The sequence below is a fragment of the Amblyraja radiata genome, chromosome 29 (genome assembly GCF_010909765.2).
Source record: "Amblyraja radiata isolate CabotCenter1 chromosome 29, sAmbRad1.1.pri, whole genome shotgun sequence".
NCBI lineage: Eukaryota > Metazoa > Chordata > Chondrichthyes > Rajiformes > Rajidae > Amblyraja > Amblyraja radiata.
The window spans coordinates 5540746-5743093 of record NC_045984.1 but is presented as its reverse complement, the minus strand read 5'-3'; the positions used below and the strand labels follow the sequence as shown (position 1 = coordinate 5743093).

General features: G+C 45.9%; 1 protein-coding gene across 2 annotated transcripts; it reads right to left on the bottom strand.

The window, feature by feature from the left end:
- Positions 1–22735: 22735 nt before the first annotated feature.
- Positions 22736–173479, bottom strand: LOC116989266 (calcium/calmodulin-dependent protein kinase type IV-like). Of its 2 annotated transcripts, XM_033046456.1 has the most exons (12): positions 173068–173479; positions 103998–104076; positions 102666–102671; positions 86205–86267; positions 64290–64372; positions 61897–61969; positions 48778–48868; positions 43894–43968; positions 31207–31282; positions 26877–27003; positions 25224–25376; positions 22736–23537 (listed from the first exon to the last, which is right to left on the bottom strand). In XM_033046456.1, the coding sequence occupies exons 1-12, from the start codon at positions 173187–173189 to the stop codon at positions 23391–23393; spliced, it is 1095 nt and encodes a 364-aa protein (XP_032902347.1). In that variant the 5' UTR covers positions 173190–173479; the 3' UTR covers positions 22736–23390. The 2 variants fall into 2 exon arrangements, with proteins under 2 accessions (XP_032902347.1, XP_032902349.1); XM_033046458.1 differs by lacking the exon at positions 102666–102671.
- Positions 173480–202348: the final 28869 nt, after the last annotated feature.

The following is a 202348-nucleotide window of genomic DNA, read 5'->3' as shown; positions in this document are numbered from 1 at the left end:
CATGAGGTTCAAACGAAATTTGGTTTCTGCAGCCATACAAAAAAAGAACCAAGACACACACCAACACAATTCAATTCACATAAACATCCATCACAGTGAGTCCTCCTCACTGTGATGGAAGGCAAAACTTAAACATATCTCTCCCCTGCTCTCCCCTCTCCCCCCCATGTCAGAGTCAAAGACAGAGTCAAAGCCCCCGGCGGGCGATGTTAAATGTCCCGCAGCCATTAAAGCCACGCTGGGTGGTGCAAGGCCACGCACCGGGTCTTGGTGTTGGAGCCCCGGCGGGCTCTTGGTGTTGGAGCCCCCGGCGGGTGCTCACAAAGTCCCGCGGCCATTCCAAGCCGCGCGGGGCGGTGATGTAGGCCCCGCTCCAGGTAATCTTCAACCCCGCAACTCGGGCGGGAGAAGTCGCCGTTGCAGAAGCCCCGAAAAGCGGTCTCCCACCAGGGACCCGCGGGCTCCCGGTATTACTGTCCACAGACCTGCGGTAGGAGCTTCCGAATCTCCGGGTGTCGGGTCACAGCAGCGCTCCACCACAGCTACACCCGCTCCGGACTCGGCCAGCTCCGTGATGGTTAGTAGATCCGCAGCTCCGCGACTGGAGCCCCAGGTCATTCCTGTTGGAGGCCGCTCCACGTTGCAGCCCCAACGACAACGGAGACCCGACAAAGAAAAGGTCGGGTCTCCCGTGCAGGGGAAAGACCTTAAAGTTCCACCACCCCACTCCACCCCCACACACATACCCCGACAAAAAAAACAATAAAAACTACATAGAACAAGACAGAAAACAATAAAAATACAGACGGACCCACCCATAACTCCTCATAAAATACAGACCAAACTTCAAACTGGTAAGTTCTCGTTTAATCTTACTATTTTACTTCGGAGTCACGTGAGTGACTACGTGAAGATTTTAAAGCTCTGTGATTTCATGCCGTGGAAACGAGTCCATGCATCACGTCTGCCTTGATGACTGTAGGAGGAATTGTGTTAACATAATTTGGACATGAATTCGACATTGAAATCATAAAATTTGTTAACACAAAATTATAACCCCTTTTTATGGGTTTAACCATATAACATATAACCATATAACAATTACAGCACGGAAACAGGCCATCTCGGCCCTACAAGTCCGTGCCGAACAACTTTTTTCCCTTAGTCCCACCTGCCTGCACTCATACCATCACCCTCCATTCCCTTCTCATCCATATGCCTATCCAATTTATTTTTAAATGATACCAACGAACCTGCCGCTACCACTTCCACTGGAAGCTCATTCCACACCGCTACCACTCTCTGAGTAAAGGTTCCCCCTCATGTTACCCCTAAACTTCTGTCCCTTAATTCTGAAGTCATGTCCTCTTGTTTGAATCTTCCCTATTCTCAAAGGGAAAAGCTTGATCACATCAACTCTGTCTATCCCTCTCATCATTTTAAAGACCTCTATCAAGTCCCCCCTTAACCTTCTACGCTCCAGAGAATAAAGACCTAACTTATTCAACCTATCTCTGTAACTTAGTTGTTGAAACCCAGGCAACATTCTAGTAAATCTCCTCTGTACTCTCTCTATTTTGTTGACATCCTTCCTATAATTGGGCGACCAAAATTGTACACCATACTCCAGATTTGGTCTCACCAATGCCTTGTACAATTTTAACATTACGTCCCAGCTTCTATACTCAATGCTCTGATTTATAAAGGCTAGCATACCAAAAGCTTTCTTTACCACCCTATCTATATGAGATTCCACCTTCAAGGAACTATGCACGGTTATTCCCAGATCCCTCTGTTCAACTGTATTCTTCAATTCCCTACCATTTATCATGTACGTCCTATTTTGATTTGTCCTGCCAAGGTGTAACACCTCACATTTATCAGCATTAAACTCCATCTGCCATCTTTCAGCCCATTTTTCCAAATGGCCTAAATCACTCTGTAGACTTTGGAAATCCTCTTCATTATCCACAACACCCCCTATCTTGGTATCATCTGCTTACTTACTAATCCAATTTACCACCCCTTCATCCAGATCATTGATGTACATGACAAACAACAAAGGACCCAACACAGATCCCTGAGGCACCCCACTAGTCACCTGCCTCCAACCCGACAAACAGCCATCCACCATTACCCTCTGGCTTCTCCCATTCAGCCACTGCTGAATCCATCTTGCTATTCCTGCATTTATACCCAACAGTTTAACCTTCTTAACCAACCTTCCATGAGGAACCTTGTCAAAGGCCTTACTAAAGTCCATATAGACAACATCCACTGCTTTACCCTCGTCAATTTCCCTAGTAACCTCTTCAAAAAATTCAAGAAGATTAGTCAAACATGACCTTCCAGGCACAAATCCATGTTGACTGTTCCTAATCAGACCCTGTTTATCCAGATGCTTATATATATATTATCTCTAAGTATCTTTTCCATTAATTTGCCCACCACTGAAGTCAAACTAACAGGTCTATAATTGCTAGGTTTACTCTTAGAACCCTTTTTAAACAATGGAACAACATGCGCAGTACGCCAATCCTCGGGGACTATTCCCGTTTCTAATGACATTTGAAATATTTCTGTCATAGCCCCGGCTATTTCTACACTAACTTCCCTCAATGTCCTAGGGAATATCCTGTCAGGACCTGGAGACTTATCCACTTTTGAAAAATATAAAAGTGGATAAGTCTCCAGGTCCTGACAGGATATTCCCTAGGACATTGAGGGAAGTTAGTGTAGAAATAGCCGGGGCTATTTACAGAACTTAATTTACAGAACTTAAAATTGTTTCTGCAAACGTTCCACGTTTCATTACTGGTTTGCTGTAAAATAATTGGAATGTTTTTTCCCCAGACCATCCTGCTGCCCTGAGGATTTGGTCCATTGGTACATCCAACTGTATCGCTGCCGATGTAGCTGCAGCCCTGGAGGAATGAGATTTAAAAATATTAGTATCCACCCCAGCCTGTGTTAGCACCTGTTTCAGCCATCTTGAGATGGTCTGGACCGTCACTCTTTTGTGTGGTTGCTTGTGGCTGACCAAAAGTGCCTTCTCATTGCCTCTTAGGATTTTCGTTGTCTCCATGTATAACGACAGATGTCTTATTATACAGAGACGGTCATCTGTTGGGTATGACCTAAATTGTATATTGAGGCCTGCTGATCCCTGTCTGTTCTGCTTTACTAACTCATAGATATGAAACGTAATATTTTCTGTTGAGGAAGTCATGTTGTCCAGTCTTAGTTTATGCAGTGACTGTACCCTCTGTGCCGTGACCAATGCCATTAGCATGACTGTTTTTAATGTCAGTCTGTGTAGGGACAGAGCTGTTGCTGGAGACCAATTCCTGAGCATCTTCAGGACAATACTTACATCCCATATTTGGGAGTACCTGGTTCTTGGGGGATTAGTATTAAAAATTCCCCTCATAAGTTTTGTTACCAGTGGGTGAGTCCCAACTGAGTAACGCTCTGTCCCCTGCCATAGGTAAGTCGATAGGGCACTTCTGGCGCAGTTGATGGCACTGTAACTGAGCCCCTCATCATAGTGGAGGCTGCCAGATATTCCAGAACAGACGGGATGTTCGTGTCTCTGTAGGTGATGTTGTTTTTATGGCAGTACATCTCCCACTTCCTGATATAGACCAGATACTGTTTTTTGGTTGACTGTCTTTGGGCCGCCGAGATCATGTTCACTGTTCGGTCCATCAGTCCCAGCTGTAGTAGACAAAGTGTTCAAAAGGGAACTGCAGATGCTGGAATATCATATTGATATTCCAGCTGTAGTAGAGGTGTTTTTAAACTCTACAAATTAATAAGTTCAAATGTTTATGGCATGGGTGGCTATCCCTTGTTACGGGATGTAGCAATAAATCTGGTCTATGTGGGATGGTGATACATGGTTCTAATACCATGTTTAATACCACTGGGAACCATGGTTGAGTAGGCCAATCGAGTACTACCAAAATACCAGACGCAGAGTCTTGTTGTATTTTCCTTAATACCCGACTGATGAGGCAGAAAGGAGGGAATGCGTAAATAAACAATTTGCCCCAATGCAGCGAAAATGCATCTGTCGCCGCTGCCCCAGGGTCTGGTTCCCATGAAACATAATTTGATAACTGGTGGTTAAGTCTGGATGCGAATAGATCGATATCTGGTGTTCCATATTTTGCTGTAATATCAGCAAATACTTTTTTATTCAACATCCATTCGGTGTTTTCATTAAATTTGCGTGACCTGGTGTCTGCCACTAAATTTAGTCTTCCTGGTAGGTAAGTGGCTGATATCCAAATATCTCTCTGCATACACCATTGCCAAATTGTATTAGCCAGATTGTCACATGATGTCGATTTGTTTCCACCCATGTGGTTAATGTGGTATTGTCTATCTGTAGTCTAACATGCTGGTGATATGACCCAGTACAATCTGACTTTAGGCCATGGAATGCACCCAACATTTCCAGGTAGTTTATGCCCAGTGTGAGTAATAATGATGCCTCTTGAGCTGTCCATCTTCCTCCACAGCTGGTGATGGTATTGGTGGCTCCCCACCCAAGTGCACTGGCATCAGTTTGTAGTACCATGGAAGGGTTACTGACAATGATTGGATTGGAACAAAGCCAGATCTATCCACCATTTTAGTTCCATTTTAGCTTTGATTGGTAGTTTCATAGGTCTGTCAAAGTGACCTGCATTAATTTTGAGTGCTTGTATTTTTGCTCTCTGTAAATTTTGGTAATGTAAAGGTCCAAATTGTGTGGCTGGAAAGGCAGCCACCATTTTGCCAATTACTTTTGCTACCAATCTGATGGATGGTTTGCTGATGTCAATGAGGTTATTGCAAGCCTCTATTAAATCTCTAGCCTTTCCCTTAGGCAGAGTCACCGACATGTGAACTGAGTCAATGGTGAACCCCAAATAGTCCATAGTAGTGGAAGTCGTTAGTTTAGATTTAACTGGATGGATAATAAATCCCAGTTTTTCAAATAACTGTTTTGTGGCTGTTACAGTTTGTTTGGCCAATTCCAAAGTTTTGCCCACAATGAGTATGTCATCTAAATATGCCATGACCATGTGTTTACGTTTCCGTAGAAACGCTAGGGCTGGTTTCAAAATTTTTGTGAACAGCCTGGAGGCTGATAGCCCATTTGGCAGTGCTTTATACTGCCAGTGTTGTCCCATCCAGTTGAATTTTAAGTAACATCTGTGGTCACCTCGTATAGGCACTGAATAGTAAGCATCTTTTAAATCGATGCTGGCCATGAAGTAACCTTTGGAAATTAATTGTTCAGCAGTAACAAAGGTTTCCATTTTGAAGTGAATATATTGTACAAATGTATTCAATTTTGTCAGATCTATGATGATGCGACAACCACCATCTTTTTTGTTTTTGGTAAATATATTGGACACGAATTCTAATGGTTCGTGTTGAGTTTTCTCAATTACACCTTTTACATAAAGCCGCTCCAGTTCAGCTTGCGCTTTTGATTTTTCTTTATCAGAAAGCACGAACATTCGGTTCGGTATATGTTGAACTGGAGGGCTGTACTTGTGTATAAACTCTATTGTATATCCCTGGATACTGCTTAAGATGTAAGTATCGGTTGTTAACATGCTCCATGCATTCAGAAAAGAGTGTAATCTCCCCCCAACCTCCATGCTTCCTGTATTTTGTAGGGAACCAGACCCACCTACCTCCATAGTTACCGGTGGCAGGTTTACTTATTTTTTGTAGGTTCTTCGCTGCTGTTGTTGCGCTGGTGTCTGGATTTTCGGTTTGGTTGGCGTTGGAGGTCCCCGCATCTTCCAAGAAGGCCGGCCTGGGCCATGGCCTAAAAAGACTCATGTTTTGAGTACCGGGCCTTCGAGTTTTCACCAGTTCTGCTGGTGGGTGCGTAGGGGTGCTGTCTTTGGCTGTAGTGGGTTTTTGTTGGAGTCCCTTTTATTAGTCCCAGGGTTTTTGCTTCCTCATCGAGCTCCTTGACTTGCTTCGATAGGTTGCCTCCAAACAATAGTATTGGTGGTTTTGTGGTCCCAGGTTTGCACAGTCCCTGCACCCCTTGCACACTTGTCTTTCCTTCTGCGGACCCCTCTTCCAGGTCAGCCTAGAACTGACCCGCAGTGCTCCCCTCTGATGAGGTAGAAGCACTGTGCAGCCCTTCAAGAGGTACTGCTGTGGGTTTATCATAGGGCCCACAGTGACCTGACTCCATCTCCCGGAGTCTGTCACGTTGGAGCAAATGCTCCACACACCGCTCCATCCGGCTCCAGCGCTCTCGGTCGTTGGCCGCCCGCGGTTGTTCAAAGTCGGACTCCTCTGAGTCCACGACCTTGTTTGTTTTGTGTCTAGCCTTACCGCCCGGCCGCGTGGATCTGGCCGGTGCGGAGGCGACATCGGGCACAGCTGATCCCACTATCGGTGATCCGAGTGCCGCTGGCTGCTGCTGGCTGCCCGCTGCTCCGCGGTCCTCCCTCACCAGCTTTGTCGCAGCCCGTTGGTTTCTCCACCTGTAATCAGCATGGGAAAACACAAAAAGACTGCAGCTCTTACCTGCAGGTCCTGGTTTAAATTGTCGCTACGGGGGAACGTCGTTCCACCCCGCCTCCTCCGTTTTCGACTTGTCAAAAGTCGACGGCCCCATTTGAATAGTCTCCCGTCCGGCCGTGGTGTTCTGGCCGGCGCGGGACAAAAAGTCGGCACAGCTGATCCCTTACGGGGCTTGTGCCTTCAGCTGCTGCTGGCTCCCGCAACTTCGCGGTCCTCCCCAGCCAGCTTTACTCGCATCACTTGTGGACACTATTTTGTCCAGCTTCCCTCCCTGTGTAAAAACAGCGCGGGGACAAAAACTACCGCAGAGTAAATCACTTACCTGCAGGTCGCGGTTTCAAACTTACCGCTGCGGGGGAACGTTCCACCCCGCCTGTCGTTTCGCAAGCGTGAAAGCGATATGACACGCATGCGTCCTGGCGGGCTTCTTCTTCACGTAGTCACTCACGTGACTCCAAAGTAAAATTGATACGGTGAATGCACAGACATTTTACAGTGCATTCAGAAAGTATTCAGACCTCTTCACTTTTTCCACATTTTGTTACGTTACAGCCTTATTCTAAAATGGATTAAATTCTTTTTTTTAAATCAGCAATCTACACACAATAGCCCACAATAAAAAAGTGAAAACAGGTGTTTAGAAATTTTTGCAAAATAATAACTGAAATATCACATTTACATAAGTATTCAGGCCCTTTACTCAGTACTTTATTGAGGCACCTTTGGCAGTGATTACAACCTCAAGTCTATCACGCTACATACTTGGCACACCTGTATTGGGTAATTTATCCCATTCTTCTCTGCAGATCCTCTCAAGCTCTCTCAGGTTGGATGGGGAGTGTTGATGCACAGCTATTTTCAGGTCCCTCCAGAGATGTTCGATCGGGTTCAAGTCCGGGCTCTGGCCGGGCCACTTACGGACATTCACAGACTTGTCACAAAGCCACTCCTGCATTGTCTTGGACGTGAGCTTTAGGTTGTTGTCCTGTTGGAAGGTGAACGTCTGCCCCAGTCCGAGGTCCTGAACGCTCTGGAGCAGTTTTTTATCAAGGATCTCTCTATACTTTGCTCCGTTCATCTTTACCTCGATCCTGACTGGTCTCCCAGTTCCTACCGCTGAAAAACATCCCTACAGCATGATGCTGCCACCACCATGCTTCACCGTAGATATGGCATTGGCCAGGTGATGAGCGGTGCCTGTTTTCCTCCAGACGTGACACTTGGCATTCAGGCCAAAGAGTTCAATCTTGGTTTCATCAGGCCTGGGAATCTTGTTTAGGTGCCTTTTGGCAAAATACAAGCGGGCTGTCATGTGCCTTTAACTGAGGAGTGGCTTCTGTCTGGCCACTCTACAATAAAGGCCTGATTGGTGGAGTGCTGCAGATATAGTTGTCCTTCTGGAAGTTTCTCCCATCTCCACAGAGGAACTCTGGAGCTCTGTCAGAGTGACCATCGGGTTCTTGGTCACCTCCCTGAATATGTTAGTAAGTCTCTATCCTAAGGCCCTTCTCCCCTGATTGCTCAGTTTGGCCAGGCTCTATGACGAGTCCTGGTGGTTTCAAAGTTCTATTTATGAATGACGGAGGCCACTGTGCTCTTCAGGACCTGCAATGCTCTAAAAAATGTTTTATACCCTTCCCCAGATCTGTGTCTCAACACAATCCTGTCTCGGAGGTCTACAGACAATTCCTTCATCTTCATGGCTTGTTTTTTGCTCTGACATGCACTGTCAACGGTGGGACCTTATATAGACAGGTGTGTGCCTTTCCAAATCATGTACAATCAATTTAATTTACCACTTGTAGACTCCTATCAAGTTGTAGAAACATCTCAAGGATAATCAATGGAAACACGATGCACCAAAGCTCAATTTTGAGAGTCACAGCAAAGGGTCTGAATACTTACGTAAATGTGATATTTCAATTATTTATTTTTAATTATTTTGCAATAATTACTAAACATCTGTTTTTGCTTTTATATTATGAGGTATTGTGCGTAGATTGATGATTAGAAAAATGACTAACCAATTTTAGAATAAGGCTGTAATGTAACAAAATGTGGAAAAAGTGAAGGGGTCTGAATACTTTCTCAATGCACTGTATGTAGTTTTATTTGATCACGTTCTGCACAATGATTCGATCTGTTGGATTAGTGGTTGAGAGTCTGGCTTACATGTTATTGCGGAGCCTGTGGCGGATACTGACAATTTTTGTAAGAGCAGCCAAATTAAAGAAGAATCCTCTATAATTTGTGATGTCAATTCATTGAGGTCAATTAATGTGGAATCTCAACTACAGGATTGATACCACAAAACAGCTCACCCCCTCCATGACACACGTCAATCTGAGGAGTACTATAGCCTGGGACTGGATGTCAAGTATCCCGACAGTCTTTGGGAGGATGCTACTAGCTAGAGACAGACAGAGTGAAATGCTGGAGCCAGGAGAACAAAGAGCGCAGTGAAAACGGTCTCGTCATTGACATCTGGACCAGAGCTGAATGTAACTTCAAGGATGCCTTGAGAAGATAAGGTGCCTGGAACGGATATTTTGCAAAATAACTCTATAATGAGAAGGAGATATGAACAGGCAACATAATTAAGAACTCCCTAGCCTGATACAGAATGAAGATGTGTTTTGTTTATTCAGCACTTGGAGGAGTGACAGCTTGAAATGATTGACTGTAAAGCCACAAGAACCTTGGGTTAGAACAAAGGCTTTCTTTCCAAGATTGAAGGAAAATTAGTATAAAAGAGGGGCGGTCCGAGACATCGGCAGCGACAACCCAGGAACAACCATCACAAGAAGGAGGGACTTGAGTTAGAAGCTCAGAGAAGACTACCCCCTACCAACAGAGTGGAACTGGCCAATTCATTCATACAGTTTATATCTGCCTCCAAGTCATGGGTTTTATGTTTTAGTTTAAGAAGTGATAAGTTGAAATAGTAAAGTAAATGAGAAGTTATTAGAAGTCAATTGTTTGCATGCATGCTTAAAGTTTCTCGAGTGTTAATAAAGACGAAGTTGTACTAAACTAAACTAAACCTTGGTTTAGAGTCTTTTGTTCGACACGTTAGTATGGAGTAGCGATGAAGAGGTGGGGCCTCGTGGACAGAGCCTCCTGCGAGTGTGGGGACCCAACATAGGCAATGGAGCACCAGTTGCCCCAAACACTGGCCACCGAATGGTGAATGAGGTCTAATTGACCTGGACGATGACACGTTGGCCTGGCTCGCCTCAACGGAGCTGCAGCTCTAAAACACATACGACAGAAGAGAAGAAGACACGTTAGTTGATACCGTATAGAGGTAATAGGGTCAACAGTACCTTCAGCAACAGACTGGTTTGACCAAGGTGACCAAGAACGCCACAGGAGATCTGTTGATACCCTATAGAGGTTATAGGGTCAACTGTACAACTCCTCCCCCTTCTGTCGTGGGGTAGACTGACCCCCTTCCCCCCTTCCCAAATTGTTGCACATCCCCAAACCTTTCCACTCGTCACTTTAATTTATTCCTCCTCCGCTGCTGATTAAATATGATTTTTATTACGTGCAATCAATTAAACCAAGATAATTTAGGATTTACGAAGTGCAGATGTAATCAAGTTAGTGAACTTGGAGTTACCAACCCTCAGCGAAATGAAAATCTTGTGACATTCAAACAAAGCAACCAAAAGCTGTTTTAGATTAAATCTGCAGATGCAATCAGTCAGAAGCCAATCAACTTGCAATCCCCGCTTCTTCCATTTTCTGACCCCTCAATTGCAAGCAAATAATGAAACTGAAGATGTGCTTAAGAACATGTAAATGTAATCAGAAACCAGTCAGCTTGGAGTCTCCTTAGTTTAACTGTAAAAGTGTGCAGATCCCTCACATTCCAATCATTCACTCTGCATTAGTAATCGCTACCTTTGTTGCATTGATCCTAGCAATGATTGGGGTAACATATAATGAGCATTTGACGGCACTGAACCTGTACTCGCGTTTAGAAGGATGAGGGGAGGCCCTCATTGAAATTCACCGTATAGTGAAAGGCCTGGATAGAGTGGAAGTGGGGAGGATGTTTCCACGAGTGGGAGAGTCTAAGATCAGAAGCCATAGCCTCAGAATAAAAGGACATACCTTTAGAAAAGAGATGAGAAGGAATTTATTTAGTCAGAGGGTGTTGAATCTGTGGAATCCATTGGCACAGACAGCTGCGGAGGCTAAGATATTTTTAAGGCGAAGATTGACAGATTCTTGATTAGTCAGGGGTAATGGAGCGAAGGCAGGAGAATCGTATTGAGAAAGAAAGATAGATCAGCCATGATTGAATGGTGGAGAGGACTTGATGGGCCAAATGGCCTGATTCTGCTCCTCGAACGTATGAACATGAATTGAAATGTTATTTTAATCTTACATATTTTAAAGATTGCTTTTTGTAGGGTTTTTTTTGATATTTTTCCAATCCAGCCAGCGTGCTTATACATAGGTAATTGCATTTATTTAAGTTTAAGACTCTATTTTCAGGTTTAATTTTGCCACCCTCAGACTGAATGAGGTTAGATTTTAACGAACAGGCCCGCTGCAGAAGTGATCGCATTGCACATTGCTGCCAGGCAAGGCTGCATCAACACTTTTCCTCAATCTTTCTTGCTGCAATGCTGCACAAAACCTTCCACTGAAGTGTGGCTGATTGAAAGGATAAATGGGATTAAGTTCCACCTAAGTGGCCTCCAGTGCAGGACTAAGGTCACCTTAACTTCAGTCAGAGAGGTACACATTCAACGACGCAGTCACTGAAGCTTGCAAGAGATTGGGCTTGCAAGAGATGTCTCGACCAACCTTTCCTATGACAGCAAAGATCCACAATCATCCTGGAAATGATTTTCAACCTGATATAATTATTCTTAGAATAATAAGCGCAAGTCCACCACAGTCAACCAATCTCTTCGGAAGGAACGAAGGATATTATAGGTCCAGGTACTGAGGCCCTATCCAAGAAGGGACAGAGCCAGCTGTACTTTTTGAAAAGGCTCTGCTCCTTCAACGTCTTCAAGATTCTGCAGATGTACTACCAATCGGTGGTAGCCAGTGCCATCTTCTACGCTGTTGTGTGCTGGGGCAGCAGAGCGAAGGCCACGGGCACCAACAGGATTAACACATTTATCAGGAAGGGGGCGGAGATGGATTCATGGGATGTTTTGGATGGGAGGATGTTCCTCAAACTGCTGAGCATCTTGGACAATACAGCTCACCCCCTCCATGACACACTGGTCAACCTGAGGAGCACCGTCAGCCATAGACTGGTTCCACTAAGATGCAGTACAGAATGCCACAGGAGATCATGTTTCCCTGTGGCAATCAAACTGTACAACTCACCCCCCCCTTCTGTCAAGGGGTAGTCTTAATCTCCCCCCCCCCCCCCAATCTTTGCACATTCCCAATCCTTTCCACTCGTCATTTTCATGTTTCATGTACCTCGTGTTTTAGGATTGTTGGCAGTTCAATTACTCTCCTGGGATAAACAAAGTTCTATCGTACAAATTTTGAACACTCCATTGCGGTTACTGACTCCCCACCATCAAAGGGATCTACAGGCCTCTAAAAGTAAGCTAGCATTATCATGGATTTTGCCTGGCCACGCTCCCATTTCAGTCCTGCTATGGCATGGCCGTCCGAAGGGGGGGGGTCCGTTGTGTGCGACCGCACCCCCCTTTTTATCCCCAGAGTAAGAACATTTTGTTTTTAAATCAGAGCGCAATCGGCGTTTCCACTTTGACGGAAATCGCACAAAATTCTGGTTCCAGCCCGCTGGATCATTTAGGAGAAAAAAAATGCGACCATCCGAGCCTGCGCAGTTGGGAAACAACGCAAAATGACGCCATCTCTCCGCACGTGCGCAGTGGGCCCGGGCGGAATCAGACTGCCATTTGCACTCCACACATTCAGCTCGATGCCTCGTGTCTACTCCAGGTAAGTAGTGGAATATTGCGTTGCAGGAGGGGGAGTCTGTTTTTCATCCTCGGTGGCAAACTACCCGTGAGGGGGTCTAATCCGGCCCACGGGATGATTTAGAAACAAAAGGGAGTGCCCATTTCTCCGGGCCCGTGGTGCGTGTGGTGTCTGCCCGCTCGGTCCAGCGTCTCCATCCGCGGTGTTGAAGCCTCGCCAACGGCCAGCCTGGCGACCAGGAGACCGTTCTCCCGTCGCCAGGCGGGAGTGGCTGTAACCCGAACACCAGACGCCGCTGCGGCGGGGCCCGCTCCCCTCGCCTCCCCCCGCCACCGAGGCCCAAGCCATCTTCCGCCCACCACTCCTGCCGGGCCCACGCCTTTCAACGCTGCGTGGGAGGAAGGAAGGTGAAAGAGGGGGGAAAGTGAGAGGGGGAAGAAGGGGAGAGAGAGATGGGGGAGGGGGAGAGAGGTGGAGGGGAGTGGAAAAGGGGATTATCTTTAGTGAGATTGCAAAATGAGGGCAGGTTTTTGGTGCTATTGTATTTTCTCCTCCATTATGAATAATATTAAACAATATCAAATAATATCAAAGAATTGGAACTTTCTTGTCCTTGATAACAATACTGAAAAATATGAATTCCATAGTTTATGACATATATACACATTTTAATGGGATCATTATATATACGCATATTTGCCCCCCCCCCCCCCCCGCCGGGGGGGGGGGGGGGGGCAAATATGCGTCAAGCCGATAGCCTAATCGCTAAAGAGTTAAAAGATAGCCTAATCGATAAAGAGCTGAGGAGGAATCAGTTGCCAAGGAAAGGTACTCTGAGAAGTTGAGGAGCAAGTTCTCAGCTAGTGACCCTTCTTCAGTTTGGAAGGGCATGCAAGAAATCACCAGCTATAAGAGGAAAGCCCCCCTCTCTTTGGACAAATGCCAACTGACGAACGACCTGAATGAGTTTTACTGCAGGTTTGAAAATCAGAAACGTAACCCTGGTACCCCAACAAACACAGCCAGACCCCAGTCTGCAAAGAATGGACCCTGCACCCTCTCCTTCCCATTCACCACTTCACACCTACTGAAGGCAATACTCCAGTATGAAAAGAGTGGACCCTTTTTCATCCCAACCAGCACTTCACACCCACTCACAGCCTGACCTCAGTCTGCAAAGACTGGGCCCTTCTACACCCACCCCACACCGATCACCACTTCACACCCAATTACTAATTTTTAACCAGTCCCTGCAAACATGTACTGTCCCTGCCTTCAACGTCTCCACTATTGTCCCTGTACCCAAAAAGGCAAGGATTACTGGTCTTAAAGACTACAGGCTTGTCGCACTGACCTCTGTAGTCACGAAGACCATTGAAAGGCTTGTGCTGGCCATGCTGAAAAATATCACAATCCCCCTGCTGGACCCTATGCAGTTTGCATATTGGGCCAATAGATCTGTGAATGACGCAGTCAATCTGGGCCTGCACTTCATCCTCCAGCACCTAGACCGCCAGGGGACCTATGCGAGGATTATGTTTGTTGATTTTAGCTCTGCATTCAGCATCATTGTGCCAGAACTACTACGCTCCAAACTTTCTGAGTTGACTGTGCCTGAACCCCTCTGTCGGTGGATCACCAGCTTTCTGACAGATAGGAAGCAGCATGTGAGGCTGGGAAAGCATATCTCGGACCCGCAAACGCTCAGCATAGGAGCACCACAAGATGCGTACTCTCTCCTCTCCTCTACTCTCGCTACACCAATGACTGCACCTCCACAGACACCTCTGTCAAGCTTCTCAAGTTTGCGGACGACACAACCCTGATTGGACTGATCCAGGATGGGGATCGCTGTACTCTTTTCAGTTTGACATCTTTGCTATGACATGGTGCTCAGAACTGAACACAATATTCTAAATGCAATCTCACCAACGTCTTATACAACTGCAACATGACCTCCCAACTTCTATACTCAATACTCTGGCTGATGAAAGCCAAAGTGCCAAAATACTTTTGGCCACCTGATGTACCTGCGACTCGACCTTCAAAGAACCCTGCAACCATCAACCATTAATAATAATAATGGATGGGATTTATATAGCGCCTTTCTAATACTCAAGGCGCTTATTCCTCTGCCCACCTGGCTAATTGATCCAGATCCTGCTGCAATCTTTCACAACCATCTTCACTATCTGCAAAACCACTCACTTCTGTATCATCAGCAAACTTGCTAATCTTGCTCTATTTTGTGACTTTTCACAGAGTGCTGGAGTAACTCAGCGGGTCAGGCTGAGTATAGAAGTTGGGAGGTCATGTTGCAGTTGCATAAGAAGTTGGTTAGGCCTCATTCTGAGTATTGTATTCAGTTCAGGGGGGAACATGTTATAGGAAAGAAGTCATCAAACTGGAAAGGGTACAGTGAAGATTTACGAGGATGTTGCCAGGACTTTCATGGAGCACAGGAGGATGAGGGATGATCTAATAGAGGTGTATAAAATCATGATTTGAATAGATATGGTTGAGTCTTTTGCCCAGAGTAGGTGAATCGAGGAGCAGAGGACATAAGTTTAAGGTGAAGGGGAAAAGATTTAATAGGAATAGGAATCTGAGGGATATATTTTTCACACAAAGGGTGGTAGGTGTATGGAACAAGCTGCCAGAGGAGGTAGTTGAGGCAGGGACTATCGCAACATTTAAGTTAGACAGGTACATGGTTAGGACAGGTTTGGAGGGATATGGATCAAACGTGGGCAGGTGGGACTAGTGTAGATGGGACATGGGCCGAAGGGCCTGTTTCCACACTATGTCACTCTATGACTCTTTCTATCTTTCCCTCTCAAACCCATTCTCCTGCCTTCTCCCCATTACATCTGACACCCGTATCAATCAAGAATCTATCAAACTCCTCCTGAAAAATGTCCATTGACTTGGCCTCCACAGCTGTCTGTGGCAATGAATTCCACAGTTCACCACCCTCTGGCTTATGAAATTCCTGCTCATCTCCTTCCTAATGGAATGTCTTTTAATTCTGAGGCTGTGGCCACTGGTCCTAGACTCTCCCACTAGTGTAAACAGCCTCTCCACATCCACTCCATCCAGGTTTTTACCAGGCTGGGACAGACGGCAACAGCTTCACACCATGTCCCAAAGCTTGTGTCCTGTCCTGCATCACCCAAGGCAGCAGAGACGTTATAGGAGAGGGCAAGCACCGTAACAAAGTAGCTCACGATGGTTTGGGTAACATTCAGGAATGTCTATGCATGGCACATCATGAATATTACTGAAGAAAGGACTTGACATGAAATATAATCTATACCTTTTCTCCAAAGATGCTGCCTGACCCACTGAGTTACTCCAGCACTCTGTGACATGTCACCTATCCATGTTCTCCAGAGATGCAGCCTGACTCGCTAAATTACTCCAGCACTGTGAAACGTCACCTATCCATGTTCTCCACAGATGCTGCCTGACCCACTGAGTTACTCCAGCACTTTGTGTCTATTTTCCCTTCACCCATCTGCCCAAGCCCACCCTCCCCCCTCCTTTCCTGTTCCTTTCCACCCATAAACCTCTCTGCCTTTACATTTCACTGCTCTTTCAAATCTGCTCTACTTATCTACATGCATTTTTCTTCTTAACTTTTTAGTCATTGAGTGAAAACATGCAGTCATGCAGTGTGGAAACAGGCCCTTCAGACCAACTTGCCCACACCGACCAACATATCCCATCTACACTAGTCCCACTCACATGCGTTTGGCCCATATCCATCTAAACCTGTCCTATCCATGTACGTGTCCAAATGCCTCTTAATCATTAGGATAGTCCCAGCCTTAACTACCTCCTCTGGCAGTTCGTTCCATACACCCACCACCCTTTGTGTTAAAAAGCTACCTCTCAGATTCCTGTTAATTTCTGAAATATTGGTCATAAATTTGGTGCAAAAATGCTCCAAAATAAGGCTCAAAATGCATCTTAGAGCATCTAAAACCCCTGAGCTTCCAGGGCCCTGGGCTCCGGCATCGAGGGACTTCACGCTTCTCACTCGTGATGTGCACTGCGCGCACATTATTTCACATTAACATTTTTGTAATCCTGTCATACCACCCCCCCTTTTTGAAAAGCTTCGTACGGACCTGTATGGTGACATAGGTATAGGAACCTGAAAACTGTAATGTCCAGGTTCAGGAGCAGCTTCTTCCCAATAACCATCTTGATTGCTCTAGGGACTAGTGGCTTTGTTTTTTTCTTTGCACCATGTTGTCTTTTAAAAAATATATTTGAACATAGTAGGCGACTTAAATAAGTTTGCCCTTACGTAAACAATTCTGCAGTCGGTCCCTAGTGCAATCAAGGCAGTTTGTAATTTCCACAACTGTAGCATCACTCAAGTTTACATCGGAAACAAGCCGTAAAATGGCGGTGTTGCCTACCCCAAATGCCGCACACTGCAGAAAGTGGCCACTGAGAAAAGTTAATACTCTCAGTGAGTTATTTCTGGCAGGGGATGGGGGTATGGATTCTGATTTGTATAAAACCTGCCTTACGTAAGGGTTCACAGCAGGTGACCCTTACACAAACCGGGGAGTACCTGTACTACTAGTACCTGTACTACTATGGGACGACAGATGGCACAATGGGCTAAGTGTTCGGCTGGCAACCGGAAGGTAGGCGGTTCAAAACACGCTTGGAGTGCATACTGTCGTTGTGTCCTTGGGCAAGACACTTCACCCACCTTTGCCTGTGTGTGAATGTGTGTGAGTGATTGGTGGTGGTCGGAGGGGCCGTAAATTAATTAAATTAAATTTCTTTATTTATATAGCACATTTTTAGTCAACTTGCATTGACCCCAAAGTGCTTCACATAATTACATCCACACACACAGGCAAAGGTGGGTGAAGTGTCTTGCCCAAGGACACAACGACAGTATGCACTCCAAGCGGGGTTCGAACCAGCTACCTTCCGGTTGCCAGCCGAACACTTAGCCCATTGTGCCATCTGTCGTCCCCATAGGCGCAGATTGGCAGCCACGCTTCCGTCAGTCTGCCGCAGGGCAGCTGTGGCTACAGAAGTAGCTTACCACCAACGAGTGTGACTGAGGAGTGAATGAATAATGCGATGTAAAGCGCCTTGAGTATTAGAAAGGCGCTATATAAATCCCATCCATTATTATTATTATTACTAGTCTAACTCTTGTCGACGCCTACTCAGTAAACAGAGCCGGCTGTATTTTTTGAGCTCCGCTCCTTCAACGTCTGCAGTAAGATGCTGCAGATGTTCTATCAATCGGTGGTGGCCAGTGCCATCTTCTTCACTGTTGTGTGCTGGGGTAGCAGGGTTAAGGTCGCGGACGCCAGCAGGATTAACAAACTCATCAGGAAGGTTGGCTCCGTCCTGGGGGCAGAGTTGGATTCAGGGGAGGTGGTCTTGGAGAGGAGGATGTTCCTCAAACCGCGGAACATCTTGGACAATACAGCTCGCCCCCTCCATGACACACTAGTCAAACTGAGGAGTACCTTCAGCAACAGACTGGCTCCACCAAGATGCAGTACAGAACGCCACATTCTTTCCTGTGGCTATCAAACTGTACAACTCCATGTGCCTATCCAAAAGCCTCTTAAACGTCACTATCGTACCTGCTTCCAGCGCCGTCCCTGGGCAGTACGTTCCATGCCCCCACTACTCTTTGTGCAGATGTTGATACAGTATATCAAGTGCAATACTATTGTATTTCAATGTAATCACTCCTCAGGCAAGTGTTCCATGAGTGTTTTTTATAACTGCAACTGCAAACAAATTTAGAGACCTGGAGTCGTGAACAATCTTATTTTGCAGTTTTTATTTCTGATTATAGATAACATAATAATGCTTGTAGCTGCTTTCACGTTTCTGCAGCTTACAGCTGCAGATGAGCTCTTAATCCATGCATCAAAACAAGAACCACAAGACCATTATCTGGCATCCCTTGATATTCCATTTAACGAGTGCAGTTAGGTAGCCAGCATGGTGGCAGAATAAAAATAGATATTTCAGAGAAGGTGATCAATGCAATAAAAACATCAAATGCGTTAGAAAGCCCAAGAACAAAAGAAATATTTGAAGCACATTAAAAATCTTGCAACTTGCACAAATCAAAGTAAAACATAACAAATTTTCAGCTGCATATATGCGTTATCAAATTGTAACAGTACCGTATTATCCTCAAAATCCTGCCTCTAACTAAATTAAACAGTCACTATAAGATATCATCAACAGTATATTGCCTAAAGAAGATTGCAGTAAAAAGATGGTTGTATACAAGATATGTTCTACACAATACTGCTAGAAAGTCTTCAGTAAAAGCCAGGGAAAAATATTCTTCTCACACTGAAGTAATGCATTGTTCCATATGGATCATTCTCAGTTAAAAAGCCATTTCACTAATTATAAATATGCATAACATGCCAAAAATTTAATTTGTTGATAGAAAGTCCATTAAAGACATGCAAATAATCAGTAATTAACACTACATTTCTGTCCGATATAGTTTTATTTCATTATTATATCATTATTGTGGCACAATAACAGAGAATGACCAATTTGACAAAATTATGTTAAAGCATCATCACACTAATTTAATTTTCGCCTTACAGATTAAAATGCAACAATTAATATACTTAGAAAATCAATTTCTAAAACATTGGCATTATCTAGTTAAGAAGAAAAGCATTTGCAATCATTTATGTATTAACCAAAGATTTAGTTGTGGATTTTGTAAAACGACCAACATATAAAAGTGAATATTCTCACTCATTAATATTCTCTGCTAATACAATACGGTTTGGAATTTTGATAATTATTTACATGAACTTCCTGTTTTTGCATAAAAGGCATACATTGTTAATGAAGAGAACCACATCTTATGGAACTTCAGTATATTCAAATAGGCGGGAATTTTTGTGAGAATTCCTTCATCTACTATAATCCAAGGAAACAGCCGTAAAAATCGAGTAAAATTGGGAATATTTTGGATTATTTGGCAAATGAATACAGAACATGTTTCCCCCTAAATCAAACATAAACTTCTGCTGGAGTTTTCAATGATTTAATTATATTTATAAGATATTTTCAGCCTGAGGTTTTCATGGCTTTGATGTGCTTTGTGATATTTAGTTTATAGATAGTGCGTGGAAACGGGCGCCTTGGCCTGCCGAGTCCACGCCGACCATCAATCACCCATTCGCACTAGGTCAATGTTATCCCACTTTCGCATCTACTCCCTACACTCTAGAGCAGTGGTTCCCAACCTTTTTTAGCTCATGGCCCCCTTGGGATCTGTGCCCCCCGACATTATTAGCGGAAAAAAAAGTACTTCAATATTATAATACCTTCCATAAAAATATCAGTCTACTAATTGCACATATATTCTCTTTTATTCTATTCCACAAACATCAAAAATATTTAAACTACATAGATTTAAATTTATTAGAACTGAAATTTAGGAGGCAACAGGGTGGTAGCACTGTGGCCCCCTTCATTAAACCTGTGGCCCCCTAAATCCCAAAAAATTTCTGTGGCCCCCCTGAAATTTGCCATGGCCCCAGGTTGGGAATCACTGCTCTAGAGGGCCAATTATCCTACAAACCTGCACGTCTTTGGGATGTGGGAGGAAACCGGGGCATCAGAGTAATCCAACACGGTCATAGGGAGAATGTGCAAACTCCACCAAGGTCAGGATTGAACCTGGGTCTCTGGTGCTATGAGGCTGCAGCTCCATCAGTGCACCACTATTCTGGCCTTGTGCCATTGTGCTTCCATTTATAGAACAACATCTTACTGTTCACCACTAGGTTTAACAATGTGGAAAATATACTTTCTAGACTGCTGGCATTTTAGGATGTAATATGTTACCAAATTGTAATACATGAACCTTGACATTTTAAGGCAAATATTTGAGTGGCACATTCAATGGCTGCACAGGATCACCTACACTTTAGCCCAAGAAGACATGTACTATTGATTCCTGCCCCTACCGCCATTAATTTCTATTAATGTACAGGTAAATACTCTCAGGTAAGTATACGTAAATATGCAAGGGAAATACTCTCTCGCCTCTTCTGCTCTCACCTAATCCGTATCTGTAAACAGTCGAGTGTGAAGCCCTATGTGGTACGATTTATGTCTCATTGAGACATTCTAACAGAATAACCTAGATATGTGGAAAGTTAATGGTACTTCACAAGTCTTAATAATATATTTTTTCTTATACAAATTTCTAATATATTGTCCAGAGCTTGAAAAGAAGGAAAGAAGGTTGATTTAATAACTAGACTGTACAGAATTAGAACAATAAATACACACTTGTGACAAACAAATTACGCAAAAAGAATTAAGTTTCAATGATGCCCATAGGTGGACAGAGTTATGCTAGCTTTGTATTTATTGATATGGAGTGGAGATATTATTAACAGGATAGGTTATTAAAATGGGGTCTGACTGCAGTCGATACCTATTAGACTATCACTTTTAGCAACCAACTGTTATACTTACTCTAAATTTACAAATTTACTAAAATTTACTTTTTAAGACAACTTAAAGACATTTTAAAAAATCAACTCAAGAAGCATTTGTCTAAAACAGAGAAGTGGCTTCTCTTGAATTGGAGTTGATGGTGAAAACAAGCCTGACAAATCACTCCATCAACTTAATATCAATCTAACCATTCACTAAACATTATAAAATGAAAGCAGAACATTGTACTCATTCACTGGGTCAGACAGCAACCAAAAGACTGGTTATCTTTAGATGAAGAGTTTCTCATATATAATGTCAATATGTTCACTCATTTGGCTTGGAATAAGATTTGGGTTTAAGTTATAAAATGTTACATCGTGAAAGTCAAATTCAAAATAGGGATGGTCAATCCTTCGGCTTCAAGGAATCTCTTTCTTTGATTTTTTAAAGCAAAATACTGAAATGTTTCTGAACCAAAAAATGAGTATTAATCGAGTAATTCCTTGATTTTTGAATATTCAACATAGTGTCTTCAATTTTTGAAGCTTTTTTTTTGTCACAACGAATAGCTTGTCAGAGCAACACACAGCACCAAAATGCCTAGAATGTATTTTGTTAAGCTTTCTTGATTTATAAAATTTCCCTCAAGTATTTTCATGGATAACATACCCTTCCTAAGTTGATGTTTCGCTTGACATATTGGTCAGGTGGACGAATTTCTTACATATTCCAAAAACTCATGAGAGGAATAGACACAGGGTAGTTTCTTGCCCAGGGTTGGGGAATCGAGGACCAGGGGTTGAAGTGAAAAGATTTAATAGGAATCTGAGGGGTAACTTTTTCACACAAAAGTTGGTGGGTGTATTGAACAAGTGGCCAGAGGAGGTAGTTGAGGCTGGGACTATCCCAATGTTTAAGCAACAGTAAGATAGGTACATGGATAGGACAGGTTTGGAGGGATAGGGACCAAATGCGAGCAGGTGGGACTAGTGTAGCTGGGATATGTTGGTCGGTGAGGGCAAGTTGGGTCGAAGGGCCTGTTTCCACGCTGTGTTACTCTATGACTCTGGACATACCCTGTAATGTTAGATTTTATTTCTGAACTAGTGGCCCGCAAAGCAACCTAGCTGGAAGGGGAGCCACACCAATCAAGTATTATTGATTGAGAGTTGAATTAACTAGACCGAGGCAGTTGGATAAAGAGGGTGTGCAAAGCTTTTGGAATTTCTTGTTTCTTTTTATGAGTAACAAGTGGAGGCCCAGAGCAATGGTTGAAATAATTAGGGGGCAGCTAAACCTTTCTAAGTTGGCACAATCAATTTAGCACTGAAAAACAATGAAGTGAAGTATTGATCCTGCTGGAATCTTTATTTTAGTAATGCTGATTGGTAAATTAAAGGTTCACTCTTGATGTTACAAGGTGAGAAAATAATTAAATAAGATAATACCATATCAGTATTCTGATTGTCATATTTAATGTAACATCAAGCCATTTGTTATTTTAGATCAGGTCATTATCACATCAGTCTCTGTAAGAAGACAGGAGAAATGAACATTGGTGTGTGTGATATTGCAGAATACAATACCCACAATAGGATGTACTGTGTCGAATCATGTGCCATGATTATTATATAAATAGGTACAGAGCTGATAGTAAAAGAATCAGGTTTTGCTTTGAGAAGTGGCAAGGAATGCTAAACCTGAGAGAATAGGGAAGACCTCGTATCTTCAACGATTTCCCTCTTTCAAGTGAGAGCTAATCTGCTGTGTACCCACAACATTATTTGTTTTTATTCCAGATTTTTACTCTTATCTAACTAACCACTACTTTGTGGCTACTTAATGATTAAAGTAATGTAAAGTACATTTCGCAATATTTGCCTGTACAACTATTATTTTTAGTCTGCTTTCACTCCAAGTGCTCTCTGTTCAAACTAATCCTTTGGAGCAATTTGACATGGATAAACATTGCCATTGAAAGAATCCATAGTAGTTTTGCAGTAAAGCCCTTTCCTCCTTGCTTGTTTTAATCAATTAAATTAACAAATTCCATTTGCCTCGAGGACAAAATCTCTGCTATTAAAAATATTTTCATGGACATTGCATCCAGTAAACGAACTGTAAGATATCTGGATACTAAAATTGCAGTCATCTTATATTTATGTATTATACTATTGTGGATCTATATTAAGTACCATAGCATAAAATACTATAAATATATACACATCTTCGCTCATGATTTGAAAATCTTCCGTATTCATTCTACTAGAGGAAGATGCACTTTAAACACAATTCTTTTTTTTGCAAAATATGCCATTGATATTGATGTGGAGTACAGCTCCAGTGAACATTGCCAGCATTCTTTTCACAATTTCTCATGCGGCAGACAGTCCGTGAAAGTAATGTCGAGGGTTTGGCTATAAATTCTGCCCGTTTTCCTCGTTGGGACTTTGCTCCGGCTCAGAACTGGAAGTGTGCCTTTCTTTGGCGCTGTCATGATTGCTATGGCTGTGGTTGCTGGCATTTCCTAACCGGCTCGAGGCCACGACGGCCTTCACAGCTGCCTGCAATGATAAGAAAGGACAGATGCAGACTCAATGTAACTTTTCACCTAAAAGGCAACACCTACAGTTTTTTTAATTAGAGATACAGTGTGGAAACAGGCCCTTCGACCTACTGAGTTTGTGCCGACCAACAATCAACCGTACACTAGTTCTTATCCTACACACTAGGGACAGTGTACAGAAGCCAATTAACCTACAAACATGCACGTCTTTGGAGTGTGGGAAGAAACCAGAACACCCGGAGAAAATCCACACTATCACAGGGAGAATGTACAATCTCCGTGTAGACAGCACCTGTAATCAGGACCGAACCCCGGTCTCTGGCGCTGTGAGGCAGCAACTCTACCGCTGCGCCACCGTGCCGCATAAAATGCAATATATCAGCAGTCCAATAATTCAGCAGTGCAATATATCCCAGTACTGCACTGGATTGATCTAAGGAGCATGATTTGAATGCCTGATCTTCTGGTTAAGAAATGAGAGTGCCACCAATTGAGCCATCTCTGACAATGGATTATGGAATTTACTCCCATTGATTGAACTTTATAGTTTCAGAATATTTTGGTCTTCAGAATACAGGTCCACCACCGATCTTCCGGAAACTGGTGGTCTGGCATCTCCTTTAATCTGGACAAAATTACAAGAACGCACACGAAACCCCGCTTGTAAGTGTCCCCCCACCTAGGTTGGGTGAGGCGGCCGATCTCAACCTCATCGGGACCTCCGTGGCCGATCGGCGGGTCGAATCTGCCTCCTGCGGCCAGAGCTCTGGAACTCTGGACCGGCTGTCGCCGGCGGTTTCGTTCCCATAGCTGATTTAGGAGGCTGACTATGCAAGCCGGTATCTCGGTGCCTATGGCCGTGACTTCCTTTGGATGGGTCCACCAAGGCTTTGGAACCTTGCACGCCAGGAAATCGGTGTTGGAACTGTATTTTAATCCAATGCAACTCTGCAGCATCAGCAATGAACCATTCTGGAGTCAATTCAAATAACGTAGATAAGAGCCAGAGTGATAAGGTGTGGAAACAGGCCCTTCGGCCCAACTTGCCAACACCGGCCAACATGTCCCAGCTACACTAGCCCCACCTGCCCACGTTTGGTCCACACCCCTCTAAATGTGTCCTATCCATGTACCTGTTTAACTGTTTCTTTAATGTTGGGATAGTCCCTACCTCAACTACCTCCTCTGGCAGCTTGTTCCATACACCCACCACCACCCTTTGTGTGGATAAAGTTACCCCTCACATTCCTATTAATTCCCCTTCGCTTTAAACCTATGTCCTCGATTCACCTACACTGGACAAGTCTTCTTCTTATCGAGTCCACACACAAGATTAGCAGTTGTTCAGCCAGAGCTGAACACACGTCTCGGCATCTGCATACAATGGTGCTCTGGGCAAGCAAGTGGGCATGAATGTTAAACAAAAGGCATTGAGAATAGTCCCTGGATACACAACAGTCAATGAAGTACAATGTTAGTACTTCAAATAAGTAGAGTAAGGTAACATTACAATTAATTCCTACTATGAGACTGTGTATGTGTGTGTGCGCGCTTGTGATGGTATGTGTGCGTGTGTGTTTCTTAGCGTGTGTGGTGCATAGGCATTTAGTCCAGGATGGAAGTGTGTACCTAACATTTTATAAAAAATATATTTTATGGCCCCTTTTATTGTATATATACTCACTTTAAGCTTGCGCCTTGCATTAAATTCTTGCATTTTCTTCTGTGCATTGTCCATGTGAGCAACGTTGGCTGCCTTCCCAGTCACCCAGGGATGCTGGAGAGCCTGCTGAACTGTTTGTCGTTTCTGTGGATCTTGCACTATCAGTTTTCTGACCTGTGTATAAAGACCCAAGAGCTTAGAATCCCCACAGTTCCTGATTCAAAGCATGAGAACTTACACAACAAGCCAAGCAGTAATGATTTTCTTTAGTAGAAAGAACAAGGAGGCGGATGAACTCAGTGGGTCAGGCCGTATTTTTGAAGGGAATGGACAGATGACGTGGTCGGGACCGTTCTTCTAACTTCAGAGTCTGAAGGAGGGTGCCGACCCGAAATGTTGTCTGTCCATTTTCTCCACAGGTTTGTCTATAATGAAGACAGACACAAAGTGCTGGAGTAACTCAGTGGGTCAGGCAGCATCTCTGGAGAAAATGGATGGATGTGGCTTTTCGGATCAGGGCTGCCTGACCCGCTGAGTTACTCCAGCACTTTATGTCTACGGTATAAACCAGCATCTGCAGTTCTGTTCTGCACAGTTTGTCCATACTGACTGACCCGCTGAGTTCCTCCACCAGATGTTTGCTTTTTGCTCAAGATTCCAGCATCTGCAGTTCCATGTGTCTCAAAGATTTTTAATATGCTGTTTACTTAATTCACTGGAGGTATCATCTTTTTTTTTAACCTTTTATTTACTTTATTAATTCCTGATTTATTTATTTATTCGTTATTCAAACAGTTTTTTTAACTGATTAGGGGTGGAAGAATTAGAATCATCCACAAGGCTGAATAACAGTTTGGAGAGATTCAAAATGCATTTTGATGGTAAAAGAATTGGATGTTAGAGCATTGAATTTCAATGTTCTTATAGGTCAGCAGTTTGGCAGTTCAGCAATCTCAGTGTTTAGAGACCTTTGGTTTACATTGCAGCCAGTTCAATTTCACCCAACCAAGTGATTAATTTATGCAAGGTACACAAAAATGCTGGAGAAGCTCAGCGGGTGCAGCAGCATCTATGGAGCGAAGGAAATAGATAACGTTTCGGGCCAAAACCCTTCTTCAGATTAATTTATGCAACTCCCTCCAATACACTTTGAGCAAAATCAGACCAAATTGCAAAAGATACGGGAATTGCAGATGCAAATTACAACAATGGCAAACACAAGCTTCCTCATTGTTTCTTCTTGACCTATGAACCATCATCAAGTCAAGTCAAGTTTATTTGTCACACATACAAGATGTGCAGTGAAATGAAAGTGGCAATGCCTGCGGATTGCGCAAAAACAACAGAACAACAGAACAGAATAGAACTGAACCAGTATTTACATTTTAGATTTTTTTTTTTAAAGACACAACACAACAGTAAGATGTCTGCACGCACATAACTGTAACAAAATTGATCAGAATGCCGGTATTCAATTAATGGCACAATCTTCATCTCCTCGTAAAGTGAAGTGCAAGGGGATGAATACTGCCTTATTAAAGCAAAATATTAAATACAAACTATTTTGGAGATGCATTACAATGAATCAATGCTTTTGAACAGTTTTCAAAGACCTTCACTCATTTAAAAGATATACTGTCCTACAATGGTGTCTCAGATCGCTGTAATATTTACCAAATCTTTTGCATTTAAAGACACATCGTCCCACCAGGGGGAGACAAACTCATAGTCACAGTTTAAGATCCTGCTGTACATGTACTGATCGCCACGGGCATCAAAGAACGGTTCAAATCCACAGAGCCTGGGAAAGAAAGAAAGATACCCGGCAGTCAGTACTCTGATACAAAGTGAAATCAAAAAGCAAATGCAGTGATTGAGACAGAAGGATCTACCACACAGGATTTTTCTAAATTATGGTACGGTATACATGTAGAAAATTAATAACCCATTGATATTGAATCAAATATACTATATAAATATATTTAAATTGATTCCATATAAAATTGAAATGGATCACAGTTCTCCGACCAGTCTTACTGTCTCCGACTACATTTTATCTCTGCTTCTTCTTCTAATAAGCCCTTTGCTCCTCGAGGGAGCATAGGCCATTGACAAATGTCCTCCACCTCATTCGGTTGTTGGCAGTTCTTTTGAGATCTCCCCTGTTGAGCCCACTCTCAGACATTTCTGTCTGGACGCCTCTTCTCCAGCTGTTACTGAGGCGACCTCTTTTCCTTTTTCCTTGGGGGTTCCATTTCAGGGTTTGTGGCAGGTTTCCTGAGGCTGTGTCCAATCTAACTCAATTTTCTCCTTTGAATCTGTAGGTCAATGGGCTCCTGGCTTGTTTTTTTCCACAGGCCTCGGTTTACTTTGTTGTTACCTTCTCCCAGCTAACCATGATCTATTCTACATTTTCCTTGATCTCCATCCCCTTTGTCCTGTTTTCACACTTCCTTATCTATCTATCTCCCTCCCCCCTGACGTCAGTCTGAAGAAGGGTCTCGACCCAAAAAGTCACCCATTCCTTCTCTCCAGAGATGCTGCCTGACCCGTTGAGTTACTCGAGCAGTTTGAGTCTCTCTTTGGTTTAAAGCAGCATCTGCAGTTCCTTCATACACATAACTTCTCCAGCATTGCCTGGCACACACTCAATGCAAAACGTTTGGAAGGTGTATTCCAGAGGGTTTCCTGAAACAGTCTGTAGCAAAGATGCTATAGCGAGCAAGATAGATCACTCAACGAAAAATACGTAGTACGGTCATGGGCAGATTCATGGGTAATTTTCGGCCCCATTTCCGTAACCGGCTTCCGTCTCCGCACCAAAGATCCCATAGGAGACGGAAGCCATTTACGGAAACATCCACGTAAAAATAAAAGTTATTTGGTAAAAATCTTCTCCTTATTTTCAGAATTTTAATTTATTAACACAAACTGTTCCCCCGCAACGTTGATTACACTGCGAGTCGTGTCGGGTTGGGTTACTGAAATGGATGAAAAAAAGGCCCACGTTCCGTTCCGTTGCGTACTACACGTCAGCCCATTGCATTTAGAAGGAGTGATCTATCTATAGGATCTTTGGTCTGGAGATAGTCCAACCCGAGGAGAGATATACTGGTGCTGGGAAACTGGTCTGGTCAGGTGACTGGTGTTTCAGTGAAAGAATACTTTAGGCATCCAATACTCTTGCCTCCCTATAGTTTACATCTCCTCTGGCCAGATCAGCTGAGATTAACAAGATTTTGCAATCCTTTGTCATCCAGGACCACTGGGCTATTTAATCATTCTTCACTTTATTACAACCATTGTGCTCTCCATCCCTGCCTCTTCTCTGCAACCTAAGGCATGCTCAATTTCCTACTTTTCCTAGTTTGAATAAAAATCCAACATGAAATGTATCTCTCTCCACATTTGCTGCCTGATCTGCTGAAAATTCCCAGCGTTTCCATTCCTTGATGAAGGCATGGACATGATGTTAACATATAGAAACAAAGAACTGCAGATGATGGTTAATATCCAAAAGGTCACAAAGTGCTGGAGTAACTCAGCAGGTCAGACAGCATCTCTGGAGAACATAGAGAAGTGACGTTTCTGATTGAAATCCTTCTTCAGACTGTTGACTCCAGCACTGTGTGTCCTTTTGATGTTAACATCGTAGGCTACCTCTGTTAGACCTCTGGATATAACAAAATGGCAGAATAAAAGTAGATAAGGTGTAGGAAGTACGTGATATTCTGTTCACTAATGTTAGCAGCAGATCTGCTGAGATGAAATGCTCGACTAACAATAACGTTGAGCACTTTCTACGAGACACCTCCATCACAGTTGCTGTACTTTCAGTCATATTGCAGCGATCAGCAGTGCAACCTGCTGCATCAGCGAGCCTTATTGTGGGTCCATGATTGTGGAGGTGTGGTCTTTGTGAGCAGATGTGGGAGTATCGGTGCAGCATTGTGCCATTTGCTGCCTGGATTCGACTGGGTTTGGAGTATTGTGAGCAGTATCTGAGCAAGGATGTGTTAACGTTGGAGAGGGTCCAAAGGCGGTTCACAAGAGAATGATCCCAGGAACGATTGGGTAACATATGATGAGCGTTTGACGGCACTGGCCCTGGCCTCGCTGGAGTTTAGTAGCATGAGGGGGGGGGGAAACCTCATTGAAACTTAACGAATAGTGAAAGGCCTGGATAAAGTGTATGTGGAGAGGATTTCTCCACTAGTGGAACAGCCTAGGACCAGAGACCATAGCCTCTGAATAATAGGGACGTACCTTTAGAAAGGAGATGAGGAGAAATTTCTTTAGTCAGAGGGTGGTGAATCTGTAGAATTCATTGCCACAGAAGGCTGTGGAGGCCAAGTCTATGGATATTTTTAAGGTGGAGATTGATAGATTCTTGATTACTACGGGGGTCAGGGGTTGTGGGGAGAAGGCAGGAGAATGGGGTTAAGAGGGAAAGATAGATCCGTCATGATTGAATGGCGGAGTAGACTTGATGGGGCGATGGACCTAATTCTGCTCCTATAACTTGTGAACATAAACTCTTCCACACTGACTTGACACATTTAATGGCATTTGCGGGTAGCTGTAGCCTGAAACTTGATGCTGGGTAAGCAATGACTGTCCTTTAGGAATGTTAATTGAATTTACAAATTCACCATTCACGTTGGTGAGTACCTTGTCCAGCACCAGATACACTTCAGCATGTACGGTGAAGTAGGTGGTGTTGTTGCTGGGCTGCTTCTTGCAGATACTGATAACGGTGAGGGCAAAGGAGACACACTCGTAAGACCCTGTCCTCTTTGTGATAATAGAATGGATTCATAGTTATACAGCCTGGAAAGAGGCCCTTCAGCCCATCTTGTATTTGCCCATCAGGTGCCTCGCCATGCCCATCCGTTTTGCCTGCATTTGGCCCTGATTCCTCGCAAACTCTTCCTATCCATCTCCTTGCCCTAATGTCTTTTAAATATTGCTTAAGAATGGCACGGTGGGGCAGCTGGTAGTGCTGCTGCCTCACAGCGCCAGAGACCCAGGGTCGATCCTGACCTCGGTTGCTGTCTGTGCCGAGTTTGCACATTCTGATTCTCCTTATGACCGCAAGGGTTTTCTCCGGGTGCTCTGGTTTCCTCCCATCATCCCAAAGACGTGCAGGTTTGTCGGTTAATTGGCCCTCTGTAAATGACCCCAGGATTTTTCGGAAGTGGACGCGAAGATTGGAATAACGTAGAATTAGTATGAACAGGTGGTCAATGGGAGGCATGAACTCGGTGGGCCGAAGGTCCTGTTTCCATGCTGTTTCTTCCAATTGATTAATTGTAGCTATATTTGTCACTTCGCCCTCCTCTAACAGCTCATTCCATATATGCACCATTCTCTGTGTGAAAAATCTACCCGTCAAATCCCCTTTAAATATTTCCCCTCTTACCTTAAATCTGTGCCCTTTAGTTTTGGACTCCCCTCCCCTCTGATTATCCATGACTTAGGACCTCATAAGCCGGTAAAGCTGCTATTTCACAGTGCCAGAGACCTGGGTACAATCCTGAATTCTGTGTGGAGTTTGCATGTTCTCCGTAGGGTTGTTCCAGTTTCCTGTCTTCTCGGGTCTCTGGCGCTGGAAAGGCAGCAGCTCTACCGCTGTTGTTCGTTGTGACCAACAAGCTTCTAATTTAGCTGTCATTCAGCTCAAATTCAAAACTGTGCTTGAATTAATTCTGCATTTTCCAAAGGATGCTTTTAAATAAAGAACTTTTATTTTCTCAGTTGCCGAGACAGCCTTTATCTGCAGGGTTTCATTATTACGCAAGTATTTCATCAGCTTCAGATGAATTCAGCTGACTGTATAATAACACCAGCAGTTCAAATTAGTAACAGTGTGAACCCAGGCCCTAAGGCCTGGCAGCTTTAGGTTTCTTCTGCTTTGACATCCACAGTTTGAACAAAACATATTGACAATTAATAGGTGGCTTCAGCACCAGGGTTATCATGGTGCATATGTCTCCTTACTTACAAGATGTAGGTAATGACTCCAACAGACCACATGTCTACCTCAGGTCCATAGGTACAGCCTCGCAGAATCTCAGGTGCTGAAACAAAAGGGAAAAGGTGGGAATCAGTATCTTGTGGCTTCGTTCATACAGTCTGATCTCTCATGATTCCCGCATTAGTTTAGAGATACAGCATTGAAACAGACCCTTGGGCTCACCGAGTCCACACCGATCATTGATCACCCGTTCACACTAGTTCTACGATATCCACTCTCTGTACACCCCTGACAATTTACCTACAAAACTGCACGTCTCGGGGATGTGGGAGTAAACTGGGGCACCCAGAGGAAGCCCAACAGAGAGAACGTGAAAACACCACACAGACACCAGCACTCAAGATCAGGATTAAACCCAGCTCTACCAGCTGCACCACTGTGCCACCCATTTGGAAACAAATCCATCAGTATCATGATAATTTTAGTCCAGATTATTTAATTATTTGTATGAATTCCTCAGTGGGTATGGTGGGATTTGAACTCAGCTTCTTAGCTTTTGTCTTTGATCCTCCAAATGGTGGTCCATTGATGTAACTTCTGTGCCACTAATGTACAAAATTTTAATATTGAATTAAAATCCAATATTCTCTAAAATATTCAGTGATTTCTGTTTTTTTTTTTAAACTGCAAAAACATAGAATCATCTGATGGATCCAAGTCTTTCACAAGTCTGCAGAAAAAGGGAGCAAGGCAGAATAGTGGGAACTATAGGCCGGTTTGTCTGACTTCGGTGGTTGGTAAGATTTTAGTCCATTATAAAGAACGAGGTTACGGGGTATTTAGAAGCATGTGCGGATGTGGCGCCGACGGACGGGAAGCTGAAGCAAAGAAGTCGAAGCCAAAGAACCGAATGGAAATGAGGCCGAAACGCCAAAAAACCGAAAGAGTGCGAAGACGAAACGCCAACGAACCGAAAGGGCGAGACGCCTAAAAGCCAACTAACCGAAAAGCTGCGTTGCCTAAAAGCAAACTCACCGAATGGTCGCTCTGTCGAAACGCCACCTACCCGAAAGGCGGTGTCGCCTACAGGCCAACGGACTGACTGCCGCTCAACAGAAAAGTCAAATAACGGACATGACGTTGCCGGGGGGATGGACTTGTCAGCGATTGGTCCAGACCCCCGCGTCCATCACATCACTGTGGAGGGATGAACATTGTCCCGTACCTTCGCTCCACCTGACCCGCAGCCCGCGGAGGGTGGCCGTGGGACAGTGGGGGCTGTACACCTTCGGCCGCTTACGACTTGGTGCTTGGGTTCAGATTGCCTCGTTACCTATGGCTTGTGTGTGAAAATGAACCCCACGCTCCTGTCTCCGCCTTCTCTCTCCCCCCTCTCTCTCTCTCTCCTCTCTCCCCATCTCTCTCTCTCCCCCTTCTCTCTCTCCCCCTCCCCTCTCTCCCCCCTCTCTCTCTCTTTACTCTCTCTATCCCCTCTTCTCTCTCCCCCCTCTCTCCTCTCTTTCTCTCCCCTCTTCTCTCTCTCCTCTCTCTCTCTCCCTTCCCTCTCTCTCTCTCTCTCCTCTCTCCCCATCTCTCTCTCTCCCCCTTCTCTCTCTCCCCCTCCCCTCTCTCTCACCCCCTCTCTCCTTTCTCTCCCTCCCCATCTCTTTCTCCCCCCTCTTCTCTCTCCTCTTTCTCCCCCTCCTCTCTCTCCCCCATCTCTCTCCCTTCTCTCTCTCTCCTTCTCTCTTTCTCTCTCATCTTCTCTCTCTCCCCCCTCTCTAAGTCATAGCCTCAGAATTAAAGGATGTTCTTTTAGGAAGGAAATGGGGAGAAATTTCAGTCAGAGGGTGGTGAATCTGTGCAATCCTTTGCCACATAAGGCTGTGGAGGCCAAGTCAGTGGATGTTGTTAAGGCAGAGATAGATAGATTCTTGATTAGTACAGGTGTCAAAGGTATATGAGGAGAAGGCAGGAGAGTGTGGTTAGGAGGGTGAGGTAGATCAGCCTTGATTGAATGGTGGAGTAGACTTGATGGGCTGAATGGCTTAATTCTACTTTTATTCCTTATGACCTTTTGCAGAATGTGAGTGTTGCTTGCTAGTTCAGCACTTACAGTTGATCTCTAATTGTCTTTAAAATGAGTGACTTGCTCAAAGCCAGGTTCAAGAACAGCATCTTCCCAGCAACCATCACGTGGTTGATCACTCCACAACATTTACCTCAGCAATTATGAAGTTCTATGGACTGTTCATTTGGTTTCATCACGGACTGGTATTCACACGATAATATCAGTCTGGTGTTGATATATTGATTTTTATCTGAGTGTATTATGTTTATGGGCCTATTAACATGTTGCAAATAAGAATTTAACTATTCATTTGTTGGGACATATGACAGTTAAACACCCTTGACGAGATTTACGGTAATGGCCACTCGTCGGTACTCGGGGCTCTCGTGGACATTGTTCAACATGTTGAAAAATCTTCACGAGTCTTCCCGTGCTTACCGGCCGTTAGCGAGTCTTCCTGAGTACCTGCCATTAGCGTTATGATCCGCTAAGAGACGTCCCCGAACTCCGATGTGCCCGCTACGTTCATTCTCTGTGCTTACCACGAGTTTGATTTTTTTTAAACTCGGGAGAGCTCTTGGAATGAACTTGTACCGTGGGACAGGGCTTCTAATGTGTTGTGTGGAATCTTTTCCAAAAAGGGACTGAAGAAGGATCCTGACCCGAAACGTTACCTATAATTTTCCTTCAGAGATGCTGCCCAACCCGCTGAGTTTTTCCAGCACATTGTGCCTATCTTTGGTATAAACCGGTATCTGCAGTGCTTTGTTTCTACAGGTTAAGACCCTTAACAGCATTGATGTACAGAGTGATCTTAGGGTCCAAGTTCATGGCTTCCTGAAAGTGGCAACACCATTAGATAGAATGGTAAAGAAAACAAAAGATAAGCATGCCTTCATCAGTCGGGGCATTGAGTATAAGGGTCAGGAAGTCATATTGCAGATATTTGGGACTTTGGTTAGGCTGCATTTGGAGTATTGTGTGCAGTACTGATCGCCCCATTATGGGAAGGATGCGGACGGAGGCTTTGGAGAGGGTGCAGGTTGTTTACCAGAATTATGCCTATGTGGAATATTTTGCCCAAAAAACAGGGTCATGTCAATAGAGTTCCATCCATAAGGACAATGGTGGACACAGATCTATCAGTTTCATAATCATTTTATTCCAGATTTAATTAGTTGTACAAATGCCTCAGCTGCTATGGTGAGATTTGAACTCATGTTTCTGAGCCTTTACTCTTAGCCCTCCAAATGGTTGTCCATTATTGTGACCATTATGCCACTAATTTACTTTAGTTTAGAGATACAGCGCGGAAACAGGCCCTTTCACCCACCGAGTCCACTCTGACTAGCAATCCCCATACACTAACGCTGTCCTACACACTTTTGGGACAATTTACAATTATACCAAGCCAATTAACTCCAAAGACATACAGCTATGTTGGTTAATTGGCTTGGTGTAAATGTAAAATTGTCCCTAGTATGTGTAGGATGGTATTTATGTGCCGGGATCGCTGGTCGGCGTGGACTCGGTGGGCCGAAGAGCTTGTTTCTGCGCGGTAATTCTAAACTAAACTAAACTAAATTAACCTACAAACCTGTATGCCTTTGAAGTGTGAGGGGAAACTGGAAAAAACCCACGTAGGTCATGGTGGGGAGAACGTACAAACTCTGTGCAGACAAGCACCCATAGTCAGGATCGAACCCGGGTCTCTGGCGCTCTAAGGCAGCAACTACCACTGCACCTCCATTACATTCTTGTATTTGGATTCAAATGAACTTGAATTCCCCCCCCCTCACCCAATGTTAAAGTTGAAATATACATCTATATCATCTGGAAAAAAATGCACGTAATACATATTATAACCTCACTTTGGCATTAGAGAGGGAGGATATTATTAATTTTGAGAATCTCTGTTTTCTTAAGGGTTATTGGTGAGAATAGTTTTATGTGATCAAAACGTACCAACTCCTGCTGTCCTGCTTTCTTGAAGACTGTGGGAAGCCATTTTCCAACCATTTGGGTTGTGCAGAGGAAATGCAGGACATTGACTGGGAGTAGAAACCATGAGCATAATCCCTGTCATCTCCCTGCCTGTTCCAGCTCACAACATAAACCATTGAACCTGACAATCTCCTGGTTCATGCGATTCAGACAATCATCGTCGAAAGCTCTGGACCACAGGGGAGAGGCACATGGATTAGATCTTTAATGACTAGCACTTAAAGAAATGAAAGTTGCCCCCCTTTCTCATTGACCTGATCATTGACTGTTACTTTGTTTAAGAAAGAACTGCAGATGCTGGAAAGATCGAAGGTAGACAAAAATGCTGGAGAAACTCAGCGGGTGAGGCAGCATCTATGGAGCGAAGGAATAGGTGACGTTTCGGGTTGAGACCCTTCTTCAGACTCAAAATCCCTGCACACAAACATTATCCTACACACTAGGGACAATTTACAATTTTTACCAAAACCAATTAACCTACGAAATGATACGATGCGATAGAACTTTATTTATCTCAGGAGGGAAATTCAACAAACCTTTACGTCTTTGGAGTGTGGGAGGAAACCGGGGTACCCGGAGAAAACCAAAGCAGTCACAGAGAGATTGTACAAGCTCCATACAAACAGCACCCATAGACAGGATCGAACCATGGTCTCTGGCGCTGTGAGGCAGCAACTCTACCACTGCACCACCTTGCTGCCCCTAGTTCTACGTTATACCACTTTCACATCCACTCCCTACACACAGGGGGAAATATACAGAGGGCAATAAATACCGAGATGGAATTGAAAATGGACCCTTTATAAGTGTAGAGAATCATAATTTATAATGTGAGCACCTAAGATGTTTTATTTTTCATAGAACATAGAAAAGTACGGTACAGGTACAGGCACTTCATCCCACAATGTCTGAACCAAACATGATGCCGAGTTAAACTGATGTAAACTGCCTGCACGTGGTCCAAATTCCTCCATTCCCTGTACAACGAGATCTTGGAGTCCTTGTTCATCAGTCACTGAAAGTGAGCATGCAGGTACAGCAGGCAGTGAAGATAGCTAATGGCATGTTGGCCTTCATAACAAGAGGAGATGAGTATAGGAGCAAAGAGGTCCTTCTGCAGTTGTATGGGGCCCTAGTGAGACCACACCTGGAGTATTGTGTGCAGTTTTGGTCTCCAAATTTGAGGACGGACATTCTTGCTATTGAGGGAGTGCAGCGTAGGTTCACAAGGTTAATTCCCGGGATGGCGGGACTGTCATATGTTGATAGAATGGAGAGGATGGGCTTGAATACTCTGCAATTTAGAAGGATGTGGGAGGATCTTATTGAAACATACAAGATTATTAAGGGATTGGACACGCTAGAGGCAGGAAACATGTTCCCGATATTGGGGAAGTCCAGAACCGGGGGCCACAGTTTAAGATTAAGGGGTAGGCCATTTAGAACGGAGATGAGTAAAAAAAATTTCACCCAGATTCACAATGTGGAATTCTCTGCCTCAGAAGGCAGTGGAGGCCAATTCTTTGGATGCTTTCAAGAGAGAGTTAGATAGAGCTCTTAAAGATAGCGGAGTCAAGGGATATGGTGAGAAGGCTGGAACGGGGTACTGGTTGTGGATGATCAGCTATGATCACATTGAATGGCGGTGCTGGCTCGAAGGGCTGAATGGTCTACTCCTGCACCTATTGTCTATATCCATGTGCCAATGTAAAAGCTTCTTAAGCCACTATTGTATCTGCTTCCACCGCTACTGAAGATAGACACAAAAAGCTGATGTAACTCAGCGGGACAAGCAGCATTTCTGGAGAGAAGTAATGGGTGACGTTTCGGGTTGAGACCCTGGTGCATCACTACCCCTGGCAGCACGTTCCAGGCACCCATCACCCGCTGTGTAATATTACTTGCCCCGCACATCTTCTTTAAACTTTGCTCCTTTCACTTCAAAGCTACGCTTGCTAGTCTTTATTTTTCTGTTTTCCCGTAACCCAAAATTTATCTCTACACTTCCCCGTCTCTTATGTGAGTTGACGTTGAGGTCACCCACTCTAATTTACACTTCCTTGTTCCTGCCTCCTGCTGTTCATTTCACAAACTGATTGATTGGTTAAGGTGTTGCCTTTAGCTCAGCTCCTGTGAACAAACAAACAAGGAGTTGGTGTTATTTTGTAAAATAATTAGATCTGCACTGGAGCTAAAATTAAAAGCCTGACATCCGACAGAGTGCATTATTATTGAAGAAGGGGCTCGACATTTAGAAAACGACATTACAATCAAGGAGAGTGTCTGAAGAAGTGTCTCTGCCCGAAACGTCACCCATTCCTTCTCTCCAGAGATGCTGCCTGTCCCGCTGAGTTACTCCAGCCTTTTTTGTCTATCTCTGGTTTAAACCAGCATCTGCAGTTCCTTTATACACAAGGTTTTATGATGCCTGCCAAATTTATTGAAGTTCACTGAGGATTTAACATATGGATACAGGGGAACTAGTGTACTGTAGATTCAACCATGAGAGTCGGCGGAATGCTGCTGTATAGACGGAAAAAGTGGTGAACACTGCCCAGTCCATCACCGGTTCTGACCTCCCCACCATCAAAGGGATTTACCGGAGTCACTGCCTCAAAAAGGCAGCCAGCATCATCAGAGATCCACACCACACACTCATTTCACCCCTGCCATTGGGATGAAGGTACAGGAGCCTGAAAACTGTAACGTCCAGGTTTAGGAACAGCTTTGTCCCTACAGCCATCAGGCTATTAAACACTACAACCTCAAATAAGCTCTGAACTACAATAGACTATTATTGTTATTATTGCACTGTTATTGTTTGTTTTTTGGGTGTACACATGTGTACATCTGTGTGTGTGTGTATGTATATGATCTATAAATATGTGTATTTGTGAGCATGTGTATATATACACACACTTAACTTTTTTCTCCCTCGTTTATTATATTGTTTACAGTGTACTTTGTTTATATATTCTGTTGTGCTGCAGCAAGTAAGAATGTCATTGTTCTATCTGGGACACATGACAATAAAAGACTCTTGACTCTTGTTCTGCAAGCCCACATAAATTATGTACAGAAAGTTAAAAAGCTGCTAAGGCAAATAATTAGAGAGGTAAAATAAATGTTTGGCACTGTTGCAGAGAGCGTTGGAGTGGTAAAGTTAGTAAATCTTGCTACAACTGAACCACACGTTGAAGTGACAAAGACACAAGAGTCTCCCGAGTGCTAGAATCTTGAGATGGAGGAACTCAGTGGGTCAGGCAATACCTGAGGGACATTGGAGAGACCGCACCTGGAATTCAGGTGCACGGTTTTGGTCCCCTTACTTAAACCAGAATAATCTTCCTTTGGGTGCAGTTTAGACCAGATTCCTGGGACAAACGGTTTTTTTCTAATGAGGAATAGGAGAATAAATTTGGCCAATATCCAACTGAATTTAGAGGAACGAAAGATGATCTTATTGAAACATGTACGGTCCTGTGCAAGCAGATGCTGTGTCAAGAGTCAAGAGTGTTTAATTGTCATGTGTACTGACAATTGTGGGCTGAGACTTGATCTCAAGTATCCCAACAGGCTTTAGGAGTATGCTGCTAGCTGGAGAGAGACAGAGAGAAAGGCTGGGACCAAGAGGACAAGGAAGCACTGTGAAAATACGTGATTGTCATCTGGCGAGAGCAGAGCTGAAGGTAGCTTCTTGGCTATGTGGTGTGGCCTTGAGAAGATAAGGTGTCTGGGAACGACCATTTTGCAAAGGGGACTGTATGATGAGAATGAAATTCGAAGCTCAGAGAAGACTACCCCTACCGACAGAGTGAATCTGGCCAACTCGCTCACACGGGTAATATCTGAGTCCAAGCCATGACTTTTGTGATTTAGTTTATTAATTGATTAGTTGGAGTAGTAAAGCTGATAAGTTATTAGCGGTCAATAGTTTGCATGCATGCTTAAATAACTCAAAAGTGTTAATAAAGATAAAGTTTTACTAAATCTTCGTTTGGAGTCTTTTAGTTTGACACGTCAGTTGAGTTAATAGGGCCAACACCATGGACAATGAAATTCTTGCTGCAGCATAAACCGAATAACACGTCATTTCCCATGAGAGGGGAGCTGGAGCAAGGAGGCCAGGTTCCAGAATGGTGTTTATTCATGAAGGAGGGGGATAAGGAGGAATTACTTCAATATCTTTGGAATTGTCCAACCCAGACAGTAATAGGGACAAGAATCAATGAATATAATCAAGATCGAGAAAGGCAGACAGCTGGACTTCAGTGGAGTCCAACGTTATAAAGGTAAGGATAGAAAAGTGGAGCAAACAGCAAGATCAGATAAGTCAGAATGGCATTGAACGATGGAGCATGATAGCATCCTCCTGCTTCTTTATTGTACTGTCTGACTTTCATGATAAAATTAAGTGGAAGGCATTTAAGATTTCAAGATGGTGCTGGCTCTTTGCGTTCTGTCCTGGTACCGACATTTGTCTGAGAGGATAATCTTTCTATGGAGTGGCAGCAAGGTTTATAAGGCCTGATCTTTTTCAGGTTTAACTGAAACCCACATCCCCCACGAAAAAATGTTGAAGATCTACCTGGAATTTTCTCAGTGAAGCTAAACCATAGTGCATTTACATTGGCATTCATTTTGATTTAAGGGATGGCATGCGTGGTGCTTGAAGTGTTCCCATCAGCACCATGGGATGAGTCATGGTCGTGGAATTCCATGGGATGGTTCATGAGTCGTGGAATTTTCTGCCTCAGAGGGCGGTGGAGGCAGGTTCTCTGGATGCTTTCAAGAGAGAGCTAGATAGGGCTCTTAAAAATAGCGGAGTCAGGGGATATGGGGAGAAGGCAGGAACGGGGTACTGATTGGAGATGATCAGCCATGATCACATAGAATAGCGGTGCTGGCTCGAAGGGCCAAATGGCCTACTCCTGCACCTATTGTTTATTGTCTATTGCCTATTGGTCATGGTGTGATGGTTCTGGGAGAGGATGGGAGAGGAGAAAGATGGTAAGGAATGGGTGAGAAGCAATGACTGTTTGGGATGGAAAGGAAATACACCTGATAAAAGTATGTAAAATTATGAGAGGCGTAGGTAGGAAAGGTAGGAAAGACAATCAGAAATAGACACAAAATGGTGAAGTAATTCAGCGGATCAGGCAGCATCCCTGGAGAACATGGTTAGGAATCAGAAACTTTTTCTGGGCGGATATTTTTAGAATACTTTCTGAAGTTGTTAATACCCAATTGGATCCCGACTCAAAACGAATAATATTAGGAATTTCAGAACAAAGCCTAAAACTTACAAGCCAAAGAAACTTCCTTGATTATAGTATAATAACTGGGAAAAAATTAATATAAACATTTTGGAAAAGTCCAACATCCCCCACAATTAAAATATGTATTATGGAGATGTCGGAGATGTCGGAGACCTTACATTTGGAAAGAACTAGACTTGTCTTAATTGACAAACAAGAATTATTTGCTAGAATATGGTCTCCATTTATTGACTTTTTGAAAGGGTAAATTGGTTCAGCACGGAAGTCTGACTAAAGCTTGAACCCAGGATTAGATGAATAGTTATATTTTATAATCTACGGACCTATCTCCAAAGTTGTATTATTGATAATTTATTCTATTCTTTTTTATCGTGGTTTTTTCTCTTCTTTCACACTATCTATAAAAAATAAATAAACAAATAGAAGCAGAGATAATATATAATTAATAATAATAATGGATGGGATTTATATAGCGCCTTTCTAATACTCAAGGCGCTTTACATCGCATTATTCATTCACTCCTCAGTCACACTCGGTGGTGGTAAACTACTTCTGTAGCCACAGCTGCCCTGGGGCAGACTGACGGAAGCGTGGCTGCCAATCTGCGCCTACGGCCCCTCCGACCACCACCAATCACTCACACACATTCACACACAGGCAAAGGTGGGTGAAGTGTCTTGCCCAAGGACACAACGACAGTATGCACTCCAAGCGGGATTCGAACCGGCTACCTTCCGGTTGCCAGCCGAACACTTAGCCCATTGTGCCATCTGTCATCCGCCATAATTGATGAATGAGGATCCCTATTACTCTGATAGCTGGAATCCCATCTATTAACAATATGTAATTGATATACTAAATGTGTTTTGATTATGATATGTACATGCTTCTAATAAAAATATTATTTAAAAAAAAAATGTTTTCCAAGGAGATGTGCGGAGTAAGTTGTTTTACACTCAGAGTGGTGTGTGCCAGGAACACACTGCCAGGGGCGGTGTTGGAGGCAGATTTGGTAGTAGTGTTTAAGAGGCTTTTAGATCGGCACATGCACACGCAGGGAATGGAGGGATATGCACCAGCTGCAGGCAGAAGATCTTGGCATCATTTTGAGCATCGGCAAGGTGGGCCGATGGGCTAATTCATGTAAACTTTGTTGAGGAAATCAATGACACACACCTTGAACTGGTCTATCACTGTTTATAGGGAGATACTAAGAATGAGAGAGAACATATTGCGGCTCTGCTGAGGGATATAGCTGTGCTTTATAGGGATTGAATTCTAATGTGTAGCTTAAATCGTATTTTAATTCACCAAAAATTTCCTATTCTTGCAAAAGACATTGAAAAAAACAAAGCCTGAACTGATCTTAAAATAAAACTCTAAATGTAAGCCTTAATTATGCATGTAACATTTTTCTGAAATGAACAGCACAGAATAAATGTATCCCCACCTGCTCACTTTGGAACCTGAGAGCGACAGACACTGGGGAGAGAGCAAGAGACAATGTAAAAACTCATAAGGTCATAAGTGATAGCAGTAGAATTAGGCCATTCGGCCCATCAAGTCTACTCCACCATTCAATCATGGCTGATCTATCTCTCCCTCCTAACCCCATTCTCCTGCCTAATCCCCATAACCTCTGACACCCGTATTAATCAAAATCTATCTATCTCTGCCTTAAAAATATCCACAGACTTGGCCTCCACAGCCTTCTGTGGCAAAGAATTCCACAGATTCACCTCCCTCTGACTAAAGAAATTCCTCCTCATCTCCTTCCTAAAAGAACGTCCTTTAATTCTGAGGCTATAACATTTAGTCCTAGACTCTCCCACTAGTGGAAACATCCTCTCTACATCCACTCCATCCAAGCCTTTCATTATTCTGTATGTTTCAATGAGGTCCCCCCTCATTCTTCTAAACTCCAGCGAGTACAGGCCCAGTGCCGACAAACGTTCATCATAGGTTAACCCAGTGATTCCCAACCTGGGGTCATGTGGCCCATGGCAAATCACAGGGGGGGCCACAAAAAAAATTGGGAATTTAGGTAACTTTTTTCCGCTAATAGTGTCAGGGGGGGGGGGGCATAGAAAAATTTAAAGAGCCCAAGGGGGCCATGAGCTAAAAAAAGGTTGGGAACCACTGGGTTAACCTGCTCATTGCTGGGATCATTCTTGTAAATCATGGATTATCTTTGCTCCCGACTGCCTGGTTCCATCTGGGTTATAATCCTTTCCCTGTTACAATGACTGTTAAACTGTGACAGGAAAAAGATTAGAAAGAAGGCAGCAAATCTGACACTTCTCACAGATAAAAACAAGCTGTTTAACACAACTTCCATATGTGCTTGTGTCACACTTCCCTCAATGTGCTGAGTACGATACACATCAACTCCGAAAAATAAAAGGCCTGGATAGCGTGGATGAGCATGTTTCCAGCGGTGGGAGAGTCCAGAACCAGAGGGCATAGCCTCGGAATAAGGGGATAAGGGGACGTACTTTTAGAATGGAGATGAAGAAGAATTTCTTTAGCCGTAGGGTGGTGAATCTGTGGAATTCATTGCCACAGACGGCTGTATTTTTAAAGCGGAGATTGATAAGAGTACTTGATTAGTAAGAATATCAAAGGATACGGGGAGAATGCGGGAGAAAGGGGTTGAGAGGGAAAAATAAATCACCCATGATCAAATGGCGGAGCAGACTTGATGGAATGCATGGCTTAATTCTGCTCCTGTCTTAAGATCTTATGAGCTAGAAGTCTGAACTGGGAGGACTGGAACCAAAGCTGGAATCCTTAAGATCTTATGATATATCCAACCTCGGCATTCAGTCCTTTTAAGGTGCAGGAAAAAAAAGTTCAGGTCATGGAGCAGAAGTAGGCCATTCGGCCCATCAAGTTTACTCCACCGTTCTATCATGGCTGATCTCTTCTTCCCATAACTCTTGACACACCGACTAATCAATATGAAGCTCAGTGAAATCTTTGATGAATTGTTTAGTTTAGATATGCAGCATGGAAATAGGTCCACCGAGTCCATTCCAACCCGTTCACACTAGTTCTATGTTATCCCACTTTCTCATCCACTCCCCACACGCTACAGGCAATCTACAGAAGCCAATTAACCTACAAACCCGCATGGCTTCAGGAAGTGAGAATAAATCGTAGCACCCGGAGGAAGCCCACGTGGTCACTGGGAGAACTGTGAATTCCTTACTTCCTTCTGTCCTAATAAACAGGGCTTAAATTGGAAGACAATTTATCCCTTTGGGAGCAGATGGATTCTCTGGTTAAGCTCCTTGAGTATCTTTGCATCCAAATGTCGTGAGTTTTGTTTGAAATTGACAATACTCTTATTCCACTCACCACAGTAGCCTGGAGTGCCACATACTGTCTTCATGGTAACCTGTTCGTTCACAATTTTGGATAGACCAAAGTCAGCTAAAAAGAAAAAGAAAGATGAATTAAATTGAAGCAAGTGGAGTCAAGGATTCCATGCATCACAGAAACAGGACCTTTGTCCCACCCTGTCCGTGCTCACCATTGAGTACCCATCTGCACTGATTCATGTGTCTGCACTTAGACTGTATGTGTTTGAAGTGCTTGTAGAGTTAGACTATACAATGTTAAATGTAGTGAGGGACTCTGTCTCACTGTATCCTCAGACAATGCAGATCAAGCACCCTTTAGGTGATAATAATTCTTCCTAGGTGTGGCACGGTGGCGCAGCAGTAGAGTTGCTTTCTCACAGTGCCATAGACCCGGGTTCAATCCTGACCATGGGTGCTGTCTGTACGGAGTTTGTACGTTCTCCCCTTGACCTGCGTGGGTTTTCTCTGGGTGCTCCAGTTTCCTCCCATGCTCCAAAGACGTGCAGGTTTGGCAGTTAATTGGCATTTGTAAAAGTGTAAACTGTCCCTAGTGAGTGTTGGATAGTGTTAGTGTGCGGGGATCGCTGGTCAGCGTGGACATAGTGGGCCAAAGGACCTGTTTCCACGGTGTATCGCTAAACTAAACTAAACTTAGGTCCTGGATTCCATGGGTTTCAACTTATTGGACTAGTCTTCCATGTGGGATCTTGTGAAGACCCTACTGAAGTCCACACGGACTTCATCAACCGCACTGTCCTCAACAGTACACTTTAACTCCTCTTTAAATACTCCATACAGGATCACTCCCCAAACAATGCCACTAAATACTTTGGTTAAGCAGTCACTCCTAGTGTTGGTTAATCCTCTCCTCAGATTTGTTTCCTATAAGATAGACACAAAAAACTGGGGTAACTCAGCAGGTCAGACCAGAATCTCTGGAGAAAGAGAATGTGGCGTTTTGGGTCAGAACACTTCTCCAGATTAAACGTCGAGGTGGGGGGAACAAAAACGGGAAGTGAGGAGAGGCCAGGACAAATCAGGACCGCCAACAGATGGCCTCGAGAAAAGCTTTCCATTGTACCTCGGTACACGTGACAATAAACTAAACTGAACTGAAAGAAGGATGGAGCCCATAATGGGCCATTGTTGGCTGGGAAAGGTGAGATAACAAGAGGGATACAAGGTTGTGAACAGTGGAACTGGTGGGATGGCTCGGGTGGGAGAGAGATGTGGTGGGTAGGGGGATGGGAGTGGAGGGAATACAGAAGTTACTTGTTTCCAATAACTTCTCTACCACTGACATGTCTTTGGTTAGCACTGCGGACTTCAGTTTTAGCACTTGTATGGTTACTTATATTAATTTGTTTAAGAAGGAACTGCAGATGCTGGAAAATCAAAGGTAGACAAAAATGCTGGAGAAACTCAGCGGGAGCAGCAGCATCTATGGAGCGAAGGAAATAGGCAACGTTTCGGCCCGAAACGTTACCTATTTCCTTCGCTCCATAGATGCTGCTGCTCCCGCTGAGTTTCTCCAGCATTTTTGTCTACATAATAATTTACCATATTATTGATTATCATATATTTATCTTTGCATTGTTGTGTTTATGGGCTCCTTCAGCCTCCGTAAGTGAGAATTGCATTGTTCTGTTGCCGGTCATATATGATAATTACACACTCTCGACCCGTGACAAGTAAATGGCAAGCTGTAAATCAGAAAGGAAGAAAGTGCCCACCATTGAGGATCAAGAGATCCAAGGGCATTTAGCATCTGCTCTCAGCCTTACTCCAGGGTGCAGCAGGGCTGCTGACACGGTGGAAAATGTTAGCTTGGATAAGTATAATTCATCTTCATTTATTTTAATATCTTCAATGATTTGTCAATGCTTCAATGTTTTCAATTAGATCCATTTAAATTTTTATATAGTCATACAGCATAGAAACAGGCCCTTCGGCCCAATGCGTCCATGCTGACCATGATGCCCAATCCCTTTCTGTGTGGAGTTTGCACGTTCTCCCTGTGACCGCCAGCGTTGCCTTTGGGTGCCCCATTTTCCTCCCACATCTCAAAGACGTGCGGGGTTGTAGGTTGTGTAGGAAGGAACTGCAGATCTGGTTTAAACCGAAGAGAGACACAAAAAGCTGGAGTAACTCAGCGGGGGCTGAAGAAGGGTCTCCACCCGGAACGTCACCCGTTCCTCCTCTCCAGAGATGCTGCCTGTCCCGCTGAGTTACTCCAGCTATTTGTGTTGATCTTCGGGCTTGTAGGTTAATTGGGCCCCTGTAAAAATCACCCCTTGTGTGGAGGGAGTGGATTAGAAAGTGGGGTAACCAGAGGTGTAGTCTACGTGATACGCAGGTATACGCCGTATACCCACTAAGAAAGCTCCAGCATTTCCGTATGCCCACTTAGAAATGCGCAATGACACGTATCAACTTCGATAGTGACAGAAGTTCTATTTATTTTATGAATGAAAGTATGACAGTTCTGTCACAGAACTGTCATACTTTCATTCATAAATTCAACCTGTGTGCTGTGTCTCTGTCAGAGTCGCACTTTTCCTTGTCGGAAGTCAGTGGTGATTTTAATTTGACTGTTTATTGTCCTAGAAACTGATGACAATATCGAGTGTTGAATAATCTCAATTACTTATGGTGGTTGTAGGCTACTGTATGCGACAGTGAGTGTGGCGGTGTTTATAGGACGGGTGCGGAAGAGGCTAGGAGGGAATCATCACAGTATACCCACTACAAAAAACTAGACTACACCACTGGGGGTAACATAGAACTAATGTGAACTGGCAATCGATGTTCGGCATGGACTCGCTGGTTTGAAGGGCCTGTTTCATGCTGTGTCTCTGAACTAAACTGAAGTGAACTGGGTGTTTTTTTTAAAGAAAACCTTCAATGATGTGACAGAGTAGCTGACTTACATTATGAGAGTTTTCTTTTGGGAAACAAATTTCCCATTGTCAGGCATTTTCTTGACTTCTATAATGATTTATAGCCACAGAAATTCACAGAGTTGCATTAAAACATCTAAAAACGTGAGGCAGGATTTCCCTACTGATTCGATCGGAGAAGATATTCAGCCACTGTAGAACAAAGCCAGTCAGCCCGGCTTCGATGTGAGGTTACATTAATGTAACAGAGCTGGTATTTTGCTTCATCCTTTTGCCCTTGGATTGGGAGCTCTCTCCTGTTTGTGAGCTGACTATTAAATTAAAATTTAAATTAAATTTCTTTATTTATATAGCACATTTTTAGTCAACTTGCATTGACCCCAAAGTGCTTCACATAATTACATTCACACACAGGCAAAGGTGGGTGAAGTGTCTTGCCCAAGGACACGACAGTATGCACTCCAAGCGGGATTCGAACCAGCTACCTTCCGGTTGCCAGCCGAACACTTAGCCCATTGTGCCATCTGTCGTCCCAGTTAGATGGCGCTATTACTGGTAGTAGAGTTGCCAACTGTCCCGTATTAGCCGGGACATCCCGTATATTGGGCTAAATTGGTTTGTCCCATACGGGACCGCCCGTTATCCCGTATTTGACTGTTACTACTCTGGTCGAGGGGACTGTTGGATCGGTGCGCCGTGTCCAGCCCCGCCTCACCTGCCCTGACGTAGTGCAGCCCATGGAGTGCAGCAGCAGCGTCTCGCCCGTGGCCCTGTCGGTCGGCCGCCCGGCCAGTTATCCGACCGTCGGACCTTCGCTTACCGGCGTTGGATGGGGTGCCGGACTTTGCGCGCGACGTCATGCGGCCCGGACCAAAACCCCTCAGCTGGCCCTCTGTCTGGGCTTAGTGTTCAGTCCCGCACTCGGGCCAACTCATCATTCACCCAGCCACAGCCCAGTCGGTCAACGAATTGCCGTTGGGAATTTGTCCCTTATTTTGACCCCTTGTCCCTTATTTGGGAGTGAAAAAGTAGGCAACCCTAACTGACAATAACAACTTAAAATTGTGTTAAATACTAATGGGGCAAAAGGACTGGTTAGCACTTGGATGGTAGACCGTCTGGGAATACCAGGAGCTGTTGAGGGCAGATCTGGTCGCCCAGCTATAGGAAGGATAACATTAAACTGGAAAGGGTGCAGGAGACAGCTGGCACAGTGATGCAGCAGTAGAGCTGCTGCCTTACACCGCCGGAGACCTGGGTTCGATCCTGACTACGGGGGCTGTCTGTACCGAGCTTGTACGTGCACCCCGCAATCTCGTGGGTTTTCTCTGGGTGCTGGTTTCTTCTCAAACTCCAAAGATGTACAGGGTTGGAGGATAATTTGCTGAGTAAAATGGTAAATTGTCCCTAGGGTGTAGGATAGTGCTAGTGTGCGGGGATCGCTGGCAGACACAGTGGAATGAATGGCCTGTTTCTGCTCAGTATCTCTGAACTAAATTAGACTAAAAAATACTTTCAGTCAGCCAGTATCTATGGGGGGAGAAACAGAACTACATTTCAGATCACCGAACCTCCAGAAAATTTGTGATTTAAAATGTCCTTTTTGCCGTCCAACAATATTGACAATATTAGGGAAACAGGCCCTTCGGCCCACAGAGTCTTTGCCAACCATTAATCACCTGTTCACACTTAGTTCCATGTTATCCACTCCCTACACATTAGAGGCAATTTACAGAGGGTCAGTTAGCCCACACGTCTTTAGGATGTGGGAGGAAGCTGGAGCACCTGGAGGAAGCCCACGTGGTCAACGGTGGGAAATGTGCAAACTCCACACAGGATGAAAACCCCGGGTCTCTGGCGCTGTGAGGCAGCGGCCCTTCCAGCTGTGCCACTGTGCCGCCCACATTGTGAAATAACAACTGGTTCACCTGAACTTCAGAAGCAAAGTGTATCTTAAATTAGGTTAAACTAAGGCTTACCTATTTTCAGTGGAGCTGCTGATGAAAGGTCTGCATACAGTAAATTCTCTGGTTTGAGGTCTCGATGAACCACTCCATTCTCATGCAAGTACTGAAAGGGATTTGAGAAAGAAATTAGTATTTTACAACTAACACTGAAAAAAATTCTAATTTTGTATCTGCACAGGCTTTCAATGGAAGAAAAACCTGGACTTATACAGCAACTTTCAAGGCACTTTCAAGGACACTCTCTCCCATTTTCCGTGCACACTAACACTACAAACTATGTAGAGACAACACCCATGGTCAAGTTGTAACCTGGGTCTAACGCAGCAATGCCAACTCTGCACCACCCTGCTGCCCCAAGTACTTGGCAAACCAGGCAGCACATGTGGAGAGAGAAACAGAGCCACAGGTCCACCACTCATCTTCTGGCACCCTTGGCTTCAGAGCCTTTCCGGATTATCCGTTTAGCTGGACCAACAGAGGTCACGGCCTCCAAGAGCAGTCCAACAGTACTGGAATGGTCCACTTTGGCCATTCAGGGGGCATCTTCTTTGCTGCCGTGTGCTGGCGCAGCAGGGCGAAGGCCACGGACGCCAATAGGATTAACAAACTCCATCAGGAAGGCTGGCTCCATCCTGGGGGTGGAGTTTGTTTCATGGGAGGTGGTCTTGGAGGGGAGGATGCTCCTCAAATCGCGGAGCATCTTGGACAATACAGCTCACCCCCTCCATGACACACTGGCCAACCTGAGAAGCACCTTCAGCAACAGACTGGTTCCACCAAGATGCAGCACAGAACGCCACAGGGGATCCTTCTTCCCTGTGGCTATCAAACTATATGCAACTGCTCCCCCTTTCTGTCGTGGGGTAGACTGACTCCCCCCCCACCCCAATCCTTTCCGCTCGTCACTTTAATTTCATGTTTCATGTAATTTTGTGTTTTATGACTGTCGGCAGATTAATTTCCCTCCTGTGATAAATAAAGTTATATTGTATTGTATTGCTTCGTATACTGGCCCGTAAAGTCAGCGGTGAGACGATATCGCTGACTATTGGGTCACTTTAGAACGAGAGATCTATGGCTAGGATAGACACAAAGTGCTGGAGTAACTCAGCAGGTCAGGCAGCGTCTCTGGAGAAAAACAAACGGTGATGCTTAGAAACATAGAAAATAGGTGCAGTATAGGTGGCACGGTGGGGCAGCGGTGGAGTTGCTGCCTCACAGGGCCAGAGGCCCTGATTCAATCCTGACTATGGGTGCTGTCGGTGTGGAGTTTGTACGTTCTCCCCATGACTGCGTGGGTTTAAACTTCAATCAGACTATGAAGGTCTACTCCTGTGGTGTGGATGAGCCTGGGGCCATTGTCATAGAATAGAGCTTTGAAGCTTGGCTGCTCCACTGGGAAACTATTTCAACCTGCTTATTCCTTGCAAATATGAACAAGCCATTTAGGCTTTAGACAGATATACAGTGTGGAAACAGGCCCTTTAGCCAACCAACTATCCCCGTACGCTAGCACTATACTACGCACTAGGGACAATTTACAATTTTTACCAAAGCCAATTAACCTAAAAACCCGTACGTCTTTGGAGTGTAGAAGGACATACAGCTCTGGCCCTGAGCAAATCACTTCCTTCCTGCTCTCCACTCCACTGCAGCCTTCTTCAGCCTTGGACATGTACATGGATAGGAAAGGTTTAGACTAGAGGTATATGGGGCAAACGTGGGCAAGTGGGACTAGCGTGGATGGGGCAGCATGGTCGGCATGGACAAGTTGGACGAAGGGCTTGTTTCCATGCCGTGTTACTCTGTGACTCTATTTCCTGTGGTTCTTATTCGCCTACTCTGGGTAAAAGACAGTGCATTCACCCTATCTATTCTCTCCATGTGGCTTTCTTCCTATGTGTCCCACTGTATTTCCCGTCCCCTCCCAAGTACCAGAATCCAGCTGTCTCCTGCACCTCCAGCCTTCCTGCTCGTTGCTGGATTTCGCCTCCCCCATGGAACAGCGCAGGAGACTGATCGAGACAGAGATAAAAAGTCCCTGGCACAGCCCTCAGCTGTAACTGTGTCGAGAAACCCACACAAATCTTGTTGATTTGCAGTGAAAGTCTGCCGGGGAGAATGTGCATTTGTCAACATGACACTTAATCACAGCAGCATCTGTCAAGTTACATAACTGTGTGTAAGATGCAGGACGGACTCAATTCCATCGCTGTGGATGGTTTATTTCAACTTGTGCTTGTGTGTCCACAAATTTGCAACGGGAGCCTGAACTGGCACTAATATCTTATTATTGAAATAAAGAACTTAGCGCATCAAAAGAAAATGCAGATTTTCTCGATATTCTCATTTCATGGGATCTGTGCCTACATATTCCCCTCTGCTTCCTGCATCTCTCCAATTAATAGTTGCCTAGCAACGGCCTGCATTGTCCTGCAGTCTCCAGTAATGTGAAATGGATTGTTGAGTTCAATGCCTGTACAACGTTGATACCTCACAGATTAAAAACTAAAATATCTGCAAGTCTCCATTCTCACAGTACCGAGGAAGCAACTTCCCCGTGAGACACAACCCATCCTCATGGGCCACAGCGGTAGAGTTGCTGCCTCACAGCGCCAGAGACCCGGGTTCGATCCTGACTACGGGTGCTGTCGGTATGGAGTTTGCATGCTCTCCTTGTGACCTGCGTGGGTTTTCTCCGGGATATCCGGTTTCTTCACACACTCCAAAGACGTACAGGCTTGTAGGCGGATTTTTGGCGCATAGGTGACATTTTTGTTTGGATTCAAGAGGCAAGTTTGTTTTATTGTCAAATGTCCCGATACATAACAATGAAATTCTTACTTGCAGCAGCACAATTGCCCTGTAAAAGCATAATAAACAACAGAAATATATAAAATACAAACAAATAAATAGTAGTCCCCAAGATTATGTAATGTGGAGCTTATTGGAGGTTCATCGTTCTAAAGAAAGGCCCCCAACCCGAAAGGTCACCTATCCAAGAAGACTCGAAACGTCACCTATTCATGTTCTCCAGAGATAGAAACATAGAAAATAGGTGCAGGAGTAGGCCATTCGGCACTTCGAGCCTGCACCGCCATTCAATATGATCATGGCTGATCATCCAACTCAGTATCCTGTACCTGCCTTCTCTCCATACCCCCTGATCCCTCTAGCCACAAGGGCCACATCTAACTCCCTCTTAAATATAACCAATGAACTGGCCTCAACTACCTTCTGTGGCAGAGAGTTCCAGAGATTCACCACTCTCTGCGTGAAAAATGTTTTTCTCATCTCGGTTCTAAAGGATTTCCCCTCTATCCTTAAGCTGTGACCCCTTGTCCTGGACTTCCCCAACATCGGGAACAATCTTCCTGCATCTAGCCTGTCCAATCCCTTAAGAATTTTGTAAGTTTCTATAAGATCCCCCCTCAATCTCCTAAATTCTAGCGAGTACAATCTGAGTCTATCCAGTCTTTCTTCATAAGAAAGTCCTGACATCCCAGGAATCAGTCTGGTGAACCTTCTCTGCACTCCCTCTATGGCAATAATGTCCTTCCTCAGATTTGGAGACCAAAACTGTACGCAATACTCCAGGTGTGGTCTCACCAAGACCCTGTACAACTGCAGCAGAAACTCCCTGCTCCTATACTCAAATCCTTTTGCTATGAATGCCAACATACCATTCGCTTTCTTTACTGCCTGCTGCACCTGCATGCCTACTTTCAATGACTGGTGTACCATGACACACAGGTCTCGTTGCATCTCCCCTTTTCCTAATCGGCCACCATTTAGATAATAGTCAGCTTTCCTGTTTATGCCACCAAAGTGGATAACCTCACATTTATCCACACTATACTGCATCTGCCATGCATTTGCCCACTCACCCAGCCTATCCAAGTCACCTTGCAGCCTCCTAGCATCCTCCTCACAGCTAACACTGCCCCCCAGCTTCGTGTCATCCGCAAACTTGGAGATGTTGCATTCAATTCCCTCGTCCAAATCATTAATATATATTGTAAATAGCTGGGGTCCCAGCACTGAGCCTTGCGGTACCCCACTAGTCACTGCCTGCCATTCTGAAAAGGACCCGTTTACTCCTACTCTTTGCTTCCTGTTTGCCAACCAGTTCTCTATCCACATCAATACTGAACCCCCAATACCGTGTGCTTTAAGTTTGTATACTAATCTCTTATGTGGGACCTTGTCGAAAGTCTTCTGAAAGTCCAGATATAACACATCCACTGGTTCTCCCTTATCCACTCTACTAGTTACATCCTCGAAAAATTCTATAAGATTCGTCAGACATGATTTACCTTTCATAAATCCATGCTGACTTTGTCCAATGATTTCACCACTTTCCAAATGTGCTGCTATCCCACCTTTAATAACTGACTCTAGCAGTTTCCCCACTACCGATGTTAGACTAACTGGTCTGTAATTCCACGTTTTCTCTCTCCCTCCCTCCCTATAAGATACTGCCTGACCTGCTGAGTTACTCCAGCACTTTGTGCCCTTTTATGCAAACCATCATCTTGTTTCTATGTTACAAAGTCCTACTTGACCCAGAAATGGCCAACCAGGCCTCTCTCAAGACGACTTGGACTAATTTCCTACTGTGCTATATTCCTGAATTACTAGGTCAATGTATCAAAGATAAAGCTGAAAATAGAAAGTGTTGCTATTTGAGATCATTGCGAGCAAACATATTCCCAGTCGATACTCAATAACGCAATCATCCTACAACCCAGCAGCATGAAGTCATACAGTTGTGCGGAATATAAACCGGCCCTTTGGCCCACATTTTTCATGTGGACCAATGTGACATATTGGCTTGTCCCATTTGCCTGCATTTTGCCCACAGACCCCCTAGAACACAGTTCCAGCGATCATCAAAACCCATCAGTTCCCCTGAAATCCCTGCAATTTATCAAGATCACTTCCGAATGCAATTCCATAAGTATTTTATATCCACTTATTTCCCAGAATAATGGATCCTCATCGATGACTCTGTCTTGATCTGATACTCACCTGCTAGAGAGCCACTCATACCAGTCAGGTAGGTTGCTCAACTGGGGACCTGAATTGAATTGGAAGGTACAGCATGTAAACAGTTTACCAAGTCTATGCCGACCATCGATCACCCATTCACACTATTTGTATGTTATCCCACTTTTGCATCCACTCCCTGCACACTAGGGGCAATTTACAGAGGCCAATTAACATACAAAGCCGCAGGTACACAAAATTGCTGGGGAAACTCAGCGGGTGCAGCAGCATCTATGGAGCGAAGGAAATAGGCGACGTTTCGGGCCGAAACCCTTCTTCAGACTGCCTGCCTTCAGACTATTTCCTTCGCTCCATAGATGCTGCTGCACCCGCTGAGTTTCCCCAGCAATTTTGTGTACCTTCGATATTCCAGCATCTGCAGTTCCCTTTTGAATACAAAGCCGCACGTCTTTGTGATGTGGGAGGAAAGTGGAGCACCACGAGAAAACCCACGCGGTCACACGTGGTCACAGGGAGAACAGAAAGCAAACTCAATACTAGCATTTATTTCAATGCTAGCATGTATACAAAAACGGATGCAGTGTTGAGGCTCTATAAGGTGCTGGTCAGCACCTCTATAAGGTGCTGCCATTTGAAATATTGTGAGCAATTTTGGGCACCATATCTGAGTAAGGATGTGCTGGCTCTGGAGAGGGTCCAGAGGAGGTTTACAAGAATGATCCCAGGAATGAGTGGGTTAACATATGATGAGTTTGCCAGCACTGAGCCTGTACTCGCTGGAATTTAGAAGGATGAGGGGGACCTCATTGAAACATACAGAATAGTGCAAGGTTTGGATAGAGTGGATGTGGAGAGGATGTTTCCACTGGTGGGAGAGTCTAGGACTAGAGGACATAGCCTCAGATTAAAGGGTGTTCTTTTAGGAAGGAGATGAGGAGAAATTTCTTTAGTCAGAGGGTGGTGAATCTGTGGAAATCTTTGCCACAGCGGGCTGTGGAGGCCAAGTCAGTGGATATATTTAAGGCAGAGATAGATAGATTCTTGATTAGTACGGGTGTCAGAGGTTATGGGGAGAAGGCAGGAGAATGGGGTTAGGAGGGAGATATAGATCAGCCATGATTGAATGGTAGAGTAGAATTGATGGGCCATTTGGCCTAATTCTACTATTCCTTATGACCTTATGAGAACGTACCAACCCCACACAGACAGATGAGGTCAGGGGTCAACCCGGGTGCCTGGCGCTGCGAGGCAGCAACTCTACCGCTGCCAGGCCACAGTGCCGCCGTTGAAAGGTCATACACCCGAGATGTTTTTCTCTCTCCTCAGAACTTGCCCAGCATGTTCTGCCTTTTCTCAAAATGTTTCATTCCGAGTGCCCACTGGCTTTTGGGGTTTTTTTTCAGACAAAACTTCTATTCTGCAGCCCTGTAGTTGCTCCTGTCACATCTGGAGACAATGTGTCCCAGTGACATTCACACTGGCTTCATCCCTGACTCTCAGAAGAGGTAATTAAGCTTTTGTTTCAGCTTGGTCAGACAGAGTATAAAAAAGAAAACGGTTCGATACAGGTTGTCTATTTGTTTTGCCCCACTGTTGCAAGTTCTACTTTGGGACTAGCAGGGATTCTAAATTATACACAATTAAAATGCAGCCAGGAATCAAGATATCTGTGAAACAAAAAACAGTCCAAGTTTATGTAACCGTGGAAAAACATGAAATAAATTAACTGGTGGGTGGATGAAGCTTTAATCCATGCAGATAATGCTTAATTTCCAACCAATCGGCCTCATATATAAAGGATAATTATTGTGCTTTGTAAGATATTAAAACCATCTTTCTCTGATAATGCAGTTTACAGCAGGCCATTATGACCCTTTAATATTCAAAAACTATTCCAGTTCTTCTGTGGGGTTCAGTCTTCCAGGTAATAAATTTGATGTATGGACCCATGAAACACGAGGTAAAATGGAGCCTGTCCTTTGAGGGGAAAGAATGGTTTCACTTCCATGCAACCGGTGGTAGCAAGCGTTGTTTGATGCCTGGAGTGACTGTCTCCGCACTTCACTGGTTGGTACAGGGCACAAGGAGGTTCAGCTGACTCTACACCCACTCGCAGTGGAACGGCCAGGAGCTGTGAGTAGTCAAATCTCCAGTGGTTTACAGCACAGACCGCTGAAGGACACATTAAAGGACAGGAAACCCTAAAGATGGGTTTAGCAGTATGGTGGGCACCAGAGACCCGGGTTCGATCCTGACTACGGGTGCCGTCTGCAATGGAGTTTGTACCTTCTGCCTGTATCCGCGTGGGTTTTCTCCGGGTGCTCCGGTTTCCTTCCACATTCCAAAGACAAACAGGTTTGTAGGTTATTTGGCTTCGGTACAATTGTCCCTAATGTGTAGGATAGTGTGAGTGTACGGGGATCGCTGGTCGGTGCGGACTTGGTGGGCAGAAGGGTCTGTTTCCTCGCTGTGTATCTAAACTAAACTAAAAGCTTCATCAGATGTTTTCCACATATATAATGCCTGGTGTTCACCCAAGTCAATGTCCAATGGTAAATGAAAATCAAAAGTGGCAAAGATAGAAGATAGACACAGCATGCTGGAGTAACTCAGCAGGTCAGGTAGCATTTCCGGAGAACATGGACAGGTGACGTTTCAAACCAGAACACGGCCTCAGACATATTTTAGGGGGGAAAGGAGGCAGATATGATAGGAATGGAAGGCATTGCCAAGGGTGGTTGTGGATGCATATAAAATAGGAGCATTTCAGAGGTTTTTAGATAGGCACATGGGCATGCAGAGAATGGAGGAGATGGATCAAGTTCATGCAGATGAGATTAGTTTATCTGGGCATTTCAAAACTAAACTCCGGTTTCCTTCCATATACCAAAGACATGCAGGTTTGTACATTGATTAGCATCTTTTAAATGATCTCCAGTGTGTAGGATAGAACTAGTGTACGTTGATCGTCAGTCGGCGTGGACTCGGTGGGCAAAGGGTCTGTTTTCATGCTGTATCTCTAAAACTAAACACAACTACTCCACACTAATCACTTCTCTCTGGTAAATAAATCCCAAAGATTCATGACCCTCAGACAGAAGAAACCCATCCTCCTCTTAGTTCTAAGTGATTGACTTTTTGTACTGAGACCATGCCTGCTAGGTCTTGTAGCTCCCTTTGGGAGAACATCCAAACTAATCTCTGTCTTCTCAAGCCCTCTCATTCATTTACACTCCAGATTGTACCTTCATGTGTTATTTGTCAAGGGAATGAGCTAGCGTTCCCAATGCTGAAGATAGCAGAACATAAACTCAATGAAAAACACATTGAGTGCATCCCGCTGGCAGTGTCGCGTCAGTGGACAATAAAGTTGAAAAATATCACACGGTGGATCACTGCAGTGTTTCGCCATTAAGGATTAGTTCCTCAGGGTTAGCATTTAAGAGGCTTTTCGATGTACGCATGGATAGTCATGGAATGGAGAGATATGGATCATGTGCTGATAGAGGAGTTGACTTTAATTTGACATCATGTTCGGCACAGATATTGTGGGTCGAAGGGCACGTCCCTGTGCTGTACTGTTCCATGTTCTGTTCTGTGAATGCTGTTCGTGTGATATCATTAACCATTGCAAGATCATTTATTTTGGGAGGTTAGAGCGTCATACAGCACGGAAATAGGCCCTTTGGCCAAACTCGTCCATGCCAACCAAGATGCCCCATCTAAGGTAGTTCCAGTAGGCCGATATCCCTCTAAACCTTTCCTCTCCATGTACGTGTCCAATGTCTTTTAAATCTTGTTACTGTTTCTGCCTCACTACTTCCTTCGGCAGCGCGTTCCACATACCCACCACCCTCTGTGTGAAAAAGTTGCCAATTAAATCTTTCTCCTCTCAAACCTATGTCCAGTTCTCGATTCCCTAACACCGATAAAAAATATTGTGCAATTGAGGTCTTCGAAGACCATGGAGGTCATAAATCTCTTTACCAAAGTATTAAGGTGATAATAATTATTGAATTTATTTAATTATCATTAATTATGATTTATTGTATCTTTTTGGTTATCTTTAAGTAATGTGTTTACAGGCCCGTTATGCTGCTGTAAATAAGAATTTCATTGTTCTATTGTTGGTACATGTTACAATTGAACGCTTGACTCATGAACAAGAACATGTTCTCTTCATAACAACATAGAAAACATGAATAGTACGGGTTTAGTTTAGTTTATTGTCATGTGTAATGAGGTACAGTGAAAAGTAGTTGTTGCGTGCTAACCAGTCAGCGGAAAGACAATACATGATTACAATCCAGCCATTCACAGTGTATAGATACACGATAAATGGAATAACGTTTAGTGCAAGATAAAGCCAGGGGTGTCAAGGGTTATGGGGAGAAGGATGGAGAATGGGACTGAGAGGGAAAGATAGATCAGCCATGATTGAAAGGCAGAATAGACTTGATGGGCTGAATGGCCTAATTCTGCTCCTATCTCATATGGACTTCTTTAGACAGCTCATTCTATGTACTCACCACCCTCTGTCTGAAAAGAGGGCCCATTTAGTTGTCTGAAGGAGGGCCCGGACTCGGAAAGTCACCTATCTGTGTTCTTCAGAGATTCTTCCTGACCCGCAGAGTTATTCCAGCAATATGTGTGTCTTGTTTTGTAAACCATAATGACACTTTAATTTTTGAAAATATTCTGGTTCTGTTTCTACAAGTGGAAGAGTCTAGGACCAGAGGCCATAGCCTCAGAATAAAAGGATGTACTTTTAGAAAGGATATGAGGATTTTCTTTTGTCAGAGGGTGGTGAATCTGTGGAATTAATTGCCACAAATGGCTGTGTAGGCCGTATCAATGGATGTTTTTAAGGCGGAGGTTGACAGATTCGTGATTAGTCCGGGTGTCAGGGTTCATGAGGAGAAGGCAAGAGAATGGGGTTGAGAGGGAAAGATAGATCAGCTGTGATTAAATGGCGGAGTAGACTCGATGGGCTGAATGGCCTAATTCTGCTCCTAGAACTTATGAATTGATGGTTCTGCTATGTAAAATATGCGGTGGTTCCATCAGCCATGAATGTTAGCACAGGTTTGAGGGGTTAATGCCTCCAAATCCTGTTCCTATCCTGGGAAAATGATTTCTAGGACAGTTCAGGTAGGGAGGAGATAACGCGGTCCCACTGCTACCCTCATTTTAAATGGCTAAGAGTTTTCCGTTCTATCAGTACAAAAATCTTAATTCATCAGTGATAGGAGTAGAATTAGGCCATTCGGCACATCAAGTCTACCCCGTCATTCAGTCATGGCTGATCTATCCCTCCCCATTCTCCTGCCTTCTCCCCATAACCTCTGACACCCGTACAAATCAAGAATCTATCTATCTCTGCCTTCAAAGTATCCACTGACTTGGGCTCTACAGCCTTCTGTGGTAAAGAATTCCACAGATTCACTGCCCTGACTCAAAATTTCCCCTGCTCTCCTTCCTAAAATAAGGTTCTTTAGTTCTGAGGCTGTGACCTCTAGTCCTAAACTCTCCCACTAGTGGAAACATCCTCTCCACATCCACTCTATCCAAGCCTTTCACTAATCTGTATGTTTCGATGAAGTCCTCATTATTTTAAACTCCAGCGAGCACAGGCCCAGTGCTGTTAAATGGTCATCATAGGTTAACCTACTTATTCCTATTTAATTCCCCAATCTGTGCAACCACACATTTATTTCAGGAACCCATTCTGCAAAGTAGAAGTTGGAACTGTATTAGAAAAATAGAACAGTGTAGCATAGGAACAGACACTTTGATCGACAGTCCTTGCTGCCAAGTTAAATTGATCTCATCTGCCTGTACGTGACCCAAATTCCCTGCATTTCCATGTGCTCACCTAATATCCTACGGATAGAGTCATCGAGTCATACAGCGTGGAAACAGGCCCTTCAGCCCAACTTGCACACACCGACCATCTACACTAGTCCCACCTGCCTGCTTTTGGCCCATACCCCTCTAAACCTGTCCTATCCATATACCTGTCTACATGCTGCAATAGTACCTGCCTCAACTACCTCCTCCAGCAGCTCGTTCTATATACCCACCACCCTCTGTGTGAAAAAGTTGTCCCTCAGGTACATATTAAATCTTGCCCCTTTCATCTTAAATCTACGTAATTGAGCTACTGTGGGTAAAATTACATTCACCCAGAACCAGGGGCCACAGTTTAAGAATAAGGAGTAAGCCATTTAGAATGGAGACGAGGAAACACTTTTTCTCACAGAGAGTGGTGAATCTGTGGAATTCTCTGCCTCAAAGGGCGGTGGAGGCAGGTTCTCTGGATGCTTTCAAGAGAGAGCTAGATAGGGCTCGTAAAAATAGCGGAGTCAGGGGATATGGGGAGAAGGCAGGAACGGGGTACTGATTGGGGATGATCAGCCATGATCACATTGAATGACGGTGCTGGCTCGACGGGCCAAATGGCCTGCTCCTACACCCTATCTATTCCCCTCATGATCTTATTACATCTCTACAAAATCACCCCTCAACCTCTCGCACTCCAAGGAACAGTCGTAGTCTGCCCAGTCGCTCCCTATAGCTCAGGCCCTTGAGTCTTGGCAACATTGAGACTGTTCCACCATTTAATAAGGTCAGGGTGATGCAATTATAACATGAACTTCCTATTCCCATTTATCTTGGTTACTCTCCATCTTTTGCTTCTCAGAAATCTAGATATTCAATGGCTTTGCCTCACTAACCTTTTTGGCTGAGAGTTCCAAAAATCCACAACCCCCAGAGGAGAAATGAAAATCTCTTCATCCCTGTCTGTATCTCCACTGGTCTAGGAATAGATCAGTGGAAATACAGGGAACTGCAGATACTGGTTTACAACAAAAAAAACGACACAAAGTGCTGGGGTAACTCAGTATGTCAAAGTTTAAAGGAGATGTGTGGGGTGTTTTTTTTTTACACAGAGGGTGATGAGTACCCGGAACATGCAGATATGGGTGGTGGTTGAGGTAGATACGTTACTTTGGATAGGCATATGGATGTGCAGGGAATGGAAGGATATGGATTATGGGCTGGGAGATATGTGATGGTCTTGGCATCATGTTCGGCACAAACATTGTGGGCCGAAGGGCCAGTCCCTGTGCCGTACTGTTCTATGTTCTACGTCACACAGCAGTTCTGTAGAACATGGATAGGTGATGTTTCGGGATCGGGAACCTTCTTCAGAGTTTGAAGAAATGATGCGGGCCCTTAAAATCACCTGAAGTGAAAGGCATGGGGTCAAGGAAAGAGCGTTCACATCGCGGCCCTGTTTCCACCGATCTTTCCACCACCACGCACAAGAAGCACAAGAAGCACAAGACAGACACCATTGTGCAGATGCCGAGACGTGTGTTCAGCTCTGGATGAACAACTTCTAATCTTGTATGTGGATTCGATAAGAAGAGTGAAAGGCATCAGGTGTTGCCGGAACCGCTGAGTTACTCCAGCACTTTGTGTCTTTTTTTGTAGGAAGAGGCCATTCAGCCCTTCATATCTGGGCTGGTCACACTTTCCCACTGTGCATGGTATGGCCCTCATTTGTTCATTAGTTCTTACAGGAGCAGAATTAGGCCATTTGGCCCATCAATTCTACTCCGCCATTCAATCATGGCTGATCTATCTTTCCCTCTCAACCCAATTCTCCTGCCTTCTCCCCATAACCCCTGACACCCCTACTAACCAAGAATCTGTTAATCATAGCCTTAAATCATCCATTGATTTGCTCTCCACAGCATCCAAGCTTGTTTCTTTTTGACTTTCTTTAACCTTGTTTCCTTACAACTGTTTGAAAACAAAAACCTGATATACACAAACCAAATAAATATGCAAGAGTGCAGTCATTAGAAGCGGTGTCACAGTACTGAAAATTGTTTGTTTGTTTGGTACCATGATTTCTTAGCAGATAAACAGGAAGCTAAATCAATCCAACTTTCATTGAGTGGACCACTCTGACTCAGAACAAAGCAACTCAGCGGTGCTTCCCGACGCAAAATGTCACACATTAAATTGCCTGGTTTGCATGAGAGAGGTTCTGGGGAGGAGGGTGAGAGGAAGAGTGAGGCCGATAGAGAGGTGTCCGACATGACTCACCTCCACAGCTTCCAGGATCTGTTTCACAGCGTGAGCTGCATCCCGCTCGCTGTAATATCCCTTCTCCACAATCCTGGGGAATTCAAACAAAAATTATTTGCACATTTTCTGAATTTTGTTTTTGAACGCCATGGACCAGTAATGCGATCAAGGCAGCCATCTGGTCGGTGGGGGGGCTGCAAGCCGGTGCCCTGTCAGCAGCATGTTAGTTTTTTTCAACTTTTTTTATTTTTTTAGTATGTTTTAAAGTGTGTTTTTAATGTTTCTTTGTGTGTCTTGTGTGGGAGGTGGTGTGGGGGGGGGGTGAGGGGGAAACCGTTTTGGTCGCCTCCTCCACGGAGAGGCGACTTTTTCCAGGTCGCCTCCCCCGTGGCCTAACAGCAAGGATCGGTCCGGCCTTTCCCGGAGCCTGAAGCCGCGGTCTGCAGAGCTCCAGCCGGCGCGGCGTCTGCAGCCCGGGATCTCACATTGGGGACCCGGGAGAAGAAGAAGCTCCATCGGCCTACTTCTACCACGGGCCCGGCGTTGACTTACGATCACCCCTGGAGGGGAGCTTCGACCGCCGGCCCTGCGGTCTGCGGTGCTTCTGGCTGCGGTGTGGCGGGGACTTTAAATCTTCGACCTCCGGCCTGCGGCCTACACCAACCAAAGCCGTGGTCTCCGGTGGGGAAGAGCAGACTCTGGACTTACCTGGACCTTTACCTGTCTGCACATCTGGACGCCCGCAGCGACGGCTGTGGAGGGTTGAGGTCCCGGCTACGGGGGAAAATGGAGGAGGACTGGCCAATTTTTGTGCCTTCCATCACAGTGATGAATGCTGTGGTGGATGTTAGTGTTAAATTTTTATTGTGTATTGTGTGTCCTTTATCATTGTACCGCTGCTGACAAATTCATTTCACTTGCACTTTATGTGCACTGTGACGAATAAAACCGTATTGTATTGTATTGCATTGTATCTTTGGACTCTGAACGTGACATCTTCATCCGTGTGCTCTGCGCAAAAGTGCGTGGCTTCACTTCAGTTGCTCCCATGACCCTAAGAAGAGGCCATTCAGCCCTTCATGCCTGTGCTGGTCATTCACTGTTTGTTTATTATTACTGTCACGTGTACCGAGATAAAAGATATTGTTTGCGTGTCATCCAGTCAGAAAAAAAATCCATGAATATAATCTTATAATCAAAACAAACACATGGCACAGTGGTGCAGCGGGAGAGTTGCTGCCTCACAGCGCAAGAGACCCATGTTGGATCCTGACTACGGGTGCTGTCTGTGTGGAGATTGTACCTTCTCCCTGTGACCATGTGGGTTTTCTCCGGTTGCTCTGGTTTCCTCCCACACTCCAAAGATGTCGTTTGTCGGTTAATTGACTTCTGTAAATAGTAAATGATCCCTAGAGTGTAGGATAGTGCGAGTGTACGGGGTGATCGCTGGTTGGCGCTGTCTCTGTGGGCCAAAGGTCCTGTTTCTGCGCTGTATTTCTAAAGTCTAAAGCTTTGAGATACTGTTGTAATGAGTGTAGTTTAACATTTTAACTAAGTCGTCAGACTGTTCTGGTTCAGATAGATTTGATATCTCCCACACTTACAGCACTTGGAGCCTGAATCTAATTAGATCTGATTGTATCTGCCTTTCACTGATGTAAACACAAGTTAGTTCACTCAACCAAGACGTTCATATTCCACTCGATAGACATCTGAGAAAGTAACCAAGCCACTTCCCTTTAAAAAAAAAAAAAAAATCCAGAATTAATCTGTGAAATGATGATTTAGTTTTGCACACTGATCCACACTCTGCTGGCTCATTTGGGGAATGAAGACTGAAGAAGGGTCCCGACCCAAAACGTTGCCTGTCTATTCCCTCTATGGACGCTACCTGACCGACTGAGTTTGTGCAGCACTTTGTATTTGGCTCAATAAATACAGCTCCCTGTATCATCCTATTAGTTTAGTTTAGCTTAGTTCAGAGATACGGCATGGAAACCGGCCCTTCGGCCCACCCGAGTCCGTGCCGACCAGCGATCCCCGCTCACTAGCACTATCCTACACACTGGGGACATTTAACAATTTTTACCAAAGCCAAATCAACCTACAAACCTGTGGAGTGTCTTTGGCGTGTGGGAGGAAACCGGAGCACCCGGGGAAAACCCACGTGGTCACGGGGAGAACGTGCAACCTCCGTACAGACAGCACCCGTGGTCAGGATCGAACCCGGGTCTCTGGCGCTGTAAGGCAGCAACTCTACCGCTGCGCCACCGTGCAGACACCACACCGACTGAATTTTAATTTTTCGTTTCATCTTCCTCATAAACCTCCAGAAAGAAAACTAGCCGGTGCCTGGCTGCTTCACAAAGGTCAGACATTTGAGAACAGAGTCTGGTATCAGTCGCACGCACCTGTCAAAGAGCTCCCCACCAGTCACCAGCTCCAGGATCAGGATAATCTCTGTGGGGGTCTCAAAGATTTCCTTTAGTTTAATCTACAGGAACAAGAGAATAATGATTATAGATTATAGTTCATTGACTTAAATCCTATTGACCAAAATTGCAATGCAATGTGATGGATGTGTCATCTAACAAAATGGCAGATTAGACATGTAACCTATAGACACAAAAAGCTGGAGTAACTCAGAGGGACAGGCAGCATCTCTGGAGAGAAGGAATGGGTGATGTTTCGGGTCGAGACCCTTCTTCAGACATCACCCATTCCTTCTCTCCAGAGATGCTGCCTGTCCCGTTGAGTTACTCCAGCTTTTTGTGTCTATCTTCGGTTTAAACCAGCATCTGCAGTTCCTTCTTGCAACATGTAACCTGCTGGCCTTGTTTAGAATGTAGAAACAAGGAAATGCAGATGCTGATTTACAAAAAAATGATACAAAGTGCTGGAGGAACTCAGCAGGTCAGACAGCACCTCTGGACAACATGGATAGGTGAATAGATGTTGTTTTGAAGGGTCCCGACCCAAAACGGCACCTTTCCACTTTTTCCAGAAATGCTGCCTAACTCCAGCTGACTCCATTTTGTGTCTACCTTTGGTATAAACCAGCGTGTGCAGTTTCTTTTTATTACATCAGGTAATGTTTTGGGTTGGGATCCTTATTCAGACTGATTGTAGGTTGGGGAGAAAGCTGGAGGAGAGGAGCTGCCACATTTTGTCCCGCCTCTCCTCCCTCCCATCTTTTTTCCGCACCTCCCCCCCACCTACAATCAGTCTGAAGCAGGGTCCCGACCCGAAACATCGCCTATCCATGTTCTCCAGAGATGCTGCTTGACCCGCAGAGTCACTGCGGCATTTGTGCCCTTCTCCACCCTTGTTCTGAGCCCATTCACCATGTTCTACGGTAAAACATGAACATTTTTGCTTGTTATCGCATCGGTTTCAGACATTCAAAAAGAGACTGTAAATTCCTCCAAGGTACGCTGATGGATTACACCCACAGAGCTGGGCTGCAATCCAACAGCACGCTGAGCCTTGGCCAAGTTAGATCTCACAAAGATCAATGTGAAGCAACGGATGTTTGGAAGAATTGCAAACTTACTTTTTATTGATCTATTTATCACAGTTACTTTCAGTTGTTCTTAAGCTTGTGCATCTTGCCTGGTGCTGGATTCTTTCTCATAATACTTTAATCTTGTTGAAACAGACAACAGTCCCTACAGTGAAGATGTGGATCGCAAACATGTCTGAGACACTACATTTGGAAAACATTAGGCTTGTCTTGGCGGAAAAACCAGATCAATTTCTCAAGACATGGACACCCTTCACCGAATTCTTACAAGAATAGCATGGTGCAACACAAATTTAAATTTAAATCCGATGCCGGGTTTGGTGAGGTGGGTTTGGGGGGGGGGGGGCCAAGGTATATCTCCACCTTTCTTTTTCTTCTTTCTACTTTCTATATCTTTCAGCCACATTACTTTGGTAGTTTAGGGGTCTTTCTTTTGTTCTTTTTCGATCTATCTTTTCACTTTTCACTTTTTTCATTTCTTGTTTTCTTCTTCTTTTCCTTTTTCATTTTCAAAGTTTAGGTTATAAGGTTACAAATGAAGCTGTTCAATAATTGTATAATTTTAGATGCCGAATGTTTTACAATTTGTTTGTACAATTGTTTCTAATAAAAATTAAAAAAATATAAAAATAAAATAAATAAAAAATTTAAATCTTGTCAACCTGCAGGATGGCACAGTTGTGTAGCTGAGAGATCTGCTGCCTCACAGCAAAAGAGACGGGCTCAATGGATATACGAAGGGGAAATCATGCTTGACTAATCTTCTGGGATTTTTCGACGATGTAACTAGGAAAATGGACAAGGGAGAGCCAGTGGATGTAGTGTACCTGGACTTTCAGAAAGAATTTGATAAGGTCCCACATAGGAGATTAATGGGCAAAATTAAAGCACGTGGTATTGGGGGTTGGATAGAAAATTGGTTGGCAGACAGGAAGCAAAGAGTAGGGATTAACGGGTCCCTTTCAGAATGGCAGGCAGTGATTAGTGGGGTACCGCAAGGCTTCGTGCTGGGACCACAGCTATTTACAATATACATTAATGATTTCGATGAAGGGATTAAAAGTAACAAATTTGCAGATGGCACAAAGCTGGGTGGCAGTGTGAACCAAAGATACTATGGTGTGAACTGTGAGGAGGATGCTATGAGAATGCAGGGTGACTTGGCCAGGTTTGGGTGAGTGGGCTGATGCATGTCAAATGCAATTTAATGTGGATAAATGTGAGGTTATCCACTGTGGTGGCAAAAACAGGAAGGCAGACTATTATTTGAATGGTGTCAAGTTGGGAAAAGGGGAAGTACAACGAGATCTGGGGGTCTTTGTTCATCAGGCACTGAAAGTAAGCATGCAGTTACAGCAGGCAGTGAAGAAAGTTAATGGCAGGTTGGGCTTCATAACAAGAGTAGTGAGTATAGAAGCAAAGAGGTCCTTCTGCAGTTGTACAGGGCCCTAGTGAGACCGCACCTGGAGTATTGTATGCAGTTTTGGTCTCCAAATTTGAGGGTGGACATTCTTGCTATTGAGTGCAGCGTAGGTTCACAAGGTTAATTTCCGGGATGGCGGGAATGTCATATGTTGATAGAATGGAGAGGCTGGGCTTGTATACTCTGGAATTTAGAAGGATGAGAGGGTATCTTATTGAAACATATAAGATTATTAAGGGATTGGACACGCTAGAGGCAGGAAACATGTCCCCGATGTTGGGGGAGTCCAGAACCAGGGGCCACTGTTTAAGAATTAGGGGTAGGCCTTTTAGAACAGAGATGAGGAAAAACTTTTTCACCCAGAGAGTTGTGAATCTGTGGAATTCTCTGCCTCAGAACACAGTGGAGGTCAATTCTCTGGATGCTTTCAAGAAAGAGTTAGATGGAGCTCTTAAAGAGAGCGGAGTCAAGGGTTATGGGGAGAAGGCAGGAAATGGGTACTGATTATGGATGATCAGCCATGATCACAGTGAATGCGGTGCTGGTCTGCACGGAGTTTGTCCATTCTCCCCGTGACTGCGTGGGTTTTCTCCGGGTGCTCCGGTTTCCTCCCATATTCCGAAGACCTATTGGTTTGTAGGTTAATTGGCTTTGGTAAAAATTGTAAATTTATCCCTGGTGTGTAGGATAGTGCTAGTGTACGGCTTGGTCGCAGGTCAGCGCGGACTCGTTGGGCCGAAGGACCCCTTTCTGCACTGTATCTCTAAAGCCTGAAGTGCGCTCTCGTGCATTTGCCAGGATTAAAGGAGGCCCACCTGTACTTTTCCAGGTGCCGGAATATCGGAGTTGGACCTGTACTTTGTTCGCATCTTTACTCCCATTGCATCGAGTCAGGAACACAAAGGAAGAATGGATTATCAGAGGTGTCAAAGGTACAAACCAGAGAGTGAGAGCAAAGATTAGATGTTCATGGTGAGAAAAGGTGAGCAGTGGTATTGTACAATGGTCAGCCCTGGGACCGAAGAGAGATACAAAATGGTGGAGTAACTCAACGGGACAGGCAGCATCTTTGGAGAGAAGGAATGGACGATGTTTCGGGTCAAGACCCTTCTTTAGACTGATGTCAGGTGAGAGGGAGATACATAGATAAGGTTACGTGAGGTGTGAAAACAGGAAAAAGGGCATGGAGATGAAGGAAAATGTAGAATAGATCATCGTGAGCTGGGAGAAGGCAACAACAAAGCAAACAGAGATGAAATGTAGTCAGAGACAGTAAGACTGGTCAGAGAACTGGGAAGGGGGGAGGGATGGAGAGAGATGGAAAGCAAATGGGCCTGGGACCATAGTTGTTCTCTATTTAAATTAACGATTTGGACTCTGGTATCAATTTCTGAATTTGTGGATGATACCAAATTGAAGTGACTGTCAAAGCTGAGGAAGATGGCAACAAATCACAGCAGGATATTAATAAAGTAAACATATGGAATGGAAAAAATAATCAATATAGATAAATGGGATCTAGAATGATTTAGTAGGAAAAACAGGGAAGGACACTTACTACTTTAAAATTGAGTCGGGTTAAAGGACCTCAGAATACAAATACACCAATTACTAGATGTTTATTGATTGATTGAAAGATACAGTGTGGAAACAGGCCCTTCAGCCCACCAAGTCCACGCGGACCATCGATCACTCGTTCATAGTAGTTCTATATTATCCCAGTTTCGCATCCTACACAATGCACATGAGGGGCAATTTACAGAGGCCAATTAACCTAGAAACCCGCAACTCTTTGGGTGGGAGGAAACCAGAGCACCCGGAGGAAACCGAAACGGTCACAGGGAGAATGTGCAAACTCCACACAGACAGCATGCGAGGTCAGGATTGAAACCAGGTCTCTAACACTGTGAGGCAGCAGCTCTACCAGCTTACAAACTGTACCAGTTGCCTTCCTATAGTAGGTGACCGAAACTGAACACAATATTCTATGTCCTTATACAACTGCAACATAACGTCCCAACCGCTATACTCAGTGCTTTTCTGATGAAGGCTAGTGTGCCAAATGCCTTCTTCATACCTGATCTCCCGGTGGCTCAGCACTTCAACTCCCCCTTCCATTCCGAATCTAACCTTTCTGTCCTGGGCCTCCTCCATGGCCAGAGTAAGGACCACTGTAAATTTCAGGAGCAGCACCTCACATTTCGCTTGGGCAGCCTGCACCCCAGCGGTATGAACATTGACTTCTCTAATTTCAGGTAGTCCCTGCTTTCTCCTCCCCATCTCAGCTCTCCCTCAGCCCACTGTCTCCGCCTCTTCCTTTAAGTAAGTAAGTAAGTTTATTGGCCAAGTATTCACATACAAGGAATTTGCCTTGGTGCTGCGCCCACAAGTAACAACATGACATACAGTGACAGTTACGACTGACTCAGAAAACACTAAACATTAATAATAATAAAACATTAATGATAAAACACCATTGATCAAGCATGTGAACCAACAAAATACCGCCCAAAATTCTTCCCCCCCCCCCCCTCACATCAGTCTGAAGAAAGGTTTCGACCCGAAACGTTGCCTATTTCCTTCGCTCCATAGATGCTGCCTCACCCTCTGAGTTTCTCCAGCATTTTTGTTTGCCTTCTTCATAACCCTGTCCATCTGTGACACCATTTTCAAGGCACTATGTACTTGTGCTCCTAGCTCCCTATATTCAACAACACTACATTACACTGGGAAGGTCCTAACTTGATTTGATGTCCCAAATTGCACACGTCCAATTGATTTTGCATGTTCTCCGCCTGAGTGTTCACGTTCCCCCCCACATCCCAAATACACGCTGGCATGTTAATGGGCAGCTGCAAGTTATTCCTTAACAAAGGTAAATGGCAAGAAGTCTTAAAGGGGAATTAAGGGCATGTGTGCGAGAGAGCAGTTGATCAGGGCTGCAGAGGAATAAGGAGGAGGGAATGGGACATGATATGGCTCTATTGGGAATGAACATGTACCCGATGGGCCAAATGGCCTCATAATGTATTGTGACAAGTTAAGTTATAGCCTTAAGTGAACTGGAGGGACTTTTATGTCAATCTAGTTGGTTCATGTTCATCATTACTGTGGTTGAACACAAAATGCCGGAGTAACTCAGCGGGTCAGACAGCATCTCTGAAGAAAAAGTATAGGTTCATTATAACTGTGTGTAGGATAGTGTTAGAGTGCGGGGATCGCACACTGACTGAATCAGTCTGAAGAAGAAGGGTCTTGACCCGAAACGTCACCTATTCCTTTTCTCCAGTGATGCTGCCTGACCCGCTGAGTTAATCCAGCATTTTGCAACTATCTTCGGTGTAAACCAGCATGTGCAGTTCCTTCCTACACATTACTGTGGTTAGCTTTTTTTTAAAACATAATTCCACATTTACTTAATGGAGTTTGAATAACCCAGCTATCATGGCAGGATGGGAACTCCTTTCTCTGGATGAGTGACCCAGAATTTCTGGCTGCAGGTCCAGCAACAACTACAATGGTCTGTAAATCCTGTGTAATCCGAAATCATCACCCGTCCAAGCTATTCTAAAACACATTCTTCATCTCCAGCTCGATCATTATTTCTGGCATTGCATCTTGTTATACTCAAACTATTATTCATCCAGCTAGCCGACCACTTCTCTCAACTAAGCGTCATCCTACATCTGTGCCTCAGTCTGCAGCACACACTCACTGGAAACAGATAGACTCTGCCTCACTCCATGGCAATTTATACTGAATGAATAAAATCACCCCTTCACCACCTTTCGTCTCACAACAACTGCACACGGTGAATGGTTATCGGTTAACCTAAAGATTTATTTCAGGGCTGCTTTTTCAGACAATCACTGTCCACACGGCTGATGGCCTTATTTAGGTATTACCATCACTGTGCTATATATTTTTCTTTTTTAGTTTGGAGACACAGCGCGGAAACAGGCCCTTCGGCCCACCCAGTCCGCGTCGACCAGTGATCCCCGCACACTAACACCATCCTATATACACGCTAGGGACGATTTACAAATTTTCACTGAAGCCAATTAACCTACAAACCACAACAAATAATCCTCCGCCATTTCTGTCACTTCCAACGTGACCCCACCACTCGCCACATCTTCCCATCTCCCCCCATGTCTGCCTTCAGCAAAGACCGCTCCCTCTGCAACTCCCTCGTCAATTCTTCCCTTCCCTCCCGTACCACCCCGTCCCCGGGCACTTTCCGTTGCAACCGCAAGAGATGCAACACTTGTCCCTTCACCTCCCCCCTCGACTCCATTCAAGGACCCAAGCAGTCGTTCCAGGTGCGACAAAGGTTCACCTGTATCTCCTCCAACCTCATCTACTGCATCCGCTGCTCTAGATGTCAGCTGATTTACATCGGGGAGACTAAGCGGAGGTTGGGCGATTGTTTCGCCGAACACCTCCGCTCAGTCCGCAATAACCTACCTGAACTCCCGGTGGCTCAGCACTTCAACTCCCCCTCCCATTCCCAATCCGACCTCTCTGTCCTGGGTCTCCTCCATTGCCAGAGTGAGCAACACCGGAAATTGGAGGAACAGCACCTCATATTCCGCCTGGGTTGCTTGCGTCCGGCTGGCATGAACGTTGAATTCTCCCAGTTTTGCTAGCCCTTGCTGTCTCCTCCCCTTCCTTAACCCTCGAGTTGTCTCCTCCCATCCCCCCACCCTCGGGCTCCTCCTCCTCCCTTTTTCCTTCCTTCTCCCCCCCACCCCCCATCAGTCTGAAGAAGAGTTTCGGCCCAAAACGTTACCTATCTCCTTCGCTCCATAGATGCTGCTGCACCCGCTGAGTTTCTCCAGCATTTTTGTGTACCGACAACCTACAAACCTGTACCTCTTTGGTGTGTGAGAGGAAACCGGAGAAAATACACGTAGGTTATGGAGAGAATGTACAAACTACATACAGACAATTGCCGTAGTCAGGGTCGAACCTGGGTCTCTGGCGCTGTAAGGCAGCAACTCTACCGCTGTGCCAGCGTGCCGCCCTATCTATTATAATTTGGGGACAGTATAGGCGATGCGCGCGAGCTGGGAACAAACTATGTGGTGCACACAAATTGCTGACAGAATTCTCTAAACAAAACGCTCAGGTCTATTGATAGTATAACGCTGCTTGAACAGTTAGCCCTGGCTCTCCTGCTCTGCTTTCCATTGCCATGTGCCCTGCATCGTAGCTGGATTGCTGGGACTATACTGAAGCCTGGGTGAGAAGAGAGTGCAGACAAAGTGGCGCAGCTGGTCCACCCGCTGCCTCACAGTGCCAGAGACCCTGGTTCGATCCTGACCTCGGGTGCTGTAACTGTGTGGTATTTGCACATTCTCCCGGTGACCAAGTGGGTTTCCTCCAGGTGCTCTGGTTTCCTCCCACATCCCAAAGACGTGCAGGTTGGTAGGTTAATTGGCCTCTGTATTGGGAGTGGATAGGAACGTGGGATAACTTAGAAGTCGTGTGAAAGGATGATCTTTGGTTCCGAGGTACATCCAATCAAATCAGATAATACTACAAATAAGTCCAACCAAGTCAAACTCTGGTACAATAGGCAGCGCAAAGAGAAAGATACAGAATGCAGAATATAGTTCTCAGCATTGGAGCATAATGTTTCCTGAGAGAGTCCAATGTCCATAATAGGGTAGAGGTGAATTGGACAGTACCCTAGCTTATGGAAGGAACATTCAGAAGCCTGATAACAGAGGGGAAAAGCTGTTCCTGAGCCTGTGGTGCTCACTTCCAAGCTTCTGTATCTTTTGCCTGATGGGAGTGGGGAGAAGGAGGAATGATCGGGGTGGGATAAGTAGTAGAAACAAAGAACTGCAGTTGCTTGTTTATAACAAAAAGAGACACATAGTGCTGGTGTAATTCAGCGGGTCAGGCAGCATCAATGGAGAAAAATAATGGGTGACGTTTTGAGGCCGGACTCTTCTTCAAAGTGGGTCTCACGAGTGTTTGATTATGTGGCTGCTTTCCCGAGGCAGCGTGAAGTGTAGATGGAGTTAATGATGGGCAGTCTGGTCTGTGCGATGGACTGGTAATCTGTGACATTAATTGCAGTCTTGGGCAGAGCTGTTCCAAAACCAAGCTGTGATGAAACCCAACAGTATGTTTTGTTCCAGGTGAGGCAGAGGTTCACCTGCACCTCCTCCAACCTCATCTACTGCATCCGCTGTTCCAGGTGTCAGCTGCTCTACATCAGTGAGACCAAGCGCAGGCTTGGCGATCGCTTCGCCCAACACCTCTGCTCAGTTTGCAATAACCACTCTGATCTCCCGGTGGCCCAGCACTTCAACTCCCACTCCCATTCCGAATCCGACCTTTCTGTCCTGGGCCTCCTCCATGGCCAGAGTGAGGACCACCGCAAATTGGAGGAGCAGCACCTCATATTTCGCTTGGGTAGTTTACACCCCAGCGGTATGAACATTGACCTCCAATTTCAGGTAGTCCTTGCTTTCTCCCTCCTTCCCCTCCCCGTCCCAGCTCTCCCACAGCCTACTGTCTCCGACTCTTCCTTCCTTCCCCCCCCCAACATCAGTCTGAAGAAGAGTCTCGACCCGAAACGTTGCCTATTCCTTTGCTTCGTAGATGCTGTCTCACCCGCTGAGTTTCTCCAGCATTTTTGTCTACCTTTGATTTTTCCAGCATATGCAGTTCTTTCTTAAACAGTATGTTTTCTATGGTGCATTTGAAAAGGTTTGTAAGAGTTATTGGAGTCAATGCATTTTCACAAAAGGTGAAGTACAGAAATGCAGGTGCAAGAGATTTTAAATAAAATAGAAACAAAAAATTGGATTTACTCAGTAGGTCAGGCAGCAACTGAAGAGGGAGATACAGTTACATTTTCAGGTTGTGTAGGAAGGAACTGCAGATGCTAGTTTAAACCCAAGATAGACGCAAACAGCTGGAGTAACTCAGCGGGTCAGGCAGGATCTCTGAAGAAAAAGGAATAGGCGACGTTTCGGGTTGGGATCCTTCTTCAGACTGAGTCAGGGGAAAGGGAAAAGAGAGATATAGACGATGATGTAGTGAGAGATAGAACTAATGAATGAAAGATATGCAAAAAGGAACGATGATCAAGGAAAGGTGGAGCCCACAATGGTCCATTGTTGGCTGTGGGCTAAGTGTTAACGAGTTATGCAGACAGTGAAACTCAACAGGACGACAGTGAAACTAGTACGCTGACTAGGGTGGGGGAGGGACGGAGGTGAAACCTTTCAGATTGACGGCGTTTCACAGGAAACAACGGCTAAACTTGTTTGAACACGAGAAGCACGGGTGAATCTTTGGATGTCATGAGCACCGGGCTCTGGGGTATCATTTGGATGGTCTTGCACTGTTTCCCGTCTCTTCACATATTTGCTTCACCAAAAATAGTCAAGTCAGTAAGAGTTTTAATCCATTTAATTTCCCTTGGGTTGCTGACTGATGCTCTGCTGGGATAAATGTGAACTCGTTTTAATCTTGTCAATGTAAAATGAAATATTATCATTGGTGCACTAGCTTCAACCAAGGCGGCACAGTGGCGCCGCTGGTAGAGCTGCTGCCTCACAGCGCCAGGGACCCAGGTTTGACCTCGAACTCGGGTGCTGTCTGTGTGGAGTTTGCAAGTTCTCCATATAATAATAATAATAATAAATTTTATTTAATGGGCGCCTTTCAGACATCTCAAAGACACCTTACATAGTAATCGGAATAACATATAATCGGAATATAACAAGTAATAAAGACATCACAGAGACACAAATTAAAAACAGAATTCAATCCAAAAACAGAAAATCAAAAACACAGTGTGAAGAGAGAGCAGCGGCAGCCAAAGCGCTGTGCATATGACTGAGTGGGCTTCCTACTGGTGCTCTGGTTTCCTCTCATATCCCAAAGACGTGCAGGGGTTTGTAGGTTAATTGGCCCGTGTAAACAAAAACAAAGCCCCTAGTGTGTAGGAAGTGGATCCAAACGTGGGATAACTGAAATAGAGTGAATGGGTGATCGATGATCGTCGTGGACTCGGTGGCTGAACGGATGTAGCTCTAACACAAAAACTAAAATCTCAAACTAAAGATAGACACAAACTGCTGGAGTGACTCAGTGGGACAGGCAGCATCTCTGGAGAGAGGGAATGGATGACGTTTTGGGTCAAGACCCTTGTGCAGACTGAGAATCAAGCAAGAGGCAGACATGGAGATATGGAAGGGTAAGGTGTGAAAACCAGAGATCAAAGGGGACGATGAGAAGGAAAATGTAGATCATTGTTAGAAAAGGGGAAGGTGACAACGAGACATACAATCAGTAACATTTAAATTAAATTAAAACTAAAACCCTGCTGTAGCCATTCGGTGGAGAAATACTTGTGAGGAGGCAGATCGAAAGGTTCAAATCTCACCATCTGGGGAGTTTGAATCATTTCCATGATTAGATTACTAGATTCTCGTACCAGGTCCACTGTTCTCTGTTAGCGACGGAAATCTGCCGTCCTTTCCTGCCCTGCCCACTTAATTTGCAATCCATCTGGTGATTTTTGCAAGTCCAGTTAACCGTTCAGCCCCTTTTTGATAATGACGAAGCGATCTATTCAAGTCAAAGAAAATTATGGATGAGAGCAAATGTTGGCCTTTCCAGAGACAACAGCCCATCAATGAATAAAACAGATGCTATCTCCACTGGCCCTACACGCTGCTCTGGACCATCTGGATAGCTGGGACACATACGTCAGTTTGTTATTCATCGATCACAGCCTGTCGTTCCCATTGAATTCATTACCAAGCCCAGGACCTGGGCATCTGCAGCTCCCGTTGCAACTGGATCCTTAACTTGCTCATCAGCAGAGCACGATCAGAGGATCAAAGACAGCATCTCCCTCTCGATCATCTTCCTCCAGACTCCTGATTAGCATGGGTGTCAGAGGTTATGGGCAGGAGAATGGGGTTGAGAGGGAAAAATAGATCAGCCATGATTGAATGGCGGAGTAGACCTGATGGGCCGAATGGCCTAATTCGGCTCCTATACCCTATGGACATGAGCTCTCAGTCACCGTCCATGCAGGTGCACCTCAAGGCTGTGTATTTAGCACCCTGTTCTGGTGTCTCTGCACCCGTGACAGTATGGCTAAGAGCAGCACCAATGCCAGCTATAGATTCGCCACTGACACAAAGAGACACAAAAACCTGGAGGAACTCGGCGGGACAGGCAGCATCTCTGGAGAGAAGGAATGGGTGACGTTTCGGGTCGAGACACCACTGTTAGTCATAGTCATAGAGTCATACAGCGTGGAAACATGCCCTTCAGCCCAACTTGCTCAAACCACCAACATGTCCCATCTACATTTGGCCCATATCCCTCTAAACACGTCCTTTCCATGACTTGAGAAAGGGGAACCACATGCCGGTTTTCCTTGGTGGATCGATGTGGATAAAGAGTTAGCAGATTCAAGCTCCTGGGTATAACCATCACAGGTGACCAGGCCAGGATCCAGCACATGGGTGTAATCCTGAAGATGGCACACCAGCGGTATGAAGATTGATTTCCCTAATTTCAAATAAAGCTTGCATTACCTCCATCGCTCTGATTTGTTCTGAACCTTTCCATACCTCTAGTTTCCCTCTCCCCTGAACCTCAGTCTGAAGCAGGGTCTCGACCCGAAACGTCAACCATTTCCTTCTCTCCAGAGATGCTGTCTGTACCCGCTTAGTTCCCCCAGCATTTTGTGTCCATCTTCGGTGTAAACCAGCATCTGCAGTTCCTTACTACACCTTTATAATTGCAATGGGTTTAACTCGACTAATTAATATTTCCACATTTATTTTACCACCCAACTATTTAATATTATCCGCATGGATGCCTGCTCACTAGAGCACAGGTTTCTAAAAGTCAGAAAGTACTTTCAGGGACATTACAGCCTCCAGGTCTGAATAAGAATGTACATGGAGCAGAATTATTTCCACTGGGGCACTAAAGTAATAAATATCATGCAATTTATTAAAAGACCCTTAAACTATCAAAATTGTCCACATATTGTAAAAGTATGATATTTAATTAAGTCCGCTGACATTGAGTTCTCTTGGAATAACTTTACAGTACAAATCTATTTCATGGAATTTATGGCCCATTGAGTCCACGCCGACCAGTGATCCCCGCACGCTAACACTGCTGCACACACTAGGGACAATTTGCAATTTTTACCAAACCAATTAACCAACAAACAATAGACAATAGACAATAGGTGCAGGAGTAGGCCATTCGGCCCTTCGAGCCAGCACCGCCATTCAATGTGATCATGGTTGATCAACCCCAATCAGTACCCAAGTTCCTGCCTTCTCCCCATATCCCCTGACTCCGCTATCTTTGAGAGCCCTATCTAGCTCTCTCTTGAAAGTATCCAGGCAACCGGCCTCCACTGCCCTCTGAGGCAGAGAATCCTTGTGGGGGGAAACCGAAGCTCCTGCAGAAAACCCACACAAGTCACGGGGAGAATGTACAAACTCCGTACAGACAGCACCCAGTCAGGATCGAACCTGGGTCTCTGGCACTGTAAGGCAACAACTCTATCGCTGCGCCTCTGTGTCGTCCTGCAGAAATGAGTCCTCAGCCCATACATGCAAGCCCTGACACAGAACAATGCAGACTGACCCATCCACTCGCCAGCTCTCAGTGGGTCTATTACCAGGTGGGTTTGTGTACGTCAAGATCTCATGCAGGCAATTTCCAAATGTGAGGAAGGCTTCTGCCCCCTCTGACCTTTCAGCTAGGGTGACACGGTGGTGCAGCGGTCGAGTTGCTGCCTTATTTGCTGCCAGGGACCCGGGTTCAATCGTGACTACGGGTGCTGTCTGTACGGAGTTTCTACGTTCTCCCTGTGACCACGTGGGTTTTCTCTGGGTGCTCCCGGTTTCCTCCCACACACCAAAGACGTGCACGTTTGAAGGTTAATTGTCATGGAACTGGTGTACGGCAATCACTCTTTGGTGTGGACGCGGTGGGCCGAAGAGCTTGTTTCCACGTTGAATCTCTAAACAAAACTAAACTCTGTCCTCTAGCTCTTGATTCCACAACCGTGGGATAAAGATTATGTTATTTAACATTATAGAAGGTTTTGAGGTGATAGAAATCTTCCTATTAAATATCCTCTCTCCTTAAACTATAAAGTTCCATGTCTAAGTTAGACACAAAATGCTGGAGTAACTCAGCAGGTGACGCACCATCTGTGGAGTGAAGGAATGGGCGACGTTTTGGGTCGAGACCCTTGTTCAGACTAAAGAGATGCTGCCTCACCCATTGAGTTACTCCAGCATTTTGTGTCCACCTTCTATTTAAACCAGCATCTGCAGTTCTTTCTTACACAAAGTTCCATGTCTACATTTGGCTGAGCTGCGATACTGAACTCATTTAAATGTTGTCAGATTTGAAGCTGACGAAACATTCTTCCTCACACCATTGCAAATCAACAAGAGTTGTTCCAAGTGTGGAAGGTTGTCCTTGGCTGACAGTTCAAATGGAGAACTGAGAGAACAGCTGCACTGTGAGAATGTTACGCCCACAGAAAGCGCCACCCTTTGGCGAATGTTATACGGGGCCACCACCGATTTTCCAGAGCCTTTCAGGATTATCCATTTTGCCGAACCAAACAGAGGTCGCGGCCTCCCAGAGGAGTCTAACGGTACCAGAACCGTCCACCGAGGCCGCCGGGTGTCCGAGATACTGGCCCACAAAGTCGGAGTTGGAAGTCGGCTACAGGAAAGGATGAGCCGATGTGGCCAGGCTGGAGTTCCAGGGCCTCGGCAGCAAATTTGACCCATCGATCGGCAAAGATGTCTCAATGAGGTCGAGTTCGGCCGCCTCACGAAGGTGCCCGACCACCAGTTGCTATAAAATCGGTGGTGGACCTGTATTGCCAATGACACTAATAGAAGAGAAGTCGAGAAATCCACCAAAGCTTGATCCATCACAGGCTGAGGAGCATTAAATATTAGAGACATACTTTGGCATTTCAAACACATTGTTCGCCCTTCAGTGATATTTGCATTATTCAACAGGAATCTACAATTTAGAATCAGATCATTTGCCAACTGGTCATAGAAACATAGAAAAACAGGTGCAGGAGCAGGCCATTCAGCCATTCAAGCTAGCACTGCCATTCAATATGATCATGGCTGATCATCCAAAATCAGTACCCCGTTCCTGCTTTCCCCCCATATCCCTTGATTCCTTTAGCCTGAGGAGCTAAATGTAACTCTCTCTTGAAAACATCCAGTGAATCGGCCTCCACTGCCTTTTGTAGCAGAGAATTCCACAGATTCACAACTCTGTGTGAAAAGGTTTTTCCTCATCTCAGTCCTAAATGGCCTACCACTTATTCTTAAACTGTGACCCCTGGTACTGGACTCCCCCAACATCGGGAACATTTTTCTTGCATCTAGCTTGTTCAATCCTTCAAGAATTTAACATGTTTCTATAAGATCTCCTCTCATCCTTCTAAATTCCAGTGAATACAAGCCCAGCCGACCCATTCTTTCATTATATGTCAGTCCTGCCACCCGGGAATTAACCTGGTGAACCTACGCTACACTCCCTCAACAGCAATAATGTCCTTCCTCAAATTAGGAGACCACAATTGCACAAAATACTCCAGGTTCGGTTTCACCAGGGCCCTGTACAATTGCAGTAGGACCTCCTTGCTCCTAAACTCAAATACATGCCATTAACTTTCTTCACTGCCTGCTGTACCTGCATACTTACTTTCAGTGACTGATGTACAAGCGCACCCAGGTCTCATTACACCTCCCCTTTTCCTAAGCTGACACCATTCAGACGATAATCTGCCTTCCTGTTCTTGCCACCAAAGTGGATAACCGCACATTTATCCACATTATACTGCATCTGCCCACTCACCCAACCTATACAAGCACCCTACACCCTGATAGCATCCTCATCGCAGCTCACACTACCACCTAGCTTTGTGTCATCCGCAAACTTGGAGATGTCACATTTAATTCCCTCATCTAAACTGTTAATATATATTGTAAATAACTAGGATCCCAGCACCGAGCCTTACGACACCCCACCAGTCACTACCTGCCATTCTGAAAAGGACCCGTTAATTCTTACTCTTTGCTTCCTGTCTGCCAACCAGTTCTCTATCCGTCAATACGCTATCCCCAATACCATGTTCTCTAATTTTGCACTTATCTCTTGTGTGGTACCTTATCAAAGGCTTTTTAAAGTCTAGATACACCACATCCACTGGCTCTCCCTTATCCATTCTACTTGTTACATTCTCAAAAAATTCCAGAAGATTAGTCAAGCATGATTTCCCCTTCATAAATCCATGACAGATCCTGTCACTGCTTACCAAATGCGCTGCAAAAACATCTTTAACAATCCGTCTTCCCCACTACCGATGTAAGGCTAACTGGTCTATAATTCCCAGTTTTCGCTCTACCTCCTTTTTTTAAAAAGTGGGGTTACATTGGCTAACCTCCAGTCCACAGGAACTGATCCAGAGTCGAGAGAACATTGGAAAATGATCACCAATGCATCCACTATTTCTGGGGCTACCTCCTTGAGTACTCTGGGATGCAGACCATCAGGCCCTGGGGATTTATCTGCCTTCAGTCCCAACAGTTTACCTAACACCATTTCCTGACTAATGTGGATTCCCTTCAGTTCCTCCCTCCCACTAGAACCACGGTCCCCTGGTATTTCTGGGAGAAATGTTTGTGTCTTCCTTAGTGAAGACAGAACCAAAATACTTGTTTAAGTGTTCTGCCATTTCTTTGTTTCCCATTATAAATTCACCCATCTCAGATTGTAGGGGACCTACATTTGTCTTCACTAATCTTTTCCTTTTTACATATCTAAAGAAACTTTTAGAGTCAGTTTTTATATGCCCCGCAAGCTTTCTTTAATGCTCTTTTTTCCCCCTCCGGTTTGCTGCTTCCTCTGGCCAATTTATATGCCTTTTCTTTGGATATAACACTAGAATCTACTGAATCCCACGATAGAAAGCAAAGAACAAACAAGGCTTAGCTGAGCCAGACACCTTGTGTCACGTTTATTCCAGAAGCTCCTTTTACCTACAGTGCGTCTGCCCGTGGAGTTCTTATTGAGCTCTTGTGGCTGGGTCTTCTCGTGAGGCTGCTGGCGAGTCGCCAGCGGTGACAGGCTGTACGCAAAACCAACGTGGGCGTGAAGGCACCACAACATTATCCTTGACTTCCCTCATCAGCCACGGTTGAGCTGCCTTCCCCAGTTTTATTTTTTCGCCAGACAGAGATGAACAATTTCTGGAGTTCATCCATGCGGTCTTTAAATCTTTGCCATTGCATCTCCACTGTCAACCCTTTAAGTATAATTTGTCCGTCTACCCTAGCCAATTCCCGTCTCATACCTTTAAAGTCTCCTTTATTTAGGTTCGGGACCCTAGTCGTGTCACTCTCCATCCTAATGCAGAATTCCACCATATTATGGTCACTGTTGCCCAAGGGGCCTTGCACAACAAGATCGCTAACTAATCCTTCCTCATTACACAATACCCAGTCTAGGATGGCCTGCCCACTAGTCAGTTCCTCTACGTATTGGTTTAAAAACCCATCCCGTATACATTCCAGGAAATCCTCCTCCTCAGCACTGCTACCAATTTGGTTGGCCCAATCTATATGTAGATTAAAGTCACCCATGATAACTGCTGGACCTTTGCTACACGCATCCCTAATTTCCTGCTTGATGCTATCCCCAACCTCCCTACTGCTGTTTGGTGGTCCGTATACAACTCCAACAAGCGTTTTCTCCCCTTGTCGATTTTGCTGTTCTACCCATACCGATTCCACAGCATCCAAGCAAATGTCTCTCCTTGCTAATGCATGAATCTCCTCTTTAACCAGCAACGCCACCCCACCTCCTCTTCCTTTCTGTCTATCCTTCCTGAATATCGAATACCCCTGCATGTTTAGCTCCCAGCATTGGTCACCCTGGAGCCATGTCCCTGTAATTCCAACTATATCATATTCCTTAACTACTAACTGCACATTCAATTCATCCACCTTATTACGAATTCTCCTCGCATTAAGGCACAAAGCTTTCAGGTTTGTTTTTCTTATCTCCCTTCTACCTTTTGCTTCTGTCCTCCTTTTATGTCCCTCTGTCTCCTTGCATTGGTTCCCAACCCCCTGCCCTGTTAGTTTAACGTGACCTTTCCTACACTCTCTTTCCCATTACCTGCGCGGATATGCTTCCACGGATACGTGGTTGACTCCATCCCCCCACTGTTTAGTTTAAACCCACACGTGTAGCACGAGCAAACCTGCCTGCCAGAATGTCGGCCCCACTCCAATTAAGGTGCAACCTGTCCCTTTTGTACAGGTCACCCCTACCCCTCATATTATTGAACATAGATTATAGAGAGTACAGCAATACAGCACGGGACAGGCCTTTTGGCTCGTAATGTCCATGCCAAACAACATGCCATGTTAAACGTAACTCTTCTGCATGTGATCCATATCCCTCCATTCCCGGCATTTCCACGTGCCTGTCCAAAATCCTCTTAAACAGCACCACCGTCCTTGGACACAGAGTGCTGGAGTAACTCAGCTGGTCAGGCAGCATCTCTGGAGAACATGGATAGATGACGTTTTGGGTCGTGACCCTTCTTCAGGCTTCAGGTCCTGTCCCGAAACGTCACCTGTCCATGTTCTCCAGATATGCTGACTGACCCGTTGAGTTACTCAAGCACTTTGTGTCCAATAACGATAGTGATGTTTAAGAGGCTTTTGAATACACACATGAAAATGCAGGAAATGGAGGGATTTGGATCACGTTGCCGGAGATAAGATTGCTTTTCGGGTCGTCTCTCCGGTCGCTCTGCGGCCTAACATCATGGAGCTGGAGGTATACTTACCATCGGGGCCAATCCCTTGCCTGGGATCACTCCGACTGCGGCCTGCGGATTTTACCATCAAGGGCTCACAGTCTTGGGAGAGACTGATTCGGGAAGCTCCAACGAACCAGAGGTTCGACTAGCCTGACCTGGGGTCCGATCGCCGGCACGGGGGAGCTGAGATTCCTCCCCGATGCTGGAGTTTGATCGCCCCGATGCAGAGTGCTCGACCGCCGGCTACGGGAGTAAGAACGTCCCGCCAACGGAAGGCTCAAGGTCCCCAACCGTGAGAGAACAAAGAAGGGAATAGATTGAACGCTTTTCTCGCCTTCCATCACAGTGAGGAATGTGGAGGAGTCACTGTGGTGGATGTTAATGTTAAAATGTATTTTTTGTGTTCTGTTGCTTTTTATTTGTATGACTGACTTGGCAAATAAAATACCTCGTATGTTGCAAAATATATTTGGCTAATAAAGTATTATTGTATTGTATTGTATTGTGCAGAGGAGATTAGTTTAACTTGCCATTTTGTTTGGCATGGCCATTGTGGGCCAAAAGGCCTATTCCCGTGCTGTGGTGCTGTACTTTCTATGATCACTGTATAATTATATAATTGACCAGTTAGAACATGATCTGATTCTAAATTGTAGATTCCTGTTGAATAATGCAAAAATCACTGAAGGGTAAAGAATGTGTTTGAAATGCCAAAGTATGTCTCTAATATGTATAGCTCTTCAGCCTGTGATGATTTAACCTTTGTTAGATTTTCTTTATCTTTTTTTACGTAAACTAGAATCTACAGTTCCTGGTTCCCACCATCGTAGCTGCTTCCACCAGCACCCAGGTGGCATGTTCCAGGCACCCACTCCCTCTGTGTTAACAAAACACCTTCACACAAGTGCCCTTCAACTGTCTTTTCATTGCAGCAACTCGAACTACGGTAAGAAATGTAAAAACATATTGGTGAAGGTGCATGTCTATAGTGGCCTTGGTTTATTCTTTGCTGCATTCAGAGCATTGAAAAACACTTCAGCTGTGCAGAACGAGTGTCCCTGACAGTATTAGGAGAGCGCATGTATTAGTTGAGTGTAGTTTAGAGAAACAGGCCTTCGTCCCACCGGGTCCGCACCGACCAGCGATCCCCGCACATTAACACTACCCTACACATGCTAGGAGCAATTTACATTTACACCAAGCCAATTAACCTACAAATCTGTACGTATTTGGAGTATGGGAGAAAATCGAATATTTCGGAGAAAATCCTCGCAGGTCACGGGGAAAACGTCCAAACTCTGTATAGACAGCACCCGTAGTTCAGATCGTACCCGGGTCCCTGGCGCTGTAAAGGGCCTGTCCCACCAGCATGCGATTGCATGCGTCTAGCGCGACCAAACACGGTCGCTTGAGGCATACGGCCTCGTGGGGCCGGTCTCACTTCCAAGCGCGGAGGCGTATGGAGTTGTGCGGGGCTGGTCCCGACATCATACTCACCAATCAGCTGGACAGGAGGTGGGCCGACTGAATTTGGACATCGCACGGCGTCGGGCGGTGACATCATCACGCAACGCCACGCGCTAGGCGTACGCTGTCAAGATGCTGCGTACGACGTCAAGACGCTGCGTACGACATCAAGATGCTGCGTACGCCCGTCGAGAAGCTGCGTACGGCCTCAATGCGGCTGCGGGCCGACAGGCCGTTGTCGCGCGGGATTTTCGGACAGTGCAAGATTTTTGGAGCCCCGCGTGATGTCGGGACCAGCCCCACACAACTCTATACGCCTCCACAGATCGAAGTGGGACCGGCCCCGCGAGGCCATACGCCTCAAGCGACCACGTTTGGTCGTGCTAGACGCATCCTATCGCATGCTGGTGGGACCGGCCCTTAAGGCATCAACTCTACTGCTGCACCACCGTGTCGCCCTGATGAGTTTTTAAGAGGTTGTGAGAAATGGGCCCCCATCCTGATGAGTTCTCTGGGATGCATGGGGAACATCAATAGCAAACGGTGTATGAAGCACAGGGATCTCCGCATTGCTGGAGTGCTGATTAACAGAGTTTTACTGTAATCTGCTTTCGTGTTGTTAATTGCAAAATAACCACTTGTCTGCGCATCGGTAATTTTCCTGCTCTTTAGCACCAAAACTCTTAGATTCACCGGGTAAGACATACACCACCTCAACATCTCTGAACCAAGATTATTTAGTTTAGTTTAGTTTAGAGATACAGTGGGGAAACAGGCCCTTTCTGCCCACCGGGTCCGCGCCGACCAGAGATCCCCACACATTAACACTATCCTATACCCACTAAGGACAATTTTTACATTTACCAAGCCAATTAACCTACAAACCTGTATGTCTTTGGAGTGTGGGAGGAAACTGAAGATCTCGGAGAAAACCCACGCAGGTCACGAGGAGAAGGTACAAACTCCGTACTGACAGCACCCGTAGTCCGGATCGAACCTGGGTCTCCGGCGTAGGGCAGCAACTCTACCACTGGGCCACCGACTAGTGAGATGACCTGAGGCCAGACGCCAGCTCTCAGACACCTCCTCCTACTTACTCCTGGACCATGACCCCACAGATGAGCACCAGGCTGTTATCTCTGCCTTATCGATCCCCAGCCCCGCATGGCCCGGTTTTACCTTCTCCTCAAAATCCATAAACACAACTGCCCTGGTCAACCCATCGTTTCTGCCTGCTGGTGCTCCCACTGAAATAATTCTCACGTACCTCGATACCATCCTATCTCCCCTGGTCCAATCCCTTCCCACCTATGTCCAAGGCACCATACATACCCCTCGACCTTTCTATGCCTCCGGGTTTCCTGGCTCCCAATCCTTGTCTTTACTATGGACATTCAAGGAAGGGTTCAGACCCACAACGTCACCCATCCTTTTTCTCTAGAGATGATGCCTGACCCACTAAGTTACTCCAGCACTTTTGTCTATTTTCGGTACAAAACCAGCATCTGCAGTTCCTTCTTACACATCTCTCTGAAGTAGTGGCACAGCAAGAGCTGCATAGTGGCGCAGCGGTCGAGTTGCTTCCTTACAGCGCCAGGGACCCGAGTTCAATCCTGACCACGGGTGTTGTCCGTTGTACGGAGTTTATACGTTCTCCCTGTGTCCGTGTGGGTTTTCACCGGGTGCTCCAGTTTCCTCCCACATCCCAAAGACGTGCAAGTTTGTCGGCTAATTGACTTTGGTAGAATTGTAGATTGTTCCCAGTGTTAGGACAGTATTAGTGTACGAGGTGATTGCTGGTCGACATGGACTTGGTGGGCCGAAGGGCCTGTTTCCGCGCTGTATCTCTAAACTAAACTAAACTAAACTAAACTCGTCCGCCAAAGAGCCAGCCTAGATTTTGTACTCCACACAGAATTTGACTTCACAACTTTATAATTCAGGAGCAAGAATGGTGTGATCGAAGCCACAAGGAATGCAGAAGGTAAACTGCTATTTCATTAAAAGCTTGAGTCACTTACAATATTTGGATGGGAAAGTCGTAGCAAAACACCAATTTCAGTTCTTGCAATCTTCTTATCGATCTGGAAAAAAAAATCAAAAGGATTCAGAATCATCATGGAAATATTAATAAAAGATATTGATTAGACAACAAAAATTCATTGAAACCTGCCATGGACATAACTCAGTGGGTCAGGCATCTTTGGAGATAAGGAATAGGTGACGATTTGGGTCGAGACCCTTCATCAGACCTGTCATGTTGGATCAATGAGATCGACATTTTCCTTGAACTTCGTCCCCTTTGATGTATCGTTTTCACACCTTACCCTTCCTTATCTCATTGTCTCCCTCTTCCCTGTCTCTCAGTCTGAAGAAGGGTCTCGACCTGAAACGTCACCCATTCCTTCTATCTGGAGATGCTGCCTGTCCCGCTGAGTTACTCCAGCATTTTTTGTCCATCTTTAGCGTAAACCAGCATCTGCAGTTCCTTCCAACACAATGAGTTTATCTATTTAGATGAGGCAAAATTAAGGGATGTGGTTCAATTCCTGCACAGTATTGAGTATCTATTGAATTGAAAGACAAGATTGGATCATTCTCTGCCCTGAGAAACTGACTGCGACTGTTCACTTAACCCATGCCCCTCGTGATCTTGTACAATAAGGTCACCCCTCGGCCGCCTGCACTCCATCAATGGTAGAAACTAACATTTTCCATGCAAATCCATTTTAATAGACTTTGCCAGAGTGATCCCACACAAGCTGGAGAAGCAGCACATCATATTCTGTTGGTGTTGTTTACAACCCAATGAATATTGAATTCGCCAATTTTAGGTACCACCTCCAGCCTTCTCCTCTTTCTTTGGTTTAGTTTAGTTTAGTTTAGAGATACAGCACGGAATCTTCGGCCTGAGTCCGCGCCGACCAGTGATCCCCGTGCACTAACACTATCCTACACACACCAGGGACAATTTATAACTATACCAAGCCAATTAGCCTGCAAACCTGCGCGTCTTTAGCGTGTGGGAGGAACCTGGAGCACCCGGGGAAATCCATGCAAGTCACGGGGAGAACGTACAAACTCCGCGCAGACAGCACTTGTAGTCAGGGTCAAACCCGGGTCTCTGGCGCTGTAAGGCAGCAACTCTACCGCCGTGCCATCGTGTCGCCCTCTTCCTTGTGTGACGGGTTCACCACCCATTTCTCCCGCTATCCCGGCCCCTTTCCCCTTCCACCTTTATCCTTCCCTTGAAATACTTCACATTTCACTCCTCTCCTCATCTAACGTTTGGGCGGTCACGGTGGCGCAGCGGTAGAGTTGCTGCCTTACAGCGAATGCAGCGCTGGAGATCCGGGTTTGATTCCGACGACGGGAGTTTGTACGTCCTCCCCGTGACCGGCGTGGGTTTTCTCCGAGATCTTCGGTTTCCTCCCACACTCCAAAGACGTACAGGTGTGTAGGTTAATTGGCTTGGTATCAATGTAAAAATTGTCCCTAGTGGGTGTAGGATAGTGTTGATGTGCGGGGATCTCTGGTCGGCGTGGACCCAGTTGGCTGAAGGGCCTGTTTCCGCTCTGTATCTCTAAACTAAACTAAACTAAACTAAACACCCTTTTGTCTCCTTTCCATCTCTAGCCTTTGTTCAATCTAAACTCCCTCACCCGATATCCACCTATCATTTGTCCCACCCATAGCCTTCTCCCTACTACTACAACAGTCTGAAAAGTCCCGACCCAAAGCATCGTCTCTCCATGTACTTCAGAGATGCTGATACAAGGAACTGCAGATGCTGGTTTACAAAAAAAAGACACAAAGTTCTGGAGTAATTCAGCGGGTGATGTGACAGCATCTCTGGAGAACATGGATAGGTGACATTTCGGGTTCGGACCCTTTTTCGTTGGTAAACCAACACCTCCGTTTACCCGTATACAATCGACTTTACACTGTATAAATTGCAATTATACCAAGGCTGATGGATCTGATAATAATTTATCAATAAAATAATGCACGGAAGGTACTCCTGTGTGAATAGAGGAGGAACAGCAAAGGCTAGATGAAATGGATTTTATTTGTGAATAACCTATTTTGTCTTCTAAGTACATCTAATTTTGGAATGGACTCCATTTCAAATGACATCTGCCTGAGGTAATTTTCACCTACAGAAGTTGTTTGAACAATCACCAATAAATAGGACATGGGTATCATCAGTGGAACACTTCAAGAATATCTTTGACCTAATTTTTCAGGTTACAATGTCCTGGACATGATTTACTTTCACATGGAACGTGTAGAACTATATATAAAAAATAACAAAACGCTACTGGAAGCACAAGTTTAGCAAATTCTGGAATCCCAATCATAAAAGCAAACTGCAGGGAGAACGCAGGGATGGGTCAGGCAGCATCCGTGGAAGCATTGAATTCTCCAATTTTAGGTAACTCGCATACCTCCTCCCCCAACCTCCGTTTATTTCCCCCCCTCCCTTTCCTGTGTGCTGGAGAAACACCCATTTCTCCAATCCCCTCACCCCCCCCCCCCCCCCCCCCCCCCCCCCCCCATTCCACCTATATTCCTTCCTCTGGCTTCACAATTCGTGCCGCTTCTATCCTTATCTCCTTATCTCAGACTTTTTATCCTGTCATCTCTGGCCTTTGTCCAACCATCTGCCAATAAAAATGCCCCCTCAGCTGTATCCACCTATCACTTGCCAGACTGTTCCCCCCCCCCCCATCTCTCTTCCATCCCCCCCCCCCCTCCTCACCACTCTTGGCCCCTCACTATAATCAGTCTGAAGAAGGATCCCGACCCGGAATGTCGGCTGTCCCTGTTCTCCAGAAATGTTGCCTGACCCACTGAATTTTGGGCACCATATCTGAGGAAGGATGTGTTGGCTCTGGAGAGGGTCCAGAGGAGGTTTACAAGAATAATCCCAGGAATGAGTGGGTTAACCTATGATGAGCATTTGACGGCAGTGGGCTTGTACTCGCTGGAGTTTAGAAGGATGAGAGAGGACCTCATTGAAACTTATAGAATAGTGGAAGGCTTAGATAGAGTGGATGTGGAGAGGATGTTTCCACTAGTGGGAGAATCTGGGACTAAAGGTCATAGCCTCAGATTTAAAGGACGTTCCTTTAGGAAGGAGATGAGGAAGAATTTCTTTAGTCAGATGGTGAGGAATCTGTGTAATTCTTTGCCGCAGAAAGCTGCAAATGCTAAGTCAATTAATATTTTTAATTTAAGGAATTTTATTGAGCCATCAAAAAATGGGTACAGATTATGTTGCCATATCCAAGCTAATTTTTTCCAAATGTGCATATCAAAACAGAACATTTGAGTATTATACAAACAATATGGACGTGCATTTTTATAAAAACACAACATAAATAAATAAATAAATAAATAATGAGTGAGAGGAAAAAAAAGAAAAGAATAAAAATAATACTAATAATAATAATAATAATTATAATAAATAAATACATAAGTAAAGTGCAGAAGGTGACTGCAGTACATAGGGATAGTCAATGAATATTTTTAAAGCAGAGATGGATAGATTCTTGATTAGTACGGGTGTCAGGGGTTATTGGGAGTAGGCAGGGGAATGGGGTTAGGAGGGAGAGATAGATCAGCCATGATTGAATGGTGGAGTAGACGATGGGCCGAATGGCCTAATTCTGCTCCTATCACTTATGACGTAATGAACTGTGATTCCAATGGAAAGGAATTCTATCATTGGAATCTATTGCCATTCGCTAATAAACGATCCCAATTCAGACTCTGGTTATAATGGTTGGTATTGGTTTCTTATTGTCATGTATACCAAGATACAGTGAAAAAACTTTGATTGGGTTCTCTCCAGGAAAGTCAAACTATATAATAGATAGTGCAGAAGATAAAATAAATAGAGCTCAGGATATAGTGTTATTGCACAAGGAAAGTGCAGATTAAAAAAAAGTGCCACAATGAGGAAGATTGGGGGGTTTCATCCCGGTACATGTTTTATAACTGTCCATTGGGAGAGGGGAGAAGAGGGTATGACTGGGGTGTGAGTGGTCATAGAGTCATACAGCATGGAAACAGGCCCCTCACTTTAAACCTATGTCCTTTGCTTCCCAATTCCCCTACTGGGCAAGAGACTCTGTGCGTTTCCCCAATCTATTCCTCTCATGATTTTCTATTCCTCTCATGATTTTAAATCTTTCATTCTGTCTTTGATTATAATAATAATAATAATAATAATGGATGGGATTTATATAGCGCCTTTCTAATTCTCAAGGCGCTTTACATCGCATTATTCATACACTCCTCAGTCACACTCGGTGGTGGTAAGCTACTTCTGTAGCCACAGCTGCCCTGGGGCAGACTGATGGAAGCGTGGCTGCCAATCTGCGCCTACGGCCCCTCCGACCACCACCAATCACTCACACACATTCACACACAGGCAAAGGTGGGTGAAGTGTCTTGCCCAAGGACACAACGACAGTATGCACTCCAAGCGGGATTCGAACCGGCTACCTTCCGGTCGCCAGCCGAACACTTAGCCCATTGTGCCATCTGTCGTCATTATGTTGGCTGCCTTCTCAAGGCAGCGTGAGATGGATTCAAGGGTGGTTGGAGTCTGGTTTAGTTTAGTTTAGTTTAAAGATACAGCGCAGAAACAGGCCCTTTGGATCACTGGGTCCGTGCCAACCAGCGATCACCAACACTATCCTACACACACTTGGGACAATTTATAATTTTACCGAAGCCAATTAAACCCACGGAGGTTACGGGAAGAACGTGCGAACTCCGTACAGACAGCACCCGTAGTCAGGATCGAACCCGGGTCTCTGGTGCCAAAGCAGCAACTCCACCGCCCTTGTCTGTGTGACAACGGCCATGTTGAATTTCCTTCACTTTCTGAAGAGGTGGAGACATTGGTGTGCTTTCTTGGCCAGAGCATCAATACAGTTGAAGTAGAATAAATCTTAGCCTGCAAGTATCAGCTGGGATCATCCTTGCTTCTGTTATGAGTGCAAGACCCCCTCTAGGATTTACAGTGGTAATCCCAATTAACTTGGAAACACAAAGGAACTGCAGATGCTGGAATTTTGAGCAGAACACAAAGTGCTGGAGGAACTCAGTGGGTGGGACAGCATCTTGTCTTCTTCTTGCGTATGGCGTGCACAGCCTAAAGTTGGAAGACAACTTGTTCTATTTGATCTTATTTGATTGTGCACACCAGGTTGATTGCATTTGTCGAAACATGGCGGACCACATGAAGGTTGCAATCTCCCACCCCACAGCATCTGTGGTGGGAATGGGCTAGTGACGTTTAGGTTTGGGACCCATTCTTCAGACTCCTTGAGCTGAATACAAAGTGCTGGAGGAACTCAGCAGGTCGGGCGGCAGCTGTGGAGTCTGATTAAGGGTCCCAACCTAAACCATCACTTGTCCCTTCCCTCCAGAGAAGTTACTTGACCCGTCAAGTTCCTTCACCACTTTGTCTTCTGATTCCGATCAACTTGTTCAGTATGCACTCAGGTCTGAAGATGGGTCCCAACCCTGAAACGCTACCTATCCATGTCCTCCAGAGATGCTGCTGCACCCTCTGAGTGACCCCAGCACTCTGTGTCCTTTTTCATAGAACAGTCCAGCACAGGAATGGGCCCTTCAGCTCACAGTGCCCTTGCTGAATATGATGCGCGGTTAAACTAATCTCCTCTGCTTGCATGTGTCCATATCCATCCATTCCTTGTGGCACGGTGGCGCAGCAGTAGAGCTACTGCCTTACAGCGCCAGGGATCCGGGTTCGATCCTGACTACGGGTGCTTGTATGCACGGAGTTTGTACGTTCTCCCTGTGACCTGCGTGGGTTTACTCCAAGATCTTCAGTTTCCTCCCACACTCAAAATGCTTACTGGTTTGTAGGTTAATTGGCTTGGTGTAAATATAAAATTGTCCCCAGTGTGTGTAGGGGAATGTTAATGTGCGGGGATCGCAGGTCTGGCAGAGTTCCGAAATGTCACTTCCTTTTAATTCATTCATGGGCAGCAAAGGCCAACAGTCGGTATCCATGTGTTGGAAGGAACTGAAGACGCTGGTTTAAACTGAAGATAGACACAAAAAGCTGGAATAACTCAGTGGGACAGGCAGCGTCTCTGGAGCGAGGGAAAGGGTGAAGTTTCAGCTCGAGACCCTTCCTCAGACTGAGGTATCCATCCTGGACTTTGTTAGATGGACGTTTAATGACCATGACATTGTTTTTTAATGTGGTCACTCAGAGGCCAAACCTGGCAAGGAAATCAGGCTTTCTTCTCTCAAGACCATTGGTGACCCAGATGGACTACCTGTGGTCATGTTCATAAGTGATAGGAGCAGAATTAGACTATTCGACCCATCGAATCTACTCCACCAGTCCATCATGGCTGATCTATCTTTCCCTCTCAACCCTATTTTCCTGCCTTCTCCCCATAACCCCCGACACCCGGACTAATCAAGAATCTATCAAACTCCACTTTAAAAATATACATTGACTTGGCCTCCACCGCCTTCAGTGGCAATGTATTCCACAGATTCACCACCCTCTGACTAAAGAAAATCCTCCTCATCTGCTTTCTAAAGATACGTCCTTTTATTCTGAGGCTGGGCCCTCTAGTCCAAGACTCTCATCTTGGTTATTCATGAATGGTGAGTGACTTGAACACGCTGCCATGGTTGAGGCAGATACGATAGTGACATTTAGAAGACTTTTAGATGGAGGCATATGGATATGCAGAGAATGGAAGGGTATGGGTTATATGCAGGTCGATAAGTAGTCTTGGCATCATGTTAGGAACAGACTCTGTGGGCCGAAGGGCCTGTTCTTGTGCTGTACTGTTCTATGTGCTATGTTGCAAATCTGTATTGTTGGAGGTCAGATGATATCCAGAAAAACAAATTTAAAGGCTTTAAATTCAACACTTGGATGTCACGGTGGTGCAGTCTTGATGGAGTTGCTGCCTTACAGCGCCAGAGACCCGGGTTGAACCTTGACTACGGGTGCTGTCTGTGTGGAGTTGGTACGTTCTCCACGTGACCTGCTCGGTTTTCACTGAGAGCTCCGAAGAAGTACAGGTTTGTAGGTTAACTGGCTTTGTATAATTGTAAATTGTCCCGAGTGTGTGTAGGATAGTGTCGGTGTGCGGGCATCACTGGTCGGCGTAGACACGATGGGCCAAAGGGCCTGTTTCCGCGCTGTAACTCTGCACTGAACTTAACTAAACATGAAAACCCTTGAAACAAAACAGTTTGAAGAGCTGAAACCTAACAAGAATAGGTATGTTCGGACACACTCAGCGAGCCATGCTGTGAGGAGAGAATGCCGCGGTGAGTTGAAGACTGAAGTGTCGGCTTTAGTTCTCTCTGCTGGTGGCTGTTTGCCCTGCTGAGTGTTTCCAGCGTCTGCTGTTAATATTATAATGAATGCCCTGTCTACTCAGGATTTACTGGTTCAGCAACAGCCACACTTGAAACACACTTCACAGACTCTAACAACACTTTGGGACATCGTGAGATTGAGTAAAACGCTAATGGAATTCCAGTCTTTTATCATATTAGAAATCCACCGATATCATCCAAAGAGCAGTGCTCTCAGCGTTCAATCGGTTCACTCTAAACAGATGGTATCTGTACAAACGCTTATTCATCTCTTTGATTTTTGCGCTATCTATCGTATGTAAAATAGCTAATATGTTCAAAAGAACGACTTATATTTATACATTGCCTTTCAAGCTCCATTCAGGATGTCAAAGATGCTCTAACACCAATAAAATATTTAGTTATAGAGTCATAGAGCATGGAAACAGGCCCTTCGGCCCAACGGGACGACAGATGGCACAATGGGCTAAGTGTTCGGTTGGCGACCGGAAGGTAGCCGGTTCGAATCCCGCTTGGAGTGCATACTGTCGTTGTGTCCTTGGGCAAGACACTTCACCCACCTTTGCCTGTGTGTGAATGTGTGTGAGTGATTGGTGGTGGTCGGAGGGGCCGTAGGCGCAGATTGGCAGCCACGCTTCCGTCAGTCTGCCCCAGGGCAGCTGTGGCTACAGAAGTAGCTTACCACCACCGAGTGTGACTGAGGAGTGAATGAATAATGTGATGTAAAGCGCCTTGAGTATTAGAAAGGCGCTATATAAATCCCATCCATTATTATTATTAACTCGCCCATGCTGACCAAGAAGCCCCCTCTATACTAGTCCCACCTAGTCCAAGTTTGGCCCTGATCCATAGCCTCTATTTTCAAGAGTATATTTTGATGTGATCCACGAAACACAGCTACCAATTTGTGTACAGCAAGCTGAGTAAAATAACAATTTGTTAGAGAAGAGATATTCTGTTTTTGGGAATGTTTAGACTAGACTTTAGAGTTACAGTATGGAAACAGGCCCTTCGACCCACAGAGTCCGTGCTGACCAGCGATCACCCCACACACTAGCACTATCCTATGCTAGGGATAATTTACATTTTTACAGAAGCCAATTAACCAATAAACCTGTATGTCTTTGGAGTGTGGGAGGAAACCGGAGCATCTGGTGAAAACCCACTTGGTCACAGGGAGAACGTACAAACTCCGTATAGACAGCACCCACAGTGAGGATCGAACCCGGGTCTCTGTGAGGCAGTGCTCTACTCTTGTGCCACTGTGCCGCCCCTTATCCTGTTGATGGAAGGATAAATATTGGCTGGGACAGTCAGGGCTCTTCTAAAAGCAGTAACAAGGGACCTTCTAGATCCAGTAGAATGAACTCCCTGACACTGAATAATCCCTGCATAGTTATATATCCATCCACCAACATTGTCTGGTAGCGCAGCCACCTCTCAGTTCCATAGACCTGGGTTTGTTCAAAAACCTCAGGTACTGTCTGTGTGGAGTTTGCATGTTCTCACTGTGACCACATGTATCCTAAACATGTGCCGGTTTGCAGGTTAATTGGCCGTTATAAAACCTCTCCTAATGTATTTTTAGGAAATTGGGATAATACGGAACTAATCTGAATGGGTCTGAAGGTCGGCGTGGACATGGTGGGCTGAAGGGCCTCTTTTCATGCTGTAATTTCAAAGTACACTACAGTGTTTGACGGCACTGGGCCTGTACTCGCTGGAGTTTAGAAGGATGAGATGGGACCTCATTGAAACTTACTTAATGAAAGGCCTGGATAGCGTGTATGTGGAGAGGATGGTTCCACTAGTGGGAGAGTCAAGGACCAGAGGGCAAAGTCTCAGAATAAAAGGACGTACCTTCAAAATGGAGGTGGGGAGAAATTTCTTTAACTGGAGGGTGGTGAATCTGTGGAATTCATTGCCGTAGATGAGTGTGGAGGCCAAGTCATTGGGTATTTATAAAGCTGAGATTGGCAGATTCTTGCTTCGTAAGGGCATCAGAGGTTATGGAGAGAAGGCAGGAGAATGGGGTTGCGAGGGAAAGATAGATCAGTCATGATTGAATGGCGGAGTAGACTGGATGGGCCAAATGGCCTAATTCTGCTTTAACGACCTATGAACTTGTGAACTACTTTATTCTTGTTTGATTCAGCCCAGCATTTTCTTTGTGATCAGAAGGATATTTTTGGCTGTCAGTAAATTGACTGTTAATCAGGATTACATCCTGGAGGAGGCCTTATACTCACAACAAAGGCAAGGACAATCCCAGCTAACACTCACGGGCCAGGAATTATCTTGCTACTACCACAGTGTCAGAGAGTCATATGACACAGAAACAGGCCAGACTTGCCCAAGATGTCCCATCTCCATTCGCCCCACCTGCCCATGTTGTCGCATACACCTCGAAACTTTTCCTATGTCGAGAGTTGTCAATCTGTGGAATTTTCACCCAGAGAGTTGTGAATCTGTGGAATTCTCTGCCACAGTCGGCAGTGGAGGCAAATTCGCTGGATGATTTCAAGTTAGATATAGCTCTGAGCGCTAGCACAATCAAGGGATATGGGGAGAAAGCTGGAACAGGGTACTGATTTAGGATGATCATATTGAATAGCAGTGCTGGTTCGGAGGGCCAAATGACCTACACCTGCACCTATTTTCTATGTTTCTATTTGGACATGTTTCTATCCATGAACCTGTCCAAATATATTTTAAGTATTGTTATAGCATCTGCATTAACTGGCAGCTCGTTCCATATACCCACCACCCTCTGTGTGAGAAGGTTGCCCTTCAGGTTCCTATTAAATCTTCTTTCACCTTAAACCTACGTCTCTTGGTTCTTGATTCCCCTACTCTGGGTAAAATACTTTGTGCATTTACCCTACTGATTCCCCTAATGATCTTGTACACCTCCATAAGATCACCCCTCATCCTCCTGTGCTCCTTGGAATAAAGTCCTAACCTGCCCAATATCTCCCGATAGCTCAGGTGCACAAATCCTGGAAACATCCTCACAAATAGACACAAAGCGCTGAAGTAACTCGAAGGGTCGGGCAGCATCTCTGGAAAAAAATGACGGCTGATGTTTCGGGTCGGAACCCTCTTCAGACTTAAAGGTTTCCGACCCTAAACGTTATCCATCCTTTTTCTCCAGAGATGCTGCCCGACCCGCTCAGTTGCTCCAGCACTTTGTGTCTCTCTTCGGCATAAACCAGCATCTGCAGTTCCTTCCGACAACATCTTCGTAAATTCTGACCTTTCTGTCCTGGGCCTCCTCCATGGCCAGAGTGAGCACCACCGGAAATTGGAGGAGCAGCGCCTCATATTCCGCTTGGGCAGTCTGCACCCCAGCGGCTTGAACATTGACTTCTCCAATTTCCGGTAGCCCTTGCTGTCTCCTCCCCTTCTCAGCTCTCCCTCAACCCTCGGGCTCCTCCTCTTCCTTTCTTCTTCCCGCCCTCCCCCCCCCCCCCCCCCCCCCCCACCGTGCATCAGTCTGAAGAAGGATTTTGGACCGAAAAGTTGCCTATTTCCTTCGCTCCATAGATGCTGCCACACCCGCTGAGTTTCTCCAGCACTTTTGTCTATCCTCGTAAAATATTGACTCTGCAAATGATAAAGCAACTAATTTGCTGGATTAATTCCCCAAAAACGTTCAGGACTCACAAGGGTTAATCTGTGCTATTTCATTCAGTAATGTGTCCTGCATCAAGACTGCAGAAAGAACATGGAGCTTTAGGTCTAGCTCAGACCTGAACATTGAATACTCTGCAACGTATCAGCAGAAATATGTACCTGGCACACTGAGAGAAAACCAGATATAACCACTTGGCAAAAGCAACCTGTTCAAATTTAATAAACCAAATAACTCCAATCAAACCAAGAAAATAACTCTAACAGACTTCTTGAGTTAACTTGTTAAGTCCTTGTTAAAGCTGCCTCTCACAACACTGATCAGAACATTGTTGATCAATTGTGTTTTGTGTCCAGTGGGATTTATGTTACTGTGCAGACTACAAAAAAGTACATTGACCAAGTTTCCTCTGGGCACCAATAAAAATAACAATTGATAGGTGCTACAATGTCATTCTAAAGTCATTCCTCTTAACCGTTGCCAGAAGCACCATGTGTCAGGTGGGTCTGAAGGGTAAAATTAATATTAAAGCAGCAAGATAATTGCTGTTGCTGAGGTAAGTGACACATTTTATTGCTGAACACCACATTGGTCGACCAAATACATGTTTCAAAGCAGCTGAGCGTCTTTCCTTTATACATAATTTCACGGGTACTGACCTCTCCACTATCGAAGAGATTTACTAGATTTGCTGCCTCAAAAAGGCGGCCAGCATCATCGGAGACCCACACCACCCTGGCCGAATTTCACACCTGCCATCGGGAAGAAGGTACACGAGCCTGAAAACTGTAACGTCCAGGTTCAGGAAGAGCTCCTTCCCCACTGCCAACAAGCTATCAAACACTATCAAACATATAACCTCCAAATAAGCTACATAAGGTGATGGTTTTGTCTTTTTGCACTATTATTGTTTGTGTGTGTGTGTATATATATTTTTTCTCATTTATTATATTGTTTCCAAAGTACTATGTCTACATATTCTGTGTGTAAGAGAAGAGTTAGATTTAGCTCATAGGGCTAATGGAATCAAGGGATATGGGGAGAAAGCGGGAACGGGGTACTGATTTTGGATGATCAGCCATGATTATATTGGAATGGCGGTGCTGGCTCGAGGGGCCGAATGGCCTTCTCCTGCACCTATTTTCTATGTTGTGTTGCTGCAAGTAAGAATGTCATTGTTCTGTCTGGGACACATGACAATAGAACACTCTTTGTCATAATTCACCTTCCCCTTGCATATTATTGTACCGAGTCCCTTTTACCCATCGCTGTGCAGCTGCACACAAGGTGCTTATTAGGCCCCGTCTCATATTTAAACCTTCCCCATTGATCTCTTTTTGTTTTCTTTCTAAAATCTTCTCCAGTCCCACAACATGGGCACAGTGGTGCGGTTGGTAGAACCGCTGCCTCACAGCGCTAGGGACCCAGGTTCGAACCAAAGCTTGGATGCTGCCTGTGTGGAGTTTGCACCCTCTCCCTGCGACAGTTCGGGTTTCCTGCGGGTACAACGGTTTCCTCCCACATCCCAAAGACGTGCAGGTTTGGCCTCTGTAAGACTGCCCCTAGTGTGCAGGGAGTGAATGAGAAAGTGGGATAACATAGAACTAGTCTGAATGGCTGAGTGGTCGGTGTGGACTCAGTGGGACGAAGGGCCTGTTTCCACGCTGTATCTCTAAACTAAACCCCCTGGCTCCAAGCTCAGGAATTTCCTCCCTAATTCTTGTGCAGTTATATCTGAGATGGAAATCACGGCAACAAAGGGAGCAGGACTGGAACAGCTTACCAAGGGTGTAGAGGAAGTGACCACTGTGGATACTTGGTACTGCTTTGGAGACGGATGCGGTTTCTATGTCTGATGGGTTGATTTAACTTTGGAAGAGAATGGTACACCAAACGTTTAGCCTGGCATTTAAAAGGATATGGATTTTTCTGAGCTCTTACTTAGTTCATGCTTAGATAATGGTACGATAGGTGCAGGCCTACTAAGAAGCTTTCTGAGTATCAGAAACAAAAGATTTGACATTCACAAACATTTGCTGTGGTATCTGCATTCCATTCGCTCACCTCTCATTGTGTTCAGTTCTGGGCACTGTGTCATAGGAAGGATGTTGTCAAGCTGGAAAGGGTACAGAGAGGATTGTTGCCAGGACTAGAGGATGTGAGCTACAGGGAGAGGTTGAGTTGCCTGGGACTCTATTCCTTGGAGCGCAGGAGGTTGTGGGGTGATCCTACCGAGGTGTATCAGATCATGAGAGGGATAGATCGGGTAGATGCACAGAGTCTCTCGCCCAGAGTAGGGAAATCGAGGGCCAGAGGACATAGGTTTAAGATGAAGGGGAAAAGATTTAATAGGAATCTGAGGGGGTAACCTTTTCACACAAAGGGCGTTGAATGTATGGAACAAGCTGCCAGAGGAGGCAGTTAAGGCAGGGACATTTATGAAGCAGTTAGACATGTAGATGGATGGGACAGGTTTGGAGGGATATGGACCAAATTCTGGCAGGTGGGACTAGTTTGGCTGGGTCATGTTGGCCGGTGTGGGCAAGTTGGGCCAAAGGGCCTGTTTCCACTCTTATCTCTTCAAAGTGTCTGGGATGGATTAAAGATTTGGGGCAGGTTGGAGTCACCATTTCTGAGAGTCCTACTGCTGACATCTGGGGTGGCACGGTGGCGCAGCGGTAGAGCTGCTGCCTTACAGCGCCAGAGACCCGGGTTCGATCCTGACTACGGGTGCTGTCTGTACAGAGTTTGTACGTTCTCCCCGTGACCAGCGTGGGATTTCTGCGGGCGCTACGGTTTCGTCCAACATCTCAAAAACTTGCAGGTTAGTAGATCAATCGCACTCTGTAAATTGCCCCTCGTGTGTAGAGAATGCGATGAGAAATTGATATAACATAGAAATACTGTGAATGTTGGCGAGACCAAGCGCAGGCTCGGCGATCGTTTCGCTGAACACCTCTGCTCAGTCCGCCTAAACCTACCTGATGTCCCGGTTGCTAAACGCTTTAACTCCCCCACCCATTCCCACACTGACCTTGCTGTCCTGGGCCTCCTCCATTGTCAGAGTGAGGTCCAGCACAAATTGGAGGAACAGCACCTCATATTTTGCTTGAGTAGCTTACACCCCAGCGGTATGAACAGTGACTTCTCTAACTTCAAATAGCCCTTGCATTCCCCCTCTCTCCATCCCTCCTCCTCCACAGTTCTCCCACCAGTCTGACTGTCTGAGTACATTTTCTCTGTTTGCTTTGTTGCTACCTTCTCCCAGCTAACAATGATCTATTCCAGGTCTGAAGAAGGGTTTCGGCCCGAAACGTTGCCTATTTCCTTCGCTCCATAGATGCTGCTGCACCCGCTGAGTTTCTCCAACTTTTTTGTGTACCAATGATCTATTCCACATTTACTATTCTACTTGAGCTTCATCCTTTTTTTCACACCTTACACTTCCTTATCTATGTATCTCCTTCTCCCCTGACATCAGTCTGAAGAAGGGTCTCGACCCGAAACGTCACCCATTCCTGCTCTCCAGCGATGCTGCCTGTCCCGCTGAGTTACTCCAGCATTTCTGTGTCTATCTGCAGTTTAAACCAGCATCTGCAGTTCCTTCCTGTAAATACTGTGAACGGGTGGCATGGAATGCTGTTTCCCTAAAATCTAAAAACCTTTCTGTGTTTCCTACTTGATAATATTAATCAATGGGACTTCATTGGCCATTAAATACTCTCGGGATGATTTAAAGGGCACAGTAGTTTATGTAAAATGGAGAATTTAATGGTCTAATTTTTGTTCATTTATCAGATAAAAGATGCAAGAAAATAGATAACATTTCAATATACTTTTACATTAAGCAGATACAATGAGGGACGTTGGAGAAACTCAACGGGTGAGGCAGCATCTATGGAGTGAAGGAATAGGTGATGTCTCGACCCGAAACATCACCTATTCCTTCGCTCCATAGACGCTGCCTCACCCGCTGAGTTTCTCCAGCATTTTTGTCTACCTTCGATTTTTCCATCATCTGCAGTTCTTTCTTAAACAATGAGTGAATTTAATCACTTCTAAAGACGTGCATCATGCTCATCTCCTTGTCAACAAGTTTAGTTTAGTTTAGTTTTTAGTTTAGTTGAAAGATACAGCGTGAAAACAGGCCCTTCGGCCCACCGAGTCCACGCTGACCAATGATCACCCGCACACTTGTTCTATCCTACACACTCGGGACAATTTTTACAGAAGCCAATTAAGCTACAAGCCTGCACGTTCTTGGAATGTGGGAGGAAACCGGAGCACCCGGAGGAAACCCACATGGTCACGTACAAACTCTGCACAGACAGCACCCGTAGTCAGGATTGAACCGGTGTCTCCGGCGCTGTGAGGCAGCAACTCTACCGCAGCGCCTCCGTGCGGCCCAGAGGGACGGAGGTGGAACGTGTTTCCAGCTTCAGGTTTCTGGGGGTCAACATCTCTGATGACCTCTCTTGGACCCACAATACCTCAACACTGGTCAAGAAGGCTCACCAGCATCTCTTCTTCCTGAGGAGACTAAAGAAGGTCCATCTGTCTCCTCAGATTCTGGTGAACATCTACCGCTGCACCATCGAGAGCATCCTTACCAACTGTATCACAGTATGGTATGGCAACTGCTCTGTCTCCGACCAGAAAGCACTGCAGAGGGTGGTGAAAACTGCCCAACGCATCACCGGCTCCTCACTCCCCTCTATTGAGTCTGTCCAGAGCAAGCGATGTCCGCGAAGGGCGCTCAGCATCGTCAAGAAATGCTCTCACCCCAACCACAGACTGTTTACCCTCCTCCCATCCGGGAGGCGCTACAGGTCTCTCCGTTACTGGACCAGCAGGTTCAGGAACGGCTTCTTCCCTGCGGCTGTTACACAACTTAACTCTGCACCTTGGTGATTGCCAGTCACCCCCCCCCCCCCCGGACACTCCTTCCCCCAGAAAAATTGCCCTATTGCTAATGTATGTACATATATATATTTTTGCTGTTCCATTATTCTATGTTCGCTCTTCTGGGTGAGATGCTAACTGCATTTCATTGTCTCTGTACTGTACACTGCACAATGACAATAAAGATTGAATCTGAATCAAACCCATGTATCTGAGCTCTTTGCTACCAGTTTATCTGTGAATAGTCACTAATTAAGCAGAAAATTGGAACTGGTTGTTCTCCACCTATAACCCCACTCCTCCAAACGTGCACCAGAGTAGACCTTATCCTTGAGCAAGTTGCTAATTGAACACAGATGAGTTACAGTTACTTCAGTTCAGTTCAGTTTACTTTATTGTCACGTGCATCGAGGTATAGCGAAAAGCTTTTGTTGCGTGCTATCCAGTCAAGCTCAGAAAACAAAGGAGTGAACACTCAGCTTTCAATCCCTTAACGCTCTGCTCAGTATTAATACAGGAAGGGGAACATTGAACATAGTGAAAGGTGTACCTTATTCTGAACGGCATCATTTGGAGGTAGCGAAAGGGGAAGACAAGAAGGAAGAACCGTAAGAGAACAACAAAACCAGGGTAAGCTGAGAATACCCACCGGTTTAACTATGTAAGCAGAACGGCAGCCAATGTTGAAATTGCCATAAGCTGAAGCCAAGCCATGCAAAGCTGGGTATGACAGATCTTTAGACAGCGTCTCTGGGGAACACCATGCCGCGGGATTCTCGCTTCCACCCTGCCATCTGGTTCCATTCTGATACATGCTGATTCAGAAATCGCACATTCGCATTCGGTACGTGTGTGAACTGAGGCTCGAGCAGGGTGCTTAATGTCGACGCACTCCATGCCTCAGCTTCATCATGCCAGCATCATTTGTGTGAGAATGAAAGCCACGCGGTGTAGAGTCATGCAGCACGGAAACAGGCCCTTCAGCCCAACCAGCTCGTGCCGACCCATCTGCACTAGTCCCACCTGCCCGTGTTTGGGCCATAGCCTCTTAAACCTTCCTATCCTTATACGGGGTACTAATTTTGGATGATCAGCCATGATCATATTGAATGGTCATCCACAATCAGTACCTCATATCAGGATAGGAACGTTTAAGAGGATATGGCTCGAAGGGCCGAATGGCCTACTCCTGCACCTATTTTACATGTTTCTATGTATCCATGTACCTGTCCACTTCCTTCAGCAAGACATGGGCTCTCATATCTAAGGAAGGATGTGTTGACGTTGGAGAGGGTCCAGAGGTTTATGAGAATTATCCCAGGAATAATTGGGTTAACATATGATGAGCGTTTGACGACACTGGGCCTGTACTCGCTGGAGTTTTGAAAGATGAGGAAGGATCTCATTGAAATTTACCGAATACCGAAAGGCTTAGATAGAGTGGATGTGGAGAGGATGTTTCCACTAGCGGGAGAGTCTAGGACCAGGGGTCATAGCCACAGAATAAAAGGACGTACATTTAGAAAGGACATTTATTTAGTTAGAGGGCTGTGAATCTGTGGAATTCATTGCCACAGACGACTGTGGAGGCCAAGTCAATGGATATATTTAAGGCGGAGATTGGCAGATTCGTGATTAATACGTGTGTCAGGGGTTGTAGGGGGAAGGCAGGAGAATGGGGTTGAGAGGAAAAGAGAGATCAGCCATGATTGAATGGCGGAGTAGACTTGATAGGCCGAATGGCCTAATTCTGCTCCTAGAACTTATGAAGGCATGGTAGGCAGTCTCTGCCTCTTCAAGTGATGATTACATCTCCACTGGTATAGTACAGCCAATGCACAATCAGATTAAAGACTCAAAAGTAGAAACAACTTTCATTTACAGTTTTCTGCAGGACCTTTGCCGCATATTGCCTTTGAGTTTGCTTTTCTTGGCATCTATACACGATGGACGTAGCACCCCTGTCGGGAGAGAGAACAAGGCAGGTTAAAATAAATCCTAATCCATGGGGAGTTATGTTAGAACCTCATTATCATTGAACTGCATTTACATTGTTCAAGCAAGGTGTACATTTGGTGTTAGTGAGCAGACCTGGCGTATGAACATAGAACAGGACAGCACAGGTACAGGCCCTTCGGCCCACGGACCATGGACATACAAGATGTATCAAGCAATAGACAGCTATTGCACGAACTGCACTTAGAACGTAGAACATTACAGCACAAGAACCAGCGCCCCAGCCCACAATGTTTGTGTCAAACAATGCCAAGTTAATTTGTCTGCACATGATCCATATCCCTCCATTCCTTGCACTTCCATGTGCCTATCTAAAAGCCTCTTGAACGCTACTATCGTATCTGCCAACCCTGGCAATGTGCTCCAGGCCCCCACCACTCTGTGTAAAAAGCCTTGCCCTGTACATCTCTATTGAACTTTCCCCCTCTCACCCTTTAGCATTTGACATTTCCAAAGGTTCAACTCGATCTATGCCTTTCATCATTTTACGTACTTCTACCAAGTCTCTCCTCAACCTCTGATGTTGATGACAAAATGCAATTAGAGCATACACTTGGAGGGAACCAGAATATAAAAGCAAGGATGTAATGCTGAGGAATTATTCGTCGTTGGTATGACCACATTTGGAATACCGCGAGCAGTGTTGGGCTTCATGTCTGAGGAAGGATGTGGTGGATTTGGAGAGGGTCCAGAGGAGATTTACGAGAATGATCTCGGGAACGACTGGGTTAACATATGAGGAGCGTTTGAAGGCTCTGGGCCTGTACTCGCTTGAGTTTAGAAGGGGGATCTCAATGAAATCTACTGGATAATGAAAGGCTTAGGTAGAATGAACGTGGAAAGGATGATTCCAGTAAAGGGGGGAGTTGAGAACTAGAGGGCATAGTCTCAGATTAAAAGGACATACCTTCAAAATGGAGGTGGGGAGAAATTTCTTTAACCAGATGGTGGGGATTCTGTGGAATTCATTGTCACAGATGTCGGTGAAGATCAAGACATTGGTTATTTTTAAGGTGGAGATTGATAAGTTTTTGATGAGGGAGAGTGTCAAAGGTCACGGGGAGAAAGCAGGAGAATGGGGTTGAGAAGGAAAAATAGATCAGCAATGATTGAATGGCGGAGTAGATTCGATGGGCTAAATGGCCTAATTCTGCTCCTATTGTCTTAATATCTAAAATAATCCAAGTCTATGGCCTCTAGTGATGGACGTTTCCACCCTGGGGAAAAGATTCTTATTGTCTATCCTATCTAGGCCTCTCATGATTTTATATCCTTTAATCAAGTCTCCCCTCAACCTCTGACGTTCTAGACAAACAATCCACGTCTACCCAACCTCTCCCCGTAGCTGAAAGCCTCTAATCCAGGCAGCATTCTAATAAACCCTCACGGCACCCTCCATGTCTAAAGGGCCTGTCCCACGAGCATGCGACTCCATGCGGCAAGTGCGACCTAACCAGAAGCGGGGGCCGCGCGGAGGTCAAGTGAGTGATATGAAGTTCGAGCGAAGTACGCGGGAAGTTCGCGTGTGACTTACCGTGTCGAGGCGGCTGCGGGCCGGCAGGCCGTTGCCGCGCGGAATTTTTGAACGCGGTCAGTTTTTCGGAGCCCCGCGCAATGTCGGGACCAGCTCCGCACAACTCCATACGGCTCCGGCGATCGAAGTGGGACCGGCCCCGCGAGGCCGTACGGCTCAAGCAACCACGTTAGGTCGCACTTGCCGCATGGAGTCGCTTAGGTCGCGCTGGCCGCATGGAGTCGCATGCTCGTGGGACAGGCCCTTTAGCCTCCACATCCTTCCTGTAATGGGGCGACCAGAACTGCACGCACTACTCCAAATAGAATGATATAATCAGTCTTCCTGGGCCTACCTGATCTCCTGGTTGCCAAACATTTCCATTCCCACACTGACCTTTCTGTCCTGGGCCTCCCCCATTGTCAGAGTGAGGCCAAACGCAAATTGGAGGAACAGCCTCTCATAGGCCGCTTGGGCAGCTTACAACCCAGTGGATTAATATTGATTTCTATAACCATCAAGTAATCCCCTCTCTCCGTCCCTCCCCCACCCAAGTCGTCATACCAGCTTCAAAGTCGTCTTGTTGAGTCTCATTGTCTGTAACTCGTTTTCACCCAGCCCACAGCTGCCAATGTTATTATTGTTATTTTGTTGCATATGTTTCATTTGTTTGTTCGATATCTCTCTACACCACTGTCTATGTCTCTCGTTTCCCTTTCCCGATTCTCAGTCTGAAGAAGGTTCTCGACCCGAAACGTCACCTATTCCTTTTCTCCACAGATGCTGTCCGACCCGCTGAGTTACTCCAGCTTTTTGCGTCTATCTGAGATGCTACGACTGTTCACTTTTCATCAGTAATATTCTTCACATCGAGTTCCAGAGACAAATGGATACCCAGAGGCGAGTCTTTTAACCAGTTAATTAACAACCAAAATTAATTCTTTCTGTGATTTATTACAGCATTACATTCATTCTACATTGCTAATTGTTACACCCCACAGATATAGATGTTTGCTGAACACATTAATTGAAATTAGCAGCTCAATTTCCCAATCTTGACGTACCACAATCTTCTTCATATGAAAACCTTCCTATGGACTGAAATTACATTAGGTGATTTGCAATGAATAGTAATTCAAATGTTCATATAAAACTCATTACACCACTATTTTAATGAAACTCTTAAATAAAATTTCATGCGGGATCATTAATAAATCCGCACAGGGTTAGTTCAACCTTTAAGTCTCCACTGAATGTAAGAACATTTTGGAAAATCAAATGATGTACTTAACAACCACAGATCAAGTCAAGCACAAAATTTGAAAGCAGAGATTAATGTGATATTATTCATTTAACATTACTTCCAGTGGAAAATGCAACACTGGGGATTTATATGATTATTTATGGAAGTGTGCATTTGGCACACATGCAGCGTGGAAACAGGCCCTTCGGCCCACACCGACCTGTTCACGCTAGTTCTACGTTATCCCATTTTCACAACCCTTCCCTATTCACTGGGGGCAATTTTTACGGAGGCCAACGTGGGAGGAAACTGGAGCACCCGGGGGAAACTCACATGGTTGCAGGGATAACGTGTAAACTCTACACAGACAGCACCCGAGGTCAGGATCGAACCTGGGTCTCTGGCGCTGTGAGGCAACAGCTCAACTAGCTGCACCACCGTGCCACCCCACCAATTCTTCTACAAGTCAATCAATGAGTCATTTGGTGAGAGTTTGCTGTGTGCATTGGCATCCGTGCACCCCATGGCACCCGTGCCCCACGGTGGCGCAGCGGTAGAGTTGCTGCCTCACAGCGCTAGGTACCCGGGTTCGATCCTGACTACGGGTGCTGTCTGTGTGGAGTTTGCACGTTCTCCCTTTGACTGCGTGGGTTTTCTCTGGGTGCTCTGGTTTCCTCCAACACTCCAAAGACGTGCAGGTTTGTAGGTTCATTGGCTCCTGTAAATTCTCCCGAGTGTGTCAGATAGAACCAGTGTACGGATGATCGTTGGTCGGCGTGGATTCGGTGGGCCGAAGGGCTTAATCTCTAAGCTAAAACGAAAACAAAAACTAAACATCAGTGAACACTTCAACGGAGCTTCATTGCCCGCATGTAACTGGGGACATCTTGAAGCTTTGACAGGCAATGCAGAAGCACAAGCCATACTGCTCCAGTTTGGTCATGATCACCAAGGTCCACAGCGTTAAGTGTGTTATAAGCACACGCTATGCTGGAGAAGCACCTGACTAAACAATGGTGGGAGGCCAAATTTCCAGGCCAATCCTTAATTGTTTTCTAACAAGCGATCATAAGGTCATGTCATAAGTTATAGGAGTAGAATTAGGCCACTCGGCCCATCAAGTTTATTCCGCCTTTCAATCATGGCTGATCTATCTCTCCCTCCTAACCCCATTCTCTTGCCTTCTCCCCATAACCTAGAATCTATCTATCTCCGCCTTAAAAATATCCAGTGTTGCGGCGGTAGATTTGTTGCCTTACAGCGATTACAGTGCATACTGCACCATCCATCCGGGTTCGATCCCGACTGCGGGTCCTGTCTCTACAGAGTTTGTACGTTCTCCCCATGACCCGCGTGGGTTTTCTCTGAGATCTTCGGTTTCCTCTCACACTCCAAAGACGTACAGGTTTGTAGGTTAATTGACTTGGCATATATGTAAAAATAGTTCCGAGTGTCTTGATGTGCGGGGATTGCTGGTCTGTGCGGACTCGGTGGGCGTAAGTGCCTGTTTCTGCGCTGTATCTCTAAATTAAACCAAACCATTCCACTCGCTCCTCATTTAAAGCCTCGTTCACAGTGAACGAGGGTTCAGCCTTAGCCGCTGCATCATCCGTAAGCAGATTTGAACATGATTTAGTCAAAACAAATCAACGGTAAGTAAGGCCTTAGGCTGGATAATATCTGGAAAGGAAATGATCAAGAGGTTAAACAGGTCTGGGAATGAAATTAAATAAAGCCGTCTGGATGCCTGACAGAGAGCTTGGCCTGGAATTGTGGAAAAGCATCTATAAAACAAAATAAAACTGAGTGAAGGTAGTTAATTTGTGAGCTTCTGCACGTGATTATACAACAGTGCACTCATTTATCATCCCTTATGGTCGAATAACAAGACTCAGATCGGTCGATTGATCGAAGAACACACCATGGAAACAGGTCTTTCGGCTTACTGAGTCCACGCTGACCATCGATCACCCGCTCACACTAGTTCTCTCCAGAGATTCTGCCTGTCCTGCTGAGTTACTCCAGCTTTTTGTGTCTATCATCAGTTTAAAGCAACATCTGTAATTTCCTTTCTACACACTAGTTCATTGTGACCCCACTTTCTCATCCACTCCCGACACACTGGGGGGCAATTAAACTACAACCACGCAAGTCTTTGGGATTTGATAGGAAACTGGGGCACTCGGAGGGAGAACGTGCAAACTCCACACAGACACCGCCCGAGGTCAGGATCAAACCCAGGGTCTCTGGTGCTGTGAGGCAGCAACTCTATTGGCTGTGCCACTATGCCTGAAGAAGGGTCTCGACCCAAAACGTCAACCATTCCTTCTCTCCAGAGATGCTGCCTGTCCCGCTGAGTTACTCCAACATTTTGTGTTTACCTTCGATTTAAACCAGCATCTGCAGTTCCTTCCTACACGTTATGCCGCCCCTGATATGGATCCAGTTGCGGTCATGGCAGGTTTTCTTTTCCACAAGTAAATTTATTACATACATACAAAAGAAAACAAACGTGCACAAACTGTCCACTTTCCACACTCTCGGGACAATTCAACAGTCAGTCAGGCCTTAGGCTGGATAATATCTGGCAAGGAAATCGTCAGGAGGCTAAATCAGTCTGGAAATGTGATGAAATAAAGCCCTTGGGATTAATTGTACAGAGGCCATTAAAGTACAAACCCGCGTGCCTTTGGGATGTGGGAGGAAACCGGCGTATCCGGGTGAAACCCAGGGTGAACGTACAAACTCCGTATAGACAGCACCCGTAGTCAAGACGGAACCTGGGTCTCTGGCGCTGTGAGGCAGCAACTCTACCGCTGCACCACCGTGCCGGCCGCCCTTGTGATGATGGTCAATGTTTGCGGCAGGTTCCTGGTGGTGTAGGAGTATTGTCAGGGGGACTCTGACAGGAGTGGTCTATTATCTGTTGTGTGATGGCAGTATGGACCTCTCGCCAGGAATTCTTGAGATTGTGTCAATATTTAATTGAGACTCTGGGAGGCATTCTGGTCTTTTGACCCTGAGAAGCTCGTGTCTTTTTCTACAGCACCCCAGGAGAGTACATCAATATTTGCCGGTGTTGTCGAGAGCATGTTACTGTTCATGTACTGGGCTCTGATAACAACAAGAACTGCTCGTAGTTAGAAAGCACTTTCACTGCAGTAGAACATCCTAATGGACCTGTCCCACTTAGGCGATTTTTTAGGCAATCTTGTCGCCAGGATAACGTAGGTTGTCGCCGTTTTTTCAGCGACCTGCTATGACTATGACAGGCGGCGGCAGTAACCTGAAAAATCGTCAAGTGGGACAGGCCCATGAGTCGCTGCTCACTATGCTATCTAAATATTCAAGAAGGGATCACAGAGACACACAGCATGGCCCTTTGTACCCCCTTCCTCCTCACATCCCAGGGCCTTCAACGTTCCTTCCAGATGAATGTGTGATTGATTTTCATTTCTGTCAATTTAATGTATCATACTTGATGACCACATTGGAAAGACCAAAGGCAGACTGGGAGGTTGCTCTGTGTTGCACCTCAGGACGGCAGTGTGGCGCAGCGATAGAGCTGCTGCCTTACAGCGCCAGAGACCTGGGTTCGATCCTGACTACGGGTGCTGTCTGTACGAGTCAATGTTAAGGGCCTGTCCCACTTTCACGACCTAATTCACGACCTTTTTTCCTCGAGGCCATTTTTCATCTGGCTAGAAAAACGCCCTGACCTACTTGATGCCACGAGTACCTACGACTAGCATCACGACCTGCTACAACCTACCTACGACCTCCTACGACTTCGTGACGACCATGCTGCGAGTATGAGTCAAGGGCAAACTCGGCAGAGGTCGTGAATTTGGTTGTGAAAGTGGGACAGGCCCTATATATAGCGAATTAGTTGCAGCTAAATAGTTAGATAGCTAGTTAGACAGACAGACAGACAGACAGTTAGCAAGCTAGCTGGAGAACCTGACTAATGGTTTGCTCCAAAAGGTCAAATTTTGGACCAGAGCATCGTAGCCCTGCAGTTGTCTAGGGCTCGCTGGACCAGGCCCGCTCCAAGAGGCCGGGCGCGTGGACCAGATGCGGCCTACAGTTGTGGACCAGCGGCGGAGGACACCACGGCTACGCTTGGCCAGGCCGACCCTGCAACGTCGCCAGGACAACGGGCCTTCATGATCAGGCCAAGAACCCTGCACTTACTGCAACTGGGACTTGAAAATTACGGCAAACTGTTGATTCTGCACACTATTACAGTATACTACTGCTAATACACTTGTACTGTATGTGAGGTGCTTATCTGATATGTATTTAAGTGGTGATGTATACAAAATAAATGTCACTGTAGTTCGGTACATGTGACAAATAAAGTGCCGTACCAGTACCGTAATATAGAAAAAAGGAAGGTTGATGGAAAAGATTCTGAAACGCAGATGCTGAAACAGCTAAATACGAAGCCAGCTATTGAAAGACAAATAAATTTGCGGATGTGCGAAGAATCTTCAGATAGTGGGGTGGTCAGTGCCCGCGATGGACCGGGCAGTGCCCGCCACTCTGTGTAACCTCCTTAGTTCCCGGGTGTTTGAGTTATTGAACCAGTGTGTGATGCAACCAGTCAATCTTCAGACGCGTGGGGTGGCACGGTGGCTCAGCAATAGAGTTGCTGCCTTACAGAGGCCTGGGTTCGATCGCGACTCCTTTTGGAGTGTTAGAGGAAGCCGGAGCATCCGGAGAAAACCTACGCGGTCACGGGGAGAACGTACAAACTTCGTTTGTACGTTCTCCCCGTGACCGCGTGGGTTTTCTCCGGATGCTCCGGCTTCCTCCAAAAGGAGTGTAGGTTATTAGGCTTCGGTAAAAATCGCAAATTTTCCCTAGTGTGTCGGATAGTGTTAGTGAACGGGGTGATCGCTGGTCAGCGAGGCCTCGGTGGGCTGAAGGGCCTATTTCCACACTGTTTCTCTAAAGGCTAAAGTGTGCTGGGCCCAACAAGATCGATGCAATTATGAAGAAAGCACATCAACGACAACACTTTCTTAGAAGATTGAGGACACTCGGCATGATGCTGAATGTTCTCTTGAACTTCACCAGGCGCATGGTAGAGTTCAACAATTCAAAGGCCCTGGAACAAAGGACATTGCAAAAGCTGGTATACACTGCCTGGTCCATCGCAGGTATTGGCCTCCCATCAATAGGATTGATAGGAGGCAATGCCTCAAAAAGGGAGCTAGTATCATCAAAGACCCACACCAACCTGGCCATGCTCTCATTTCAATTTTACTATTGAGAAGAAGATATGGGAAAACCATGACCACCAGGGGGCGGCACGGTGGCACAGCAGTAGAGTTGCTGCCTCACAGTGCCAGCAATCCTGGTTCGGTCCTGACTACGGGTGCTGTCTGTACGGTGTTTGTACGTTCCCCCTGTGACCACGTAGGTTATCTCAGTGTACTCTGGTTTCCTCCCACACTCCAAAAAGATGTACAGCGTTGCAAGTTAATTGTCTCTAATTGTGTGTAGGATAGTGGGCCGATAGGATAGTGGACTCGGTGGGCCGATAGGCCTGTTCCCACGTTGTATCTCTAAACTAAAACTAAATTTACTTAATGCAATGGTAGTTCCATGTATAGTAATGTTTTATTTCAGGATCGGCACATCGAAAGGATTGATAGGAGGCGCTGCCTCAAAATGGCAGCTAGTATCATCAAAGACCCACACCACCCTAGCCATACTCTCATTTCACTCTTACCATCAGGAAGAAGATCTGGGAAACCCCCCAGATTTAAAAATAGTTTCTTCCTAGCAACCGGCAGTCTCTAGAACAGTACACAATATTCACCTCAACTTTGAACCCTGGCCTGTCTTTGTTTGCACTGAGGGCTTCAGGTTTTTTTTTGTACTAATATTGGGCTATTTAATTTATAAAATACCCCAATATTAGTATTTTGCTCATCACATATTATCTATATGTATTTATCTATATGTATTACAGGCCTGTTAAGCTGGTGCGAGTAAGGATTTCATTGTTCCATTGTCAGCACACAAGGTAATTAAAGACTCTTGACTCTTGAAGTTGAGGGTTACTGAGGTTGGGATTTGCAAAGAATGGAAAACTTTGAAAACATCAGAGGTATTACTGGTAATAAAAAAAGGAACTGCAGATGTTGCTCTATATCAATGATGGATACAAAATGCTGGAGGTAGCATCTCTGGAGAAAATGGACAGGTGACGTTTCTGGGTCTGGTCTGACGAAGGGTCCTGACCCAAAACGTCACCAATCCATGTTCTCCAGAGATGCTGCCTGACCTGCTGGGTTACTCCAGTATTTTGTGTCTCTCACTGGACTAGCCTTTAATTTAAGTCAGTGTGTGGATGGGTGATTCTTCTTCCACAGAATACTGCAATCTAATTGTCTTGCTGCTAATTTGGGTAATCTTCCCAAATGTGTGTGTTTGCAAACATCTTCCTTCAACAAGCAGTGAATCACAACTGATGGAGAAAACCAATACGATAAATTATTGTCATGGGGTGTGTGGAGGAAGTTGGCTGGTTTAGAACAGTTTCGAGATACAGCGTGGAAATAGGATGTTCGGCCCACTTTATCCGTGCCGACCAATGATCACCCATTCACACTCGTTCCATGTTATTCTAGTTTTGCATTCTACACACTGGGGGCAATTTACAGAAGCCAATTAACCTACAAATCTGCACGTCTTTGGGATGTGGGAGGAAACCAGAGCACCCGGAGGAAACACAGGGGGAACTGTGGGACGATGTTTATAAAACACTTCACGTTAGACAATATGGACATAGTGGTCATAAGGACATAAGGACTAGGAAGAGAATTAGGCCATTCGGCCCATCGAGTCTACTCCACCATTCAACCATCTCTCCCTCCTAAACCCATTCTCCTGCCTTCTCCCCATAACCTCTGACACATGTTCTAATCAAGAATGTATCTATCTCTGCCTTAAAAATATCCACTGACTTAGCCTCTACAGCTTTCGGCAACAGAATTCCACAGATTCACCACCCTCTGACTAAAGGAAGTTCTCCTAATTTCCTCCCTAAAAGAATATCCTTTAATTCTGAGGTTATGACCTCTAGTTCTAGACTCTCCCACTAATTGAAACATGGCACAGCGGTAGAGTTGCTGCCGTGCACGGCGGAGACCCGGGTTCGATACTGACTTCGGGTGCTGTCTGTATGGAGTTTGTACATTCTCCCCGTGACCGCGTGGTCACACTCTAAAGATGTACAGGCTTGCAGGTTAATTTGGCTTGGGTAAAAATTGTAAATTGTCCCTAGTGTGTAGGGTAGTGCTAGTGTGCAGGGATCGCTGGTCGGCGCGGACTCTGTGGCCCTAAAGGCCAGTTTCCAATCTGTATCTCTAAACTAAACTAATCTAAATAAACTAGAAGATAAAGTCCATTGAATGAAGAAGTCATTTTGTTTGCGCATATGACTACCTTATGACTAACAATTGGATCTTGGACTTCATATTCATGAGCCTGCCTTCATCAAGGTGTGAAGAGAGTCAACATGTTCAAGTTCATGGGCGTGCTCAACTCTGAAGATCTGTTCTAGACACAGCACATTGCTGCAATCACAAAGAAAGCTCATCGATGCCTCAACTTCTTTAGAAGATCGAGGATATTTGGCACATTGCCGAATACACTTTTGAACTTTTACAGATGAACGGTAGGGAACGGGCTGACTTGTTGCACCAGGGCCTGGTCTGTTAATCTGAACGCTCAGGAACAAAGGAGGTTGCAGGAAGTGGCGGTCACTGCCTGGCCCATCATGTGTAGTGACCTCCCCACCACCAGAGGGATTTGTAGGGGCCGCCGCCTCAAAATGGCAGCCAATATCATCAAAGACACACACCACCCTGGCCCCACTCTCATCTCGCTGCTACCATCCGGAAGAAAATACAAGAGGAACCTGAGAACTGTGACCATCAGGTTCAAGAACAGCTTCTTCCCAGCAACTATCAGGCTTTTGAACTACACTGCACAATCCTAAACACGACCCTACCTCAGCACTTTGTGTGAGTTGCACGACTATCTTTAGTTCTTCCACTATTATGGTGTGGTTAGCTGGAATTATTACATTTGGTGAGGTTACCAGATTATTAATTTATTGATTATTGTATATTCATCGTTGTGTTAAGATAGACACAAAAACCTGGAGTAACTCAGCGGGACAGGGAGCATTTCTGGGGAGAAGGAATGGCTGACGTTTCGGGTCGAGATATTAATGAATCTATAGAGGAGCAGCAAATGACAATGTTATTGTTCCATTTCCAGTGCATATAACAAGTTCATAAGTCATAGGAGCAGACGTAGACCATTCAGCCCATTGAGTCTACCCCACTACCTCCCCATGACCCTTTGACACCCATACTAATCAAAAATCTGTCAAACTCTGTCTTAAATATACCTATTGACTTGGCCTCCACAGCCGTTTGTGGCAATGAATTCCAAAGATTCACCACCCTCCACATCTTTCTTAAAGTGCGTATTTTTATTCTGAAGCTACGGCCTCTGGTCCTAGACTCTCCCATTAGTTGAAACATTCTCTCCACATCTACTCTATCCAGGCCTTTCACTATTCGGTAAGTTTCAATGAGGTTCCCCCTCATCCTTCTTAACTCCAGCGAGTACAGGCCCAGTGCTCGAGCAAACACATTCTTGACACTTTCTTGACATGGATAACTTGTTAAAAGTAGAATTGTGTCATTTTTCTACAACAGTGAACTGCATTTTCAGCAAAACAATGCCAAGAATCTAAGATCAAAATTTTGTTTTTTAGTTTTAGAGATACAGCGCGGAATCAGGCCTTTCGGTCCACTGGGTTCATGCCAACCAGCGATCCCCGTATATTAACACTATCCAACACACACTAGGGACAGTTTTAACATTCACCAAGCTAATTTAGCTACAAACCTGTACATTCTTTGGAGTGTGGGAGGAAACGGAAGATCGTGGAAAAAAAACCCACGCGGTCACGTGGGGAACGTACAAACTCTGTACAGACAGCGCCCGTAGTCGGGATCGAACACCGGTCTACGGCACTGCAAGCGCTGTAAGGCAGCAATTCTACCGCTGCGCCACCGTGCCACACTGTAACAACTATGAACAATGGTAAGCTCTTACATAATCTCTGTGTCTGGACTTAAAAGGTTTATTAAATTCTACTCCAATTAGTTCAAATGTTTATTTGTCTGCTATAACTTAGAGTTATAGTGTCAGTCAGCGTGGAAACAGGCCCTTCAGACCAACTTATCCACATTGATCAACATGCCCCATCAACATGTCCCATCTGCCTAGTTGGGCCCATATCCCTCTAAACCCATTCTATCCATGTGCCTCTCTAAAATGGTTCTTAGATGTTGCGATAGTACCTGCCTCAACTACCTCCTCCAGCAGCTCGTTCCATGCACCTACCACCCTTTGTGTAAAAATGTTGTCCCTCAGGTTCCAATTAAACCTTTCACCCCCCCCTCACCTTAAACCTATGTCGTTATCCTTATGTAACCCAACTACTAAAAATATATCACCATGGTTACCGAGTTTCCAGCAGCTACCAGAGATCTAATCTCTGGGTTAAAAGTATGAAATACAAAGAGCGATAAATAATAATGACATTATTTCTTACTTTGTACTGTTTTATAAATGTAATGCAATAGTGACAGATGTTGCTGCCATCGACTCTTCATTAGTTATCTTGTTGTTGGATGTAATTGGTTGCATTACTCGAACAAACACCCTTCCTGTTTCCAGTTACGATAAAGCAAGCGTATCTGATATTTCTATTCCTAAAAAACCCACTCGGAAGGCCATTATTTACCTTATGGAACATGAGATAATATCAGCCAACAAAGTACTAGCATGTACTAAATAAATAACATGATTTAATTTGGCAGAGACATTGAATTAATGCCCCTTAATGTCATTCACATTGTCAAACCCTTCCACCCTTCTGTAACTTGCTCTGGTTCTGCAACTTTTGAGGATTTGAACTCATCCTGCGCTCACAGTATTCCCGAATTATAGGTTACTGCTGTAATTATGCAATTTAAAAACTAAGTTGCTGAAGGACGTCAACTCCCAGGACCATGGCAAAAGAATAAAATAACAGAGATGATGCGTTGGAGAGGGTCCTGAGGAAGTTTACGAGAATGATCCCGGGGGTGATTGGGTTTGACGGATCTGGGCCTGTACTCGCTGGGGTTTGGAAGGATGAGGAGACATCTCATTGAAACTTACCAAATAATGAAAGGCCTGGATAGAGTGGTTGTGGAGAGGATGTTTCCAGTAATGGGAGAGTCTGGAACCAGAGGGCACAGCCTCAGAATAAAAGGACGTACCTTCAAAATGGAGATTTCACATTGAAACGTACCGAATAGTGAAAGGCCTGGATAGAGTAGAAGCGGAGAGGATGTTTCCACTAGGAAGTCACCTGGTGAACATTGGTTGCCTTGCATGTGTTTCCTTTATTAGGAAGGGAGATCAGATTGGAACACAGAATTCCACTGCAGTCTCACCATGGCCATACATGAGGGGGGACCTCATTGAAACGTAGAGAATAGTGAAAGGCTTGGATAGAGTGGATGTGGAGAGGATGTTTCCATTAGTGGCAGAGTCTAGGATTAAAGGTCATAGCCTCAGAATTAAAGGACGTTCTTTCAGGAAGGAGATGAGGCGGAATTTCTTTAAATGAGGGTGGAGAATGTGAAAATTATTTGCCACAGAAGGCTGTGGAGGCAACCCCAGTGTATATATTTAAGGCAGAGATAGATAGATAGCTTCTTGATTAGTACGGGTGTCATAGGTTATGGGGAGAAGGCAGGAGAATGGGGTTAGGAGGGAGAGAAAGATCAGCCATGATTGAATGGCGGAGTAGACTTGATGGGCCGAATGGCCCAATTCTGCTGCTATCACGTGATCTTATGATTGCCATAAGACAGCTTTTCTCAAAGTCTCTTGCGATAAAAGCCAATATGGCATTAGCTTAATTGCTTGCAGTGCCACACATTAGCCTTCAGCGATCCATTAATAGGGGCCTGCAATCTTCCCTGTGCATCAACATCTCACTCTCAAGCAGCTACCAAACATTCTGTATTTCTTTTCTATGTCTAAAAAAGGTGGTTAAAAAGCAATTTTCAAATGGGTTCCTTCAATAAGAGCAAAGAGGTTATGCTTTACTTCTATTGAAACAGTTTGCAAAATACTTTCAAGAACTGCAAGAAGTTGGGAAATCAGACAAAATAGTCCATCCCGAAACGTCGCCCATCCATCTTCTCCAGAGATGCTGCATGACCCGCTGTGTTACTCCAGAACTTTGTGCCTTTGTTTTGCAAGCCAGCATCTGCAGTTCCTTGTTTCTACATTTTGACTGCTCCACTGCAAAATGTCCTCGAGTCTGTAAAAGAGTCCTGACCCAAAACATCACCTACCTATGTTCTCCAGCGATGCTGCTTGACCCGCTGAGTTACACCAGCATTATGTGTCTTTGTTTACACAAAACGGCATTGTTCATTGCGAGGGGATTTGAACTTAAAGGTAGAAAGGTTGTGCTTCATTTACTTAGCGCAATGGCAGTTCCATGTTTGGTACTGGTTTTACTTAAAGGATCTAAACATCTGAACAAAGGGGAATATCATCATTGCATCTACCACGCCAAGCCCCACTAGAATTCTACATGTTTCAGTGCGATCACCACTCATTCTTGCAACACTGACGAAGGCAGATCCTGTCTGCTTGACCACTCTTTGTTGGACCCCCTCCCTCCCTTCTTCCCCCCTCCCCCACCAACCCTGTGAAACTTTATTTCTGCCCCTCACATCACAAGTAGACCCTTCCTTGATGATGACTCCAAGCCTGCACACAATATTCCAGGTACAGTCTCACCAGAGCTCTACATATCATGACCGTAATATACCTCCAGCAGCACCTTCAGCAACAGACTGGTTCCGCCATGATGCAGTACAGTGCAGATGGGCGGTCATGGTGGCGCAACAGTAGAGTTGCTGCCTTACAGCAAATGCAGCACCGGAGACCCGGGTTCGATCCTGACTACTGGTGCTGTCTGTACGGAGTTTGTACGTTCTCCTCATGACCTGCATGGGTTTTCTCCGAGATCTTTGGTTTCTTCCCACACTCCAAAGACGTACAGGTTTGTAGGTTAATTGGCTTGGGAAATATAAAAATTATCCCTAGTGGGTGAGGGATGGTGTTAATGTGCGGGGATCGCTGATCGGTGACGACCCAGTGGGCTGAAAGGTCTGTCTCCACGCTGTATCTCGAAACGAAACTGAACTAAAAGAACGCCACAGGAGATCCTTCTTTCCTGTGTCTATCAAATTATACAACTCCTCCCCCTTCTGTCGTGGGGTAGACTGACTCCCCTCCCCCCCCACCCCCCCCTCCCTCAGTCTTTGCACATCCCCAATCCTTTCCACTCGTCACTTTAATTTCATGTTTCATGGATCTTGTGTTTTATGACTGTTGGCAGATCAATTTCCCGCCTGGGATAAATATTGTATCGTATCGTAAATCGTCACCTCTTTCTAAGGCTCAGGATATCCTAGCTAAGATGCAGAACCAGAACCGGTCATATTACTCAAAGAATATATGGCCCGAGAAGTCCATTCGGTCCTCTTGTCCATGCCAGCATTCATGCTCCACGTCAGCCTTGTTTTCTCTCATCTAAACCAGTGTAAGCCCATTCTATCCCACTTGTTTATCCATCTCCTCTTGAATGCAATGCTACTATTTGTCTCACTCATGCCCCAGTGGTGGTAAATCCCACACCCTGAGCAATCTTTACCAGTCTAGCTTTTATTCCAAATTCCCATTGCATTTCACACAATTTTCTAGTATTGATTGTGCCCTGTTTACAAGAGCAGATGAGGTGGATGCAGAATTGTGCCATCCGGCCCACCATGTGTGCTTTACCATTCGATCATGGCTGATCTATTTTCCCCCTCTCAAAACCCCATTCTCCAGCCTTCTCCCCGTAACCTTTGACGCCCGTTTATGCTCTATCCCACGTGGAAACATTCTCCCTATATCCTTTCAAACAAAAGCTTCAATCATTTCAAGGAATTGAGTTATCAAGGGAAAAGCGGTTCATGAAGCTGGATCTGCTTACCTTTTTTTAAAGTTTAGTTTAGAGATACAGCGTGGAAACAGGCCCTTCGGCCCACCGAGTCCGCGTTGATCAGCAATCCCCACACATTAATGCTATCCTACACACTCTAGCGACAATTTTACATTCGCACCAAGCCAATTAACCTACAAACCCGTACGTCTTTGGAGTGTGGGAGGAAACTTAAGATCTCGGCGAAAACCCGCGCAGGTCACGAAGAGAACGTACAAACTCCATACAGAGAAGCACCCGTAGTCAGGATCGAACCTGGGTCTCTAGCACTGTAAGGCAGTGGCTCTACTGCTGCTGCACCGTGTTGCCCTAGTCTACAATGAGGGCATCGTACAGCAGTAAATCATTAATTAATGATTCCAGCCATCACACTAAACAGCAGAGTAATGAAGCATTGAGAATTTGGAATACATTTACTTCCTACAGTACAGTATATGATTTAATTGATATTTCAGTCAGTCGTTCCTTTGTCTGGAGAGGAGTTATTCTACAATATGCCTGGCTCCTTTGTGAGACAGTTTCCTCTCCAATGCCCTGACGCAGCGGGGAACCCATCAATCCCCCACCTAATTGCTAACTTGTGCTTCTGAATTAAAGTCCCGCGAGGCAGAGAATTGCTCTTTGTGGCAGCGTTAGCAGAAAGATAGAGGATATTTACCCTGATTAGCACTCCAGCTCAAATACTTCAAAGTCACTTTTGCACCGAAGGTTTGGAATGATCCTGATCTAAAAAAAACCACCAAACGTTATTCCCCTTATCATGTATCTACACACTGTAAATGGTTTGAGTGTAATCATGTATTGTCTTTCTGCTGACTGGATAGCACGCACCAAAAAGCTTTTCACTGTAAACTGAACTAAACTAATTCTGAAAATTATAAGAAAGATGAGTAATTTGTGATATGTCAAGAGAGAGGGAGAGAGTGTTTTATTGTCATATGTCCCAGATAGAGCAATGACATTCTTACTTGCTGCAGCACAACGGAATATGTAAACATAGTACACTGTAAACAATGCTAGAGAAAAAGTTCAGTGTATATATACACATACTCACAAATACACACATATACCGTGTATGTTTACGCACGCACACGGACACAACAAAAACAAATAATAATAGTGCAATAATAACAATAATAGTCTATTGCTGTTCAGAGCTTATTTGAGGTTGCAGTGTTTAATAGCCTGATGGCTGTAGGGAAGAAGCTGTTCCTGAACCTGGACGTTACAGTTCTCAGGCTCGTGTACCTTCTTCCCGATGACAGGAGTGAATGTGTGAAATGGCAAGGGTGGTGTGGGTCCCTGATGATGCCGGCTGATTTTTTGAGGCAGCGACTCTGGTAAATTCCTTCGATGGTGGGGAGGTCAGAGCCGATAAAGGACTGGGCAGTGTTCACAACATGCATGCTGGGGAAACATGATGGGAAAAGAGGCCAACATAGTGAAGGGAACTTAAGGATATAAGGAGAAGGAATAAATTGAATAATCATGCGGTTAGATTCCACGGCATCAATGACACAAAGTGCTGGAGTAACTCAGCGGGTCAGGCAGCATCTCTGGAGAACATGGATTTCGGATCAAGACCAGGCTATTGGGGCAATAAAACTAAGCATGAGATAAGGCAAGGCAAGGCAAGGCAAGGCAAGTTTATTTGTATAGCACCTTTCAACAACAAGGTAATTCAAAGTGCTTTACATAAAACATTATAAGCATTGGAAAGAAACACATATGAAATGACATTTAGATGTAAAACGATTATTAGATTATTCAGATAAAATAATTACAAAATTAAAAGCAATCAAATAAAATATTTAAAATAGAATAAAACCAGGAATAGAAGTTACAGTGCAATATAGGTAATTAATAAATTGTATTGTTTACTGAAAGGCAGCGGCAAACAGAAAAGTCTTCAGTCTAGATTTAAAAGAGCTGAGAGTTGCAGCAGACCTGCAGTTTTCTGGGAGTTTGTTCCAGATATGTGCTGCATAAAAACTAAATGCTGCCTCTCCATGTTTAGTTCTGACTCTGGGGATGCAAAATAAGGGTTTGTCAAACAAATAGGAGGATGGTTGTTCAATTAATTATGAGCAAACAGAAACTTGAAGGTTACTCTAAGAGAGAGGAAACTAGGATGAATGATCACAAAGAAACATTGATAACTGATGAATTATTTAAAAAAAAATGTAATATCCGTGTGTACCCATTGAAACACAGAATATAAGAGGCTGTGGCTGCCGCGAATCTTTGAAACACTTTGGGTTCTCTCAGAGTGTTTCCTAGTGCCTACTGCCAAGACCTTGAATAACCCGACTTGTTTGAGAAACTCACCACTGCTCTACGAGATGTTCCTTGTGTCGGTTCCTATCTGAGTTGTAATTAAGAGGGCAACTGGCCCCCATGTGATAGCCAGATTCAGAGTACAGGTTCAACACACAATTCCATCCAACAATCCATTATTTACACCAAACAATGTCAAGTCATGAGTGTTCAATTGTCATTTGTACTGACAACAGAACAATTACATTTTTACATTCAGTAGCATCCAAGAACGCAAGAAATTGCGGTGAATTGTGGACGCAGCCCAGGCTATCACAAAAACCAACCTCTCTTCTACTGACTCCATTTATACCTCACGCAGCCTCGGCAAGGCCAGCAGCATAATTAAGGACGAGTCGCACCCTGACCACTTCCCTAGTCTCCCCTCTCCCATTATGCAATAAATACAGAAGTGTGAAAACACACACCACAGATTCGGGGACAATTTCTTCCCATCTGTTATCAGGCAACAGAGTCATCCTACCACAACCAGACAGTAGACCTGAACAACTATCTACCTCTTTGATGACTCTCGGACTATCCTTGATCGGACATTACTGGCTTTCCCTTGCACTATACGCTATTCCCTTATCATGTATCTTTACACTGTAAATGGATCGATTGTAATCATGTATTGAATTTCTGCTGACTGGTTAGCACGCCACTAAAGCCTTTCAGTGTACCTCGGCACACGTGACAATAAACTAAAGTGAAACTGAAATAACAGGTCAGTAAACTCATTGTACATAACATATAATAAGCACAAAAAAAATCAATACATAATTCTAGTGCAAAAATAAATAATAATAAATTTTATTTATGGGCGCCTTTCAAGAGTCTCAAGGACACCTTACAAAAATTTAGCAAGTAGTGGAAAAACATGTATGCGGAATGAAATAAATAGTAGAGACATGACTAGTACACAAATTAAAGACAGAATTCAATTCAAAACACAATATGAGGCAATTCAAGCACAGATGAAAAGGGAGGGGGACGTGGGGCTAAGGATAGGCAGAGGTGAAGAGATGGGTCTTGAGGCGGGACTGGAAGATGGTGAGGGACACGGAATTGCGGATCAGTTGGGGGAGGGAGTTCCAGAGCCTGGGAGCTGCCCTGGAGAAGGCTCTGTCCCCAAAACTGCGGAGGTTGGATTTGTGGATGGAGATGAGACCGGCTGATGTGGATCTGAGGGACCGTGAGGGTTGGTAGGGGGAGAGGAGGTCAGTGAGATATGGGGGGGCCAGATGGTGGAGGGCTTTGTAGGTGAGGACCAGGATTTTGTAAGTGATCCGGTGGGAGATGGGAAGCCAGTGAAGTTGTTTGAGGACTGGAGTGATGTGATGCCAGGATTTGGTGTGGGTGATGAGTCGGGCGGCTGCGTTCTGGACCAGTTGGAGTCGGTTGATGTAGGTGGAGCTGATGCCAAGGAGAAGTGAGTTGCAATAGTCCAGCCGGGAGGAGATGAAGGCATGGATGAGTCTTTCAGCAGCGGGAGGTGTGAGAGAGGGTCTGATTTTGGCGATGTTGCGGAGGTGCAAAAAGGCATGACATACTTAGTGCAACCACAGGCGGTCCACAGTTCATAGATTTGTTAGTGTTTTGCAGTGTTCAAGAGCTTGATGGTTGTTGGGAAGAAGCTATTCATGAATCTGGTGGTCACGGTTTTTAGACTCCTGTCCTTTCTTCTCAATGGTAGGGGTGAAATGAAAACGTGGCCATGGTGGTGTGGGTCTTTGATGATGCAGGCTGCCATTTTGAGACAATGTCTCCTACAGATACCTCCGATGGTGATCCCTTCGAAGATCCAAACAATGTACTGTAAATACCAGAGATAGACATAAAATGCTGGAGTAACTCAGCGGGACAGACAGCATCTCTGAGTAGACGAAATGGGTGACTTTTTTGGTCACAACGTCACCCATTCGTTCTCTCCAGAGATGCTGTCAGTCCCGCTGAGTTACTCCAACATTATGTGTCTATCTTCAGTATAAACCAGCATCTGCAGTTCCTTCCTACACAATGTAAATACCAGGCAGAGTGAATAAAATGATTTAGAAGAGGCTTGTATTTGTCGGCACTCCTGAATTTAGACATGGGTTATGTTCCGTGAACCCTTATGTAAGTCAGACTTGAAGCAAGTTGGAATCACCATCCCCTGCCCGAAATAGCTCACTGAGTCTAAAGATGGGTGTTGACCTAAAATATCACCTATCCATGTTCTCCAGAGGTGCTGCCAGGCCCGGCTGAGTTAGGGCCTGTCCCGCTTTCACGAGTTATTCACAAATTCTCAAAATCGCAGAATGTCCGTAATGAGTCCGTAGGAGGTAGTAGGAGTTTGTAGATATATGGTAGCAGCTCGTTATGCCAGCCCTAGGTACTCATGGCATCAGGCAAGTCGGGACGTTTTTTCCAGCCCGATAAAAAATTGCAAACTGCCAGAATTAGTTTTAGGTTAGAGATGCAGCGTGGAAACAGGCCCTTCGGCCCACTGAGTCTGCACCGACCAGCGATCTCCACACACTTACACTATCCTACACACAGTAGGGACAATTGACATTTATATGATACGATAGAATTGTATTTATCCCAGGAGGGAAATTGTCCTGCAAGATATGAAATATGAAACATGAAATTAGAGTGACGAATGGAAAGTCCAGGATTGGGGATGTGCAAAGATTGGGGGGGGGGGGGGGGGGGGGGGGGGGGAGTCAGTCTACCCCACGATAGAAGGGGGAGGAGTTGTAAAGTTTGATAGCCACAGGGAAGAAGGATCTCCTGTGGCGTTCTGTACTGCATCTTGGTGGAACCAGTTTGTTGCTGAAGGTGCTCCTCAGGTTGGCCAGTGTGTCATGGAGGGGGTGAGCTGTATTGTCCAAGATCCTCCGCAGTTTGAGGAGCATCCTCCTCTCCAAGCCCACCTCCCATGAATCCAACTCCGCCCCCAGGACGGAGACAGCCTTCCTGATGAGCTTGTTAATCCTGCTGGCGTCCGCAGGCTTCGCCCTGCTGCCCCAGCACACGACAGGAACTTGGCAGGATGTCTTCCACATCACAGGAACCCTCTCCAGGCTCATGCTCAGGTTGAAGACATGCTAGAGGACTCCGCACAACTAGCTGGCACACGCCTTGAGTACCCTCGGGCTGACACCACCGGGACCCGTGGCTTTGCCTGGGCGGAGTCTGCTCGGCTCCTTCCTCACCTGCTCAGCCTTGATGGTCAGGTGCGACAAAGAAAGGGCAGAGGAAGCGGAGCAGGGGCATTGAGGGGGAGAGTCTGGTGGGCAGAGGCCCCTCCATCAAATCTGTTAAAAAACAGTTTCAGCTCGTTGGCCCAGTCCTGATTGCTTTCCCTGTCGAGGCCACTGTAATACTCCATACCGCTCCACACCGCTCCGCACATCCCTCATATGGTTCTGCTGAAGATTCAGCTCCAGCTTCCTCCTGTAGTCCTGCACTCGTAGTGTCACCTCCAGAACGTTGTGCACCCGTTTCACCTCCTCCCTGTCGCCATTCCTCTCTTCTTCTGGTTGAGCCAATGCCAAGCCAATTAACCTACAAGCCTGTTTAAGAAGGAACTGCAGATGCTGGAAAATCGAAGGTACACAAAAATGCTGGAGAAACTCAGCGGGTGCAGCAGCATCAATGGCGCGAAGGAAATAGGCAACGTTTCGAGCCGAAACCCTTCTTCAGACCTACAAACCTGTACGTCTTTGGAGTGTGGGAGGAAAGATCTCGGAGAAAACCCACGCTGGTCACGGGGAGGACATACAAATTCCGTACAGACAAGCACCTGTAGTCAGGATCGAACCCAGGTCTCTGGCGCTGTAAGGCAGTAACTCTGTCAAGCTAACATTTACGCAAGTTCGAGTTCATGCAAGTCACCTATTGTGTAAGTCGAGAAGTATTTGTATATTGAACCTTAAGGCCCGGTCCCACTTAGGCGATTTTAGGTGACTGCCGGCAACTGTGATAGTCGTGGCAGGTTGCCGAAAAAACAGCGACTGGCCCCCACCTTTGACATAAAATTTGAAATAGAATCATCACTTTAACAACCAAAAAAAACGAAATCACCACCGGCAACAATCTACGTCACCTGGCAACAACTACGACAGCACCTACGCCAGGAGAAGTCAAGCTACGCTCATTGGCGTCAAACCCACTGTCTCCGACTGTCTCCGAAAAATGTTCAACATGTTGAAATTCCAGTGGCGACCAGAAAGACGCTACGACTCTTTGGGCGACTGAGGAGACGACTCATGACCATACAGGCGACACCCCGGCAACCATGTGGCAACAGCCTAGTCGCCGGCAGTCGCCTAAAAAATCGCCTAAGTGGGACAGACCCATTATATCTATTAAAGTGCATTTGAAGTGAAGTTATTGTTGTGAAGTGGGAAATTTGTGTACATTGAAACATCAATAGATTCTTCCTGACCTCCTGGGCCTTTCTGCTTTTATCTACAATGTAATAATAACCACATAATCAGTTCCAGGGATAGACACAAAGTGCTGGAGTAACTCCGCGGGATAGGCAGCTTCTCAGGATACAAGGAATGGCTTCTTCAGACTGAAACCTTTGAACCTTTGAAACAGTCTCGACCTGAAACGTCACCCATTCCTTCTCTCCGGAGATGCTGCCTGTCCCACTGAGTTACATCCACCATTTCGCATCTACTTCGGTTTAAACCAGCATCTGCAGTTCCTCCCTACATCAGTTCCAGGGATTTTGAATGAGGAATAAACCACGGCCAGGACGCTGGAGATAGCCTTCCCTTCCAGTCCCTAAAGCAGTACTCTGGGATATTTACATCAATCTCAGAGAGCAGACGGCACTTAAATTACGCTTAAGTCTGATAGTGGGAGTCTCTAACAATACAGCTGTCCCTCAGAATCTCAGAGGAGCAGCAGCCTGGGATTTTGCTCTTCTGCCCCTGGAGTGGGATTCGAACCTGCTATGTTGCTACTCAAAGCCAAACAGACACTGAGCTCTGAATGACACTAATAAACCACAATATAGATAATACAGTTATTGCAGGATGTAAGTGAGGCCAATCTGGACGGAGTGTCGTTTATCCTGTACGCTACAGAATCCGGTGTTGTGCCAAACAGCACCAACACCTGAGTGCTGGCACGGTGGCTCAGCGGTAGAGTTGCTGCCTCACAGTGCCAGAGTCCCAGGTTCGATCCTGACTACAGGTGCCGTCTGTGTGGAGTTTGTGCGTTCTCCCTGTGACCGTGTGGGTTTTCTCCGGGTGCTCCGGTTTCCACCCACATTCCAAAGACGTGCCGGTTATAGGTTAATTGGCTTTGGTAAAATACCCCTAGTGGGCAGGATAGAACTAGTGTACGCATTGATCGTTGGTTGGCGTGGACTCAATGGGCCGAAGGGCTTGTCTTGATTAGAACTTGTGTCAAGGTTTATGGGGAGATGGCAGGAAAATGGGATCAGGAGGCAGAGATCAGCCATGATTGAATTGCGAAGTGGACTCGATGGGCTGAATGGCCTAATTCTACTCCTATAACTAGGGAACTTGTCTCTGTGCTGTATCTCTAAACTAAACTAAACCAAACCATAACTAATTTCCTCCACGCTAAGAAAGGCATGAATGATAATTTTATGAGACTTTGTTGAGGCCACATGTGGAATATTGTGTTCAGTTTTGGTCACCCTCGTGTAGAAATGATATTATTAACCTGGAAAGAGTGCAGAGAGGATTTACGAGGATTTTGCCAGGACCCAAGTGCCTGAGCTATAGGGAGAGGTTGAGCAGGCAAGACGTTAGTCCTTGAAGCGCAGGAGGATACAGGATGATCTTATAGAGGTGTATAAGATCATAAAAGGGGAAAAGACAAGGTAAATGCCCAGAGTCTTTTACTCAGAGAAGAGAAATCAAGAACCAGAGGACATGGGTTTCAGGTGAGAGGAAAAAGAGTTTATAGGAACCTGAAAGACAACATTTTCACACATCAGGTGGTGGATGTATGGAATGAGCTGCCGGAGGAGGTAGTAGAGGCAGGTGCTATCACAACCTTTAAAAGGCATTTGGACAGGTACATGGATTGGAAAGATTTAGAGCGATATGGGACAAACGCAGGCAGGTGGGGCTGGGGCATGTTGGTCTGTATGGGCAAGTTGGGCCGAAAGGTCCAACTATAAATGTATGACATGTGATGGGCCTGAGCATATATTTACAAGAGGTCCGACCACTTCAAAATCCTATCCCGTGCAAGGCCCAGGGCATGTGTGAAGTAGAGCAGGACTTGCGTGCTCAAGTGTGTGCAGATGTCCATGCTACATGTGCCAGAGCCATTCACGGGGTATGTATGTACAAGGTTTACCAGAATGCTGCCTGGACCAGAGGGTTTCAGCTACAAGCAGAGGTTCGATAAACATGGATTGTTTTCTTTGGAACATTGGGGGCTGAGGGGAGACTTTGATGAAGCTGAATTTTAGTTAAAATATAAGAAGATATTAAATTGGCTTCTGGGCTAGCTTACAGCTTATATTTAGTCTCAAATTAGGCTTGCCTCAGGTTGCGGGTGTGTGGGATAATAAATCCTATAACATTGTCTCCCAAGTGAGGAAGTGACAGAGAAAGAAACAGCTAGTCACATCTTTGAAGTAAGATGCCATAAACCAAATGGCCTATGTTTATGAAGGACCAAATGACAGAGAGGAAGCAGCGAGAGCTAGGGTGATCTCTGTGAAGATAAAATGTCGTAAACCAAATGGCCAATGTTATCTTGTACTATGTAAACAAAAGGCCTTTGATGTGATGCATTCTGTGGAAACCTTTTCCTGTACCTCTGACCATGACTAATGTCTGAAATGTGCTAAGGGGACAAAAAAACCCTATTTAAGGCAATGTAATTCTGTTGTTCAAGGGGGTGAACGGAGGACGGTCAAGTGTCTGTAATGGTTACTTGACTGGAGTTCTCCCTCCCTTCCATCGGCCGATAATAAGTAAAGTTGTGAACTCGTCTACCAAACAGTTTGTGTGGTGTCTGTTTATTAAGAAGCGAACCTGGTTTAGTAGTTAAGAAAGTAGCTTTTTCAACTTGATATAAGTATATCAAGTTAGGAGAGGCATAGATAAGGTAGACAGTCAGAACCTTTACCCTTGGTGGAAATGTCCAACTCTATGTTGTCAAGCCGGAAAGGGTATGGTGAAGATTTACGAGGATGGTATCGGGCTTGAGGGTCTGAACTGTAGGGAGGGTCTGATCTATAGGGTCTGAGCTACTGGAAGAGGTTGAGCAGGCTGGAAGTCTATTCCTTGGAGCGCAGGAGGATGAGGGGTGATCTTATAGAGGTGTACAAAATCATGGGATGAATAGATCGGGTAGGTGCATGGAATCTCTTGCCCAGAGTAGGGGAATCAAGGACCAAAGCACATAGGTTTAAGTTGAAGGGGAAAAGATTTAATAGGTATCTGAGGGGTAACCTTTTCACACAAGGGGTGGTGGGTATATGGAACGAGAAGCTAGTTGAGGCAGGGACTATCACAACATTTAAGAAACAGTTAGAAAGGTACATGGATAGGACAGGTATGGAGAGATATGGGTAAACGTAGGCAGGTGGGACAGGTGTAGTTGGGTCATGTTGGCCAGTGTGGGCAAGTTGGGTCGAAGGGCCTGTATCCACGCTGTATGAATATGACTAGAGGGCATAGCTGTAAGGTGAGAGGAAAAATAAATTGATGTACGAGATCTTGTTGGAACGTTTCATCTCAGAGAAGATACTTCCAAGAGTTCAGCTCTCCCTCAGCATAGCAATGACGATTCAGCCTCAACATTGGTACCAGAGTTAGACTTCCACTCAAACCCACATCACTTCTGTCATGACAAGGGCTTCTCACCGACCCTTGGACGAGAATTATTAGCCAAAATAAAAATGAATCAACACCTGATTTGGTGAAAATAAAATCCCCGGGAAAAATGTCGTGGTTATGATCTTGATGTTGGTTCTAACACGTGTGCAGGCTGTTTCATCAGTTACTATCCATACACCATTACTTACACTTCTCTGTCCACGTCGAAGTTTTAGAAAGCGGTTTGTAATCTGTATTGCAATTATATTTAGCTCCCAACATCACGGTTGTCAGAACTGTGCAAGTCATAAACTATCACAAGTCTAATACAATCTCCAAGCAGCAAAAAGAGATAGAACAGTCGAGAGTCTGAGGCCGAGAGCAGATCTGATCAAATGTTAAATTATGAGAGGCATAGATAGGGTAGACAGTCACATCCTTTTTCCCCAGGGTGGAAATGTCAAAACCAGAGGGCATTAGCTTTAAGTTGAGAGGGGCTCTTTAAGTTGAGAGTTAAGTTACTAGGAGATGTGCGGGGGGAATTTTATTTTTCATGGAGAGAGTGGTGGGTGCCTGGAATTTGCTGCCAGTGGTGGCGGTGGAGGCAGGTACGATCGTGGGATTTTAAGAGGATTTTGGATAGGCATATGGATATGCCGGGAATGGAGGGATATGGATCACGTGCAGACAGAGAGGATTACCTTAACTTTGCAATGTGTTCATCATGGATATTGTGGGGCGAAGGGCGTGTTCCTGTGCTATCCTGTTCTGTGTTCCAGTACAATATACAGACCCATCCAGTCCATGCCTGTTTAGTTGAGAGATACAGCGTGGAAACAGGACCTTAGACACAGGGTCTGCACCAACCAACAATCACCCCTGGACTAGTTCTATCCTAGGCTCTAGGCACAGTTTACAGAAGCCAATTAGTCTACAAACCTGCATGTCTTTGCAAAGTGGGAGGTAACCAGAGCAGCTGGAGAAATCCCACGCGATCACGGGGAGAACGTACAAACTCCGTACAGACATCACCCATAATCAGGATCGAACCTGGGTCTCTGGCGCTGTGAGGCAGTAGCTCTAACAGCCTCTGTGTGAAATTGTGCTTAGATCGGGCATCTTGGTCAGCATGGACTAGTGGCTCCATGGCTCGAATAGACTGAAAGATTTGTTGCTTTACTCATAACTGTGGCATTTTCCATGTATAGTTTAGTTTAGTTTAGAGATACTGCGCGGAAACAGGCCCTTCGGCCCACCGAGTGCGATCATACTAACCCTGTCCTACACCCACTAGGGACAATTTACATTTATACGAAGCCAATTAACCTACAAACTTGCACGTCTTTGGAGTGTGGGAGGAAACCGATCTCGGAGAAAACACATGCAGGTCACGGGGGGGGGGGGGGGGGGGGGGGGGACGTACAAACTCCGTACAGACAGCACCCATTGTCAGGATCGAACCCGGGTCTCTGGCGCTGTAAGGCAGCAACTCTACCGCTGCGCCACCATGCCGCCCTTTGAGGCCTTTTGCAATGTCATCTGTGGGCGAGTTTGGTGGGGTAACATAAATCCTTCTTTCCCATCATTTACTCGATCAAACAAGAAAATATCCAATATGTCAGTGCCATGAACTTGACCTATTTATCTGTGGAATTCTCCGCCTCAGAAGGCAGTGGAGGCCAATTCTCTGGATGCTTTCAGGAGAGAGTTGGATAGAGCTCTTAAAGATAGCGGAGTTAGGGGATATGGGGAAAAGGCAGGAACGGGGTACTGAGTGTGAATGATCAGCCAGGATCACAGTGAATGGCGGTTCTGGCTCGAAGGGCTGAATGGCCTACTTCTGCACCTATTGTCTATTGACATTCGCTATAATTTGGCCTAATTGAGAAGAAAAACGACACACAAACGGTAATGAATAGCACTTTCTCCTCGCCGAGACCCAGCACAATGAGCGATAGAGGAAATAGAGTTCCAATCCCCCTTTGTCCTCCCCGCATTCATCTTTACACAACGGCTCTGCTTTTCAACATGTCCACTTTATATAAACATGTTGCAATTTATCCTGGGCTTGTCTATGTCCAAGCTTCATTGTCGCCTTGTCATTTGAGACCAGGTGTTCCCAACTTTCTCCAAGCCGGCTGTGTAATTGAGATGTACAGATGGTACAGTAATCTCGGAAAAACAAACACACTTGTAATTGTTTTATTGTCAAACGCTTCCTTTTTTATTAGTCAGAAGAGGGAAATGGGATTATCTCGCAGAACCATCCTGTTCTTGAAATGTCAATCTCAATTTTGCTGTCAAGCAAAGACTAGAAATTAACCAGAGAAAAACTCACTCCCTTTTTTGCGATAAACATGGATCAAACAGTTTTGCAGGGCTGGGCAAAAACAGGAGGAGCCAAGGATAAGAGAAACATAATGATAGCAAAGAAAGGGGGCGGCACAGTGGTGCAGCGGTAGAGTTGCTGCCTTACAGCGCTTACAGGGCCGGAGATCCAGGTTCGATCCCGACTATGGGTGCTGACTGTACAGAGTTTGCGCGCTATCCCTGTGACCACGTGGGTTTTCTCCGAGATCTTCGGTTTCCTCACACACTCAAAAGACGTACAGGTTTGTAGGTTAATCGGCTTGGTGTAAATTGTAAATTGTCCCTAGTGTGGGAGATCAGGATGATGGCAATGTTCGGAGATCGCTGGATTCGAGGTGAGGACTCGGTGGGCCCAGGCCCCTGTGTGTCCGTGCTGTATCTCTAAACTAAAGTAAAACTATAAAATTATAAAGAGGTGGAAACACAAGAGACTGCGGATGCTGGAATCTTGAGCAAAAAAACATCAAGTGCTGGAGGAACTCAGCAGGTCAGGCAGCATCTGTGGAGGGAAATGGGCAGACAATGTTTCAGGTTGGGTCCCTTCTTCAGACTCATAATGCGGAGTAGTGGTGGGACAAATGGCCTATTTCCATTCTTTATGGCTTGCTGTGAATAAAAACAACTGATGTCAAGAAGGGCACGGTGGCGCAGCAAGTAAATCTGCTGCCTCACATTACCTGAGACCCAGGTTCGATCCCGACCACGGGTGCCGTCAGTATGGAGTTTGTACATTCTTCCCCGTGACCTGGGCGCGCCAGTTTCCTCCCAAACTCTAAAAACGTTTGTAGATTAACTGGCTTGTGTAAATTATAAAATGTCCCTAGTGTGTGTCTAGTGTATGGGGTGCTGGTGTATGGGGTGACCGCTGGTCGGTGCGGACTCGGTGGACGAGGTGCCTGTTTCCGCACAGTATCTCTAAAGTCTAAAGTCACTGTGGGAATGATCACCAGATTCATCAATACCATCTGCGCACTAATAGCCAGAGACAGAAATTAACACCAGATTTCAACTAATTAACTAGACATAGGCAACTGCCAATGGAAGAGTGATGAGCTGAATATGAAATGCCTTGGGACGTTTAGCCATATTAAATCTATGTAGCTGACGTTTTACCCATAGAATATTTTCCACTGCTTATACAAACCACAATTGCAAAATGTAGATAACATTTATTTTGGACTCCTGTAGTAAACGTGAAGGTTAAATGATTAAACCTTGAGCCTATATTGTGCACAGTCCAATCATTTGTTACTTTATAAAAGGCCTTGTTGAAAACCAAATGTTTTCCCTTTTTAAAGAGCAGAATTGTTAAATGGGCCTGGATAGAGTGGATGTGGTGAGGATGCTTCCACTGGTGGGAGAGCCTAGGACCAGAGGCCACAGCCCCTGAATAAAAGGACGTACCTTGAGAGAGAAGTTAAGAAGGAATTTCTTTAGTCAGAGGGTGGTGAATCTGTGGAATTCGTTGCCACATAAGGGGGCAGCATGGTGGCTCAGCGGTAGAGTTGCTACCTTACAGCGCCAGATACCCGGGTCCGATCCTGACTACGGGTGCTGTTTGTACGGAGTTCCCCATGACCTGTGTGGGTTTTCTCCAGGATCTCCGGTTTCCTCCCGCACTCTAAAAACGTGCAGGTTTGTAGGCCAATTGGTTTGGTATAATTGTGAAAGTGTCCCTAGTGTGTGTAGGATAGTGTAAGTGTCCTGTTTCCGTGCTGTATCTCTGAACTAAACTAAACAAAAGGTGGCTGTGGCCAAGTCAATGGATACTTTTAAGGCGGAGGTTGACCGATTCTTGCTTAGTACGGGTGTCAGGAGTTTATGGGGAGATGGCAGGAGAATAGGGTTGAGAGGGAAAGATATGGCGGAGTAGACTTATTTCTGCTCCAAGAACATAGAAATGCCGCTAACACTGAAATGATGCAAGCAAGGAGTAGCTTGGGAACATGCTATGACTGTGAATGAGCTCCCCTGATGGATTTTGACCAAAGTACTGTGGCTGTGATACTCAATCACCTGCTGACTTAAAACTACACATATCTTTGTGATGCATCACTGGCCTGCTATTACAGTATAAATAACCCTGGTCAGAAAGTTATTTATATTCAGATCATTCATTAGGAGACTGATAAAAGGCCAGAGACTCAGCAAATGTTCACTTTATCAAAGCCTAGATGCATAAAACTCAAAAGGTTCTCAGTGGCATTCCCATTCCCATTGATATATGGGTCCGATAAGGAAGGAAAGGCCTCACGGTCATAACTGATGGGGATCGCTCAAGTGAAACTGTAGAAAATTGGCACGATTTATGCTGGTCCCAGCAAATATTGTTCATCCAGTCATTCATCAACTGATGGTTTAAACTGAAGATAGACACAAAACGCTGGAGTAACTCAGCGGGACAGGCAGCATGAAGCTACCTGATCGCCCGGTTGCTGGACACTTTCATTCTCCTTTCCATTCCTGCACAGACCTTTCTGTCCTTGGTCTCCTCCATTGTCAGGGTGAGGCTAAACGCAAATTGGAGGAACAGCATCCCATATTTAGCTTGGACAGCTTCCAGCCCAGTGGTAAGAGTTTCGATTTCTCTCACTTCAGGTAGCCCCGGCATTCCCTCTCTCTCTATCCCTCCCCCACCCAAGTCACACTAGCTTCTCATTTACACCCTACAAACAGCTAACAATGGCCTGTTGTGCCTGTTTCCTTTAACATTGTTACTTTTTTGCATATCTTTCATTGTTCTTTATCTCTCCACGTCACCGTCTATGTTTCTCGTTTCCCTTATCCTTAACCAGTCTGAAGAAGGGTCTTCACCCATTCCTTCTCTCCAGAGATGCTGTCTGTCTCCCACTAGTGGAAACATCCTCTCCACATCCACTCTATCCAAGCCTTTCTCTATTTGGTATGTTTCAATGAAGTCCCCCCCTCATTCTTCTAAACTCCAGCGAGTACAGGCCCAGTGCCGTCAAACGCTCATCATATGTTAACCCACTCATTCCTGGGATCATTCTATGAGCTATGAACCTGGACCCCGAGATCCCTCTGTACATCAATGCCGTGAAGAATCTCGTCCTCGACTGCATACTTTCCCTTTCTATTCAACTTCCCAAAGTGCAACACCTCACGCTTGCTCAGATTAAACTCCATCTGCCATTTCTCTGCCCATATCTGTAACCAGTCCATATTCAACTGTATCCTTTGACAACCTTCCTCATTGTTTGCTACTCCACCAATTTTGGTGCAGTCGGCAAACTTACTACAGAACACCACTGGTCACAGACCTCCTTCCACCACCACCACCATCTGACTTCTATGGGTAAGCCAGTTATAAATCCAAATTACCGAGTCTCCATGGATCCCATGGGCCATAATCCTCTGGATCACCCTACAAACAGGGACTTTATCAAATGCCTAAATAAAGTCTGAAGAAGGTTCTCGACCCGAAATATCACTCTTTACTTCTCTCCTAGGATGCTGCCTGTCCCACTGAGTTACTCCAGCATTTTGTGTCTATCTTCATGTAGACAACATCCACTGACCTACACTACTCAATTGCCTTCTCGAAAAACCTCAAGAGCTGTTCTAGATTGTCTGTTGCATTGTCTTAAAAACAGGTACATAACTCTATTGTGTAGGAAGGAACTGCACATGCTGGTTTACACTGAAGATAGACAGAAAATGCTGGAGTAACTCAGTGGGTCAGGCAGCATCTCTGGAGAAAAGGAATAGATTTTGTTTCCGGTTTAGACCCTTCTTCAGACTGCGAGAGTAACTGTATTGTCTAATAATATCACATTATAGGTACACCACACATATTGGTGTATACACGCACAGTAACATTTTAGGAATCAGTCCCAGAGTTGTATTAGACTGCACATTATAGTTCCATTGCCAAATACAAAATACTGCAATTGTGAAAATATGAAAAGAAACATTACATCCTGCACAAACTAAGTAAGTCAGGTACCATCGAAATCTAGGTTAATATTTCAGATCAACCACTTCATCAGATTCTGACTCATTCTGAAGAAAGGTCATCGACATAAAATATGAGACATAAGGGACTGCACATGCTGTAATCGTAAGTAAAACACAAAGTGCTGGAGGAACTCAGCGGGTCAGACAGCATCTTTGGATCGAATGGACAGATGACGTATCAAGTCAGGATTCGGCTTCAGATTTGGAAGGGTCCCGGCCTGAAACATCGCCTGTCCATTCATAGAAACATAGAAACATAGGTGCAGGAGTAGGCCATTCAGCCCTTCGAGCCAGCACCGCCATTCAATATGATCATGGCTGATTATCCAATAGGTGCTTCCCTCCATAGGTGCTGCCTGACCCACTGTTCCTCCAGCGTTATTTGTTTTGGACCCGAAATGTGAACTTTGTATCTCTCTCCACAGATGCTGCCTGACTCGCTGAGCGTTCCAAGAACCCTTTAGCTGTTTGGGGAAGGGATGAATTAAAGATATGAATGAGGGTTCAAACAGGTTACAAACTAGGGGTTTTGGTTTTAGTTTTTAGTTTTAGAGATACAGCATGGAAACAGGCCCTTCAGCCCATCGAGTCTGCACCGACCAGCAATCCCCGCACATTAACACTATCCTACACACACTTGGGACAATTTACACCTATACCAGCCAATTTACCTACATATCTGTACGGCTTTGGAGTGTGGGAAGAAACCGACGATCTCGGAGAAAAGCCACGCAGTCACGGGGAGAACATACAAATTCCATAAATACAGCGCCCGTAGTCGGGATCGAACCCGGGTCTCCAACTTTACCGCTGCACCACAGCGCTGCCTATTCTGGGGAGAAGGCAGCAGAATGGGGTTATGAGGGGATGATAGATCCACCATGATTGAATGGCAGAGTGGATTTGATGGGCCGAATGTTCCCAACTCTTCCCCTATCACTAATGAACATGAACATATTATGACACAAAGCAGATTGTGGAGAAGTCCATCTTCACAATACACGAATCAGAAGATTGAGTGGTCGATAAGAGCCCATTACTGCGCAAGGATTAGTACTGAGGCAACCTTCTCAGCTCCATAATAACGCATCATGGCGCCTCTGACAGGACACAATGTACACAAGCTACCAGAGTAACACGTACAGAAGATAGCTGTCACATCCTTCACACCAAATCATTCTGAATGAACTTAAATGCATTTGAAGGGACAAATGTATTAGCAGGTCAGGCTGAAGCAATTGCCTGCTGTGTTATACAGCGAGAGTTGGGCTCTCAACCTCTCTCGGACAAACTGCCAAACTAATCTCATCCTTGGTAGGTGTTGAATGAAGACCCACAGTGGAGGAAGCATGAATGGAAATGCTGCTAAACACTTGCACTGATCATGAGATCCGTGCACCCGCTGAGTTTCTCCAGCATTTTTGTGTACTTGCACTGATCAGAGCTGTTCTCTAATCATTATTGCCAGTCTCCAGGGATATATTTTTTTCATTCATCGATGGGACTTCCTTTTTAAATTTCAAGTATATATTTTCTATAAATAAAATGTATAAGACGTTATCTTATGTTGTACATTTGTAATGGATTACACGTGACTATTGTATCTGCTTCCACACCAGCCCTGGCAATATGTCCCAGGCACCCACTACCCTCAGTGTAAGATAACTAAAAACGGTGGTGCAGTGGTAGAGTTGCTGCCTTAGAGTGCCAGCGACCAGGGTTCGATCCTGACTATGGGTGCTTTTCTGTACGGAGTTTGTTCATTCTCCCAGTGGCCTGCTTGGGTTGTCTCCGGGATCTCCGGTTTCTTTCCACAGTCCAAAGACGTACAGGTTTGTAGGGCAATTGGTGTGGAATAATTGTAAATTGTCCATAGTGTGTGTAGATTATGCTAATGGGCAGGGGATTGCTGGTCAGCGAGGATTCGATGGGCCGAATGTCCTGTTTCCCCATTGTATCTCTAAACTAAACCAAATTTACCCTGCACGTGGATTATAATGGATTTTACTTCGGAGTCACGTAAGTGACTACATGAAGAACCCGCTCAGTGCGCAGGCGCGGCATTACGCCAGCAGTGCAACAGCGGCTGCCACGGGAGTTAGGCTCTCCCGCTACAGAATGAACCGGACCGTCAGGTGAGTACCCTGAGGTCGGGTTTTCTTTTACAGGTGAGCCTTTTTCTGCTTGTGTTTTTTACAGGCAGAGAAAAAGGCTCTGGAACAAAACTGTCCCCCGTTCAAGGAGGAACGTATTCCCGTCGGGGAGGGGGGCAGCAACAGGCGGTAGGAGCGTTACCCGGTGTTCCGTAATTCCCCGACACCGTGCCGAGGCCAGCCCGCTAGTACCTGAGCAGCGGGCTGGATGCATAGCCATTCGAGAGGCATCCGGCAGGTGTTCCCGATGTCGGACGGGACGTCTCTCCACCCGCACGGGGGGAGAGAGAGCCGCCTGAGCCGCTGGAGCGGCTCACGGAGCAGGTGCCTGCGAGACGCGCTGCTTGAGGGGCGCTCTCGCTACTACAAGGCACAAAAGCTCCAGAAGAAGACGGTAGGAACAATTACCGGGCGCTCCGCAATCCCCATCACCGCGCTGAGCCCAGTCCCGCTAGTGCCTGAACTGCGGGCTGGATGTCTAGCCATCCGAACAGGCATCCGGCCGGTGGCGTCCGATTCGTCGGACGGGGACATGTCTCCACCTAAATGGAGGAGAGACAGCCGCCTGAGCTGCATCCAACAGCAATTGGAGCAGTTCCAGCGAGATGCACAGAAAGAGCGCTCTCGCGGAGGGAGGTCAGGCACCCCCTCCACAGTGCCTCATGCACTGCCCTCTGCTCCCTCATTACTGGAGGCTAGCATTGGTGACCAGGGCTGGGCTGGTCTGGAACAGGGGCAGGCGGACGAATTCGGGAGTATGCCAGGGGTGCAGGAACATGAAGAGCTGTTGGGTGTGATGGACCGCTTGTAGCAACCCCACGGGCTGGAGCACCGCTGGAACCAAGAATGGCGGCCAGCATCAACCATTACTGGAAAAGGTGCTCGCTGAGGTGCTGAAACAACACACAGCACCAGAAAACTGTGAGGCCCTCAAAGTAAAAAGTGTCAACAGCCAAATCTGGGGGCATGTGGGTCACACATCCGGACCCAAGAACTCAAACTACAGCGGATCCTAAGGCTCCTGACGTCGGCCATCACAGCCTTTGCTCGTTCCGTGGAGACCACGGAGATGGATACCTGCCAGCAGGATGTGCTGGCATTAATGTGTACCACACAATTTGAGATCAACAATCTCCGGAGGGAAACATAAGACCTGCCCTCAATCCCAAATTTGCTGGCTTGTGTAAAGCCCCAGCTGCGGAGACGGACGCGCTGCTATTTGGGAAAGATTTCAATAAAAAACTGAAGGAGATGCAGGAAGCATCAAAAACCTTCGGCCTAATGAGGGCAGGCCCCGGGATGAGCAAACCAAGACCTCCGATACCCAAGCGGCAACACCCCACGGCATCCACCAGTCGACGTCCGCAATATGGGACTGGTGAACGCTTGGGGTCCGCACATTATCCCCAAAGATCTTTTAGATCAGGGCCCGCAGCGGACCCTCTGGAAAATGCGCCTCCCCCCAACATCGCCAGCACGTCAGAACAAAATCTTCAGGAAAATGAAGAAACAGAATCGCCAATAACCATGGAGGTAGGTGGGTCTGGTCCCTACCAGCATATAGAGAATAAGGGTGCTTTATTAACAGGGGGGAGATTACACTTGTTTAAAGAAGCATGGGGTATGGTCACGAGTGACAAGTATATACTCAACAGCATTAGTGGATATAAAATACAATTCATGTCAGAAAAAACGCCGCCAGTTCAACAATGGCCCCAAAGGGTATTTCTCCCTCCGTCAAAGAGAAACGTGAGGGACAAGCTGAACTGGTGAGACTTAACCAAAGGGGTTCATCGAAAAAACCAAACATGAACCTTTGGAGTTTGTATCGAATATATTCACTAAAACCAAAAAAGATGGTGGCTGTCGCATCATCATTGACTTAACATCACTAAACAAATTTGTTAAGTATATACATTTCAAAATGGAGACATATGTTACTGCCAAACAACTACATTCCAAAGGACACTTCATGGCAAGCATTTATCTTAAAGATGCTTACTATCTAGTACCCATATACAAGGATCATCGCAGATACCTAACATTTATCTGGATGGTACAAAGCATTGCCCTATGGGCTAACTTCAGCCCAAGATTATTCACCAAAATATTGAACCCAGCCATGGCAATACTAAGAAAACAAAAACATATTGTCATGGCATATCTGGAGGATATTCTGATAGTAGGGAAAACGATGGAATTGGCTGTGGCAGCAGTATCAGCTACAAAACAGCTCCTCGAAACTTTGGGGTTCGTCCTACATCCAGATAAATCTAAGTTGAAGCCATCCACTATCATGGACTACCTGGGCTTCACAATTAACTCGGTCCATATGACTGTTACCTTGCCAAAGGCAAAAAATGGTTGAGTTAGCACAATCATGCAACAAATTAATGGTCAACGAGCGACCAACTATTCGATAAGTAGCAAGAGTAATTGGGGAAATGGTAGCAGCATTGCCGGCTACACAATTCGGACCTTTGCACTATCAAAAAATTTACAGAGAGCAAAGGTACGGGTCAGAGCTACAGTGGTGGGCAGAAAACGTTTGGCATAGTTTCAGCCCTATCTTTATCACTAACCCTACTTTAGTTATTCAAACAGATGCCAGTGCTCAAGGCTGGGGAGCGACTAACTCCATATCCAGCACAAGTGGTAGATGGACTAACCTAGAGTCATCATTACTACTTACACTGGGCATTAACTATTTAGAGATGTTGGGCGCCTTTTATGGTTTAAAAGCATATGTATCTAATATGCAGCACTTGCATGTTCGGTTACAAATTGATAAATACTACGGTGATGGCTTATATTAACCATATGGGTGACATAAAATCATTATCATGCGACAAATTGGTCAACATGATTTGGCAATGGTATGTCGAAAGACATATTTGGCTATCAGCTACTTACCTACCAGGTAAGCTAAACACCCATGCCATGAGAAAATTAAACGCCTGGGTTGCAAGTTTGAACAGACCTTACCTGGAACTGGGATTGTCCAAACAAACCATCACCACCATGTCGGCATCCCTTCGAACATCCACCAAGAGGCAGTACTTAACCAGCATCAAAAAAGGGAGAAGTACTGCCAGGAAACAGGGACAACATACGCAACAGCTACAGCCACCAACATACTGGAGTTCCTGGCCTATCTACACCACGATGTAGGGATCAGCTACAGTGCCATCAACACAGCGCAGAGTGCTCTTTCTGCTTATCTCAAACCAGCGCCAGGACAACAGGCGATGGGATCCCATCCACTGGTGGTAAAACTGATGAAGGGCATTTACAATATCAAGCCCTAAGCCCAGGTATACCCATATTTGGGATATCAGTGTGGTCCTGACATATCTCAGGGAATGGCCACCAGCCAGATCCCCCGGCCTCGAGCAAGCTACACTAAAGACGCTCATGTTGATGGCACTTGTATCCGCTCAGAGGGTCCAGTCACTACACCTATTGCGACTGGACAACATGATCACAGCTCCAGACCAGATCTGTCGTTATCCAGCGACTGGTCAAACAGAGCAGACCAGGAACACCTAATCCAGTCGTGGCTTACCCACCAGAACCACGGTTATGTGCCATGACCCACCTACTATCCTACATAGACACAACCAGAATATTCGAGGGAGATGAAAAGCCTTGTGGGTCAGTCACAAAAACCTTATGGTGGGGTACGAGCCAAACCATTGCGAGATGGCTCAAGCAGGTGCTAGAAACTGCTGGGATAAACACTAACATGTACAAATTTTATTCCACCAGGGCAGCATCCATGTCGACGGCTAAAGAATGGACATGCCTATAGACCACATCCTGGCTACAGCAGGATGATGGGAAGGGAAAAGACCGTTCAGAAATTTTATAATAAGCCGTTGGCAAAACCTGGTTTATTTGCAGTAAAGATTTACGAACTGCAAATATTTAATTTAAGCCCAGGGGAGCAACTTAATTCTTTGTTGTTATTGTTTAAAAAATACCATTGTGTTTTTCTACAAATAGACTCATTGGTTCATTACGATAACACTTCCTCCCTCAAGAACTTCGGCAGTGAGTGAAATGAAACTGTTACACGGTTTGAAATCACAGAGCTTTGAAATCTTCACGTAGTCACTCACGTGACTCCGAAGTAAAATAGTAAGATTAAACGAGAACTTACCAGTTTGAAGTTTGATCTGTATTTTATGAGGAGTTACGATGAGGGTATTACGTGCCCTCCGCTCCCACCCTCATTATATGGATCAAACTAATAAATTGATGTCTCCTTATCTTTACTATGTTTACTTCAAAATAACTGTGTCTATCTGTGATTCCACACCGCTGCTTGGAAGTATGCCGCGCCTGCGCACTGAGCGGGTTCTTCACGTAATACCCTCATCGTAACTCCTCATAAAATACAGATCAAACTTCAAACTGGTAAGTTCTCGTTTAATCTTACTATTATACTTCACTCCAGCAGCAGCGGGCGGGCCAGTGCAGTTAAGGCCTCAACGTGATCCCCTGAGTGTAGCTGTACACGCCATTTGGATATACACTTACTAATATATACACAGATGTATACCTTGCACCCCCTTGCTCATCCCTTCAAAATACGAACTAGTGTATGGGTGATCGCTGGTTGGCATGAACTCGGTGGGCCTGTTTTCAATGTGGTATCTCTGAAACTAAAACTAAACTAAATTCAAATTCAAGATGCTGCATCAATAACCTTAAGATAACCTAGATTTTGAGTCCCATCTTTAAGACACAGAACTCTTACATAAAAGGAGATAATTGATGTATAATTCATATCAAAGTCCCTGAAGCATTGTAAAAGTCAAGTGAATTATCTGGAAAAAAAATGATTAATGCGTTCCGAGTTAAAGCCAATTATACACTGGCAAGTATGCACTTAGATTAGGGAGTATTTAGGTCATCTAATACAGGAAAAGAAAGACGTACTTTCTCAATCTCAGCCATCATATAGAACATACAATGAACAGTACAGCACAGGAACGGGCCCTTCATCCCACTATGTTTGTGCCGAACAAGATGCCAAGTTAAACTGATCTCAAATGCCTGTACATGATCCATGCCCCTCTACTCCCTGCACTTCAAGAGTCAAGAGTGTTTTATTGTCATGTGTCCCAGATAGGACAATGAAATACTTGCTTGCTGCAGCACAACACAATATGTAAACATAGTACATAACGGGAGAAGAAAAAAAGTTCAGTGTGTGTATACACATGCACACATACTCTATAAATAAACAAATATATTTGTTGTCATGTTTAATAGCCTGATGGCTGTAGGGAAGAAGCTGTTCCTGAACCTTGATGTTATAGTTTTCAGGCTCCTGTACCTTCTTCCCGAGGGCAATGGTGAGATGAGTGTGTGGCCAGGATGGTGTGGGTCTTTGATGATGTTGGCTGCCTTCTTGAGGCAGCAACTTCGATAGATCCCTTCGATGGTGTTGAGGTCAGAGCCGGTGATGGACTGGGCAGTGGTCATAACTTTTTGCAGTCTTTTCCACTCCTGGGAAAAATGGTCCACCCTATCAATGCCTCCCAGAATTTTATTTACTTCTTTCAAGTCTTCCCTCAATTCATGATGTTCCAGAGGAACCAATCCAAGCCTATCCAACTCTCCCTGTAGCCGTAACCCTCTGATCCAGGCTGCATTCTGGTAAATCTCCCCATGCACCCTCTCCAAAGCCTCCACATCCTCCCCGCAATGGGGTGACCAAAACTGCACGCAATACTGCAAGTAGTCATAAAACAATTGCACCAAATGAAACATCTCTGAGCTGTCGTCGTTGGTATGATGTGGAAAGCAGAGTAGCTGGATCCCACACGACATATAATGTAATAATCACCAAGGGATGAGAGATCAAGCAGTGGCTCATAAGATGGATAAACAGGAGGCTACAGGCAGGCTGGATTAAATTAGTCGGCACAGTGGCGCAGTGGTAGAGTTGCTGCCTTACAGCGCCAGAGACCTGGTTTCGATCCTGACTACGGGTGCTGTCTGTACAGAGTTTGTATGTTCTCCCTGTGACCACGTGGGTTTTCTCCGGGTGCTCCGGTTTCCTCCCAACACTCCAAAGCCATATAGATTTGGAAGTTAATTGGCTTCAGTTGGAATTGTAAATATGTTTGAATAGTGCTAGTGCATGGAGTGATCGCTGGTCATCGCAGACTCCGTGGGCCGAAGAGCTTGTTTCCGTGTTGTATCTCTAAAGGCAAACGTCTTAAGTCTAGATTAGAACGTAAAGCATAGAGCGCAGGAACGGAATATTTGGCCCACATTGTCCATGCCGAACACGATGCCAAGTGCAACTAATCTCCTCTGCCTGCACGTGGCCCATGTCCCTTCATTCCTGATTATCTGCTTCTGTGTTGAAAATCCCATGTCCTACTTTTAGTGACAGTTAATTATCGTTGCTCCAGAAAACGTATCTAAAGAGTCAAGTCAAGCATCCAGAGTGTTTAACTGTTGTATGTACCAGCGTGGAACAATAAGACTGTTACTTGCTGCGGCTTTATTGGCCCATTCGATGAGGAGGAATTTATTTTACCAGAAGGTGGTGAATCTGTGGAATTCATTCATGGTTGTGATGGCCAAGTCAATGGGTTTATTTAAAATGGAGATTGATAGGTTTTTGATTTGTAAGGTTATCAAGGGTTATGGGGAGAAGGCAGGACATTGGGTTTGAGAGGGAAATATGGACCAGCCACAATCGCATGGAGGAGCAGACTCGATGGGCCAAATGGCCTGATTCTCCTCCTATGTCTTATGGTCTAATGATCGAGGAGCATGTAAAAGGTCTCATGGAATTATTTGAGATGCCAAGCAAGCAAGTTCTCACCAGCATCCTTCTCAAAATACATCACTGAATGGCACAATATGAATGTAAGTGACAAGGCTAAACAGCATTCTCGGATTAAAGCATGAGCAGCCATCTCAGCCTAGGACAGAAGTTCGTTCTATCATCTGGCCCAACACAAGAACAGTTTATTGCAGGGCTGCCAACTCTCACGCTTTGAGCGTGAGAATCACGCCCTCAAGCGAACTCTCACGCCCTCACGCTGATCAGACATTTTTCACGCTCTGTGGTGAGAAATTCTGTGATCAACCAAAATTTCAAAACTCGGATAAACTGCATGGTCCGCGGGCGTTGGAGAGCCGGGGCGGATACAGATGCGGGGAGCCGGGGCTGGTGAGTTTGCGGGGCTGACGAGTATTTGTGCGGCTAGCGAGTCGCTCGCTGCAGCTTCGGCCATGGAGCACTCCGGACAGTGCGAGTGTCCCGGGCCGTCGGAGGCGTCGGAAGCACCGCTGCCGCGAGAGTCTCTGTGCCGAAGGGACAGACTCTCAAAGGGAGGCGGAGAGAGAGAGAGGGGAAGGAGACAGGGAGACAGTGGGGACAGAGAGAGGGGGGTGAGAGGAGAAGAGAGGGGAGAGACAGAGGGGTGGGGGGGGGGTGAATGAGAGAGGAGAAGAGGGCTGTTTACGCTTTAGGTGTCTGGTCCTAGCTTGATTTTTTGGCTCTGTTTTGGCCTCTCTTTTTCTCCTTTTCTTTTCTTTTTCCTTCTTTTGGCTCTTTCTTATTTTCCTCTCTTCTCTTTTTTCCGCTCTCTCTTGCGCTTTTCTCTTTTTCGCGCAAGTCTCTCCCCGCTCGCCGTTTCCTCTCGCTCTCTTTTCCCCTCTACCCCGCTTGAGTCTCTCGGGGCTCCTCTCTTGCGGTCTCTTTCCCTTGGTCTCCTGCTCTTCTTCTCTTCTTTTTCGCGAGTAGGTCCTCTTCGTCTCGGCGTCCCCGATCTCTTCTCGCTCTTGTTTCCTCGATCGCTGGCGAGGCTAGAGGAGGCTCTTTTCTCTCTCTCTTTTCGCTTTTTTTTCGCTTCTCTTTTGCTCTCTTTCTTTCTCCCTCTCTCCTTTTCTATTCTTGTTCTCTCCTTTTCTCTCTCTCTCCTTCTCTCTCGCGCGTTTCTTGAGGGCCTCGCGTTCGGGGCCGCCCTCTCTTTTTTTTCCCTCTCGTTCGGGGTCTCTCTGTTCTCTCGCTTGCTCGCTCTTGAACGCTCCCGCTTTTCTTTCCGGTTGTCTTTGAGCTCTTTGTTCCTCGATAGAGAGGTTTCTCTTCTCGCTCTCTTTCCTTGTCTCCCTTTTCTCTCTGTCTTGATTTATGGCAGCGGCGCGAGAGTGCATCCTGGAGGACAACCAGTGGCTGCTGGAAGTAAGTACCAAGCACTGGGTAGATACGGTGGAAGATAGTGGACTTCAAATGGGGGTGGTTGGAGAAAGCATCCTGCTTGCCTGCTAGATTTTCACTTACTGTAACTGCAGGAAAAATGTTCCCGATGTTGGGGGCGTTCAGAACCATGGGTCACAGTTTAAGAATAAAGGGGAGGCCAGTTAGGACTGAGATGGAGGACAAACTTTCTTCACGCAGAGAGTTGTGAATCTGTGGAATTCTCTGCCACAGAAGGCAGTGCAGGCCAATTCACTGGATGTTTTCAAGAGAGAGTTAGATTTAGTTCTTGGGGCTAACGACATCAAGGGATATGGGGAAAAAACAGGAAAGTGGTACTGATTTTCGATGAATAGCCATGATCATATTGAATGGCAGTGCTGGCTCGAAGGGCCGATGGCCTATTCCTGCACCTATTTTCTATGTTTCTATGCTTGAGTATATGGCAATAAAACTCGATCACTTGATTTTGAAGCATTCATGCATGGTGGAGGTATAATGTAGTCATAGAGTGATACAGTGTGAAAACAGGCCCTTCGGCACAACTTGCCCACACCCGCCAACATGTCCCAGCTACGCCACCTGCTTTTGGTCCATACCTCCAAACCTGTCCTATCCATGTATCAGTCTAACTTTTTCTTAAATGTTGGGATGGTCCCTGCCTCAACTACCTCCTCTGGCAGCTTGTTCCATACACCCATCACCCTTAGTGTGGATAAAGTTACCCCTTAAAAAGTTACCTCTTAAAAATACTTCATACAAAAAACATTGAAATCATACTTCTACAGTGCACTAAAACATGATTTTAATACATCAAATTTCAAAAGGTTCCTACTCTTGGAGGGGGAACCACCTTCTTCCACACCCTCTCCCCACTCAGTTGCTCCGCTCCCTCATCGGGTACCCTCAAGGCCAGTGGTCAGTGATCGCACAGCCTCCCCCCCTTCAAAAACGCTCCAATCCAATTTAAAGCATATATATTGCATTCAAGTGTAAGTTAAAAGACTCGCTGCAGTATGCACCATATTGCACAATTCCAATGGGAGGGGGGACACCCAATGTATAATTCTCAATAATACAATAAGTTAATAACAGTAATGTTAGGAACCTAATATAGTGCAAAAATCAAATGTGTCGGAAGGAACTGCAGATGTTGATCTAAACCGAAGATTGACATAAAAAGCTGGAGTAACTCAGCGGGTCAGACAGCATCTCTGGAGAAAAGGAATAGGTGACGCTTTAGGTCGAGACCCAGTCTGAAGAAGGGTTTTGACCCGAATCGTTACCTATTCCTTTTCTCCAGAGATGCTGTCTGACCCGCTGAGTTACTCCAGCTTATTTTGTTTATCTTAGTAAAGCAAAAACCAAACTTGGTAATGCAACCAAAGACACAGTACATAGATGACTGTGGTTGTGTTTAGTGTTGAACAGTGCTGGTGTTAACTTCACTGCTCAATTTGAATGAATGAATGAAAGATACTTTATTATCACATGTTTAAGAAAGAACTGCAGATGCTGGAAAAATCAAAGGTAGACAAAAATGCTGGAGAAACTCAGCGAGCGAGGCAGCATCTATGGAGCGAAGGAAATAGGCGACGTTATCACATGTGACATGTCACAGTGAAATTCTTTGTTTTGCGCGCCACATACAAAGTATGCTAAGAGTGGCCACCTAGAGGGTGCCAATACAGTTCCCAAGTCTTCAATGTAGTCCCAGTGGTCCCTCTTCGATCTCGGCGGGTTTGGATGTCTCTAGGTTCCTGACAGTACTGCACTAATCTTCAACTGTCTGTCCGATCTATAGCTTTCTCCATCACAATCAGGTAAACTCCTACGAAAACTTTTTTTTACGTACGGCTTCAATTGGAAAATACAGTCAAAATCTTATGCATCGTTACACAATCTCCAAATGAGCTATTAATATCATAACAAACCATAATTACTTTTGAGAAAGATAGGCACAAAATGCTGGAGCAACTCAGCGGGTCAGAGAGCATCTCTGGAGAAAAGGAATGGGTGACGTTTCAGGTCGAGCCCCTTCTTCAGACGTTCAGACTTCTTTAAATCTGAAGAAGGGTCTCGACCGGAAACATCACCTATTCCTTCTCTCCAGAGACGCTGCCTGACCCGCTGAGTTACTCCAGCATTATGTCTCTGCCTTCGGTTTAAACCAGCATCTGCAGTTCCTTCCTACACTTTTGAGAAGGTTGCCTCAGTACTAAACCTTATTAATTAATATTTTAATCAACATTTCAACACATTTATTTTGATTTTTTTTCAAGTTTGAATGTTTTAGCTTCCATGTTCATCAAATGTGTGGATTAAAAAACTTTAACATTTTCAAATATGAATTAAAGTTTGCTGCCGGTCATAATTCTTTAATGTGGCTGGCTGTTCTGAAAGCATTCTGCCAACACAGCTGCAAATTGACTGGGAATCTCCTTGGATTGATGCCGTCTGCTGTACATACATTTTCTTGCTCATTTCCTACATTACGACACCATCTACACTTTTCAAAAGACTCCGGTGACAATAACCCACATTGGGATCACACATGGTGTTGAAGATACTGGAATCCTGAGTACAAAAGGGTGGCACGGTGACGCAGTGGTAGAGTTATAGCACCAGAGTCCCAGGTTCAATTCTGACTCTGGGTGCTGTCTGTATGTAGTTTGTATGTTCTCCCTGTGGCTGCGTGGGTTTTCTCCCGGTGTTCTGGTTTCCTCTCACACTCCAAAGACGTGCAGGTATGTAGGTTAATTGGCTTCTGTAAGAATTATAAAGTGTCCCTAGTGTGTAGGATAGTGCTAGTGTACGGGGGTCGCTGGTCAGCGCGGACTCCGTGGGCTGAAGGGCCTATTTCCGCGCTGTATCTCTGAACTAAGCTAAATTAAATCCTGATAGTCCCCATAGTTCACACTGTGAGGCCTTTACCACCATTGCTAAATATCTCTAATGATCAAAAACGTTTAGTTTAGTTTAGTTGATTGCCACATGTATGGTACAGTGAAAAGCAATTTTGTTACGTGCTAACCAGTCAGCGGAAAGACTATATATGATTACAATCAAGCCACCCACAGTGTACGGATACAGGATAAAGGGAATAACGTTTAGTGCAAGATATAGTCCATTTAATATCTGATTAAAGATAGTCCGAGTTGATTGATTGATTGATTGATTATACCTTTAATAATCCTTTACAGGAAATTACAGTGCCACGACAGCTTCAAGACAGACATAACACCACACATTTCCTCAAATAGCTTCCATACTTAACAAGTTAAAATACAAGTTAAAATACAAGTTAAAATACAATTAATGAAAAATAGTGCAGTTATTTATGCGCATTATATAACTTTATAGCAGCTGGTAAACAGGACTTCCTATGTCTCTCAGTTTTGCACATTGGTGAAATCAGTCTCTGACTGAAGATGCTGCTCTTGATCACCTTCAGGGCATGGAGTGGGTGAGTTGGGTTGGTCATTATTGAACCCAGTTTGTTCAGAGTTCTGGCCTCTGCCACCTGCTGGACCGTTCGTTGCTCAGCCCCGACCACTGAGCCGGCCTTCCTGATCAGCTTGTCCAGTCTGTTTTTGTCCGCTATGCGGGCGCCATCTCCCCAACAGGCCACAGCAAAAAACAGAGCACTGGCCACCACTGAATGGTAGACACTGCACAGTAGGGGTTAGCAGATGTTAAATGACCTCAGCCTCCTTAAAAAATACAGTCGGCTTTGTCCCTTCCTGTACACCGCCTCCATATGACACTTCCAGTCCAGCTCACTGTCAAGCTGCACACCAAGGTACCTGTGGTTAGCGACCACCTCCACCTCAGTGCCCTTAATGGTGATTGGTGTTGCTTGAGTCCTCCTCCTCCCCCTCCTGAAGTCCACAACTATCTCCTTGGTTTTTGTGGTGTTAAGATGGAGGTTATTGTGTGCACTCCACTCCACAAAGTTGTTTATTATGTCTCTATACTCCTCCTCATTGCCCCCTTTAATGAGGCCGACAACAGCTGTGTCATCCGAAAATTTCTGCAAAAAGCAGCTGTTGGTGTTATATTGGAGATCCGCTGTGTAGATGGTAAACAGGAATGGAGCCAGCACAGTTCCTTGTGGAGCCCCTGTGCTGCTCAAGATGGTGCTTGAGACATTGTTCTGTAGGCGCACGTACTGTGGTCTGAGGGAAAGGTAATCCAAACACCACAGTACCAGTGATGGACCACTTTCATCTTCTCCATCTTCTCCCCTAGCAATCGGGGCTGAATTGTGTTGAAGGCGCTTGAGAAGTCAAAAAATGTAATCCTTACAGATGCATCAGTAGTGTCCAAATGTGTGTACACCCTCTGCAGCATGTAAATGAGGGCATCATCGACACTGATGTTGGGCTGATATGCAAACTGTAAAGGATCCATTTGATTTGACACACTAGTCCTGATGTAGGAAAGGACAAGTCCCTCAAATGTCTTCATAATATGTGAAGTGAGCGCTACTGGTCTGTAGTCATTGTGGAGAGTGGGATGGGTCTTCTTTGGGACAGGTACCAGGCAAGATGTTTTTCACAGCCTTGGAACCTTCTGTAGACGCAGGCTCAGGTTGAACAGATGTGTTAGAATACCCACATAGAGTGCCCACAATGGTATCAAGACCGCTGTCTAGTTGGTGATAGGATGGTTCAGCTGCCTGGCATTACTCGTTATCATCTTCCCCACAACCAACAATGGACCATTGTGGGCTCCATCTGTCCTTGATCACATTGTTGGCTTTGATGTCCTTCTGCATATCTTTCATTAATTTGTTCTTTGGACCTATCCATATCTCTCGGCTCTATCTCCTCTGACTCAGTCTGAGGAAGGGTCTCCACCGGAAACGTCACCTATTTTTTTTCTAGAGATGCTGACAGACCCGTTGAGTTACTCCAGCTTTTTGTGTCTATCTATGGTTTCTGACACATAGCTTGATCCAGAAATACAGTCACGGGCCGCAGGAACTGCTGTGTTTACGACCAAAATAAGCTTTACAAACAAGCTTGTGGCTTCACATAAATTGACAGCATGGTAAAAGGTGCATTTAAAAAAAATCCATTACCAGTGGTCGAATGAGAGATGTTTATGATGACATTCTTAGATCAAATAACAGCTTGCAAAGATCTAGTCTGCAAGGTAGATGCAGCTTGGCAGAGGTAGAGATGCAGGTCCTCTATTGCACCACTGAGGGAGAGAGTGCTGACATATCAGACCTATGCTGCACAATGGCACACCTTGCTGAGCAGCTGCCTGACAACACCAGAGACCTCGGTTCAATCCTGACCTCGGGTGCTCCGATTTCCAACAATGCGTGAATTGATAGGTTAATTGGCCACTTTAAATTATCCCTAGTAGGTAATAATAATAATAATGGATGGGATTTATATAGCGCCTTTCTAATACTCAAGGCGCTTTACATCGCATTATTCATTCACTCCTCAGTCACACTCGGTGGGGGTGAGCTACTTCTGTAGCCACAGCTGCCCTGGGGCAGACTGACGGAAGCGTGGCTGCCAATCTGCGCCTACGGCCCCTCCGACCACCACCAATCACTCACACACAGGCAAAGGTGGGTGAAGTGTCTTGCCCAAGGACACAACGACAGTATGCACTCCAAGCGGGATTCGAACCGGCTACCTTCCGGTCGCCAGCCGAACACTTAGCCCATTGTGCCATCTGTCGTCCCCAAAGGTAGGTGAGTGATGTATTCAGGGGAGCATTCATGACAATGAGAGAATAAAGATGGGATTACGTAGGGTTAGTGTAAGTGGGTGGTGGATGGTTGGCACGGACTTAAAGGGGCTGTCCCACTTGGGCGACCTAATCTGTGAGTTTTGGACATACTCGCAGCATAGTCGACACAAGGTCGTAGGTGGTCTTTGTAACTCTCCTTCATGCTCGAGAGTAGTCCACGTGTACTCGAGGCCTCAGCGCGGCGTATTTTTCAACATGTTGAAAAATGCCCGCGAGTAAAATAAGGTCGCCATGGAAAAAAATCGATACTTATTTTACTCGTAGGTTTGGTCGTAGTAGGTTGTAGTAGGTCTGCATGTTAGTCGTAGGTAATCGAGGGTAGTCTAAGGTAGTTGTAGATAGTCTTCATCATAGTCGATGGGAGGTCGAAGGAGGTCGTCTTCACTCTCCACTATTCGGTGTCAAATTTTCCCGAGGTTAGTCGTAGCTAGTCGTAGCTGGTCTTCAACACAGTCGAAGGAGGTCTTCAACATGTCATTTTTTCAAACTTCTAAATTCGCCAATTTGGTCGCCCAAGTGGGACAGCCCCTTTAGAAACATAGAAAATAGGTGCAGGAAGAGGCCATTCGACCCTTCGAGCCAGCACCGTCATTCGTTGTGATCATGGCTGATCATCCACAATCAGTACCCCGTGATCTGCCTTCTCCGCATACCCCTTGATTCCGCTAGCCCTGAGAGCTCCACCTAACTCTCTTTTACATTCATCCAGTGAATTGGCCTCCACTGCCTTCTGTGGCAGAGAATTCCACAAATTCACACCTCTCTGGGTGAAAAAGTTTTTTCTCATCTCAGTTTTAAATGGCCTCCCCTTTATTCTTAAGGGTCTGTCCCACTGTACGAGCTAATTCTCCCGAGTTTCCCCTGATTCGAACTCGGAGAAATACGGTAATAGCGGGCGCGGCCGGAGGACTACGAGTGCCGCGGTCTCCGCTCTCCGGGGAGGGGACAGCCGCTCCAGACTTTTCCAAGCCGCTGAGGAATGTTTCACCCGACGCCGATGTTTCATCTTTACGGCAAGAGGGCCCTGAAAATCATCGGACTGGCTGCACGGCCACAGATGGGCCCTGACCTCGGGATGTTTCACAGAGGAAGAGGACTTAACTTTCTGGTGCCTTTCCCCCGCAGTGGAAATGTTTTGATTCTGCTGTGGGGGGATGTTTGTGTTGAACTCTGTAATATGTTGTGTCCATTTTTATTCATTTTTTTAAAAACCTTTTTCTATGGTTTGCAATGGAACTTATTATTATTTAAATTATGTAAAGCGCTTTGGGGTCAATGCAAATTGGCTTAAAATGCGCTATATAAATAAAGTTTACTTACTTACTTACTTACTTACTTACTAATAGCCGCTCGTAGATATTCGGGGCTCTCGTGGACATTTTTCAACATGTTGAAAAACCTTCACGAGTCTTCACGAGCTTACCGCGTTTCCCGAGTACCTGCCGTTACCGTTACGAGCCGCTAAGAGACGTCCCGAGCTCCGATATACCCGCTACGTACATTCTACGTGCTTACCACGAGTTTGATTTTTTTTAAACTCGGGAGAGCTCTTGAATTACCTCGTACAGTGGGACAGGCCCTTTAGACTGTGGCCCCCTGATTCTGGACTTCTCCCAACATTGGAAACATTTTTCCTGCAGTGTCCAGTCCTTTTATATTTTTATATGTTTCTATAAGATTTCCTCTCATCCTTCTAAATTCCAGTGAATACAAGCCCAGTCGTTCCAATCTTTCCTCATATGACAGTCCCGCCATCCCGGGAATTCATGTCGTGAACCTACTCTGCACTCACTCAATAGCAAAGATGTCCTTCCTCAAATTAGGAGACCAAAACTGCACACAATACTTCATATGTGGTCTCACCAGGTACACTGCAGAAGGACCTCTTTACTCCTATACTCAGATCCTCTCGTTATGAAGGCCAACATGCCATTAGCTTTCTTCACTGCCTGCTGTACCTGCATGTTTACTTTCAGTGACTGGTGTACAAAGATACCCAGGTCTCGTTGCATTTCTCTTTTTCCTAATCTGACACCATTGAGATAATAATCTGCCTCCTTGTTCGTGCCACCAAAGTGGATAGCCACACATTTATCTACATTATACTGCATCTGCCATGCATCTGCCCACTCACGCAACCTGTCCAAGTCAGCCTGCAACCTCCTAACTTCCTCTTCGCAGTTCAGACTGCCAACCAGCTTTATGGCAACTGCAAATTAGCAAGTGTTACTTTTGATTCCATCATCTAAATCATTAATATATATTGTAAATAGTTGCGGCCCCAGCACCGAGCCTTGCGTCACTCCACTCGCCAATGTCTGCCAATCTGACAGGGACCCGTTTATTCCGACTCTTTGTTTCCTGTCTGCCAACCAATTCTGTATCCATGTCAATACCCTACCACCCATACCATGTGCTCTAATTTAGCCCACTAATCTCCTGTGTTGGACCTTATCAAAGGTTTTCTGAAAGTCCAGATACACTATATCCACTGGCTCTCCTTCATCCATTTTACTTGTCACATCCTCAAAAAATTCCAGAAGATTAGTCAAGCAGTATTTCCCTTCATAAATCCATGCTGACTTGGACCAATCTCACTGCTATCCAAATGCGCCGTTATTACTTCTTTAATAATTGACTCCAGCATCTTCCCCACCTCCGAAGTCAGGCTAATTGGCCTATAATTCTCTGTTTTCTCTCTCGCTCCTTTCTTGAAAAATGAGATAACATTAGCTACCCTCCAAACCACAGGAAATGATCCTGAATCTGTAGAACATTGGAAAATGATCACCAATGCATCCACGATTTCTGGAGCCACCTCCTTGAGTACCCTGGGATGCAGACCAAAAGATGCTTTTGCTATCCCTCTTTATATTCTTGGCGAGCTTACCTTCATACTTCATCTTTTCACCCGTATTCCCCTTTCTGTTACCTTCTGATGTCCGTTGAAAATTTCCCAGTCCTCTGGCTTCCCGCCGCCCTTTGCTATGTTAAAAACCTTATCTTTTAGTTTGATACCGTCCCTAACTTCCCTTGTCAGCCACGTTTGCCTCTTATTCCCCTTAGAATCTTTCTACCTCGTTGGAATGAAATGATCCTGCATCTTCTGGATCATGCCCAGAAATTCCTGCCATTGCTGTTCCACCGTCATTCCTGCTAGGATCCTTTTCCAGTCAACCGTGGCCAGCTCCCCCTCTCATGCCTTCAAAGTCCCCTTTGTTCAACTGTAACACTGACACTTCCGAATTAACCTTCTCCCTCTCAAATTGCAGATTAAAACGTATCATATTCTGGTCACTACCTCCTAGCGGTTCCTTTACCTTGGTGGGCTGAAGGGATTGTTTTCATGTTGTGTCTCTCAATGAGTTATAATTCTATCTTCCATGTATCCCTTCGTTACCACCTCTTCCCCAGCCAACAATGGGCAGATTATGGGCTACACCCTTCCTTGGCCATCTTTTGCCGGCCCTGATTTGTTCGTGCTTTTTCTTACCTCCAGTTCCCTCCCCTCTTCTACTTTCGGTCTGAACAAGGGTTCCGACCCAAAACATCACCCTTCCTTTCCCTCCAGAGATGCTGCCTGACCCGCTGAGCTACTCCAGCATTTTGTGTCGATTTTCCATCTTTCCGATGCAGTTACACTGTAAGACCGCCGTACCTCTATGGTGGATGTGAAATATCCCAAGACATTCCAACAAAATAATAGAGTCAAAGTAAAGTAAAGTATCCTTTATTGTCCTTCGGACATTTCAGTCTGAACGAAATTGTATACCTTGCAGTCATAACATAGAATAAAATAACAAAACACACACTTAACACAGTTTAACATCCACCACAGTGAGTCTCCCAGGTCCGATGTCGGGACCCCGTCGATGATGGTAAGTCCAGTGGCCGCATCCGAGCTCCGCGAACGGGCTGGTTCAAACTCCACTGCCTGGGGCGGTCGAAGCTGCCACCCTCCAGTCCAGCGGACGAAGTTGTCGTTGTGGGAGCTCCGGAGTTATTGATTGCATTGATTGATTAGATGGTAGCGTGTAGAAACTTGCCCTTTGACCCACTGGGTCCACGCCGGCCATCGATCACCCGTTCACACCCAGTTGTTCCACTTTCCCATCCACTCCCGACACACTCGAGGCAATTTACGGAGGCCAATTAGCCAACAAACCCGCACGTCTTTGGGATGTGGGTGGAAACCAGAGCACCCGGAGGAATCCAACGTGGTCACAGAGAGAACGTGCAAACTCCACGAGGACAGTCTCTGGCACTGTGCGGCAGCAGTTGCACCACTGTGCCATCCTTATCCTGAATAATTATCCATAAAAACATTCCTAATTAGAGATTATCTGTTAGCTACAAATATTGGTACTGGAGGGAGTGTGTTGCGGAAGTAGGTTTCCCACATTATAACAGTGACTGCACTTCAAGAGTAGTCTCTCGCCCATAGAGCACTCAGCAGCACTCTTGAACGAATGATGTGGTGGTACTTAAAAGACCAAACCACACCAGTCACTTGGTAACATCCTGTGTTCCATTACTAAGGGCAGCCAGATCATGAAAGCAATTAGTGGTGAAGCATTCAAACTTGAATCGGACACATTTACTGTGCAGGAAGGAACTGCAGATGCTGGTTTAAACCGGAGATAGACACAAAAAACTGGAGTAACTCAGCGGGACAGGCAGCGTCTCTGGAGAGAAGGAATGGGTGACGTTTCGGGTCGAGACCCTTCTTCAGACTGGATTTACGCCATGTTCAGTCAAGATCAAGATTACCGTGGCATTATGTGTCTACCAGGTGAAATAGAATGACTTTGTTTATCTTAAGTGGCAAAGAAAATAAGCATAAAGTGCCGGAGTAACTCAGCGGGTCAGGCAGCATCTCAGGAGGACATGGATAGACAATGTTTTGGGTCAGGACTCTTCTTCAGACTGATTGTCGTGGGAGGGGGGGGGGGGTGGGAGTAATGCCCCTGTCCCACTTAGGAAACCTGAACGGAAACCTCTGGAGACTTTGCGCCCCACCCAAGATTTCCGTGCGGTTCCCGGAGGTTGCAGGTGGTTGCCGGAGGTTGCAGGTAATGGAAGCAGGTAGGGAGACTGACAAAAACCTCCTTGAACCTCCGGGAACCGCACGGAAACCTTGGGTGGGGCGCAAAGTCCCCAGATGTTTCCGTTCAGGTTTCCTAAGTGGGACAGGGGCATAAGTTGGGTGGGAGTGGGTCTAAGCCTGATGGGAACAGGAGATGGATTCTTATTTTGTGTCGGAAGGAACTGCGGATGCTGGTTTGTGCCGAAGTTGGACACAAAATGCTGGAATAATTCAGCAGGTCAGGCAGCATCTATGGAGAAAAAAGAATGGATGATGTTTTGGGTCAGAACCCTACTTCAGGGTTTTTTTTAGAGTTTCAGATGGCTGGATAAAGGCCAAAGACAGAAAGAAGCCAAAAGGTGTGAGATGAGAAGATAAGGCGAGAAGATGCGTGGAATGTGAAGCCAGAGGATAGGATAAAAGTGGATATATTTGCCGAGTTACTCCAGCATTTTGTCAAACCAGCATCTGCAACTCCTTGTGTCAGCAAATAAAATATTCTCGCCACTAGCTCACTAATGGACACTAATCAACAATTACTCTCACCAAACATTACAGTGACATGGTTGCAATACCATAAAACATCGCACAATGATAGATTCTTTGAGGCCGATTCCTGAACGCAAAATTGCTTATCTACTTAAATTAAATGAAGCAAATGATCCAAAACAAGTCACAAATCAATAAATAATTGGTGATAGAAACATAGAAACATAGAAATTAGGTGCAGGAGTAGGCCATTCGGCCCTTCGAGCCTGCACCGCCATTCAATATGATCATGGCTGATCATCCAACTCAGTATCCCGTATCTGCCTTCTCTCCATACCCTCTGATCCCCTTAGCCACAAGGGCCACATCTAACTCCCTCTTAAATATAGCCAATGAACTGGCCTCGACTACCCTCTGTGGCAGAGAGTTCCAGAGATTCACCACTCTCTGTGTGAAAAAATTTCTCCTCATCTCGGTTTTAAAGGATTTCCCCCTTATCCTTAAGCTGTGACCCCTTGTCCTGGACTTCCCCAACATCGGGAGCAATCTTCCTGCATCTAGCCTGTCCAACCCCTTAAGAATGTTGTAAGTTTCTATAAGATTCACCAGACTGATTCCTGGGATGTCAGGACTGTCTTATGAAGAAAGACTGGATAGACTTGGTTTATACTCTCTAGAATTTAGGAGATTGAGAGGGGATCTTATAGAAACTTACAAAATTCTTAAGGGGTTAGACAGGCTAGATGCAGGAAGATTGCTCTCGATGTTGGGGAAGTCCAGGACAAGGGGTCACAGCTTAAGGATAAGGGGGAAATCCTTTAAAACCGAGATGAGAAGAACTTTTTTCACACAGAGAGTGGTGAATCTATGGAACTCCCTGCCACAGAGGGTAGTCGGGGCCAGTTCATTGGCTATATTTAAGAGGGAGTTAGATGTGGCCCTTGTGGCTAAGGGGATCAGAGGGTATGGAGAGAAGGCAGGTACGGGATACTGAGTTGGATGATCAGCCATGATCATATTGAATGGCGGTGCAGGCTCGAAGGGCCGAATGGCCTACTCCTGCACCTAATTTCTATGTTTCTATGTTTCTAAGATCCCCTCTCAATCTCCTAAATTCTAGAGAGTATAAACCAAGTCTATCCAGTCTTTCTTCATAATATATATCATAGTCAGTCATATACCATGGAAACAGGCCCTTCGGCCCACTTGCCCATACCAACCAAGATGCCCCACCTCCACTGGTCACACCTGGCTTTGATTGCCCCATATCCTTCTGAACCTTTCTTATCCATGTACCTGTCCAAATGTCTTTTCAACGTTGTACCTGCCTCAACTATCTCCTCTGGCAGATCAAGATCAAGAGAGTTTATTGTCATGTGTCCCATATAGGACAATGAAATTCTTGCTTTGCTTCAGCACAACAGGATATAGAAGGCGTGAATACAGAACAGATGTGTGTGTCCATATACTGCTGCGCCCGCTGAGTTTCTCCAGCATTTTTGTGTACCTTCGATTTTCCAGCATCTGCAGTTCCTTCTTAAACAGGTATGTAGGTTAATTGGCTTCTGTAAGAATTGTAAAGTGTCCCTAGTGTGTAGGATAGTGCTAGTGTACGGGGGTCGCTGGTCAGCGCGGACTCCGTGGGCTGAAGGGCCTATTTCCGCACTGTAACTCTGAACTAAGCTAAATTAAATCCTGATAGTTCCCATAGTTCACACTGTGAGGCCTTTACCACCATTGCTAAATATCTCTAATGATCAAAAACGTTTAGTTTAGTTTAGTTTAGTTTAGTGCCACTTGTACCGAGGAACAGTGAAAAGCAATTTTGTTGCGTGTTAACCAGACAGCGGAAAGACTATATATGATTACAATCAAGCCACCCACAGTGTACCGATACAGGATAAAGGGAATAACGTTTAGTGCAAGATATAGTCTAATAAAGTCTGATTAAAGATAGTCCGAGTGCCCACAATGATGTCAGGACCGCTGTCTAGTTGGTGATAGGATGGCATTACTCGTTATCATCTTCCCCACAACCAACAATGGACCATTGTGGGCTCCATCTGTCATTATCATTATCATTATCATTATCATCCTTTTATTGTCATCATGCAAAGCAACAATTGTACAGTGCAAAATGAGAAGACGTTTCTCAGGGAATACCGGAGCATCGCACATAAAAACTTAAACATTTCACACATAAATAAAAACAATCCAGTTCCTGATAAAAACATTCCGAATAGTTTTTAAAAAGTGCAGGTAAAAAAAGCAACATTAAAATACAAGTAGAAAAGAAAAACCAGTCATAAAATGTCCAGGGCAGCTGATTTAAGTGGCCTGAGCCAGTGCTGCCAGAGTTATTACTCAGTGCCAGTTATTAAATTGTCAGTGCAAAAGCAGCAGAATCAGGTGGAGTGACTGTTTAGCAGCCTCACAGCCTGTGGCAGGAAGCTGTTTAGCAGTCTGGTAGTCCGGGCTTTGATGCTACGGTATCTCTTGCCTGATGGCAGGAGATCCAGGTGTGTGTGGAGTGGGTGCAGTCTGTCCTTTGCTCTGCTCAGTGCTTTTTTCAGGCAGCGGCTCTGGAACAGTTCTTGTACCGAGGGTAGCGAGACACCAATGATCCTCTCTGCTCCCCTCACTACCCTCTGCAGAGACTTCCTGTCTGAGCAGTTACAGTTGGACTACCACGTGTTCATGCAGTACGTGAGTACAGACTCCACCGTACCCCTGTAAAAAGTCCTGAGGATGTTGGTGGGAAGTGAGACCTGTTTGAGTTTCCTCAGGTAGTGCAGTCGCTGATGGGCCCGTTTAACAATCCCAGTGATGTTCCTGGACCAGGTGAGACTGTCTGTGATTTGCACTCCGAGGAACTTTATGCTCTCCACTCTCTCCACCGTGATGTCGCTGATGTTGAGGGGTGTGTGTTTGGGGTGCGACCTCCTGAAGTCGACAACCATCTCCTTTGTTTTGTCTACATTTAATTCTAAATTGTTGTTGCCGCACCAGTCCACTAGTTGTTTCACTTCCTCCCTGTACATTGTTTCATCCTCTCCACTGATGAGTCCTACCACTGTGGTGTCATCTGCGAATTTTATAATCCTGTTGTCCCTGAATCTAGCAGCACAGTCATGTGTGAGCAGTGTGAACAACAGCAGGCTGAGCACACAGCCTTGAGGGGAGCCGGTGCTCAGCGTGATCGAGCCTGATCCTTGATCATCTTGTTGGCTTTGATGTCCTTCTGCATATATTTCATTAATTTTGTCTTTGGACCTTTTCATATCTCTCGGCTCTATTTTCCCCGACTCTTAGTCTGAAGAAGGGTCTCCACCTATTCCTTTTTTTCCTCAGAGATGCTGACAGACCCGCTGAGTTACTCCAGCTTTTTGTGTCTATCTATGGTTTCTGTCATATAGCTTGATCCAGAAATACAGTCACAGCCCGCTGGAACTGCTGTGTTTACGACCAAAATAAGCTTTACAAACAAGCTTGTGGCTTCACATAAATTGACAGCACGGTAAAAAGTGCATTTAAGAAAAATCCATTACCAGTGGTCAAATGAGAGATGTTTATGATGACATTCTTAGATCAAATAACAGCTTGCAAAGATCTAGACTGCAAGGTAGATGCAGCTTGGCAGAGGTAGAGATGCAGGTCCTCTACTGCAGTGGTTCCCAACCTTTTTAAGCTCATGGCCCCCTTGGGATCTTTTAATTTTTCTGTGCCCCCCCCTGACATTATTAGCTTCAATATTATAATACCTTCCATAAAAATATCAGTGTCTATTAATTGCACATATATTCTCTTTTATTCTATTCCACAAACATCAAAAATATTTCAACTACATAGATTTAAATTTATTAGAACTGAAATTTAGGAGGCAACAGGGTGGTAGCTCTGTGGCCCCCTTCATTGAACCTGTGGCCCCCTAAATCCCAAAATGTTTCTGTAGCCCCCCTGAAATTTGCAAATGTGAGAATAAAGATGGGATTACGTAGGGTTGGTGTAAGTGGGTGGTGGATGGTTGGCACGGACTTAAAGGGGCTGTTCCACTTGTGCGACCTAATCCGTGAGTTCTGGCGAGTTTGCCCTCGACTCATACTCGCAGCATGGTCGACACGAGATCGTAGGAGGTCTTTGTAACTCTCCTTCATGCTCGAGAGTAGTCCACGTGTACTCGAGGCCTCAGCTAGGTCGCGGCGGTTTTTTCAACATGTTGAAAAATGCCCGCGAGGAAAATAAGGTCGCCATGGAAAAAATCGATACTTTTTTTTACTCGTAGGTTTAGTCGTAGTAGGTTGTAGTAGGTCGGCATGTTAGTCGTAGGTAATCGAGGGTAGTAGAAGGTAGTTGTAGATAGTCTTCATCGTAGTCGAAGGGAGGTCGAAGGAGGTCGTCTTCACTCTCCACTATTCGGTGTCCAATTTTCCCGAGGTTAGTCGTAGCTAGTCGTAGCTAGTCTTCAACACAGTCGAAGGAGGTCTTCAACATGTCATTTCTTCAAACTTCTAAACTCGCCAATTAGGTCGCCCAAGTGGGACAGCCCCTTTAGAAACATAGAAACTAGGTGCAGGAGGAGGCCATTCGACCCTTCGAGCCAGCACCGTCATTCGTTGTGATCATGGCTGATCATCCACAATCAGTACCCCGTGGTCTGCCTTCTCCCCATACCCCTTGATTCCGCTAGCCCCGAGAGCTCCATCTAACTCTCTTATACATTCATCCAGTGAATTTGTCTCCACTGCCTTCTGTGGCAGAGAATTCAACAAATTCACACCTCTCTGGGTGAAAAAGTTTTTTCTCATCTCAGTTTTAAATGGCCTCCCCTTTATTCTTAAGGGCCTGTCCCACTGTACGAGCTAATTCAAGAGTTCTCCCGAGTTTCCCCTGATTTGAACTCGGAGAATTACGGTAATAGCCGCTCGTAGGTACTCGGGGCTCTCGTGGACATGTTGAAATATCTTCACGAGTCTTCACGAACTTACTGCGTTTCCCGAGTACCTGCCGTTAGCGTTACGAGCCGCTAAGAGACGTCCCGAGCTTTTATATTTTTATATGTTTCTATAAGATCCACTCTCATCCTTCTAAATTCCAGTGAATACAAGCCCAGTCTTTCCAATCTTTCCTCATATGACAGTCCCGCCATCCCGAGGATTAACCTTGTGAACCTACTCTGCACTCACTCAATAGCAAGGATGTCCTTCCTCAAATTAGGAGACCAAAACTGCACACAATACTTCAGATGTGGTCTCACCAGGGCCCTGTACAACTGCAGAATGACCTCTTTACTCCTATACTCAGATCCTCTCGTTATGAAGGCCAACATGCCATTAGCTTTCTTCACTGCCTGCTGTACTTGCATGTTTACTTTCAGCGACTGGTGTACAAGGACACCATTTCCCTTTTTCCTAATCTGACACCATTGAGATAATAATCTGCCTCCTTGTTCTTGCCACCAAAGTGGATAACCTCACATTTATCTACATTATACTGCATCTGCCATGCATCTGCCCACTCACGCAACCTGTCCAAGTCAGCCTGCAACTTCCTAGCTTCCTCTTCGCAGTTCAGACTGCCAACCAGCTTTTTTAGGTCTGCAAATTAGCAAGTGTTACTTTTGATTCCATCATCTAAATCATTAATATATATTGTAAATAGTTGCGGCCCCAGCACCGAGCCTTGCGGCACTCCACTCGCCAATGTCTGCCAATCTGACAGGGACCCGTTTATTCCGACTCTTTGTTTCCTGTCTGCCAACCAATTCTCTATCCATGTCAATACCCTACCACCCATACCATGTGCTCTAATTTTGCCAACTAATCTCCTGTGGGACCTTATCAAAGGCTTTCTGAAAGTCTAGATACACTACATCCACTGGCTCTCCTTCATCCATTTTACTTGTCACATCCTCAAAAAATTCCAGAAGATTAGTCAAGCAGTATTTCCCCTTCATAAATCCATGCTGACTTGCACCAATCCTTTCACTGCTATCCAAATGCGCTGTTATTACTTCTTTAATAATTGACTCCAGCATCTTCCCCACCTCCGATGTCAGGCTAATTGGCCAATAATTCTCTGTTTTCTCTCTGGCTCCTTTCTTGAAAAATGAGATAACATTAGCTACCCTCCAATCCACAGGAAATGATCCTGAATCTGTAGAACATTGGAAAATGATCACCAATGCATCCACAATTTCTGGAGCCACCTCCTTGAGTACCCTGGGATGCAGACCAAAAGATGCTTTTGCTATCATTCTTTATATTCTTGGCGAGCTTACCTTCATACTTCATCTTTTCACCCCGTATTCCCCTTTCTGTTACCTTCTGATGTCCATTGAAAGTTTCCCAGGCCTCTGGCTTCCCGCCGCCCTTTGCTATGTTAAACACCTTATCTTTTAGTTTGATACCGTCCCTAACTTCCCTTGTCAGCCACGTTTGCCTCTTATTCCCCTTAGAATCTTTCTACCTCTTTGGAATCAAATGATCCTGCATCTTCTGGATCATGCCCAGAAATTCCTGCCATTGCTGTTCCACCGTCATTCCTTTTCCAGTCGATCGTGGCCAACTCCTCTCTCATGTTTTCATAGTCCCCTTTGTTCAACTGCAACGCTGACACTTCCGAATTAACCTTCTCCCTCTCAAATTGCAGATTAAAATTTATCATATTCTGGTCACTACCTCCTAGCGGTTCCTTTATCCTGAACTACCTCCTGGCGGTTCCTAGCGGTGGGCTGAAGGGATTGTTTTCATGCTGTGTCTCTCAATGAGTCTTATAATTCCATCATCCATCTTTCAACCACATCATTGTATCCCTTCGTTACCACCTCTTCCTCAGCCAACAATGGGCAGATTATGGGCTCCACCCTTCCTTAGCCATCTTTTGCCGGCCCTGATTTGTTCAGGCCTTTTCTTACCTCCAGTTCCCCCCCCTCTACTTTCGGTCTGAAGAAGGGTTCCGACCCAAAACATCACCCATTCTTTTCCTCCAGAGATGCTGCCTGACTCGCTGAGTTACTCCAGCATTTTGTGTCTATTTTCCATCTTTCCGATGCAGTTACACTGTAAAGGGCCTGTCCCATGAGCATGCGACTCCATGCGGCAAGCGCAACCTAAAGGGCCTGTCCAACCAGCATGCGACTCCATGCGGCAAGCGTGACCTAACGTGGTCGCTTGAGCCGTACGGCCTCGCGGGGCCGGTCCCACTTCGATCGACGGAGCTATATGGAGTTGTGCGGAGCTGGTCCCGACATCGCGCGGGGCTCCGAAAAACTGACCGTGTTTAAAAATTCCGCGCGGCAACGTCCTGCCGGCCCGCAGCCGCCTCGACACCGTGTCCCTCACTCGACCTCCGCGTGGCTCCCGCTTCTGGTATGGTTGCTCTTGCCGCATGCAGGTGCATGCTGGTGGGACCGGCACTTTAGGTCGCGCTTGCTGGTGGGACAGGCCCTTAAGACTGCCGTACCTCTGTGGTGGATGTGAAATATCCCAAGACATTCCAACAAAATAATAGGAGTTATTGATTGATTGCATTGATTGATTAGATGGTAGCGTGTGGAAACTTGCCCTTTGACCCACTGGGTCCCCACCGGCCATCGATTACCCATTCACACCCAGTTGTTCCACTTTCCCATCCACTCCCGACACACTCGAGGCAATTTACGGAGGCCAATTAACCAACAAACTCGCACGTCTTTGGGATGTGGAAGGAAGCCGGAGCACCCGGAGGAACCCAACGCGGTCACAGGGAGAACGTGCAAACTCCACGAGGTCAGTCTCTGGCGCTGTGCAGCAGCAGTTCCACCAGAGGCGCCACTGTGCTATCCTTATCCTGAATAATTATCCATAAAAACATTCCTAATTAGAGATTATCTGTTAGCTACAAATATTGGTACTGGAGGGATTGTGTTGCGGAAGTAGGTTTCTCACATTATAACAGTGACTGTACTTCAAGAGTAGTCTCTCGCCCATAGAGCACTCAGCAGCACTTGAACGAATGATGTGGTGGTACTTAAAAGACCAAACCACACCAGTCACTTGGTAACATCCTGTGTTCCATTACTAAGGGCAGCCAGATCATGAAAGCAATTAGTGGTGAAGCATTCAAACTTGAATCGGACACATTTACTGTGCAGGAAGGAACTGCAGATGCTGGTTTAAACCGGAGATAGACACAAAAAACTGGAGTAACTCAGCGGGACAGGCAGCGTCTCTGGAGAGAAGGAATGGGTGACGTTTCGGGTCGAGACCCTTCTTCAGACTGGATTTACTTTATGTTCAGTCAAGATCAAGATTACCGTGGCATTATGTGTCTACCAGGTGAAATAGAATGACTTTGTTCATCTTAAGTGGCAAAGAAAATAAGCATAAAGTGCCGGAGTAACTCAGCGGGTCAGGCAGCATCTCAGGAGGATATGGATGGACAATGTTTTGGGTCAGGACACTTCTTCAGACTAGTTGTCGTGGAGGGGAAGGGGAGGGGTGGGTGGAGGGTAGTAAGTTGGGTGGGAGTGGGTCTAAGCCTGATGGGAACAGGCGATGTGTTCTTATTTTGTGTCGGAAGGAGCTGCGGATGCTGGTTTGTGCTGAAGATAGACACAGAATGCTAGAGTAATGCAGGCAGCATCTCTGGAGAAAAAGAATGGATGATGTTTTGGGTCAGAACCCTACTTCAGGGTTTTTTTTAGAGTGGCAGATGGTTGGATAAAGGCCAAAGACAGGAAGAAGACAAAAGGTGTGAGATAAGAAGATAAGGCGAGAAGCTGCGTGGAATGTGCAGCCAGAGGATAGGATAAAAGTGGATATATTTGCCGAGTTACTCCAGCATTTTGTGTCTTATTTTGTCAAACCAGCATCTGCAATTCCTTGTGTCAGCAAATAAAATATTCTCGCCACTAGCTCACTAATAAAGAAAATGGACACTAATCAACAATTACTCTTACCAAAAATTACAGTGACATGGTTGCAATACCATAAAACATCACACAATGATAGATTCTTTTAATCTGATTCCTGAACGCAAAATTGCTTATCTACTTAAATTAAAAGAAGCAAATGATCCAACACAAGTCACAAATCAATAAATATCATAATCATAGTCATATACCATGGACACAAGCCCTTCGGCCCAACTTGCCCATACCAACCAAGATGCCCCATCTCCACTAGTCACACCTGCCTTCATTTGCCCCATATCCTTCTGAACCTTTCCTATCACGTATCTGTTCAAATGTCTTTTCAACGTCCTGCCTCAACTATCTCCTCTGACAGATTGTTCTATATACAAACTTTATGTGAAAAAGGTGCCCCGCAGGTTCCTATTAATTATTTCCCTCTCATCTCAAACCTTTATCCTCTGGTATTTGATTCCCGTACTCAGATGTTCATAATGTTCTAGGAGCAGAATTAGGCCATTCGCCCCATCAAGTCTACTCCGACATTCAATCGTGGCTGATCTATCTTTCCCTCTCAACCCCATTCTCCTTCTCCCCATAACCCCCGACACCCATGCTAATCCAGAATCTATCTATCTCTGCCTTAAAAATATCCATTGACTTGACCTCCACAGCTGTCTGTGGCAATGAATTCCTCAGATTCACCACCCTCTGACTAAAGAAATTTCATCTCCTTTCTAAAGGTACGTCCTTTTAATCTGACACTATGGCCTCTGGTCCGAGACTCTCCCATGAGTGGAAACATCCTCCCCACATTCACTCTATTCAGGCCTTTCATCCTACTCTTGGATAAAAGTGTGCATTCACTTGTGCATTCATCCTTCATCCCAAGGAACAAAGTCATGGCCTGCCCAACCTCTCCCTATATCTCAGTCCCTCGAGTCTTGACAAGTGAAGCATTTTAACTGTGATGAGCTGATTGTGGGAAGAGAACATCTGATGTGATCCCACTCACTCCCAGATAGCCCGTTAGCAGGAAACCAAGTTTCAGGGAAGCAGGTAGTTAGGCTAAATATGTTGAGCACTTGGTATGGGCAATGCTTGGACCTTAAGTCAGGGCACAAAGATTTCACAAGCTCGCTAGATCTTGCCAGGGAAACTAAGATGGCTGCTGGGATATGTAGGTAAATCAGACAGTACCGCAACTTGGCAGCTGCTGGCTTAAGTGACTCACGGATGGTGTTTTTCCACAGGATTTCTCATGATTTTATTTTCCTTCACAATGTTTTGAGCAGCCGTGCTTGCTATCAACACCTTGGACTTGTCCCCCTTCGCAGTTACACAGTCACACTCCACCACGGCTGCTGCACGGATACCCTTCGCAGCAGTGCATGGGGCCACTGTGCATTGGGCGGCATAGTTCAGTTTAGTCTAGTTTAGTTTAGAGATACAGCATGGAATTAGGCCCACCGGGTCCACGCCGACCAGCGATCCCTACACATCAACACTATCCTTAACACACACTAGGGACAATTTACATTTATACAAAGCCAATTAACCTGCAAACCCTGTACGTCTTTGGAGTGTGGAAGGAAACCGATGATCTCGGAGAAAAACCACGCAGGTCACGGGGAGAACGTATAAACTCCGAACAGACAGCACCCGTAGTCAGGATCGAACCCGGGTCTCAGGCGCTGTGAGGCAGCAACTCTACCGCTGCGCCAACGTACCGCGCAGCCGGCATTGTTGCTGCCTCACGGCGCCAGAGACCACGTCCTAACTTGCACCAAGTTCCATTGCCTCATTACCCTTCTGCTTGCTGACCTATATTACCCCCATGGCAAATCTCCACCTTGATGCAACCTTCTCATCCTTCCTGTCAAATACGTCCATGATCTCCCTAAGTCCTGGCCTCCATCAGTCAGAGTATTGAGTATAGAAGTTGGGAGGTCAGGTTGCAGTTGTTTAAGACATTGGTGAGGCCGCATTTAAAATATTGTGTTCAGTTCTGGGCACCATGTTATAGGAAAGATGTTGTCAAGCTGGAAAGGGTACAGAGATGATTTACGAGGATGTTGCCAGGGCTAGAGGGTCTGAGCTATAGGGAGAAGTTGAGTAAAAAACTTTACAAAAATGTATCCTCCTCTCCTCGTATTTCCTATTAGGATTTGAAGTTAAACTTTGCTTGATAAATATCCTGCGAAGCAACTGAGGATGTTCTACTGCAGTAAAAGTACTTTCTAACTACGATCTATTCTTATTGTTATCGCAGCCCTTGTCAACAGTAACATGCTCTCGAGAACACCGGCACAAATCCTGCAAATATTAATGTACTCTCCTGGAGTGCTGCAGAAAAAGACACGAGCTTCTCAGGGTCAAAAGACCAGCGCGTCTCCCAGAGTCTCAATTAAATATTGACACAATCTCAAGGATTCCTGGCGAGAGGTCCATACTGCCATCACGCAGCAGATAATTGACCAATCCTGTCAGAGTCCCCCCGACAATATTCCTACACCACCAGGAACCTGCCGCAAACATTGACCACCAGCACCAGTGCGGCACGGTGGCGCAGCGGAAGAGTTGCTGCCTCACAGCGCCAGAGACCCAGGTTCCATCTTGACTACGGGCGTTGTCTATACGGAGTTTGCACGTTCTCCCCGTGACCTCGTGGGTTTTCTCAGAGATCTTCGGTTTCCACCCACTCTCAAAAGACGTACAGGTTTGTAGGTTATTTGGCTAGGTATCGATGTAAAATTGTCCCCAGTGTGTGTACGATAGTGGTAATATGGTGGTCGATGTGGACTTGGTGCCTGTTTCCGTGCAGTATCTCTAAACTAAAAAACAGCGCCTGGGAATGTAGATCCTGTAAATATGGACACATTTGCTGGGTCATCTGCAAATATTGACAGGCTCCCAGGACTCCCATTTCCTCAGCAGTTGAACCGTGCATGAGGACGACACTTCCAGTCTTAAACACACAATATCTTCACAATTGAAATTCCGTCGAGCTTTCACCAAAGCAAATTTTAGGATAGCATACGATGGACTAGTGCTCCATTATCAGACTGTTAGTGTTAGTGGTCTGGGAACAATATCTATTATACCTCACGCTGCCTCGGCAAGGCCTGCAGCATAATCAAGGGCGAGTCGCACCCTGGCAACTCCCTCTTCTCCCCTCTCCCATCAGGAAAAAAGTACAAATATGTGAAATCGCGCACCCTCCAGATTCTGGGACAGTTTCTTCCCAGCTGTCACCAGGCAACTAAACCATCCTACCAACAACTAGAGAGTAGTTCTGAACTACTATCTACCTCACTGGTGACCCTCGGACTATCTTTGATCAGACATCGCTGGCTTTATCTTGCATTAAACATTATTCTATTATCAGGTATCAATGCAGTGTAAATGGCTCAATTGTAATCATGTATTGTCTTTCCGCTGACTGGTTAGCACTCACCAAAAGCTTTTCACTGTACAATAGACAATAGACAATAGACAATAGGTGCAGGAGTAGGCCATTCGGCCCTTCAAGCCAGCACCGCCATTCAATGTGATCATGGCTGATCATCCACAATCAGTACCCCATTCCTGCTTTCTCCCCCTATCCCCGACTCCGTTATCTTCAAGAGCCCTATCTAGCTCTCTCTTGAAAGTATCCAGAGAACCGGCCTCCACCGGCCTCTGAGGCAGAGAATTCTACAGCCCTGTGTGAATAAGTGTTTCCTCATCTCCATTCCAAATGGCTTACTCCTTATTCTCAAACTGTGGCCCCTGGTTCTGGACTCCCCCAACATCGGGAACATGTTTCCTGCCTCTAGCGTGTCCAAACCCTTAATAATCTTATATGTTTCAATAAGATCCCCTCTCATCCTAAATTCCAGAGTATACAAGCCCAGCTGCTCCATTTTCTCAGCATATGACAGTCCCGCCATCCCGGTACATGCTTGGTACATGTGGCTATAAACTAAACTAAACTATTTCGACAGCACATTAACTCAATAAAACATTCGAAGGAGCTTCAGAGGAGCAAATTAATTTTGTTACCTAGCCACATTCAATCAATTCACTGAATCAATCATTCAATTGATTGAATCAAAGATTGAAACAGACCCTTCAACGACTGATTCAATGATATTTGATGGTCACGTGTTCCGGCTCACACTAGTTCCACGTTATCCCACTTTCTCATCCACTTCCTGCACACTTTTTTACAGAGGCCAATTAACTTAAATCTTCACATTTAGTTTAGAGATACCTCATGGAAACAGGCCCTTCGGCCCACAGGGTCCACTCCAACCATCGATCAACTGTTCAACTAGTTTTTTGTTATCCCACTTCTTCATCCACTCCCTGCACACTAGGAGGATTTTTTACAAAGGGCAATTAACCTACAAACCTTCACAATGGGTGGCTTGGTGGCGCAGCGTAGAGTTGCTGCCATATAGCGCTTGCAGCGCCGGAGACCCGGGTTCGATCCCGACCACGGGTGCTGTCTATATGCAGTTTGCACGTTCTCCCCGTGACAGCATGGTTTTTTTTTCTCCAAGATCTTCGGTTTCCTCCCACACTCCAAAGACATACAGGTATGTAGGTTAATTGGCTTGGTGTGTGTGTGTAAATTGTCCCTAGTGTGTGTCGGATAGTGTTAATGTGTCCGGGGATCGCTGGTCGGTGCGGACTCAGTGGGCCAAAAGGCCTGTTTCCGCGCTGTATCTCTAAACTCAACTATACAGCATGGAAACAGGCCCATCGGCCCACCGGATCCATGCTGACCATCAATCAACCATTCACACTAGTTCTATGCTATCTCATTTTCTCATCCACCCCCTACACACTTATTACAGGCAATTTTTACAGAGGCTGATTAACCTGCAAACCCACATGTCTTTGGGGTGTGGGAGGAACCCGGAGCACCCGGAGGAAAACCAGGCGGTCACAGAGAGAACGTGCGAACTCCACATAGACAGCAGCAGAGGTCAGACTCGAACCTGACACTCTGTCCCGCCCCACTTTAGGGGTGGATGATGATAATCCTGGACAACGAATTAGGCATAAGGAGCATCTTTCGAAGGAATAAAACGATTAAGAAGAGGTTTAGGGATGGAATTCATCGCTTAGGATCTTGGTTGCCGACAATAAATAACAATACTCTTGTGGAGGAAAACCTGCTGTTAAAAATAATGCATGGACACACAGAAGCAACAGATACGGGGTAAAATTGGACATCAAACTCCGGACATAACATGGGGGGGGGGGGGGAAGCAGAAATTTGAGGAGTGGATTCACTAACATTCAGGAATCCAAAACAAAACAAAACCCATGACATTTTAATGCAACATTAGCAATCACAATGCAAATTAAGCGAGCGAACCGCGTTTTTGCACAACAAATTCTGAAGCTTGCTTTTGCGGGAAAGGCATGTGTCAAAAGACATCTTACAAGTGAACTGAGGTGTGTGTCAGATCTCATGAGTAGCACTTGGCAGCTGCTTTAGTTGAGACAGACATTCTATCTAAACGTTGCAAAAATCAAACACAACAATATTCGCTACATTTCCCATTATATATCCTTTGCAAATGCCCTACACGTTTTATACATAAAGTTTCCAGAGCAGCGCTGCAGATGTATTCAATACAAGCACAACCCCCACCCCCCCCCCCCCCTCCCCACACACACACACACACACACACATTAAAATGCATTTATACATTTTAAAATTCCAATTAGAACGAGGCATGTCAGCATTAAAAAATAAATCTCACGGCGCATATTTAATGACTGTAATTAACAAAGGCAAGAAGCAGATCGATTAATTATCAGGCGTTCTGTGCCCGCAGGACGACAGCGATTCAGGCTGCAATCAGTTCCCACATGCCCCAGGCTGCAGATACACCCCCACATTGATATTGCAGTACAGTACCTTCCTAATTCCTGTGCCACTGTGTAGTAATCTTCAAAGGTTATCTCCCTGTGAGATCCATCAATCCAGTAATCGCAGCTAGTTCCAGACTTGGAAGCTGGCATGATAACCATGGACAACATGGGTATCTTTGCGCTGTTATTGTCTTCCAATCTTGTCTGGTATTCCTCTTATTAGCTTGCATATATATATATTTTAAACAAAGCTGGCGATCCAACAACGAGTATTCTACTTTTGCATTCTTGTCAATAAGCAGATTTTTTTTTTTTAAGGATTAATTTCTACAAAGGAAAGCGCAACTCTTTATCTTCCCCACCCCTGAAAATAAAATTGACACTGATTTCAAGAAGCTTGAGAGAGGGATGCACCTGCCGTCTTTTTTTGACACTGGCCAAGCTCTCCGCCCACTCCCCTTCACTGGTGCAATGACGTCCACTGTAGGACAAGTCTACTCCAGATCTGCCCAGCGTTTGGAGGGCTTGCTAGTCAATCAAAGGACTCCATGGCAATCCGGGACGAGGAGGTGGTGTTTGACTACAAGCTCTCTTAAAGCTGAAGAGTTGCAAAAAAAAAACAAACCCCCCTGCAATTAGTAATTGTGTAGGAAGGAGCTGCAGATGCTGGTTTTAAACCACAACAACGCTGGAGTAACTCAGGCAGAATCTCTGGAGAGAAGGAACATGCTTCATAATTCAGTATGCAGAAGGGTCTCGACCCGAAACATCACCCTATTCCTTTCTCTAGAGATGCTGCCTGTCCCGTGGAATTACTCCAGCATTTCATGTCTATCTTCGATTTAAACCAGCATCTGCAGTTCTTTCCCACACCTATTTATTTTATCCAGAGATGCTGTCTGACCCACTGCGTTACTCCAGCACTCTGAGTCTATCTGCAATTAGTAATTTCTCTGCTGTGATGAAATATATATTTTTAAGTATTAATAAATCTTTCAAAGAAGTGATGAATAATTATGTTTCAAAAAATGGACTTAAATTGTTGAAACTCTGCAGCCCAGATTCTGTTTTTATCTCTTTTTTTATCTTTTCGTTTTTATACGTATGTTCTCTTTTAAACACGTAATTATATTAACATAGAGACCGGGAGGTCTATATTCAATATGTATTTTGACACTACTCATATTTAGGTTATACCTGCCATTAATGTAATCCTGATCCCTATGTATCAATATCACTGTTATGTTTATCATTACTTTTTGTTCTTTTGTTTTTGCTTTTGAAAAAAACTAATAAAAAGATTTTAAAAGAAAGAAAGAAAAATTGACAGGTCAAGAAAGTAGGGGTACAACAAAACATAAAAATAAGAACAGAATTGAAGGGAATGAGGACAGAACTGAAGAACATAAGGACAGAATTAAATGGTGAATGGTTGTTTTTTAAAAAATAATAATTTATCACAGAAAGACACAAAATGCTGGAGCAACTCATCGGGACTGGCAGCATCTCTGGAGAGAAGGAATGGGTGATGTTTTGGGTTACCTTCTCATGCCTCTAGTTTCCCTGTCGTAACTGTCGTAACTGTCACTGTATGTCATGTTGTTACTTGTGGGCGGAGCACCAAGGCAAATTCCTTGTATGTGAATACTTGGCCAATAAACTTACTTACTTACTTACTTACTTACTTACTTAAGATAAGGTAATGAATAAACATGTTTTGCAAAGGACAGAACTCAAGAAAATAGCAGTAGAACTAAACAAAAAAATAAGAATATGATTGAAGAAACTGAGGACAGTACTAAAGAAATTAGAAATTTAGGAACTGCTCCACTGTTGAGTGAGGCCAAATGCAAATTGGAGGAACAGACCTCATATTTTCCTTTGGACGGCTTTCAGCTTCTAGCGAGCTAACGGCCATCCACACTTCAGTAGAAGTTGCGGTCACTGTTGTACATGGCATTGGAAGGAATTTGTTCCCGTTGGAAACCAGCACCACTGCGTCACTAATGTTTTCAACGATGATGAATGAATGAATGAAGTTTACAAACCAACGGTATGAATATTGCCTATTGATTTCTCTAACTTCAAGTAACCTTTGCATCCCCTCTCTCTCTGTCCATCCTCCACCCTAGTCGCGCACCAGTTTCACAGCCGTCCTGCTGAGTTTCACGGGTTGTATCACTCGTTGTCACCTTCTCCACAGCCAACAATGGACCATTGTGGGCTCGGCCATTCCTTGATTATCCTTGCTGGTTTTGATTTGTCCTTTTGCATACCTTCCATTCATTTGTTCTATGTACCTTCTCATGCCTCTAGTTTCCCTCTCCCCTGACTCTCAGTCTGAAGAAGGATCTCGACCCAAAACATCACCTATTCCTTTTCTCCAGAGATGCTGCCTGACCCGTTGAATTACTTTGTGTCTATCTCCGGTGTAAACCAGCATCAGCAGTTCCTTCCTACAATGAAGAAATTAAGGCAGAACTCAAGAAAATAAGGACAGAACATTGAATTTGAACACTGACAAAAAAAAGAGCAGTCAATAAAAAAGAACTCAAATTTTAGGGATATCGAATTCTGCAATTTTAGATAACTAACCAACAAATAGCCCCTCCCCCCATTTCCCCCCCTCTCTTCCCTTTGCCCCATTTCTCCCTTTCCCCTTTCCACCACACCCTTCCATCTAAATTCCTTCCCCTGGCTTCACATATTCTGCTTCTTCTCTCCTTACCTCACCGCCTTTTGTCTTTTCATCCCTGGCCATAGTCCAACCATCTGCCAAACAAAACACCCCCTCACCTGTATCCATCTGCCACTCGCTAGGCTTTGTCTTTCATCCAGTTTTCTTCCCCCGACTACAATCAGTCAGAAGAAGTGGCATGACCAAAAACATCACCTGTCCATGTTCTCCAGAGATGTTACCTGACCCGTTGAGTTAGTCTCTTTCTTGTAAACCAGCACCTGCAATTCCTTATGTCTTCAAAATAGTAATAACTTTGCTCTGAAATAAAAATAGTAAATGATAGAAATAACGTTTAGTTTAGTTTAGAGATACAGCGTGGAAATAGATCCTCCGACCCACCGAGTTCGCACTGACTAGCGATCCCCGCACATTATACAATTACACTAGATACAATTTAGATACACACACTAGATACAATTTACACTTATACCAAGCCAATTAACCTTTGGAATGTGGGAGGAAATCGAAGATCTCAGAGAAAACCCACGCGGCCACGGGGAGAAGGTACAAACTCCGTACAGGCAGCACCCGTAGTGGGGATCAAACCCGGGTCTCCGTGCTGTGGCAGCAACTTTATCGCTGCGCCACCGTGTCGCCCTTGGCAAGTTGGGAGAGAGACGTTTAACTTTTCTCTCAATAGCCTTTCATTACAATTGAGTAAAGTTTGAAATCAAATGCGTGCAGGGAGTGAGTGATAAAATGGGAAAACAGAGAACTAATGTGAATGGGTGATGGATGATTGGCAAGGACTCAGTGGATCGAGAAGCCTGTTTCCATGCTATATCAGTAAAGTTAAAACTAAACGTAAAAATAAACATAAACACAAAATACAGGAGTAACTCCCAACTTAGGACGGCACAATGGCACAGCGGCAGAGTTGCTGCCTTACAGCGGCAGAGACCCGGGTTCGATCCCGACTATGGGTGCTGTCTGTACGGAGTTTGCACGTTCTCCCTGTGACCGCAAGGGTTTTCCGTGGCTGCTTTGGTTTCCTCTCACATCCCAAGGCCGTGCAGGTTTGTAGGTTCAATGGCTTCTGTAAAATTGTCTCTTGTGGTATTGGATAGAACTCGTGTACGGGTGATGGACTCAGTGGGCTGAAGCACCTGTTTCCACGCTGCATCTCTAAAAGTAAAACTAAATACTGAAACTCAGCGGGTCAGGTAGCATCCTTGGAGAACATGAATAGGCAACGTTCCGGTTCGGAACCCTTCTAAAAAGATGAAGAATGATCCATGTTCTCCATGGATGCTCCCTGAACCACTGAGTTACTCCAGCACTTTGTGTGTTTATTTGGTGAAAACCAGCATCTGCAGTTCCTTATTATACTAAAAGTTCATAAGTTCATCAGTCATAGGAGCAGAATTAGGCCATTCGGTCATCATGTCTACTCCACCATTCAATCAGGGCTGATCTATCTTTCAAGCTCAACCCCATTCTCCTGTCATTTCCCCATAACCCTTGACACCCCTCACTCAGGGCCGGATTTACGCATAAGCTAGACAAGCTTAAGCTTAGGGCCTCAAGATCCAGGGGGGCCTACTCACCTCGCTGCCTCACCGGTCCCGTCGAACCTCGCCGCCCCACCGACCATCCGCCCACCGGGACCTCCTACTCTTTGCCCGCTGACCCTGGCCACTCCAGCAGCCCGCAGCCGTCGCCTTACTTGCAGCCTGGACTCAGCACCGGGCCTGACGTTTCCACGCTGCAGACACCCACTCCCCCGGGTTTGACTGCGCTGGGTCCTAGTGCTAGTCCCCCAACCCTGGTAATCTCAGTGGCTGTTCCACTGGGTCTTCCCCATTCCCCTCAAACCATGTGACTCCAGCTCTTTCCCACCCACACTACAGTCCTCATACCGCCCCTACCCCCTGACCACCCACCACCCCTCCAGGTAAAGCATTGCCTGCGGTGAATCCGCGGTGAATCCAATATGTATTTTAAAACCAACTGTTTAATGACAACATACAATAGGATCTAAAAGTGTCATACTGTCACTGTCGGGTAGTCATGGTCCTCTAGGCGTGGGGGTGGGGGATTGGGAGTGGGGGGGGGGCTCACAAGTGAAATAGCTTAGGGCCTCTCTTCATCTAAATCCGGCCCTCCCCTCACTGATCAAGAATCAGTCAATCTCCGCCTTAGAAATGACTATTGATGGCGTCCACAGCATACTGGGGCAAAAAAACAAAACATGTTTTAAATTGTGGAGGAGGGGAAGGGAGTGGAAGGAATTTCTGGGATAGGGTGGAGATGAGGAGAGGCTGAATGACACAAGAAGTGAGAGATAGTCGCTGAAGGCTTGTTAATCACAGTTGCTCTGTGTGGGGGTGGAGGTGTATGTAGCAGGCGATGAGATGAAGAAAAAAACAAAACAACGCTGGAGCTGTGAGATTGAAAAAAAAAAGCTTTCAGATGCTGGAAATCGGAAATAAAACAAGTGGCGGCCCAAATACTCAGCAAGTTTAGTTTAGTTTAGTTTGGAGATGCAGCGCGGAAACATGCTCTTCAGCTCACTGGGTCTCCGCACTGATCAGCGATCCCCGCACACTTTAAATAAAAAATCTATAATATTTATTCAGATATTAAAATAATATATACAGTACAGTAAAAAAAAAACGAAGCAGAACCCACCACCATAATACATGACAAACGATAAACTATTAGACAACGTAGACAAAGGTTTCGGCCCGTAACGTTGCCTATTTCCTTCGCTCCATAGATACTGCCGCACCCGCTGAGTTTCTCCAGCACTTTTGTCTACCTTCGATTTTCCAGCATCTGCAGTTCCTTCTTGAACTATTATACAACTATGTTACACTCCTTGTCAAGGATGCATTCAAAAACGCGGTGCCCAGCGGTCCTGGAAATTCCCCAGGGTCCCCGTGGACAGCGCGTACTCCCTCTCCAACACCATCCGGGCACGGACGTAAAGATCCCCACACACGAGCACTATCCTACACACACGAAGGACAATTTACATTTATACCAAGCCAATTAACCTTCAAACCTGTACGTCTTTGGAGTGCGAAGATCTCGGAGAAAACCCGCGAGGTCATGGGGAGAACGTACAAACTCTGTACAGACAAGCACCTGTAGTCAGGATCGAACCCGGGTTCCTGGTGCTGTAAGGCAGCATCTCCACTGATGCTCCACCGTGCCACCTGACAGAGAAAGTTCGACATAGGGAAAAATGCAGACAGGTTGACTTTCACTAAAACTGGAAAGTGGGTCAGCTGTGTATCTGAAATTGTTCATCTTGAATTGTTCATGAACGTGGAGGATTGAGGCAGCTTGCGTGACGGAAGGTGAAATGTGGTCAATGAGGTTGCAGCGGGTCTTGCTTGGAAGAATCATGAGTCAAACAGCGGGGAAGCAGGCCCTTCAGCCCAGCTTGTCCATGCTGATCCTATCCAAGCTTGTCCCATTTGCCTGTGTTTGTCCTTCTAAACCTTTTCTATCCATGTACCTATCCAAGTGCCTTTTAAATGTTTTTACAGTACCTGCCTCAACTACCTTCTGTGGCAGCTTGTTCCGCATACCCACCATTGTCTAAGTGAAGGTACACAAAAATGCTGGAGAAACTCAGCGGGTGCAGCAGCATCTATGGAGCGAAGGAAATAGGCAACGTTTCGGGACAAAACCCTTCTTCAGACTGATAGGGGGTGGGGGGGGGGAGGGGGCGGGGAGAAGAAAGGAAAAAGGAGGAGGAGGAGCCCAAGGGCTGAGGGAGAGCTGGGAAGGGGAGGAGACAGCAAGGGCTAACAGAATTGTGAGAATTCAATGTTCATGCCACCAGGATGCAGACTCCATAAGCGGAATATGAGGTGCTGCTCCTCCAATTTCCGGTGGTGCTCACTCTGGCCATGTAGGAGGCCCAGGACAGAGAGGTCGGATACGGAATGGGAGGGGTAGTTGAAGTGCTGAGCCACCGGGAGGTCAGGTTGGTTAATGCGGACCGAGCGGGGGTGTTCGGCGAAACGATCGCCAAGCCTACGCCTGGTCTCACCAATGTAGATCAGCTGACATCTAGATCGAAAACGTTTCCCTTTTCCTTAAACCTACATCCTCTAGTTCTAGATTCCCCCATCCTGGGTTGAAGACTTTGTGCATTCACCCTATCTGTTCCCCTCGGGATTTTATAAAACCTCTATAAGATCACCCCTCAGCCTCCTGCACTCCAAGGAATAAAGTCCTAACCTGCCCAACCTCTTCCTGTAGCTCACAACCTCAAGTTTTGGCCACATCTTCACAACATCGTTGAGGAGTGTCAGAGGTCAAAGGAAGACAGGTCAAAGTGGATGGGAAGTGATGATGGGCATCTGGAAGCTCAGGGTTGTGCTTTGGACAAAGAGGTCATTCTGCATATTAGCCTCCCGACCCGTGTTTAATTTCCTTGGTTCTATGGTTCAATGGTTCATAGAGTCATAGAGTGATACAGTGTGGAAACAGGCTTTTCAGCCCAACTTGCCCATACATGTCCCAGCAACACTAGTCCCACCTGCCTGCATTTGGTCCATATCCCTCCAAACCTGTCCCATCCATGTACCTGTTCAACTGTTTCTTAAACGTTGGGATAGTCCCAGCCTCAACTACCTCCTCTGGCAGCTCGTTCATACACCCACCGCCCTGCAGTGGTGATTTATAGTGAGGAGCACTAACTGCAAGTGAATATTGGGTCCCTGGTTGGTGTCAAGTGAGCTAGAGAAACAGGTGTTGCATCCCTTGTAGCTTCTTGGGAAAATGAAATGAGATTCGATGAGCAGGTGTTGATGAAGATGGAAGAGCAAACTAAATGTAGAGTCATATGGCACGGAAACAGGCCCTTCGGCCCAACTTGCCCATGCCAACCAAGATGCCCCATCTACACTCGTCCCACCTGATAGTTCAGGAGTTCAAGAAGGAACTGCAGATGCTGGAAAATCGAAGGTAGACAAAATTGCTGGAGAAACTCAGCGCGTTCGGCAGCATCTATGGAGCGAAGGAAATAGGCAACGTTTCGGGCCGAAACCCTTCTTCAGACCCAGTTCAGGAGCTCTGTTCTACAGATAGGATCCCACAAGTTTTGCAGAATCCAGTGTTCTCAGCTGTTGCTTGATATCATGTGGACCAAACCCAAAGAGTACAGTCACAGTCATACAGCCTATGATCAGGCCGTTCAGCCCAACCTTCCCATGTTGAACAAGACGCCACGACTACACCAATCCCACCTGCCCACGTTTGGCCCATATCCCTCTAAACATTTCCTATCCGAGTAGCTGTCATGGATAGAATGGTCACTTTGGAATTCCAGGAGGGATATGAAGGCATCTCACTGAAGACAATCTGGTAAAGATGTTAAGGTTCAAGGTGAGTCCAAGGAAAACCCTATTCTTGTTTTATTTCGGAGATGGGGTGGGGGGAGGGGGGGGGGGGGAGAAGAGTAGAAATACGACAAATAGAGGAGTTATAGTTGTGAACATTGTCAAGAGGAAGCTACATTTAAACATTTGCTCACTGGTCTCACACAGAAGCTATATAGAAGAGAGACACAAAACGCTGGAGTAACTCAGCAGGACAGGCAGCAGGATTGGGTGACGATTCGGGTCTGATGAAGGGTCTCGACCTGAAACATCAGCCATTCCTTCTATCCAGAGATGCTGCCTCCTGCTGAGTTGCTCGTGTGCTGTTAGAAGCACATTGACTGATCGTCTTGAGAGACGCCGACCCCTGGTTTGGTCATGGGTATGTCACGGCAACCATCAGTAGCTCATGAGGTTCAAAATGCTAAGCTCTGGGGCTCCAGAGGAGGTTTACGAGAATTATCCTGCCGAGGAACGTTTGAAAGCTCTGGGAATGTACTCGCTAGCGTTTAGATGGACAAGGCGGAAATCTCATTGAAACCAACCGAATAATGAAAGACTTAGATGGAGTGATAGGTGGATGTAGGTGAAATGGGGGGAGGGGGGAGAGTTAGCACAATTAAAGTTTAGAGATACAGTGCGGAAACAGGTCCTTCAGCCCACCGAGTCTGCGATGACTAGTGGTCCCCGCACACTAACACTATCCTACACGCACAAGGGACAACTGTACATTTATACCAAGCCAATTAACCTACAGACCTGTACGTCTTTGGAATGTGGGAGGAAACCAAAGATCCCTGAGAAAATCCACGTCATCACGGGGAGAGTGTACAAACTCCATACAGACAGCACCCAACAACTCTACCGTTGCGCCAACATGCCGCCAATTCTTATTCAAAAGGATGATACACTTTAGATATTCCCCCCGGTCCTAAGCTCTATAATTTTCTATCTCTGGCTGAAGTTGGTCCCAGATTCCCTGAGCAATTTCTTGCTGAAATATAAGATGTTTGGCTCAACTGTAACGCGTCTGCTTGTGTCTGCAAAGGTCAGACAGTAGATGATTAACACAGTTTGCCTCGCCATTGGTGTTGACAGAATTACGTAGAACATAGAACATTACAACACCAGGACAGGTCAACAGTTCAATGGAGCTTTATTTGCCTCATATGCAACTGCACAACGACATTCTTTTTGCATATAATGCACATGCGGGCGCCACCATTTTTGGAGCTGTTATTCAAAGTCCAAATTCCGGTCGGCCCGCGCGCTCGATGTACTGGAGCAGTTCCCGCGAACCGACGTCGCTCTCCTCTCCTCGCCCAGCCATCTTTGTGTCCCTGGAGGCATTACCCCGGTTCACCCACTTACCGGCCCACTCCTATCGCCCGACACTTCAGCCCCCTCCCGGTCCCACCGACCAGCCAACAAAAACAGGTCCTTTGCTCCATAATGTCTGTGCCAAACATGATGCCAAGTTAATCTCCTCCACATACATGTGAGCCATAGCTCTCCACACCCTGCATATCCTTCCCTGGTCATCTAATTTTTTATCCCAGGATGGCGTTGGAAAACTGTTTAAAATAGCTCCTGGTTCAAGGATTAAGTGCCAGCACTTCTTTGGAGACCAATCTATCTCAAGCCCTCTCCCTCCAAACAAAATATTATATTGATGGGGCAGATAGACACAATGTGCTGAGTAACTCAGTAGGTCAGGCTGCAACTCTGGAAAAAAGGAACAGGTGACGTATCCGGTTGGAATCCTTCTTCAGACTGAAAGATATTGGGGGGGGGGGGGGGGAGGGGGGGGGGGGGGGAGGTGAGGGATCTGGAGGCAAGAATAGGCCAGAACAATCCAGGGCTGGCAACAGATGATCTCAGGAAGAATGGAGCCCATAGTGGCCCATTGTTGGCTGGGGACAATGTGCTAATGAAAGGGAAACAAGGATATGAACAGTGGACTTGGTAGGATGACTAAGGTGGGGGAGGGGTGAAGAGTGTGGGGTGCTGGAGGGAATGCAGGAATTTACTTGAAATGAGATAAATTAATGCTCACGTGATAGGAGTAGAATTAGGCCAATTGGCCCATCAAGTCTACTTCACCATTCAATCATGGCTGATCCCATCTAACCCCATTCTCCTGCCTTCTCCCCATATCCTCTGACATCTGTACTAATCAAGAATCTATCTATATTGGCCTTAAAAATATCTGCCATGGCCTCCACAGCCTCCTGTGGCAAAGAATTACACAAATTCACCACCCTCTGCCTAAAGAAATTTCTCCTCATCTCATTTCTAAAAGAACGTCCTTTAAGTCTGAGGCTATAACCTCTAGTCCTAGACTCCCACTAGTGGAACCTTCCTCTCCACATCCACTCTATCCAGGCCTTTCATTATTCTGTATGTTTCACTGAGGTCCACCCTCATTCTTCTAAACTCCAGCGAGTACTGGCCCAGTGCCGACAAACGCTCATCATAGGTTAACCCACTCATTCCTGGGATCATTCTTGTAAACAAGGGTTATAAGCTATAAGCAAAACATGAGAGGCAGTTCTTGCAATTGGCATGTGGCCTCACTCCAACAGTGGAGGAGGCTCAGGACGGAAAGGTCAGCATGAAAATGGGAGGAGAAATTAAAATATTTGGCAATAGGGAGATCGTGTAGACCAAGGCTGACTGAGCGTAAATGTTCAAAATCTGCAGTTCCTTCTGACACATATGGATGGCCTTTCATTTAGCTCTTTCAAGTGGAATCACTCTCTATGTGCCTATCTACATAATAGACAATAGACAGGAGTAGGCCAATCGGCCCTTCGAGCCAGCACCGCCATTCAATGCGATCATGGCTGATCATCCCCAATCAGTACCCCGTTCCTGCCTTCTCCCCATATCCCCTGACTCCACTATCTTTAAGAGCCCTATCAAGCTCTCTCTTGAAAGCATCCAGAGAATCGGCCTCCACTGAGGCGGAGAATTCCACAGGCTCACAACTCTTTGTGTGAAAAAGTGTTTCCTCGTCTCCGTTCTAAATGGCTTACCCCTTATTCTTAAACTGTGGCCCCTGGTTCTGGACTCCCCCAATACCCCACATATTAGATAAGCCCTAACAAACTGTCCTCCCCCTTCCCTCTCTCTCCACACACTCACCTTTCTCCTCCTCCTCCCTCTCCACTTTGCCCCACCAGGACTAGCATCCATTTCTCTCCTCCCTCTCCCACTCCCTCTCCCACTCCCTCTCCCACTCCCACTCCCTCTCCCACTCCCTCTCCCTCTCCCTCTCCCACTCCCACCACCTCCATTCCTTCCTGGCTTCACAATTCCCAACTCTTCTAACTTTTTGTCTTCTATTTTTTCATCGCTGGCCTTTGTCCTACCATCTACTTATCAACAACCCCCCCACCCTTCCCTCCTAACCTCTATCAACTTATGACCTCCATGCTTTATCCAGTCCCTTCTCTCTTCCAGCTTTCTTTGCACCCCCCACAATCAGCCTGAGGAAAGGTCCCGATCTGAAACATCTCTTGTCCATGTTCTCCAGAGATGCTATCTGACCCACTTAGTTACTCCAGCACTTGGTGGCTTTTTTTCATAACATTAAGGATTACTTCAACTTGCCCCATTCCTATGAAGGAAAATTGCTTAATCACCTTTGCATACAAAGTTACTAAGCTCTTTTAGTTTAAGTTAGTTTAGTTCAGAGATACAACGCGTAATACAGGCCCTTCGGCTCACTGAGTCTGCACCGACCAGCGACGTCTGCACACAAGCACTATCCTACACATACTAGGGCCAAATTACCATTTTACCAAAGCCAATTACCTAACAAACCTGCACGTCTTTGGAGTGTGGGAGTAAACTGGAGCACCCGGAGAAAACCCACGCAGGTCACGGGGAGAACGTACAAGCTCCGAACAGACAGCACCTGTAGTCAGAATCGAACCCGGGTCTCTGGCGCTGTAAGGCTGCAACTCCACCTCCATGCCACCATGTTGAAGGATCTGTTGTTCAAACAATGCAGGTCCTCATCCCATGCACGTAAAATACCCCACATTTCAAAAAAGAACAGGGACGTCAATCCTGTTGCCCTGGCCAATATCTATCTCTGTTTTAACACTACCAAAATGTTGTCAGGGTATCTCCTGCTGTTGGTTGTGGGTGTTCTGGTGTTCTCAAATTGGCCTCTGTAGTTCCTACTTTACAAAAGTTACCATACATCAGTTGAGTTCAGTTTAGTTTATTATCACGTGTACCGAGGTACAATGAAAAGCTTTTGTTGTGTGCTAACCAGCTAGCGGAAAGACAATACATGATTACACTCCAGCCGTTGCCAGTGTACAGGGGCATGATACAGCAGGAGATAGTTAGTGGCTGTGGGACAATGGGGATGTGAAAGGTGCTATGAAAATGCAAACTGCTCTTCAGTTGGCATCTCACATATGTAAGGCTTGAATGTTTTTATTGCACAGCTTAAAAATCAATAAATAAGGCATAGGCGAAGGAAAAATCAATACCTTAAATGAAAATGTAAATGAGTGTGGGAGGAAACCGGAGCACCCGGAGAAAACCCCTTGCGGTCACAGGGAGAATGTACAAACTCTGTACAGAGAGCACCCGTAGTCAGAATTGATCCGTGGTCTCTCGCGCTGTAAGGCAGCAACTCTACTGCTGCGAAACTGTGCTGCCCGTGTCCAAAGACATTCACAGGTACATGCATAGGGATATTTTAAAGGATATGGGTGAAACGTGGGCAGCTGGGACTAGTGTAGATGGGCCACGTTGGGCCGAAGGGCCTGTTTCCATGCCGTATGCCTCCATATGGACTAGTGGGTAATCCTTTCTGTAGAGTCTGGGTCGAGGCAGTGAACCGTTAGACAGGGGTAAAATTGTGACTATAATTGTGAAATAAGTTATTGTGACTTTGAATCTGCAAGTGATATTATTACCGACGTCAATTGAAAGCCTGAAAATGGATGCATCATATAGAGAGTGCAGTCTCTCAATAACCCCCCCAAAAAACTGTTCTGCCCAACACTAATAAAAGACACAAAATTAGCCAAAGCAGAACAAAAAAAAAGTAAGCCTGCAAATAATGCCTTATTCCAAAGGTTCTGCTTAAACAAAGGCTGGTGTAATCAGCCTGTGGACAGCAAGGATCAGTAACTGTGAAGGTCGCGGGTGATGAGAAGGCTGGAATTACTGTGTATTTGGCATTGAAATTACATAACGAAACCGCTCCTATTATTCCAAGCTGCAGTAAGCATTATTCCTGATCTGAATTTCACTCAGGGCAATTCTGATTTTATAGCCCAATATTAAAAAAAAAAAAAAAAAGTTTATTAGGGTTGAACATGGTCAGTTTTTATTTAGTCTATTATTCATGGCAGCATCTGCTGTGATCATCCTTGACCAAGCTGCTACCAACCAGTCGTCTAATTGAACAACAGCCAGACATTAAGGGAACATCTCTAAATTTCCTACTCCAACTGATATGAAAAACTCAGTCACAACCTCATGTGATTTATGGGCATTGGAGGATAGAACTTAGAACACGGAGCATAGAAAGGTACAGCATATGGCGGCACGGTGGCGCAGCGGCAGGATCCCGGGTTTGACCCTGACTACGGATGCTGCCTGTACGGAGTTTGTACGATCTCCCCGTGACCGAGTGGGTTTTCTCCGGGTGCTCCGGCTTCCTCTGACATTCCAAAGACCTGCAAGTTTGTAGGTTAATTGGCTTCTGTAAATTGTAAGTTATCCCAAGTTTGTGTAGGATGGCACTAGTGTACAGGGACCGCTAGTCGGCGGGGACACAGTGGCCCAAAGGCCTTTTTCTGCGCTGTGCCTCTAAACTAGACTAATCTATATCTATACTATTACTAAAACTCTCATCTTGACTACTTCCGGTCTGTTGTAAATAAATTTGCGCAAAGACGCTACCATATATCGCTAGGATTTTTTCACTATCTTACTCACCGTTCTCCTCTGCTTCGAGCGCCCCAAGTTTTGTTCCGATCGGTGGAATATTAGAAAACTTATGAAGGTTTAAAAAATCATGAGATCAGCAGATTGGTCTTCTCGCCTGTCTATCACCATGAAGGTAACGCCCCTTCCGGCACCCGCTGGAGAATAAAGTCCCAGAGGCGGGACTGAGTCCACAAGCCGCTGTGAGTCCCCATCGCACCCCAACTCCTTCCCCTCTGGTCTCCCTCACTGGCTCCTGCCCCCCTCCCCCATAATATTGCATTCCCCCAAGGCTTTCCCCGCCCTTTCTACGAGCTCTCTCATCCCCTGCTCCCTCACCTCTCCCCCCCGCACCCACACCCCCCCCACATCCCAACCCCCCCACACACCCCTCCCTCCCACACACACCTCTCTCCCCCAAACCCCCCCTGCCCACACATACCCCCCTCCACAAACCCCTATCCCTCCCCCACAACCCTCCCCCCACAACCCTTCCCACAACAACCCCTCCCCTCACGACCCTTTCCCCCCACAACCCCTCCCCCGACAACCCCCCCTGCCCACACCCCTCCTCCCCCCACAACCCCTCCACAACCCCTTCCCCCACAACCATCATCCCCACAACCCCCCCACAACCCCTCCCCCCACAACCCCTCCCCCCCACAACCCCTCCCCTCACAACCCCTCCCCCCATAACCCCTCCCTGCCCAGACCCCCTCCTCCCCCCCACAACCGCCCATACACCTACACAATGCGTCCCCCGCAATGCCACACACCCCGCCCACACACCCCTCCCCCCACAACCCCCCCTCCCTCCCCACAACCCCCACACAACCGCCCACTCCCCCCACAACTGCCCACTCCCCCCCCACAAACCCCTCACCCCCCACAATCGCCCACCTCGCCCCCAACACCCCCCCCCCCCCCACAACCCCCCCTCCCCCCACCCCCCACAGCCTCCCTCCCACCCACAGCCTCCCTCCCACCCACACCCCCCCTCCCCCCACAACCCCCTCCCCACATAATCGCCCACTCCACCCACAACTGCCTACTATCCCCCACAACCTCCTCCCCACACAACCCCCACACCCCTCCCCCCCACACCCCTCCCGCACCCACAAACCCCTCCTCCACACCACCCCCTGCCCACAACCCCCCCACCCATAACTCCCCTCCCCCCACAACCCCTCCCTGCCCACACACACCCCCCCTCCCCTCACCCCCCCACCCACACAAACCTGAGCTAGTATCTTATTTACTGACATCAACCATTGTGCAGGGGGTGGGTCAGTGGTGCAGTTGTAGAGTTGCCGCCTTACAGCACCAGAGACCCGGGTTTGATCCTGACTACGGGGCTACTTGCACGAAGTTTGTACTTTTTCTCCTTGACCCTGGGTACTCCGGTTTCCACCCACACTCCAAAGATGTAGAAGTTTGTACTTCAATTGGCTTCCGGAAAATTATAAATTGTCCCTAGTGTGCAGGAAGACAATGTTAGTGATCGCTGGTCGGCTCGAACTCGGTGGGCCGAAGGGTCTGTTTCTACCCTGTATCTCCAAAGTCTAAAGTGTAATTTGCAAGTTCATAAGTTCAAAAGTAATGGGAGCAGTAGTAGGCCATTCGCCCCATCAAGTCTACTCCACCATTCAATCATGGCTGATGTATCTTTCCCTCTCAACCCCATTGTCCTGCCTTTTCCCCATAACCCCTAACACCAGTATTAATCAGGAATCTGTCAATCTCCACCTTAAAAATATCCATTGACTTGGCCTCCACAGCCGTCTGTGGCAATGAATTGTACAGATTCACCGCCCTCTGACTAAAGACATTTCACCTCATATAATTATTTAGAAACCGAAAATAAACGAAAACTATTGAATTTTCTCCAGTTAAAGAAGGATAATTGCTGTTGACAAATTGTACTCATTGGAGTACAAAATTCATCAATGATATTCCCAGCTGCAAGCTGGATTGACAGGATAGTTGCCTACTCATCTGCATTCTGTCTAGTTACTGTGTGTAACCTTATTATTAATTACATTCTCTTCCACCAAGTAGTTCAAGTGGCAATGACTTAAAACAACATACAACTTGGTAAAATGCATTCTTAGTTTAGAGATACAGCGCGGAAACTAGCCCCTCGGCCCACCGAGTACGCTCCGATCAGCGGTCCCCGCGCATTAACACTATCCTACACACAGCAGGGACAAATTACATTTATACCAAGCCGATTAGCCTGCCTTCTCCCCATAACCCCTGACACCAGTACTAATCAAGAATCTGTCAATCTCCGCCTTAAAAATATCCAAGACTTGGCCTCCTTTGGAGAGTGGGAGGGAACTAAAGAGCTTGAAGAAAACCCACGTGGTCACATGGAGAACGTACAAACTCCATACAGACAGCACCCGAAGTCGGGATCGAACCTGGGTCTCTGGCGCTGTCAGTACTGACAGGCAACAACTCTACCGCTGCGCCACTGTGCCTTCTAAGTGTCGGGTATCATAGAATGGTTACAGTAAGGTAGAAAGCCTTTTGGCCCATTGACTCTGTACTAGCTCAATGCAAAAGCAATGCAGTTAGACCAACTCACACACATTCTCTCCACAATACTAGTTCCATTTGCCTCCAGTATAACAACATTTGAAAGACATTTAGACAGGCACATGGATAGGAAGGGTTTAGAGTGATATTAGCCAAATGTGGGCATTTGGAATTAGTGTAGATAGGGCTTCTTGGTTGGCATGGGCACATTGGGCTGAAGGGCCTCTTTCCATACAGTATGACTATATCTTTGTAATCACCCTTTATGGGCGACTATTTGCATACCTGGGATATGCAAAAAAAAAGAATTTCACTGTGACTTGTCCATCGAAACAATAAAGTGTTCATTCATTCATTCACTCTATGAGGGGTGATCGGGTAGAGGTGTACAAGATCATAAGAGGATTAGATAGGGTAAATGTACAGAGTCTTTTACCCAGAGTGGAATCAAGAACCAGAGGACATAGGTTTAAGGTGAGAGAGGAAAGATTTACTGGGAACTTGAAGGGCAACCTTTTAAACACAGAGGATGGTGGGGGTATGGAACGAGCTGCCAGTGGAGGTAATTGAGGCTGGTACGGTAGCAACATTTAAAAGACATTTGGACAGGTACGTGGATAGGAAGGGTTGAGAGGGATATGGTCCAAACATGGGCAGGTGGGAGTAGTGTAAACAGGGCATCTTGCTCGTCGTGGGCGAGTTGGGCCGAAAGGCCTGTTTCCATACTGTAAGACTCCATGACTATGACTGTATCATTTAGGTTTGGTCCACGTGTTATCGAGGAGCACTGGATTTTGTAAAACTCTTCCCAGCTGTTATCAGGCAACTGAACCATCCTACCAACAACTAGAGAGCGGGCCTGGGCTACTATCTACCTCACTGGAGACCTTCGGTCTATCTTTGATCAGACCTTACAGACCTTATCTTGTGCTAAACGTTAGTTACGTGATTCCCCTTTATCGTGTATCTGTACACTGCGCTCGGTTGTATTCATATATTGTCTTTCCGCTGACTGGTTAGCACGCAACAGAAGCTTTTCACTGTACCTCGGTGTACGTGACAATAAGCCAAACTAAACTAAACTTGTGGGATCCTATCTGTAGAACAGAGCTCCTGAACCATCAGTGCCTCTCACCATTTCATTCACAACCTGGCTTCTGTCCGATACTGTGGAAAACTGCCCAGATACAGTACGCCCTGCTCACAAAGAGAAAATCAAAGCTAATGAGCTAATTACTGTCCACTCCCAAACGCCTGTGGAATGATAGAAGCTGCCAAGTGTTTCCATGTGATTTCCAGTCCAGGATCAGAGGACGTAGCCTTAAGGGCTTGTCCCACTTACGCGACCTTTACAGGTGACTCTCGGCACCCGTGATAGGTCGTGAGAGGTCATGAGAAGTCTCCTATGGTCGTGAGAGGTCACCCGCGACATGTCGCCAGGGGTCGCCTGTATGGTCGTGAGAGGTCACCCGCGACATGTCGCCAGGGGTCGCCTGTATGGTCGTGAGAGGTCTCCAAAGAGTCGCAGCGTCTTTCTGGTTGCCGCTGAATTTTCAACATGTTGAAAATTTCGGCAACCTATCACGGGTGCCGGCAGTACCTTGTAAAGGTCGAGTAAGTGGGACAGGCCCTCTGGAATAAAAGGATGTGCCATTAGTAAGGAGATGAGAAGGAATTTCTTTAGTCAGAAAGTGGTGAAGCTGTGCTTTTCATTGCCACAGGTGGCTGTGGAGGCCAAGTCATTGGGTATTTTTTAAGATGGAGATCGACAGGTTCTTGGACAGTGAGGGCGACAATGGTTTCGGGGAGTAGGCAGGAGAATGGGGTTGAGAGGGAAATGGCGAACTTCTGCTCCAATGACTTATGAACTTTGGAAGCTGTGTGGTCGCTACTCACAAATAGCTCGCTGCTGCCACAGTGTTGTGTTACTTACTCCAGATCCCATCGTAGCCTTGGTCCCGTGCCCACAACTCCAGAGGTAAGGTGAGAGTGACTGCCCTTGATACCAAGGAAGAACTTGACCAAGTGTGACATCTAGTGTGAAGTGTGAAAATGCACACCTCCAGATTCAGGGACAGTTTCTTCCCAGCTGTTATCAGGCAGCTGAACCGTCCTGAACTAGAGAGCAGTCATGAACTACTATCTACCTCATCGGGGACTCTCGGGCTATCTCTTATTGAACTTTACGGGCTTAACCTTCCACTTAAGCGTTATTTCCATATCACGTATCTGTACAGTGTGAATGGCTCAACTGTAATCTTGTCTTAACTTTCTGGCCAGCACACAACGAAAGCTTTTCACTGTACCTCGGTACATATGACGATAAACTAAACTACAGAATTAAAGAGCTAAAGAACTTCGAGGAGCACTGGTAAAACTGGTAAAATCTGCACCAAAGTCACGATTAGCAGATCACCTTTGACTGGTTTAGTTTACTTTAGTTTAGTTCAGAGATACAGCGCAGAAACAAGCCCTTCGTGCCCACCGACTCTTGTGCCGACCAGCGATCCCCGAACACCAACACTGCCCTACACACACTAGGGGCGATTTACAATTTTATCAAGCTAATTAAGCCACAAACCGTTCGAGTGTGGGAGGAAACCAGCGCACCTGGAGAAAACCCACCTGGTCGCGGGGAGAATGTACAAACTCAGTACAGACAGCACCTGTAGTCAGGATTGAACCTGGATCTCTGGTGCTGTGAGGCAGCAACTCTACCGTTACAGCACCGTGTCGCTGTGATCTCCTGGTGCGCACCAGTTTTAATAAATCGCCCGTTACTTCGAACACCCTTTCCATTGAATACCATTGCTGCAAGAGCAGGTACAAGCCTATGTGTTGTGTGGTGTGTGACCCACCTCCCAACACCTCCTGGTCATTCCAAGGCATTAATCCCGAGTGTGATGCAGTAATCTTCACTCGCTTAGAAGAGCCCATCTCCAACAAGACTCACGAAGATCTACGTCATCCAATGTTAAAATCATCTGCTTGATTGGCACATGGTCCATTATAAATATCTACTGTCTCCGCCACCAGTTCACTGTGACCACAGTGAGCTCACTCTACAGAGTGCACTGCAGTTACTCACACAGGGTTACTCTGACACTCCCTCCCAAACCCACAAAACTCTGTCACCGTGGCAGCAGACACGTGGACCACCAGCATCTTATAGTTTATTGCCAAGAACCACATCATCCAGATGAAAGTGTCTTACAATTACAATTACAATTCAATACAATTCAATTTATTGTCATTTGGAACTCCCTTCTACACAATACACTGGGGCTATCTTCACCACAAGGGCGGCACGGTGGTACAACGGTAGAGTTGCTGCCTCACAGCGCCAGAGACCCGAGTTTGACCCTGACTACGGGTGCTGTCTGAACGGAGTTTCTACGCTCTCCCTGTGACTGCGTGGGTTTTCGCCGTGTGCTCCAGTTTCCTCCCCCACTCCAAAGATGCACGGGTTTGTTGGTTAATTGGGTCTCGGGCGCAGTACGGCAGCAACTCTACCGCTGTGCCACCGTGCCGCCCACTTGGCTAGATCTCACTTGGAATGCTGGCTTGGCATTGCATCGTGTGTTGCTCGGCAAGGCGGTTGTACCTTTATACTTTATTCCTACAGAGGAAGCCTCCCAGCGCATCTAGAAGATGTATATTTTTCACACTGAACTCTGGCTCAGCCAGTGGCATCTAGGAATAGACTGGGTGACAACCAAGAATAGTTTGGTGACTACTGGAGAGACAGTTGACGGCACGGAAAGACGGCACCCAGGACAGGCTGGGTTAGCTCCCCAGTCTGTGTCTTTCGTGAGAAACACACCCAATAAAGCTACGGAAAGGCCTAATGAACCACCATGGCCAAAAAAATCCATCAGGCGAGAATGAAATGCTTGGAGAAGGAGAAAGAGGTGCAGCGCACAGGCCTTGAACCTGGTGAGACGCAGGAGGAGCCCGGCCAGGACTCACCCCACAGAGCCCAGTCCATCCACGCACTAGAATCTCCCAAACCCTGCATTAAGTTAGCAGTTATTAAGATGGCTGATCCGTGGGCGGTTGCTGCTGGGCCACAAGTCGGGGCCTGATCAACCCCGGCTGGGTCGCCTGGGCGAGGGTGTCTGATGTTGTGAGACCCGAAACACCCGATGACCCCAGGTCACATCACTGAGGATGCGTCCTAGCGCATCTAGAAGATGTATATTTTTCACACTTAGGCCTCTGAATCTTCTCAACCTGGCATAACATCAACGGTAGAGTTGCTGCCTTACAATGCCAGAGACCCGGGTTCAATCCTGGCAACGGGTGCTGTCTGTATGGAGTTTGCAACGTGACTGCGTGGGTTTCCTACGGGTGCTCCGGTTTCTTCCCACACACTCGAAAAATGTGCGGGTTTGTAGATTTATTGGCTCCTGTAAAGAGCCCCCCAGTTTGTAGGATGTAACTAGTGTATGGGGTGATCATTGGTCGGCGAGGTCTCGGTGTTTCCACGCAGTACCTCCAAACTAAACTGAACCAAAACTGAATCACAATCATCACTCAGAATTACTGCTCTCAGTCCCACTCGCTCATTTGGACCGGGTTTTACCGACAGTTTCAGAGTAAGGTCTGGGAGGTGGGAGGAGGTATGAGCAGACCCCCACCACTGCTACACACATCTACTTCCTCCACTGTAAACGTTGCTGGCAGCTCGCAGCCCCGCTGACGTTAGTTAGTTAGTGGAAACATTCCATCAAAGCCTGGCTGCTACTAATTAGCGCTTTGCAGTTTTGTGAAATGAAGCGACTGATCTTCATCTCCTGGCACAGAAATTCACAGTGTGACGCTGCTGTGCCTCGGAGAGGAAGAGTGGGCGGGTGGGAATCCACATTAATTCAGTGTGGCAAATCGAACGCTGACTGGTCGGACATACCTACCCCTTTTCCCATGAGCGTGTCCGTCTGTACCCCTTGTTGGTGCAGGTCCACCACCCATTTTCCGGCACCCTTGATTCCAGAGCCTTGCCGGGTTATCCGTCTTTCCGACAGGTGTTTTCAGTTTTTCCCAGATACCGGCCCACAAAGTCGGCCTTGGAAATTCGTTTGTGGGAACGAATCTGCCGGATCTGCCGGAATTCAGAGCCTCGGCCACAGGGGTCAAGTTCCACCCTCCGATCAGCCACAGAAGTCCCAATGAGGTCAAGGTCAAGGTCTTGGTGCCACATTTTTGGGGGGACTTCCGGGTGGGAACTCCAAATGTGCGCTCGTAATTTTGTCCGGATTGAAGGAGGTGCCGGACCACCAGTTGCCTGACAATTGGTGGTGGGCCTGTATTAGATGCATTTAAGATTCCCTTCTGTGAAAGGTGCAAATAAAATACACCTTTCTTCGTTGGATGCACAGCCATTTCTCGCAATGTCTCCCTTAGAGAGAGCAAACCAACAAACCTGAGAATTGTACAAAATGAAACATCAAGGAACCATCTTCACGACCAACACGGTCAGGAAATGGGATTCATTTTTGAAATTTCTTTCACTGAGTTTAGTTTTAGTTTAGTGAGACAGCATGGAAATAGGCCCTTCGGCCCAACAAGTCCACACCGACCAACCATCACTCGTTCACAAAAAAATGCTGGAGAAACTCAGCGGGTGCAGCAGCATCTATGGAGCGAAGGAAATAGGCAACGTTTCGGGCTGAAACCCTTCGGTGTTGTCTACGTTCACCCAAAACGTTGCCTATTTCCTTCGCTCCATGGATGCTGCTGCACCCGCTGAATTTCTTCAGCATTTTTTTGTGTACCTTCGATTTTCCAGCATCTGCAGTTCCTTCTTAATCACTTGTTCACGCCAGTTTGATGTTATCCCACTTCCTCGCCTGCTTGGCATCTCAAATAATTCCAAGAGATCTTTTACTTGATTATTAGATCATAAGACAAAGGAGCAGAAATCGGCTATTAGGCCATTCCAGTCTGCTCTGCCATTCGATCATGGCTGATCTACTTTTCCCTCTCAACCCCATTCTCCTGCCTTCTCCCCGTAACCTTTGACACCCTCAATAAGAACCTATCAATCTCCGCTTTAAAAATACTCAATGTCTTGGCCTCCACAGCCGTCTGTGGCAATGAATTCCACAAATTCCCCATCCTCTGGCTAAAGAAATTCCTCCTCATCTCCATTCTAAAGGTACGTCCTTTTATTCTGAGTCTGTGCCCTCTGGTCCTAGACTCTCCCACTAGTGGAAATATCCTCTTCACATCCACTCTATCCAGGCCTTTCATTATCCTGGTTTCAAGAAGATCCACCCTCATCCTTGAGTACTCCAAGCACTCCAGCGAGCAAAGGCTATCAAATGCTCCTCATGTGTTAATCCAATCATCCCTGAGATCATTCTCAGTTCAGTCACTTTAGTTTATGGTCATGTGCAGACCGAGGTACAGTGAAACGCTTTTGTTGCGTGCTATCCTGTCAATGGAAAGACAATACATGATTACAAGCGAGCCATTTACGGTGTATAGATACATGATAAGGGAATAATGTTTAATGTCACCAATGAGGTAGATATTAGTTCAGCACTGATCTTTGCATGTGGTAGGATGATTCAGTTGCCTGATAACAGCTGGGAAGAAACTGTCCCTGAATCTGGAGGTGTGCGTTTTCACACTTCTGTATCTTTTGCCTGATGGGAGAGGGGAGAAGGGGGAATGGCCAGGGTGCTCACTTGTCTTTGATTACGCTGCTGGCCTTGCCGAGGCAGCGTGAGGTGTAAATGGAGTCAAAGGAAGGGAAGGTAGACAAAATTGCTGGAGAAACTCAGCGGTTGCGGCAGCATCTATGGAGCGAAGGAAATAGGCAACGTTTCGTCCCGAAACGTTGCCTATTTCCTTCGCTCCATAGATGCTGCCGCACCCGCTGAGTTTCTCCAGCAATTTTGTCTCCCTTCGATTTTCCAGCATCTGCAGTTCCTTCTTGAACGTCAAAGGAAGCGAGGTTAGTTTGTGTGATGGTTGTAAACCTCGTAAATCTATTCTGGACCCTCTCCAACGCCAGCACATCCTTCCTCAGGTGTGGGGCCTAAAACCGGACACAACGCTCCAAATATGGCCTGACTCGTGCCTTATAAAACCACAGCATTTCTTCCTTGCTTTTCTATTCCCAGTCCTCTAAAAATGAATGCTAATGTTACGTTGTGAGAGCCGGCATCTCCGCCAGAGCAACTTTCCCTCGGAGCGACAGTGCTGGCGATGACCTTTGCACTCACGCCTTTAGAGCGGGATTTCAATACACAGCCAGGCCGGGCCGGCACAGTGGCGCAGCGGTAGAGTTGCTGCCTTACAGCGAATGCAGTGCCGGAGCTCTGGGTTCGATCCTGACTACGGGATGCTGTCTGTACGGAGTTTGTACGTTCTCCCCGTGACTGCGTGGATTTTCTCCGAGATCTTCGGTTTCCTCCCACATTCCGAAGACGTACAGGTTTGTAGGTAAATTGGCTTGGTGTATGTGTAAATTGTCCCGGGTGTGTAGAGGATAGTGTGAATATGCTGGAATCCGGTTTCGATGCGGACTTGGCGGGCCGAAGGGCCTGTTTCAGCGCTGTATCTCTAAACTAAACTAAACCATCTGAGCCAGAGTTGACAACAACCATGACAGCTCAATGGTTGAATGGTTCAACAGTTCGTTATTGTTATGTGTGTACTGCACAGTGAAATTATTTTTGCATAACTCACACATGAGTGCCATTTACAAAAGTCCATGCGCTCGATCTACTGGAGCGGCTCCTGATCCAGGCGAGCCCCAGGCTGCTGTAGGGCCTCCACCGTCGTCCTCGACCGGCTCGGCCCTCCAACTCACGTCCCTCTCCTCGCCCGCCCGCCCCTGTGTCCCGGGGGCACCTCCTGCAGCCGACCCTGAAGGTGCTGGAGTCAATACCCCGGTCCCTCTCCCAACGGCCCACTCCTCGCGTCCGTCGTCACCAGCGACTCCCTCCCCCTCAGCTCTCCGGTCTTCGGGGACTGAGCTCGGCGGCGTCCGTGCTTCCCCCTCGCAGGCCGCGGCCCACCGGGTCCTTCTTCACGAGACACCGTGTTTGATTCACACCCCCGCCTGCTTTTCCCTCTCTGTTCTCCCATCCCTGTACTAACCTTGTAGGGATGAATGGACTGACTGCCCTGAGATTCTTAATCCCACTGACAGGTAGCAAGGTCGGGACAAGGTGTGCTCAACCTCTCATGATTCGGATAACTGCACGAGACACTTAATAACTATTATAACTATAAGCTTTAATAGTTTAGCAATTATTTTGCCAAAATAATAAAGTTAAGGATGATTTTTTGCGCACCGTCTCGCAGAGGAAGAGTTGCTGTCTTACAGCGTCAGAGGCCTCAGTTCTATGGGTGGGTGGAGTTTGCATGTTCTCTCTGTGACCGCGTGGGTTTTCTCCAAGTGCTCCGGTTATCCCCCACACTCTAAAGACGTGGGTTAAGTGTTTTCTGTAAATTGTCTCTAGCGTGTAGGATAGTGGCAGTGTATGGGGGGGGGATCGCTAGTCGGCGCGGACCTGGTGGGCCGAAGGGCCTGTTTCCCTGCTGAATCTCAAAGCTAAACTTCCCAGAGAGCCAATTTGAGCTAATTGCCTAATTTTGTTAAACGCAGCTGCAAGTTAAGGCCTGCCACATTTTACCAAGATCCAGTCTGTCTGCGCTACCCTTCCATTATAGATGAGGCTCTCAGCAGGGTCTCCTCGATATCCCGCAGCTCCGCTCTTGCTCCCCCTCCCCCCATTCACAACAACGACAGTCCCCCTTGTCCTCACCTTTCACCCCATCAGCCGGCGCATAAAGCACATAATCCTCCGACATTTTCGCCACCTCCAACGGGATCCCACCACTGGCCACATCTTCCATTCTCCACCCCTTTCTGCTTTCCGAGGACACCGTTCCCTCTTCAACTCCATGGTCAACTCATCCCTTCCCACCCAAACCACCCCCTCCCCAGGAACTTTCCCCTGCAACCGCAGGAGATGCAATACCTGTCCCTTTACCTCCCCCCTCGAATCCATTCAAGGACCCCAGCAGTCTTTCCAGGTGAGGTCTTTCCAGAGGTTCACCTGCACCTCCTCCAACCTCATCTACTGTATCCGCTGTTCCAGGTGTCAACTTCTGTACATCGGCGAGATCAAGCGCAGGCTCGGCGATCGTTTCGCTGAACACCTCCGCTCAGTCTGCCTTAACCTACCTGATCTCCCGGTTGCTCAACACTTCAAATCCCCCTCCCATTCCCAATCTGACCTTTCTGTCCTGGGCCTCCTCCATTGTCAGAGTGAGGCCCAGCGCAAATTGGAGGAACAGCACCTCATATTTCGCTTGGGCAGCTTACACCCCAGCAGTATGAACATTGACTTCTCTAACTTCAAATAGCCCTTGCTTTCCCTCTCTCTCCATCCCCTCCCCCTTCCCAGTTTTCCCACCAGTCTTTCTGTCTCCGACTAAATTCTACCTCTGTACCACTCACTCCCCTGACACCAGCCTGAAGAAGGGTCTCGACCCGAAATGTCACCCATTCCTTCGCTCCAGAGATGCTGCCTGTCCCCCTGAGTTACTCCAGCATTTGGTGTCTACCGTCTGTTCTACTCAGTGGGATGAAATGCCGGTCTGTTGCTACGGAAATTGGAAGCTTTGAATTCTGAATCACTTGGCAATGTGACAAACGCCCAAGTCAGATGAAAAACAGTCACCCATTGGGTAGTGGCAGGAAATTAAACTGGCTTCTGGCTGGTGAACTCATAAGGAAAACTTAGACTGCCCCCTCTTGGTCAAACGGAAAAGATTTGAGGAGAAAGATCTTTTGAGAAAAAGATTACAATTGTGTGTAGCCAAAAATGCTGGAGAAACTCAGCGGGTGAGGCAGCATCTATGGAGCGAAGGAAATAGGTCGAAACCCTTCTTCAGAATCTTCTATACAATTGTGTGAGAGGTAATGGATGCACCTCATTATCTCATCGGTGGCTCAGCGGTAGAGTTACTGCCTCACAGCGCCAGAGACCCGGGTTCGATCCCGACTACGGGTGATGTCTGTATGGAGTTTGCTTGTCCTCACTGTGACCACGTGGGTTTTCTCCGGGTGCTCCAGTTTCTTCCCACACTCGAAAGACATGCGGATTTGTAGGTTAATTGGCTTATGGAAAATTATAAATTGTCTCTTGTGTGTAGGATATTGCTGGTGTAATCGCTGCTCGGCGTGGACTCGGTAGGCTGAAGGGCCTGTTTCCACACTGTATCTCTAAAGTCTAAAGTCATTAAAAACCACAAAGTTACAAAATGCCATTCTACCATCCAAATAAATGTGATGGGTCTGTAAGAGATATTTTCAACGATGTGATTATGTATGAGTTAAAGATAGATCTATCTATCTATCTATCTATCTATCTATCTATCTATCTATCTATCTATCTATCTATCTATCTATCTATCTATCTATCTATCTATCTATCTATCTATCTATCTATCTATCTATCTATCTATCTATACATAACTAAAACTCTGATCCTGTTATCTTCCGGTTTGGCGGTCATTCTATTTGCGCAAAAAACGTACACGATAGCACTACGATTTTTCTCCAGCTCACTCACCGTTCTCCTTTGCTGTGATTGCACCAAGTTCCGATCGGTGGAAGCTGGTAAGAGTTATCATGGTTTAAAAATCTTAAAAACCGCGCTTGCACAGATCGATTACTTCTCCTGTCATTCAGCACCGCGCGGATTGGTCCCTTCTACTGTCACTCCACCCCTTCCTGCGCCATCGCGTCTTTACTGCAGCTGCGGGAGGCTCCGGATGGCCGGCGGAGGGAGGGATCGGAAACGGCCCGACCCAGCCCAACCCGGCCCGATCCAACCCGGCCCGATCCAACCCAGCCCAGCCCAGCCCAGCCCAGCCCAGCCCAGCCCAGCCCAGCCCAGCCCAGCCCAGTCCAGCCCAGCCCAGCCCAGCCCAACCCAACCCAGCCCAGCCCAGCCCAGCCCAGCCCAGCCCAACCCAGCACAGCCCAGCCCAGCCCAGCCCAGCCCAGCCCAGCCCAGCCCAGCCCAGCCCAGCCCAGCCCAGCCCAGCCCAGCCCAACCCAGCCCAGCCCAGCCCAGCCCAGCCCAGCCCAACCCAACCCAGCCCAGCCCAGCCCAGCCCAGCCCAGCCCAACCCAGCCCAGCCCAGCCCAGCCCAGCCCAGCCCAGCCCAGCCCAGCCCAGCCCAGCCCAGCCCAGCCCAGCCCAACCCAGCCCAGCCCAGCCCAGCCCAGCCCAGCCCAGCACAGCCAGTGAGGAGTCAGAGGAGTCAAGTCCACGCCGACCAGCGATGTCGCCAAAAGGAAAGCGGGAACTTTGATCCCGGCAGAGGAGATGACCAGCGATTAGTGACCAGCGCCCAGCGCCCGCTGTGAATCCCCATCGCACCCCCAACCCCTTCCCCTCTGGTCCCCCTCGCTGGCTCCTGTCCCCCTCCCCCGTCATACCGCATCTCCTACATGGCTCTCCCCCGTCTTTTCTCCGAGCTCTCACCCCCCCGCCCGCCACCCATCCCCCCACAACCCCTCCCTGCCCACACACACCCCTCCCCCACCCACAAGCCCCCCACCCACACACCCCCACAATGCACCCCCCCACAATGCCTCCCCCACAAAGCCACCCCACCCCTGCCCACACACCTCTCTCCCACACAACCCCCCTCCCCCCCTCAACCCCCCCTCCCCCCCACACCCACCCCCTCCCCTCCCACATTCCTCCTCCTCCCCCCTCACAAACTCCTCCCGCCAACATACACACTTCCCCTCCCACCCCACCCCCCCCCCCCACCACGTGGTGACTGGGACCCACTTAGTCTCGTATAGCTGCAGATCACACAATATGCTGAAATAACAGTTACTCCAGCATTTTGTGTCTATTTTTGGTGCATACCAGCATCTGCAGTTCCTTCCTGCACATCATATATCAACAGTGACATTCATATCATTTTTTTAAAATTCCATTGTAATTTTCAGCAAAGAAGGTACATTTAGCACATGGTCATAGTTGTGATCAAGGCAACTTTATGTTAATTTATACACAATCAGCTTTGTTAAACATCAATGAGGGATTGAGGGATAGTCATCATCCAAGAGTCCTGAGGTTACTGTGCAGGAAGGAACTGCAGATGCTGGTTTAGAAGATAGACGCAAAACGCTGGAGTAACTCAACATGTCAGGTAGCATCTCTGGAAAAAAGGAACAGGTGACATTATGAATTGAGACACTTCTTCAGAATGAGAGGTGCAGAGTCAGTCTGAAGAAGGGTCTTCTGATCGCCGAGTTACTCCAGCATTTTGTGTCTATACCAGAATGCTGCCTGGATTAGAGGGTTTAAGCTACAGGGACTGGTTGGATAAACTTGGATTGTGTTCTCTGAAATGTCAAAGGTTGAGGGGAGACATTAGAAGTATGTAAAATTATGAGAGGGGAAATGTCCAACACTTGGGGGCATAGCTATAAGGTGAGAGGGAGAAAGTTTAATGGAGATGTGTGGGGCAAGTTTTTTTATACTGAATGTAATAGAAACATAGAAAATAGGTACAGGAGTAGGCCATTCGGACCTTCGAGCCAGCACAGCCATTCAATATGATCATGGTTGGTCATCCAAAATCAGTACCCCGTTCCTACCTGCTCCCCATATCCCTTGATTCCGTTAGCCCGAAGAGCTATATCTACTGTAACTCTGTCTTGAAATCTTCCAGTGAATTGGCCTCCACTGCCT

Excerpts from the sequence above, each read along its gene's own strand:
- LOC116989266 (XM_033046456.1), bottom strand. The coding sequence starts at position 173,189 with ATGTTGTCCATGGTTATCATGCCAGCTTCCAAGTCTGGAACTAGCTGC. Across the intron at positions 104,077-173,067 it reads GTGGCACAGGAATTAGGAAG|GGGTGCTACGTCCATCGTGT; the intron begins GTACTGTACTGC and ends CTCTCCCGACAG. Across the intron at positions 31,283-43,893 it reads TGGCACTCCAGGCTACTGTG|CACCTGAGATTCTGCGAGGC; the intron begins GTGAGTGGAATA and ends CTTTTGTTTCAG.